Below are 205962 nucleotides of genomic sequence, written 5' to 3'. Positions count from 1 at the left end.
CTCAGCTCACAGGGCTTCTTGCCGCTTCCCTTTTGCTTACCTGCAGGAGCTCCTGGGCAGACCAGCGCCTGTCTTGGTCCGCCTGCAGGCAGCAGCGCAGAAAGTCGCGCAGGAGAGCCGAGTGGTGCCTGGGGTTTTGCAGTTTTGGGGGCCCATTCCTTTCAATCAGTTCAAAAACCTACGAGAAAGGCAAGGGGACACTCAAGCTGCTCCTTTCCTAGCCACAGCAGCTCTCTCCACACAGAGCCCCCTTGGGAAGCTGCACCTTACCCTGAACTTGGGCTCCCTCTGGTAAGGAGCTTCCCCTTCCACCATCTCCAGCCCCGTGATGCCCAGGGACCAGATGTCCACTTTGGGGCCGTAGGCTTCTCCTCTCACGACTTCTGGTGCCATCCAGCTGGGAGTGCCGACGCTGGAGTGGCACCTGCTGCACTCAGGGCTGAGCCGAGCACAGAGACCAAAGTCAGCTGAGGAGAAAGACAAAGCCTGTCAAGGACAGCGACCGCTGGCAAACCAACCACGAGCATTGCCCACTCCAAGCCTGACAAGGCCATGCTCAATCTTTTTCTTGGCTGGAAAAGCTGCAGTGCTCTGCTTCCGCGTGGCTGCAGCAGGGGAAATAAGAAACTTCACTTCAGAACCGCCCTCAGCATGGCCGCACTGGCCAAGCAGTTCTTCTGGGTGACTGGCAGTCACCCCAAAAGCAGCCCCACAGCACATGCTGGCTACGCTGCGCCTGACTGGCCATACTCACCCAGTTTGACTGATCCGTCCATGCCCATAAGAACATTGCCGCTTTTGATGTCTCTGTGGATGACTCGGCGGGAATGAAGGAAATGCAGTCCTTGCAGGCACTGAGAGAGAAAGGAGGGAGGCAAGGGGAAAAGTTCAGGCCACCCGATTTCATGCCACAAGAAAGGAAAGGGCTCGAGGAGATTGACAGCTTTCTCAGGGAATTTGTGAACGCAGCATCATGCTGTCGGCAAGAGGAAGAGCTTGCTGCTTCAGCACCCTTAGAAGTGTTTTCTGTCTTTTGAAGCAAAGGCATCTGAGCTTCCAAGAGCCCCTCCTGCCATCATTAGAAAGTGCGGGATCTTTGGCTGGCCAGCAGCATGGCAGAGATTTTATTGGCAGAGCTGCGGCAGCAGAGGAGGAAGCAGCACGAGTGTCAGAGGACAGACACCATGTAAGAGTGCGAGAAGAGAGCCTGGACAAGTGCGGGGACAACGGCAAGCAGTTCCCTTCAGATGCTCGCTCTTCTCCTGGTGTTGTGACAGCAGCACCAAAACAAGGGTGTGAGCAAGAATCCTCTGCTCTTCTTCCCCACCTGCTGACAAGGACCATCCTGTGCAGGCCAGGGCCGGCACAGGCGCCATCCCTCACCTCCCGACAGACAGCGCCTATCTGTTCTTCCTCCAGGTACACTGCCCTGAGCACATCCAACAGCGTGCCGCCGTCCATGAACTCCATCGCCAGCCAGAGTGCCTCTTTGACCAGGTAGCTGCAAGAAGAAAAAGTACGGCATGGGGAGAGAGCAACAGACAAAGCTCAGTCACCTGAGGGCCTGAGCCAGGCTTTTGCCACTGCTCTCCAAGCTACATATACCGGAAGAGATTCTTGCACAGCAAGTGCGGCCTCCTCCCATGTGCTGGACACAAGTAGAGAAAGCACAAGCAGCTCCGCTTTCTGCCGCTGACCAAAGGGGTTGGTCATTTCTGCCTTGCACTATCTGAAGGAATGCTGACATGCCAATGCCCCAACCTGTCTAAGTAGGTAACAATATTGGGATTCCTGTTGTCCCTCATGGCCAGGATTTCATTGACAGCCAGCTGCTCAGAATCCTCCTCTTCCAGCGTCATTTTCTTGATGGCCACCTAAAAGGACATAGAAGACCGTTCACTTGACAAGTCGCTCCTTGCAGCAGATCACAAGGAACACGGAGCGAGCGCTTGTGCGACCACGCAGCCGAGCTCTGCCAAACTGTCTTGTTACTAGAGAGCAGAGCTTCAGAGAAGCACCAAAGCCCGTCCCAAATGCATTCTGCACGCTGAGCCCAGTCTGTGCTTCAGACGAGCAGCCTCTGCTGCAGAGACGGAGCGGCTGGCCAAAGCTCCAGCCATGGTCTCCAGCAGCGGGGGAAGCACTCCGGAGCTGCAAAATCCGCCAGGGCTGCTGACCCTTTACCTGTTTCTCTGTGCTGGCGTCCAGGGCTCTATAAACAGCTCCAAAGCCCCTAGAAAGAAAAGGGCAGCAGAAAAAGCCCTTTAGTCCCTGGCACTGAAAGCCAGCCTAGGCAGGAGATCTCCCCAGGCTGCCTGCTGCACTTTCCAAAGAGCTTGGCTGCAGAGTCTCTTCAGCCAAGAGCACATCAGCCCAGCCGCCCTTTGCCATGCAGGCTGTCCAAGAGAACACTCGGGTCCAATAGGAAGACCAGGGGCTGCTGCAAATCTCCAAGGCACATGTGCACTCGCTTCCGAACCAAACGCACAAAAAAGTGGGGCTCTTAAGCCTGTGTGTCTGTGTGCGTGTGTGGGTGTATAAAGTGGACAAGATTAGCTTTGGAAACAATGTCTTTGAGAGCTGTTATCTGGCAGCTCTTGTTTGGCAAGGTGCTATGGTGGCATAAAGCTTGCAGGGCCAGGAGATCCTCCAGCTCCTGCTCCTTGCCACAAGCAAGACACTGCCAGCACCAAGCTGTCTTTGATGATGCCAGCTGCTTGCTCTTGACTCAGCAGTCCTGAGAGGTGGCAGGAGGAAAAGCCAGAGGTGGACCGTGTTTGAACTTTGCCTGACTTGGTGCTGGATGTGGCACCAGCAATAGACCTGGCCCACACTGCTGTAGAATGAGCAGACGTCCCACTTACCCTCGTCCAAGTTCTACAAGGGCTGTGTATTTCCTCCTTGGCTCACCCGGGCTCACAACGCTCCCTGAAAGACAGAAGCAGTGCAAGGCGCTCACTCGCAAGCAGACACCGCTTCCCAGACCATCCAAAATGCCACCCCTCTACCAGTCGGCAGCTTGAGAGCTCCCTGGGGCCTAGCCACTCGCTAAGTGCCAGCCTTCTGCTCAAGCAGAAGCAATCCCTGCCTGTGTCTTTGCTGCAGAAGGCAGCCCAGGCAGAGGCAAGCCAATCCCAGCTGCCCTCAGAGGCAGCAGGAACACACTGAGTGCTCTCTCACTGCCTGGAAGAACAGCAGCAGGTTGTGCAGAGAGGCCTAAGGGCCTCTGAGACACGAGACCCGGGAGGAACTCGTAGCACAGCCTGCACCGAGACGTGCGGCTTGCACTCTGCTCTAGCCCCCCAGAAATACAGCAGACGTACTCAGTCTCATCAGCCTCTGCTCCTGTCTCATCTCGGCCGGATGGGCAGGGCTGCCGGACCCAGTGCCGGCAGCTGCGGGAGCACCGGCTGCCTCAGGCCCTGCTGCTCCAGCGGCACCTTGGATTTCAGAGCGTGTGTCCAGCTGCAACAAGAAAAGGTGGCCCGTCAGAAGGCTGGCTGGCAGGTCCAGATGCCCCGCAGAGCGCACGGCAAAAGCAAGGCCTCAGGCAGGTGCTGTCAGCCAGCGCCAGGCCTCTTCTGCTGGGGGGCTTTGGATGTCCCCTACTCCAAGGCAATGGGAAAAGGCCAAGGGCTACTCTGCTACAGCAGCTCTTGGTGAGGTCCACACTACATTTTATCAGCTCTTCTGCTAGACCGCTGCCACATGGTATTGACACAGTTGCAAAGAGCCAGAAGGAGGTGGGAGCATGGCCCCAGAGCCTTGGTGCTTTCCTCCTGGGCAATGAAATCAACCATGAGCTGGCATGCAGATGTCTGACCAGATGCCCGCAGCATATCCCTCTTGTCATCTGTTTCACTCATTTCCCCTCTGCATTTCAGGCTTCAGGGAGCACCCCTTGGCAGCTGCCTTCCTGCCCTCCCGAGACCCAGCCGGCCTTTACAGTGTGGAGCTGCATTGGTGCGGATTCTCCTCACCACACTCTGCTCTGACCACATGCAATTGAAGCACAGCCTACACTGCGCCTGAAGCTCCTAACACCGTGTAGAGGGCCAGCTCCCTGCAAGGGGCCAGGGCTTCCCAAGTATCCCTCAAGGCTGTCAAGTGCGTCTTTGGGACTGCTCTGTCCGCTGACCAGCGGCAGCCTGCACTGACACTGGGCACCAAGGGGCTCACTTCTACACCGGCAATCGTTTCACTCTGCCCCTGCTCTGATCCCGAGAGACATGCCCGGGGCCTCTCAGCATCCCAGCCAAGTGCTGCTTAAAAGTCAAGGCTCAGAAGCCATTAGGCAGGGCTCCCGTGCTTGGCTGGAGCAACACGAACGTCATGGCAAGCGCACAGCCCCCAGCATCTTCAGCCATGAGCACCAAGGCCTGGGTGATGTGCCACTTGAAGCTTGGCCCCGCACCAAAGGCAGTGCCAACCGCTGGTGCCACTTACTGGCTCTGCCTGTTTGGGCCGTGGAGGGACAGCAGCTGGGGGCTTGATGTGCTCTTGCTCCTCTTCAGCCTCTTCCTCACCAAGAGAGGGAGCCAGAGGAGGTGCCGACCCTGCTGTTGAGCCCTGCAGACGGACAGCAGTGAGACACACTGGCAGCAGCCAATCCTTCAAGAGCTGCTTGCTCTTGAGCTGCCTGAGCACCTGGACTAAGGGGAAATGCTAGACTTTGATACAAGTGGCATTCTGAGCCATCAAAACCCTACAGAGATGGCTGAATTGGGTGCTCCTCCATCTTGCCGCGCATTTCATCTTCCACCCTGGCTAGAATCAGCAAGACACCTTTTGGGCTGCCTCCCTTGGCTTTCCTCTCTTGAAAGGCTCTTCACCAGAAAATTAGGAAAGAGCCAGTGCTGCCTTTGCTCCCGCTGACACCAACAGGCAGCTGGGCTTTCCTTCAGCCTCCCCGCCTGCCACTCCCCACTCTACTGCAACAGGCCAAGCTCACAACTCGCTGCACAATTCTTACACGCCAGCAATGTCAGAGGCTCCTTTGCCACTCACTCACCAAAGGACAGGCTTGTCTCCATGCGCGGGTGAAGTGACCTGCAGCCAGCAAGGGGAAAGGAAGCAGAGGCCCTCAGAGAAGTGCCTGTGCTGGTGACTCCCACAAGACAAGTCAGTGCTAACAGAGAGCATTTCCCTTCCCCAACATCCCTCCCATCAGGAGCAAGAGCTCTGTCCCACAGCAAGCAAGCAAGCGAACAACAAGGACACCGTGCTAGGCTCTGTCTACATTTGGGCCTCTTTTGCCAGGAGAAAAATAGAAACAGAGGCATGGAAATTCCAGCTGTTCTTTAACAACCAGAGCTTCTGTTCTGCCTTGAAGCACAAGCAGCTTTTCACATCAATTGCATGCAGGGATTCCCATGCATTGGTTGAAGACACTAGCCCAGCCAAGCGGCCCCAGAGGGCCCCTAGGCTGTGGCAGCTCTCTGCTGGAGCAGCTCGGGAACAGCTCCTGGCTTCAGCAGCAAAGCCTAACTGCTTTGGAGTTTGCGCTTGGTGGCCAAGGGAATCGCTCTCTTAGCACACCAGAAAGGCTCAAGCCACACAGCCCAGGCTTCTCACAGCAGGAGCTGGAGCAAAAGATGGTTTCCCTCAGCCCTGGAGAGAACCCTGGAGTTTTTTACAGGTACATCTGTAGGATGTATCTCTTCTTTGAGTCTGCAATTTGCAGCTTGAAGCAGCAAGCTGAGGAAATGACAGACTGTGCTGCCACGCAAACTCCCGTGGAGAGAGCGCAGCCGCAGCAGCTTCCATTGCAAATACTCTCCACCCTGCAGTGGGTACAGACACCCCCTTTGCAGCTGATGCCCGTGGCAGGAGCTGTACCAAAGTAAAGCTGGCATCTTAATGGCAATTTTGCTCCCAGATATAGCGGCTCCCTCCATGGGCATAAGGAGCAGAGTGAAGCACAAGGCAAGGAGATGTTCCCCCCAGGAGTGAGCTTTTCTTACACGTCAGGTGAGTCAGATAGTAGCCAGAATACACCACAGAAAAAACAGTGCAAACCACGGCACAGACTTGCTCGATCATTTTAGCAGTGCTGTGCGGGTTTGCACAATGCCGAATGCCACCCAAGGGAAAAAAGCGAGACTCCTCTCGGGGTGCAGGCCGTCTGCTGAGAACTCCTTGCTCACAAGGATCCTCCTGCAGCAAGCGAGCGCAAGAGCTGCTCTGGAACAAGCGGGCCTTGTGCGCACCGGGACAACGCCGCGCTGACAGCACTGTGACGTGGCAGCGCTCCCTTGACCTCACAATAGCAGCAGCTCTGGTTTTGCTGCTGATGTTGTGCCCAGCAACCCAATCTTGTGTCCAGCCGAGGCAAAAGAGGAGCCTGGGAAATTGCCATAAAGTCATAAAGCAGGCAAAGAAATCCTTACAGTGCGTGCTGCAATGCTCCAGGCTTGCCGGGGGAGCTCAGCAAATGCACCCATCTGCAGCTCTCTAGGCCAAGGAGAAGCCTGGGAAGGAAGAAGGATGTCAAGAAAGCAAAGCAAACCCCACTTCTGGGCCCCAAGGCTATGACTAAGAGCAAGTGTGCTTCTTCCGGCTGGCCTCTTGGTTGCTTCTCAAAATCCTAACTTTTGCTCAGAGAATTAAACCTTCTGATCTTCTTTTCATAGTTTTTAGCCACTTTCTGAGGATAGTAACTATAAACATAGATGTTTATACATCCCAGTAAAGATATGTCTTTTAATAGATATTGCTCACGACCAGTGTGGTTGGGAAGGTAGTAACCTAACTATCCAATCCCTGGTTGTTGTCGAGGATCTATAAATATTGAAACAACAGAATAAATCTCTCTCTTTTTCTATCACACATTGAGCTGTGTTTGTGTGAATCATTTTGTGTCCAACAGCGACACCTAACTTCTTCCATGACACCTGGGGGACAAAAGAAGCAAAGCAAATGAATTTCCAGCAGTATTGCAGTGCGCAGCTGCTTCTTGAGCACGTAGGTGCCTGCTGACGTTGGCTGTGACTCCGCTGGGAGCCCGAGCTCCCTTTGGGGCAGGGAGGTGTTGGCTTATCTCCTGATGCCAAGCTCCTCTCCTCCCGTGTGCCGTTTCTCTGGGAGATTAAGGCCAGAGAACATCCAGAGGAGCTGTCCACTGATTGTCGGGCTGCTTCCGTTTTGTTGTGTTGGAGCTCAGGTAGCATCCTTTTGTCCAGTGCTCTGCAATGCACTGTAGATATCAATCTCAAAGATGGCTGTCCAACAAAACGCAAATGCTACAACAAGTTACAAAAGAAAGGCCTTGTACAACCACGGTTCATATATTTTCTTCACCAAAACTTTATTCATGTCACTTTGGTTTGCCAAGTTTAGCTTATTACACCTGGACCTCCCTTTTGAGGTGAACTTGGAGGCCTTGTCTGGGAATAGTTCTCTATGCCCTCTATCTTAGTTGAGGCTTGCAGCTGCTGCAGTCTTTTGGTGATGGTACAGTATTTTAGGGAAATGATAATGTGTCATTCTTAATTACCATCCTGTCTCTCATGTGCTGCTGATTATATTAATTATCTTGGTCATTTCTGCTCAGTGTGAATTTATTGCTTTACCACATGTGTTGTTTTACTTTAATGTTACCTGCATGTTATTTGAAAAAAAACTACAAAGAAGTAGGAATATGGCTCTTTTAAAAATGTTTAAATAATGCAACATTTACACTAGAAATTTTAAAAGCAGATCATCATATTTTATCCCCAGCACAGTGATGCTGCTCTGAGGATTTGTTTGTGCAGAACCAATTTCTGAAGCCTTTTACATAAGTATCCCAAACTGAGTCTGCACTAGCATGGCCTAGCTGCTTTACTAACCTAGGGAGAACCTATGCATGTGTTATATTCCCAACAACTCTAATGGGGTTATCTGGGGTTACTTGCTCATCTGGACAAATATCAATTGCCTCCATGAAAATGAGACCCAGTGAGAAGGAAAATGACCTGATCACCATCCAGCCATCGTGGCCAAGACAGCAACAGAAGTAAGACTGCCAGGACATGTCTGTGTCTAGAGACTTACAGGGACAGCCTGCCAAGAGAAGCCTTATGTCCTACTGCACTCACCATCATAGTACTGTGTTCCTACCAACCTTCTTCAGTTTTTCCCTGTTTCAAGCTTTCAGAAAGACATTTAGTAATGTCAAAGTCAACACTTCCAGCTAGGGGACTTCCTCCTGCCTAAACAGCATGGCCACTGAACTCCAGCCAGTATTTGGAGCAGTAGTTATTTATTTCCACTTCCTAGGAGACCTTGGACATTACCTTTTTGTTCTCCTATACTGCAAGTCTCTTTGTCAGTGACGTGATTGTATTTGATGAGCTTTTATTGATTGTGATCTGTATTCCATGTGTCTTATCCTGTATCTAACAGATGACCAGTAATAGTCTTAATAAGATCATGACCTTACAAGTGGAAACTGTCTTAACATCAGGATACACAAATCCTTTGCATAAAAAAAAGGGGGGGGGGGAGAAATGTCACATATAGGTAAAACCTTACAAAAGAAAGGCCTTGTAAAATTGTGATTCAGGCTTTGTTACTTCAACTAGCCTTGTTGCTTTGGCTAAGTATAGCTAACAGCTAGCCTGTTAAGTTCCTGTGAGAAAATAATTTTTACAATTAGCATTAGTTTGTTTATCAATCTATTCCTGTGGGAACTGATTGCACCTGTGAAGAGATTTTTACCTGTGAGAACTTGTTCCTTATCCAGGAGATAAATATGTAAGCATTGTTAGAGAGAAAAGTTTTGATTGACATGTAGACTCGCCATTACCAACCAATGAACTGAGTTACTAACTAATTAGAGTTAAACATGTTGCCTTCTGATGACCGTATAAATATAAGCTGTGTACAATAACGATTCAGCTATGATGGAAGAAGAAACAGGTGTCTCTGTCTGTCTCTACTGTGACAGAAAACCACATTTGAACAGTCAAAATCCACACTCTCACAGACATTTGCCCAGTTCCATGTTCCCTGGAAGATTCCTTGCAGACATTTGGATTGCCACATCCCAATGAAAAGGAGACACCTTTGTTCTCTTCTCTTGCAAACTCCCAAATTAAGCCCAGGAGATATCTTGAAAGCAAAGGTAATGGGTAGAAGGGGGGAAAAAGTGCATGCAGCTCCTCCAGAAATCAACTCTGTTCACCCATGGAATAATGATTCCAGGCTTAGCTTGCTTTCCTGGTGACTCAGCACCGACACATCCTCTGCTGGTGGACATCACAGTGTCTTTGAGGAGCTTTCCACTGGGTTCTTCACACTTTGGATTCTCAGCATTGGATTGCATTTCTACCAGGAGGAACACCTGAAGAGAGCATGTGAGTAGGAAATAGGTTTGCCTTAGCATCCCAAGACATGCCAGGTATTTTTAGTTGTGAGCAGAGTTTTCACAAGTAATGGTGACTTGAAGACATCCCAGGATTAGATTACCCATTCTGAGTCACAGAAGTGCAGAGCAACTTTTCAACCCAACCCTTTCAAAATGAGGAATTACCAACCCAAATGGATTATCTCAAACTTCTACATATTTACCTCTGCTTTGCAAGCAGAGTTTCCGTAAAGCTTTTTGATCAACACACAGATCCTCTCATGTCCCCTACTTTGGCCTTAAACATTAAAGTATAAATATAAAGTATAAATATAAAGTAAAGCACCTGGTTTTGAAATGCAATTCAAATGCAACTGTTCCTGCTCCTTCGTATAATTTTTCTTGCATGAGGTGAAAGTACTCAGTTATGCTCTTTATAGCATGCTTTGTTATTGTTGGACTGAAAAAAGACCACAGGAACTTCTCCCAGCAGTAGAAAGTACGTAGAATAGCATTATAAAGATGCTCTGGCTATATTTATGCTTTATATATAACTTTATTATACTTTTACTTTAGAATAAATGTTACCTAGTAGGACTTCAGCTCAATTCAGCAATTTCTTTTCATCAGTTTAGTTTTCATGTAAGACTGGACAAAGAAAGCATTAGGAAAATGAGTTTTTCCACGTATATGTGCAATACTCTTACATCTAGCTTATTTTTGAAAAGGTCTGAAATGGCTCCATCTCATTTACTAAGCCCACAAGAAACTTAGTTTTTCTTGAAAAAAAATTAATCTGATTGATTAAATTACAAAAGACCTCTGAAACACCACTCCAAGGTACTATATACTTCCAGGACCAATGGGTCCAGGGTAGATCCCTGCTGTGGATGGATTCCTCAAAATTAAAGTATCTTGGGGACTCTGGAGTTCAACTCCAGAGATATCATAGTCAACAGTCACAGCTTGAAATATAGCTCCCATCAGTTTCAAAATAAAATAGAAGTCTTCCATGTATGTATAATTCAAAGATGAGAAGGAAGGGAGGAAATGTGCGGGAAGATTCTGAGAGGAGGAAAAAAAAATAATACTACTTTTCCTTGTCCATTATTCTACCTGAGTGAACTCCTTGCTTTTAAATAATAAGGGTTATATTACAAAATTATCAGCCAAATTTAAAAGGTTAACTTAACAGCTTAATGTTCCTTCCTTCCCATACCACTGCTCTGGGTATGTGGAACATTGTCACTTGTTTCTAATGCAATAGAGGAATATATTACTTCAAGTGGATTCTGTCCAAGAACACAATGTAGGGGATTCTAATTAGTAATTAAAGTTGCAAGAGCCAAGAACTTTGTCAGAAGTTCTATTTTTTCCATAGTTTTTTGATTCTCGATCCAAACATTCCTTTGACAAGCCAGACCGTACCTGGGATTAATTTTTCAAATACACTCATGCTTCAATATGTCCAACTCTCTCAGCTGCTGAGGGTTAGACATTTATACATTTACCCCAGTAATGTATACATCAGACCCCAGTGCTGGAGGACTACCCTGAGGCACCTTCTGTAAGACCTGGGAAGATGCCTGAGTGACCAAAAAGCTTACTCTATTCCATATCTATCTGTGTCCAAATACTGTTTCTGTGTGTTTAAGGCCTGGTGGCACAGGCAGACCCAGAGTTGCCGGGCAGGTGGTGGTGATGCTGTTCCCTTTAAAAAGGTTGGAGTACCCAGGCAGAGTGCATATTTTGCCTTTTGGCTTGCTCTCTTGCCTTTTGCCTCACTTGTTTCTTGTCTTTTGCCTTAGAACTGAGGGATCTGGGCAGAGGCTTCCCTTTTCGGCCTTCTTTAGCCTGATGTCATATTGCCAAAGGCAGAGGGGTGTTAAGGGCAGGCTTTTCTGGGCTCACAACAATAGCAACTTGGCAAAGCTGCATCTCCCAGCCAGAAACTGTTTCACAGTGACCTTTTCAAACCCTATAGTGAATCTTGAACCAGCCAGGGGCCCAGCCACCCCATGTCAGTGTCAACAGACAGCTTCTTCCCCCCAGCCACAGGCACAGCACAGGGGACAGCAGCACCAGCTGGTGGAGTCCGTTAGGCGGCAGGAGGAAGCGGCTAGCGGCAATGCTGACCCCACACATGATGGCTCTTCTCATCTGCCACTAGAACTGCTCTGTAAGTTCCAGCACTCCTGGGGGGGTTTGCTGCCACTCTTTCCCTTTGTCTCTCAGAGTGTATGGCCACCTATAAAGGCCGCTGTATTGAGAGGAAGGTCAGACGCCATTTTGTCTCCCTGTGTCAGGCGCCATCTTGGGAGGGGTATTTCCACCATTTTGGGTTTCTTCTTTTTCTGGAGGGGCTTGTGAGATTTAGCAATTTGATATCTAGTGATTATTTACTGGGGATTTTTGCCTGTTTCAGTTTTGCTTGTCAGTAAACTGCTATTTTTTTCACTTATATCCACTTGTATTTAGTTTCTTCTTATTGGTGGAAAGGGACTGTTTAAAACAAAGGGGGAGAGCTCATTTTAGACTGTTCTCCTTTAAAATTTCTTTAGGTAAAGTCAATTCCTGAGGATGCTGTGGACTTCAGTGGCCCCAGGTTTCATCACTTCATCTGAAGTGATGATGAGTGTCCCTGAGGGCTGCAGAGCTCAGGCAGGTCCTGCCCTGGGCTCTTGTTGGACTGAAGAGAATCCTGAGAACTAGGGGCCTGTCTCTTTTGAGTGTGGCAGGCCCTGGCCTGGCTGGGAGTGGAGGGGTTGTGGCTACAGCCCTAGGCAGAGGGGTCTGCCACCACTGCCCTCCTCGGCTCCCACTGGGGCTAGTCTCACTCTGTGAGGACAGGCACAGATGGTGGGGAACTGCAACTTCCCCATCAGGGCAGCCTCTGATGTATCAGCTTCCACCTCCATGTTGGAGCTTGTAGAGTTGCTGGCAGAACTCCTTGTAGGAGTTGCTGGAGCTGGCAGACCTGGTGCTGGCTGAAGGCATGTGGGTTTCCTCCTCATCAGCATGGGAGTGCAGCAGCCACTCAGATTCCTCGCTGCACTGGAATTGATGACATTGATGGGGCCATGAACCAGTTGTGCAGTGCCTTCCCTGAGGCTGTTCTGCAGCCTCAGGACCAAAGTCTGACACATCCAGACACAGACACAGATATCATTCAGGGTGCTGCTCTCTGCAGCCTGTACCAGCCACCACCTGCTCTGGAATATTCTCTGTAGCCTTTGGAAGAGCCAGGGCAGCACAGGGTCCAGGAGACACTGTTGTCATTGGGAAAGTTCTGCCCATACCTCAGGCATGATGTCACCCATGCCCACTGAGGTAGGGATAGTGTCTCCTGTGGAGAAGATGGAGGGGACAACACAGGGTAATTGCAGCTATTTTCCCCCCTCACTGGGGCCACTGTCAACTGTCCAGGAGTTCCTTCTGCCTGGCTGCTGGCTTCTGGAGACTCTCTGGAGAGAGTGATGACACACTGTAGATAGTCCCATTCACTCTGCTCAGAGAGCCCAATAGATCTTATCAGTGTTCTGCAGAGTGGGCACAATGGATTTCTTAGTATCCATCACAGGATACAGCCCAGGCAGAACTGGTGGTGATAGGGCAGAGCAGAAGCTGTGTAATTCTGAGTGCCTTGGCAGATAGAGTGTGATAGTTTGGCATTTAGGAAAAAAAGTGGGAAATACTCCAGTTTGTTTTCATGGCCATTTCTGTGCCATGCAGCATGCTGGGGGGAGATGAGGACTAAAAGCTGCTCCCCCTTGTTGGTGTCACACAGACCAGTGTGTGACTGTATGAGAGCCCTCCTGATTGTCCCAGGCAAGGGAAGAAGAAACACCCAGCCCTGTCAAGAATGACACCATCTGGGGTGCCTGAACCCAATCATCCATCCCACTCTAGAGGGGTGTTTTCCTGCACAGCCAGCCTTCACTGCTGCAAATATCTGTGGTACCCCAGTGACTAAGCCAGGCAAGGCCAGTACTGATGGCTGCAGGATGAGCACCAAAAGCTGCCAATATCAGCCCCCAGTACACCACCCAGCACTGCAAGAAGCCTGGCTAGACCTTACAGACCTTGCTCAGCAGGAGTCAAGCCTGGAGCCAAACTGGCTTCAGTTCTGTCAGTGCACAAATACATTTAACGAGAGATGTGATGTCACAATCTGTCCCCCCATGATGTTACAATCTGACACTTGGGATGTCACCTTCTACTACTCGGTGATGACATCATGGGATGCTCCCCCCGGAGATGCATGGTGCCAGGAGAAAAATTAAGGACCAACTGTTGACTGATGGTCACCTTGTCAACTAGATGATGACACCAAGTGCCACATCCAGCTGTTTCTTGAACACCCTCAGGGATAGTGACTCCACCATCATCCTGGGCAGTCTGTTCCAATGTTTAACAACCATTTCCATTGAGCAATTCTTCTTGAACTTACCTGTCACTGGTACCCTGGGGAAGAACTCAGCCCCATCTTGCTACAGTCTCCTTTCAGTTAGTTGTAGAGAGTGATAAAGTCTCTTAACACTTTATCATGTCTGACTAACCCAGCAGCCTTCTACAACACGATGACTGCATCAATGGAAAAAAGAGAAGTCACAGAAGTCATCTACCTGGACTTTTGTTAGGCCATTGATACAGACCTCTGCAATATTCTTGCAGCTAAATTGGAGACACAAGAGTTTAATGAATGAAGTAGTCAATGTATAAGTAATTGACTGGATGGCCGCATTGAAAGAGTTACGGTCAATGTCTCAATGTTCAAGTGGAAATCAGTAGCATGATCTATATTCCTGTGAACAAGAAATAGGAAAATAAAGAACATCCAGGACTCAACTGAAAATGTTAGAAGGAACCACTCTCTTAAAGCATGAAGTATTGATTTAGAATTTGCTCTTGTCCTCAGCTTTCCAAATCACAAAATTTCTTGAGATTTAGGATTTGCACTCTACTAGTGTAAAAGAGAGTTGTAATATTTGCCTTTGAAAATGTAAAATCCAGTCCCTCACAAATTCTGTAGAGGTAACTGCCCTGACCTGGTAAAGGGCCTCCACTTAAAATATCTAAACTTTTACAGCAGAAGGTTGAAAATCTGCTTTTCATAAGCTCCTAAATTATTGCTAATCTCTCTAATTACTCTCTAGTTGCTAATGTCAGTTGTTTCTTACCTGCCTAGTACAGAAAAATTAAACCACAAAAACCCCATAATTCATTGTTCTGCTGTTACTCGGCTCCCAGCAGAAGGGCATAAACTAGTGTTTATTTAGCCTGGGAATAAAAGTTCTACCATTTGTATGAACAGGCAGATGTCTTTTTAGGCACAAAGTTGTTCTACAAAACAAATTTTAAGGATCTATGTCAAAATCGGCAAAGCAGAAGTTAACATATACAGATTGTAGATAGAGAAAAATTGTGTTAAATGAAAAAGATTTTTTTTTTTATTTGGGGCTTTTAAAAAATCATTTCTGAGAAAGAGTAAAGCTACTTTACATCATGGAAAAACTGAGCTTGAGGTTAAAAATAAATGTGAAAAAGCTAGCTTATACCGAACTTTCATTCTGATTGAAAGGAATTTAGAATGGTTTAGACATCAGTTAAGTAGGATTTCGATATCTGATTAGCATCAAGACTGCATGTTCATCTCAAAAGGAAAATTTGTAATTGAATTTGTTTGAAAATTACTGAAACACATGACTTTGGAATGGTGTGAGTGACTATATCTGTCATACCCATTTGAAAGTAGGATCTCTCCCTAATGAACACCCCATAATATGGAACACCTTGGGAGGCCAAGACTAATTTTTTTTCCATCCAAAATTAAACATTTATTTGGATTGCCCCAAATATTTCAAGGTTGAAACAAAATTCCTTTTTACTTCAGAGGAAGTGCAAAAAAATAGTTGTAACTCCCTTCTGAAGGAAAGAAAGGGTCCAATATGCCAACTGGACCCATCCCGCAGGGAATCAGAGGTACCTGGATGTGCCACTTGGGGATACAGTGTAGGAGCAGTTATAGTGGTGCTCTGTTGATGATTAGACTAGATGACCTTGAAAGTCTCATTTAATCTTGATGATTCTGTATAATTCTGTGTGATTTATCAGAAAGCTGCATTTTTAATCAGAAAAAACACCACTGAGAAATACTTCATCTGTTACAGCACGACTTTGATTTTCTCAAGTAGAGCATTGTTATGGAGTTCAGGCTAAGAATGAGAGCATTTGAGCTTTTCTTGCTAGGGCCAGCAGAGAGCACAAGGTCAGTTGGTATCACAGCAGAACTGGGCTTTGGAGTGGGTCACTCTCTCCTCTAGTTTCTGGCACTTTGCTTTTTCCTGGGGTGATAGTGACAGCTACCCTCTGCGCTGTACATTTGCTCCCATTCTTCCCTGTGTAAGGCTACTGGCCAGGTGAACTCATCTCCTCTGGGAACATGTTCTTGCCATCCAGGGCAGTACTTTGGGCTGAGTCATATCTACAGGTGTCTCTATCAGAATAACCCTGGGGGCTCACAGCACCCCACCTGATCAGTAAAGCCAACAAGGGTCAATGGCCATGAGGATACAGCACAGCAGTCAGGCCTGTTTAGTTATGGTGTTTGCTTCTTGCTAAAAAATAGTTGCAAAGCTACAACTTTTCCAGTGATTCCCATACACTAGCATTCTCTGTGTTCAGAGCTACCTGTGGCAGGTATTTTGAAGAAATATCAGAAAAAAACATGACATGCTTAATATGGCTTTTCCTTTCCTTCTTTAACTGCCTTTTATATTTTTTCCTGCTCTCTAAAGAGTATCAACCACTATATAAGCTGAATGTGTCTGAAAACACTTTCCAAAGTTTCAGAGAATATCGTGTTTAAACCTTTTTTCCATGTTTTGGGTTTTTATTATTTTGGTTGGTTTTAGGTTTGGTTTTGCTTTGGTTTAATTTTGGGGTTTTTGTCATTTATTTGAAATATACCAGCAGTATGAACAGTGTTTTTTGGTATTACCTACTTTTCCTATTCATAATCTGTTATATCTTTCCCTTTCTTCCTCCTCTCCTCTTAAAATACTCATTTTTACGTTAATGCATAGGGGTTGCTTTTTTCCCCCTTGCTTAAACTGAACTCTAACTGCATTAAGGAAACTTTACTGTCTGATCTTTTAGGGACTACCCTTGGCAGTCAGACTCCCACCACCAGAGACCTTAATTTCTGGAATCAAGGCCCCTTTGCTGGTAAGAAGGTATTGTACTCAGCATTATTGGAGTTTTCCTCATCTTGCATGAGGAATGCCTAGCCAATTTTTCACTCATGACTCCTCTATAAGCATGACTGGTGTTTTTTCAGAACTTGTTCTGTCTGTGTGAGAAAGCTACTACTACTACTACTACTCTGACGGGACTTGCAGGGCTGGGGAAAGTCCAGGGCCTGAGGGCCTCCTCTCTGGGGGATTACTGGGACACCCATGGAGAGCAATTTATGACATGCTGTGTTGGTCTTAGTATCATGGAGGTGGACATCCCATTGTGATGTTACAGGGTAATGGAAGCAGATCACTGGTAGTGTGCTGTGACACCACCATGTTGGATTGTCTCATTGTGTCCCATACTGTGTATATTTGGGAGCTACTAGAGCCTGGCTTAGTCTGGATTATGCCTGGACTCCTGTTGAACATGTCCACAAGGTCTGCAGGGTCAAGCCAGGCTTTTCCACTGCTGCTGGCTACCATTGGCAGCTTTCAGTACTCACCCAGGTGCCCTCAATAGTGTTTCTCCACCCTTGCCAGGCTCAGGCAGCTGAGCACTGCAGAGGTGAGTTGTGGAGGGAATGTTCCCCTGGGGTGGCCACAGAATGAGTGCTCAGTCCTGGAGGACTGAGAGGGTCCTTCTTGAGGGACCTAAGCATTTCTTCCTCTCCCTCCCCAGGACAACTAATGACCATAGCATTCCCATTTTGCAGTGTGTGACATCTTTTTGGAGTGCCAGCACCAGCAATGGGGAGCATCTTCTCATTCTTAACACAATCCAGACCACCAAAAGGCATAGACAGGGCCACAGAAACAGAGTGGAACTGTCCCATCTGCCGTGATGCTCGAGATGACCTTGCTTATGTGGTGCCTTGTCTCCATCAGTTCTGCCTGGCCTGCATTATGCGTTGGGCAGAGATGCAAAGGGTGTGCCCACTCTGCAGAGAAGTGATAGAGGCTGTCAGGTTTTCTGTGCAGACAGACAGCTATATAGACTGCATCTTCACAAGTTCTGAAGAGTCAGGAAATGGCAGCACCAGGACAGCAATAACTCTAGGACAGCTGGTTAAAAACAGCCCCTTTGTGCAGTCCCCTTCACGTACTCCACGAGGGATAGTATCCATAGCAGAGCATGGGGGCACAGGAACACAGCCCGTGGGTGGCCTCCCACCTAGAGCGTGGGCAGAACTTTTCCAAAGAGATGAGCATCTACTTGATCCTGTGGTGCCCTGGCTGCGCCAGGAGCTGGAGGCAAAGTATGGGACTAGGTGGTGGATGGCAAGGATTGCAGAGAGCATCATCCTACATGCCGTGTCCATCTGTGGTCCAGCTAGGAATGTCTTGGCCCATGTGCTGCAGGACTTCCTTGAGGAACATACAGAACCTCTAATTGATGGCGTCATCAGCCTCATTGTGAATGAGTGCACACAAGAGGCCCAAAGGGTGCTAAACTCCCGTGCTGTCTCAGAGAACAATCCTGTGTCCCTCTCTAGCAGACTTCAGATGGAAAATACTGCTCCCCACCCAACCCCTGCCAGCACCTCTGCAGCCTCCAGTGAGGAGCTCCAACCTCAGAGCACATCAGAAGCTGTCCTCCACACCCTCCATCCATCTACCCCCATCCCTGCAGAGCAGGAGGAGCTGGGGGGGGAGGCAGTAGCAGAGGAACCTGCCAGGGAGGAGGACAACAGCACTGTGGCCATCTCCACCAGCCCTCAGGAGGATAATATTGTCTCACAGGCAACCCCTACCAGAAGCTCTGCAGGGTCCAGCATGGAGCAACCCAGCATATCAGAGGCTGTCCTCCACACCCTCCACCCATCGGCTCCTGACCCTGCAGAGCAGGAGGAGATGGAGCCAGCAGCAGTGTCAGATCCCTCTGCCCAAGATGACAGGCAAAGCCTCTTCACTCCCAGCCAGGGTAGGGACCCCTTGCCCAGGAGGCATCAGCGTTCCACAAGGAGGAGGGCTGCCAGCCATCTGGACTCTCCCCAACCTTGCAAGAGACCACCTGATCACCAGAAGTAGCAGGGCAGCAGTAAGCCTTTATTAAAGAAAAAATAAATTAATTTCTATATTCCTGGCAAAGTCTCTAGGTGCTGCTTTCTCTCCCTTCTATCTTTCCCTGATTCTGCACACCCTCATCAGCCAAGGGCCCTGGAGACCTAGGATGATATTGGGAGTACCTCCTCTCACAGGAATTCCTACTGCAGCCACAGCAATTGAAGTGTTTCAAAAAAAAGCCAGGAAAAGGAGTATTGCATTTGCAAAGAAGAATGTTCAAAATCAAGGCTGCTTGTGCCTATGCCCAGATGGCATGACCATGCTGCTCCCTGCATTGCATTTCCATGTGCAACTGGGGGGACAGAAGGGGGCCCTGCAGCTACCTAGTCAGAAAGGTTACTGGGAAAACAGACCACGGAGCTTCAGAGTAAAACTTCTCTGCATTCAAAGACTGCTCTGTAGGGATTACCAGAGCTCTTTGGCTGGCCACAGAATGCTCTTAGAGAAGATTTGCTCTGGCAAAAAGAGAATGGTGGTTTTGAGGCTCCTTGAAGAGCAGCACTCTTCATGGAGGAATGTTGTTCATTGAAGACTCTCCTCAGTTGAGCCCCTGCCTGATCCTCAGGAACTGTCCAATGACTTTCTTGGTAGAATTATTTTTCATGTAGGAAAGGGATAAACTTTTAAAAGAGAAAAAGGAATTTTTTTTGCTAGGTAAATTACAGCCACAGAAGAAGAAAACTATGATCAGAATCACAGAATCATTAGGTTGGAAGAAACCTTTAAGATCATTGAGTCCACCCCATGCACTAACACCTCAGGTAAATTGTGGTGCTGAGTGCCACATCCAATCTGTTTTTAAACAGTTCCAGGGATGGTGACTCCACCACCTCCCTGGGCGGACAATTTCAGTACTTTATCACCCTTTCTGTAAAAAATCTTTTTAGGAAGGGTATAGAAGCACTAACAGAAGCATATACAACTAAGGCAGACATGTCTAGCGTGTCAATTTACTATTGTCTCCTAAACAAAAATGATGCCTCTAATCTATTTTATGCACACAATGAGGAACTAGAGTACTCAGTTATTGGAATCTCAGGTATTGAAATACTGGCAGCTCTACAGAATGGGTTAGATTTCACAGAAACCTCATGCGCTTCAGTGAAAATCATTTAGGAAAACAGGAAAAGGAAAGCATTCATTTTTCTCTATTGATGCAGATGGCTTTAAAAGAAACACAGATGAGGCAGTAAGCTTGACATCAAGTAAGCATATTTGTAGAGAAGTGTATCCAGTTCATGATAGGATGACAGCAACAAGTAAAGTAACTTTTCAAGTCAATTGGGCTAGATCGTGAAAGAGCTACTCCAAAACCCAGCTGTTTCCTCAGTCAGTCCACCCAGACACTGAAGAAAGATCAATGTGTTAGTGATGATGACACAAACAGACCAGAAGACACATAAGTCTAGTCAGAGTACATAGAACTAGTAACAGTGATTGATGGTATTAAAAATATTGCTTCCCTCTGTTAGAGAAATTATTTTTTAAATAAACCAGCTTAAACCAGAGTAAAGAATAATATTAAAGAGTTATGTCATCAACCTGTAGAGAATGCTAAAGGAGAGCAAGTCAGTATAAATCCTAAATAACTTCACTTTAGTAGAAAAGTAGGAATGGAAAACATGCTGCCTTCACTGACTGGAAATTCCAATGATTCACTTGGAGCAACTGTATGAGCAGCAATACACTTCTCCCCCTCAAGACAAATCAGTTTATTTCTTACAGTTATGCTTTTTCTTATGTGTTTATATTTTCAAGCATAAGTATGTATTTTTTCCACCTGCTGAACAAGAGGCTGGAAAGCAGCACCATGGAAAGGCACCTAGGGGTCCAGGTTGATGTTGAGTTGAACAGGAGCCAGCAGTGCCCTGGCAGCTGGGAGGGCCACCGTGGGGTGCATGAGGCACAGCATCACCAGCTGGGCAAGGGAGGGGATTGTCACGCTCTACTCTGCACCGCAAATGTATGTTAAACTGTTACAGGATGTCCAAGTAGGGACATGAGATTGGTGGTGGGCCTTACGGAGGAGCCTTATGATGAATGGCTGAAGTCACTTGGTTTGTTTAGCCCCGAGAAAAGGAGGCTGTGGGAAGACCTGAACCCAATCTACAATTTAATTTGTGAGGGGAAGAGGAAGGCCAGGCACTGATCTCTTGTCTGTGAAAACAGGTGAGAAGGCCCAAGGGAATGGCCTGAAGTTGTGTTAGGGGACATTCAGGTTATATGTTAGAAAAAGATTCTTCACACAAAGGGTGTGGGCACTGGAACAGGCTTCTCAGGGAAGTGGTCACAGCACCAAGCCAAAAGGAGTTCAGGAAGCATTTGGACAATATGTTTGAGCACATGGCATGACTCTTATGGATGCTCTGTGCAAGGCCAGGAGTTGGACTCAGTGATCCTTGTGGCTTCCATCCAACGCAGAATATGCTGTGATTCTGTGAATTTATTTTTTTGGTAAGGAGTAATCCTGAATATTTTGGTTAAAAATAAATAAGCAAACAAACAAACCAAGAGATGTAATAAAGGTGCAACTCCAAAAGTGACTTCTTTGCCTTTCTCTGAAAAACAGCAATGGCTGTTATCTACACCAATGGCCCTTTTTAACATGCCTTATTTTCCCAAAGTACCGAAAGCTATTTTTTTTATACATGTCAAAACCATGTACAGAGAAGCCAAACAGGTGTAAAATTGCTTTGCCTGACCTGGACAGCAGAACACATGGTTGAAATAAATTCCAGAGCCTCCTTCCTTGGAGTGCATCAAGTGGAGAAGGTCAGACCATGGTCATGGCAAGATTTTCCAGGGAAAACAAGGAGGAAGAATTCTGAGAGAGAGTGGGTACAGAGAGGGGAGAGAAGAAAGATATGAAAACTGCCAGGTAAAGATTATTCTGCTCTTGTGTCAGACAACATGTCATCGGCAAGTACCCAGGCACGCTCATGAACATACAAGACACACGTTCTGCCATCTGCCAGACCTCCTCCTCTCATTGGGCTGGACGCCAACAACGCGAAATGCAATCCAATGGCATCCCGTACCCTCCTCCCAGTAAAGAGTTATTTTAAAACTTTAGGCATAGTGCTCGGTAGCAACAGTGACCAGGGATAAAAGGGCAAAGAAGACGGGCAACGGAGGGAGCACGGGAGCAAGAGGAGGGGTAAACCCCACCAAAGCTGTTGCAAAACAGCTGCAGCATCAGCGGGGAAATCCGGGACGGGAAGAATGGCTCGGGGTGCGGGAGAGTCGGGGACAGCGTCCGAGCTCCTGCGAAGCACCTTGCGCCGGGCTCGGCGCCGGCCGCGGGGGTGCCCCGGCCCCGCCTGGCGCTGAGGGCGAGGCCGGGGCCGGTGTTCCCCTCCGGGGAGCGGAGCGGAGCCGGGACGGGAGGCGAGGCCGCAGGAAGTGGGCGCCCGAGGGGGCTGGCGCGGGGGCGGCCCCGCCTGGCCCGGCCGGCGCGCCAACAGCAGCCGTCGCTCGCCGAGAGCCGCCGTCGACACCCTAGTCGGCAGCCCCGTGTCGCCGTCGATGGTGCTGCCGGGGTCCTGCTGCCCTCTCCAGGGACTCGTCCTGCCGCCCCGGGCGGCGGCGGGCTCGCTGTCCACCACGGGCGACGGCCTCTCGCCGCCGCCCCTCCGGGCAGGAGCGGCGCCCCGCCGCCGCCCGTGCCCCCCGCTGCCCTTCCACTCGCTGCTCGGGCTGGGGCTGCTGCAGACCGGCCTGGGCTGCGCCCTGGTGGCGCTGAGCTTCGGGGTGCTGTCGCTGAGCAGCGCCCCGCAGGTGAAGAACTCCCTCTGGGCCGGCTCGTCGGTAAGTGACGGGTGGGACACGCCGTGCTGGGGTCCGGCCGTGCGTGAGCGGCACCTGCGGGGTCGCTGTCCCGGGGGATGCGTGATCCCGCTCCTCCGCGATCGCTTGGAAACAGCCTCCCTCCGGCTAACGGGGTAGCGGCTTTTCGCTGATAGTTTTGTAGGATGTCCGCAGGACCCCAGCTGGGTAACAAACGCCGAGACTAACAAATAGGGGATTTATTTCCTGGCGGTCATTTTTGAAAAAAAAACCAAAGAAGTGGAAAAAAAAAAGTACTTGACTTTTTTTGCCCTATCAGACACTGTATTTTTCAAAAGTCATTGTGTAAGTAGATGTTGCATGTCTGTGCTTTGTGCCTTTACTCGTAGGCATAATGTAGAGATAAATCAATATTCCTGGGGGAAAAAAGTATGGACTTAGGACAGTTTTGTAAGGAGTATTGAGAGAAATTATTCCATCTCCTGTTGGTCCTTGCTTTAAACCACAGCTTTATAAATGCAGAATATATACAGAAGTTTGTATTGCAGAAGCTAGGCAGTAGTAAGCAGAAGTTAGTAAGTGTAGGAGAGTCCCATTGATTGTCTCCAGTTTGTGGACCTTCCAGCAATCAGCAAGTTGTGTACTGGGATGGAGCACCCAGCTCCTGCTGCCTGTGTGAGCAGTATCAGCTTAACCCTCTCTTTAAACATTTCATTTAAATTGCCAGTGTTGTTCACCACCTCTGGAAATGCTCTCAATGCAGTAGTTTGGGGATCAAGTAGTTCCTGTTTATCTGTATAATTCAGTGTTCATCCCTGAAAGTACACAGTCCTTGGGAGTTGAGGGGAAATCCAGACCATCCAAATGTCTGTGTTTGGTATCTCTTTTGTGATCTTACTCTAGGTTAAAAGAAGTTTAAATATATGTGACCAATGGACTTCCTTTGAATTCTGTACACAGTATCATGTTTATGCTTTTAAAATGTTTTAAAGTTGCACATGTAATAGAGAAATTCAGTATTTTTAATAATCAAGAAAGGTGTTGGTTTTTTGGGGGGTTTTAAATTATATTTCTGAAGCAATAGTACACTCAGAAAAGTTACCAAAATACCATTTGGGTGTAAAAACATAAGTCAAAATCATAGCCCAGAAGCAGATGGAAAAGCAGATGCCATCAAAAGTTGACTGATGTGTCTGGTTGGGTGCTTTTTGGTTTGGTTTTCTCTTCATTATGAATGCAACATGCTGACTTGTGAGGGACATGTCAGGAAAATTTTGAGAACAACTTCCTTTTCTTATCTTTAACAGATGCAATTAAATAAATTTGTTGTCCTTAAGGAAAAAAAAAAAATCAGTATTGATGTGCTTTGTTATAAAATCATGTGTCCATTTTGCAGTCAGAGAATTCAAAAAATACTTTGTTATGAAACTGCAGAGTTACATATGTGGTTTTGCAACACCAGTGATGATATCAGTAGGTGTTTGGCCAAGTCATACATGCATGTTACGCTAGATTAGATTGATCATGTCAAGTGAATGAAGTTACAGAAGGGATTTATTAAAAATACTAGTGGGTGACTTCCTGCTTGTTCTAGTCTTCCTGGTTTTTTTTCGGGTAGGAGCTTGATGTCTACTGGCTTAGTCACAAAGTCCATTGAGTTAAAAGTATATCTCCTGATTTATGGGACATGCTGAGAAATTTATTTACCTTTCTTTATAGAGTTCCTATTCTTCTGTGAGAAAATATTCAGGTATGCTGTTTATTTCAGTTCTACAGCAATTATTTATAATTTCTTAATTGTTTTGCCCTGTAAGGTAAAGAAAGGATCATAGAGTTTGGTTCTGTGATTCAGCAGGTTTGGTCTAACAACTGCTGTTGCGGAAGGATGTGCTTTTATTTTAACTTCTTTTCTCGCACTGATACTGGCATTCATCTGATTAAATAGCAAAATGTTTCAGGAAGGTAGTGCTGGTGCTCTTTATTGATTTCTGTAGGGTTCATTCTTCAGGTTTTAGCTCACTGAAATGGTCAGAAATCAGCAAAAGGGAAGAAAGAAACAGGCAATTAATGAACTGCTGAGATAGTGATGGACAGAGGGGATAAAAAGGACAGTTTTTAGACTTGCCCAGCCACATTTCAGAGCACAAGTACTCCCTTGGTTGAAAGCAACTATTTAAGGCAAATGTGGAGGTTGGAATTGCTGACATACTGCTTGTCCCCATACATGTTTTCTGGGAGGGAAAAAATAAGAAATTAGCAGATTTAATTTTGTTACTGTTTCACAGGATGCTCTTAGGAGCGAAGAACCTCAGCAGCACAGGTATTCTCTGCTTTAAGTGCATCTTTGTATCTTGCAAAGATACAGCATTGCTGTAGTGTTCCAAAGTACAGTAATAAAAACAGTGTAAATGTCATTTTGTGGACAGTTCTTTGCTTCTTGGTGACACTGTGTTTTTTGATGTTGTAGACAATCTTATGCGGAATCTTAGGGTTAACAACATGGAAGAGACCGATGATGCTTTTGGTAAGTATGGATTAAAGTCTGTAAGGAAATAATTAAAAAATTATCCTAATCTAATAGTCACTGGTAAAAAAATAATCACCTCTCTTTCTCCTTTTTTTAAAAAAAATGTTGAGTCTTTCTTTTCAAATTGTAGTATCATAATTATTTAAAAAGAAGTCAAAGACCATGAAAGGCCATATTCTTTCCTGCATGGATGAAGTCCTCAGTAAGAGCAACAACGGACCATGTGTGGATGATTTGTTAATATTATTTAAAGCACACATTTTATATTTTTGCATAAGAAAGTGCTGGCTTAGAATAAGTAATACAGCTCTCCGAGACAGTGCAGCTTAAACTGAAATAAAGGAGATGGTTTTAAATCTTAGCTTAGTTGTAGTGTTTTAGTTTTTGACAATGGGTTTGAGAGCTAACTTAACACCTTACAGCAGGTTCCAGTGCTAATTTCATATACAGTTGACATGGCATTGCTGTGAGAGAAGATTGATGTGCAGGGTGTGTAAGCTGTTTCCACTTGTAAGTGAAATCTGAAGCTGTGTGTCTCTTAATATCTCAGAGTTGGGATTTGAAAAAGAGTTTTAGAGTTGCTTTTGTTTTGTGTGTGGGTTTAGGGAGTTTTTTGGTTGGTTGGTTGGTTGATTTGGGGTTTTTTTTGTTTATTTGTGTGTAATTTTTTGCCTTACTGTCACTTCTGAAGACTTTTTTGAGCCAAGGTAGTTGTTTCATTTATCTGCAGCACTCCTTGGGGTCCACATGGGTATCAGTGAGGAGTACCAAGGATTAGATGTGTGAGCTGTGGATAGAATCATAAAATTGTAGATTCACCAAGGCTGGAAGAGAGGTTTGAGATCATCAAGTTCATCTGTCCACAGCACTGCCCCAAACCCCTAAACCACATCGCCCAGTGCCTCTTGAACACCTCCAGGGATGGTGACTTCACCACCTCCCTGGCACATCCCATTCCAATGCATGACTACCCTAACAGCAAAAAAACTTTTTCCAGTAACTGATCTGAATCTCCCTTGCCTCAGCTTCAGGCCATTTCCTCTTGTCCTCTCACTGCAGGCACCACAGCAGCCATGGGCCCCCACCTCACCACAGCCTCCTTCAGGGGAGTTGTAAAAAGCAATGAGATCCCCCTGAGCCTCCTTTTTTTGAGACTAAACAGCCCCAGCTCCCTCAGCCGTCGCTCATGAGAGATGTTCTTTAGTCCTTTCAGGAGCCTTGTTGGCCTTCTCTGGACAGGCTGCAGCCCCTCAATGTCCCTTTTAAAGTGAGGGGCCAGAACGGAGCACAGACTTGGGGTGAGGCCTCCCCAGTGCTCAGCACAGGGGCTCAATCACTGCCCTCATCCTGCTGGCCACGCTGCTCTTGACACAGGCCAGGATGCCACTGGCCTTCTTGGCCACCTGGGCACACTGCTGGTTCATGTTCAACCAGCTGTCAACCACCCAAAATCCATTGTTATTTCTAAGTGTGCATTGGTTAACACAGGCAAATTTTTCAGGAGTTTTGTGGATTTTGTTTATTCTCAGAGAGAAGTCTGGTGTTAGAGACTCCCAATCTGGAAGAGCCATGTTTTCATCAAGATAAATGTACATGCTATCAGTCTCAAACTGCCTAAGACTTGCACAGCACTCCTGTGTCAGTATTCTTTGTCTGTGTTCTGGGCTGTTTCTATAGAATGTTGTTACTCTTTCACTCTGTAATGTTCTCCTTTGTACAAAACTGATCTTCCTTTCTTTATTTTACTTAAATTGAACGCACAAACTCTTCTTGATCCCTTCTTTTATTTCAGATGATCTTTAGGATGGTCACATGCTGAAGGAGATTGCCCTGGGATATTGCACAGCAGATGGGAAAGTTTCTGATGTGAAATTGATAAAAGCTCTGAGCAGCCTGCCATGATTTCATAGCTGACCCTGCCTTTGAGCAGGAGATTACAGAGGAATCTTCCTCAGCTCTCTAATAGCCACAGTTATTCTATTCTGTGATTATGTGATTCTATAAAATCGTTTGGGTTTTTTTCTTATTTATATGTGTGTTCTATAGTGGTCTGATTTTTGATAGCCAGATTAGGTCAGCCTTGACATTGGGAAGCATTTCTGCTAAAAGAGCAGTGAAAACCTGGAACAGGCTCCTAGAGATGTGATTGATGCCTTAAGCTGTCAGTGTTTAAGAGGCATTTGGACAATGCACTTGATACTGGGCTTTGATTTTTGGTGAGCCCTGAAGTGGTCAGGCAGTTGAACTAAATGATTGTTTTAGGTCCCTTCCAACTGAAATATTCTATTCTACGTGGAAAAATAAAAACACAAATAAACATTAAACTCTTCTTGAGGGTAAGGAAATAATACCTTAAACTATCTACAGTCTTTCAAGGACAGATTGTTGGTTTTTGTGAGCATATTTGGGCTAAATGTCTATTATGTCTACCCCCTAGTAACTTGAACCTTTTTGTCTAGGGAGTTATGAAGAGTGCACAATTACATGAATTATAAAAGCAAGCTTCCTAAATGTCTCATCAATGAGAATCATTACACAGTAGTGACTTGGAATTATGGCATTCATAAGCAAAACTAAAAAACTCGTTCAGAACTAAAATTCATATCCTTTTGTCAGTTGTGACTTTCCTCCCCTTTTAATTCCTCACGTATGGCCTTAGCACTCCCCGTGATGGTTTCTCACTACCTGTGTTTGGGTTTTTGTGAAGAGTCAGGCTGTTATGACTGCCACTTCTGTCCAAGGCCTTGGTCATGGAGGAAAACACCCAGACTCAGGTTTTTTTTCTGTGACAGCAAGATTCTGGTGCTGCTGATGCTTGCAGTAAGCACAAGGCTGCAATGCTGTGAAAAAGGAGCTGGGGATGAGCTGTGGTGTTTCAGCCACTCATGTTTTTACTTGGAGGGGAGAAAGGAATGGAAACACATTGGTTACAGATACAGTGGACCTTTAGTAACACCATCTGTGAAAAAACAGCCATGAAGAGGGATGGCTGTGATAAGACCTTTTGGTAAATAAAATGGAGTGTTGTTATTTGGGTTTTGCCACCTGCACTGTTTTACAGTATTAACAGTGTGGGATGATGCCAGATAAGTATTATATCTGAGAGACAGGGTACTACAAGGCAAAATCAAGCTACGGTCATATCTTTTGAAGGACATTTTTGCAAGGGAGGCCTGGTCTTGAGCAGTAAAGCTGCTGAGAAAGTCTGGGTTCTGAAATCCTTCCTTGGTTTTACATGTTTGAGAAATTTCTGTCCTGGATATCTTGTCAATCAGTTTTGGAAGTCAGTTTTTAATGCTTGTGCTTTGAAGCTGATTTTTCTTTGAGGAAATGCTGAGTTAACACTGGACTCAATGATCTTGGAGATATTAACCAATCCTGTGTTTATTCTTTAGGACTGTCCAAATGTATTAATGGGGAAAGGGGAACTCACCACTGCCACCACCTACCCCTCGAAGTTACTTGGATATTGGTTCTGAACCATTCTGGGCTCAATGTTACCTTTCATGCATAGAAGAATCTGGTTCCTTCCTTTCTGCTCCTAAGCTTCTTCTTTTCACACAGCTTTAAATCTTAGTTTTACTGGAAGGAACCTAAATTATTTCAGAAAGTACATCATGGTTAGTTTGATTGTGAATGTTTTAAGGGCAGCTCATGTCTTTCACAGGTGATGCTTGCTGTTATAGCCTCTGTCCTTGTATGCCTGATTGGACTAATTTGAGTTTATTTTGCATTCCCAGGAGTTGCCAGGAGCTGTACATGCTTTGCTAGATACAGAAGCCCTTAGCTAGTGAAGTATCCTTTCCTTTCAGTCTCACATAAATTAGTTGCAATCCTATAGAGTGCTTTTTAGATGATCCTCTGATTATGTTTGTTTCTGGTTTTGGTTTTTTTTTTCACTAACTGAGTCTAAGACTTCAAGTTAAGCATCTCTTTCGTGTCTGCTTGGTGCTTGTGTTCTGCTGCTAAAGAGGAGACTTAGTTGTGATCAGATGAAAGGGAAAGGAGTGCTAGCATCTAACAAGACATCAGCCTGTTGTGCTGTGCAGAGTTGAACTGCTGCAGCTGCAAGTACTGGGGAACAGTTCGGTACCTGCAAAGTGCACGGGATCAAGAAGTCAACAGAGCACATGCAGGCTGACTCTGTCTTGAATGTGACTCCAGCTTTTGGCTACATCAAGTACTGCATGCTTCTGTTATTTGCTTGTGTGGCAGCTTTTGTGTTCATACATGTCATTGTTTTCATGTAAAGCTCTGAGGGGCTTGACAGACAAAGCAGACATGCATGTGCAGCATGGGTCATTCAGTCTGGATTCTTCTCATGTTTTACAGTGTGGTCACAAAATGATTTGAAATTTTTACTTGAAACACTTTTAATTTAAACATGTTAATATTTTTGGTTTATGACAAATATTTACAGATCTTACTTTGAAAACAGAAAAGTTTATAGAAGTTGGCCTTTATTTATGACCTAGAAATTTTTGAAGAATATATTTGTGGTAAACCATGTATTTAATTGAAATTTTTTATCCAAAGAAAAATATGTTTGAGAAAACTTAAATAAAGATTTCTTAGGGCTGACTTCTACTATGATATCTGCACCTTGACAGATTTTCATGAATTTAACTAAAATTTAATGTATAGATCAAGAAAATTCATTCTAGTAACGTTCTTAAACTTTAGCCCTGCTAGTAGCAGTGAACTGTGAACAGAAGCTCTGTATCCTGTCCCTAGCCCTGAAAAACACTCTCCCTAGGCACGGGCTTTATGACAAGCAGTCATTTTACTTGTGAGAATTATTGTAGTAGTATCTTTTTTCCCTTGATTTTAGAAGTAAAATAGCTCAGTGTTAACCTCTTTGCTTACACTCCAGACTGCAGCATTAAGCCAATAAACAGTAATTATGCAAAGGTTTTAAAGTCAGTATAAGCAAATAGAAATACGCTTTTAAAAGTGAGAGTATGAAAAGCCATTAGAAGCTTATAGCTGTTTTTATGCTGGAAAAGCTTTTCTCTCATACATGGGGTGTTTTAGTGCTGCATTTGAAACATGTGACTTTTTAATTAAATGAATTGATTTGTCTCTTCTTGCAGGGCTTTCCTTTGTTGGCAGTTGTGTTGTGGGTCTTCGTATGGTAGAATAAGTAGCTCTCAGAACTGACAGAAATCTTGTAAGGTCCTGTGAGTTTTAATTATAGCTATTGCTGCTGTGCCTATGGACAATTAATAAAGAGATTATTTCTCTTTTCTACAGGATGTTTATAAAGAATATATGTAGGTTGTAAATGGATATGAGAGTTTCTGATTGTGAAACAACTGTTTTTTCTTTCACTTAAGTGTCTGCTTGGACATCAGTCCTGCATGTGCATATTCAAGTGAAAGCAGTTCCTCTCTTGAATTAGATACTTGCTTCAGTGGCAGCAGCAGCAGGACAACAAGGAGCTTCCCCATGCAGAATGAAAGACAGTGTCAATGCTTTACTATGCATATTTATTCTTCTTTCCTTGAAAGACATAATGATACTTTTCTACTTGAAAGAGTTCATACATTCAGGACAGTAGCAAATATGAGTAGATAAATTTTGTATAGTTTAATTCATATGAAGGTTCCTCACGGCTTTCTGCAGGTGTTCATAGTCCATGTGTATCTAATGCTCTGAAGATGAAGCTCTGAGCCAGACTAAGGCCATAATTTGAGTTGTTTTCATTTTTATAACTGCAGTCAAAACCAGTTACATCTGTTTAATTTTTGAAATACCATGTTTGCCTTTCTCTGTTTTTATCTAAAATGATAAGTACTTCTCTCCTCTGGGTAGGATCTCCTGTCACTGGGATTAAGTATAACCCCTGTTTTTACTTGTAGAAGAGTAGAGAAGGAGATGTTTAAATTTGCATCTGCAGGAGGATATAAGTAACAAAATAAGCTGACAGAATACATGTTAGACTGGACAGTGAGTGACTGAATAACTGGGCACAGAGGGTTGGGATCAGTGGTGAAAGCCAAGCTTGCCAAGGGCCAGAGGTGAGCCTGAGGGGTGGACACTGAGGGGCCAGTACTACTGAAGCAAGTGCTCTGCACAGTGGATCTGAGTGACTCTCAGCACAGGAGATGCCAAACTGAGAGGAATGGCTGATATGCTAAATATTGCCATTCAGAAGGACCTGGACAGGCTGAATAGTACACTGAGAGGAATCTCTTGAAGTCCAGCAATGTGGAATGCAAAGTCATACTTGCAGAGGGAAATTATCCTATTACACAGAAGGGAGTAACCTGGTGGAAAGTAGCTCTGCAGAGAAAAACCTGGGGATCCTGGTTGACAACAGGCTGCCCAGGAGACAGCAAAGTGCTCTTGTGGCAAAGAAGACGGGTGGTGTTCTGGGCTGGATTAGGCAGAGACTTGGCAATAGGTCAAGAGATGTGATCCTTCCCACACCTGGAGAGGTGTGAAAGCTGTGGCAGTTCAGCCTGGAGAGGAGGAGGCTCAGTGGGAATCTCCTGCATCTCTAAATAGCTGATGGGAGGGAATGAAGATTAGGGAGCTGGACCTTTTTCTGCCAGGACAAGAGGGTGTGAGCAGAACTGAGAAAATAGGAAATTCCATCTGAACATAGAAGACAACTTTTTAATGTTATGATGATCAAAAACGGTGTAGGTTACCTGTAGAGATAGTCAAAACTAACTGGACATTATATTCAACAGTTTGCTGTAGGTCATAAAATCATAGAATGGTCTGGGTTAGAAGGCATCTTACGGTTCCAGCTCCCTTGTTGTGACACCAGCTTGAGCAAGAGATGAGATTTAGATGGTCTCAAGAGGTCCCTTCCGATCTCAGTGATTGTGTAAAAATTCTCACTGGTGATGGAGAAAAAGGAAAAAATATCTTTTTATCTTGACAGTTAAGTACAACATCTTGTCCACTGTCAGATGTGTGGCAGAGAATTTGTGGTTATGGTTCAGATCATGGTAGTGTTTTAGATTGTATGTAGAGGAATAATTTTTATCTTCTGATCATTTGGCAAGATTTTACTCAGTCAAAAATACACTATACATACAAAAAACAGATCAAGATTATACTTGCTCCTCATAGAATTTATTAGAACATAAATGCAGAAATTATCATCCTTTCACATATTTATGAAAATACTCCTTCTCTTCCTCTTCATTCTTTGATTTATGACATTTCTGGATTTTAACTGTAACTTTTTTGTATAGCTGTAGATGGAATTGTTTCTATTGCAGCTTCTGTGCCAAAGGAGACAACTTAAATGTGAGTTTACTAGTTTTTTTGGGTTTTTAAAAAAATCTTTCTTTATTTGGCCAGGTAACTTTTTCCCATTTATTCATCAGTTGAAAAAGGGCAAATACACCTTCTGTTTTTCTTGACAAGAAATTCCATGAGATTTGTGCTATAAAGATGTTTTGTGTTCAAACTGCTTCTATTTCACTTACTGGCTAATTCCTAATTGTTGGTGCCCTATGTTGAACCCAGTTGAAAAGTTTTCTTTACATTAAATAGCAATATTGTGTGTAGCAATATTTTTTTCTCAAAGTAGTTTTTTTGCCGGAAAAGTAACTAAGGTAATTTAGGTAAAAGCATAAGGAATGGGTTTGATTCTGTTACATGCTGAGCAGGGAGTTAATTTTTTTTAAATTGTTAAATTCTGTTTGTATGGAAAAACAAATGGCACTCCGAGTACTTTCTAGAACTAAAACCCTATTTTCTGTGGCTTTGTGATTACTACAAAGCTAGGACAAATTCCACTTTCTCTTAATAATTTATAAATTATTTTGTTCTTAGTATATCTAACACAAAGTAGTCTCAGTCCTCTTCAGAGATTTCTTAATAAATAACTACTAATAAACAAGTTGTTGGGGTTTTGGGGTTAAAATCTACCTTATGGGATAATGTCATGGTCAAATGAGTAATGACTGCTAATGCTGTAATTGAAGAATTTAGCTTGCACAGTAATGCTCTTTGGCTCCTGTCCATTCATGGGGGATTGTTTCCCTGAACCTCAGAAAATGGGAACATAATTTGTGCAACAGCTGTTACATTTTTCTGCTTCAGATTCCAGGTAGCTAACCATGGTACTTCAGCTGAATGTATTCAGAAGGCCATGGTGCTCTTTGCATGTTTAGGAAGTCCTTGTTGCTGGATCTCCTGTAAAACTGTCTGGTGCAGAACTGAACTCGCATCCCTCATAACGTCCTTCTCTTCCTCTGCTTCTTTTCATGTCCTGCTTTTTTAATGTGGACCATTTTGATACAAAGAGACCTGAATGAGCAGATTGTTATTAAAAAGGATGCTTTAGAACGTTAAGAATCTGATACTTGTTTTGTAGGATTGAATGCTTAAAGGAGGCATCTTATTTTTATTTGTCTTTAAAGTAGTAGTCTTACGCATACTACTTTCTCTTGAAGTACGGAATAGTTTTTCCTGTATGAATAGGGACAAGGATGGTTCTTTCATATATTCAAAATCCGTATCCAAAGTCATGTAAACACAGATTGTAAGGGAATATGTGAAAGCAAGACATCGTTTTGTCCGCTGCTTCTGCTCGTCCTTTTTTAATGTATTTATTACTCTTGGCATTGCTCAGTTTCAGGTGGTTTATAAATCTGAAAGTATTGTCTGATTTATGAATATTCTGGTTTTAGTAATCAGGAGGAAATAAAGTCATGTGACTGAAGTATCTTAAGTGTTTCAATCCTCACTGTACTGGGACAAATATTTTTCATTTATTTGTGCTGCAAAATAATTCTGGAAATGTTCAGAGTGAATGTTGGCTTAAGATGTTTCTCCCTCTTCAGTTTCCTGTATTGTTCTGAATTTATTGAGAGCTAAACTTGGTGGAAGAGTATGACATACAGCAGAAGTTGGGCGACTTGCAGATCATACTTTGCACTCCAGCAAAACTTTTAATTGCTTGTGCTATTACTACTAATATTTTCAATAGGTGCATATATTTTATTTCTGCATAACTAGTTCAGAATATGGGGAGGGAAGAGAAAGAATTTTGAGAATAGAATACACCTCAAGGCACTGTAATAATGGTCAGTTTTGAAAAAACAGAGTCGTTCCCATCTTCAGTTTGTGCGTGGGATTTGCTCTGTGATAGGTTCCTTGAGTTGGATTCCTGTGCACTTAATTTTGTTTTGATGTTCCAGGTTAACCTGTTTGTTCTGCTGTCTATGATCAGTGTCATGCTGAACGTGATTGGATTAATAATAGGATGTGAAGGCATTCAGTTTGTGTCTGGGGTACCCGGGTGTGATTTGGTGAGCATACATACTGATTTACACTGATTTCTTCTCATTATGGCATATTAGCTTGCTGTGCTAAGATCACAAAATGTCCTGATGTAGAGTTGCAAGTAATAAGAACTGGCATAAAGAATTTTTGTAGTAATGTAAAAAAAATTAACTGTTGAAAAAAGCCTGAATGTGTGTAATGGTGAGCTACCCACAAAATGTTCAGTCTGTTATAATCTCTTGGTGGGATTGTTCTTCCTCTTTTGCCTCACCTGGTGGGGACCATTGTGTGATACCTTACAGCAGAAGCTGTGAGCTAAAAACCAAGGTAGATCAAATCATACTAGCTTTTCAGAGGACTTCCACTTGAGGAAGATGCAATCTGTACAAGGCAGGGCAGAATGCAAAAGATTTTTCTCAAGTGGTTGTCATGAGAAATAGAAGAATCACTGTTTATGAACTGGAAACTGTGGAATAATTGAAATATAAGGATACAATACAGGGTCACTTGGTGATGAAGATGATTGTGTGTAAAGCTTGAAGGACTTCGTGGTTTAATGGAAAGATCTTTGAATATCTATTTTCATTCATTTATTCTTTCAAGAAAGCTATTGTTGGTTCCTTGACATGCCAGTAGGTGTATTGTAGTGAGAGTCCAAGATTATAAACACTTAGCAATCTGTAGTCACCCAGTATCACTGTACCAAAGCCACAATGAGAATTAATGATATTCCAGATGAGGTGGTCAAATGTTGCAGGAGTTTCTGAGCTGTCTATAGTTGGAAGTATGGGTACAGCAAAAACACATTCCTGAAGTCATTAATTATTTTGTAGGGCGGCTTCTGTAGGTGGAAGAATGTCAGCATTGTGACTCTAGAATTTGAAAGCTAATACACAATTATTTCTAAATATGGAGACTTTGAATTTCTACTTTGAAAAGTAAGATGATAAGATTAATTTGAACATGAAAGTTACTAACAACAGTGAACTACAGATATGGCTACTAATGATTTGACTGGGTTGAAATGATAGTTGTAGGCTTCCTTCCACCCATAGAAATGCAAGATGTATTCCTGAACCATAGAAAATGTGTCCAGTTCATAAAGAGTGGTTTCCACAACAATCAGAGAAATAATTTCTAGGCTATTATGCATTGGAAAGAGCATAGCTAATAAAATTGCTTAGTAATCAGTGCAGCTTTGCTTACAAGTAAGTTGTGTTTAAATGTGTTAATGCATTACCCATGCTTTCTCTCAAATAAGAAATACATAGTACAGCTTTATAACGCAGGAATCATTGAGATACCAAACTGTTCAATTATATGACCCTGTATTTCCAGTCTGCTTTGTGGCCATGGGTTTAGTTTAAGACATAGGTTCTATATTATGCAGGTATAAATATTGCATAAAACAATTTAAAAAGTAGAGTTTTGTTTCTTCAAGATGGATGAAAACAAGACCTGTTTGTGCTGTGAAGAACCTCATCCCACTGCATGCACAGAAGCAGAGGCTGTACTGAAGCTATACCATGTGAAGTCATGCGGTGCTGCTCACCTTCTTCTCAAGGTACCCTGCACACACAGCAGCAGCAGCAACACTGCTTTTATAATGCCCATGCTTGTGCAGCAGTGCAGTGCTGAAGTGATTGCTGTGTTTACTGGGAAAAACTCTTTTATTTTTCTGGTCTTCCACACTGGTCAGAAGCTCTTCGTAGTTCTGTAACATGGGGGGATTTTTTAATGTCTGGGTTTTGACCAGTGCATTGCTGAGCCAATAAGCATTTCTTGCTTGTTTCTTTGTGTTTAGTGCAACCAAAACTGCAGTTGAATCCTGACAAGATTACAAGGGTGAATAAGATCTAAATTTTAGCTAATTATTTTATGCCTTTGTTAGTCTTTTGCACTTCTCAGCCTTTTGTGGCTTACAAGCTGCTCAAATCAAACTCACAACCAACACCATATTCAAATATCAAAAAGCTTTGATGCTTCTTTAATGGGGATCATCTTGAATCTGGAGTTCCCACTGCAAAGTTATGAGGAAGGTTATAATTCTTGGATTAATAGATGGATAAAATACATCTGAGCTGTATTAAACCCTTCTGCGTCTCTCTGTCAGGACAATAAATAGTGTAAAACAAGTTTTTACAAATTACCCTAGTCTTGGAGATTGTGCTGAAGACTTCATCCCATACATTTCTTAGAAGTAATTGCCATGGTAATCTCCTCTGTATTTGTTTTTGTTTTGTAGCATTATTATTATTATTATTATTATTATTATTAGCATCATCATTATTGTTCTTGTTATTATTATTATTATTATCATTTTGACATTTACAAATACCATGATTTAATAGTTTCATTTCAATGATCTTCATGTTCTTCAGAAAGTTCTCTTAGCTCTTAGTGCCCTGAATGCTCTCGCCGCTACTGTTTGCTTCATAGCATCTGCCCTGCATTACTTGCAGATATTTGCATCAAGAAGATTCTGCACAGTAAGTGAGCACAAGGCATTGTCTGCCATAAAGACTGGTACAAGCAGTATTAATAGATTATACTGTTCAGCAGTATTTATAGCTCAGAAGGGTTTTAACAGAAGTTTGTTTGATCAGGGTGAACCTGAGGTTGAAGACGAAGATTATGATTTGGATCCTGATGATTTTGTCCCACCTGTCCCACCTCCCTCCTATTTTGCAACTTTTAATTCTTGTGCCCCACAAACAAGTCAAAGGTAAAACTGTACACTCTCTTCCTTTCTTTTACTGTACTTCAAGACATGGCCTAATCTTTTTTTTAAGACTGTTTTCTCTGGTGAAAAGGTTTGTGATTTTAGGAGGGTTAAAAAAAAAAAAAAGAACCTATTAGTTTGGAGACAGCATACATACAATGTGGGCAAGGGAGTAAAATTTTGTGAGTTTGACTTTAGATTCTCTAGGAACTATTTCTGGGTGAGAGAAATATTAGTGCTCAAAACAGCTGAAAATTTACACGATGCTGTCAAGAGCAGGTGAGGGCAGCAGTGGGAAGCCAGACACAACCACTTGGTAAGCCAGAGACTCTGAGTGGTGTTCCCCCACGGATCTTCCTCCCAGCGTCATTCTTATTCTCCTTCTTGGGCTGTTAGAGATGACTGAAGGGTGTGTTTTGACTGCACTGCCTGGAAAAGTAATCCCTTACCCTGCAGGTAGTTGCTCTTAAAAGTAACTTGCAGGTTGGCTTTACTAGTTTGTGACTCAGGTGGGGCTGCGTTATTCTGTTCTGAATATACAATATTTATACATAAAGTGTTATGATGCTCAAGCAGACTGTATGACTCTTGTTTAAAATTCCTCCTTTTTGCAGTGTGCAGGAATGTTTAGTTTATTTCACTGTTTCATCAGGAATAGCATGCATGACTTTTAAGACTGTGTTCCTGGCAGAGGTAATTACAGATTGTGGGATGGTCTAGAAAATGGTAAAATGGCACAACAATAGGATTTAGAATGAACAGGTCTTCTGAAAGACCAGAGACTGGAGTTGAATTAAAAATATTACTTAAAACCTTTATGTAAGTTTTGGTTCAAGCTGCTTATGAGAACAGAATGAAACGTGTAATGATCTCTTTGGAAGAATAATTATTTATCTAAACATGCTTTTCAGAGTTCCGCTGCTTTAAAATGGACCAGTTGTTCTTTGTCTAGCATGTCATTCTAGATGGTTATCTCTTTCCCAGCAGCAGGATTTCTTTTTTTCCTTTTTTTTTTTTTTTTTTTTTTTTTTCCTTTGGCACAGGGGTGCTGCTGAACAGTATTTAAGGCTTCTGTGGTCTGAAATTGAGTAGCCACCTTGCCTGTGACTATGTTAAAAACTTGTTGTTGATAGTAACATTTAAGTGATGATGGCATCTTTCTGAAGTAAGGCTACTTGTTTTAGGGTAAGTTATGCAGCAGGGCAGAAGTCAAAGTAACACTGTTTCTGTTTTTGGAAGATGAGTAATTATCTCCATCCAGTCAGGGCTGGATCCTGCAAGAGTGGCTGAGATGGGATGTGGCCATTTCTCAGTCAGCCTCCTCACACTTCCTCTCAATCTGTACCCTGAGCTCCGTGTAGCACCTGTGCCCTGGCTTTCTGTGCTGAGCTCCCTGGTCCCGGCATCCCAAACCTTTGTGTGCAAGTAGGGTGTCACAGGAGCCACATCCAGGGAGGTGAGCCCCATCTGCAAGCTCCAAGACAGATACATCTCTGAAAAGGGAAACAGCAGTCATCAAAATTTATGCCAAAGACATGTTTGGAATGTGTAGGCCTTCTTCTGCCACCCTTTAAATTAAAGAGTGAGAGGCCCAGCTATCAAAGCCAATTGTTTTTCTCACTTGTTCATGGAAAGTTTTTACATTTGTCTTATTTAATGGCAAAAACCAAACTAGCACTACAAGTGTCTGGTCAATTTCTATCTCTACTCTCGTTATTTCATACCTTAAAAAATAAATACAAAATAAAAATATATTAAAAAATAGCAATTACATTATTCTTCAGGGTTGGCACAACATAAACAGTGAGAACTCAGTTTCCAGGTGGAAAATAAAATGTGCAGTTTGTCAGGAGTTGGACTTTGATCCTTGTAGGTTCCTTCCAACTCAGGATATTCTGTGATTCTATGAAAGTGTCACAAGACATGTAAACTTAAGGGAAGAGGTAATACATTTTGGGCAGCAAGGCCTAAAAATCTACCTCAGTTCAGTTTGAAGTATTGTTTGGGTACATCCTGGGAATTACTTTCATAATTAAGGGACTGAAGGCAGTGCTTTTCTAGTTGCCTGTTCTGTAATAAGTTTTAATATAGTTGTTGGACATAGCATTAATTTTCAAGGTGTGAATGAGCTGGATGGGCTAGATCAGGCATGTTTAAAAGGAAAACTTAAGTTTCAAAATGCGTAACTTTGTGGCTTATATTGAATGTAAATTCAGCATGAACATACTAGGAAAATGTGAAGAAGTAATGTTGATGGAGGATCTCTCTCCATTGTACTACGAAATTATTCTGAAGCCTTTTGGAACATTTGAAGTAGATTGTAATTAAAAACTATTTTAACATATTTTATTTTCCCCATTTTTAAGACTAAATGAGATAATGGCCAGATGTCAAAATATCTGCTTTCCTTTCCTCAGATTTCTCCATGCATTACCTCCACTGCCTTCACAGGAGTCATTCACAAGAGGGCTTCCAGGTTCTCATTTTGAAACTTTTCCTCTCCATGCAAGCAATTTTCCATAGGCATTTCTGTCATTCTGCCCTTTCCTCTGAGCTTGCAAGAAAAAAAATGTCAGTCATCTTTGTTCCCTCCTGACAGTGTCCAGAGAAAGGCTAAATTCTGGGAGGAGGGACTTGCTTTGTAGAGAGTAGCATCCACTAATAATAGTGGATGAAACCCAACTGAAGTCCAGAAAGCAAAATATGTGTTTCTGTTTTGCTTGAGGCTCCTGCTCAGTGCCAAAACAGCAACTAAAGTGTTAAAAAAACACCCCAAGAACAAAAACAGAGAAGAACTGAGATGCTATGAGTCAAAGACTTATCTGAGGGTTATGTGGGGAAGGTCTTCTTGCCAGCTCTGCTGTTGACCACCACAATTTGTTACAGTGTTCCTGAGGCAATGTAAATGTATATTTATGAAAAGGAATGTTTCTCCAGGCACTCTTCTGTTTTCTTCCTTCTCAGAGCTACCTCCTAAGAGAAAGATCATTGGGATTTCTGCTGTGTTAAAGGTTTCAGAGAGCTCTTTGGAAACTGAGGAGTAAGGTTAGCCATGAGGTGCATTTGCCCTGTACAAGCCTTTGTGCATTAATCAACCATAATATTCTTTCATCATCACAAAAACAGATTTTTGTTTTTATTTGGCTTTTTCTGTGCAGCTGTATCTGAACACAAAGCTCCAGGTCAGAAGTATATTGAATTTAGTTTATAATTAAGAACCCAGTGGTTCACAAAACTCAGAGCTAGGCTGTCACATTTTGAGTGACAGCCTGTACTTTTCATTTTTTGTAACAAAACTGAATCTCTAAAGTAAAACTGTAATGGGTTCCTAGGCCTAGTACTGCCCAAAGATGTTTAAACTCTGGGGAGCACACTGGAGAGGCACGTCCTAAAGAGCTAAACTGGGAATTACTCCTGCTATCTTCTGAGACAATGTCTTGCAGGTCTTGGCGAGTCCAGTACCTGTGACTTAGATTCCAAAATCTGAGCTGGCACAGGAAAACCGGTGGAGTTCGGTAGCAGATGATGTTTTCCTACAGCTGGAAAGCCACACGGACAGGTTTGCTCTGTGTTATTTATTGCAGCACAGCTGTCTCTCATGTGATTTCTCTGCCCCATATTTATGGAATGCGAATCAAAGGTGTTGAAGTGTTCTGCCGTCTGGACCCACCTCCACCTTATGAAGCTGTGGGCAGCTTAAAAAGCTCTGAGCAGGTATGGGCCACAAGGGTTTAATGTCTGATTTGTTTTTTCCACTCTAAGGGAGAGGTTGCACTCAGGCATGGTAAATATAAGTCAGGAGGATACATTTGATTACAAATGTGAATTTCACTAAAGCTTTTAATTAATTAGCAATTAGTTATCTCTAGAACTGAAAAGTTTTCTCCAGTTGGAAAACTGCCCAGGCATGGGAGAAGGAACAAAAAGCAATGTGGAGGACACCTGTTACTGCTTATTCTAAAAGACCTCCTTGCTTTACTTCAGTTAGGTACCTGCACTCCTCCTGTGAGGGACTAGGTCAAAATTTTGTCATCATTAGTCATCCCTTTTCACTGGTGTTTTCAAAAGACAGGTGCTTTTTCCCAGAAAATGACTGACCTGGGTGATGAACATGAACACTAGACGTTCACTGGCCTTGATTTTGCCATAGAATTAGACTCATACGATACAGTCTCTGTGCACACTTGTTCTTACCAGTGTTCAATTTCTAAGGTGGATGTTGCAGTTGTTAGGAAATGCCAGAGACAGACGGGGACTTGTGATTTTTCAACTTTTGCATTTTATTCCAGGGAGGTGCACCTGAACTAAATGGCATGGAAGATGTTGATTCAGAGGAAGTAAGTGACAGTCAGACCTCTCAAGGTAACAAGTAATTTTAAAGTTTGTTCTAGAATGTTCTTTCCAACACATACAACTTAATGTAGCAGCAGCATTATTATATTTGAAAAACAGCCACCACACTGCAAACCAGAGATACAGAATCATGATTGTTTTGGCTAGTGGGAACCAGGATTAATATTTAAAATATTTAAAAGCATAAGAACATGTTTTCATGCAAGATACAAAAAGAAGGATATGTTTGCTTTTTAGTAACCTAAAAGTTTTTGACAGTATATCCATATGTTGCAAGAAATGATGTCCAGCTCCAGGGCTTCCATTTGCTTAGTGTATGTGATGGTGCCTGTTAACATTTTGTTGCTTGTAAAAATAGGAAAAGGGTAGAATAACTCTGTACTGTGTGGAGCTAGACTGGGAATTATTCTGTTTTCCAGCCTGAACTGGAAGACTTACTAAATAGTTTCTGCATCCTGGTACAGGAGATAGCTAAACCACTCTTAGAGACCACATCAAGCTTTGCTCTGCACTGTTTTAGAAAACCATGCCTTATGGCTCCAAGTTGTTTTTAACCTAATGTTTGTTGCAATGTATGCTTATGTCTAAACATTATTGACTTCCAGCTTTTCCAGTACAGCCCATGAAAATGTGTTCCAAATTTCATTTGAACTTGACCATTATGGCAAGATTGTCTTGTCTTCAATATTCATACAAGAGAGTAAAAACTGGGGCAGGGGGGAAGCCCCAAATCTTTTATTTGATTGTATCCTTTCTTCTGCCAATGTACTTATCAAACTATAAAAAAAACACTTGGGTTTGAACTTCATCAGTTGAAATTCCTCCTATTATGTCTAGTCAGGGGGAAAAAAGAGTTTGTGTAAAATCATACTTCAGCCAAACATCAACTCTGTCGAAGTCCCCTTAAGTTCTCACAGTCTGCCTGAAACTGCTGAAAGTAAGCACTTGGGTGATTCTGGTGTCTTGCCAGCTGTGATAAATGAAAACCTTTTGCTATAGCTTCTCTAGATTTCTTCCTCAAAGCTTTCTTACTGGTAAAACTCCTGTTTTGCTTTCTCTGAGCTTCCTGAACTCAAACAAAAAGAGGTTATCAAATACAAGGAGTCATGGTGACTTGTTTAAAGTTATGAGGACTGGAAACAGGAAAAAATAGCATAGACAACGCACCTACAGTGAAGGACAGTCAGGAAAGCCTTTGCTTTGTTTTGTTTTGTTGTTTTTAAAAAAGGCTCTGATAAGACACCGTTTGAGGCATTTGTATTTAAAAATTTCCTTTGCAAGAATCAGACCTACCTGAGCACATATGGCAAAGTGGACCCTCTTTTCCATCATCTCAACTGGTTTGTCCAGTATTTTTTTAAATAAAGAGGTCTGTAAAGAGGTGTGAAATTTCCTTCATAGCAGCCTATGGTGGTGGTTTGGATTTGTGATTTGGGGGGAGTGTTCCAGTATTGTCATTGTTCAGGGACTGTCTGGGTATCAGTCAGCCTGTAGTGAGTGACTGCTTTTGTATCACTTGTTTTCCTTTGAGTTTCTTGGCTTTTTTTCTCCCACCTCACTCCTTATCTCAATCCATGAGTCTTTCATGAGCCACTTTTATCTTTCAATTCTTCCCTTATCACTGGGGAAGAGTGACTGTGAGGGAATGAGCTGCCTGCTGGGGTTAAACCACTGCAGGAGGGAAATATAAAATGGGGGCTTTTGTTGGAATTGTGGCAGAGGAAGTCTGTGGGCTGTCTCAGCTGGTGCAGTGTAGCAATCTATAAATAAAACTTGAACTTTCAGTTTATGCTGGCAGGCTGTCATGCCAGGGCATTTGTGTATGATGCTGTGATTCCCTTGGCACCATCAGGGCTGATCAACTGAGTATAGCTCCTGATAGAAGTTAAAGCTGTGCACTGCTCTGCCAGCAGAGTAAGGGGAATCCTGACTGCCAGCTGCAGGAGGAGCTCTAAGCATCTCTATGCCAGCTAAAATTGTTTTACTGACTTCATAATCACTCCTGTCACACAGAATGGGACTACAGTCTGCTGACTCTAGTAGGCAGACATGCAGCCTTTTGCTGGTGGCAGGAAGTGCTTGGTAGCTTCTCTATATCATCACAAACCAGGTGTATGAATTTCCAGTACACTCCACTGTAAGACAATTACCTCTTGGAAACATTATTAAGGATCAAGATCACAAAATCCGGTCATTAATCTGTTCAGAATTAAAAAAAAAATACCAAGCAAGTTCTCCAAAGTAACGGCACCACTGTACCTCCAGGACTTACTGCTAAAACAGCTCCACTGGTGTTGAAAAGTTTATATTGGTGATGATTCTTTAATCCTGCATGATTCTTGGTCTGCCGTATTTTGTTGCTGGGCATTACCTTCTGAATTGCTAGGCTGGCACCTGTTTTACATAGGTTGTGTCACTCTTTCTTCTCTTTAGAAATTCTAAGTTGCATTTGTGTAGGTGATAAAGTGCTGTGCTCAACAAGCACATGCCATCCAAACCTAAATTTTCTTGAATGCTTCTGCCACTGGCACATACCTGTTAGATTTTTGCCGTGTTCTGAATAAAAGACTGTTTACATGAAATTGGTTTTGTATTGGGTTTGCCTGGCCAAGTTTTGGTAGTGGTGGGGAAGCTGCTGGAAGGTTTGAAGCTCCCTCTGTGTCTGGCAGAGTTCCAAAGATGGACCTGCTGCTGAAGAAGGCTGCACCAGTTAGAAATGATGGTAACACCTCTGTGACAACATATTTAAGAAAAAAAAAGTTACTTTGCAGATGTATTGGTGCCCAGAGAAGAGTGAAGTGAGAATATGTGAGAGGAACAGCCCTGCCAACACCAGGGTCAGTGGAGAAAAAGGGGTAGGAGGTGCTCCAAGTGCTGGAGCCAAGTCCCCTGCGGCCGATGGTGCAGCCCATGGAGAGGCAGCTGTGCCACTGCAGCCATGGAGGTAACAGGGATGCAGAGATCTACCCACAGCCCATGGAAAGCCCCTGCTGGAGCAGGTGGGTGTGTGCAAAAAGGCTGTGACCCCATGGGAAACCTGTTCTGGAACAGGCTGCTGTCAGGGGCCCATGCTGGAGCAGGTTTCCTGGCAGGACTTGTGACCCTTTGGGGTACCCATGCTGGAACAGGACTGACCCCATGGAAGAGTGACCCATACTGCAGCATTTAATGTAGAATTGTTCTCTGTGGAATGGACTCAAGCTGGAGATATTCCTGGAGAACTGTCTCCTGTGGAGGGGACCCCACATTGCAGCAGAGGAGGGACTCCTCTCCCTGCGCAGCAGCAGAAACGTGTCATGAACTGACACAACCCATGATCCCTGAGCTGCTGCAGGGCAGAAGATAAAGTCTGGGGGAGGGTTGGGGGAAGGTGTTTTTAAGATCTGTTTTACTCCTCATTATCCTGCTCATTTTTGGATAAAATCAGCTAATATTCCCAAGCTGAATCTGTTTTACCTGTGATAGCAATTGATGAGTGATGTCCCCCTGCCCTTATTTCAAAACATGAGCCTTTCATTATATTTTTTCTCACCTGTCCAGTTTCAGAGGGGAGTGGCTGTGGTTGGGTACCTGGTATCCCACTACAAGTTTTATAACTCCTGAATGATCAAGAAAATTGTTTTCTGTGACATACCAGGTGCCACTAGATGGAGGCACAGAACCAATCTTAGTGAGAAACATACACAGCTTCATCCTGTCCTGTTCATTACATTGCAGCATATAGTTTCACTCTTGGGAAAAGGAGGAGTGGGAAGGATCACAAGAATCCAGGAAAATACTTAAGGAAATATTTTGATTCCTTTTTAGGGAGTAGTGACTGATTACAAAATTCCTAATTGCAAAAGCTGACCAACCTCTCTGACCATATGCTGTCATATTTGGTACAGCTCATTATAAGCACAAGGATTTGGGGCTTTGTGAAATTTAATTTTTCACCAATAAAGCTGTAGCTTCCTTCTCTCTGATCAGGTAGTTTAAGGTGATTTTTGTACTAGGGTGTACTAGACTGTAGTATTTTGCTACTCCAGTTGCATAAGGCAGAACAGGCTTTTGCAAACATTTAAACAGGGTTTAGACCAATGTTACGGTTCAGTAAGTGTGTATGTATGTGTGTATGTATGTGTGTACACATACATGCACCTCTAGACCTTTGTGTCCACTTACTACAGACTTGCAGGTGGGATGGGGAAAAAATCAGTCTCTTAACAATGGCTTCTACAGATTAGCTTTATTTTGACTACTTCTACTTTTCTATTTCTAATAATTCAGCTGAAGAAATTCAGGAGCCTTCCAGCAGAGTGAGCCTTTCCCTTTCAAATGCAAGCAGTGTGTCTGCAGGAGTGAACAGGAGAGCCTTCAATTCCTTGTGGAAATACTCTAAAAGTGATCCTGCGCTCCACTGCCAGCTGCCTCAAGGTGACTCGGGTTTCTCTGTCAGTGATTGTGTAATGGTTCTTTAAAAGAAAACTTTTCAAAAGTTTTGTACATTGAACCTAGTACCTGCAGAAATCAGCTACTGTTTCCCAACAGAGCACCTACGTAACAGTGGTTTGCCAAACCTTCTCCACCAAACTCCTTATTTTTGCTGCTCTTTAGGTTTTCATATCCAGGAACAGGGTCTGTAGCAAGGTCTGGGTATGAGGGAGGGGTCGTGGAAAATAAGGAGGGAGAGCACACACAATTCCTCAGTGCACTGACACCTAAAATCTTACAAGTGCAGTTGTCAGTGTGAGCAATTTATAGCAAAATTAGCTTGGGGATTTGGTATTAGCCTATAAGTTGGCTCCCCTTTTCTCAATTCTCACGTCATAAAAAAAACAAAAACAAAACAAAACACCAAAAAAACCTCAACACAACTCATGGTGGAGAGTTGTTGAAACTGCTTTGTTGTCAGTGATACAATTCTGTTGCTGTGGGAAAACTGCTAATGTGACTGCACAGTCCATCATACTGCTGCCAATCTTGAAAAATGCACCAGTCAGGTGTCCTGCAGATTTTACTAGAAGATATTGGAATCCCCACAGTAGCTGCTGACACATACCAGCACTCAAAATGTAAGTGCCAATGGGCATGTTAGTAACAGCCATTTATTCTGGATATTGGGAGCATGCCTATCTGGATTACACTTGCTGTTTTTGTGGAATGTTTTCACGGCCCTGCTGTATCATGTGCTTTGTCCTCCTAACAAGTTCCACCAGAGCAGCCCAGAGAAGCTGCTGCTGAAGCAATAGTTACATGACACACAGCCTATTCATAGCTGTGAAAGCAGAGTGTTTCTGATGTACAGAGACCCCATGTCAGAAGCACTGGAAGCTTTAGGCTCAGTGTTACTGAGGTCAGGTCAGTTCAGCAGTTAGGTCTGAGTTAATCATGAGTGCTATAGAAAAAGAACTCACTGCAGCAATGGAATTTACTTCAAGTTAGTGCTCTTCTTTCTGGGAAGTTTTGGATCTCTTCCTGACATTTTTTGGTCTGAAGCCAAAAAGTACTTCTTGAAACAAGTGCTTCTTAACTTCTTAAAGTACTTCTTGAACAAACTGTAGGTGTGGTTTGGGATTTTTTTTTTGTTTTTTCCTTCTTTTTAATGGGGTCAAAATTTGATAACCTGTGTACACCAAAGGCAGTGTATTTTTATTTTGACAAAAGGCAGTGAAATTGATTCTGTATTGTCCTTTGTTTAGTCCTTGAAAGATAATTTTGAACGTTTTGGTGTGGGTTTGGTTTGTTTTTGGGGTTTTTTTCCACTGAATTTCTACTTTGTAGTATTACTATGTTACAGCTTGACAGGTAGTTATTTTCAGTCCTCTTGACTCTTGTCCTCTTGACTACGAATAAGTAAAAGTTATCAAGAGTTTAGAAGAAGTCATAAAAGCCTTCTACCTTTTTGTTTACATTGACATTCAACATGCATTTCAGATCTCTTCAGATCAGAAACAAGAAAAAGGAACCAATGTACAGAAAATGACAGAGTTTTCTGAAGGGGAAGAGTCCCTCCAGAGCCTTTGACATGTAATATGCACTGAACCATAGTTATGTATGCCTATTTTACAGGCATTTTGTGTAAATCCAATAGAGGCAGCCTTCCATACCACCTTGACCATGCCAGACTGTTAGGTTTTACAAGGTTAAATGATGCACTGCATCCTCTTTGAATCAGGAGGGGAATCTCTGGGAATGCCATGAACTATGTGGATTGTTTGCTTTTTGTCATCTTTGTCTTCAGGGACAGTTCTCAACTGTGAAACTGCAGCACTCAATGATGTAAATCCACTTAACGCTGTCACCTTGCAGAAGAGTTCAAGAGCAAGAGCTTTGAGGGGAAGACCCCAATTTCTGATAGACTATAAATCTTTTATGGAGACTAAACAGTGTGTGGCAAGGATCCTTGAGCAGTCCTCCAGCAGCATGAGCCCAGACATACATGACGTGGTGGAAAATATCAAATCTGTTTTAAAATCAGATGAGAAACATATGGCAGAAGCTGTCACCAGTGCCACTTTCCTTGAGCAGGTAGTTTTATTACTTGTATTTATCATGTGATGTGGAAAACCACTGCCCCTGGTTTGGAAGTATGGGTTTACATCTGCCAGTCTGTGTGTCAGTTTTGGACCAAACTGTCTTCCTTCAGGACTTTACTTTCATGTTGGGAATGTGTGAGAGGCTGTGATATTTATTGCTCTGTCAGCCACAAGCCAGAGTATGCGTGTATTTAAAAACTGAGTCAGTCTTCTGCTGAGGAGTCATGAAATGTAAATAACATGACAGCATTTTATACTGAGTGTGGCAGGGGAGAGGCAGAAGATGTTATAAATAACCATTTGCTATTGCAAACCAGAAGGAATGGAGGCTGACAAGGAAATTTTTATGTAAACCCATTAGAAGCAGCTTTCTTGTGATTGGCTCCCAGGATAAAAATAAGACCTAGTACTAAGGAAATTAAAAGCAGAAAATAGAAAATACGATGGAATGACTAGCCAGAAGTTTCAGACACTGCAGGCTTCATCAAACAAATGTTTTGGTAACTTACAGACCTTTTGGGTAGATTAATTGATTCATGCATGGCACAAGTGATTTGCTATGACAACTGGTTTTGGTTTGGGTTCTCATGCAAAATGCATCAGTGTCATTTAGGTTCTGCAAATAAAGTGGGATTTCCCACTGCAGCCTTCAGGCAACAAAAGCCTTGACAATTTTGACAGAAACAGGAAGGAAAAAGGCTCCTTATAATAATTTAATTTATCACATAAGCTTGAAGGTTATTACAGTTCAGTGGCCTCTGCAAGGAAGCAACATTTAGGTTCTTTGTAAACAATACCAGACATGCCATAGGTTGGAGTGAAAAATTTCCTATGCACCTTTGAGGGGGAAACCAAACCCACCTAACAAAAATTCAAAAAACAATAAAATAAAAAATTACCCTACTCCTTTCCTAACTAGGACTGCTTTTCCCATGCCTCCTTGGCAAAGGCTAGGGGTTTTAGAGCTTTTTTAATTATTCTTTAAATATAACAAATAACACTACAACTAGCTTCTTCCTAGTTGGGTAAAAAACTATTTTAATGGGACAAGAGCCTGAAAACAAAACTGATTAAAACTTCTGTTTTCTTTATAAAGGTGATGACACATGCTCAGGAAGCCACACCATTGCGAGTCAGTGTGTTACCTCTCAGATTACATCCTGGATTGCTGTACCTGGAGAGCTGTGGTGACCTGAGTACTTTCACCACAGAGGGAGAACATCCAGCAGAGAGGAGAATCAAAAGAGCAGAACATGAACGGTCTCATAGTCTTATTGGTGTTGTCAGGGAAACTGTACTTTGAGCTGGCTTTTTGGTTATTCCTCAGCAGAAGTCCTTCTGGCAGACATACACATACTGCAGAGGAAAATATCTCTGGCAAGTGGGTGAATGGGTTTGTCAATAATTGCCTTCTTTTTTAATATTCTTATGCCCAGAATAGAAAGGGGAAGATCATTCTACAAAGAGCATTAAGCAGATTGAAAACTGACCTTTATTGGGCCCTCAGCTACAGCTCATCTGTTTGTGATACATTAGTGCTGTGCATCTCTCTGTGAAGTTTGGTAACGTGTAGTTGTGGGGTATGATGATACATTATCCTTGTGGAAGGAGCTGTCAAAAGCTGTATTGAAGAAATTGGCAAATTTTTGGTACTTTGGTTTAAATTAAAATCTCCAGTCATCAAATGGAGCCCTTCAGATACAAACTACATTAGTAAAAAAAATGGTGTACAGAATTCTGAAGTTATTCTTTACAAAAGAAAGTTGCTGAAGTGCAAACTTTACTAAAAATAAAAAATGTCCTGAAGAAGTTTTTTGGCTCAGTGAACTTCTCAGTTAATGATGGAACAACACCCAAAAGCACAGCTGTTCTGCAGTAAGTGGTACTGGCTTGTTACTGTCCCTGGAAGAAAGGCACTCTCTGTATAGTCTCATTTGAAATGCTGTTTATTACAGCGGGTGCTACGAATGAAGAATCTACTATAGCTAATTTTATATTCTTCCAGGTGCTGGGAAGCCCAGACTGTGCAGGATCAAGCAGGGCACAAGTTATAGAGATCCCATCCATTTTACCCCATTTAGGTCATTTGAAGTAATTAAAAATTTTCTTAGAGAACAGCTCTATTCATCACTCCTACTGTCAAACAAAAGGGCTGTTCACGTGGGACCTTAATGCTGCACTTCTAGACAAAGGCAGGGACACACATGTACTGCTGGGGCTTTTGAGTACCACTGGGACTGCCTGCAGGCTCCCTTCTTATAATCAACCATCTAAATTTATTCTGTGGCCAAGGGACATCCCTGGAAGTCCATCTGTAGGAGCAGCACAAGAGCACAGCACAGGCCTGGCCCTACTTGGGTAAGAAGCACATGGATCACAAATTCTTCATGTACCATGATTTTAGGTCAGGATTGCTCCATATGCTTCAGCACAGAACATTTATTTAAATTACAGTCCCAGCCCTGACACTGACAGTTCACACAGGTCACCAGCATCACCTCTTCAGCCTGCAAGGCACTACAGGGTACTGGAACTGGGGTGGGGTCTGCTTGTCCTCTGTGTGGATCCAAACCATTAAAACACTGAAGGAGAGGGCAAGAAACATGTCTCCTGTCAATATAGCAAATCTGCAAAATTTTTGTCTATACTGCTTAAGTAAGAGCTTATGTTTATCCATCGAAATGCAGAAAAGTTTGTAAAACAGAAATTAGTATACACAGCTAATGATAAGAAAAAATAGGAGGATGGAGGGTGGTGCACAGAGAAATGCAGAAAGCAAGCTCAGCATGCCTCCTGCACCCTTTGCCAGGGACTTCACAATTTCTTCTGTCTGTCATTTATGAAAATAAGGTAAAATAGTTCATTCTGTCATGTTGATGGTATTTATATTTCATGTTATGAACAGCCATTAAAATGGCTGAATGCCCATGTTTAAGTTTCTTCTGAATATGCTGTGGCATATATTTAATTTCTGTGGTTTCAAAGTACTCATGACAACCTATGAGGCACAGAAAATCCTATGAAGCCTCACCAGAAGAAACACTCCCTTTTTTACTGGTCGACTTTCAAATATACTTGTATTTTTCTTGATCTCTCATTATACAAGTATTTTTAAGTTTAGCACAGGCAGTTCCAGGATGAATTCTAATGAGAGACATATTACAATTCTACTTTATTCAAGTGGTGTTAGATCTTTAAAAATAAACGATGCTGATGACATTCGAAGGAAAACAGTGACTTCGGAAATTAAGCGTGAAGAATTTTTATCAAAGCCCCATTCATGAAAAATTCCTATTTAAAGTTACTCGGTCAATGAAATAGTATTTCTGTCACAACCACAGTGGCATTTCACACAGTAAAAACTGGGATGCCACCTTAGATTAGGAATCAGCTTTGTTTAGGAGCACTTGTGTCATATTGCCTGAAAAGACTGTTGTTTTAAAAATAAAGGTAACACCATTGCTTCACACCTGCAGAACCACAGACAGAACCACTCCAGACTAAGTGGCATAAAAGTTCAGACACCTTCCAATTATGTATGCATTCAGTATTGGCAAGTCAGCCTCTAGGTCAGTATGAGCAAATTCTCAGCCTTGTCTGAGGTATTTTTGTTTTGTAGTTTATTGTTGCAAATCTTACAGACATTAGCGCTCTGTTAAATAAAGGAATGTAGCACAGTAAATACATCACAACAAAGTAACTGGCCAGAAACCCCCTACCCTGTTCCATCCAAAGCAAAAAGCCCACTCTTCTCCCCTCTGTCTCTCCCCAAATCAAATCAGCACAGCTTCATTAGAGAGGTCAGAGACCTGTGGCAGAACACATCAGAGAAATTACATTCAGTAGATGTGCAATATCAACATTCCAGTCTCACATATATTTATATATATATTTATATTTATATATAGAGATCATTAAATGTTTACAAAGAACAATATTGTTACAAATACATTACTATGCTTTTCCCAACGCTTTATAATAATTTCTATTCATCCTCTTTACAGAACAATAGTACATAGTCTAGATACTGCACTAAATATATACAAGAGATCTCAACCATGTTACTGTCTTGAGAAATACATTTCTTTTAGAAAAGAAGGAAAGCTAGCAAACTTGGAAATCCAAACTGAGACAAACAAGATTCAAAACAAACATGAAACTTCTCAAAAATAAAAATTACAAGGGATGTTTCATCCTTAATGTAAACACTGAAGAGTTAATTAGACTGTATGAAGCAGCAAGGATGAAAGAAAAAGTATTCAGGTCTGTCACTGAAGAAGGAATGTAAACCTTTGAAGGAATGTTCCTTTGCATCTGTTAAAAATCCCCATATCTGATCTATCAAACTGCTGCAACAGTCTAGAGAACAGCCAGCTTTCCCTTTAGAGTTCCATTTTCTTGAAACTCTGTTTACAGAGTAAAATGGGATTGTTTATAAGACTGTTCTCAGAAGTGTGCACACACTATGGACCTCTCAGTTTAGAAATCTTATGCACATGCTGTAATTGAAAAAATGAGATTTTTTTTGCTAGGTTCTGGTCCTGCAAGCATTCATTTGCTTAATGTTAAGCACCTATTTAGGATGAACAGTAACTTCACAAACTCTGGGCTGCAAGATTTCCGAAGAAACAGTTGTTTCTTCTCTAAATACATTTGCATGTTCAGATCTTCACCATTTCCCAGTGAAGTGACCTTCACCGCATGGGCTAGACAGAACCACAGAAACAAATGAAGTGGAGGGCATACACATAGCAGGAACCAGAAGCATGATAACTGTGTCTTCAGGAGTTCAGTAAGTTTTCTTAGGCAATGTATGGAAAGGCTGCACTGTATATAATCTTCTAAATTGTACATGGTTATATACCGTATTTACATTTATTACTATATATATGGAAAGTTCTAGAAAAAAGGTTCAAATTACCATAAACCAGATGTCTACAGTTAAACAATATACTCACAAGCTATTAATTATCTTGTTGCATCAGTGAGGCAGCAGAGTTAAGTACTAACCTGGAATACTAATACCATTCTCTTGTGCAATTCTGAAGCCTTGGATTAAATTATATAACAACAAGAAATGCAGTAAAATCAAGTCATCGTACATTTATCTCAACATTAAAACGTATCCCCTTACTACAACAGTTTATGCACCACTTCATTATGTCTCTTAAATATCTGCTTCCCACAGAAATACAGTTTATCCTCTAACTCTGATCAGGCTATGATTATCCATGATTTTAGAAAGCCAAAAAATGGACTCCTGACAAGAGTGCTCAGTGGTTCTCAGCAGTGTTTGCAACAAGTGCACATGCACACACCCACTTCTATGAATCCCCATAGCAATGTCTAGGATCATCACTGGACTGCAAGCAACGCTTACATTGCACAGCTCACGTCACAACAAGTGAGAAACAAGTGACTATGAACAACACCGCATTTGCAAAGCAGAAGTGGCGTGTGGCTTGTCTGCTCTTGTTTTCATCTCACTGCACCTCTCCATCACAGCAAAACACAGCACAAACTGTTTCTTTAAAAGAAATCAACATACTAGCCTGGACTAAACGCATGGTTCAACTTCAGTATAAACACCAGTATACAGTCCTGAAAAAAAGTAACTACAGAGAATGTAGAATTCTCTCACTAGGAAGAAAAGACACTGCTTCTTTTTTATTTTGAACCCTCTTAAAAAACCCAAATAACCCAACCCAGCCCCCTCCTCCCCTTTTGTCTCTAGCATGCAACTTAGAGGCTAATCAAATACAAGGTTTCATACATCTCTACAGTTAATCATCTTCATACAAGTGCATATAGTACACACATATCTCTTTTAAGTGCCATACATATGGGAAAAAAATCACAAGCTAAATTATATAACAAAATAAATAAGTTTATTCCTGCCTCATCCTTTCCACTGTTACCTATATCATGAACTAAACAGGAAGTCAATAAAATTAGACAGGTCTTTGGACAAAAATATATGTTAAAACTGGCTCAGAGAACAAAATTACTTAGAATAGTCTGCAGATCTCTTATATTCAAACTTCATAAATAGGAAGCACAATTTTAAAAATGTCTATATACACTGGCACACATGGCTATGTGCACCAAAATTGGAATTAAGAGCCTAGAAAAAGTGTAGCTATTCAGCAGATCCCCTCACTATTTTTCTTGTGGATATTTAAAGATCCTCCCCCCCCACTTCTTTAAACTCTAAAATCAGGAAGGGACTATAAAAGACAAAGCAGACGAAAACTAGGAGATAGAAACCTGGGGGCAGAGAAGGGGAGGCAGCTGTAAAAAATGCCTCCCAAATTTCTTAGTGTAAGTAACGCAAGAATAAAATGTTTCAGGAACTTATGGAGTATCTTTTGGAGTCCTACTATCAGGAAGAAGTGATGACGGGGGGAATTAAAAGGTATGTATTTGGACAATTCATTTTACAACAGCAGCATTTACTGAGTGTTCATAAGCAGGCAATTTTTCCTGAGGGCAAAACAATCCTTTTGGTATTCTACTTTCCCCACAGACACAAACCTTTAGTACTGAGCTTGGTGCCTGTGGGAAAATGGGGAAAAAAAAGCAAAGTCACAGGCAGGATATCCAAGAGAACACTTTGTACGCTATACTTCTATCTGTTTGGTAAAGCCAACTTTCATTCAGCAACATTTAATTTACTTGGTTTGTAAAATTATAGCCACAGAAATAAAACTGATTATGTAGCATGAAATACAGCCATCTGTGAATACTGCTGTAAATTATGCTGCTGTTATTTTCCTGTTTTTTATGTGGAGCTGTATGAAGTTTCACTTGTAAAAATATGCAACCAAAATAGTTCCATAGATACATTTTGGCCCTCACCAAAATGCAGGAAAATGATGAGAAGAAGAGGAAAGAGGGATGGAGAGAGCAACAGTGTATTTGTGTCTGTGAAGTGGGGAGAGAGGAAGAAATGTCTTTGCAGACACAGAAATGCAGCACTAGAGAGACAAGCACTAATGAGGAAAAACATCTTCCATGCACACTGTGGTGGTGAGGTGTCAGCTTCAGATGTAAACTGGTTGCTCTTGTGCAGTCAACAGTCTGTACATGGCAGCTGGCATAGTCTTCATATGGATCTAGAGGAAATAAGCCAAGTTAATCAATGCTCCTAAACATGCACACCTCACATGAAGGACCCAGATAAAGTCATACAAGGCAGAAAAAAAGGTAACACTTGAGAGTTTTCATAACCTTATTAAAGTATTGCAGGTGATGATTTTATGAAACAATATGTTTTGATGAACCATCTAAAATTGTGGACACTTAATATTTTGAAGGTACGGTTCTTCTAAAGCATAGAACTATGGGGCAAATAAGGAAAGAAATGGTGCGCAGTCTTGCTCTCACTTCAGCTTTTTGGATTTGATTAGCAACAGGCCAACAGAGGTAGAACCACAGAATTATGGAACAGTCTGAATTTGAAGGGACCTTTCAAGATCATCTAATCCAAACTGCTGGTATCAACGTTTTTCACTGGAACTGATTGCTTAGAGCCCCATCCAACTTGGCCTTGAACACTTCCAGGGATGAGGAATCCACAGCTTCTCTGGGCAACCTGTTCCAGTGGCTCATCAACCTTACAGTGAAGGATTTCTTCCTATGCCAAATCTAAATCTACCCTCTTTCAGTTTAAAACCACTGCCTGGCACTGGAGACGCTGGTAAAAGCCTCTCTCCATTTTTCTTAGAAAGCCCCTTTATACATAGAAAAGCTACGGTCAGGTCTCCCTGGAGCCTTCTCTTCTTCAGGCTAAACAACCAAACTTCTCTCAGCCTCTTCTCACAGGAGAGGTGCTCCAGCCTTCTGACTCTTTTCATGGCCTTCATATTTATCTGCTCAAACAGGTACATGCCTTGTTTATGCTGAGAGCCCCCGAATTGCACACAGTACTCCAGGCAGGGTCTCACAAGTGCAGAATACAGAGGGAAAATCACCTCCCTGCTGGCCTCACTGTTTTTGATGCAGCCCAGGATACAGATGGCTTTTTGGGCTGCAAGTGCCCATTCCTGGCTCCTTTTCCACTTTCCTTCCACCAAGTTCCTCTCTTCAAGGCTGTTCTCAATTTTTTCAGCCTCAGTCTCTATTGATGTTGGAGATTGGCCAGACCCAGATGCAGGACCTTGCACTTGGCCTTGCTGAACTTCACAAGGGTTACACTGGCCACTTCTCTAGCCTAGTTCAGGTCCCTCTAATGGCACCCCATTCCTTAAGCACCGCTGATCTTGGTGGGACCTTCAAACTTGCTGAGACTACAGCCCAATTCCACTATGTCACTGATGAAGACATGACAGACAGAGTGCTGATCCCTTTGAAGGACACTGCTTGTTACTGGTTTCCAGTGGTTGCTACTGGTAACAGTAAGGACCTGTGCTATACTGCCTAGACACACTGCTGGCTCTTACCTCACCAACAGCATTTGAGAGGATGTGAACAATTTTCTCATGGGGTGTTGCTACAACGCTCTGCCCATTGATCTCAATGATCCGATGGCCAACACGCACACCTCCTCGCTCTGCTATACCTCCTCTCATAAGGCTACAGATCTGGAAGGAAGAGAACAAATTTATCATGGGCTGGATAAGGAACAGAGACTTGATTATCCATTTTTTGCCTGAAAGCTATGAATCAACATTTAAAAACAGACTTGCAACAACGAATTCTAAGATGCAACCATTGCTGACTCAAAAGCAAAATTTGTTCGTGACAAGTAGTTAATGGATATTCTCTTCCAAGAGCAGAACAAACTGTCAGAAAAGGCTGTTTGTGTTGTACATTACATGTCTTTGGACATGTCGTTTGGAAATTTATGAGTGTATGAAGGACCTCAATTTAATGATGTTCATTAGACAGATGCCATACAACAAAAAGGATCAAGAACAGGCTTTTTCTTTCATACTATTATTGCATTATACAATGGCTTAGTTAAAGACATGTATGATGCATGCTGAAAGCAGACTCTTCCACACATTTTTGTTTTTTTAAGCTGAAACAACTATTTTATTCCTCTGGCTGACTGTAAAGTTGTGAATTAAGTAGAGTCAAAGACAAAAAATAACTCTTATTAACACAACTTTTATATCTCAGACTTCACAAGTGCAAAATCCTGCTTGCTGAAAGGGAGAAAACAGCGGCTTCCCTCTTCTCAGACTGAAACTTACCCACAAATGGAGAGGAAGTTTCATGTTAAAGCTTGATCAGAAATGGTGGAAGCTACTTACAATCCCATTCTGCACACTGAAGCCCAGCTGATATCTGAGGTCTGGTCTTCTGATCAAGACTGTGGTTACTGGAGGACATCTAACTATGTTCAGTTTAACCCGGGCCTGGTTTTTCAAACCCTGAAAAAAAATACCAAATTGAGAGTTAAACATGTAACATGACCATAAATAAAAAAGGTGTTCAAATGCTGACAAGGGAGCAGCCTTGAATAAACATATCTTTGTATGCATTGTACCAGAACATGATCAATGAATGCCAGACACAAGCATCAGAATATTCTGCGGGATGAGTGATAAAACATCAAATTTTTCTTGCCAAAAATTTGGCACAGATGTTTTAGATTCCTGTTGGCAGTTTCTTCATTTGATGATATAAATCATACATAAAAGGAATATTAAACAGGTCTATGCATCTCACCAGAAAGGTCAATGACTTTTAAATAAGTAACTGAGTTAGTTGCAAAACAGTTGCTTCCCTAATGAAATATAATAAATTCTGTCAAGCAAACAGCTGGTCCTCCTTGTATCATCTTTGTATAAGCAGCACCCGTAATTCCCATTATTCACAGAATCACAAGATGGGTAAAGTTGGAAGGGACCACTGTGGATCATCTGGTCCAACTTCCCTGCTCAGGCTGGGTCATCCCAGAGCACACGGCACTGGATTGTGTCGAGATGGCTCCTGAATATCTCCAGTGAGGGAGACTCCACAGCCTCCCTGGGAAATCTGTTCCATTGGATGGTCACCTACACAAGCTATTCCTTTATGTTCCAATGGAATTTCCTTTGCATCAGTTTCTGCCCGTTACCCCTTGTCCTATTGCTCAGCACCCTGACAAGAGCCTGGCTCTATCCTCTCGGCACCCTCCCTTCAGCTACTTACAGACATTGATAAGGCCCCTCTCAGTGCCTCTTCTTGAGGCTGAGCAGCCCCATCTCCCTCAGCTTTTCCTCATAAGAGAGATGCTCCGGTCCCTTCATCCTCTTTGTACAGCTCCCCTGGACCCATTCCAGAGCTCCATGTCCCTGTTGTGCTGAGGAGCCCAGAGTTGGACACAGCACTGCAGATGAGCCTCACCAGGGCTGAACAGAGGGGCAGGATCACCTCCCTCAAGCTGCTGGCAGTGCTCTTCCTGATGCATCCCAGGACACCACTGGCCCTCTTGGCCACAAGGGCACACTGCTGGCTCATGGACAGCTCATTGTCCACCAGGATCCCCAGGTCCTTCTCCACAGAGCTGCTCTCCAGCAGGTCACTCCAGCCTGTGCTGGTGCATGAAGTAGTTCCTTCACAGATGCGGGATCCTGCATTTGCCCTCACTGAATATCAGAAGGTTCCTCTCTGCCCATCTCTCCTGCCTGTTGAGGATCTTCTGAAGTACTTGGGTGTCAGCCTCTTCTCCCAGCTTGGAGACATCAGTGAACTTGCTGAGGAGGCACCTGCCCCTTCATCAAAGACACTTATGAAAACCTTAAAAAATACTGCAGGAGTATTGAATCCTGAGGGACACTGCTACCTAGAGGCCTCCAACCTGACTGTGCCACTGGTGATGACCCTCTGGGATCTGCCATTCAGCCAACTCTCTATCCACCTCACTGCTCACTAACTGGTCCATACTCCTGAGTTTGTCTATGAGGATGTTGTGAGAGATGGTGTGGAAAACCTTGCAGAAGTAAAACATACACTGCTCTCCCTTCATCCATCCAGGTAGCTGTTCTTCCATAGAAGGCAATCAGTTTAATCAGATGTGATTTACCTTCAGTGAATCCATGCTGAATACTGCTGATCACCTCATTGTCATCCATGTGGATAGAGATGGCCTGCCGAATAAGGTGTCCCAGGGATTAAGGTGAGGCTTACTGGACAGTAGTTCTCTGGTTCTCTTTCTTGCCCTTTTTGAAGACCAGGGTGACATTTGCTTTTCTCCAGTCCTCTAGCAAGTCTCCAGATTGCCATGAACTTTCAGTGATTGCCAGGACCCTTACTGTGGTGTCTGCCAGCTCTCTCAACTCTCATGGATGCAGAGACCATGGATGTGTGGATTTTGAGCTTGTGTAGGTATTCTCTAACCCAATCCTGTTTGACCAAGGGAAAATATTCCTTCCAACATTCCTTTACCCTGACTTCCTGTGTCAGAGATTCCTTAGGGCTGGTCTTGACAGTGAACACCAATCCAAAGGCAGTGTTCAGTAACTCTGCCATGTCTGTGTCCTCTGTCACCAAGGCGCCCCCTCCATTTAGTAACAGGTCCACATTATCCCTTGTTTTCCTTTTGTTGTTGATGTATTTGAAGAAGCTCATCTCGTTTTCCTTGACATCTGTGATGGATTGGCATTTAAGAAAAAAAAAAGTAAGAGACATCTAAGGAAGTTAAGGATGCTAAAGGCTGATGGGAGTTCTTTCTCCTGGCCAGTAACTGGCCACTTCTGAAAACTGACAGTGGTTTTGACCATTGAAAAGTGAGATCAACCTATGAACACCACCCTTTAAAAACCTAAGCCCAGGAACTTCTGGCTTCTTTTTGTTCCCAGCTGTGAAAGGTAACAGAACTCCAGCTGGCTCCCACCCCCTCTCCAGGCCATGAGGCCTGGGGAGGGGCTGGGCTGGGCCTGCTGCAGTTCCCGGCTGGGGGATGGAGCCTGTGGGAATTCCCCCGGCCTGGCCGGGCTCTGCTGCAGCCTCCCGCGAAGACTCCAGCGTGGCTGAAACTTTTTCCAGGGGGGGCCCAGCTTGGGTGCTGCTGAGCTGAAGTCCAGGACCAAGAATACCTGTTACAGCTTGAGCCAGATTTTAACCCTTTCACTGCCCAGATGAGACCTGCAGATTTACTCCCTTTTACAGAGAGAAGAAAGCGAGAGTGATCAACATGTAAAGAGACAACATAAACTATCAAAGCCAGTGAGGGAAAAAATTAAGCCTCAGATAGGGAGAGGAGATGCTTTAATAAGCTGAAATACTCTTCTGTTAAAGCTATGGAGATGGCCAATAATGTTCTGAAAAAACTCCTTTAATTCATGAAAAAGTATTTTGGGAGGAATGAAGCATTTCAAAGTGTCGCTCTGAGCAAAAGTAATCCATTGATGAAGCTGAGCAGATAGTGAAGTAGTTGTGATCTCATAAAATGCTGAAACAGAGAAAGAGAAGTGGCCCCCAAGAAGAAAAGAAAAAAACTTTTGTTCCCAGAGATGATCACAAAGACAGATGAAGAGAACTTTGCTTTTGAATAGCTCTTCCTTAAAATGCCACCCCTTGACTTTATGGCCCATAAAAACACCTCAGAGTGGTGTGAAATGGGAGGAGAGGACTTACGGCAGAGTTTCTGGGTGGCTGACATCAGAGAAATAGAAATCTATGAGAAAACTGTTTTCTTATGAAAAACTCTCCATAGAATGACAAAAGAAAACCTCTTTTTCTCTATGAAGACTGATGAAAAAGCTACTATATAGTTCGGACTGATTTAACCACCAGGTTTTGTCTCTATGTTGTTAATTAAACAAGAGAATGGTTGGGTGGTGGGAAAAAACGGTTTCTGGAGATTTTATTCTGGTTTCTTATTCTTGTAGTTTTGTTAATAAACTTCCTTTATTCCTTTTAAGTTTTAAGCCTGTTTTGCCCTTCTTCTAATCCATATCTCGCAGCAATAAATGAGTAAGTTTTCTAGTGATTTTTTTTTTTAGCTAGTGCTTTAAACCCATGACAACATCCTTGGTCAGATTTAATTCCAAATTGTCTGTGGCCTTCCTTGTCTCATCCTCATCTCTCCTTAGTCTGACAACCTCTCTGTATTCCAAGAGGACTGACCCTGCTTACCCTGCTTCCATCTCCTGTGTATTTCCTGCTTATGCTTGAGTAATGACAGTTCTTCATTCACCCATGCAGGTCTCTTGACCCCTTGTCTGACTTCTTGCTCATTGGGATGCATCCTTCTTGAGTTTGGAGGAAGTGATCCTTGAATATCAACCTTCCCTGCAGGACCTCTTCCCATGGGATTCTATCAATATCTCTAAAGAGGCTAAAATAAGCTCTCCTGAAGCCCATGATTACAATCTTACTTGCTAATAGGCTGGCACCAATCTTCACACATCCAATAAATCCTTTCCTGTTTGCTGGATGAGGTCAAGCAGCATACCCATTTCTTGTGGGAACCTCCGTCATCTGAGGAAGCTGTCACTAGTGCTTTCCAGGAACCTCCTGGATTGTTTGTGCTTTGCTGTGCAGCTTCTCCAGAAGACGTCATGATAGTTAAAGTCCCCAACAAGAACCAGAGCCTGTGACTTCAAGCTGCTTTGAGCTGTCTGTATAAGGTCTCATCCACCTCTTGATCAGGCATACTGTAGCACATACCCACAAGTGCCACTCTTAGTAGTCTGCCCTTTTATTCTAACCTATAAACTGTCTACTCACTCATCATCTACTCCAAGACAGAGCTTGATACATTCCAAGTATTCTTCTTCCCTTCCAACTGAGTTATATCACATTCATAATAAACTCCTTTCTACTAGAAGAAAATTGAATGAGAAAAAACTATTTTTACTGTCAAGATGGTAAAACACTTATTACCCAGAAAAGCTGTGGAGCATCCAGTCTTGGAGGTATTTAAATCCCAGTGGGCAAAGTGTTAAGAAGCCTGTTCTACTTTGAATCAAAATGTTAGTCTAGACTAGCTACAAGAGTGACTGCCAGACTCAGAGACTGAGTTCATATGGCTCTATGAAAACAAAAATGTAATGAACCACAAATAAATGCAATCTGACCCTTTATACAACTTCAAGTATTCAGAGCTCTTGGAGATTGTTATGAGAGATTTCTGAAATGCTTAATTCACACAAAATATTAGCCATAAATCTATACATAAATAAAAAATTCATAAAGAATGAAATGCTTTCTAAAAAATACATCTATTTTCAACTTACTTAATTAAAGTGATCTACTGACCATTCCAGTATCTGGTTCTGAATTCCTTTCATATGTACAATTAAAACTCCAGGTCCCATTGCTATTAAGGTGTCAGACACTGACTTCAAATTATTAATTCCGTAGCTAAGGTAATACACTGAAGTCTCTACATACAATTTACTGCTGCTGATTCTGTTGAGCTCAGCTCCTGATTCAGCAGTGACTTGAGTAACTGAACTGGCATCCTGGCATTATGAACTGCCCTGAAGTCTGTTTTCTTGTCAGTGCCTTAAACTGCATGTAATTAACATTGGGTGCAAACAGCTGCCCTCACTTTCACACAGCGTTAAGATCAGCTTGGCTCATTCTTGGAAGTGGCTGCAAGACAATGCAACACAAATCTGAACACAAAATCTGAACACAAAATGATAAAGCTCATGGCTGTGGGAACTGCCTGTTCTCCACACACAGGAGAAAGAAGGTCTGAACTTCTTCCATGAGTATGACTAGACTTCTACTCTGGTGAGCAATTAGCTGTGCAGCTCACATGCTTAAGGGCCATTCACTTTCTATAGGCAGATCTTGACAACACACACTGTAGAGGACAGGGACTTCTCAACCTGAACTATGCTGTGGGCATGTTGTTCATGAAAAAATCTAGGGGGCTTTTGCCTCAGCATTCTAATCCTGGAAGGTAACAGTCATGCAGAGTACTGGGGATGCCCATTTCTATGAGGCATTTAAGTGTCAAACTTCAGTCATCTGAATTCACTCAGGGTATGTGCCCAGAATAGACTTGGTATCATCATGCTCTTACTTCCCTGATGAATGTGCAAGTGACTTACATGTATTCCCTGGGGGAAAAAAAAGGTCATGTGGTCCTAAAAAAAAAATTCTTCTAATTTTATGGAAAGTGCATATATTTATATATTTCAGAAGTGGCTAATCTTCACTTGTATACAGACTGGTAGCATAAACTGATCAGAAACAAAAAAAAAATTGCGTATTTTTGACCACCTTTCTTTCTTTATCTAGTTACTGAGTATACTTCTGATAGGAGCCAGCACCAGATAATTCTGAGAAAGACAGAAGTAGCACAATCCTATCAGGGAACAGCCACAACACATGGAAAGCTTCTTCAAAGCTCCATCAGTTTGCAATTGGTTTATGGTAAATTAGAAGCAAAGATTACTTCCATAATGCTGAATTATCTTGTTTGAAGAGCTTATGACATATGTGTATCCGTGTATTACCATCTTTTCATAGGAGTCCTTCCAGTATGCTAAGGAAATCAGAAACCTGGGATATTTCTACCACATTTAATGATCTGTGCTTAGATCATTCATATACATACTTGTTTCCGAAAATGCTATATTAATAACTCCAGATATGTGGTTGTGAAAAATCTGCAAACATACAGATTATCTTTTCTTTAGAATGACAAAAAAATGGGCTGGCAGTTCCTGTGAAAAATGTGGTAAGTATCAATGAAGAAGAGAAAGGCCTGCAGAAGTTGGAAACGGTAAAGCTTGTTGCCTCTGTATTGAAAGAGAACTGATAAGCAGAAGAAAAACTCCATCTGAATAAGGGAAGCATAACTTATCACAGTTTTAGAAATAAAAATGATGTGGGATAGGAAACAATCACAAAGAGCCTAAATTTACAGGGAGTTTTGTTTCGATGATGCTGGCACAAAGACATTTGATTTTTTTTTTTTCAGTTCTTTACACATGTAAGACTGCTTTCCCCATATTTTCAGTATGTCACACAGGCTATCATTTCTACTCACTGAATCTAAAATGACTGGTTCAGTGACTTATGCATCTATTACTTACCAGAACTCAATATTAACATTTTGGGAAGCCTGAATGGGAAGTCTTTATGACATCTCAGTTCAAGTATTAAGAGATAATCCATGAAGAAAAAAAAATACTTTGTACTTTTTTTTACTTGGAAAATTTACCTTATAAATGGAAAATTTATAGTGCAATTAAAAAAATATTACAAAGTGAAAGAAGAAAGGTACATAATACAACTTGTTACAAAAGTTGTAATGAATAAATGAATAAATGAATAACTCTAAGAGGGAACGTCTGTATAATGTACCACCAGCATTATGGGTCTGCATGTGATGATCTGCAGAGCTAGACAGGATCATTTCAATAAATAACTAATAAATAACTAATGAGTGTCATCTCAAACACCCTCTAGTGATGTATCTTTCCTGTTCTTTAAAATCTGATGTTCAAATACTTATTCCTTTATATGCTACAGCTGCTCCAAGCACTGCTCCGTTCAGATGACTGCAAACTTTTCAGTGCCACATACTTTGCTGACAACTAGAAGAAAGCTCTTCCAATTAAAATATCCCACTTATGCAAGTGAAGAGAAGCACCGAATAAGAGAAGCACTTTCAAACAACTTGGGAAAAGATGCCACAGAGGGTATGTCTTTTAAGCCCAAATTTTAAAGCTTTAAAAATAGGTATAAACAAACGAACAAAAAAGCATTTACTCTATTACATCCAAATATTAAGAGGTACTTGACATATAGTAAGGCTTATGACAATACTAGGCACCTATGCCTCCATATAAAATTTCAAGCGTGTATCTGGTAATATCTTCCTTCTGCACAAAATATTCCCTTGTGAAGTTATGCACAGAACTTTGGTACACAAGTAAATAGCAAAGCACTCTGGAATTCCACTGGATGATGTCAATCTGGACTTCATCAAGACTTTTGATGCTGTTCTCTCACGATAACCTCATAACCCTCAAGCTCAGGAAGCAGGTGGTGAGGTGGACTGAGAAGCGACTGAATGGCAGAGCTCAGAGGGTTGGGACTGGTGGCACAGGTCTGTTTGGATGCCTGTACCTAGCAGGGCCCAATACTGGGCCCAATCTTATTTAACTTATCATCATGGAGTGCCGCCTGAGGAAGTTCACTGATAACACGAAAGCTGGGAAGAATGGCCAAGTGCTGTGCAACCCTTCAGAAGGACCTTGACAAGCAGGAGGTGTGGGCAGAAGGGAACCTTCTGAAATTCAACAAGGGCAAATGCAGGAATCACCCCAGGCCCCAGCACAAGCTGTCCATGAGCCAGCAATGCTCTTGCAGCTAATAAAGTGCATGTTACCCTGGGGTACATCAGGAAGAGCACTGCCAGCAGCTCAAGGGAGGTGATCCTGCGCCTCTGCTCAGCCCTGGTGAGGCTCATCTGCAGTGCTGTGTCCAGCTCTGGGCTCCTCAGCACAACAGGGACATGGAGCTCCTGGAGCAGGCAGCTCCTGCTGAGGGCTATCATTAGGGGACTGGAGCACTTCACTTAGGAGGAAAAGGTTAACAGTTGGACTGAGTGGCCTCAGAGATCTTTTCCAACCTAAAAAATGCCGCAATTCTGTCAAAGGCTGAGGGAGCTGGCCCTGTTCAGCATCAAGAAAAGACAACCGAGAGGAGACCTCATTAATGCATGTAAGTATCTGAGGGGAAGATGTCAAGAGGATATGGTCAGGCTCTTTTTAGTGGTGCTGAGCAATAGGATGAAAGGCAAAGGGCCAACACTGGAATGCAGGAACTTTCACCTGAATATAAGGAAGAATTTCTCTCCTGTGAGGAGACTGAGCATAGGAACAGATTTTCAGAGAAACTTTCGAGTCCCCTTCTCTGGAGAAACTCAACAGCCATCAATACACAATCTTGAGTAAGATGCTGTAGGCAACTCTGCTGGAGCAAGAAGGTTGGATTAGACTACTTCCAGTAGTCCCAACCTTACCTATTTTCCTGTGTGGTGCTGCGTGGAGTCAGAAAATGGGTGTAGCATAACTCACACTGTTTTTTAAGATCATGAAATGGAAAGTACTATGCAATATTTGTTAAGAATTTACTTCAGAATTTCATATTTTCTGCTCTTCAGTTATGTCACCATTTAAAAATGTGTAGCTTCCAGAAACGTTTTCCCTACCTTTATAATGCTTTGACACGTTGAGAGTGGTAAACCAACCAAGCTGGTCCCATTGATTGACATAATCTGGTCCCCTATATTCAGCTTCCCAGATTTCTCTGCTGGTCCTCCATGCATCATGTTGGCTATGATAACTGTAGGCAAAATAGATCCCCAGCCAGACTCCACAATCACCACACCTAGGATTTCTCCCTTTTGCTTTTCAATGTAAACCTGTATAATAAGAAAAAGTGTTTAAAAAAATAGTTTATTTCACACCTATAGAGCTAATATCATTCCCTTCCAAACACTCACAATCCCAACAAATATACCCCTCTTCATTTGCAACCTGCCTTCCTAATTCAACAGCAAAACAAGACAGGGTAGATTGTATTCAAACATTAAATGACACACAATACAGATTTAGTGCAGAACACCCCTCAGAAGCCAATTCTGTATATGAGCAGAAGAAACTGCAGTGATGGAAACCCTGGTGCCATGGGCTTTGGTGGACAAAGCTAAATAAGAAGAGATTTCAAGAGTTTACAACTTTGCATTGGAAAAACATTACTTGTGTGTTCCAGTTGCACACTGGTTCATTTTTATTAAGCAAGCTGCAAAGATTTCTGGCACATACAGTTAGTTAAACCCTGGAATCAGTTATGTTCATAAACACCTCCTTTAAATTTTATGTTGTTTACTGTAATTTTAAAAATTATATTAATCTGTTAATCTGCTTGAAGTTCACTTTAAAACATGTCTGAAAATTGTTTGGTAAAAAGAACAGAAACAGATGGTAAATCAGTTGACTGCTGATAAATTTGGGATACACTGTTTGCCTTTGAAACAGAACTGATGACAGGGTGTCCTATTAGGGAGGATATTCTAGACTAACTGAGATAATTTTTAGGAAGTATTAATGGTTTTTTAATTTCTTCCAACACAATCCTGCAACTGATAAAGAGTAGCTGAATACTTGTGGAAAAAGAGACATACATCTTTGCAATTTTCAGATTTGGAGAAGTGAATCAGATCATCATTGTACATGTCCTGGGTATTAAGCAAGTCGCTGTATTCCTTCTGGCTAAGGTCTTCTGGGTTGATTCCGTTTGCCCTCAGAAATTCTTGGTAGGCCACACTAAATGCTTGACCTATGGACTGTGCAATCAGCTGTGCCTGTAGCAGTTCCCAGAGAAGTGAAAAGAAAAGAAAAAAGTGAAACACTGGTGATCATGACCACTGACACTTTCTGTTACAATCACACTGTAAAATGCATCAGCAAGTTGATGAACCTACAAGTTACCACAATCCAGTCTAAAAAAATATTTGTGCCCTACAAACTAATTTTAAAGACCCATAAAATGATAACACATTTAGCTCTCCCATGAATCTAGTTCAGTAAGCAAGTCTAAATTATAAATATTTGAAAGAAAGACATCCTTACACAGGTAAGAACTGCTAATATAAGTGTAAAGGTAGAGCCACTGCAGTGACTGCAGCTTGTCCCCACAATTCTTCCCACACATGCTGCTCCCAGATAGCTCTCCCTTCCGGAGAGGCAATGTCATTCTCTGACAAGCCAGCAGTGAAAATGAAAATAGCTATTAGGAAACACATTTAATTGGGTATTTCCAACTTTTCTTATCATCCTTTAAAACATTCATAGTGACTACTCCTACCTCAGCCTCAGACAAAAAAAGAAAAAGGCAGCAACTAGTGACCAGATAAAGCCCTTGAAGTAACTGCAAATGGTCATATGCACCTCCTTCTTCATCCTGCTACTACCTTCAGCCTCTATCCCCTACACTTATTTCCTTCCTTCCAACTTGCACAATCCTGCCAGTTCTCTGCCTCTTTCCTACCCGTTTTTTGTAGGCACCCTCTTGCACCTGCAGCTTCCCACAGTCTTGTCTGCACCCAAAGCCACCAAATGCACCACTCACTACACTACATTGTTCCACCATGAGCTGTTTTGCTTCTGCAGCTGTGGGAGAGAAACTGGGCAGCAGACAGATGTGGAGAAAGCTCTGTGCCAAGCAGGGCCAGAGGGAAGCCTGCCTTTGACACAGTAATCATGGTCAGGCAAGTAATGGGCAGGAGAGGAAAGGACAGCATGTTGCAGAGTACTGCTCTGGATAGGTGGAGCAATCATGCAGTGAGCACTGTGTAGTGCTTACAGGAGGTGGCTGTGATGTGCACCGAAACAGTGCTGGCTGTGGCAAAGGCAGGGAAGACAAATGGAGAGCTCCACAGCTTACTGTGTAGGCTTGGCAGAGTGCTGGTAATGAATGAATGCTGCTCCAGATGTACTTTTATTTAATACCATATTTAAAGTTCAATTTGGTCCCTAATAAAGGAAAAATTCCCAATACTGAAATAAAAATCATATAGTATCTTAAACAGCTTAAACTATCACCAAACCTGCTGATGAGAACAGCATGATTACTGGTGCTGAAAAGACCAATATGTGTATATTACCAAAGCTACAATCAAGCTTTGGTACAATTTGCTTTACATGACAGCAAGAAAAAGACAGCAAGAAAAGGAGAAAACTACAACTCCAAAACTCAGTAACCAAAGGGAAGAGTGCAGACTCGACATTCATACACATGTATCTTCACTCCAGGAAGAGATCAGCTTCTACTTAGAAACCCAGCACTTGAACATACCACTAAGGTTCAACTCATTTAAAGATACACCTCTAAATACAGGTGAAAATCTGGTGCTGTCCTCCTTAGACAAAGACTCATCCAAGCAGAGACCAACACCCACCCACAGGCTTACAGCTTCTGTTTCACTTACTGTGTAGACTCTTTCAAGTACCCAGCTGTCCCAGAAGAAGAAAAGACAAGTTTTATAATAGAAACAGGCTGCATTACTTCACTGCAGGTAAAAAAATCTTTGAAGCTGCCATTTGCTTGCTGCTACAATGCTTTCATTCTGTTAGAGACTTTGTATTTGAGATAAGTTTTGCAAATTACCTGTGAGCTATAAACCATGACTAAGGAGAGTTGATATAAGCTGCAGCTTCTCAGCATATTTTCCCCATCAACAAGCAATGTTTTTATTTGATCTACAGGCATTTCACAGGCCAATTGGATCTACAGGCATAGAGAGGATCCCACATACAGGCTGATTAAAACAAACCATAGATTGGGAAGCTCAAATTTCAGCTAGTCAAAGTATTAACAGCAGCCTAGGAAACAAATCCGGGAAGTATGGATCCTACAAGGGGTCAGACCACCTGATGGTGAAGGAAAATAAGCCCCAGACTCTGGCACCTGACAGTTTGATTTCAGCTTTTTCAACTGGCCAGGAAAAGAGCAAGCAGCACCCAAACTTGTGACTAGAAATACAGGAACAGCAGCTTCAAAGTGGGTGGCTTGTAAAATGATATTAAGCAAAAAATGCATCCGCTACTCTTTTTCACACCAGATTCTTAAAAGGTTTTGCAAAGCAGGCTTACATGTTATTTTGTAGAAATAATTCATAATTTTTATACTCTGTCAATTTTGGTCCAGGACTACTTTAATCAGTGCTTGTCCTTTTTAACTTCAGCAGTGGTTATCTATCTACATTCATGTGCAATCAGATAATATATTCAGACACCTGAACATAATCTGTTTAGAACATTATATAAAATAAAATCAGCACATAAAAACAGCTCCTTATTCAAGACAACCTTCCCATCTCAAAGTCCTTGATGCTCACTGCAGATTGGAAGACGTGAATACTTTATAAGAAACTGATATTTTCACTTACTTCTCTTGAGTTTGTTATAATTTCCCAAATTATTAAGCCTAACTTGACTATGATCCTAAAAACCACATATCTAACCACTTCAATTTGATAAGGTTGATTTTGCTTTTCACTTACTGAAAGTTACTTTTTACAAGTGCGTAAAAGTTAAAGATCAGCATAGTGCACAGCAAGTTATATACACTGATTTTGAAGGCAGGTGGCAAATCCTGTGTATGGTAACTTCGTCCTGTGTAAAGTAATTGAAATGTGCCACAGATTAAAATTTAGTGATTTGTGTCTCTATTCAGCATATTTGGAGATTGCTGAAATGACAATCTTTTTCTGCTGGCCTTTTGATATGATGACAGCAACTGTAGTCCCAACACAAACCTCCTGAAAACCAAAAATTACCTTTCTGGTATGGATCAGAGATTGATCCTCAATGAAAAAATTGGGAACAGAATTTCCCTAGGAAAATAAACACCTCTGACAGACTTTCCCTCTCTTATGCAAAATTTGAGCTTGTATTCGTAACCTGAAGTAACTGGACCCTCATATCACTGCTACCGGAAGGCACTCCAGAAGCTTTAAAATGGTAAGCATTTCTATAAACACCAATTTCCTGTGACTTGTCAGGTGCAAACATAAATGGCAGGCAAGTTCCTCTGCTTAGATGAAATATTGGTTGCAGTTAAAAAACAAACAGAACAACTCACAATGGACTTTGGGCCTTTTAAAATGTGCTTACTTTTCCACTCCTAGAAAATTACAAGACAATGTAATTGCTTACATCCTCAGACTCAAAGACATGACAAATCATTTTGTACTGCCTCTTTCCGTCTTGAGAGGGGTGAGATGCTTCCACATTATCCTGGGAGTTAGAGCGTGGCATTCGCCTGCGAGCCATCAAAACAACTATATTTCCTATATCAGCAATGTAAGAAATGGTCCGCAGGGGATGATCCATCATGGTTTCCTGGGGAATAAGAAAACCAACATAAGCAGCTGCTTCAACTAAGTTCTTATTGCACATCTAGTATTATCAAAACACACAAACAGCTGTAAGACTATTCACTCTGTTAAGTGAAGTCTGTAATACCTGTCATGCATGAAGGGAGATACAAATAGAAACCAAGAGTTTCACTTTCCAAAACCAAAACAAAGAGAAAGTTTTACAGGGGATTTTTTTCTGTGGAAATGCACATCAAGACCTCAATTGCAGAACCTGCATATGCTGGGCATGTATGTGTACAGGACTATGAACAAGTTATTGCAGCTAAACATTTTGAGCTACTCTGTGCACAATCAATACTTGATCCAGCATGGTTCAGAAGACATAAGCTGACTGCAATTATCTTACCCATTACTGTAGAAATTCTAGTAATTTCTACAGTCAGACATACCAGAGTAATTACCTGTATGACATGGCTCTTGACCATGGATTTCTGATTAGAGGGGTACAGAAGTGCCAGAACATTTTAAAGACAAATTTTAACATGTAGGTGAAAGTCTATTCCAGTAGTCTACTCCAACAATACCGACAAAGTACTTTGCTTATGTTTTTACCTGTGTGTCTGCATTCAGTACTTTTATTCTCTGTGTAGAAATGAAGAGGTCCACTTCAGTCATGGGTTGAGATTCACCTTCTGGAGCCTGCAAATAAATGGATCAGAGTCAAACAAACACATCAGGTAACATACTTACTAATAATGATGTTAATTCATGTACAGGGGTGCACTAAGACACAGTCACCAGAACAGAAATGCAGGATAGAGTATTAGACTGCAGAAGCAAAAGAGAAACACAAAGATGTGGAAACTATATCATATACGTGAAAGTGAGTTTGGTATTGTTTGAAAAAAAAAGGTTAACCTCATAAAAGCTTGCCTGCTATTTTTCCTGATTCAGTAAAACTATACCTGACTACAACATGAACTATAAAGATGTCTTAAAAAGCATTATGGTTTTACTCTTTTCTGCACACTATGAAACCACTTCAAATAAGGTTTTCATACATGGCATAGAAAGGCCTAACAGCATCTCCTGCCTGAGGAATTTCTATTTGGGCTAGCAGTGGCTGCCAAGACCAATGGAAAAACCTGTACCACAGGAGGTACTGTTTGAGCTTTTCATAATGCAGTTCTGGCAAGAAGACCTTCACAGTCAGACAACATACTTTTCAAGCAGTAACCCACTTTAGAAGTCATATTTTGTTAATAGAAAGCAAACATTTGCAATATTTTTTAAATTATATTTGTTAAAAGGCAATTGAAAGCTCCACAAACAAAACTTATTACAAAGATGAGTCAATCTCAGTATATTACTGTATGTATAGACATAAACTTGTTTTTTGCATCCAGCAATCTGACATCTCTGTGTGTTAAACAAAGCATTCTTAATAAATATAAAATAAAAAAGTTAAAAAAAAAAAAAAAGCCACAAAAAAACCCCCACACTTCATTTTAATCCATCATTTTACAAAGTTTAAACCTTTGCCGTGTCAGTCTTGATTCTTTAATACGCATTTTGGGTACAGCCTGTAACCATTTAATAAATCCAATCTTTCTTCTATTTCTAACATGAAATGGCTAATGATAAGCAACAAAAAATGGCCAATCAGGCAACTGATTTCTGAGATATGTCAAGTTGTATGGTGGCTCAGAAATAAATCTGAAAAAACCTTGCTGGATGCAGAAAATAAAACCACAAAATAAAAAGAAAGGAAAAAACCCTCCCAGAAAACAAAAGAACAAGCATAACATCAAGCTGATGGAGTTTGTACTGCACCTTCTTCCTGCTTTTGGCTAATTTCTGGGCCATCTGCTTAGCATGGAACAAACAGAGACAGGAGAACAGTTAGAGAAGAGCTTACAGAGACTCCAAGTCAAGCAGGAATCTACAAACTAATGTCAGGGCTCACAGACTACTAGCTGGTCTAAATTAGTCCCTGCTTAGATTAATTTGCTCCTTTTGTTTTTAGCTTAAAAATTATAAAATTTCATGTTTAGCACAATAATTTCAGAAATGAAAAGAAACAGCACCAAGGAGTCAAGAACACAAAAGGATTTTTTCTCACTTAAAATGTTACTTGCAATAAACAAGGTTATTTTGTAAGCAATTGTTTTTGAGGTTTGGTGAGGGGGAGGGTGGTTTAACAAACATAACAGAGCTTCTCCTCACTTACAGCAGTGTAAACCATAATATTATTTCTTTTGGAGGCACACCAATGTAAAAGGTGAGAGAAAAATTTATGCCTTATTATTACAGCTTTTTCAGATCTCATAGTTCAACAGACTTCAAAAAAATAACCTCCCTAACACTATGCTACTTTTTCCTGAAAAAATAAAATGACAAAAGGTTACTGTCACCTTCATTTTCTCGTCCTTCTGAGCAAATAAATCTGTACCCATGTTCATTCAGTGCTTCTGGTAAACGTATTTTCCTACTTGTGTGGCACCTACACAAAGGTATGTTCACACCACCAAATTTTTTCAGCTCCAGAAACACCTTAAAAGAAGTTTCTACTAACCAAAACAACGTAATTTTTACAGTGTTGCAATCATGAATTCAAACCAATGGTGAACTGAGCTTTACAGAGCTGCTCACTGAAAGAATGCAATACTCACCAGGCCGGCAGGTAGCCCTTAACTTCAAACAGTAGCAGCCTCTTTGGGATTTAAATTTACACGTGTGCTTGTGGTGGGAAGGAAGCTTACACTTACAAGCTTCATACAGATACAGTACTAACTTCTTTTACCAAGAGCAAACAGGAAGCCTGAATCACAAGACTCATCATAGATTTTATAGTGATGCTCACAACCTAAATCTGTCAGATCTTGTCTAAATAAATATGAAACCAGACACTTAAAGTTTAGGCCAACCTGATTATTTACAAATAGAAACTTTCTCAAACTAGCTTTTAGTCACCTTTTTCAAACTTAGAAGTATTTTGTAGCCCGATAGGTTATTTTGCAAACTATTGCAAAAGCAATTAAAACTGCCTTACGTGGCAGACTCTTCATTACGTTACTCTCAATCTAAATTAATAGTCAGAAATAATATACTTGTCTTGAGTAACGGCTGCCTGTCCTACACTGGGCAAGGAGGAGACACTCCTGAAGGAGAGCATTTAGATTGCCTTCCAAAATCAAGCTTTTCTTTCTCACCCTTCCCAAACTTTAGAATGATGGACCTCCCAAAAGAAGAAAAGCACAGGCCAAAATAAAGAAAAAGGGGGGAAAAAAATCTTTGAGCTACAGCTTTACAATGAAGAATCAACAATTTATCACTATACACTATGATTCAATTTACTGAAAATTCTGTTCTTCAAATGAAAGGATATTGAAGAACTACTTTCAAATATTTCATAAAAGTAAGACAATGATATGGAACAAGCACTTTTAATAAGTGATTTAACACTGCATAGAAGTGTCACAAAATAAGTTATGGTCCATGAACAACAAAAAATAGGATAATTCTATGCAAGATACTTTATTAGATAAATCCTCTTTAGCACGACATTATTTTGCTAACTCAAATGAAAGATTCTGTATTCCTAGAAGAAAAGAACAAATGGAAAATACTTAATGTACCCTTTTTTTTTATATATACAGAATTCATTATTTTCCTTTAATGTAAGTGAATGTATTTATTTATATAGATGCAATTTCCAAAATTACAGAACATTAAAACCCAATAAGCTTCTGCTTTTGCTACAGAGAGGTCCTAAGTTAAATCCATTTAGTCTCTACCAAAAATGCTCTGCAACTGAGTACTGAGAGGACACTGAGTATGTGAAAATGTATGAAATACTAAACTAAATATCCACATATGGATTCTATCTCAAATTACACTCAGAAATCAAACCAGGTGTTACCTAGAAATGTTCAAACCCGCCACACAGCAAGCTACAAGTGCCTCCTAATGAAATACTCCTAACTACATTTGATGAACACCTTCAAAGCAATATATCTGTTTTAACTTAGCTGGACTTCATAGAGATGAAGGCCAAGCAAGAAAACACCCAGCTCTTGTACTTCTAACTGAAAAGATACTTATTTAAAGAAGAATGGAGAATTGTTTTCAAAGTCTGTTCACATTCCAAATGAATGAATATGTGGCCTGAAGGTTCTGCTCAAAGGAAGGGATTAAAAAATCAAAAGGTATAGTTAAAAAATAAATCAAAAGGTACAGTTATGTGAAGGTATAAATAGCAGGGATTAAACAAAGCCCTTTTTAATACTCAGCTTCAAGTTTGTGTATTTTAAAAGCTCATTTTTAATCATAAGCTTTGAATGGAGAAACAGTTGACATGCAGTAAGTATGGTGCTCTGTAAACAAACATGAGTAGGGCACAACCTTCATAGTCACTGTGCAAGCTATAATTTACACATGTGGGATATAGAATATCTGATGCAGTGATGAATCCAGCAGCGGGAAGTCCATCTATCATAATGAATTTCTCTCTGAAAACATTTAGCTTTAATGGCAACCAGCAACAAAACTTGCCAAAGCCAACCCTAATAAGCCAAAGAGCCTAAGGTGCAGGGGAGTTGCCTGAGCTTTACTCAGAAGCAGAAAGCAATAACTGCCCAAGTGTTCAAAGGTATTGTGTACAACGTAATACAAATCAATAATTTTCTGAAATACACCAAGTTTCAGAAAATTAAATATACCAGCTAGGGTTTTACCAGGTCAAAAATGCAATCACTTGGGCCTCAAGCCTGAAACAAATATACTGTAAGCAAGGATATGCATGCCTGCTGATTTAGAAAGATGTACAAGTTACAGGGTTTATGATTGAAATGCATTAAATGGATTTCTTCTGTTCTGAAACACAGAAATGCTGAGGCATAACAGAATCCTCAGAATGGTTATTTTGTTAACAAATTTCTACAAAATATGTTTCGTATCAGAGAAAGATTCTACCTCATAGGCCCAGTTTGTATCAATTCTGCTTCATTTTTGCCCACCATATCCCTACAATCCTTTTCTAATTTGTACTCCTACACAAGCTTTACCTTCTAGGTGCAAACTCCCTATGCAGCCCTAGGTTCAAGTCCCACTCCTGATACCTATTTGCTATAATACTTCATGCTAATCTTTCACCCTCCAGTGACATGTCCCTCCAAGATTCAGCCTCACCAAAGTCTTTGTTTCTCTCCCTTTTCTTCCTTACCTTTAGTTCCCTTTCATTCAAATCAGACAAGTTTTCTAGCACACCGCCAAGCATCAGGAAGGCACACAAAGAGACTACTAAACAGAAGAGCACAGTCTTATTTGCCCAGAACAGGAAAAAACCAGACTCTATAAGGAAAACTCTTCACTGCAGGTTTGGGGAGAACTCACCAGGACCAGCCATTAGTAAAAAAGCTGCATGAAACATTTTTTTAAAGAATGTCACTTAATCCAGAGTCTCCAATGAACAAAAATAAATCACTCTTTTGCAAAGAGCTCAGTAGTTCAAGTTAGCGAAGACTTCTACAGAGATGGTGGAGGATAATCTCTAACAGGAAGGCTACATTCCTGCCTTTTCTAAAACCTGAGTGTGTTAATGATTATCAAGAGACAAGATTACAAGAACTATGCATTTGAACACCAGCAAAATAACAATTTTTGGAAGTTGTCTCGATGGCTCCATTTGGAGCTTCTGTTTCAATGTTACATAGAGAGACTAAACTGAACACCTGCAATGGAAAGCACTGGAAGGATTAATAAGTGCAGAAAGCATCAGCTGACCTTAACAGACAATAGTACTGGTCTTGCTGATAACCTTCTCTCCTCTTCCTCTCTCTTTTACACAATTGCACACCAAATCTGAGTTGGAATCCAAAATAAAATATACACAAGAAAAACACATAGAAAATTCACAGAGTTGGTTGTGCTAATTAGCTGAATCAGCAGAAGATGAAACTGTGTGCCTGCTAGCCAGTCATGTATGGGTAGTGGGAATGTTGCAACATCCTGTACAACTGTGCAATACTTCATCCACGCACCTTAATTTCAGCTGACAATGTCATAATTGTAACTTACAGTACAGCAGCATTCCCATTGCTGAGAATGGCCAGTACAGAAATCAGTTGGAATTTCTCTTTCAAAACAAAAATCTTCAGGATAAATAATTCTTTTTTCTACACCCTTTTTTTTTTTTTTTTTTGTTTTTTAAATTAGTTTACAGCTCTTATGTGTGGAGAAACAAGTATCCACAACAGGGTAGAAAATAATTGCAGTCATTACCACAGTAGCAACTCCAATGAGTGCCAAGCCAGAAGCAGCTGCAATACTTACTAGTTACTTCCTTAACCTGTTTTCCCTCCACACCCAGATAATATATAACTTCGACCACTATTTACTTCCGATTCTGGTTTAGTGTACACAGCACAAATATTACCATAGGGAATTAAAATTACTTGATAATATCCCCTTATCAGTCTTGTTCCAAAAGCAGCATTGGGTATATGATTTATTTTGCAGAAGGAAAGGTGAGACACTTCTCATTCTGAAATTACAGACAACGTCACCTGGAAAAATCACTGCATAAGAAAGAAGTTCATACCCACAATCATAAAGCAACCATACAAGAAGCAGCAGGAATTACTCCTCACCTTAATCCTGCTGACAGCTTCCTGAGCCTGCATCATTCTGACATTCTTGGATGGAGTTTTATCAGAAAGGAGTTGAGTTGAACCAAGGTAATTGGCAGCAAAAATGATTCCATCAATTAAGTCTTCAGGATCACAAGGTCCAGGAACTGTAATATAGGAAAGCCATCACTGAAGGCAATCATGAAACACAGTGAAATAGCAGAACTCTGACAACTTGAACCTGTACCTGACGGCTGCAAAACCTCCTCTGAAATACTTCAGTTTAGCATAACAAAAAGGCAACCAGTACTTTCAAAGGCACAAAACATCAAACAAATTATTTCAAAATTTGTGGTGGGTTGACCCTGCCCACCAAAGCTCTTCTATCACTCCCCTCTGCAGAAGGACAGGGGAGAGAAAATATAACAAAGTCTCATGGGGCAAGACAAGAACAGGAAGCGATCATTCGTCAGTTACTGCCATTGGCAAAACAGACTCCACTTGTGGAAACTTGTTTAATTTATTATTAATTAAGTCAGAGTAGAAAAATGAAAAATAAAAACAAATGCTCCAACACCTTCCTCTGTCCCTTCCTTCTTCTGGGACTCACTTCTATTCTCAATTTTCTGTATCTCCTACATCCAGAGGCACAGGGAAATGGGAGCTGTGATCAGTTCATCACATGTTGTCTCTGATGCTCCTTCTTCATCATGGGGAAGATACCTCACACTCTTCCTCTGCTCCAGAATGGGATACCTTCCACAGGAGACAATCCTTCAGAACAGATTGCTCTGATGAGGGCTCCCTATGGGGTCACAAGTCCTCCCAACAAACCTGCTCCAGGCAGGCTCCTCTCTCCACTAGGCCACATATCCTGCAAGGAGCCTGCTCAGCCTGGGATTTCCATGGGGTCACAGCATTCTTTATTTGGGCATCCATGTGATAGGTATGGGGTCCTCCAGGGGCTGCTTGTGTGTTCCACTGTGGACCTCAACTGGCTGGAGAGGCACAACTGACTGACCATGGTCATCACCATGGGCTGCATGGGAATCTCTGCTCTGGCACCTGGAGCACCTCCAGTCCTTCCTACTCCACTGACCTTGTCTTCAGAGATCTCTTTTTTTACACAATCCCAGCCCTTTGCTCTCTGGCTACAGCTGCTGTGGTGCAGTGTCTTTTTTCCCTTCTTAAATACAGTATCCCAGACGTGCTACCACTGACACTGATGGGCTCAGCCTTGGCCAGTGGTGGGTCTGTCTTGGAGCCAGTTGGCGCTGATTCTATTGGACAGGCAGGAAACTTCCAGCAGCTTCTCACTTCTTCTAGCCACCCCACAACCTTGCTACGCAAACCCAGTACAACATCTCTCCAGCAAAAGCTACAATTGTTAATCCAGCCTGTTTCTCACAATAGCTCATTCTTTTCTGAGTAGGGATTAGCTTGGAGCAAAATAAACTGTGATTTTTCACTTGATAAAGGGACAGACACAGTTACTCAGCTTACTCCTCACCCACCAAAATCAGCCCTGCAATTCTGAGACCAACAGTTACAAGCAGAAAGAGAAAAGGTGCAGTTTCATAGCAGCAATCAGCCTCTTTCTTGCTTGTGCACTAACCACAGTTGGTGAAACAGGCAGATCAACATCCCTTGGAAGATTCTACATACACTCAATATTTTTACTCATACTCTACTCAGTATTTTTATGCCACAGACCTTTAAAAAAAGTAGTCTTAACAAGGATACTGTGGTAAAGAACTGAGTTAAATAAAAACGTTATTAAATACACAGAGCACAGGCTCTCTTCTTGGCAAAGCAACTCTCTTAGTCCACAGATTCTTAGAGATCCAACACCCATCAAATTTTGTGGAAAATGATGGGGTGTAAAGTGTTCATTACCAAGCAAGGCAAATCCTTACAAAGCAGCACTTATGATTTGTAAGATTTCTTGTGTTTGGCAGCCTTACCTAAAAATTTTATACATTAAAATGTTCCATTTGATACCATGTTAAAACTGCCATGATCCAAAAGGGAGGCTGGTTAACTGCAGAAACTTCCTGTTCTTAGAAGTAAGGGAAAACTATTGTTGCTCAAGACAAGAGAGAATATAAATCGTATTAAAGAATGCGCACGGTAAATACGTTCACATTTCATCAGAAAACACCTGTGTTTACATTTGTCTTTCTTTTTTCCTCTAAAAAAAAATCAGGGTATCTTGAACTACAAGGTGATGGGGCTTTACGTTTCAAATTACTCAGAATGCAAACTTATTTCTAATGATAACATATAAGACTAAGAACCCCTGAGAATGAGCACGAGTAGCTTTTGCCTCAAGGAAAAGCAAGTCATTATTATGATTTAAGTAAAAAAGAAAGAGCTGGAGCTAAATATCACACTGAAACCATATACACAGACAGAAGCACATGCATAAATCTAGTGAGGAGGCTTGTCTTCTTTTTTATTTCTTTAAATACAAAAATTCACGACTAGCAATTTTAAGAAGTGTGCAGTTTGCTCAGGCAGTATGTATCTGGAAAATTCTCAAAATTAAGAAGGCACTTGCATGCACATGACCTAAAAAAATTGTGTTACTTCCTTAGGGAAATTCATGCATCTGGAAGTATTACATATTTACACAGAAATCACACAGCATTTTAAGTGCTGCTATTTATTACTCTGCACATCAAGGCCTCTTCACTACTTCCACCACTTTACTTTAAAGGATGTGAAACCCTTTACCATTTCTGATCAAAATGAGAAAAAAAAAATGGGCAAAGGTGTAGGACTCCAAGAAAGTGGCATATTAAACCCCAAAAAGGTATGTGCTCCAATTGTATCAGAGGTGAACACACAGACACTGCTTTTTAGAATACCTCCTTTATTATCTCTGATAACAAAACTATTACCTCAGTGAAAACCTAGTATAGCTAGTATAGGTGGTGGCAAATTTTTCCTTGGACTCCTGGTGCATATAAATGGAACATTTGTAATTTTAAGGAATTTTGTGCTCGACAAAGAACCAAGAAAATTTTAGTTCACGATTTTATTTTTTTTTCCCTAAGGTGGAGGTAATTATTTTTAAAAGCCCCCTTGATACACAGGACTATCAAAAGGAGATTAATTTAAAATCTAAGAGAGATCCTTAACTGGTGTAAAATTCCAATGCTTAGCAATGGACTAATTGATATTCTGGCCAGAGACTCCAAAACAGGCAGCTTATACTCTTAAGACTAAAACAACAATCAATTTGCAGTCCAAAGAAAATGATCACATAATCAATTAAATACAGCACACTGTAAAGCAATCCAAGGAGTGACAAGGAAGTCCAAATAAAGAATTATATCAATTGTATTTCTAAAATTTCATACTGTCAGAGGAAACTTCTATTTTCTGCTTCTGTCATAACTGCACAAAACTTGTGTTCTTCCTGCAGTATACACAGCAAATGCAAACTCAGACAAAAGGTAACAGCAGTTCAAGAGGCAGGTAACTTGCTTTTTCACATTGTTCTGAAAAAAAACAGCACTACTGAAACCTTAACTCTGAGGTGAGAAGCAGTATTTAATTAAGAGGCAAGTAGCTTTTCAGCAAAGCAGATTTTTACTGGCAGGCCTGCCAATAAATCCTATTTAGATTGAGCCTGCCAACAGAAATCTATGCTGGACAGAGCACAACAGTCTTCTTGCTTAGTCTGTTTTCCTTCTCTGCACACATTCTTATATGTTGTGTAAATACCATAGAATATTTTAAGTGATACTGAGGAAAAAAACAGCACAACTGATACAGAAACTATGAATGAAACACTAGAAAATGAAAAGCTCCATGCTTCCAAATTTCTGAAAGAGCACAGTAGGATTTAGCTCAGGTTCTAAATTGCACACAATTTAATCTAAATCGGTATACCCAGCCTTAGTAGTTCTTCTCTTCAGGAAATAAAAGTAAAATTTTAGACATTATAAATACAGGTGATTTTTGACGTGAAAAAACATTTAGAAACTGTAGAACTATCTTACCTTCAACATACGTTGGAAATGAAGCCAAGCTTTTTCTGGACTGTAATTGAGACAAAAAGGATTTCAAACAGAACATGGCATGCACAAATATGCATTAAAAATTCCTCCATGCCAAAAAAACCCCAAACTTAAATCAGCCATAGTTATTAGTAAAGGTAGAACACCACTTATTATTATTTATATTTAGTATTTTCAAAATCTAAGCATCTACTAAAGTAAATTCAATGCACTCCATTTCTGTTTACCTAGCAGACAATACGGTAAGATCAGACTTCACTTACTTGTTGGTCTTCACTAGTGCATTAATTATCTATCAATAGGTGCTCTACTTTTAATAATCAAGAAATATGCAGGAAAGAACATAATACCTCAAAGATACCGGATCTTCCAACTTCAAATAAATGCATACAGGAATATAATATTGCACTTTCCTGTTAAAATCCATGACTGAAACCATCATTAACAAAATACAGTTATTCATTAGGAATGGTTTTAGATTTATCCCTCACATTAACAGAACCTACAGAAAGCTCCCTAGCTTTTAACAGGTTAGGGAGCAGCTTCTATTCTGTGGGATAACCAGATTCACCATGACTTCACCACCAACTGTGCTTACACCATATTGAGCACAAAAACACATTTGGGAGCACCAATCACATAAAGAGTGAAGGAATAAACAGAATCTTGACTTGTGCATGTAAATACACACACTGAAGTAATACCATACATCCTACTGTTATTTTCTGTGAAAGACTATGAGACTAGCCCTTCAGACATCTGAAGGCTACAACTTTCAATGAATGAAATTCACCACTTAGTTTAATCAATAACATAAACCACAAAAAATGTAACAAACAAAATTGTGTGTGGGACTATATAACTGGTAATGGCTATACTAAAATACCTGCTTCTATCATAGGCAGGTAAGTGGGTAGTTAATGAATCCATAACTGATTGTACTAGCATTAATTCCTCCAATGACTGCGTAATATAATTCTATTAAAAGAAAATCTATGCACATTATCAGAATAATGCATACAATCTTCAGTAATTTTCAGTACACGCCAAATTGTTTTTCTTTATGACAGGGCAACTTACCAGGGTCTGTGTACTAGTGGAAAAACCAGGTAGAACTAGAAAGGTGACTGTTATGTAACAGGTTGACTGACTTAACCCCAAGGAGTCTTCTCCTTTTTAAGATATGGAAAACTGATATAACAAATAATATTATTAACCAATGATGCATGTCTTACTATAAAATAAAATTTGTGAATTAAAAAGAAAAGGCATGTGACACAGACAGCTGAGCCTGTGCAAGCTGTAAGTTCTTTTCACTCCCCATGAAAATTACTAAACTCTGTTGAGAATCCAAGAATCCTGTCCATCAGATTCTGTACTAGCATTAATAAAGATGTCAATAATCAATGATCTGCTGCTGCCAACACGTTTAAGCTGCTGTGAGGACAGTGGCATATCTTTTCACATCTGTGGCTCCTTCACCTCTTCAGATGAATGTTCCTACTAAACTACCTATCCATATAGACTCCAACAACTGTTTGTAATACTTGCTGATGTAGTGCTAAAGGGGAGATTCAAACATTGGGTTCTGACAGGCATAAAGGACAAATCTCCTACAGATGAGAGGCAGCTCATGTATATAAATACTTTACAAAGTATTTCTTTCTTTTTAAGCAGTGAACAAAATCTCTGATACAGATTTACCAACTGTTCAACACTCTAAGTAGCAACTTATTTCCAGGGTAGAGTGGTGCAAACCACCACCATATATGTCCTTATTCTCACTCAAAAACTTCATTTTTCTTGCTCATTATGCAGGTAGAAAGGCATTACACTAAAACCACTAGAAGAGTAAAGCATCAGGTAATGTTACCAATAGGTGGAAACCTACACTTCTTAATTTTAAATAGCCATGAATAATGAAATATCGAGGTCATAAATACTTTATTACTTTCAATAATCTTGTTACCATCTGGTATTATAAATTTATATTTAATAAAAAGGTTTCTCTAAGACCTAAAAAATACAGAAATTATAACGCTGTTTTATCACCTTTATTCTTGCATGAGAAATATTAAAGTGGGAATTATTCCCTATCTGAGGGAAACTAATAGCCCAATACATCCTTACACTGGAACCTGGTTTACCACCTCTGTAACTATGTGTAAGCACATCCTAACAATTGATATCAACAGTGTTTTGCTTGTTGGGTTTTTTTTTTTCCTTTGGGTAAGTTTATTAACACTTAATTAATAGTATTATTATTATTATTGACACTTAATATTAATAGTAAAAATAGCTAAAATATAGAATACATAGTGACAAAGTCTGTAGGGAAGAATGCTTAAGGCTTTAATAAGTTAACAGGAAAGCAGATGAAAACTTAAAGACATGATCTATAGTTGAAAACTTCAGAATATGAAAAATTATGGGTTTCTTCAGTCTTTTGAAATTTTTCATTATTTTCTAAATGCGAATGCAGACTGACACAATTACATACATGTTACAAGCTTTCCTATCCTTTGATAATTGCAAAAGTAAAAAGGAACAAATAGATTATTTAATTAGTGTTTAATTTTTAATCCACTTGTAGTAGATCAGGTTTTTAATTTTGGAAGATAACTCATCCATTACTATCAGTAACAATATGGTATTTTGCTACAGTAGTTTCCAGAGTGTTTTCAAGTTTATCAAAAAAAGGCAAATAAACCTAATATTTGCAGATTTTTCTGTTTACAGAACCTGCCACTCTACACTAATCCAAATCCTTCTTAAGTCAAATGATTTTCTTTTCATACTATAAGCAGTTCTAGTCATACTTACTTCATTTTGGTGGAACTACTGTAATCTAAAGCACTACCAGGTGAAGGGGGAAAAAACCCTAACTATGTAGCTTTATTCTGAGAATCCTGGAGTCAGGAAGTGAATTCTGACTACGAATCACTTGCAGGCCAGTTTCTACGACAACAAAATTAAGCAGCACAATTTATTATGTAATTAGTTTAATTTAAGCACTTTTTCATCTGGCTGAGAAATATTCTTTCTTAGTGGGGGGAAAAACCAAAAGGGCTTCTTCGTTTTCTCTCTGCTACAGAGAGGATGTTGGCTGTCAGTACCCTGCCACCTATTAAACAAATTTAGTGACAGCTGAACACAGAGTCAGAAATGCCATGACAAAGAGTCTTCAGCATGTTAGAAATTCAGGCAGATAGGTGGGCAAGCATAAGGAAAAGAAGCATAAGGAAAGGAAAAAGAAGAAAAGGGATTGCATAGGTACAAGCGAGCTAGGAAAATTAAAAGGCATAAGCAGCATGAATAAGACTGACTTTTAAAAAGGTTTTACTTTACCTCTTTATTAGTGGAAGCCTCTGCTGTACTGCAGACATCCTGCTGATGTTGCCTACTTGATGATTCAGCACCTCGAGGTGAAGAGGAATCTGGAGATGGAGACTAGACATGACAAGAAAATCAAAAGTTATTCTGAGTGCCCAATGTAGAAATTATTCTTTCATATTCTACATACTATGCTCTGACATTCTAAGAAAAAAATTTAAGGTCACTTAAGAGTAAGCTGTGATGGGAGACAAGTGAATTAACCTTAAGCAGCACACAGGGATTCAGCTAAAGTTAGTTTATTTGTCAAACAGGGAAAAGTGAAGAAAAGATTGACATTTCCCCATAAGTGCACATGCTCCCAGGTGTTACTTACCTGAGGTGCTAAACTAATCTAAAGTGAGGAGAAGGCCACAGCATTTGTCCACAAATGTTATTCCACTATATCAGAAAACAACATATATAAGGTGTGCAGAGTAATATTGATGTATTCAAGAATTTATGAATATACTCAATGAAAATCTAATACCAGTGTAATCAAGGAGTGGGATTCCTCATTCCAGATAGAGTACAAACCTGGAAAATACGCAACAGTTCATGCTATGAGGTCAATACATACAGATTTCCTCATTCTTCTTCTTTTTCCATAAACAATTCAGTGGAGCAAATATCTATGTGATTGATCAGCAAGTATCTTGATAAAGGGGAAGAATGTTCTGAGAAAGGATATTCTAATCATAGACAATTCCTAATGAATGCTGGTAATGTGAAAAAGCTGTAGCAAGGTATCTGAAGTACAGAGCAGGGTGCCGTAGTATGATGGTGTGACACAGGAACACAGAATGTGGAATTAATGAAGATGACTGAAATGAAAGAGATCACAAAGCTTTAGCCCAGCAGGCATTTTTAGAGGCAGATTTTAAGGAGATATCTAGAAAACATGTCTGTCCAAGCCAAAATGGAAATCCTCAAAAGGGAAGTTTAGCATTTAGCTACAGCTGGGTATTTAGCCCAATAGACCTTGCATTCTACACTCTCCTTTAACATAGGAAGAGTGAAGCTCTACCTTTGCCAGCTCAACAGTTCACCACTGATGGCAAAACAAGTCAAATGCTATTCTTATCTTTTCATAAACAGTATGACATAGCTTTCCTCTGAGCCAATGAGTCATACCACAAAAGGTATACATTTCCAGGAGTCTGAGCTGGCAGCAGTTCCACCCTCATGCTCCGCATCTACTGCAGCTGAAAATTTGAGTTCTATGAAATAGTTTACAAAAAACCCCATGAAACCAAAACCAAACCAAGAACTACTAAAAACCCAAATATCTAAGTTTCTCTTAGCCTCCCTTAGAAATGAAATGAAACAAAACAAAACATAACCCTCTGCTTCTTTCTCTTTACAAACATTCCACTATCTTAGATAATACCTAAGTATTAAAATTATAGTCAACTAATAAAGGCTTCCAAAGAGTTAGGAAGCAATCTACAGATATAGCCTGTGTTAAGGAGCCGTCCCTGCATCTCCCTGTATTTTGAATCACAACTGCAAGCCAAAAGAAGACGCAGCTGTGAAACAATCTCTAGGAAGCTGGCATGTGGTTGCACCATCAGACTGAAGAATTACTTGCCGCAGAGAGCATGTGAGCAGGGGCTGTGGGAGAGATACAGGCTCCCTTGACTTGCTGTGTAATTACCAGTCAACAGTGCCACAGTGATGCAACTGCACAAATGGCAACTCCTATTTACATAAGGAAGAGTTTTCATAGTGCTCACATTCTTGTAATTATGCAGTATTTCTGTTTTAAGAACAAATTTAAAAGGTGCATGATACTATCAATGCAATAATGACATTAATAATAAAGATAATTAATAAATAATAAAGACACTGTAGGACTGAGCTTTAAACATGAAACAAAGAAATCAATTTAAGCATTAAATGTGGATGTGCACACAAAAAAAAACATTCTTTACAATGGCTGAAAACTCTCATATTCACACACTAAAAGACAAATGATCTAATTTAAACTAGGCAATTAGCATTAAGAAATCGTGCATCATTTGAAATATACTGACAGCTACTCCAGCAGAACTCTAAGTGCCTTTACTCAGCTATTTTTCATCTACAGAATAACAAAACTAAGTTATTACATGGCTTTCTATGTGCTCTGTTTGTATGTCTGCTTAAATATTTATTTTGGGGGAGAAAACCCCTAAAGAAAAACAACAACCAAACAAACAAATACCCTCAAATAAACCAAGCCAAGAACCAGAACTACCAAAGCCAAATACCAAACATCTTACAAAATCTGCTGCATGACATGACATGAGAGCTGTCCTTGAAAACATTTGTACAGGAAAGTCCAGTCTTTGAAGAATTAACACTCAGTTCTCTTCGACACCAAAATGCATTTTTAGAGGTACTGTATAGAATGCACAAGGAAAGAGTGCAGTCACAGCATTCAATAACAAGAAATATTTTGATGGGTCATAGCAGATAGGTAATTTGCACAGCTGCTCTAAACAAACTCTAAAAAAAATGCTTAGTAACAGTTTCACTGTCATTTAGTATTAATAAAACTAGTTTTAGAAGCCCAACAAAGTTGTTGTCAGAACAAACACAATAAGGTTACATGATGCATGCTGTTATTAGGCATAGACATCTATCAATGGATTTTTTATTTTTTTTTAGGTGCACCAATAAAAAAGTGATAGCTATCCCTTTTTCTCTTGAATATCTACTTACATTTTTCTTTCGATATTCAACCTGGTACATCCAAAAATTCTCCATCTCAGTTTTGGTGTTGTTTGACTCTAACTAACATGCAACCCACTCCACCTTCCTTGCTCTTGTGCAGAGGGATTTAGTAACAGAACTCGTAAAAGGAGAGGATTGTGTTGCATCTAACGTATCCAGGTCAATCCAGCTGCTTCCTATACAGTTCATGAAGAGACATGTAATTGACACTGAAACACCTTCAAATACAACCACTTGCTCTTTCTTTATAAAAACAGTGTTGTTTTATATGCTTTTAGCAGCAGATCATTCAAAGAGAGTACAGCTTGTGGGTCACATAGCCACACACAAGGCTAGGACAGAGGGGATGAAATCACAGAATCATGGAGTCATAGAATCTTTTATATTGGAAGGGACCTCAACAAGCATCTAAATTTTATTGCCCCTGCCATAGACAGGGACACTTCCCACTAGACTGGGCTGCCCAAAGCCTCATCCAGCTGGGACTTGAACACTTCCAGGGATGTGGCACCTGGGCAAACTGTGCCAGTGCCTTACCACCTCCACAGCAAAGAATCTTTCCTTGTATTTAATCTAAACCTTCTTTGTCAATTTGAAGTAGTTCCCTCTTGTCCTATTGTTACATGCCCTTGTAAGAAGTTTTTCACTGACCAGTATCCCCAAGTCCCTACCTTGTAGAGCTGCTCTCAATGAGTTCGTCTTCCAGTTTGTGTTTGGGATTGTCCTGGCCCATCTGCAGGGCCTTGCACTTGGCCTTCATGAATTTCATGAAGCTCTCACAGCTCAGGCCCCGCTCCCAAGTGTACCCATGTCCCTTTGGATGGGCAACTCTTCCCTCCAGTGTGCTGACCACGCCACTTAGCTTGGTGCCGGCAAACTTGCCAAGGATGCATTCAATCCCACTGCCCATGTTGCTCACAAAGATGTTAAACAGCACTGGTCAATTTTTTGTACTGAAAATAGTAATTTATTCAGAACTTTTTTATAATATCATGTGTACGGTCGAATCAACAAATGCTTCAGAAATTCATCATTCACTTAAACAACAGGGCATTATTTGACTCTAATGCCTATAATATTAGTAATACTAATACTACAGGCATTATGGAACAGGTATGGCAAAGTCTCTTTGTACATAAGCTCAGGAGACAACTGGATAAAGTAAGGCTTTATTTTTTTTTTTTTATTTTAGAGATAGTGTTCTTAAAAGAATCTGTACACACTAGGAAAAGGTCAAAGCACTATGGAATCTTCAGGTCCAACATCCAAGTACAGTCAGATGCATTCTGTCACAGGAACTGCCTTTATCAGGACAAAGATGGCAGTAAATTTCCTCGGTTTTAGGACAACTATGTGTTGGCAGTGTCTCTATCATTTGTATAGCTCAAATTCTGTTCACTAAAATAAAGATTGAGACCATAGGTTTCAATTGGCATAAATACTCATCAAGAATGAAGCTAAAAGCTAATGATCATTGGTTGTCTTTGTTGATTTTTTTTTTTTTTAAGTACAGTACTAAAAATGGTGGGCTTGAAAAAAATGATACCAACTTAGCACTTTACACATATTTGCATCCTGTGGCAAACCTATACAATTCCATTTATAATTCTGACATATGGATGAAACTTAACTTTGTACTGTAATTCTGGTATAACTGCCTCTGTGCATAGCCTGTGCACTTACTCATCTGTTTTCTGGGTGGTCTAGGACCTGCCCCCTGTCAGTTTGTACATACATGTCAGGACAAAGTGACCTGATACAAGGTTACTGGCTGAATGGCTCATTCAGAACAACATATTTGATTAACTGCTATGGGACCTCTCCATATAGGAACTTCAGCCTAAACAGAATACCCCAAAAGGCTCCTCCTATGTCCAAGACAACTCATAAGCATCAGTTATCATTTTAACTACCAGCCTGGGTAGTTAGCATCTAAAGTGAGGAGCTCTGTCAACAGTTGGGTCAGGACTCTGACAGATCTAACAGCTGACTCATGCAGTTGCTGCCACAGAAATGATTAATCTGCTTATGGGAAAGACACTAGCTGGTAGTCAATAGAAATTATTCCTGCCTATGCAGATAACATTATGTACAACAGTCTTATGTACACATTTAACAAAGGAAGTTTTTTGCAATTAGTTTAAGGTAAAAAATAGCAATGGATCACACATACTGGAGTGATCACATAGAATCACAACTGTATCTAAGAACAAATGCAGTTCTGGAAGTTTTGGTTTGTGGAATTTTTCCTGATACATGTCATGATGTCCTGCCAAGACAGAGCCTCCTATCACTTGCCAGCATCTGGACAATGAAAAACAATCCAGTTTGAGAGATCTGACTCAGTGCTGGCTGCCTCTCCGAGTATGGACTTCCTTAGCCATACTTGCAACTTCAAATGCAGTTTTACGTGTCAGTCTGAAAAAAATCACTGTGGATTCCTCCTTCGTGATCAAAAAAATTTAAGTATAGCAAGTACTGTTCTAGTATTTAACAGCACAGAAAAATCAAATTACTTTCATCTCTCAACAATTTCAAAATGTAATCAAACAAATCAACATTCAAGGGCTCACCATATCCAGAGCTCACCATAATTTAAAAGCCAGTAACTCATCTGGGAGTGTTTGCCTAAAAGCAGAATAATTGCTAAATTTAAGCTTTCTTCTGCATGATTGAGGAATAAAATACTTTTTGTTTTGGTTTGCTTTGGTTCTTTAGTGACTTTTGGTATGGGGCATTTGGGGCTTTTTTTTCTGCATAAACTTAAGTCTGGGTATCTCACAAATTATAGAAAGCTGACCTATAGCTTGTGTGCTCAACCAACAGTTTAAAAAGATCTGCTCAGAAAAAAACTCAGCAATATACTGTCAATAAAAACCCATCTTTATTTCAATTGTTTCCTTTCTCTCTTTTTCCCTCTTAGTTCATTTATTACTCAAGCCTGCTTAATTATTTAAAGCACTTCTCTATTGCCTTTTAATAATACATTACTCCTGCTGTGGAAAAAGTGAGGCAAATTCATCTCCATGAAAACACTGAGGCATCAAAATTGAGAAAATCCTGCAGCTGAGAATGCAAGAGTTGAAATAAAATATACATAATCAAAAACAGCAGAGAAGTAAAACAATGCAGCTCAGTTCTGTTCCACTGAAGATTTGTCTTCAGCTCTGAATTTTTACTTCACAGATTTAAACCACCCATATATGGGATTTTACTTTGTATCAGGGTGTATTCTAACATCCCTACACCTCAAATGTCTGCAGAGGAACAGTGACAGGAACACCAGTGACAGGACTTCACAAAACCAAAGTATTGGCATGCAGAAACAAACCATGTCCTGCAGATCAACAAAACTTGGCTTTCAGATCTATAAACCCATGGATAACTGAACAGACCTCAGAAAGAAGTCCTGGTAATTGGTTCTTAAATTAATGATTTCTATCTCCAAACCATTGTTTTCTCCTGATTATGGCAGAGTTGAAGCAGGTAGCCTGCTTCTACTCTGTTTAAATCACAGCCCAAAAAATTCTACTTGATTTTTTGAACCTTTCAGTGCTTTTCTCAGTAGGTTTTTGTAATTCCACAACTAAGTAAGACACTCTTCTCAAAGCTCTGTAACAAAGATACTATTTTTTCCATACATTTTAAATGCCAGAATATTTTAGTGCATTTTGAATTATCTACTACACATAACTGTAATCCTTTGCACTTGAACATATGAATGAAAATTTATCCTCAAATCCAGATCCATGCACTGGTCTTCTATTTAGACCTTTAAACATCACAATTTCTGTGCTTGGCTAGGCACATTCACTGCAGGTTTCTAGTGGAGAATCTGAGAAGAACGATGAGCAAGGGCTACCTAAATGGGATATGGGCCTACCCTTCCAGTGAGGTAACTGTGCATCTTGAATGTATTTTCCTAAAGGGTCTCCCAGTTCACTACCTTCAGGCACAGATGTACTACTACTAGAAGGTCCATGCCTAAGATTTTTCATAGCTTCAGGTACAAACTTTATTCAGTATGATGAAAAGGCTGAGAAAATTGGGATTGTTCAGCCTGGAAAAGAGAAGGCCTTGGGTGACCTAACTGCAGCCTTCCAGTGCCTGAAGGGTGCCTAACAGAAAGCTGGAGAGAGACTGCATGCAAGAGCATGTTGTGACAGGACAAGGGGGAATGGCTTCAATCTGAAAAAGGGTAGGTAGAGAGCAGATATTAGGAAGAAATTCTTCACTGTGAGAGTGGCGAGGCACTGGAACAGGTTCCCCACAGAAGATGTGGCTGCGTCATCCCTGGTAGTGTCCAAGGCCAGGCTGGATGGGACTGTGAACAACTGGGTCTAGTGGGAGATGCCCCTGCCCATGGCAGAGGGGCTGGAACTAAATGATTTTTAAGGTCCCTTCCAACCCAAGCCATTCCAGGATTCCATGATTTCATGGGTGAATAAAATGTCTCCATTTCACACTCAGAAAAAACAGTCTTGTTCCACAAGAATAAACAATGCAGTTCCATAGCCTTTTTCATCAAGGGTCAGTTTCCTGATGCCACATTTCTCACAGCTGTGCAGCCCTAGCTGCTATTGTATTTGAAAAAGAGATTCTCATGAGGCCATATCCAAATGATGACATGCTTTGGTTTAAAATGTTTCTGATAAACAGACTTTGGAAATACATGTCAATTGTAGAGATCTCATTTGTTTAGCAAATGTTAAAAAATACTCTTACTGCCTTTATTCAAAAGATACTGAGGATTTTTCAGTTTTTATCAAAAACACAAGTGCAACACCTTTCCCACAAACTCACTGTCCAGACCACCTCTGATTCAAGTGAAAGCATGCATCATTAAACCAGGGTGCACAAGGCACATGGCAGCTAATATTCTCCATTGTTAAATATTAAACAGGTACCTCTTTAAACTACTTATTTATTCACAGAAGTCTGCTACCTGCCTCCTACACCACAGGACTACTGGAGTTTATTACAAGGATCGTTCATGGGCAGCGAGCAATTTATTTTTCACATACACCTTACCAAACATTTCTTTTGAGAAGAAATACCCAGGAATGACTGATAATCCTGGTAGATTAACCTGTGAATAAAACTGAAATCAGGACATCTCAAATACACACAGATACAATGATCTGTATCTTTCTCACTGTCACAGTCATTGTATGTCTTTCCTAACAGTCCCAAACTATACCTAACTGCAGGCTAGCTGAATGCTTCTGAATTGTTAGCTTCCTAAAACTGTATCTGAATACTTCCAAATGACATCCTACCAAGCATTCTGCTGTGAATGTATTACACAAATGCTCAGCACTGGGGAAAAAAGGCAAAGGAGGCTGTTGTATTTAATGAATCTCAACCACAAATCATTCCTCTGGCTTTACTCATCTCCAGTGGACAGCTTCTAGCTAAATAAAAAGTGATTATTTGTATCTACAGAAGACTTATAAGTTTCAGTATCACATGATTACGATGACAATATAATTATTCAGGTAAGTTCTATCTCTAAAAGAAAATTTGCTAAAAAACAACTTGATGATAATTTTCGAAGTAGACTTGCAAAATAACAGAAGGCAAAAAATCACCCAATTTGCATTATTTATCTGCAGCAATTTGATACTTGTGGGGCAAGAAAATTGTCTCTGTCTGAAGGTAAAAACACTCGTATTTCCAGGTCAATGCTATAAATCAGCCTGATAAATATCTCTGGTATGTACTGGTTACACTGAAAAGCCCCCATCTGAGATCTCACTTTTTTTCTTGAGGGACACGGAAGAAAAACTTACAATTAGATTAATGGACTTCAACTATATTTTTATTACATTGACCACTTATGGTCACTCAGTCAACACAAGCTATTTTTGCCCAATTTACAGCTAAGCAGTTCTAGGAATGCTTCTTTCAAGAAAATGTACAGGCTTTGAGTTGCCATCTAAATTAAAGAATCCAATAAAGCAAATACATACCTCTGCTTCAGGGAAAAACAAAATTCCTACTCAGTCTCAAGTCCCTTCTAAAACAAGTCTTCTCAATATGCTAAGATCTTCTAAATTATTTGTGCAATTTACTTCTTCCTTCCAAGAACACAGGCTCTTTGTGCATCTTAAACCATTGTTTCTCTCTTCACTGAGCTATACTAATTGTCATTATAAATCACTGTTTTGATTTCAGCCAGCCGTGAAAATTTCAGTCAGGTTCTTATCATGGTACAAAAAATACTGAATGAGAAATTAAATTTTTGGTGCAAAATGGGAACCCCTATATACTTCAATATCTCATGTATGCAGAGACCAATAAAAACACCTGGTTTGTTCACTATATGAGTATACCAGACTGAGTCATATCAGCACTTCTCAGAAAAGTTCAATTCTGCAAGATGCACCGGGATTTTGGAGAGCAGGTGAAGCACCTGCAGGAAGAACTTGGGGCTTTCAGGATCCTCAGCCTAATGTCACCAAGACCATTATGGTATTCTTTGTTACAATCAGTTAGGAAGCAACAGAAGTCCTTTGATCCTCCAAACAACAACAGTATTTACAGACAATATGGTAAATGTGTAGAAAAAGAGTAATGTGATCTATTTGAAAATGGGGACAGAAATAATTTGTTTTGTAAACTTTTAAAGTTAAGTTAAAAATAACAGTTTCTCACACAAAATAATCTGAGAAGATTTCTTCTCTCACGTGACTGCAAACCAACTCTGCAAGAGACGTAATTTTAAAAATATTTGTAGAACTAACTTTTGCTATATAGTTGTTCGTTTGGGTTTTTTTTAAGGTTCAATTAGGTTTTCTATTAAGAATCGAGAGAAAAAACCCCACAGCACACTCATCACTGTGTTTCCAGTGGTTTTGCAGGAAAAATAAAATCTGGAAACTATATACACGTAAAGAGCTTCATGTGACAAATTCTTGTACAGTTTACCTGGGTTATGTTAAATAGTTAGGTTAGTGTTAAATAGGGAAAAATCTGGCTTCGTGTTAATGTATGTTTACTTCTCTTATGCTTCAGAGTACAAATTTAAGACAAAACACTTTTTCAAGAATGAGACACAGAACAAGAACATAATGCACTCTCCTTCACTGCCATTCATGTCACCGTTAAAAGAATTAGATGCAGATAACCTGAGAGGTGAAAGCTTAATGTACTCACATCTCCATCTAGTGGCCTCTGGTCGTCAGAATCCCTGGATGGACTGATGTCCTGCCGCATCACCCAGATCGGCTCCTTAGGTTCATCAGGGGTGTAAGGAGAACGGATGGTCCTCGTCTTCACTTCCTCAATAGCCTCTTTAATATCCTTGATGGCCAGTGAAATTGCATCTCTTTTTTCCTTACTGTACCTCTGTACAGATTCTCCTGAGCCGGATATAACTCGAGAACCAGATGTGAGCTGGCCATTACTTTCGTGTCCACCACTGACAAGAGTCTGACCATGCTCCAAACTCTGCTCTGACTCTGGCATGTTTTCAGCTGCCTTGTCTAAGCTCTGGGAGCTCATGCTCTGCTTCACCTCTGCTACAATCTGATCAATATCCTCCTCTTGTTCGTAACTATCCATTCTTGGGTAGGGTGCAAACTCTGCTTCCTTTTCAGGGCTGTCAGACTCTCCATCAGACCGTTCATCATAATGGTGAAGACGGGCACCAAGAGCCTCCTTGCGGTAATTGTCGGCTTCCTCCCTCTCCCGCTCATACTGCTGGATGCCCTCTCTAACATCGAGATCTGGTGTGTCTCCTATTTCCTCATACACATGCTCCTGCAGCCCATAATCAGCATAAGCCTCAGCATACTGTTCATCCTCTCCTCGGTGGAAGAGGCGATGGGTGTAGACATAACCTGAGTAGGCTGCATTCATGGCTTCTTCGTGCTCGATGGAATGGAAATGTAGGTGATTGGGCAGTGTTCGGTTATGAATGGCCTCACCATGCTCTGCCTCGGCATTCTCTGTGTACTCCTCGGACTCAGGCCTATACTGCACTGCATATGCATTCTCATCCTCATTTTCCTGCACTCTCTCAATGTCATAACTGTCCTCCACTGTGGCTATCACATCCCCTTCTGCAGTATCTGTGTGATTGTGGAAACCACTCTCAGTACTGGCTGACCGAGCTAACATGTTTTCCTCCTCCTGCCCAGACAGGCCCACGTGGCTGCTGCTTGTGTGCCTTGGGTAGCGAGCCGCATACCTCTGCTCCTCTTCCACCTCTGAGTGCTCCAGGTCAGCCTCCACTGACTCATTCACTGCTCCGTTTGCTGGCTCTTCACTGATCTCCCCCTCAGGTGGTCCAACCAAATGGTTCATGGCAAGTTTTGGAGAGTAGGTCACTTATTCTGCTGACATTTTGTCTATCACAGCTGGAAAGAAATAAAACAAAAAATGACCTCTGACATTACTCCAAATAAAAAAGGTGAAGTTAATGAACAGAAGCAACAAAATGCACCCTTCCTTCCCAGCAGAGAAATATCTGACTCAGCTCTGCAGTCAGGTAATAGACAGAACAGTATGATCTCCCATGTAAATAATCTCCAACAGCAGCAACCAACAACACCACCCTTGGGGACTGCACTTCTCCCTTCCATGGACAAATTCTTTGTGGAAGTATCATTCCAAACAACCCCTTTGAAGATGCATGTATGCACTGCAGTGGCATTGCAATGATGCTAGCATATTAGAAAAGCTAATTTTTGCCAGGAGCTGAACCATGGCAGCAGTGACAGAAATATTTCACCATTGCTCCAGCACTCTCCCCACAAATCACTAACTTGGAGCAAAGGAGGGATGCTGCAATGTAAAACAGCAGGTTTAGTTCTGTCACAGGAGTCTACAGTTGCTCAGGTACATGACAGCTATGCATTCTATACTTCTTCAGTACGACATCTTCAGGTGAGCTAGTCACCTTATGCACTTTTAAAAAATCAGTAGAAATTGAAGTGTACCTTCAAGGTGCGGTATATCTGAAGCACCTGTTTCTTCTCCCTAGAGAAGCACACAACAGCTAGATACAACACAGTTATCTTTCTGGAATCTACCTATAATCACTCAAGACAGCATCTTCCCTAAAACAGGGAGAAGACATTACTAATACTCATAACCATGACCACATTGAGATTAGCAGAGCATCTCAGCCTTGCTAACTTTGAGTAAAAAATCTCAAAAGGTTACATGATTACAAGACAGGTCTGCCAATAATAAAAAGTATGCAGGGAACAGAAACAGGCCTATCTAGCTCATTAAGTTTCTTTATTCAAGTTTTAAGCCTGTTTTGCCCTTCTCCCAATCTATATCTCACAGCAAGAAATGAGTAAGTACTCTGGTGATTTTAGCTAGCACTAAAACCCACCACATAAGGTTCTATATTTATAAAATGGCTTCAGCTATTTGGAACCTTGTCTTATGTTTTAAAGATGCAGTGTCATAAAGAGGACATGTAATGTCCTTTTAGCTACCTAAATCAAGCTATATATCCATAAATAAAACACAGCTCTAGCTTGTAACTTACTGATAAGTACTAAAAGAAAAGGTACCTATTGGAAGACTACTAACTTTAAGGATCTATAAAAGCATGTGTCAATTGCCAGTTAAAAAATTAATGTCCATATGAAATAGAACTCAGATCAAATCTAGTAAACCGAGGCAAGGAGGCTCAGGTGGCACTTTGCTGACTAAATGAGCTCTGTGCAGAAAAGCAGTGGGAATAACTGCCTGTGATGAGAAAGCAACAGCAATTTCAGTTGCTCTCTATTAGGCAGGCAAGCCAAGGTGTGAGTCACTTGCTCTGTATTTCCACAGGAAATCCAGAGGGTAGAGCTTCCAGCTCAGTGAACACTCCTTGTTTTTGTTTCATCTAATGTTTTAGCCCTTTAAACACAGGAGTCCTTAAAAATAAAAATTACAGTTGTAAAGTAATAGCTAAAAAATAGTATTAGGAGGACCTACAAGGATGTTGTACACAAACTAATCCCTTTTCATAATAACTATGAAAAAACTCAGTTTGTTTTTTTCCAGCTAAAGAAAGTGTGTCAGTAAGGCTTCAGTGACAAGATAAGATCTTTTCCAGTTAAGACTTCCAAAATATTAGGAAAGAATGGTCAGAACACAGGTGTAGCATGCACCAGAACTAATAAACCAAACACTATCCCCACACACAGCATAGAAGAAAGCAAGAACAATATTGGACGGCTTTCCACTTTTAGCCCACAAAAAGGGTGAGGATGCCAAGGCGCAACACCTCTTTGAAAAATCCTTCTAAAGGAGGATTACAGCAGAGGAACACATTCAGTGCTGGTAGCTCAGTTTGCAGCCCACAGTTTGAGCTACAGATTGAGCTCTGGGTGGCAGGAGCCCCAGGCAAGAGGCCAGGAAGTGTCAACTCTCTGCATAACACAGGACATGAAGATGCTGGCACCAGCCAGGTGGATGGACAGGATGGACACTGAGTCATGGTTGGAGCTAAAGACTCGGGAGAGAAAGTGAGACTTCAGCACACATGGACTGTAAGGGGATAAGAGCCTTAACATTCCTTTGTTCAGGCTCCCTCCTTGGAGGCTCAGAGCTTGAGCTGTTTCTGTGTTACCACACCATGAATAAATGGCTCTATGGAAAGAGTCATCCAAGCTTCTGCTGTGGGAAACCTGGGCCTGGGAGAATGTGTAGGAGTCAGGTGGGGACCCATCAGGTCACTGGAGTGGCCACCATGAAGGAGCTTTGGTCCCAACAGTGACAGTCCCTAGGTAGGAGTCTGACTGTAAAGAGTCTTGTGAATGGTCAGGCTGGGAAGGTTCTTTAATATGGCCTACTTTCATTGAAGTCAATTACAAAATTTCCACTCTTTTCCACACAGACAGAAGGCTAAGATAGTAGGCTGGTTAAAAAAATCTACATTGAATTTATTTGTTTTAATTAGCCGTTGACTTGTGGCTCAGTGTCATTGGTCACCCTCACAAAAAGGATAGTGCTAGTCAACAGAAATGAAGTTACAGATAAACACAGGATAACAAACAACTTTCTGAAATTTTATCAAATGTATCCTGATACATCTTTAACTTAATCATATTTTTAGAAAAGAAGGCAAAAAAAATCAGCTACATGAAGATTACTCAAGTCAAATAAGGTATCAAATGTTATAAGTTATCATTTTTAATATAAGTACTGGTAATTGAAAATATGTTATCCTGTTTAAGAGGTCTTAATACATGTTTGCAACATGAGTTTTATGGACAGACAGCATCACTGACATGTCTTAGAGAGATTACAAACCATACAAAATATGGCTAAAAACCACCTGGGAGTTACATAATTTTCCTCCAAAAAATTATAGCTTCCAAAGTTCCATGTGTAAAATTTTTCTCATTTGAAGAATTCTCTCAGCTTGATTTCAACTACTGATATCCCAAAACATTCAAGGTTGCATATTTTGAAGGGATGAGGAGTAAACATTAAGTTTACTAAAAGCCTTTTACTGAAAAACGTTCTTCTGTTTGCCTTTCCTCCTGTAAATTAAATTCATTTTTTTAATTTTAAAAACAAAAACTTACTGTTTATTTTGAAATCTAAAAAAGTTTTTTGTTGTTTCAAAATAAGTTGACTTCGAAATCTGATCTGAATGAATGTCCTTAGGTCACCTCAGCCCCAGAAACCTTCAACAAAATATAAGCTTCTGAGTCAAGAACATTTATTTTACTGTTTAACAGTCAGTCTTTAGAATAGTGAATTAAAGAGCACTCATTAAGATTGGGGGTTAGAAGTTATTAGCTGGAAGACTACTAAACCCTGCTTATAATTTATTCTTAGCAGCACTTTCCTCAAGAAAATACAAGGTCTGCCTGATCATTCCCACCAGACCTGCAAAAAGTACTTTATTTCCTACAAGCAAACAAAGATCAATAACCTACATAAAATGCCATAGACGGAAGAGAATATAAGCAAGAGAGGTTATCTGACCTTGGCAGCATAGACACAGCACCCATCTGAATGGTATTATAGTCTCATGTTAATTACCCAGAACAGCAGCTGTGCTCTGGTTATCAAAAATATTTGGGAAAGTGCTCTGTAAGCGCTCTTAGCTTTGCACACAGAACTTGATAGATTAATCTGTCTCCACAACAGAGAAATCAGAAGTTGATTACTACTGCAACTAACTCTTTGCTGAAGGATAAACTACATTCTAGTCTGTAAAGTAGAAAAAATTTATACATCCATATATTTCTTAAGCAACATAAAGCTGAAAGTTTAAGAATTTTTCTCTACTACGTTAAAACACCATCAAAGGTCAGACTATCATCTTGGAGCAAGACCACAACACATATATCAAATTCTAGTCAGAAAAAGATACACAGTAAGAAAAGGTGAAAGTGTGAGTATTCGGATTCCAATTTGGTTTGTTATTTCTTACCCAAGTCTAGACGAATAATTGTTTGATTTCTTGTATACACAGGCAGAAAGGAAAAATATTAATTATTATTATTAATAATAATATTATTTTAGTTTTTACTTTCAAATTTAATTTACTTTCACTTTTAATTATTACTTTAAGAGTTTGTTTTGTAAGAGCATTATGCATCATATTTCCACAGTTTAATAAACTTGAATAAAAGCTCACACTCTTGATATGTCTGTATACTATAGTTACTGTCTCAAAGCTGTGTGCCACATGGAACCAAGACTACACACACAAATTTTTCAGTCACATCAAGGATAACAGATAACTCAGGAAGGGATCACAGGAGGTCTCCAGCCCAACCCTGCCGAAAGCACAGCCAGCTTTGAGCTAAGACCAGGTTTATCAGGGTCTTACCCACTTGGGGTTTAATAACCTCCAAGACTGGTGATAGCAACAGCTTGTCTGGGCCCCAACGCCAGCCCTGGACTGTCCTTGCAGGAAAAAATGTTTCCTCCTTATAGCCAGTCTCAATTTCCCCTGTTTCGGCATGTCTCAGCTGTCTCTAACCTTCCCTCCCACCACATGCTACTGTGCCGAGCCTAGCTGCATCTCCCCCATCCTGTGGGCTGTTGACATGGAAGCCATCCCTCCTCCCAGCTGAAACAGCCCTGGTCCACCAGTCTCTCCTGTGTCTCTTGTGACTTCCCATCATTTCCCACCAGCATCTTCCCTGTATTAGGGACTCAAAAGGGAGGCAGTACCCAGGTCGGTTCTAGCAGGCTCTGAGCAGACGGGATGGTTCTTATCCTATCCTGGGCTCTCAGGATCACATCACACTGCCCCAGGTGCTGCTGACCCTTATTCTGCTGCCCAGGCCTTGTCCCAGATCTGCTACTTGTCCCCGACAGACCCAGCCTGTATTATCATGAGGGGTATTTACATACATACATACATATTATTTTTTCGTAATTATTTCATTTATAAGAAGCATAACTGTTTCCATTTATTTTGCAGCTGAGTGTGTGAGCAAAATAGTTTTGTCTCCCTTAAAATACTTCAGCCACCTTTACCCATGTCTTCCATGAAAAATAGCTGTTCTTAACATACTTACACATAACTCCAAATGACAGTAGGAATACAGAGACCTCTGACTGAATTTTAAAGGCATCTCACCACAAGTGGAATTCTTCTTGGCACACTCCCTGAGGAATTTCATAAAACACCTGTTTTTCCTGACTTCAGCAATACACTGATGTTTCACTTGTACAGACTTCAACAAGACATATAAATGTAAGCTACCTCTCAAAAAACCAACACAGTCTTTTAGCAAACAGATGACTTTGAGAACCACATTACTTTTATTTTTCTTTAAAGAGTCCCTACGGTAGGAAATTTTTACAACATATGCAATGCCCACTTTGAAGAAGCTCTCCTGTTTAGGTAATTCTCTTTTCTGAACTGCAACCTGCTTGGGAAATCACATTGCTTCTGCTGCCATGTGCTAAGTAACCTCATCCAAAACAGCTTAAAATTTAAAAAGCTGTGAATCTTATATTTTTTGCCAGTCAGCAAAAGCAGCACCTAGAAAGTGACATTAACATCCCACCACATGCACACATACACATATTATAGTAATGAGGCTGAAAAACTGTGAACATTTACAGTAACTGTAAAGCAGAAAAGCTGCATCCACAACATTGCTCTGCCGACAAGAACCCACAACTTTTGTTAATAGTAGGCAGATCTAGAATTGCCAGCATTAAGAGCACTCAAAACACATTACACTTTTCTCCCCTTCCAATTCAAATCTTATTCAAGGCTAAAATATACTCCTGAGCAAAAAACACCATTCAGTAATCTTCAGTGCAGACAGCCCAGATCTCATAAATACTTTAGGGCACTGGAGATGGGGAATACTCTGATTAGAAAAGGAACAGATCTTTCTCACCACCTAACACTGAGGTCCTGCCTGCACAAGAAATGGAGGCAATATATGGATGGAAGCCATCCATTTGCTGCCAGACAAAGGTTAACAAATATTATGGCTCAGACAGATGAGATTAACCAAAAGCACTAGAGAAAAATCTTGACAAGGAACCACAGGCAACATCTTCATTGAAGTGCAATGATTAGACAAACAAGACAAAAACACTTTAAAAAATACATCACAAATCCCAGACCATAAGTGGTTGAGGGAATAAAACTATTGTCACTATGACTATTGTCACCACCAAAATGACAAAGCTTCCTAAGTAATATTCCTATTAACAGCTAAACTAAGGAAATTTGGGGTTCTCTTTCACTCTGGTATCATTTTCTGACACATTACTGATGGGTTTATTCCTGGGTATTAGGTCTTGCATCTTTAATTAGCAGACAGTTAATCTAAAACTTTGAATACTGGAATTGTTACTTTGGTATTCAAATCGTGGTTACAAATTAAATCAATTTTCAAAGGAGAATGAAAAATTTAAATAGCACATAAGCAGTGTTAGAGTATCACAGCATTTAAAATCAGTATTACAATAGGAAACTAACATCAATCTCTGTTAGAAGTACAACTACGAAAATTGAATCTATACCAAATCTAAGTTTATGGCTGATTGCAATTTACCAGTCTTTCTCCTCTGTGTAAAAGGGCAGAACTGTCCCAGAGAATACGATATCAAATGCTGGCTCCCCAGTGATGAATTCTGAATTCAAATTATCTCTATACTAGCAATATTTTTATAGCAATGAAGATTATCTTTTTCTCTCTACTTGAACAAACAGGGATTAGATCTAACCTACCAAAAGGCAAAAAAAGAAAAAAATCAGCCCAGCAAGCCCAATACCCTTTCCACACCCTTAAGAGTCATTAACAGTGGAATATAAATAAATGTAAACAGAATTAAATTATATGATCCAGTGAATTGCAGGGCATGGCTACTTTCAGGGTGAATAGGAAGGCCTCAAGCCTTATTTACAAAGAAAGAACACATATGTCCAAAAAAACCTTGGATTTTCCTCCTCTGGCTACACATAAAGACTTGACCAAACCTTTCTGGCTCTAACGGTCATACTCAGCTGCATTCTAGGCCAGTGTTGCATAGTCTTGATACAACTATCTTGGATACAAGCCAGACAGAGGATTCACTGAATTCCCCCTCAACTTTCCCTCCTCAAAACACCAATTTTGTTACAGGAAGCCAAGTTTTCACATGACTTTAACTTTTTGAATTATTTTATGCAATCAATCCATAGGTTGTGTCAGGTACACAGAAACAGTAGGAAGGTGTTGAGACCTTCAAGAAAAGATGAAGGGTTTGCCAGAATGTGATAGAAGGCTTTTCACCAAATACACAGCTTTAAGGTATGCAAAGCTAAGCAAAAGTCCAGCTAGTCTGTCCGCCTCATCACCTTCTTCGGCTGAGTCACAGAACACTGTTTCAACTCATGGAAATAGTACTGAAACCCTAAGAACTTCTGTCCCACAAGCAGCAAATGCATTTGTTTTGAGAGACTCATTATTATCTGAGAATTTCAAGCTAAAGATATTTCCTCATGAAAAGCAATCATGGTTCAGAGAGCACAGAAAAATATCTGATCCTCCTTCAATTAATTTTATTTCAGAAGTTTCCAAGGAGCTATATCTGAATTAAACTCAAAAATTGGGATAGATAAGCTACAGAATTTGCTTGCCTCTCATGTACTTAAAAATGTATCACTGCCTGGCAACTGTAACCAAACACAGTTACCAAACATACTGGATTACACAATCCCCCAACCCCAACCCTCCATCCTATTTTTATACTAGAAGGAAACACCTCAAAATAGAGAGCTATTTAAGTTAATTATTATTTTATTTAAATTTTTATTTTTATTAGACTTGCACTTTACTACGTGTCTTTTTAAGAATGACTTTTCCAAGTCTTTCTCCTAGAATGTCATTGTCAAAGACAATATGTAGGATATGGAGGTGTTACTGAGAGTGGGGCAGCATGGGCCAGAAAGAGAGACGGAACAGCTAAAATTCCCAAGTATTTGGTCATAAGCATGCAAGTTCTTGCCAATCAGAACAACTAAGTTAATACTTTCTATGATACAATAAGCTTTTAAAGGACCTGATATATACTTAGACTGAGTTACTGAAAGGTTTTAAGTTTATTACTTATTTCTTATTTTCTTATGTAAATTAGTAATTTTCTTAGTAATATTTTCTTATTACTTATTTCTGAGTGATAGCAAGACATCAGGTATCTGCTTTCAGAGAAATTAAGTAAGCAAGAACACATAAGGGCTGAAGGCTAGCAAAAACTCATGAGGGAAGAGTGAAATCCAACCAACAAAGGTATTTTATTTAAAGATTATAGTCACAACTGAAGCTACAGAAAAAAAAAAAAACCAACAAACAAACAAACAAAAAAAGACAAACCTTAGTGGTTTCAAAACACAACATTCCTGGAATTAAATGCTACTTCAATAGATCCAGTCTTCTAGGTACACTTGTAAGTGTACAGTAGGGGAAAAAACCTCACAAGAAACACAAACTATGGCACAAAATAATATGGTAAAGGAGGAGGAAGTAGAAATGTGCAGATGTAGGTTACTGGAGATTAAAATTAATTTTTTTCTCCTCCCTACATGGACAGCCTTGTCTTCTACTCTACTTTCTGTTACTATTTTAGCCCACATAATAAGCCCAATCTCATCTCTAACCACCAACTTCTACTAACACTTACAGATCATTTTACTACTTCTATTTCAAGGAGAAGCTGCTGATTCAGTCCATATCAAAAAAAGAAAATCAAAGCTACACAGTCCAGTCCAGTTCAAGTTTCCAAAGGCTTGAAGGAAACCTAATCTGCCATTTTCTAACAGACTGGCAGCTATGTTAAAGAGCCCTACCATACAGACAGCCCCACAGTTATCTCCAAAACCATACTGGAAGATGTCACACATTCACTTCCAAGCATAATCCTGAGGGAAGAGGTAAAAATCTCCCAAGCACATCTTCTACTGTTAAAACCTTTTTGAAATGCTGTGGCCATTTGTCAGCACTAAAGCAGATGCACCACAAGGTACTACACACCAGATGAGCAGGAGTGGTCTGTGTGGCTAGACCAGCACCTACCTGCATTTGACTGGTCTCACCAGACGTGTTTGCCTGCTCCAGTCTCCCCAAACAAATTTTTTTCCTAGCTTGGAATATTAGCAATTTCTGTGGCTTCCATGAGTTTAAAAGCAAGATACAGCCTGTGCTACCCGCCAGAGCTGACAAGACACGGGTTACTCATCCAAACAGAGAGGACATCAGCATCACTCATTTCTCTAAACTGAGGAAGATCTTGACTGAGACCTACTTTTTCAGGACAAGCACATTCCTATTACTGGAAACAGCTGCTCCAAGGCGACTACACATGAAATCTGTTCCCCAGACATAATTAAACCCTAATGATGGCCAGAATTTCTCCACATCTGCAGCTCACAATGGAACTTGAGGAGTATTAGCAATTGCAGCATACACAGCTCAGGGTACTCAGATGTGCAGCTTGCTCAGAAATTACAGCCTGAGCAGGGAAATGGCAGTGATGCCTGGTTGCAGCCACTGGGGTCCCATCAGGTTAAGGGAGAAAAACCTATCTATTGAAGTTAACTGTATCACACACACTACTGCCAGATCACGCAAATCAAAAGTAGATGCATTCTGTAAAAGGCACAATGCTTCCCATACATTTGCCAGTCTCTACCTGCTAAGGAAACAAATTGAACAGAGCACAGCTACACAGGAGAGTCTGGAAGAAAATGAAGAAAATTGAGGCGAGTCACCCAAGCACACTTTTGACATCTCTATACAGCATTTACAGCTAGAATCTACACACACACATGCCAGTCCCAGTCAGGACATAAACACAACAGGTAAAAGGATATAGTGTAATAGCATTTAAAGATGGAGTAATAGGCAAAACAGAACATAAATTAAAAATTTCCTAAACACACATAATGTGGCAGTTGCCTAGTATTAAAAGTTATTTGTACCCTGTCCCACAGTAGTTTTGTGTACCTTTGAAAGAGAAATGACACCTGAAGGAACTCGGATAGCTCACATTTCTGTAAAAGTATATCATTTTTAATTCTCTTACAAAGCAATACTTAGATTTTCGTAGACGTGTGTATTCAATTTAAAACACTTTATTATGTATTTTTAACATTATAAAATCCTTTTGTATTATTAACACATCTAAACAGTGGAATCAGAGTAGAGAAAAGTGGTAGCTAAAAAGGGTGATTCTAAGGTAAAACATATTTAACATGAATAAAATTAAAGGAAGAACAGAACAGCCCTGAAATGTTTCAACACTTGAAGTACTTAGAGTATTTAGTTATTCATTGGTTAGCATTTTTCTCCTTTTGATTGCAGACAGTCTGACTATCAATGGCTCCTTTCACTTATCCTTAGAAGTTCTTATTAAGGCAATGTATTTCAAAGGCACCCATAACACTTGCACTACAGGAAATAAGAGCCCTAATTATTTTGCTTTGTTACATTTTATAGAGAGAAGATAAGGTACCTCTTAAATGTTCTATTAAGGCTAGATAAGGGGGATTCTGTAATCCCAGGGAATGATATATTTGAAATTACTCTTTTTTTTTACCTTTTTTTTTTTTTAGTTTCTTCCAAGGAAGAACCATTCCTCCTCTAAAATAATGTCTTTCTTGTATGAGATCCAAACTTAACTGGTATTCTAGGCTATATTCTTTGGTGATATTTACCTCAAATTAAAATCCATGCCCTCATCACTGATATCCATCAGGCATAGCATTGGTCTGACCTCTCTTCAAATACCTGAGCTTTGCAGATGTGACATTATAAGAATGCACACACTAATTTCCCTCTTCTTTTCTATACTACAGCATCCTTTCATTTTTAGTTTCTTATAGTCAAGCCAAAAAGTACTGAGGATGTGATCTCTTTCATGTGTTAAATATATTTTAAAATTAAGGTGGGAAATCACTGAATTAACTTTAAACATGGAACTATATCTTAAAAGCAATTAAAATAAAAAATAACTATGTATTTCTCATAGCTTTGTAGGTTATTTTACAGAAATAACCTACAAATTATTTTAAGATTACTGCTTTACTACAGAATTCAACACCATGCTTCAAATCAGTCATTAAGTCACAACTATTAAGTTACATGAACTTCTCTGGACAAGTAACCTTCTAGCTCTACAGAAACCGTAAAATCCACGATGATCAGTAAATCCAACCTTCTAAAAAGCAGAAACCATTATGATTAAGTTCTTGCGTGCTTGAACTGCAGCATACACCATTTAGAAAGGCCTGCAATTTTCAAAGTTTGTGAACCCACAACATCCATTCCCTTATCCTACAGGGGATTTACACTAAACTACCATGCTGCAAGTGTTAGACATCCACTTCACTTTTTAAAACATTGACACAACATACTACTCCTTACCATCTTCTGAGATCTACCATAAGGGTTTCTAAAAATTAAGAGTCCAAAATGCTCTTCTGCCACACGCTTCTAAACACATTAAATCAGTCATCTGAATAGAACAATTTTTACGTACAAATACTGTATAACAGCAGGAATTTTACACAACCAAGTGTGAAGACTTTCAAAAGTTCAGGCCAGTTTTCAAACTGCTGACAGTTACTTGTGCAGAGCCTGTGCTCAAATAAACATCATCCAAACTCTAGAAGTAAAAATGAGTCCGTACAAGCTGAATATTTCAAAAATTTATCAAAGTCATGATTAAACAAATTAAAATCAGTCCCAGGAAAAGAGCAATGTATCTTTCAGGGGTTGGCTTTTGACCAGGGGTTTGGCTTTTCTGAAAGTCTCTGAACATCTCTCATCAGTTCTAGGGGAAAAAATGTCTGAAAAAATGGGAACAGAGAGGAAGGTGAGGAGTGTGGGAAAAAAATCTGCAGTTTGCAAGAGTGAATAGATTGCCTTATACACTTGTCAGAGACAATTTCTCTGAGTGCATTTACCTATGTATTTTAGCTTGGATGTGAAGTACACTTGTAAAGGCAATTTGTGATGGTGCCCAGAGACTGTACTTCAGTACACACTGTGGAGCAGACTTGGAGATCACATTCTTCCAAACAACCATCAGAATTGGCAGAAGAGAGGTTTTGAGCTAAGAAATGCATGTGAATAGCTGCAAAACACATGAACCTAACACAACAGCAAAATCCTAACAGAAAAACAAGTAATTGTAGCAACAGGAAAACCAGTACATTGTTAAAAGAACCCCAAATATAGAATACCCCTTTCCTCCCCAAAGGTTCAAATAAAACCCAAAACAAGCCAACCCAATCCAAACAGAAAAAATCCCCAAAAACCCAAAGCCAAGAAAAACCCCTAAAACCACATAAATAACTCATTGTATTATATTATTTAAATCTGCATGGTTTGAGAATTGAAGAACCATACTTCAGCTAACCTAGCAAGCTGAGAAGCCAAATACAGATTTATTTTACAGCTTATATGAGTAACAGCATGCAGACAATTATTTAGAATGCTCATCCAGGGAACCTGAATATTACACTGAAAAGAAAATGAAACATCAAAAAACTGAGATGCTGAAAGTGCAACAAAGAAAAGCCGACAAGCTCAAATCAATAACCCATACCTGCTGCAAAGAACTAAGCCACCAAAAAACATTCAAGGAAAATAGGCAAGAGAGTTTGTTGGTACCCCACAACAGCAGAACAACTGCACCTACATGACTACAAAACAGAGGCTACTGAGCAGCAATGACATCTCTCTTGGCTCCCAGCCACAGCAAGTGCAGCCAAGTCCCATCCCGACACATTACCAATGTCCCAGGGAGGCTGGCCTCTGTACCATCATGGTTCAGGTTTTCCTGGCCTCAGATTCATTTCTGCATAATAGAAAATGCAGCTGTGGCTCTCTTTGCACAGTTTTGCCCAGAGGAATCTGAACTCTGCAAAATAATAGACTTAAAGAAACATGGAAACAACCTATTTCTGTTCCCACCACCCCCTCCCCACAAGTAATTTCTTTGGTTGTACACTGGGCAACTCCTCCTGTACATGTACGTGGGAAGATGGGTCCCTTCTGTGAGAGCTCAGCTGGCAGTGGGGATAGAAGAAGTCCATGTCCGGACCAAGACTTGCAGCACCAGCTGGTGCTGGGACTTTGCCAACCACAGACCTAAGCACTCGGATGACAGTATCGAAGGACCATCTGCAAGCACATTAGCTTCCTAAATCTCCTACCAAGCTGAGGGCTCGTTATGCTTTTTTCCAATAAATCACACTTTTTACTGTTTTGGTCCCAAGGCCTGCGTATTTCCTGTCACCTCACCAAAAGACCCTGCCCAGAGTCACAGGCAGCTGACTGGTCTCTTCTGCCAAACCCCAAAATCCCCAACTCTGCATGCCCTAAATGTTACATTGGGTCACAGTTTAGAAGACAGGCACACAGCTGAACACACCAAGTTCACATGACAACAGCTGAAGTTTATTGTTGGAAGCCCCCTTTTATAGGGGGTTCAAATTTCCTGTCCTTACACACCTGACTGGTTGGGGTCTTAGCACTGCCCAGCTCACTGGCCAAACAGACATCTGCATTTGTGACTGACTGGGATTGGCTGGGGTCCCCTCTTTTCCTTTAAATCCCACCTAGCATTGCTGACCCGGGGACTTGTTCACTTCCATTCTCTAAGGTGCTAGGTTAGTTGAGCAATGTTCAGTTCTGGCCAATTTACCTGCACAGCTTCAGACCAGCTGCAGCTGTCACACCTAAGCAAACCCAAGGCTACCCAGAGCTCTTCAGATGCACACTGCTCTAGCCGATTCTAGGCTCTAAGCTTCATAGGACAAATTTGCCAAATTTGTACTATCACAAATTTGTACAAATTTGTACAAATCACTTGCCAAATTTGAGTCACAATCTAAGGAGAAACTACCTCACTTTTCCCTCCTGAGCTGCAGGGTGTAGTGTTGAGGTGCGATGCAATGCCCTACTCCAGGAAAGAGGAGGTGGAAGAGTCAGAAATGACGGAGTAAAGTTGAGCATGGGAAAAGGTGAGGGGGGAGAGCAAGAAGAGCAGCTTTACATTTTGTCCTTGTTTCTCACCAGGCAACTCTATTTTAATTGGCAATGAATTAATTTTGCCCAAATCAAATTTACTTTCCCCATGACAAGCACCGGAAATCACCCTCTTTATCTCACTTTACAACCCTTTCCATGCTATTTTCTCCCCAGTATTCTACTGAGGAGGAGGAGTGAGAGAGAGGCATGGAGACGGCAGCCAGGCAAAGTCAATCCACCACAACCTCAATGAAAGAAAATTATTACAAAAACAGTAATGACATATATCCAACTCTCCTTAATACAAATATGGGGCAAACGGACTTCACATGAGTATATAAAAAGGTTTACTCTGGGAAGGTTTGTGGCCATCTTTTTTCCCTTTGCCTCCTGGGCAGCACCATGCTGGGGGAGAGAGCTGGCACCATTTTCCCTTCGTCTCTTTGTGGCAGGCACCATCTTGGAAGGTGTATTTCCACCACTTTGAGTTTCTCTTTGTTCTGGGGGAGTTTGTGAGATGTAGCAATTTGGTATCTCGTGATTATTTACTGTTATTTTTTTGCCTGTTGCGGTTTTGCTTGTTAGTAAACGGCTATTTTTTCACTCTCATCAATCTACTCATATTTCTCCTCACTGGTGGAAAGGGATTGGTTGAAACTAAGGGGAGGTAACTCACTTTAAAGTATCCACCTCTTTAAATTGTCTTAAACCAATACAGACAGAACAGCTGTTGGTCTTCTCAATCCTCCAATTGTCACAACACCGAAAAGCTCATTTTACAGACTGCTCTGCAGCAATAAACCAAAAAACCCTCTGAAATCACCTTGCTTGGCTTGCTATACCATAATAACATCAGTGATTTAAATCAAAATTCTTACCTATACTCTTACTAAGTGCTGTTTTAAGTAAAATGCAAATGGAGAGCCTTTTTACTTATACTTTTGTAGACTTTCAGTTCTAATGACAGTCACAAGACGTTCAATTAAGAGTGACACCTTTCTACCCAATGTATGACTAAGAAACAGGCAAAACCATTATGCCTTCAAAAAGTAATATGTTCCAAAAAAAGCACAGACAAGCCACCATAGACTCTTGTGGTTCTTGCAAATTTTGTGATCACAGCTATGGAGGATACTTTGCATTTTTTAAAATGTCTTAAAATTTTTTTAAAGCGTCTCTGGATTTTTTTGATGCAGCAGAACACAAATACCATGATCTTTAATATTCCCAAAATCTTTCAGAGCTGCTTTGCAGTACTAGTTATCTTCAGCTGCCTTAGAGGACAAGGTATTACCTCAAAAGAATTACAAAAGTAAGTCTAATTCTACCTTAATAGAATTACAAAGAAATTCGAAGTTAGAATTAACTTTCAGAATTCAAAATCAAACACTTTTGAACCCACATTTATTTTATCCTTTCCTTTTATCCTCCTATGAAATTTGCAATGTTTCGTATTAGCTAAGGAAACTGCTGAACTGCAGGCATTACACTGTCCTAAAGACAAACATTATAAATAACATATAACATAACATAACAATATAGCAGTTGGTATTACAATATTAATCCTTATATATTATTAATTTTATTTAATATATATTTATATAGTTTAAAAATATAATAATGTAACACTTACTACTTTTTACTGATTGGATTTTTTAAAAATAAATTATATTACTGAGAATACCTGGCTGCATCACTGATAATATTACAGATATTATTTCTGTCCCAAGACGATACACTGATAAAACAACTTAGTCTGACATTAATGTATTGACTACTGAGTTTCTTAACATCATCTGGAGCTAGGCAGGGAATTCCATGTAAATCTAAAATCCTGACTTGAGTTCTGCTTTTCTTGTCAGGAATATTACACTATAAAAAATGCTAATCTGATGTCCATATCTGATGAATTCAACAATTTCTCAGTTAAGCTAAATAACATATTATATCTGATGTCTGTTGTAAAAATATATTTTTTTTTACAAACTTATTTACAGTTTGAAAAGGCCAACTAGTTTATTAAAAATTATTTTCATGTAAGTTGTTAAGTTATACTTGGAGTGTCTTTTCATTAACAGGATAAAGAATCACTGGTGCAACTTGCAAATCATTGATATATTCATGCAACTGGAGCAAACTAACAATTTCCTTGACTAAAACTCACAGATCTTTTCTTATTCCAATATGTGGTATCTAGTGCATTGAGTTTAAGTCAGTATACTAAATTTTCAGAAATAATACCCAGTTTGCAAGGAGAAATCAGCTTCCCTTTCAAATCTATTCCTTAACAGTTCAATGATTCTGCATTTCTTTAAATAACAAGACGAAATTATTTTGTGACTATGCATTAATTCAGAAAAAGGAAAATCAAACAACAAAACCAACCAACTAAAGCACTTCATAAAAGCTTCAGTTGGTAAAAAAGTTTCTAGTACACCTCAGAGTAGCATGTCAATAACTCTTGCTCCAAATAGACTGACAGATCCAGGTGTAGGATTCTGTCTGCAAATGTATCATTTTAGGGATGTGTCTCAATGCTCTGCAATCCAAGCAGATGGACAAAAAAAACCCCAAAAATTACAGCAACCACCCAATTAGATATAAATCTGTAAAAATCTTTTCTATACTTGCATGCTGGTGATTTGCAGATTTCACAGAAACAAGCTTTTCTTGCTTATTAAAAAATTTATAAGGCATCTGTACAGTAAGAAAACCAGGAGTTTCAGCTCTACATCTTTCACTGGGACACCACATAATTTCCTAGCAAATTGAACAGAAAGACTTCAGTAAGAAATGGATGGCATGTAAAGAAAATTTTAAGAAGTGAATGTAGAGTACACCACCTTACAATAACTTAGGCCCTAAGCTGAAAGTGTGAAAGCCCGCACTGAAAGTGTGAAAAACAGGGCACCCTGCTGCTCTGGCACATGCTCCAGCACAGACGGTAGGAACTCCATCATGAAAAATTTGATCTAGGTAGAAATCTAAAACAGAAAAATTCTGTGCAGTAATTGAAAAATGTAAACTAAACCCAAGCACTCTAAGATACTAATAATGCGTGAATTTTGGACTGCCAAGCCACCCTCACTGAGCAATCCTGTTGATAGCACTGCATAAAGTTTATCTTGCCCATAGAGCAAAAATAAATTATGAAATATGAGTATGGATGTAGCAAAACTGAGACCAATGACAAAAATACAATTATGAGGGGTTTCTTTTCTTCTGAAAAGAAAAAAACCTGGGGGGCTGTTTTCTTCTGAAAAGTTTTGGCAGAGACAGGGACGTACAAGGTGAATGAAAGGCTCAGCCCAAACTCAAAAAAAAAAAGACTAATGTAGCAAATCAAGAATAAAATAACAAATCAAAGCAAGAAAAAGGAAGGTGGGTCTTCCACTTGTGTGTGGATGCATCTAGATGGTAGTCATGCAGACAGGAGTATCAAATCTTGGCAGCAACAGAAAACTATTCACACAGAATTTTTTTCTGATGTTCTACCACTACGTATGAGTGAGGCTGGATGATAAAATCTGAGGGTCATAAAGCAGCAGCAGCCTTACCTTCCTCAGACTGCCCAATCCAGCAGGATCTATTTCCTTCAGTATAGCATTAAACCAAACAAACCTGATACACAAGCAATGCACTGCTCTCCCACCACGATAAATCAAATTCAGGTTGACTGCTATTACTATGTATTAAAAATTCATTAAGTAAAAAACATACTGACAAGTAGGGAGCAATGTAAGAGTCCATATTTCTCCATTAAGACCAACAAAGAAATAGGCAGCTGCAATGCTTTTGCAATTTCTATTATAGTTTGTGCCACTGCTTCAAGACTGTAGAGTTCTGATTGTTTTCATAATGAGGCAGAAAGAGATGATTGAAGAACACAGACAGCAGTCAGAAATTCTTGATTTCTATCTAATTGTTTCCTTCCTGACAGTGGGCAAGTCACAGAAAAATCTCTACTCTAGTGCAAATAGCATGAGTCAAAAACTTACCAGGCTATTAGACTGAAGAGAATATTAATCAGTGCTTATTTATAGGAAATTCTGAAAATGAAAAGGACAATTTGAATCAGCAAAGAATTCTAAAACAACACAGAACTTGCAACATGAATACAGTGGGAAGAAGAAGAGACAATTTTTTTGAAATACAGTTTCTCTAAGCATAGGGAACAGTTACTTTCCATTTTCTTCATCTATTTTATTTCTGTAGCAGGGAAAAAAAAAACAAACTTAAAACAAGGTCAGTCTTCTTGAAACACTAAGTTTATAAATACAGAAACTATGTCATCCTGAAACAAATCTCCTGAAGATAATTATCTGGGAGAATTTATAAGAAATGTGTACTTAGTACATAAATGTACAAAATAACAGTAATTAAATGAAACACATCTCGAGCACATTAATTATATGTGATATGAATTTTTCATTTCAAGTTAAATCAGGCATACTGCAGCAGACTGAGATTTAAGTATATATAAATACAGATTATTTATATAACTATAAAATGTATTATCAAATTCCCCCCACACCCTAAGGGATATGCAGAAGCTAGGAATATAATTAATTTATTGTCTTTAAATCAAACTAGGTAGCACTTGAAATAAAGTGTAAGATGTCACAAATGGAGGGAGTGAGTTGAGTTAGTCTTTGTGATGCAAGATCATAATGTCCTCCAAGTACTAATCAGCTGATGGCCAAGATAAACAGTGCACTTCTATGTTTGAAATTGATGCTGTATTTTTCAGCATAAGTACAGAAATTTTCAGTTTGCACATTCAGGACTACTTGGGCAGTTCTATTTGCTGCAGTCTTGCTGAAGAGGTCACATTCCTTGTAAAAATTTCTACATATTATAGGAAGCATATAGAATGGCAGAGATCAATCCAGCAGTTTCACAGTACAGCTATTCTGCAGTACTCACTGCGGGGCCGATCCAGATTCTTTTGAGAAGAACCACAGACCAAAACACAGACTGATACCTTTAATCCATGTCTTCTGCTTATCTTGGAACTACCTAGCAAGGAAAACTGGCAGGGGCTTCAACAGCAACTCCAGGAGTAGCCACAGGCTTTCTCATCTGCTATAAAATATATAATATACCAGTTCTTTTTCCTTAAAAAAAAAAAAAAAAAGCTTGAAAAATTTACTTAAAAGTGCCAAATCCTTCTTCTGTTAGAATTCAAAACTGGCATTTTATTAAATCCATTCAACTCAGCAGAGTGGGATACCAATAGGAAAGCCTGAAAAACTTCCAAACCTAACTTTTGCATTAACAATACCATCTTGCAACTTGTTAAAAAAAGACTACACAGTTTTTGAGATATAGGATTAAAATAAACTCTACCTTGTCACGGTCACTGGCCTCAAAATAATGGCTAAATTCAACTTTGTTCAATTTTATCAGGGATTACAATTACCTGCTCTAAGTAACTTATTTTCTTCTTACTTAGACAGTTAGAGTCTTATTCCTGAAGAGTTTGCTCCTGGAAAAAAGGATCAGATCTTTCCCTCCAAACAGTAATCACAGAAATCAGTCCCAGCTTTTCAACTAGCCATGTAATCCCAAGGGTTTACATCAATCCCCTTTGGTGGAACTGTAACAGGCAGCATAGCAGGTGGCTTCCTGAAATACAGACTGCTATTTCATATGGCAAACTTGCGTACCGTCCCCGAAAATGGTACACGGTCCAAGGTACAAACAACAGGCTGTCATGCACACATCTGCTTTCTCAGTGGACAGCCCCAAATCTGCATGCACATGCAGCTATGAAATGCAGCTTACATTTTAACTATTAAGGTTCAAAAAGCTGCTTCCACACTGGCAGGTAGCATAACCACAGTGTACAGACAACCATACTGTATGGGAAAGTCCATCCGTTTCACATTTCTCAAATGAAGCTGAGTGACAAAATAACCTCGATCTACAAACTCCCCAGCGACATCAGACGTGCAAGTAAACCCTGCAGCCCCTGTTACAAACAAGTGAATCTCCACATATATACGGATGGATGTGCTCCTGTAGTCCTTCCTTTGATCCAAGAGTCCAACAAGCTATGAACCTTACAGTGTACGGCATCTATCTCTACACAAGGCAAATAAAAACACACTGGCAAAAATGAGTTGGGGTTTTTCAGCTAATTTTAAGTACACTTTCACAACACACTTTTCAGTGTCCTGGAGACATAAGGTGGAGACCCGAAAGGTACTTTAATACCTGGGGTTTAGTCTCCAATACTTTCAGTGTGAAGCAGCTTTAACGCAACACTGAAAAATGTTGAGAAAGCTCCTTGTTTTCTCCTCCTTGGCTCTCACATAAGAAATACACTGAGGACTATTTTTCTGAATGCAATGTTTTACCATTCTGTTCTGTATTTTATGCACAAATTCAGCATTGAACACAAAGCCCCAAAGGATCAAAATTAAAATTTCAGCTAAAGGTTACTAGGCAAGAGAAGCACAGAATTTGCAAAAGAATTAATAAAAGCCTATAAAGACCCATAAGGACAGATCATGGTAAAGATATAACTCCAAGGAACAAAAAAAACCTACCTGCACAGATTGCATTGTTTTGGCTTGTTGTTTGCATATTTTAAAATACCTCTGATGCCCTCTAGACTAGTGCATCTTGGAATTTACTGCTTAAGAACCAAGCATCAGTTTTAAATGCTGTAAACACATCTTCATGGACAAGGGCAGAGAATACACTCTACTACATGTTAGTCAAGGAGAAATAGCTATATATATTTAGCACTGAAGGCTCTATCAGTCTGTGTAATCCAAGTCTTGAACAAGAATAATTCCTGATTGCTTATTTTTAGCACTCATTTTCTTCGTGCTATTTAACATGTTACTGTTTTGCTTTTGTACTCTAAAAGAAACTTCATTCCAATTTGAAGCCTTTCATAAATTTAATTATACTGTTCCCTCTGAAAACCCTACAAACATTATACCACACCAGGCAGCCAGCTGTGCCAAGGTACAATCTGGATGGAAATTCAACAAACAGAAATGCTGAGACAGACTGATTACATTAGCCATTTGTTTACACTGAGACCCCATGTAATACTACAGAGAGGCATAGTGTAAGAATCAGAGCAGAATGGATTTGTGTATTATATTAGTACCCAACATGTTGCAGTTCACTCTCCCTGCAAAAGCAATTTCCATTTCTGCTCTCTCAGGCCCAGCATGCTATTTGTGACATGAATCAAATTATATTGCTATTCTCAATTACTTAGATATAGGACAGTACTTTGCACTAAACCAATCTCCTTCAAATTTCTTCACTTCCTCTGGGAATTATGTTGGACATTATCCCTAATGTAGAACGACTCAGTAAGCAGAAAGATAGAGCAGAGCTCATTTTAGAGACAAACACCCAGGAAAACTGAGCAACAGCAACATCAGCCTGCAGAACTCATTACTGTAGGCTTTGACTTTATTAATTTGAAAATATCCACTTTCCTTTTAAATTGCATCACAGAACTTGCATTCAAAGACAAAAAAAAAGGAAAGTTGCCAGAAAGAATCCATAATCAGAACCCACAGTGTATACTTGTTCTAATTCAATTCATGCTCCATCATAAGTCAAAGCTTCTCAGACTATCAACCACACAGGATGCATGTTAGCTGGAAATATTTAACATACATAGTCAAGTGCAGAGACTTCAGATTCTGACAGAGAGGATCAGTCAACCTGAGCTTTCTGGGATTTCACATCTACTTGAAAAGCAAGAAGGCCATATTCCTTCAACTTCCCCTACATTATCTCTGCAGAGTGTGCTCGGACGTGTTACAATTATTAATTAATGTGGGAGACAGGTAGTATTCAATAAAGAATTAACACAAATTAACATGTTTAAACCACCAGTAAACAAACAGCCATTACATTGTGTTCACAGCTCACTCTTAAAACCAGGAACTGTAAACAGACCCCCTTTACATACCTGATGGGTATGTCATAACATTTCATCTCAACATTTAAATTACATACTGGAAGTCACAGGTTACAATTTTGACTAAGCCATTGGTATTTTCTCAAATACTAGTATATGACAAAGCCACTGGTCTTTTCTACATGGTTCTTATTTTATCTCCTACAGATTACATAGGAAATCTAATCAGTAAAAATGGAAAAATAACGGATGGAGTAAAAAACTATAAAGCTGGTCATAAAACTGTATGAGTATTATGAAGGAGGCACTCTTTCTGTGAACACTTGGGAGTACCACTTCATGTATTAAACAATTCTATTGCTCAGAAGTCTCAAAAGAATCTCAAATCCCTATGTCTGGCTATTCTTTGTCTACTAAACCATCTTCTATTACTACTAAACCAAAATTAATTCTAACCCCTTTAGAAATCCTGATCAGGCAAGAAATAAAACCATATAATCACAGAATATGCTGAATTAGAAGGGACCCTTCAGAATCATAGGGTCCAACTCTTGGCCCAGCACAGGGTATCCCAAGAGTCACACCATGTGCCTGAGACCATTGTCCAAATGCTTCTGGAACTCTGTCAGGTTCAGTGATGTGACCACTCCCCTAGGGAGCCTGTTCCACCTGGGCAGAGCAGAGCAGGACAATCCCCTACACTGCCTTCCTGGCTGGTGATCCCCAGGGCATAGGTGGCCCTCACAATCTACAACGAGTCCAGAGCTACATGAGCAATGTCAGTCCAACACATACAACTGCCTGGTCAACTTGGCAACTGCCAAATTCAGTCTGTGCTCTTTTCAGAAGAAAAAGTCAATGTATCTTCCCAGTATCTCATCAGCAGTTTCATTAAAAATTAATGCTTTATTTATTTTTGAGGTCTATTCTTCCAAGCTGGTCTGTCAGTAACCAGTAAGAATACTGCTTGGAGAACAAAAAAGAAAATTAGACAATACCAAGTTTGGGGGATGGGGAAAAAAAAAAAATAGGAGGTGTTTCCAAATGGATTGATTTCACCCTCCTGCCTACAAAACCAATCAAGCTGCAGTTCTGTGACAGCATACCAAAAACTAAGCAATCACTGAGCCATCTCTTGAGATGTCATCTGACAGAACCGTATTAGTGTGTCTGTCCATGAAGTCAACATCAGTGATAATGATGACATTTGTGATACGTTTATTTACCCATGGCTACTTAGTCAGATTTGAGTGTTTTGATATTCTTACTGCTGGCAGTTTTCCCAGGCTCCCATCTGACTCTTCACCATCTCAGTTCAAGCAGGTTAAATATATCCAGTCCTGCAAAACCAAGAACATATTGCCTGCTGCCTCTTTCTTCCCTGCAGATATTTTCAGTGTTTCGTACACATCATCCCTTCTTTGGCCTAAACAATCCCAACTTAATAGTGGGAATTCCTTCTGCACTCAGTCTGTCCTCTAGAGACTTTCACCAGCTCTCTCCAGCACAGCATGTCAAACAGGATACACCACCTGAGCCCATACTGAGCATCCTTTGTACCTCTCCTAAGGTTACATTCCTCTTCTCAGAACAGCACCTCCCTTCAGTAACAATACCTCATAGCCAGTCCATTTTGCATTAGCTGTAACCCACCCCCAGAGGTTTTGGCAGACCTGCTAGTTAGCCAGCTGCTCCCTCCCTACAATTCCATGCACCTTGCTTTGGCACCTCCTGAAGGGCACCTCCCATCCTCTCTGAACACTCACTGTAGTAGTTTTCTTGTCCTCCTACACCCTGGTGGATCCTCTTCAAGACTACTACCTCTCCACTCTAGTTTTCAAATCTCTGATGAAAATGTTAAGTACCACTGTCAAAATCCTGAAAATTCCACCTTGATGCAGGTTTCCACCTCAATAACAAGATTTCTCTCTGTGGCTTGTATACTAAATCTTACAGCTGAGATTACAATGAATCTCAACGGAATTGCAACATGGAATCCATCCAGACCGCTGCCACTCAAACTAATAAATAAATAAATAAATTTAGACCAGGGGTGTACCATGAAGCAAAATTAATATAACCTTAATTATCACCAAAATGAAAGTTAACTCATAGTAAGAAGATAGGTTTGTAGCTCACCTTTGCCAGAGGGAAAAAAAACATGAAAATACATTAAAAAAATAAATAAAAAAAATCAATCATCAAAATCAATCACGATCTTTGAATAATTCTCCTTCTGGAAGTAAAATTAAAAAAGTAGATGTCAGAATAATAAAATCAGACAGAATAATAAAATCATATATTGATAAAATAAAACCCTATCTTTAAAATTCTTTAGAAGGGGAAGAAAAACAACTCACTAAAATTAGATTCATTCTAACATCTTTAACCAGCTTTTAATGGAAATCTCTTGATTCAGTCATGACAAAGAATACTTTGTCTGTCAATCATCTGTCAATTCAGACAATAATATCCAGGACAGAAAACAAAATACAAAACAGAAATGAAAAAGCCAACCCTTTCCATTAAGACATGCTAATATATCCATTTTGATGGCCTAAATTCTACTTCTCACAGTGAAAAGGTTATACACTAAATCAGCCTACTGTCTTGAAAATTTTTTTCTAACTGATGAGTTTTCCTTTCTATAACACATTATTTTCCATTATTTGCCACTACCGCAGTGGCAATTATCCACAATAATGATAATGATAGCAAGGATTCAAAATTACTTCAAATATTTATTAAAAAATGTCAAGAAAACAGTTGAAAAAAGAAGAGGTCTGGTTATCAAAAAGTTCTTCTTTCTTCTAAAGTAACTGAAACTACTCTCTTGAGGAGCTCATTCACTTGTAAAAACATTGTTCGTGCAAATAAAAATAATACTACTAGCTGCATGACCTTTTTATGAAAGGTGACTGCAACTGCAAAATGACAAGTGCTGAAACTAAAAACAGTCCTCTAAGAATTTTAATAATCCCCTTCAGTTATATTTTATTCAATTAATCACAACTTAAATTTCAGGCAAAAAGAAAAAAGTAAAAAAAGCAAAATGAAGTAATCATGGTCTGACATTTAGCTTATGGAGAACTATAAAAATATACACTTTTTAACATCAAAACATTAAAATTCTGTTTTTAGAAACGTAATTGAAATTCTGTACTTCATAGAGCATCAACTCTTTAAAGATTTATGGAGAATGCAAATACCAAATCACTAAAACCATAAGCAAGAATGTACTTGTAAAGCATAAAAAATAAAACAATTATCTGTTCATAAGCAGCTTTATGGAGAGCCAATTATGTATGTGAAGTATGCATAATGTTTTAATTCGAGTTGATATCACTCAAACAAAGATGCAGGCATAATAAAGTCTTCATTAAAGATTTAAGATATTCTGTCCCTGATTTTCTCTTACTGTTTACCAAAAAGAAAACAAAGAGCCACTCAAGCTCGTAAGATTACAACCTACAAATAACATTACAGTGGAAAAAAACACCCTGTGATTAAAGAGGCTGGAAGGTAGGCTCTTTTGCTAATCCACAAACAATATTTTAAGTGATTAAACATTTGTTTACTTCTCATACTTAACTTTTTTAGCCACTGGCCAATTTTTAATTTATTTCATAAATAAATAATAAAAGAGTCTCAAACATAATGGACTTTCCTAAAGCTTCAGAAGCAACCCCAGACCCTTGTCCCAGCAGGTAAAGAGTGAGCTCCAGCAGCAGCTGGCAGGCCGATCCACATGTACCATGACCAGGCCCACAGCTCAGCAGGTCTTTGGCGTCGCCCCATCCACACCCTCTTCTCCTTCATGACAAACTTCCTGGCTTTCTAAGGAGACATCTAGTAAGGATATGGGAAGTGGACAAGAAAGCAACAGACCAGTATAGGAACAGTAGACATATTAAATCCTTATGAATCTTACAAAAATCAGGCTCCTTGTTTCTTTCTATAATTTTATTATGAGTATTCTCCTCCAAAGCAGGGGAGGAATCACAGTCCCACAGCCATATTTAGTGCATCACAATGATCCCCAGTGCCAGCCTTCCTTCATTTCACCAGTCCTGGCTTTGGACCAAACTCACAGATCCTCTCATGGAAGTTCTGCCCCATAGCAGCACTTTCCTGTCTATACTGTGCTAGCCACTCTTGTGTCAGGTTTCATAACTTTCACTCATCTCCAAACACTAAACTGTATCTCCAAAAACTAACTGTATTGTGAAAGTGAAAAGTCCAGACAGACAGCCTGCTGCTTTGAATTATTTAAGATACTGAAAAAGCTTTAGATTTTGAAGCACCTTGGCTGACACAGTTCTACACCAGTGTGGCAGGGATCTATCCCACCTTCTCTTGCCAGGTGCTGATGCCAGAGTAAAGGAGGAGGCAGGCAATGTGGTCTTCATACACAGTAAGACATTGGTTTGCCTGTTGAAACATTTTCAACTGCAGATCCATTTTATGACATTCTATGTTCCAAACGTCATAGACCCAAAAGTTCACCTTCCCTGTGTACAGAATCCATCTACTTAGTAATCACTTCTTTAATAAATTATGTTCCTGTTTGGCTTTACTCCAGGGGTGATTTCTTCTAAATTTTGCAACCTGCCTATTGAAATTTTCTGAGTTCTGAAAAGGCCATAAATTAGGGGCTAGCTATGACAGAAAGCAAAAGACAAAGCATAGGAGGAACTGTACAAGAACACAACTCAAGTACAGAAATGCAACAGTGTCACTTCACTGAAAGATCATTTTCCCATACACCTATTACCTCCCAGGAGAAGCTAAAAAGATAGCCAGAAAATAAGGCTGAATGAAAGTGCTTCTATAATCCCAAAAGCACACACAGGATTTCATTGCTGGCTTTTGTACTACCCTATGCATTCTGTCCCAGTGGACAAACACCTGATGAATTCTGCACAAGGTAGTGTAGTGTCATGATTCGTATTAATGCCCCAAACACTGCCAAAATTGTGTTGAAACTTAAAAGTAAACAAACAAAATAGTAATTAAAAGCTTTTGAAAGTTTTTGCATCCTCTAAAAATACATCAATAGTGTTAAAGATATACAATTTTAAACACCTCAGACTTTTACATGGAAACTATTATATGACTATTGTTTTAGGAATTTTTTTCAATCTATCTACATTCCCACAAATACAATCTGGATAAGAAAGAATTTTTTTTAAAATCCCCTCAAGCTTCTTAAGCCTGAGGGAAGCCTAATGTCTTCCACATTAGAGGAGAACAACTTTTAACTGCTCACAGTAAAAAATTACCTTATTAACAGAAAAACTGCCTTGAAACAGCTGCTCAGAGTCCAAATTTACTAGCTTCTGCAGTTTTGGGGGGGTTTTGTTTGTGGTGGGTTTTGGTTGGTTGGTTGGTTTTAATATACTGCTCTAATTTTTTTAATTAAAAAGATAAATGTAAAGAAACTAACTAAGTAAATTTCTACAACAAGAACAGAATCAAAACTACCAACAAGAAGAGACAGAAGAGTAGTAATGTCATTTTGCCATTTTGCCTAAAAAAAATAATAAATTGTTAAGAGCACTATTTAGGAAACAGTCTACTTATTCACTACTTATTCACCATGTCTGTTCTCTCACAGATTTCTTTGGGTATATTTTTTCTCCACCTACAAACAAGTGTACAAAATTTTTCAATGTTTCTTCATTTTTGAGCTCAACAAACATTTGAAAAAATCATAAATCAACCAAGCCATTCTGATGTTAGGACAGTGCAAGCATAAGAAGAGTATGGTCTATGTGCAGCTCACGTAGGAGGAGAGGGGAAGAAAACAGTTATTTACACAGATTTCTTTCTTGAGAGAAATATAAAAAACAACAGCAACAAAACAAGCAGAAGAAAAAACCCACAAAACAAAAAACTCCACCAACCCAAATAGCAGAATTGTGGAACTTGTATGGCAAAATTGCTTTCAAACAGAATAAGGGCATATTCTCCCAAGGTGTCCACAACACCTCTGTGCCACCTTAGCTCAGTTTCCAAGTAAGCCTTTGACAGCGTAAGTAGCAAACATACGGATTACACAGTAAGGAGGGAGGGACCTCCTGTTTATTCTAAATAAAAGTAAATCCACAAAATTGAATACAGTTTTGTGCTAATGGCAGGATTAGAGGAAAGCTACAGAGATTTAAATCAGATGCCTCTGAACTGTTTTCTCGTTAAAAATGTTGCTGCTTCTAGATTCCTGGAGCAGGGAAAAAATCACTATTTGGGACTTGGCTTGTTTAGGTAGAAGTCATGCCTTGAGAAAGCTGACTTTGAACAGATGCTAGACAGAGTTAAGAATAAAATAGGTATTTACTGAAAGGCCTTAAAGGCCTTGGGCAGCACAAGAGCCTGGCCAGGGCTACACCCAAGATGGACCCAAAATGGTCACAAAACGGATGACTGGTCACAACGTCTCACATTTTTAGAAGTTTTGGTCTAAAACCTGCATATCAGGGTTAATTGTCTAATCATAGCTTCAGGTTATGAAGTCCCATCCTCCTTGTTTTCTCTCTTCAGTCCACTGTTGTTTATGCTTTTGAGCCTGTAACAATTGTCCACGGTATCATGCTAGAAAAGGAATTGTTTTGTCTACCTACTCTGTGAAGAGAGTTCACTAACACTTATTCTGAAGCTCAAAACTACATACCTAGGCAGTGCAAAACCTGAAAAACATGAAGACTAAAACAGCATCAGAAGCAAATCAGTGAGACCTGCTAAAGCCAAAAAATCTTTAAGGCTCAGACACTTCTACTGCCTATTTTTTCAAATACCTAAGGATTTGCAACCCTGAGATCCCCAGGAAAAGAAAAAAATCTTATTTAGGTAAGATATAGCTAAGCTCTGAAAATATGCTGTTGATAGTACCTTTCACTCTCACTAATTTCCACCTCAGAGATTTTGTATGTTGAGGCTCAAAAGCATAGCCTCAGCTGTTATCCAGGGCTTCCACAATGCCATGCTCAGCTAGCCTATTCATTGCTCAGAAAAAGGCTTTACAGAGCTTTACTACCAGCTATTCAAGAGCAAGCAGTTAGTGAAAATGTAAAACAGAAGCATGCAATGTTTTAACTACTATCAAAATAAACTGAGTGCTACTTTAAATTAAAAAGGTCATCTCCCACACAGAAAGGATTATCACTTCATTACTTCTATCCTTACTCCCTCAACACTGAAGCAGCAATGTCACCTCCATTGCTTTTTATTGTTGCTTTACACAGAAAGGAAACAAAAAGGTAATTTTCAGGTCAAATAATACACATTCAAGTTAAACCTCTGCACAAGCTTTAGTGAATCCAGAAGTCATGGACGACTGGAAAATCCCTTAATAACAAGCTCCAGGCATCAGGCAGAAGTTGTTTAATTTCATGTTCTGTATTTACTGAAAAATAAAGCTAACATTATTGGTATGCTGGTTGAAGTCACAAACGCTGCGCTTGAGCTGCCCAACCATTTCACCACTGTCTCAATGACTTCTGATCTGGGTTACATATGTGGCAAGGACATCAGCAACTTACTGTCAAACTTAGAACCAAACCCTAAAGTTGACAGCTCCCGGCAGATTTTCTGGTGTGTCTTCAAATGCCTCACACATCAGGGCAGAAGTAGAACAGTCATAAACCACAGCTGGCAGGCAGGTCACCAGGACAGCAGGTAAATTCTCTTTTTCACTGACCAGGCTTCCCATCAGAAATCAGAGCTGCAGCAGGTCTCTTGGGGCACCCCACCAGAGTCAAGAAACCCACAAAGGCACACAGCTATGGGGACCACACAACTTTCTGCATGCTGCCTCACCACTGTTCCAATTTTCAAGACTTAGACAGGTCTGTCAAATAAATGGATTTCATACAGATTTCAAAAGCAGGGAAAAGATCTTAAAAATATAAAATTATTCAGTAACTGCTGCATACATGTTATAAAAGGTGCTTTATTGAAAACTGTAGTTTTTCAGCTCTGACTGAGCTGAAAAAAAAAACCCTCTTTGTTGGAAAAGCTGAGGGATAAGGGAAGAAGAAACAAAATGTTCAACCTCTTAGACTACACAATACTTGCAAGCAAAATACTTCCAAGGAATCAGCTAATTCACTGACATGCCATACAGTGATTTCCTCAATTCTGAGTCACACTGAACCCACAACAATAGTTTCATACAAGTGCAGTCACACCATGTGCAATCAAAACTTCAGCATACACTTGGTGGAGACAGACTTGATGCCCAATTGTTGCCTTTTGGTGTGCTGGAAGTTGTGGCTGTGCAACAGGCAGCACTGCCTGCTTTGAATGCTGAAGGTATTACAGTGACGGGTAATGTGTAAAATTAAAGTCAGAATCATTACAGAACCAGCACGAGTCTACAAAAATAATGTTAGTAATTCTTCCACTACTAATAAACATTTCCTACAATATCAGATTTTAAGAGCATGGGAAATAAGATTTGTAGGGAAGCAACAAAAAGAATCCTCAGGGCTACAGTGGCACTGTTTGAACCTCCAGTGGGGAAGCACGAGGAATGTTCTGAAACAGTTCAAAGCATCTTGCAAGCAAAATATCTACTTCGCCTTTTCAAACCTTTCAACTTCACCTTTCACCTTCACCAACATACAGCACCTTCTTTCAATAGGCAGCTGTGGCAATCAAAGATACTTCAGCTAGAAATGACATTCTTTCTGAAAAGAAAATCTAATAATCAGGAACTAAAAGAGTTTTTGTTCAACTATGTTAACTCCCAAATCCCATAAAGAATTTTCCAAACCTATTCCCTAGCAGTGTTTCTGCTAATTCACTATTACTATTACAGTTTCTCACAACATTTACAATTATTTTTTCCAACACATTTAACTCTGAAACCATCTCTGTTTTATCACTTTAAAAAAAAAAAAAACAAAAACAAACTAAACATCTTCCCATTTTGGCCATTATTTCATTGAGGGTCTTTGCCCAATTTTTACTATTTTTGTCTAATCTCTTTTTACCCAGCACTTGATTGCACTCCCTCTGCCACTCACTGTGAAGCTATCTGGTCCTTACATATGAAAACTGATTTTTCTACAGGTTCTATTTCCCCTGTATTTTTGAAGGAGGAAAGGCAAGTGGCAAAAATTGTGGTAGCAATGTTTGAAATTGTATCAAAGATAGACACATTGGTACAGGGGATCCTTGCTAAAAACATTCCAATCAGCTGCAAAGGAATATAAAAAATTGCTACAAAGCATAACCATATACAGTTACACCACAATCACTTGATCTTTCTTTGCAAGACCAAACAGATAAGGTACACTCCCAAAATTTACTGTGTATTACTTACACTTTAAATATTTCCCTAAAGAAGTTGACAAGTGAAAAAGTCATGGAATGCTGTTTCAAGGACAAAACTGAAGTTCAAAATAACTTACCACATCATCATATTGTTGTTCTCATGAAAGAAAACACCAGAAAACTATATCTAGTGACAAAAGAATAAAAGAAAATTTGCCTAAATCAGTTTCAAGGATAAAATCATCCTGGATTGTAAAATGCAAAACTATGTGAAAAATCCCTCTGAAAGAGATTGTTCAAACTGAGGATTGCTCTCTACGGTTTTGCTGAAGTCCCTTTGGAGGAGTGAATTCACTTTGGGAGGAGTGAATGCACCACTGAGCATTCACTCCTCCCAAAATGTATCTTCTCTCGCTCCCTGGGAGATTATTTCACAATCTGGTAGACATCAGTGTTGAGATGTTTCTTCCCAGCGCTTAGTTCTTTCCCTATCTCACCGTATCACTCAGAGTTAAATCCTCCTTACTATACATAGCTTTGTTTCATACTGTTTCTACAGTTTTTTTATGTTTTCTTCAACCTGTTTCTACCAGGTTTTTTTTTGGTTACAAGGTAAGATCATTCCTCTTTATTAACAAAAGGGAGGTAACATTTTGTTCCTCTCAAATTATTAAGCATCATTTCGGCCCTGTGAACATCTTTGTATATTTGTATATATACATTTGTTATTTGTATAAGACAAGCAATCTCAGACATAAAATGCATAAAACTTAGGCAGAATTCAAAAGTTTATAAGTGCATTTAAAGCAAAGCGCTTCAATAGCAAGCTACACTTCAACACTAGAAACTTGCTATCAAGATTCTAACATTAGTCTCAAATTAGTTCCTATACTCCCTGTTCTCTCTCTTCAACGGGTAAAAAAATTTGAAGTGAAACCTTTTCCATACAAGAGTCATTAAAAACCTTGGACTTCCTGCATGCCTCAAATGTAAAGAATTGGAAAAAAATTAAAAAAAAATTTAAAAAAATAAAAGTAAAGAAAAATCTTCTTTAATTTAGAAACAAAATACCAATTTTACAGGGTAGTCTAAATACCTAATTTCTGCCCAAAATTACAGTAGTTCTTTCTCTGACAGTGTAAGTTTTACCAGGTAAAACGGAGAAAGAATCCAGGGATGCATTTGTTCTTAATAAATTGAATAAACCATGCAAACCCTCACCTAAAGCAGTGTAGAATCACAGCAGCAAAAACAGTGTAAGTGCATTTGCTGATCAGACTACAGAAGTGCCATGCACTTAATATGCAGACAAGAACAAGTGAAACTGTCCATGCCAGGCACAATGAGGTCTTCTGTTCCTGTAATTCACTAAGCACCTTTATTACCAAGGCAGAAGAAAACCAAATGCCATCTTATTCATGTACACAGAGATAGCATCCCAACAATATATTTAATATTAATAAAAGAGGCAAATGTAAAACTGAGAAAAATGTCTTTCTTTGACCATAAATTCACAAGGCCACAGAGAAACAAAAGACTTTCCCTGAGTGATACATCAGAGCTATGCATAATGGTCACCACCCACTGCAAAGTCTTCAGCATTACATGACAAAGATTTATTTAGATGCTCTGGGCCAGTGGCTACGAACTGTGGACTGCCAAGCTGTTTCCATGTTCAGAATGGTCAAGCATCTATCAATTTTTAAGCTCTAAGGTATTGCAACTAACCCTGTCTATGACTGTCCAATAATTTTCAAGAGCTAAATGTGGTGTTTTTTACTGAAAAATATGTTTTTAGATTAAATGCAATTCTCTCCCCAAACCTCCAACATAGCTTCACCGGATCCTTTGCAAAGGCTTTTTTCTATCCTTGAACTTTTGCATATATAAATTTGTCCATATATTACATTATTGTTTCTTCTTGGGAAATATACCATACGTACTGTGAAGTCATAAACAGGGCTACATTTAGAGCCAGAAGAATTAATCTCCGGACAAAGAACAAATAGAAAACATTATGATGTTACTTAGAAATCAGATACAGATGGGAGAGAAGAGTAAAAGGAGGATTATTAAATCACCACATACAATTCAAAGGCATGTAAAATACAAAGTACCTACAGCAAAGCTATACACAAACAAAACACACCAGATGCAAAATACAGTATATACATGAGATTACATTCCACTTGTCACAAGTGCCATGCAGATGGAGCTGAATGGTGACAATGCTATGCCTTAGGAGGAGGAATTCAATTTTTACATGCTACACTTAGGGACAGGAAAAATAAAACTATAACTAGCATAGAAGATTTCCTCTGAGGTACCTGGGTCTGAGACTGAACAATCTGTGATCATAAAGATAATTCTGGAAACCAAAAAGAAGGCACTGCTACCACGCACCCTGAGTCCCTAGGTTAAAATTTGCAATAATACTGCTGCAATAGCATAAAATGCATATCAAAATTGGTGTATTTTCACTCCATGTTTGCTTCTGACACTCAAGTGCCTCCTCACAACTTAAAGTGTCAAAAATCTCATCAGTTTCCAGTATTAGTGCTTACTTGGTAGGCTATAACCATCAGCAAGAGCAGACCTGGGAGCCACTACAACAGAACTCAGAAACTATGGCCTGTGGGGAAAGCCTATCACAGCTGATGAGCAACAGAAGAAAAGTGCAGACTTCTAATGCTTTATTCTCTCCACAGCAGAAAACAACTTCCAGATTTATACCCCTGAAGCTTAATATGTTGGTCCATACATCTTCTCTTTCGGCAGGACTGCAGCCAGAAGATTAGCTCTTTGGATAATGAATACATGTCCTTTTGCGAGACCTTTTGGGAGATTCCTTCCTATTGGTTAAAAAAAATTCCTATTTCATGAATGTTGATTTAAAACAGCTGTGGTCACTGGATCTTCAAGTGTCTTCAAAAAATTCATTTAATAAACAAGTGTGCAAGAATGAACAGATTTCAGAAATTACAGCAGTCTCAATATGTAATTCAGGCACATCAGCAGGTGCTTTTTACATTGTATGCTAAGTCCTTGTTATATATTTGGCATTGCCTTGGTTACAGCAAGTAACAACACACCAACAGGCTATGTCATCAAAATGCACCCTATGGATGCTCCAGTTACACAAACCTCTTCCCCACTCCTCTCCTCCAAATAGCATGTAGCTTTTAAGAGCAGTGATGGGATGAAAAATCTATGTTGATAATCACTTCCCTACCAAAGTGTGACCACTGTACCAATAACTTTAGTCAAAAATAATGCTAAAATTTGGATTTGATCTCGAAAGCCACAGTTCTTGCAAGGCTTCAGGAAGTCTGACCAGGTAAACATGAACTATACATGACAGAAAGTCTCAGTCAAGTCTGAAGGCTTTTTCCCTAAATAATCTGCTTCTGTCACCAGCCTCAAGCTCCCTGGACACTGCCAGAGAAGGTGACGGATATTTTTTGCACTTTCAACATCCCAATTTGTCCTCCTTGAGAAAAAAAATCTTAAATTTTTAAAAAAATAATAAAAAAAAAAATCAACTAGACTCCTCCATTTCCTGCATTTTCCCCACTATGAACTCAGAATTCCTACTGACTGATGTCTGAGCAGACCAGACGTAAGTAAAGGGCAAGGCCTCCTCCTCACTGGGTGGCACCAGTGGAAAACAGATGGATTTTCCATGTTCCCAGAACAGACTGCTACTTCACACTGAGCAACTCTTCCCTGCAACCACAGTCCTCCTCCCTAAAACCCACCTGCATTACAGGCTGCTCAAACTAAATGCAAAGAATTATAGGTAACTTCACAGTACAATACCTCATGTTCCGAAGATGTGATGCCTTTGAATTGGCAACAGTGTCTTCCCATCTGAGCATGAATGCACACAGGCGAAGACCAGAGAAACCTACCTGAAGGGGTGAGTTTTATGTGAACTGCACCCACTTTTCAGTACCTCACTACATCTGAAAAGTTAACACAGACAAGGAAGACACTAAGGTTTGTATACTACACACCATAGTAACTGTCTGAGGTATTGCAAAAAGCCATGAAGCCATGGGATTCCTGTCATACACTGGAGAGAGGGAGTCTTCAACAGGCAGAGTAAATAAAGTGACTGTGGATTGGAGGAGGTTAGTTTTGGAGGGGGGAGGTGTATGCCTGACTTTTTGATACACTAAGTATAATAAAGGAGACACAGAATGTTACAGAAGCAGAAGAAGAGCGTGATTTCCTGTGTACTGTCCCTCAGTCTATACAGTTCATGATTACTAAACTGTCAGATTGATTTTGGAATTATTTTAACTTACTGAAAAAAACATGATCCTCTTCCTTCCATTACAAGAAACTCTGAATTAGTTAGATCCTGTGACTATCCCAACCTGTGAATCCCTTCCTAGTAATTTCACCCTCTGGTTTTCAGACGTAAGACATCTACGAAAGAATACACAACCCTCTGTGTTTCAAGTGACCAATGGCTCTAAAATGACTGGTTTACACACTGCTGTTTGAAAACATGAGGTTCTTGGGCAGGCAGCTAAAAACCTTTCTTTTACATAAAAAGGAAGAATTTCTGTTTCTCAATGTAAAAAAAGAACTCTTATTTTACTGCTGTTCATGCTATTCTGCTATCCAGATCATGCCTGGTGTCCATATATGAACTTGCACTACAGTGCCTGTGGATGCAACTGCTTACAAGATCATAACAAAGACTTTAATATTGAAGATCAAAAGTGATTTGTGAACTGTTCAAGTTTCAACAGCTACATACTGCAAGGAAAAAATACATTTTTTTAAAAAAAATTAGAACCTCTAGTCATTATCTTCCTGGATAAAGTGGCTGAAGAAAAAGTATCTTTAATAAAATATTAATTTGAACACCAGCAATGTGACATAGAAAAATTGTCTTTGCTCCATAAAAAGGTTGTTCACTCCACTTTTAATTTAATTTTAATTTAATTTAAATTTTTTAAATTTTAATTAATTTAATTAATTAAGTGGTTGTTCACTCCAATTTTAATTTAATATGGACACCAGGCATGATCTGGATAGCAGAATAGCATGAACAGCAGTAAAATAAGAGTTCTTTTTTTACATTGAGAATCACCATAGGTCAATCAGTTGTGAAGTAGGGACCTCTTTACTTTTTTGAAAATTGACCATATGAATGTTAGCTGTATACAAGCTGCAATTGTTCTTTAGTATGTACTTTTCATGCAACCATGCAACTGCTTCTATTTGGTATCAGGAGACAATAAATCCTGAGGAGGGTCTGACAGAGAACCAGATCTCCTTCAGGAAATGCTTGGTTGTTCTTGGTCAATGATAGTTCATGAGTGAGACAGGCACTGTCATACCCAGAGCAACGGAAGACATTAGATGATGCTCCATGTCACCTGGATAATCAATATAATCCAAAGTGTCATCCAATACATTACTGAGACTACTTTATATCTAAAAAAAGAACTACACAGGCAGCTTGCACATGTCCTAACCAATATAGTCTTCTCTTCTCCGTCCAGCTTACTTATTTGGCATCCTTTGAGACAAAAATTTTGTTCAAGAGGCTGGGTTATCTTGACTTCAAACCCAGAATGTTGATGTAATGTTGATCAAAGCATTAAGCCTGTGTTACCCTTAAAATATAAATGTTTTATGTAGCTTTTAAATTTGCATTCAAAAGCAGGTTGACCTAAGCTGAAACAAAGACATTCAGTCTTTACAGTTTACTGAGGCAAAGAAATAGAAATACATGTGAGGATGTCAAGTCCACACTTGACTTTAACTGCAACTAAAACTGCTGATTCCAGAATCAGTGCGGGCCAAAGGATACCACACTGAAAACAGAACACATTAGAACTGCTACTTGGACGTGACTTTAAACTAGAGCTAAGCAGTCAGACTAATCATCATGAGGCTGCAGTTAAAAGTCTAAAGCCTGGAAAGCTTTGAAGTTAAGGCAGAGTCAATTTTATGAAGTACAGCACTGTGTCCTCTGGCTAATGCCCATCTCTTTGCCAAGAAGGCATCAAGCTCAAACATCTCCTTCCCATTCACCTTGCAGCATGGTCCTACAAGAGGAAGATTTTGAGGACTTTGGGACATTCTCATTGTTACAAAATAAAATTAAGATGCCAAAATCTGAATGGTGCTGTGGCAACCTCATAAGTGGATAACGTTCATCATTTATCAGCAAGGAATGATGACTGTTACACAAGAGCAGAAGCCTGAGTTCATCCTTATTTATCCCTCTGTGATCAAAGGTATAATAGCTGTGAATATCAGAAATATACACCAAGTTTGGGGAAATGTTATGTAAAATGTCCACTAAAAATGCAATGGAATTACAAAGCTAAAGGCTGGTTTTGCACTGACTTATTTAATACAAATTTCTGTCACCTCACCACAGAATTACTGGGAAAGATTTTCTCATTAAGTTAAATGGGATTGCATTGCACATATATACTAGGAATGCTGTTTAATAAATCTTCCATTTCTTAAAGACAGTGCTCTAATTTTGAAACCACTGCAAAATCATTTCATACCAAGAAAATAGTTTTCTTAAATTCTGGGCAATGATTTCCTCTAGCTTGACCATCTTAAAAATCCAATTTAAAAAATATTAATTTCAGGTCACTGAATTGGCTAACACAGCAAATATACCTGTCTTTCAGTGCTTTCTGAAGGGAATGGCAGTGGAAAGAAGGACTTAAAAACCAGCACACATCAGGAGGAGATCAACATTACCCTCATATGGTATGTGCCCTTCACCCCAACACTCCCGCTGCCCCAAATGCCAGCAGCAAAGCAAGCAGCTTTCTGCAGGGTGGCTTGTTCAGCACAGGCAGGCTGAGGGCAGGCTGAAGAGGAGGGCAGGCTGGAAAGGTCCCTGTCCAGCAGTCATATCCCATCCCACCACCAAAACCTGCTGCACAAGCTGGTATTTCACACCTATGGGAGGCACAGTACTCCATCTTCAACGCTTTCTGCCTTGGTTAAGCCAAGAGCTACAAATATGGTATGTGCAGCCCTTGTCTTAGTCACTTGATCTGAGCAGAGCTTAGATCACATGGCATCCAGGGATCCTGTCCAATTCCAATTACTCTGTGATCAGAAAAAAGCTGGTGTGAGAAAGCTGCTAAGAAAAGAGAAGGAAAAAACCTCAGCTCCCCATAGACACCATACAAAAACATACCAATCTTCTCTTCCAACAGTGGAGGTAGTACCCACCCTCCTACCATTTACCTGGAACAGCAATATATAAGAAAAAACCACTGTTTTTGCCTGTTCTTTGGATTTGAGGAGTGTTAGTTTAAGCATTCTGCAGGTGTTAGCCTGGGAAAAACCCGGAGCAAGAGCTTTTAACCTGTGCTTCTTCACCTGACTTTGGCGAGAGCTTTTTTAGTCTCAGTTCTTCTTTTAAAAATGTTTTTCCCAATTTAATTTTATTTACTCTAAAGGGTTACATTTGAGACTTCCAAAAGGACCAAGATTTCAAACATGATTAAAGTCCCATCAGAATAGACACTACATAAATACATGGTAACACTAAGATTATTGGTATGAACTGTAACTTACATACCAGAAAAAATAAATAAAATTTTAAAAATCCACAAATAAAACTTAAGCATATATTAGGAAAACTAAGTCACAGTCACGTATGTTTAAAATCTTCTATTATGTTCTTTCTTTTTTCCTCCTCCTCCTTCTGTTTTAAAAAAAACCTTTCCTTTTACCCAGACCATAAGCTCTTGTTCACCCAAGTTTTGAGAAAACATGCTTATTAAAAAAAAAAAACAAAACAAACAAATCAGAATGACCACCACAAGAGCAATGATTAGAAAGCTATTTTCTTATGTACTGAAGTGAAAATTCTTGCAGAGAAATAAAAATATTTAACAAAATCAATGTAGGGTACCAAACGTATAAATACTAGATACTGAACCAACACGTAAACCACAGAAAGAATATAGAATACAGAAAGGCATTTATCACCCTGACACGCATCCCCAAAATGGAAAAAATAAGGCAAAAGTGAGTCAGTGTAGGGAAGCTACTCAAATGATCTTTGCCAAAATGGGCAAGTTTTGTAGCCTCTGTGGCTCTGCTGTTCTGGTGGTTTTCTGACCTGTGTTCATCTTTTGGAGTTCAAAGTTTGAAAATTAAATTCAGTAGGCATGTTCCTGATATGCAAAAAAGGTTCAGAAGAGTTTATTTAGTTGAATAAAGAAACTGCTACTAAAAAGACTCAGCCTAAATTCCAGAGATGTGTTGCTCTGTTGTGACTAACTCACAGACTTTTAATGAAGTCTCTTGCTCCCTATGCTCACATTTTTCTTAGACCTTCTTAGACAGAAGGTGACCATCTTCCTAAGGAAAGCAGCATTTATGGAAGTGCTAATCAGACAGAAAGATGCAAGTAATTCTTAACTGCTGGCTTATAAACAAGATCTGATGGGCCAAACAGCCCAAAAACAGGCTGGACAACACAAGGAGAAAGTATATGGCTAAAAAAAAAATAAAAATATTTAAACATTCTGAATTTTTGGTATTAACTGGCTAAACTTTGAAGAACATTTCCTCCTTTTGCTAAGCAATAGAAAAAATAGAGGCTTCCATGTGGTTTACCTCATGTAGACTAGATATAGTTTTAAATACTTCTAATACATTTATTTCAGTTTCGTCGATGATGTTCACTGCTTATCCACCCAGTTACTTACACAGCCTGATGGGTGATGGAAACTTCTCCCTGTCTATTTTTAATTACACAAAAATCACCACAGGAGACATGATGGACCAGGTGAGATGCCACCTGCCTACCAGCATCTCTGCAGAAACAGAACTCCCTAGAAATAGAAGTGCACTTTCATTCCTCCTGCCATGTCAATATGGATAGTTTCTAGCAGAAAGGGTTTAGTGTGGATACACATGTTCTTATGGTTCTGGAGTATCTTCAGCTAAGTCCTCTGCCATCCACAGCTGTCAAGTACCCATTGTACTGCTTCAGTATTTATTTCTTCAGAATTAGGACAGACACAATCATCACGTGCCTGCATATGTGAAAGCAGAAAATAAAAATGCTTCCCTAGGCCCCTTCAGTAAAACAACAAACATACAGATTTTCAGAAGAACATTGATGCATGCAGGGGAAACAGAAAAATAGTATCACATTGTTCTTAGTAGCTGACTTAGCATATCAATCATTACTATGAATCAAAACCAATCAATCTCAGAAACAGTTTTCTCAGAAACCTTTAACCCCTATGCAATATGTATTACTGGCAATCTATTAGAGATAAACGAGCAGAGGGTTGCTAGCTAGAACTCTCATTCAGCAGGAATCTTCACCTTCTAGGAAAGCAGAAAAATACGTTTAAGAATGCATTCATCAAAGCTTCACTTAAGTCTATGGTAATAGGATCTTGTTCAAAGTAAAGAGTTAATTAATCAAGCTGCACTGCCTATGGACAACATGTATTAAACTATCTGAAGCACCTGTAATATTTTTTAATTTTTTTTTTTTTTTTTTAGATCTCAAGAGAACAGCTGTGATTCTTCTAATTCATAATATTATGTAAATCCAGAACAGCTATGATCAATAACAGACAATTCATGTGCCAAGGGAAAAAATGCTGAATTTGAAGTATCTAGAGCATGAGATACAAGTGAAAAGGTTTAGCTCTCAGCTTGATTTTTCCTGTATTTTGTCTATGTGAAGCCTCTGAACTTCATATTGTATTCCTTTTTTCTTGTTTTTTAGCATGTTCATTAGTTTTGGTTACTAACCTTGGACTCACATACATGTTGCAACACGGTGTTTATTTTCCCAGGCAATGTAAGTTTTCTAGACTTATGTTTTTCATGATTTTGCATGCCATACACATTACCACACACTGACACAATCTAAAGCCAAGCAAGAAAACCACTGCAAATGACTAGGCACACAGGCCTGTCAAAAATGAAAAACAAGTAGCTGAACAGAAGATTCCATTTCTTTTTATCCTCATGATTTTTTTGCTGCCTCTAGTGCTAATAAGCACTGCTTATAAAAAGAAGTGTTGTCTACATTTCAAAGATGCACATGCAAAGTCTTCATGTTGAAGGCTTTTTAAGTTTAGAACATAAACACTGCATATGACTGTAGCTTAAAAAGGTATCAAAAAAGTCAGAAGCCAGCTCCTGGATGAATTGAAATTCATTCAAATCTCACACAAAAAGAGTTCAGGTTTTTCATTTGTCTTGCTATTTAGATAGATGACACAAACTTCAGCCTCAAAATTACTAGTACTCCCTTTATTTAAAGTATTATGGAGTACTTACATTACCACAGAGCAACCATAATTTTCAGATTCATAAAATGCTTTATATCTTCAAAAATCCACACCAAATTTCCCTGCCCCCAAATAAGAGCATGGTGGATTGCAAGATTTTCAACTTTGGTATCCATGATGCCACCACATCCAGTATAATAAAATGTCTTTTAATGCATTAGTTTCCATGTTTTTAAATACATTAGGGCAATTCTATTAAATTTAAAAATAAATAAAACAAACAAAAAAACACCAAAAAACAAACAGCCCACCAGAATGCATTCCCTTCCCAACAGATACAAAATTACAAATTTGTCATAAAGGAGAGACTGAGAATTACATTAACAACCAAGGAAAATTGTGAAAAGGATTTTATATTAAGTAACCAAACAGGGTTATACTAAAAAGCTTTGGTATGTCTCTCTCTTAACACACCAAAATGATCTTTTCTATCTACCTAGATGTACCAAACAGCCTTCCCAGCATTCCTATATTTTTTTAACTGAAGAGCTAATCTGTAAATACTTTTGACAGCCTTCCAATAGGTTGGCCTTGCATCTGTTAAAACACAGCATAGTAGCCAGAAAGTTTGCTACTTAAAATGAAGATAATGCAGTAATGTAAAACAGAAGTATCATTTTAAGCTGTAACTAGAAATGTCCAAAATTCAAATAAATTAATTACACTACTCAGCCAATCTTGAACCACCATTACTTTGTCGAAATCAGTTTGACCTAAAAGCTCATTGATACATCAATCTCAGATATTTTCCAAGGAATGCAGGCTGTCTTTCACTAGGGTTTACATTTCTCTCATTAAACATCCACAACATTCATCTAAGGTGCATTACAATACCAAATGTTCTGCTTCTGCAGAGTTTTTTGTGATCATCCATTATTATTCACTGGACACTTAATTCTTCTGTACAAACACACCCAAATGCACAGAATTCAGTAGTAACTGTTGTCCTTCCCTCCTGAACAGCACTTCTGGGCAGTCTATCCTGCCCCTTCCCCCCACAGCATTAGAGACAAAAGGTAAATACGCACCTCACTTTTGGTTTGGCTGCACATAGAGAATAAACACATTCTATGTCACCATCACTTTCTGGGAAGAATAGACATCATGTACTTGCTCCCAACATGGGCTGCAAAGGCAGGTGCAGCTGGTCCAGATTTAACAGCAATGCAGCAGAACCTGGAGTACTATGACTGGAATATTTTGCAAGCAAGTTGTTCGGGACCCCATGGGCCACAGCTGCAGAGCAGACACAAAACTGTAGCCACCTGGGTGTACTTTTGTCAGCTGGTGTAACGTGACACAAGTCAAAGACAAGAAAAACGCTACATGGCTGATCTGCCCTACACCCACGTTTAGCTCACTCTTAATGTGTGCAGAGTCAGGCAAACATCGCCTTCTAGTTCCTCAGCAGCTATGATAACAGCCAGATCTGCAATGCACTCTCTACACTAAACTGCAGTTCCAACAAATCTACAACAGGAGAAAGAAAAAGATGGAGTGTTCCAATCTAGACCCACAGCCCCATCTCTCTTAAAGAGGAGATTTATGATGGCAGTAAAACAAGTCTTGATAGACTACTCCCACTGACTCTGATCCTTACAGAGAGCAGATTTAGTGCTGCACTGACCACGACTGTGATTCAGGCAACCACTGTTATCAAATTGCTTCTCTGAGATAAATAAATAAATAAACAAAATAAAATTTTTAAAAAATTAAAAAACAGAAAGTCAGGACGCCTTTCTTTTCACGAAACCAGAACGTGATGGTAGCAGATGTCATCCTCCCCCCAGCCCAGGGGTGGAGAGCACGCTCCACGGGGAGGATGGGGAGATCCAGGCCCCGTTGGGCTCCCTGCAGCAAACCGGGACGCGGCCGCAGATCCCGGCAGAATCTCCCGACGGAACGGGCTGCTGAGACCGTCCTGCTGCGACAGCGACCACTCGATCGCCGGATGCGAAATCCCCACACGTCCACCCTCCCCCCACACCCCCCCTCATTTTTCCTTTCCACCATAGAAAAGGTGCGCATGGAAAAAAAATACCTAAAAAATAAAAAACATCAAACCAGTGCACTGGGGTATGCACAGCTCCACACAGCATTATTCTACACCCATCCCACCCCCACCAAATAAAATAATGGAATAAACAAACGGAGGGCGAGCACGCAATGCCCCGCCGGAGGCTGGGATGGAGGCGGTCATGGCCGCGTTGGCGCCGCTCCCCGCAGCCCGGGGCAGGTGCAGAGCTGCCCCGCTGGCTCGGAGATGCGCGCACGCCCACGCAGCCGGACAGGGGCCGCCGCAGCGCCCGCACCCCGCTGCGGGCAGGAGCCGCCGGGCGGAACAGGGCCGGCATCCCGCGCCGGGAACCCACCCGCGGGCCCGCTGCCTCCCCGACACCGGCGCCGCGGCGGGGGCGCGGCCGGACCCCCCTCCCGCTCCCGGCCGCGACCACTCCGCACCTGGTGCGGGTCCGCGCCGCCTCCTCAGCAGGCAGGGCGGCTCCGGCGGGGGCGGCGGTGCAGCGCAGGGCGGAAAGGCCAGCAGCCGGCCGCTCCTCCCGCGGCCACCATCTTCCACCTCCTCCTCCTCCTCCTGCCGCCGCCAGCACCGCCAGCGCCGGCCCCTCCCGCCGCACCGCCCTCACGCGTCAGCGCGCCCGCTCCCTCCCTCCCGCTGCCTCCAGGCGGGAGCGGGGCCCGACGGGCGTGGGCGCGGCTCCTCAGCTGCCGGGGGCTCCCGGCGCGGCCGAGGCCCTGCGGGCGGCGCTGGCCTGGCCCCTCACACACCCGGAGCGCTCCGGACCGGCGGCTAGTGCCTGGGCAGCTCGGAGCGAGGGAGGCCCTGCAGGACACCGAGCTGTCCGTCTCACCTTTCCTGGGCACGGAGCCCGCAGGCTCGGTGGCCCAGGAGGGAGGAGGCTCCCACCGCCGAGGAGGTATGAGGGTGGGTGCGCCGAGGCACCGCATCCGCATGGCAGCTGCCAGCGGGCCCTGGGCGTCCTCCACACCTGGGGGGAAGCTGCGAAGACCGAGGTGCAGCACACTTAAACAAATTGCGATCGCAGCCTGCAGGAAGGATTACTGCCACGCTAGAAAGGGCTTGGCAGTGCCTCTTTCCCAAAATACTTGCTCCCGTGTTCACATACACACACACCGTTGGCCCTTAGCTTGCGTCTATAGCCCGGCTGTAAACTTTGTCACATCTCCAAGCTCCTGCTCCCTGCACTTAACTGCCTCAGTGATTCCACACATACAAACAAAATCCTAAATTCCTTAAGACAGCGTCTTGCATTTTATGCTATTTAAAGAAAATAAACTATCAGAATAAATACACCTTTTCTTCGTCAGAGCCAGATTGATGCCTAATCCGTTTTTCATTTTAGAAGAGGCCAGGGGACTTTAAAAAGCCTAAAAACTCATGAAAAAATGCAGTATTGGCGACCTAAATTGGTACATATTGACAGTATTGTTAATTTATCTCTTCAGGGAATATGTTAAACATCTGTGAAATGTTTAGGCAAACCCCACTGTAAACTATCATAAATAATCTATGTATTAAGACTTCTAACTAATTACTATGATAACTTGGTATTAGTTTGGATTTAAAATTTGGTTTTCCCCTTCTGGTGGGTAGAGACTTTTTTGTTCTTGGTAACAACATCTATTCTCCTGTTATGGTATAGTTCAGTCACTCTGTATTGCACAGCTGCATTTTTAAAAGCCCTATGCCAAAATGCCACAGTATTCTCCAAAGGAAGATTTTGAAAATGAGACTATAAAAAAAAATGTTGAAAAGAATGGAGAAGTTAAGGAAACACATTCTTTTTATTCTTTAGACAACTGCTACCAAAGTGCCTTCCTCTATTTTTAATACATTGCCAACACCTCATTTCTTTCCCTCCTATGCTAATTGTTTCTATTCATTGCTGGTTTTCTATCATTTTCTTTAGGAACCTAACATTTGTAACAAAAATAAATGAGCCATGGGGGCTCTGTCTGTTCCCTTCTTTGCTATGTCCTGCTTACATGGCCCTGGAATAGCCCCGGGTTACCACGACTTAAGGTGTAGAGAATATTTATGACAAATTTCCAAAACTATCGATTCTTGGAGAGTTACATTAGATAAAACACTTCGCTTGAAATCAAGTTCCTTCCCCTTGTTCTTCCTCTCAAAATAATGAAGCAGTTGGTCCTGAATGTAATCTGAATTTGTCCTTCTCTAAGAGGGAGGTTTGCCCAGGTGACCTCTAGGGGTCCTCCCCGACCCACGTTTTTCTGTTACATTTCTGTCATTTAAAAGGATTAACAATAGCAGTCTCAATGACTGCTAAATTACATCCTAGAAAAGTTTCATGTCCTAAACGCATTTTTCTCCCAGGGCTCCACTTACCGCGTGTGTTTCACAGCTCACAATGACAGGTCTTCTAACACATAAGTTGTCTGCGAACTTGAAGAGACAGACACTGCTAATATGCAACAGTATTAGTATTGCTAATGCTGCATTAGCATTGACCTTCAGGCTCTTACTTGTTCTCACCATCATCATTATTTAGTCAAATTTCAATACAGAAAATTAAAGCCGACTTAAAAACCAATAGGAAAAGCACCAAGACTAATCTGTAACATTTATAAAATCAAGTAGCGCTGCAGATGAATCAATACTGTCTGCTGGATATTAAATGAAAACCTTCTGAGGGTGACAGTTTTTTAAGTAGCTGTGGTAATCAGTGACAAATACATATCAGCCAGCTTCTAGCATATTCACACAATCTTGCTAGGTAAAAAGTGCTATTTACACTGAACCAATTTTTTCATTGTTGGGGGAGGGAGGAGAGGGAGGGGGGGGTGTTGCTATTTATATGCCCATTAGCCTAGATAAAAGCTTTGGCCCTGGCAGTTCAGATACATTTTTCCTACATTAGTCTACTGATCTAGTTAGTTTCTATGTGTTTTCAGGAACTGGACATTGCAACGATCTTAGGTGTGTATTACTTGTTATTTTCAGGCTTGGGCTGAAAGCAAAACAGCTCTCACAGTCTAAAAAGACCAATGCAAGCTTGACATTTTTAAGATCAGATAGCTCAAGACTCAGAAGCGAAAGAAATGAATGTTTTCTACATTGGAAGCATTCAGTTTCTACATTCATAATGTCTGAAAGCTTAGGATTACAACTTTCATTTCCCAAAAAGCATTAATCACTGACTCCAGTGGTCTGTTACTAGAAGAGAGTAGGCTGTTTCAGGCTGCTTGCTGGTACTGAAATAGGTGGGTTTCAGAAATCAAAATGTTTCCAAATTCTGGTATTGGACCAATTAACTAAAGGGAGGCAGTTTTATGAATAGTATCTTCCAAACTCAACCATCTTATCTTCTTTTCTAGCTTCTTGGTCTGAAATAGCTAAGCCAATAGCATGAAATCAAAGTATGGTTTTCAAGCATAAAAATCCAATTTTGTCAAGTGTTCTGACTTCCCATACAAAATTTCATTGTGCCTTCATCCAGTCTGTCTGTAACTCCTTAGCAGCATAAGAAACACTTAGGTTTCACAGGCAGTTTCCTTCATAAAGTAATTTTCTATGTTAGAGAATGATACCTTAATATACCTTCAAGCACTTCTGCAATCTCCATGTGCACAAGGAGGATGTGCTTTATCACTTAGATAGATGTAGTCTTTAAGATAGTATTGGAAGAAATCAAACACTTTATTCTGTAAATATTACTTCTGTGTTATTGTTGATTATATGACACATGAATAATATAGCATCTAATTAGTTTGAACTCAATATCACTTTAAGTCTTCTAGCGCTGTTTCAAACATTAGTCACTGTTCCCAAAAAAATTAATTAATTCTATAATGAAGTGATTAGATTTTTTTTCTGATAAGAAGTGTTGATCACTTCAGCAACAAGCCAAATGGTGTCCTCACTCGTAGGCTGATTCATGGAGTCAGGTACTTTTGAATGTAGTGCCATAGAAATCAGTTATGTGATCAGCCCAACTGCTTGGCAAAACCAAGCCAGAAGTAGGGTCAGGTCCAGCTTTTTGACTCATAGTGTCATGGTTTAGGAATGGTATTCCCCAATTTAGTGTTGGCACTGAAACATTACAAACCATGCACCACCCATTCACTCCCCTGCCCCTTCTCTTCCCCTCATCCCTGCAACAGGTTAGAGAGGAGAATTAGACATACAAAAGGTAAGGATCACGGGCTGAGATGAGAACAATTTACTGGAAGCAGCAATGAGATAATAAATGAACAGTAACAGCAACAAGAGAGGCAAAGGATTCACATGGGCTCTCCACACAAACACATTACCCTTTACCACTTGCTTCCCACTGCTGCCCCTGTGCACGGCATGAGGTAGTATAGAATAACCCATAGGTCCTGGTCATGCCCCTCCTAGCTACTGCAAAAACTAACCCTGTCCTGGCTGGAATCAGGACACAGGGCCCTCTTGCCTGTAATTTCACATTTCAAATTAATGAATTGGCACTACTGTCCTTCTGATTTTGGATTTCAGCAAATGTTCAGTCTCAGTTGAGGCACTTCCACTGTTAACCCCACGAGGTCCAAGAGACAGCAAAGGAGACACATGCAGCCAAGGATCCTCAGAAGCATAAGCTCCTTTCTGCTAACAAAGGGAATCCAGCATCACTTGCATATGGGGACTTTCAGAAACTTCTGCAAGTCTTGTTATTTCAAGGTGATGTTTGTGACAGGTATCAGGTGCAATGTTTTACCATTTGCTCTTTGAAGCACCTAAATATCACAATATTAGCCATATTATGCAAAAAATATATCCATTAAATCAGATCTGCTGTCTGAACACTTCACAGCTTTTACCTTAAGCCTCACCACACTGCCTGGCAGTATGGAAGTGCTCCCTTCAAAATCATTTGAAAGAGAAGTTCCAGTAAAACTGATTTTTTTTATTTTTTTTTTTCAAATGGACAGTAATTTTATGTGATCCCTTTTCATGTGTCAGTCTCATAATACTGTGATACCTTGCTGATGAGAACGCAGTAGGAACGCAAAACAAGTCTGAGGTAGTCGGTGTCTTGGTCAAAGTTCATTGAATACAAAAAAACAGATCTAAAAACCCAACCCAGCTTAGCTTACTCCAAGTCAATGAGAAAATCATTCAGCTAGCACCTTGTATTCAGACCAAGGGAGCAAATGTAAGAAAAAAAAAGTCAAGTGTTTTTACTCAAATACAAAGCAAGTGAAATAAACAAGGTTTAACAGGGTCAACACAAGAGGTGCTGTCATAGCAGTCAGAGGTATCTGTGTGGTTTGAATGACAAGTAAAACTGGATAATAAAGCCTTGTGGAACAGACTAAATGAAAACAATGGTCTGTACAGTCTCATGTGTACACTTATATTTACTTCCATTCCAATAATAAGAGCTATTAATATATCTGCAGTCTGGTTTTTAAGGTGACGGTGAAGCATAGCAATAAACGGACTTCTGTATGTTAAGTGTGACTGAAGACTGAAAATGGAGCCTCTTCCTTGTCAAATTAGCACAGGAGGCTGGCTTGTTTAGACCAAGTTCAGATATACCTGTTATGTTCATTACAGAAAGATCCTTTTATACCCTCCATTTCACAAAGCTTTACTTAGTGGGGAACATTAGTCACTATATGATAGATGGCAGCAACAAATGAGACGCAAAGTGAATTTTAAGGAAGATGTATTTCATGCACTAACATCTTTTGCTCTTACAAAGAAAGATTGCTGGGTCAGATTGAAGAATGACTGTCATTTGGAGAGGTGAAAAGAGTGGGCAGCACACATGATTGAATAGTGTCAGTGGATGGTTAGGTGAGAAATGTTCCAGCATTAGTGCATGAACCAAAGTAAGTCAAAAGGCACCTTTTGCCAGAGAAATGGTAACTTTGATTATCTTGCTGAGGAAATTTCAGCCTTGCTCAAAGTACATATAACCATTTTGTCTTCAAAGATGGAAAACAGAAGAAAGAGCAGATCCTAGGTCTACATATTTGTCAGTCTTAGGAGAGTGGCAGGAGCACCGGCAAATTTAAATTGTTGACAGTTCCTTTAAATAGTCTGCCACTTGTATGGTTAAGATGTAGCAAACTCCTGTGATTACATGCAATCTCTTTATTTTTCTCCAGCTTAATTTTAGATGAAGATAGTCTGATATTTTATGATTTATCTCAGGATTATTTTTTTTTTTTGTTGCCATGGTTTTATTACATATCACCATTAAAATAAATTGAAGTATATTAACAGAGTGAACAAACTGGTTTTTTGGGTTTTTTTTGGTGTCAACTTTTACTAAAATGGAGCCTAGATTTATTTATAGTTTTATTTCCTTATATTGATCTGTACTGAAGATCATGTTTCATAGATACTTAACGCACCTCAAGACACTACTAATTGCAAACCATTTGCATTTTAATTGTTACTGTGTAACTAATGGCATTTAAAGGTCAGAAACTGTAATGTTAAAAATCTTCCTGAGCAATGGCTGAAGTGAAAACAATATGTGCAGAAATTAGTAGCAGCTTTATAAATGAATTGTGGGAGGCATGAGTATAAACAGTTAACCTGTGAAATTTTTTTCTGCATGAAATATGTTCACACATAGTTATCAATAGTAAGACTGAATACTGTGGCTCATACATGGTATCTCACAAAAATGCCATGGATTCTTTGCTGCAGTTAAAACACTGCAGAGTTAGTAAATATTAGGTCTGCTACTCATTAAGCAAATACTTTCCAGTTAGTGATTTTGTGGAATTTAGAAACTGCAATCACAAAATACACACATATATACATGTGTATATATACTTGTATTGTTGAAAAACATGAGTACAAAGATCATTCAAAGCGCAATGAAAAATTTCCACACTGAGTGAATTTCTCTCCCTTGAGTCCATGATCAATACCCTATGGAGGCCAAGAGCCAGACCAGAGATCCCAGACATCCCTGATGCCTCCTCAATAGGATTCACATATGACAATGCATCAACCAATTTGCATGTTGCTAAACATAAGCACACCAACTGTTTCTTGGGTTTTGGGTGCCTAGTAGGACCTGTGGTGCACTGAGCAATGCAGAAAGGGAAATCATCTGTTTTACTAGAACTAACGAGCTCTTTCACAACACGACATGACTTAAACCCTCCAGAACAAAAGTCACAGCAGCCAGGTGCTAAACACAAAAGCACAGCTAAAAGTCCTGCTCCTCAAAATAAAACATCAAAATAAAACAAATCACTCCTGGTTTGTGCCATGCCATGCTGCTTATCATATTTAACAGTATGTTAATTAATGTATCATATTCAAACACAGCTGTCTTCATGGCCTGAGTGGGAACAAATTTCTTATTCTTCCTGTCAAACCTTTAGCACCACAAAACAAGAATCCCAAATACATTCACTGATTCAGAAAATAAAAAATGGAGATAAAAATAAGTATGATAATATCCATATTAGATATGGACAGACAGGTGTAGGAAGGCTCAACTTCACTGACATAGCCAGACTCACAGAAGCCATACTTTTATCTTTCACAAAAGATATCAGCCTTGAGGTTTCCAGACAAGCAGGTCCATCTGCCCTTTCCATGCAGTGATACATCAGGTCTCTCATGTTCTGTGGTTACTCTCCTTTGGGGTGGTGAGCCCATATTACTGTGTATGTTCAGTAGGTTTCTCATGCCCTCCTTTGCCCTCCAAGTTTAAAGAAAGATATACTTTACATTTCTGCTTCCCTTATGGAAACCCCTAATCAGAGAGGAATGGAGATATGCATCTTCCCTTCTCTCCCCTCAGTGTCCAGAGTCATCAACAGGTTGTTCCAGTGCTACTTTCTCTTCCAGTGTGATCTGACAGTTTAACCCATACACTGGTAAGTTTGCAGTGGTTAGTTCTGCTAGCAGGGATAGCAAAGAACTGTCACTTTCCCAGTTCATTTTCATGTTCCTAATTATGACTCAGTGAAGCCAGCTTTGACCTGCTGTGTATCAATAAGCATTTAAGTCTGCATCCCTATTTCTAAACCAGTGGACCCACTTAATTTATGCTCTTTATCAACTGAAGACCAACTGCTGACCAAGACAACTCAAAAGTCCTTCTAGACAGAAGGGAATTTATCTCTTTCTATTTCATGTTGTTCCCTTTCCAACCTCATTACAGTCACTTACAACCTACTTCTCAGCTCTGCTACCCTCACCTGCAATTACTCAGTTCAAGCAGTAGTTGCAGTTTTCCCTTTGTTTCTGTGGTTGCACCACCTTACAGGGAAAACTGCAACTACTGCTCAAATCTCATGAGCAGCTGGAAAGCGAATTTTAACTTCTGTATTAATTCAATTCAAGCACTACCCAACTAAATAGCCTGTGTTTTGTGGGACTGTAGGAACCAATAAAGCTATTCATTTGAGGACATTTTGAAAGCTTTTGCTTTTCCATTCAAAATGAAATGGCGTCAGAAAGTAAAGAATAAAGCTGTCATGGAATAAAGAAATCCTACACTGAAGCAAGGTTTTCAGCTTTCCTGAAAATAGGCAAACCTGTTTGTGGAAGGGTATGTAAAGGCAGAGTCTCTGCTCTCTTAGCGGTATCTGATCAAGGACCTTTCCAATATTAAAGGGCATAGCAAATACAGGGGGATTATGTATCACTTATTGATATAATTGTGCTGTTTTAAATGGATGGCAATTGCAAGTATCTGTTGAGGGGAAGGACATGGGGGAGAGTGAGAGATGCTGGGGTGGTTCTTAGGAATTGACAAGTGGAGTAAGAAACTAAAGGGCAAGACTGGGCTGGGCCCTGTGTTAACCACCAGAACGATACATGTAACAGACTATATAGCCCTGCAGCAACCCCGCAGGCATCTTAAGGTGGGGACAAGGAAGCTATACCAGACCTCTATCGTTCCAAGATTGTCTTTTCCCTCCAGAATCCAACACAGGGACTAGGGGGTAAGCCCAAGTTGGCCTCTGTACTCACCAGCAAGATACACCTGCTATGGGTAGCAACCCCATGGGCATGGTAGATTGGATTAAAAGCCATACCAGACCTCTGTGACTCCCTTTTCTTTCATCCAACCAATTCATGCCACCAATTCCACCAATCATTCTGCTTAAGGAAAACCTGAGGTTTTTGTTCCCATGTTCTCATCCACATCAATACGTACTATGATGACTAATCCAAGATTAAATTTTGACTCAAGAGAAGATAAAAATTGTTTGAGCCAAGTAGTCATTCTGTTGAATTCTGCTGAAAAGGGGGGTTTGTTATGGATGGGTAATGCGATGGTTGGCTCACACAATTAAGAGATGAATATTATGTGTATGTTAAGAGAAGTGTAATAGAGGTATAGTTATGTTATTTTGGTATGTTCTCCCCATACTCCTCTTTCCCTTCCCCCTTGTATCATTGTCACTGGTTGGAGCATTTGGGAGGGCAGGCTTGTTACCAGGAGGTGCAGCATGGCAACACCTGACCTCCGGCCAAGGGGTAAGAAAGTGATCCCCACCGATCGTGGCAGAGGAGTTGACTGACAGACTTAGGCAGGGGCCAAGGGTATAAAAGGCAGAGCATCCATGCTGGAGATGAGAATGTGGTGGTTTAGTTCCATGCTCCCAGAGCTGCAATTTTTTCTTATTCAGTCTTTTGTTGTATTTAGTTAGGGTTTAATAAACCTTTGAAATTTTAAAAGTGAGCATTGTTTCTCACAGAGAACAAATAATTATTACAAAGTGCAAGCAGAAGAGAATGACCATGCAGATATATTTTTAACTTCTTTCCCTGTATATGTAAACAAGGTAACAAAATGACAAGACAATCCTAGAAACCCTTAAGTAAATTTGAGAAATATTGGACCTACAGCTCCAGTCACACCATATAATATAAATGAAATACAAAACTTTCTGACTTCAACGAGTTTTTTCATATGCCATTACACTGAAATATCCCAGCGCCACTGGGATTGCCTTTTTATTTCTTTAAGCAATCACACACTCTGATAGTTCTTTTATATTAATATTTTTTCATTTAATATATTATTTAAATGAACCTCAGAATTATTTGGATTACAGTCTGGAATGAGAGCTCTTTATAGAGCTACTGATTGCTCTGGTATACAAGGACTGGAAGAAAATTTACTTCAACATTAACTCAAGTCTAAGAAAGAGATCTAAACATCTAAGTCAGTTTTGCCAAGAAATTAACAACTTTTCATAAATGAAATCATAGAGCTGTACACGAAGTAGAAGACTATTTGAAAAGCCTAACTGCAGATCAACACTATCGATCCAGCTGTTAATGTATTTGTATGTGCATAATTAAAAAGTTTAAAAAATAATGAACATACCTCAAGTATCTCTTCATCCAGCTCACATTAGGCATCAGATTACAGAGGGTTCTTCTTCAGGTAATCACATAAAATTTATACAGCAGACTTTATATTCTAAAGGCAGTCAACAGGAAATCAAAGTACCATGTATAGTGGTACTTCTATATTACATCTATCTTTAATATGAATCAAGAAAGGTATATTTTCCTAACACAAGAGGTCAATTACCTGCTTTCCCTTCAATTGTAACAGCATAGAAATGGTATGGAACCTGGAAAGACTGGGAAAAGCTATTCTGGTTGATTCCAGATTTTAAAAAAGCCAAGCACACCACAGAACATCACGCTGAAATTTTAAAAAGTTAGAGAAACATAAACAGCAATCTGATGTCCAAATTCTGCAACTCTACACAGTATAGCCAGCTGTCTATTGCCAGAAAGAAGTATCTTATAAAGAACTAACTTCTGTTCATCTCTGTCCTTTTAGAAACTAAGCTTAAACAAAAACCTAGGAAAGCTTTTGAAAAAGGCCTAAGTGTTGGTGTTTAAAAGAACCAAAAGTAAGTCTGCTATCATCACCTAATTCACAAGAGAAAAATGAAGCTCATGTCAAAGGAAGAGTATCATCAAAGGGATTAGCAGTAATTACGAGGGGTGTCTTGAACAATGAATGAAAAGGAGTTCAGTGTTGTCAGAAAACAAGGTTTTTTAGGAGATGAAAAGTTTATTTATAAACTGCCAACATTTAACAAAAACAATATTACACTATTTTCCATTTTCTACAGAAATACAATAACTTACAAATGATGCTTAGTCCATTTTCTCACTAATACATAAAAAAAACAAGTCTGCTAATAAATAAGTGAAAAAAAAATTTTTACCAACCACCACCACTAAAATTGTACCTGTACATTTTGGAAGATATCTGCATAGAATTGTTAAAACTGTAAGGGTGCTCTTTTTTATTTTGTAAGTAATTTTGTACTACTAGGATATGCAGAAATTTAATTAACATGCAATACAAAATATTTGAGATAAACAAGGTAAAACTCAGGTGCGCACAACTGGAAAACAGTGCTAAGACGCCCTTCTATGTTTCTAGCTAGACATCAGGAAAATACTTCTTTATATGGTGGAATTTCTTATTCCCTTCACAGCAAAACCAGATTTATAACCATGAAAATCTGTATCTGGCCAGGCTCCACTGAAGAAGGACTAAAGGTGTGGCAAAAGTTATCCAGTACTAGATAACAACAGATAATTGAAGAATATTATGTAGATGCATTTTACAAAATAGATTAGCTGTTAGCTAGTGATAAGCAGTTGTGAGATGCAAGGATGATAAATGTGCAGCTGTTGACCATAAATATTGTAGCATGCCCGGAGAAGAGCAACACTCAGGCCATCCACTGTTTATTAAGACATTCCCATTCAATATTGCATCAGTTATCACACAGCACTTAAAACCTCACCAGTCATCCCTAAATATCTTGCACAAACCTTGAGTACTGGTATCTATTTGCTACTGATATTAGCAATACTTCCAAAACTAAAGTGTTATCCTGGTTTGCACACAGGTATATTGTATAAAAGTTTTTACCACTAGAAAATGTCAAAAATCATGGAGGCAGTGGAGAGAATGGGGAGTTTTGAGCTGGGACACGAGGTGGGGGAAGGAGAAAGAGAGGAGAGGAGAGAATAGAGGGGGAAAAAAAACAGAGGGGAAAAGGAAGCTTTCTTAGCTACTGATACCCTGTAGTACCCTTAGTTTTTCTCTAGCTGCCCTTTTATACCTATACCATTCTATAACTTCATTGGCTCCTTTTCCACAGTGCTAACAACTATATACACTAACTGGTTATTTTTTTATTGAAGCCATAAATACAACCATTTGTGAAAGACAAACAAATCCCTTGCAATTCATAACATGAAATAAGTCATAGCTATATGGTAGCCATGACACTCTCTCCACAGCATGGCCTGAGATCTGAAGCTAATGAAGTTGGTGGGAATTTTGAAACTCATTTCAATAAATGTCAAAATAAAGCATTCAGATCACAAACAAATAACCAGATCCTGCAAATTACTTCTATAGAATGACCATTCTAAATAAGGGTTTATGACTTGCTCCTTTCTGAAGAAATGAAGACCCAAATTAAGTAAGCCAAGATTGCTCATATCGACTATAGGCTTCCTTACATATTCTTTCTACCCAGCAGCTGTAAGAGAAAATGAGAAAAAAAAATAATAGAAGAAGTATATGAGAGAAGCTTTTTTAAGCTTTGCATTTAGGATGATGAGCAATACTTTCAGTAACGCCCTTTGATTTCAGGTGCTCATTTTAGAACACTTGGAATAAATCACATTGTTTAAGAGGAAACAGGAAAGGTGCTGAATTTTCCACTAAAACTGCTTCCTTTAAGGAAAGCTCTCAAATCCAGTAACTCAGAATCAGAAGATAATCAAAGTGAAGAGTGATTCTGAAAATATTTTATGTGATTTATTTTTACAAAAAGAATGTGAGAAAAATACTGAAAACAAAGTACCAAAAAGACTATTTGTTGTTAGAATTTAAATACCAATTTAAGTCACTAGTTACACTTTTCTCAGTCTCCTGTGATGCTGAAGTACTCATCCAAAACCTGCCTGTCCATTTCCTTTCTGGAGGACTCATGAAAAGTATCCCCTAGGTATTGTCTGAGCACCCCCAAATTTTCTCAGCTTGAAAGATCTTACAAACTCTCACAGTCTCAAATACTCTCTACAAGCACTTGGAATAAACACCACCACTAATAATTTGGTTGGTGTGTGCAGGCATTTGCCCAAGTATCATGATAATCAGGCAGATTAAGACAGAGAGGGGAAGCAATAGATCCCACTGCTTTCAGCAGGCACTCACCCTGCTGGACTAAGACTCAGGACAGGTTATCCATAGAGGAGTCTGTCAGCAGATAGCCAAATGTGGGTGATTTCTGCAGTGTTCACAGGACATAAACACAGTTCCACCATCCACCCAGTCACACATACATGCACACTTATTGTGGGAGAATAAATATAGATAATTTATTCACAGATAAATTCTTGACTGATTACCAAAAAAAAAAAAAAAAATCCCCATCTGACAGGAATTCATCCTATGACAAAGTAAGACCAGTGAAAAACAAACTTAATGCTTTACATTCACTATCCTGTAGAACACTTTCCAGTGTTTTACTGTCCTAATTTCAGTCTTTCTGCTACAAAATTTATTATTTATCTAATTTATCTTGGAAATCTACATAAAATTTACAATGGTCACAACTGTGCATCTGAGATTTTTCATAGAAAAAATATTGCAAAATATTATGTTGAAAACTAGTTGTATATCCCCTAATAAGAAAGCTATGAGAATTAAATATTTTTGCACATATCTTGATAAAATAAACATTTCCCTACATAGAATAGTACTCTGATGAACATGATAGTGTTACAAAATTAGAGTTTATTGGCTCACTTGAGCACTGTAGTGCTGGCACTACCTTGGATCTTAATGCTACTTAAAAACATTTAAGACATCTATTATTTTGATTATATGAAAGTAATGAGATTATATGAAGTGTGGTCCCAAGCACACTTTTCAGGATGACTACCCAGTTTTAAATGTAGCCATTTCAAAAAAGAAAAACTGGTACAAAAGGGAATGAACACAGTAGGTATATCTTGCTTTCTAAAAACAAATTCTGGTACCTCGTATCATTTATGTAGTTTTTTTTTAACAACAGGTTAAAAAAACAACATTCTTTTTATCTACTCATTACATGCAGCCATTCAGGAAATCTTAACATATTAATGATGTACCAATTTCATCACTTTATTCACAATGAAGAGACAGCTGTACCTCATCCAAGAAAAGCTCTTTGTTTAACTGTAATTATATTCCATCCAGAAACCTGCTCATGAAGAAAATATGCACCTCACTGTGGGTTCTCCCCACCTCTGTCTATATAGCAGGTTCCAGATGGTGCAGATAAAGATGTTCAACAAACCAGACTTTTCAAAAAGTTCTGTTTTCCAGAATAACTCTGTTGCATGTAAGAATCTGACAGCTATCAAAAAATATTTAGCACTCAGAATCCTAACAAAAGTTTTAAAATATTCAATCTAAGACCTATGGTGCATCAACACAGATGATTATTACAACATACTTTGAGATACTAACTACTCTACCGAATACTACTAGGAAACTCAGAGAATAAATCCAACAACTGTCAAGACCTTCCTGTAAGATTGCAACAGCAATTCAAGATGCAGAGTAACAATATGAAGCAGATAAAATGGTGAGGTCTACTGTACATTACTGGGTATAGAATCAACATATTGCAGTGTCAGGTAGATTATAAAATACTGTGGTAGACAAAAAAAAAAAGCCAGTTATTACATGTTTAGCTTTTTTTTTCTTTTTAGTCAATAATTATAAACTGTAAAAATGCACCCTAATTCACTACAATAGACTATGCCCTGAGAAGTAACATTACACACTAAGCAAAAGCCGTTAGGAAGTGTCAGGTCTGCAGTTCAAAAGTGTAATATATGGAATTCCCTCCATTTTTCAGCAATAGAGTTGCTTCTTCAGAGAAGAGACTAATGAAATTTTTTTCTAATTCTAGTTTTTCCAACTTTAACTACAAGATTTTTTTTTTAACCTTTCTCCTTCAAACTCTCCCTGGAAAACTTGGTAAATATTGATAAAGCTCTTGCTTTTCACATCTGAAAGAGGATATAAGCCTAGCATGAGGTTCTGAAATAACTGAGTCCAATGAACTCCACTTAAGGACATCAGTCAAAGTACTTTTTGGGAGGTAGTCAGAGTTACTCAAACACAAAATTAGGCCACCTCACCAATGCTTTGCTACATTCTTCTTTGCTGGTTGGAAGAACAGAGAAGAGGCTGAGAAGAAACATACCTCTGAGTGCACAGGGAAAATTACAGACAGGGACACTGAACTTCCTTTGAAATTAACTTGAATGTTAAATACATTTGACAATTGGTGAGTTACACCCTTTTCTTTGTATCTGACACTGAGAAAACAGTAAGATCTAATTATACATATCTCTCATCACCCACTGAGTGCAAAGATGCATTTAAAAGTGACATCTACATTTCAGTGTCAGTTCACTGCTTTTTCCAAAATTGCTCTATAATATACAATTCAGCAGTTGTGGGTTTTACTTCCCACATTTTAAGTGCAATGGTTCACCTACTAGATTTAAAAAAAAAACAACGAAGAAACACAACAACAACAACAACAAAAAAACCACTCTCCCCTTACAGAAGGCAAAACAAAACTAAGCAAACAACAACTTGCCCAAAAATTTAATCATCAAATCTCTAAAGGCTCACACCTTAAATTATTCTCTGGTACTCACATTTTGCTCAGTGTATTATATATTTTTGAAAAATAATGCTTTTTGAGTCTGGTTATGCAGACAAACCTTTCCAAAACCCTTTGTTTCTGTTCATCAGTATTATACAGTACTGTTTTAAAAAGTCATTAACTATCTACTTAGGAAAAAAAAATAAATCACTCCTATCCATAAAGTCTAGCTACACATTCTAATTAAGCAGCACTAGAACAAAACTGGAAATGCCAGAAATTTTGATTATAAGACAAAAATCTAAGCTTTCTCACTATATTATCACTTTGCTTATTTGTCTTAAAACAAATTACATACAAGGTAATTAATCAAATAGTATAAACTCACAAGTTACTTTATCCCCTATTTAAATGACACATGAATTTTGTTGTATAAAGAATATGTAAGCAGTCAATAAAATACAAATATGTAGACATGAGTACATTAAGAATATTAATTAGAGCAGCTGTAACAATGCATTCCAATAACTTCATACAAGTTTGTTATTGTAGCTATCTTTAATGCTGCATGTTTCTCCAGTGACTGTAACACACAAGACAAACAAAACGCCAGTGAAATAACAGTTACTGTATTTAGCAGCTGAGAATTTACCACTTAAAAACATGATTTCTTCTATTCCAAATTCTGTAGTTTCAAATTACATTGTTCCTCGAAACCCTTTGTTTCTAGTACTAACAAATTTCTACAAAGACTAATCCAGTGAACAAAAATAATCAATTCAAATGACACATACTACAGCAGGACACAAAATTAGGAAGATGCTGAACTTTACATGAAGATGTTTACAGTTGTACAAAGTTTGATTTTACATTTGAAGAAACTTCAGAGTTAGAGCTTTGTATTCTGCAGCTTCTGCTGGACATTTTCTCTGCAGGAATGTTCACTGACTAAATTTTTAGTCTCTGATCTCTGAAACATGAAACAGCTGAAATACCTTATGTAAAGTAGCTGTGCTTGGTATGTTAACTACCAATGACCTAAAGCCACTTTATTTGTTTTTGAACAGTGCCCAAATGGGATTCTGCAGTAACACCAAGTGGTTAGATAGGTATGCTGCAATGATCAACATTCCAGAACTTCACATCAGTTTAGAGCCTAATGCAGTATAAGTATTTCTTCAATCATTTCATGCATGAGGCTTCAGAACATTGACAGGTGGAAGCAATTTAGATACTATTTTCCTTTTTCATATAATTTATATTGTTACTATTAAAAAATTAAAGCTTGAATTTAACAACTTACTGTTTGCATTTCCTTCAAACAGAAAGATATGACTTGTTTCAATTTCACTATTTAGTTTTGAGGTCTGCAAACATTTCTAACTATTCTAACTGGATTTAAAAACGAAGTGAAGGGGAATATTTCCATCAGGTGCAGACTTTAGAAACCCACACTTATGAGTTATACTACAGCCATCAGTGTTTTGCAAATGTAGCAAGAATAACATCACTTTCTCTGATCAGAGTTCTCAGAACCTTTTCCAAGTACTGAAATTCAATGCAATCCTATTCAGTTACAAAGGACCAAATTCTGTTGTCCTACAAGAATACATTACTTGTTCTGACATGAATAGGAACAACATACATGTATTTGAGGGCACCTGCTTAAATGTTAATGATACTTAGTTCAAAAGCACAGAACTTCCACCGTACACCTCTAAGAATGTTAACTAAGACTCCAGATTATAGTCTGGAAGATCTATATAATGAGTTTCATGTCAGATTTTAATATTAGTATTTTCTTCTGAAAGCCTCAGTCATTCTAGTGCAAGAAGAGAGAATCTCTTCCATTCCACGGAATAAATGTTTCAAGAATGGTTCAAGAAATGTTTCTTATCGTGCTCCTATTTCTGAGATTGCTCCTATCACTATGTTTTTCTCATGAACAGGTCATTTTTGTCAAGGTAAACAGAACACACAAATACATTACTAAGTAGTCTAGGACCAAGATACCTTGCCCCCTGGACTTCACACTTGCCAGGTTCATATAGTCATTAATGGGATACTGTTAATCAAGCTGACCCAGGCTACTATACATACTGTAATGAAGCATCCACATTCAATAAACATCAGGTCCCGCAGGATGTGTAAAAGTTCTTGCTCAAGTTAAGTACTTAAGTTCTTAAGACTCCCATTTCTACTTCAATCTCCTCAAGCCAATCCCACACTTCCTTCAGACAACAATCATAGTCTTCTGCTACTATAACTATCAACCAAACCACCACAGCATCCCACAGCACCTCAAAGCTAATGACCATGTCATTATAATATCCACACCTATGGAGAGGCAGGGGTGGATGCCCTCTGACACAAAGCTTTGACATGGAGATGCTCAAGCTTAGATCAGTCTTATCTATGTACTGTAAACAGAAGAGTGTACATTTAGAAATGTCACTGTTAGCTACATGGTGCCTGAATCATGAACATACTATCAAAGACTGCAGGTGGTCTGTTTTCATCTTGAAATGCAAGAGTAAACTTCATTCATCAAACTACTTAGAAGTGCAGGAACTTCACATTTTGAGTGCTTTTTTGATTCAAAGTGACACCGTTTGAGAAGGCTACATGTGTTTTTTCCTCCCTCATAGTTTCTCTCTCTGCCCAACAGAAACAGCATCTTGAAACTTATGGTCAAGAGGCATTTGCAGCAGGAGATAAATAAAGCAATTACGACAAGGACACTAACTTGAAAATCTAATCCCCCCAGAGAATTGTCTGCTTTTCAAAGAGGCAATGTTGCCATTGTATAGACTTCCACAGTTGTGGAATGTTTCCCCTGGGTCTGTGGACCAGCACAACTCTACTAGTGTAAAAAAAATCCCTTTTACAGACAAGTTCTAAGGAAATGACAAAATACACCATTCATATTTGATTTCAAATTCCCTTAAAATTTACAGTTATGTAAACAGAGATGTATGGTTGGAGTAGAGCTCTTCCTTAAGGGTAAAAAAGGAACAAGCAAAAAAACAACCGAAGAATGAAGCTCTTCAAAAGAACAAAAGGGAATAGTTAGCTCCTTCCTCGCTGTCACTTCTATTTTCAACTGTACAGCCTCAGAAATGAGTTGGAAGAGGTACTTTGTACTCCATCCAATATTGGACTTGTAGGGTCTTGGTTAAGTACAATGTGTGATTTAGCAGGGTGAGAATCTGTGATGTAAATAGGACATAAGAAATGCGTATCAAGTGTGATTAATCCTGGACTGTTGAGATTAAATAAATAAATAAACACCAAGTAAGAAATGAAGGTAAAGCAGTCTGTTTTAAGAAAACTATTTCCAAATACAGCCAAATACAGCTCTGACCGTGGGTGAACATGTGTTTGAACAATTTTCTGCCACATTTTCCTATATCTGCTTATCAAGATTTCAACCTCATGCCTTCCTATCAAGCTAACATGGCAATCAGTAAGCAAGCAGAAACCCAGTTAAAACAGTAATAGGCACGATAGGTCTAAAACTGTTACTGGAGCCTTCAGAAAGAAATACTGTATTCTGGTGTCCTACCAAAGACTGCTATACAAAAATAATAGCACTCACCAAAATACACTCTGGATCCAATAAGCATCCAATAAGCATGATGCTATACAGGAACAAACAGGGAACAGATTTAGCCGACATTGACAGTTTCTCACATTCTTTTTTCAGACACTCTGTTTCACAAGCATTTCAAACTTTTTTTCTTTTACCTATTTTTTTTTTAAGTCAAATGATTCAGAGTCCACCTTAATGAATGTAGAAGTTAAAAAAAAAGAAAATGTCAGGGTATGAAGCTGGTAAGAGTGGTTTCTTTACGAGATTAAATAACAAACTGCATTTGCTTAATAAAAACATATGCCAGTTCTTTAATAAAGTGACAGACTTCTACTCTGAAATTTAGCTTTAGGACTGACCGTCATAAGAGAAAGAAACACAGAGCTAGCTAGCACTTGCAACCAAGACATGCATTTGTGTCTGAAAAGAGAATATTGCACTAAGAGAAGAACCCTGAAACACTTCCTTCACTGACCTAGAAAAGTAACTAACCATTTTCTATAAGCAGTAGCAAACCTGGCTTGATCCACATCCCTACAAGTTGATAACACTTTATCAACAAACCGGTATTCCATTTCTGGACCAAGAGAGTCCTGCACAGGAGCACGTTTCAGGCGTTTTGTTTCTTGGGTATAGCCTTGTTTGCTGCTGGATTCATTCAAACCATCAACATCCATAGCTTGTGCCATGTGACCCGTTGCAGGACTGTGATGGGAATTACTCAGACTTTCATCACTGCTGTCCACAGATGGTAACGCCGCACTCACGAGAGGAAGTTTGTTGCTTAAGTGCTGTTGAAGGTAGAATACACACCTTCTTCAAAGGAAAAGAAAAAAAAACAAAGTCATGGACTGAAAATACACAGCTGTTGCTGCTGAACTGTTTCAATTCACTTGACATCCCACCAGATTTCCCTCACAGACAAAATCTGCTGTCTCTGCGCATGCTGTACTAGAAAGGACTCCACATCACTTTTGCAAATCTACTGTTACCTGGACAGGAAACTGAATCCAGCTAGTAAACAAAACATTTTCTGCAGCCAATCCTCTGTATACATATTGTTCGTTTTTTTGTTGTTTAAACATTGAAAGTGTGAGGAGGCTCATTAAGATCATCTTGTGTCTCCTACACAAATTATATGGACAAGTGGAGCTTACACCGCAAGACATTTAAGCCAATTCAAATTTCCCACACAACTGTTCTGATTATGCTTTTGAACATCTTCTAAAGGCTTAAATACATACCAAATTAAAAATCTTTTAATGAGTGGTGCTTCCTAAAACCAGAAAAATTTGTTTGGAAGTATCATGTGAAGAATCATCCACAAATCAGAAAAAATCTCTTTTGCCTAAGTACTCTTACCTATGACACCACAAGGTTTCATGCCCCGGGTAATTATCGATCAGTTCACTGCAGAGTTCCATCTCTTCATCCAAACGGCGGGGGAGATCCAAGCTTTGCTCCTCTGCACAAGCAGCTTCTGTTCCTGCACCCTCTTCCTCCTTCTGAAGGCTAGTGTTTTGCTCGTTTACCATTTGATTTTGTACCAGTATGTTATTGTCAGTCACTGTTCTGTGTATCAAGGAATTGAGTAAGAACTGACGGTAATGAAATCCACTATGGTCCGAGACATGCATGGATACCCAATATTTAGTGGATGAAAGTTCATCGAGGAGAACCTGAAACAAAAAAAACAGGGACAGTTATCAACCAGTATAAAGGACAAACTTACCACTACGGCTTCTGTATTAAGGTAACCTCTTCCTTGGGGATTTCAGCCACTGTGGTAATGATTTAAGAATACACAGAAAAATGAACCAGCACTGAGCCTTTTCTACTGTGTGCTGAAAAACATCTTGGCAACCCTGCAGAATACAATATTTAATACTTCCTCCAAACTCCAAAAAGGCAGGTTTTTCAGAAACCTGCCCACAAGCTGAGTGGGAAAAATCCCCAAACCACTTCTGTTAAGAAATAAGCAGTGCTTTAAGAATCTCAGAATGGTTAGTAATAAATACTATTTAGAGGTGGCAAAAACTACATTGCTATTAGCTTTAAGTATTTTACTTTTTTATCCAGTGGACTGTGAGGGTCAGAAGGTAGGTGAGTTGCTTGAAAGGAAAAAAATCTAATTTATACCTTCATTTTCCATGAGACAATGTCAACCATAACATTATGTTTAAAGTCCTAGAGCTGTAAAATACAAAAGTACTTGTCCATAATAAGGTTGCTTGATTTAACTACTAAAGAACCCCTAGAAAGGCTTTCAGAACAACTTTAGTAAATACTTAAATTGCCAATTGTAGCTGTGTTTTTAAAACTGCTGTCTCCTAGGAATAGTCTCTTAATTCTGAGTGCTTTTAAAGCTTCAAAATTCATTTCTGGAGAGAAATGGCAAGTTTGGCTCCCAGACAAAGCTTTTACTTTGCTTTGCTTTCTTGTTAGAGCTGGTGGTTTGTTTTTATTCACAGGCCTTAACCTCTTTCCTCACACTGCTTCTCCTCTGGAGCTTAAACGATCCAAAGAGATCAAAACTTTTCCGTTCACTTCTAAAGACTTTTGAAAGTAATCTTGATAATTTTATGGTACACTCTTAACTTCTTAGGAAAGAAGGAGTTTCTTCTACATAAACTTGCTAACACCATTCAAATTCTGCAAACAAAACTGAACAAACTGGATTTTCTATATTGAAAGACAATAATGTTTTTGACTGTCTAGTGTAAGAAAGAAGAAACATCTATATCCTGTGAGAAAATCTTCCTCCTGGGCCAAAACTTTAGCATTTTAAATCTTTTTCCAAGAGCTTGAGCTGATTCGGAGATTCAGTCTACAGTAGCATTAGGATTATCAAACCAAAGGAAAAGGAATAACTAAAATCCTATTACACAGCCTACCTCTTGAAATCCTCCAAAGCAGGTCAACAGCTTTGTTAATGATAAACCTGTTTTGAGAAGGCATATTTAAATGATAATACAACATAAAATTTATGTCTTTGGGCCTCTGTTTCCTTGTACACTTCAAACTACAGACAAAGCTTGTATTACAGCAGAAATACAGCCCTAAATAATCCAGGTACTCCTTAATTTCAGGCAACCTTGCAAGAATTAAATGGCCGTAGAATCAGTGACTATTTTATCTGCCAATTTTTTTGCAAGGTTCCAGTCCTGCATCTTGTTGAAATTTATCGTACTTTTCAGGTATTCAAACACAGAAATTGCTGAAGGTGGAACATGAGACATCAAGCAAGTAAACAGCCTCTAAAGAATGGTACGGATGGGGTGAGAAAAGCCAAAGCAAAGCTGGAACAGGACTTAGCAAAAGGTGCAAAGAGGACAAGAAAACGTAAGAATTTATTCACTATTGTATTATACCTTGACAGTGAGCTTTGCCAAATGCTGTAAAACCCAGATGCGATGGGACCAAGCATTGTAGTTGCTTGGATATCTCCCAGCAGCCTCAGAGCAGACATTCATTTCCTCCTGCACTAGTCGGTGAATTCTCTCCGCAGGTGCTGCTCCCAAGTTTCCCTTAGTTGCAAGGCTGGGCAAGGAGTTTTCCTGAATTAGTTGTTGCAGCACCCATCGCCTGGTTAAATGATGTAAAGTGTTAATGGTGAGAGAGCAATTTTAAGAGAAAAAAATGGTTCATCATTTGCATAAATCGAATCTTTCCAATATTTCCATTCTCTGAACTACACTGTAGCTAGGTAATGAGTAATTAACAACCATCTGAATGCTTGCCACGCTAAAAGCTATGACACAACGATCACACCCCAACACTGCTATCAGTTTGCTCACTCTAAGTGATCATGGCTACTTACATTATAATAAAATAAAACAAAGAAACAGCAAATTTACGGAAGGGTGCAAACTATGTGTGCGAGAAATTTTTAATGGGATTCTCTTTCAAAGTCTTGCATAGCACTAAAATGAAGCAGCCAAAGTGAGATAGAATGATTTAATAAAAAATTAACTCTGCTTAGTATCTTTTACATCTGACAGTGCTGCACACCACAATTCAAGTTAGTTTCTGTATATCACCAGCAGTAGCAAAGTCCAAAAGACATATGGTTTCAAAGGCTATAGGTATAAGTAAAACAGATTTTTTACTTATGAATTACACATATTTTATTTCATGTGTCTGAGGTAAGTACAGATTCCTGGATGTTTTGTTTTTTTAATTTTACTTTGGACAAAGTTTTAGTAGTATTTTTAGAGGCAACCTCAATACTCCATCTGCAGCCCCAACACAAAGATGTGTAAATTTCCACAGAACAGGCCATGTCAATGGAATTGTAATGGTCCAATGTGGAATGCTCTGGAGAAATGGAAACCCTCTGGTGTGCAGCGCAGAGGTTATCCTGTTTTGTACGCACTCACATCAGTTCCAAAACCATTGAATTCCTGCTTTCAAAGGTGCCAACATTTATTTTAACTCCAGATTAAAAGCAATCAATAAAATAAAAGTAATAAATTCACTTTCTTTAAAGAGAGAATTCTATTTTGCAAGCCATATTTAAAATTATGTATCTAGATAAACATATATAAAATAGCTAAGTTAACCATGTATTAAAAACAAATTACTCATCTGCTTTCTCTCTCATTTGAAGACATTCATAATATGTTTGTTTACTTGTACATTGTATCTTTTTCACTCAGTTATCAAAAAAGGACAAAGATTGGAAGACAATATTAAAGATAAGAATGCAATTTCAAACTATGTTTCTAAACAGAATATTACAAGCAGTGTATGCACACTTTCTTCCTACACACTGTTTGTTTTAAATAAAGGTGTACAGCTATGCAAATCATGCTCTGTTGTATAATAGTATTTTATGAAATGTGGTAATTTTGAAGATTTAACTTTTCATTTTTAAAAATGTCTTTGATCCAAACATCACCTTTTAGTATTTTTTTTACTTCAGTCCACAGCTATGCAAGAAATGGAAAATTCAAAAATAGTCTAGCCAAAAAAATGCAAATTGGCATAGACACTCCTAAACAAAAGATGTGTATTATTTCATTAACATCATCTTCTGAGTAAAACCATAAAGACAAATTATTTTGATTCTGTAATTATTTCAGTTTCTTAAAATAAACATGTTTTATGAAACAAGGAAATCTGATAAATTATATATGCAGAAGAGAGTGAAAAATACAGACTTTACAGTCTCTGTGGCTACAGCATCCAAAAACCCACAAAATTAAATTAGAGCTACTTTCTAGACAGTGCAATCACAACCTCAGAAGATTTAAAATATATTTCTGGAACTTGATGAATATCATGGAATTATTTTGTTTTTCTGAAAAATTTCCTCTAATTAATTTGGAGTCATTTTGAATACTGCATGTTCCTATTGCTCTCACAATTCCTGGAATTACTACAAACAAATGAAGGATTCGTAAGTGACAACTGCACAATCAATAGATATACTGACTGCATATGCACCAGATATATCTGAACCCCCAAAATATACAGCAGGAGGTCATCTCACAAAATGAATGACAGGTATTTTGACATCTTCAGTGAGTGTATCTGCCACGTATAAGAAAAAAAACAATTTGTTTATGTTTTATTAAATTTTATTTGTAATCCCATTATAGGTTTTTGCATTTTCGGTCTGAGATTTCATACAATGGGGGAATAGGAAACCCAAAATTTATCATAGAGTAAACATAGGAAACCCATAATTAATTATGCTGATGCAGAGAAATATTTTTGTGAATCTTATTTTCTAATATGTATCAATCATGGTCAGCATATCCACATCCAAGACAAACATTTGTGCAAACACCCTCAAATATACTTTTCTGATGGAGGGAAGCAAAAGAAAGAAAAACAAATTATGACACCACCAAAATACTGCTAATTTAAGTTTGCATGGAAATTATAGGCAGAATTTTTATTATTCCTAAAATGCAAAAATAAATATAAAGAACTTAACATTCTGACTTATTTGATAAAAACATATTTATCGTCATAATGATATAGATGGCACCAGGTTCAGAAGCATTAACATGCAAAAAAAGTCTTGTTTTTCCAGTGTTAGCTACTAGGTAGAAAAATATATTTAAAATTGATGGAATCAAAATTTTCTGGTTGAGAATTTTAGGTGCTGCAAGACATGATAAACCTCTAAGGAAATTTATCCCGCCTCTAAAGTTTATTTAAAAAGTATGCTGCAAAAAAAAAGTGCATATGGTTTCAGTTCTAAGTGCAGAATATAGACAGGTAGCTTCAAAAGCCTAAGTACAGTATCCTGCAATGACAGGTTCAAAGAACCTCATGTATTTCTAGATGTCCTCCTGCATCTATGACTCTCCTTAACCCTAGAACAGGAAATAAAAAACACCTAGGAAAAATCTTTGAGGAGTCAATAGAAGGCAAAGGAAACCAACCTATGAATCCATGTCTCTGGACTCTTTGGGAACTTGGTTAACGCCAGTTTTCCAAGATGCAAATCTTTAAGTGGATTTAAAGTGCCAGACAGTATTAATTCTTTCCTACAAAAGATAAAACAAATCTGTGTGAATAAAAGCAGTAACCTGAAAACAGAACACAAATCCCAGTAACAAACTGCATGGCATTTCCTTTGTATCATAACAGAACTTCACTGTCAAATGACAGGAGTTTAAAAAGCCATTAGTGCATTAATCCATTCTACTATACATATATATGTACTATACGTATGTGCATGAAGAACTTAATCTGAATACATAACCCATTAGTTCACAAACCTATCTAGAAATTACTGCATCAACTACCAGTAGGGTTACATACACGAATAAACTACCCTTCTTGAAATGAAGCCCTTAGATCACTGTGCACATCTGAAAATACTCTTATACATAGCACTCCTCCACACATACCTGTAGTTTTTAAATACTGTTCAAGATAAAGTGTCAAGGTTCCCTAAATTTATAAAGAAAAGGGAAATATTCTCTGTATATAGAATGTTTTACAAACTTAACAAAAAGTTGCAAATTGCTCACTTTGCTTAAATGCAAAACAATTTTAGGTTAAAAAATAAAAATTTGCCCTGACAAAAATTAATGTTTTTCCAACACAACCCTTCCTAGAGTACCTCCCACAGACAAGAGTGAAATTAAAATCTGCACTTGGCCTTCTCACCTTCTTTGCACAGACTTCCCTGCCCTTCACCCTCCTCCTTCTAGCTTTATAAATCTTACTGCCTATCCTGAGCATGTTTGTAGACATCACCCCATCTCTGGTTACTCCAAGGACATTAGTCTTCATATCCTATTCTTCAATCTAGTAAGTAGCAGCTTTGAAGTATAGATACAGTAGTTCCAAAGTTACTATCTGCAGGAAGAAAGCACACATTTCCCAGAACCTGCACAAGTCACAACTGGAAACTGAGAGTGCAAAAAGCAGAAGAAATTTTTGCATGGGTTTGGGTTTTGGTTTCTCATAATAAATTCTGATTCATCATAGTAATAGGCATGGCACTAGTAAGTGAGGAGAAGATGATCAACCCTCTGACCAAAAGATTTCAGTGGGATGAAAGGTAATAAATTCTGGAAAGATCTACTATCAAATAAGAAGGCAAAACTCCTCTGCAGTCTGATGCAGAAAATATAATGTCATCCCAAAGATAAGGCCAGAGTCTCACAAACAAATTTACGTGTTTCCTTTCTGTGAGTACATATTTTCTGTCTGTCATGGTAATTTTTAGTAGGAAACTGACTCCCATCTGGTACTTTGACTTTGTGTTGTTGTAATTGAAACTTATAACCACAGTCAGAAGCTAATGGCTGCAACATTAACAGCGAGCAAGTATTATTTCAAACTGAAGCAAAGTGGGGAAATATATAAATTCTTATGGAAGTTTTGCTTCTGATAGCTACTGGGGCATCTGTTTTTATCTCAAGCAAGTTCCAGCATGCTTCAGATTGGATGCTTTTGGCTGTTTTTTAACAAGCAGTTCAGATATACCAACCAGAAGTGGCAGACTGACCAGACCAATCTGTGTCAGTGCACTCAAATTTGGAAAGCATACAAAAGAAAGATTTAGAGTCAGCACTGGAGCAGGTGGAACAACTGCCTCCTTACTGCAGTGCAAAAGGTAATGTTTTGGTAAAAATTACTTACCACACACACAAAATGAAAATACAGCCTAGATCAGTCTGATGCTTAAAACAAATACATTTACATATTTATCGAAGATTTAGATTACCAGGCCACCTATCTCCCAAAACATAAACTTTGAGTGAAGAAATTGCTCTTTCTAAAGTCAAATATTCACTGTAAGTAAACAGACTCACACTTCTACACTCTTAAAGTAAACTTCCTCTTTTGCTAAATTGAGGAACAGTACAGACAAGATCGACCATCTGCTGTAGCAGAAATGCTGGTTTTAGCTGTAATGATTTTCAAATAAGAGATTCTCCCATTCACAAAGGACCACAAGCAGTAGTATGGCTGAAGTACCATAAGCTCCCACATAAACCTCTTCTAAGCTCTTTCACCTAATAGCCAACTTGGGATACAATTCCTAGCTCACTTTCTTGACATGTGGATGATAGATAATGTTTCAGCCTCAAGAATTTTAGCTCCCATAAAAGATAATCTGGAGTCATTTTGACTTACCTTATGCTAACACCTTTGAAGTCATTCATCTGAAAGCAAAATGTGACTTTTCAGAGCATCTTGTTGACTAATGTCTTTTCATCAATTGTACATGCCCAGAAAGTATAACAGGAAGAACAAAGGCATTTATGAAAATTCCTTTACAATCACTTACATAAAATTTTGGTCATTTTAACTTGCAAGACTTTTCAACTTTTAAAAACACAGGATAACTGAATCTAGGATTAACAACTAGAGATCTCTCTTATCCCATTCAGTGTAACAGGGGTTTCTCTCTCAGTTTTTAGGAAGTGACACACCTACTCTTCTGCACATCTTCCTCCACCATATAATTACTTCTTGCTCAGGTGTCAGGGTTTAGGTTATAGTCACTGCCCTTCTGTAACTTTCCAGTCACTTCTAATTTACATAAATAAATAACCAACCAACGTATGTAGTAGACACATTACTAATCTTCAGAAAGCTACATAGTCAAGGCAGACCATCTATTCCCAGCTTGCCTAGATAACACGTTTGACGTTCTGTGTTCTCCTGTGCTTCATTAATCAGACACAACTTTCTATGATTGTCAGCTGAGCTGAAATGCTCATTTATCTTCCACAACATCATTTTAGTGTTCTGACTTGGCTCTGCCAAGTCCTGTGTCCTTTCCTAAGAAGAGATTTCATTTTCTCTCTCTTCAAGTTCAGTGCTACTGAGTCAACTGCTATCTCTGAAGCTTTCAGCAGAAATCAACATATGAGAAAGGGATTATCCCAGCCTGCAATGAAAAAGTCAATAAATTACAAGAAACACACTGCGTGGAGGACCGCTATTCAGTAAACAACTAGAACATACTTTATTTTTTAGGCTACTTAATAGTCTATGAGGCTTTTTTCCCCCCTCAAAATAAAGCAGTGAATTTGTGTATGGAGAATGCAAGATGAACCTGGCATGACAAACATCATCTGAGCAACAAGAAACCAATCATCCCACAACAGATCCATCATGTTCTGCAAGCAGAGCTCAAGTCTTATACAATTAGTGCTCAGCTCAAACTACCTCAGCATAAGGATTTATCACCAGCATCTGTACAGAACACAGTCAATCCTCTGCTCTGTAACTGATTATGCCACACATCTGGCTAGCTTGACCTGTAATTCCACAGAGAAGCTGAAATCTATATCAACATAACTAGTGCTCCAAACTTCAAAAGAGCAACCTCCCAGTGGAAGCCTAGAACAATTTAGGGTCAGATTCAGCAAAGCAGCTCCTTTGATAGCGTGGGTTGGCTGGTAACCTCCACAGATATTGACTGGCTTGTGTAACAACATCTCTCTGGACGCTAAACAGAGCTTCAAAGACAGACTTGATTGGTAGATCATTAGCAAACAATTTGGGGAGAAAGGCCAACTTCTGTAGTAATTTGTATGTTTTGGTAAATCATAAACATCATGAAAGAGAAAACAATCCTCATCCACATTCCTTAGCATTTTTAATTCCACTTACAACTTTGAACTACTCTTCTCATGCACATAAAAGCTACCTCTTTCTGCTGTCAGGCACAAAAAAAAAAAAAAAAAAGCCAGACTGACACAAGGATGAATGCATGTACAATAGAAAAAAAAAATCCACAGAACATAAACCAAAAATCAATTATAAGCACTGTAAGATTAGATTACTGTAACAGCTCCAGTACTTATACAAGCTCCTAATTCCATTTTATCACTTCAAAGCTACTCAAGCTATACATTTTCATGACAGTAAACCCTTTGCCATCACATTCATCCCCGTTTTTTTAGACCTGAGAAAGATACAGAAAACAGCAGAGTCCTTCAGAACTAAATCAGCAGTGAAAAAAAGAAAAAAGGAAAAAGAAAAAGCTGAATTTGCCATAACTAGGGCTGACAACTAGACACAGACATCATCTTTCTAGGTCATTTTGTTAATGCACCACCTGCAATAGTGCACTGTAACTACAGAAGCCCTGTTTTCCATTAATGAACATAAAGAGATTATCATAGTTTTGTCAGCCCTCCATCCCTTCTGAAACTACTTTAAGACTGTCTCCAGTCTTACCTAGGCAGCAGAAAGAATATTCCTCCATCTTTGAAATTTACAGAACAGTCATAGGATTACAAAGTTGTAAGGAATTGTTGTTCCTGCACCTCCTGAAGAGCAAGACTGCTCCTCTTCCATTAAGAGCCCCAGACAGGTTCTGAAGCTCTTAATGATCAATCTATACTAAATCCAATAGGTACAAGAAAGGAGAGGGGAGGGGGGAAATGTGATCAAAATAAAGGGTAGAGAACTTTTCCCCCTCTCTTGCAGTGTATCTACCTGCACTGGTAGTGGCAGCAAACTGTGCTGGAATCTCAAAAGAACTCAAAGAGAGGTAAAAATGAGAACAGTGAATACACACAGCATACAGCAGTTGAGCACTACCCTCATTAACTGCAGGAGGAAAGAGGAATGGTAGTTCAGTGGGACTTACACACCCTAAAAATGTGGTGCAAACATGCCTTCATATGCAGCACTGTAATCTTCAGCCTGCAATTAAAAAAAACCAAAACCCAACCAAAAACAACAACAACAAAAAACCAAAAACACAAACCCCCCCCAACAAACAAACAAATCCACCCAACAAAAGCCAAACAAGGGCAGTCTCAAACTATCTGCTATATAAAGGAAAGAAGAGATTTTTAACATTCCTTCAGCACTTCTTAGCTGCTTAGACAAGTTCTTGCTGCATCACTAATAACCACTTGAAACAAAGCTTTCAGCTGACTCATGTAAGGCCCAGGCCTTTTGACTGCATTTTTTAAGTGCAACATACCTCACGTTCCAAGCAGTGGTGAAGTCGGGGTTCAGCAGTAGCAGGGTACATGTGATATCTATCAGCTCTAAAACAATAGAAAAAGAGACATTAAGACCAGTAATGATTTTCACACAGCACTGATCTCACTGCAGTCCCTTACTCCCACTCATTCCTCAAAGCTTTGCCTGCTTTACCTCTGTAAAATATTGCTCTTATTCCACAAGAAATTATAGCTTAATTGATGGGGGAACAAGATCTGCCATATCCTCCCTTTTCACTATATAAAATAATGAACCAATAATGTGTATGCCCTCAGCAAGGAAAAATCATTATATAAAATCCTCAAGTATTCAGTGATTTTAACCTCACACACTATAGATGATAAGCAGACAATTCTTCAAAGAAAAAATTCAAAGACCCTTAAATACTATAGAGAAGTAAAAATATACCCTACTGTTTTAGAACAAGTCTGAGCTGCAGATGGCTGCCATATACCATACTGTAACAAAAATTACACACACTATAAAAAACCTAAAGCTGAAATATGAAACACCCATCTATGAACGAGGACTGCAAAAGCACTCCCTATTGAACTACACAGAAAACACTTCAAATAAATTGTGACACGCTTCAGACTGAAATTTTAATACTAATTCAATAAAAAACCCAACATAAAACCCACAATATTTGCTTGCATCCCTGCATTTAAGCACTGTACACTGTGGATTTATGTATTCCACTTATTTTTAACTACATCATAAAAACTGAATGCAACTATCCAATCTTTTATTGTCAATTAAATTTGGCTACATTCTCTCCTAATCACCCTGCATTTGACATACTAATTAGATAGCACTTAGGTGATTTCCAGCATAAGAGGTTTTCCTTCATTACTTGAAGGAAAAATGATGGTATCTCATGGAAACAGATCTCTGGTTATTGCACCTAATGACCGCAAAATGAACTGTTAAGAAATTTAACAGTAACGGGACATAAATTAATTCAAAATGCAAAGCAACATAGCCTCATGTATCTTTGAAACAGGAGTCAGTACTTAGGTTTAAAAGTGAAATACCTTCCTATGTTACTGTGTGTCTGATTGATCAGTTATGTCCAATACAAAAAAAATTTGTATTTTCCATTATGTTCTTCCTTATGAGAAACATGCTAAGCCACCATAAAATTCAAGGGGTGATGGGGGGGGGGGGGGGGGCGTGGAATTCTTTAGTGTACTGTTGACTTTGCAGTAAGCTGTAATGTTTTCAAAAGTGTCTCAAGGAAGGAACTTAACTTTATATTTTCACAACTTTCAGTTAAACCCCTCTTTGCTGCCAAGGAATAAATGTTTCTCATACATGAAAAGCTTCTTCCTAATTTGCTGCCTGAATGAACAAACACTATTCCTTGGTTTACCAATTCCTGAACCAGCAAAGTATTTCAACACACATTTAATTTTATGCAGCCTACTATCCCAATTCAAGTAACCAGGATTACTCACATAAACAAAATCAAACATACATAAAATTAAACATCTGCTAAGTGTTTTGTGGCTACTGTTTCAATTTTACATTCAAAAATTAGTTTGGAACATTTACCAAAACATCATTTTTATAAGGAGGTACAGTTAAAATTGTGGTTTTTTCCATGTACATTTTCCATTTTACCTACAATAATGATTTTAGCAATTATTAGGTACTACCACTGTACATGTTATACGCACATCAAGCAAAATTTATTATAGCCTATTTCAGTCTTTCAAATACTTCTCAGAAAAAAATTTTCAAAGTCTACTTAAAAAATACAGCTTCTGTAGTCATGATTTCCAGTTAACATGACCACTCTGGTAATCTCAAGGGTCTGTAACAGCACCCAGTCAAGTCCAGAATTAAACAGAATTTGTTTGCATTTTGTCCATTTTCCCATTACAGAGGTTCATTGAATCCTGAACATTATCAAAGGAAAGATGTAGATAAAAGTAAAATCAAAAGTAATACCCAGTTCTTTCATGTCAATGTTCTTTGATGTAAGACACAGATGAAGATACATGAACTGTGGATTCTGAGCCAGAGATGTGAAATGACAGAATTTTGTAACCTCTAAGCCACTTTTCAATAGAAAAATAGCACAACTGAGCAACCTCTGAGCCACTTTTTAATAGGAAGTCTTATGACAGACTAGGTACACAATGGTAGTAATTGCCAACTATTCCCCCATGTTAGTTACGAAACCCAACATATTTTATTTACAATTTAAAATTGCTTTCTAGTAAATATGTTTCAGGCAAACTCTTGCATTAGGTGTGCTCACACTGAACATGTCCTTTTGCACATTAAAGTCTCCTAAACAACAAAAGGACAAATAAAACAATAGCTTACCTTTAAATATGGCTGTGTCATTTTTTAGATATTCTGTGAGCAGTTTGTAAAAACTTCAGAAAACCACCTTGATGTAACATAAATAGTATGCATGCATAAATTTAACAAATACTGGAGAAAGGATAAAACCATACTGTAAGATTTAGATTCCTGAACTCCAATAATAGCAGGAGTAGCAGTCATGATTCTGGATTTCAATTATCCAAAAGAAACTGTAACTATAACCTATCAATGAATGACTATAAAGCACCTTCTTCTTCCAGGATGGTGTCAGAAAAAAATATTAGACACCACGTCTGAAAGCAGCTGCTTAAATCAGCCTGCAGTTCTCCTCTGTTCTATTTTAAAGGGCTTACAGTGACTCAAACAAAACAGAAGAGGTGAGTAGAGACTACATCTGCAATCACGGATTGTAACAAGCTTCAACAGGATATACAATTCAGTTCTGAATCAGTAATAGACAAAACAATCTCTTTACCAGACGCAAAAGAACACAAATACCCTGCCACATTCCAAGTATGCACTTTTGCACATCACAAAAGCAATCTGGAGACAAATCCTTGAAAATACTTAAGAGAAAACCATAACATCTCTTGACAGAGTCTCTAAGCCCACCTGAGAAAGATTTCCACCTTCATTCTCTCCACCATTTCAGTTTCTGCTCAAACTTTTAATCAAATGTGAAACTCAATTACAGTAAAATACACTGAACTCCCTTACAAACAGTGTTCTAACATGAAGGACCTGACTGTGTTTTACAGTGGTTACAGAAAACCACAGCAGACATGAAAATGCTGTAGACCAGCTCTTCTCACACATCTGAAACTGACTTTTGTAAATGAAGAGAAAAAGCAGTAGGGAGTTTCATTTTCAAAAGAAAGCCAAACAAGTTGCAGGCTCTAGTCTAAAATAAAATACTAAAGAAGCGGATGGTAGGTATCAAAGGAGAAATGCTACTGACCAGACATCATCTCCTGATTTACACAGATCTACACTCAAAACTCTCAAAACTTACCTAGTAGTAACACCATGTTAGTTACAACTAGGTGCTAGAGTCTGCACCAGATGAGTGCTATCATCCCACTATTTAAAACATAATTCTTTAACTCACTATTTCATAAAGCAGTCAGGGAGACTGGCTCTGCTGTAGCTGCAATCAACCCAACCGAATAAATGGTGGCTGTCTGGTATGCCTCAGGAGGGGAAGGCAATCCCACACATTTTGAATCAAAATGGACACACTCAGTGCTTTATGGACAGGTTAGTTACACATAAACAGAAAAAATTAAAATATGGTAACAGTCCAAAACTGAAACCCAGTTGCATGTGAGTCACTAAAGATCTGAACTGAGTGGTCACAGGGTGCCCTTCAACAGAACAGATATCTCTCTTTCTGAGGGATGTGAACAATACCATAGCAGGTAAAAGATACTAGAAAGAAGTCTCTACAAGAAAAAAACCCAACAGAAATAAGACACTGAGAAGCCCAGCATAATAATAATTTTTCTTTCTTCCAATTGTTATTTAGAAGATACTGCAATAATAAACAAACAACTTGTTTCATAAACTGGTTATTCTTTTTCATTCTTACTCTGAACAGGACACCTTATAAGAAATAACTCCTATGTCACACCTGTTCATAATTCTTTATTTTGAATTTGTTTAAAGAACATATACAAAAGAGTTTTTCATGCAAGTTAAACTAAAAACCAAACCAAAAAAAAGACATGAGAATGGAAATAAAACTTTACAATTATCAAGCTGTGGGGACTAATGATTTCTGGTACCTCTACATCTGAAACACATTGCACTCACTTCTTACAGTATACAGATACCACATTTTTCTTTTGACTCAGGAAAACAGGAGAAAATTCCTTTTGCATCAACATCACTTCCTCAAATAACCCACTGAAATAACTTGTCTGTCTCTAACCTTTCCAGTTTGGGCAAGAGAGAAAGAAATTTTATTTTCAAATGACCCTAAACTTGTTTAAGTTAAGATGCACAATCCAAGCCTGCTCTTCTTAGTAAGCACCATAACAGGTTCAACTGGCATTAGGAAGGGCAAATGATCCAGACATGGGCACCCTCAGTCAGTTTGGAGATTATACCACTGTGGGCGGGAGTGATCTGCTGGAGGGTAGGAAGGCTCTGCAGGGGGATCTGGACAAGCTGGATTGATGGGCCTAGACCACCTGTATGAGGCTCTGATGGGTCCTGCCCCTGGGTCACAATGCCAAGCAACAGCACAGGCTAGGGGGAAAGATGCTTAGTGGTAAAGGACCCAGGGGTGTTAGCCACAACAAGCTGAAAATGAGCCAGAAATGTCCCCAGGTGGGTGAGAAGGCCAAGGACATCCTGGCTTGGATCACAACAGTGTGGCCAGCAGGATCACATCAGTGACCATCTCCATGTACTCACTAAGACATCAAGGTGCTGAAGTAAGCCCAGAGAAGGGCAACTGGAGCACAAGTCTTACAAAGAAGCGCTGGAACTCTTTAGTCTGGAGAAAACGGGGCTTGGGGGAACCTTACTGTTCTCCAAAACTACATAAAAGGAGATTGTAGCCAGGTGAGTGCCAGTCTCTTTTCACACCTAACAAACAACAGGATGAGAGAAAATAGTCTCAGGCTGCAGCAGATGTTTAGGTAGGATATGCGGAAAAATTTCCTCACTGATAGTGCTGTCAAAATTGAAAGAGGCTGTTTAGGAAGTGCTAGAGTCACCATCCCCTGAGATATTTTGGAAGACATACAAACACAGCACTTAGGAACATGATATAGTGCTGGACTTGGCAGTGTCAGGTTTATGGCTGGACTCTGATCTTAAAGCTCTTTTCCTAACTCCATGATTTTATGATGAATAAAAAATGCGCACCAAAAATCATGTAATATACTCTTCTCCAACTCAGAACTCACCATCCTTGTTCAGCCACTGTTTTCTCTGTCTGTAGAGGAGAAGTTTATTGTGGACATATGGCAAAAGAAACTTCACACACCAGCTCTCCACACCAAGCTTGTTTTCTACCAGGACAATTGGGCTCCGGTTATATCTGGCTTCAGGGCAGGGTATTAATCCAATTTCATCTCTTAAAAAACAGAAAGAAAGATAATTAAGCATATTTCCAGTAGGTGACCATTATTTTTCTCAATAGAGCACACTGGCAATGCTTACCAACCAAATACTCCATCATCTTTTTTCCTCATCTTTACTGAAATCTGGTATCTGAAAAGTTTTATTTGATTTTCACAAAGATCCTAGATGATGAAGGCCCCATTTTTTCTCTTTTTAGACAATCACCCAACCAGTTTAACTCAGCTGAATCAATACAAGCAACCCTGGTTTTGTAATAAATATGCGACAGAGCTCTAACAACTGCTTCAGCAAGATAAACAGAACGTGCCAACTAGTACCTGACTAACCAACAGCTACCCAGCTGTGCCCTGGAGCAGCATGACCAGATGCTCTGAAACTAAAGATCACACAGAAGAATATGCTCACTTCCACACGTCCCATTTTTCATTATCCTATGCAAGGCAACATAATCAACAGGAGGAAGATTTGAGACACAGAGGCCAGTCTGATTAGATGATAACTCCTTACAAGAAACTTAAGCCTTTAAAACAACAGTGACAAGCATGAACATTTGTACCAGCAAACAAAGCAGAAGAGACTCAGCTGTTTAGCTTCAATGGGCTATACCATATTTAACTTTTTCATCAGGTTTTTCAAGCAAGCTGAATAGCAGCTTCTTAAAAATAAACACAGCACATCCAGGATTCACACTTGGACAGAAAGCAACATTATTTTATACTTTCCATTATGCATCATTTCTCCACCAACTCCCATTGAATGGAAAAAACCGTTGATAAAGAGAGAAATCCTCAGAACTCAAGAAGGATAAAAAAGATTTCTTGTGATCTCAGAAAACAAACTCTCCATCTTAAGTCTTCTTCATACAAGATTTACAGATAAACTTCCAAGTGTCAGCTCCTCAACCTCAATGAAATTATCTTAAGTAAAATTTATTACTGGGAACTCTGAGCATGTTGATTTAGTTCTGTGTCCTCACTGGACTATTATTGAGGCAATCAAAAGTGGCACAGTGTGCTTGTTTAAGAATGTATTTGCTTATTCAGAAAACAGATTTGATCTTCCATACATCAAAACATATATCACAAGCCACAAAAAACACAGGCAAGGTGAACTCGAGGTAAAACATTTGCAAATCATGTGGCTCTGTTTCCAAAAACACATTCAGGTCCCTTTAGCTTCCCTGGTCAGCCAAGAACAGAGAGCAGAAAAAAGCAGTCTCTTTCCCCACTAAAAGCAAGAAATGGGTATCAAACCAAGATTCTTATCTGTGCTGCTCCATTTAACACAAGCTAAGCTCTTCAAGAAGCAAGATTAAACCCAAAATGACACTCCTGTCTGCTTCTTTCAACACAGTATATTAATAGCCTGAATTTTTTATGTACGGCTGGGTCTTTGTTTTATGAACACTAAACCCAGTCCTGGGCCAAACTTTGCCTGGCCTTGCATACAGGGACAGGAAAGTCTCCAGAAGCAATGAAGATGCAGTCAGGCACTGCTAGGCTAATTAACTCTGTGAATTACCATAAGAACTTACCAGCTGCAACTTACAAACAGTATACCAAAGGTAAACAGCAAGGAGAGGAAAAAACCCACAAAACAAACACCCACACCTTTATTTATTACCAAATGCAAAAATCAGACTTGGGTGAGCTAAGTTTCACAATGCTCCTTTGAACAGACCAAAATGACAGACAGGTATGGTTTGCACAAAGCTGGCAAGTCAGCTTGAAACACGTCAGAATGCACTCTGATAGTCAAAATCACCATAGGACTAAACCCACTGCATACTGAAATGTACTAAGACAAAGTGCAACACAAAAAATGCTTTATCTGGTAACTACTCAGTTTTTGCCAAGATGCAAACTAGGATTTGTCATCTGGTAACAATCTTTTCTCCAACGCTTTGGTATTTTACTATTTTATAAAATCATTTCTGATGATTCATGTGGTTCTGAAATCATGTTGCATTCAGTTCCTGAGAACCAACAGAATTCACAACGCCAAATACCAGGGATGTAGATTTATCTGAGGTGGGTGCCGAACTAACAAAGCAATTTATTCAGGGCACCATCTATTTGTCCTTCTGAAGGCTCCTCAGATCTGCAGAAATACAAAGCAACAGAGCAAGTCTACCAGGAGACACTAGTCAAGAATGCCTGAAGTGTCTTCTCCATCATGCACCCAAAGCAAGCCTCTGCAGCAGGACTTGCATGCAGACACTGTTGAATTAGTGCCTGTGAAATGAAGTGACTGACCTTGCAAAACATATGATGGAAACAGTGCCTGCTCATATGACAAGATTGCCTGAACTCACTGCAGAATGGTCAATGCCTGTACTTAGGTCCAGTGACTGGTGCAAAATGCTCACAATACTGAAGAAGATACCAACTGAGGGTTGCTTCTAATTGGTCTTTGTATCATTAGTCTAAAGTAAGGTTCAATTTCTCTCCCAAGATTTCCCTGTTTTCTGATACTATCTCCTGAAATTTAGAAGTTATTTAGCGCTTTTACATTTACTTTCCTCAAAGCAGGCACCACAGACATGTTCCAAAAATTTCACATATTATTTCTATACTTACAGGATACTGTATCAGTTCATACACCTGAAACACACAGTGGAAACAGTCAGAAAGTAGTGGTAGGTTTTAGGTGAGTTACCATGAAATCTTCTGCCACTACAGAGCTTCTTCATCCTGAGCTGAGGCCAGAGAAGATGTGCAAAATGACATCTGGGAGACCCTGGAGCTGGTCCACAGTGCAAACCTTAGCCAGGACAGAACAGTATTGACAAGCCACTGCTGGACCTGCTTCAAGAGTCCCAATCTGCTGACTCATCCGTTGAATAAATCAACAGCCAACCTGCTTTAAACTTTCAAAGCTGTGATAGTACAAAAAACTTCCCTCTGTCACAAAACCATAATACCACAGTACAGCTAGGAGAGGAAGCATTTAGTGTGACACTACCATTTTGAGTCTTCAGCTTCAGGTACTCCATGTAGAGGGACCTTCTCTGATTTCCTTGGAAGAAGACTGGGCAAAAATACTTCCCCATAAATTTAAAAGAAGCCTTACAAAATTGAAAACTAGTATGCTGATGCAGTTATCCAACTGGAAATAAAAGGAGCTATCAGAGAGAAAAGGCAAAAAGAATTTTGAGTTGTATATTTAGCTAGAAGCTCATCTTAAAAAAATACAGTCTTGCTGCAAATTTCATTTAAAGTAAAAAAAAAAGAGAAACATCAATCCTATGTTACATTTAGTCTAAAATTTTATTTTTACACGCTCTTTAGTGCTGATCCTACTTTAAAGCTTATGAAATTATGAACCAACCAAAACAGAACACCCATTCTGACAGACACTAAGGCGTACAAGCAGACATTGACAAGGGTCAATAAATGCTGGAAAAGAGGTGAGAAGGGGACAGAAGTATGGAAAGTGAATAGAAACACTATGCATGTAACAGATTCCTTATTTTCAGTGAAGTTAGGCAGTTCCCACATAAAATAATTCAAACCTGGATCTGTAAGATGTTGAATTCAGGATACCAACAGGAATTCAAGAACTGCAGCTGACCAGCAGAAGACAGGATGCAGATACACAAAAAGACCCAGTCACCATGGCTTCAGCCGGGTGCTCCCAAGGCACAGAGGCTGCTCAGCAAAGGACCCACAGCCAACGCTGGCCTGCAGAGTCCCATTTCAAGCAGTTTCAACCACTTCAGAAATCTAGCAGACAGAACTGTCACTTTTCCTACTTTGAGGGATAAACTAGAAGCAGCTTGTACTTTTTCACTTGAAGCACACCACAGTGCATCAGTCTCAGCATGCACAGCCCTTGCAGCCTACTTTCATCGCTGAAATTGCATCTAAGAAAGAAAACTGCAATAGCAGCTAATTCTTCAGAAACACCATCTCAAAGTTTGCTGCCAATATGGAATTCTGGCAGAGGAGTAAGAGCTATGAAAAAATCAGAACATTCATTCATAAATACTGGCCATTTACAGCACATTATGTTTCACATCCTAAAAATGAAGCATCAAGGAAAAACGCAGCCTTTTTTTAAGCAGCATCCATATGCTGCATTTTAAAACCTGGCCGCCCACCCAAATTGCTTACTACATTTAGAGAAACATGAGGGTATTTACTCTAATCTTGTCTTGCTAAGCAAAGGGATAAATTAAGTGCCATAAAATTTTCCTATGCAACTGTTCAGCTTATCACTTTCTGGAACAGATTAATAGGCCGCCACCTCAGAGACTGCAGAGTTTCCAGCAGACACAAATACACCTCACCTAAATTAGGAAGTTGTTATTAATTATGTGCTACCTTATTTGCCATAACCAACATGAAGTTGCATATAGTTCCCTAGTTTGTGTCTTAAAGGCTGGAGAAATATAATCTAGGAAACAGAATTATGTGAGGCACTTAAAACAGGGTCTCAAGGCTGTTCAAAAACACTGAAAAATAAAACAGGCCATCTGCCCCGCAGATTGCTGGTTAAATCTTATTGTCACAAGATAACAAGTACTGTTGTTTGCATTTTCATAGCCATTCTGTCTTCTGCAAAACAACACATAACGAAAAGCACTACCACTTCTACCAACAGACAGGGATTTGAAGGTGGCATTCACCACACTGACCTGTTTGTCCAAAAGCGCAATTCGGGAGGTTTCTATACTAAAGTTTGTTCCTACCAATGCCAGAGCTCTGCTCCAGGCAAACACAGAACCCGCTGTCTCCTGCGGGGCTCGGCACGGCGGGCCCACCCACCGGGAAGGCTCAGCCCCATCCCGGCTGTGCGACGAGTTTAACACTGCCAAACATCGAGTTCAGAGAGAGGTCACTTAGCAACTTTTCTTTGAAAACATATCCTTCGCTTACAGACTGCGGAGCCCCCGCTGGTTTCCATGACTCGGTACGTGTTACCGGCGGGGCTGTTGTGGCCGCCGGGCTGCGGCCGCAGCCGCACGGATCTCCAGCGGCTCAGGTTCCCGGAGCGAGTCCAGAAGCCGCGGAGGCAGGAGAGCACCGAGGACAGAGACACAGCGCCCAGCCCCAACGGGGTGCCACCGCAGCCGCCCGGAGCCGGCCCCCCCGCTCGGAGGAGACCCGGCTGGTCCCCGCGGCAGCTCATGGCGTGACCTTGGGCTCGGCCCCGGCCCCAGCGCGGCCCCGCGGGACCCGCACCCCGCCCGCCGGCGGCCGCGGAGCGCCCTCGGGCCTCAGGACGGGCAGCGCTTCCTCCGCGCCGCTCGGCCGCGGCTACACTCACATGTGTGGGTTCCGCTGGAAGGCGTTGCGGATGTCCTTCACGACCCGCTGCACCAGCACCGCCACCTCCTCCGGCGACTCGGCCATGTTCCCGCAGGCGGCGGCGGCGGGAGCGCTTCCGGGGCAGCGCGGGCGGGCGGGCGGGCGCGGGGCGGCGCCGGGCGGGAGCGGCGCCCGGTAATTCACACGTGATTTTATCTCCCCGTTTGTCGTGTCAGGAGTCGCCATAGGCCACCTTTAAAGGGTAGGCCTCTGGTAGCTTTAAAAGATAGGCATTGTGTGTATAGCTTCTCCCAAGAAATATGGGAGCGCTTATTGTCAAGGCTGAGTGTGAAGAGGCGATTATAATTCTGGACTGTAACTTACGTATTTACTTGTCATTAGAAATTACTGTGTTTACAAAGCATTAACCGCGCGTAGGTGATTTGTCTCTAGTTTAAAAGCTTGCAGTGTCGTCATCATCTGCTTCATCATTACCTTTCCTCCCCCGAAAGGCTTGGTAGGCCCTTCCATATATTCTCTGTAAAAATTAAAAGTAATAATAAAATGGCATACGGGACATTTTGTGGGGCCTTCTTCATAGCTCATATTTTAAGTGTGAAAATTTAGACTAAATAATGCTCGCTTCAGGTAATTGTATTATATGTCTGTGCTGTTCTAGGTTTTCATTCACTGTGAAACGTATAGACATTGTTTTTATGATGTGTGGCTAAAATTATTGAAGCAAACTGATACATTCTGGATGTCAAATAAGAGAAAATACGAGGAAAGGTGTTGCAACACTTGGTGAGTAGCGGGAGATATTTTTAGCTGAAAAATACAAACTGCTTTTTCAAAATGGCTTAGATAGCTGTGTTCAGCATAACCCTGAATTTTTCATTTATTTTTATTTGCCCTGTTGAAAAGGACTAAATCAGTTTTATGTAATGGATAGTTTATATTTTCGGGCTTATTGCCGTCTCACTTTGTCCTGTGCAATTTGCTTGTGTATGGGTTTGAGTCACATTTGTGAAAAGCAGCCAATTGAAGTTCAGTCTGGGAATACAGTGACTGAAATAGTTCTAGCTATGAGGTTGGTTTGGGTTGGGATTTTGTTGTTGTAGTTCTTTTAAGAGGTTTTGGTGAATTAGACCTAAATGAAACATCTTTAAGATGTCATTAGTCATGACAAAAGGCTCTGTGGATTAAGAATCCAATTTTTGTGTTTGTGGTGGGTTGGAGTTTTGGTGGTCTTTTTAGTTTTAGTATTGGGTACAAGTGAAAATCAATCATAACAATGCAAAGTTCTTAAAGTACTGAAAATTAATGTAAAACTATTAATTTAATGTACTTAAAAGTTGCAAAAGTAGTTATTTTGAATTGTGCGATCAAGTGGTAATATATTGTCTATGACCTCATGCATACCTTTTGAAGTGGACTGAATATTAAATTGCTATTCTTACTTAAATGTCATAATAGAAGGTATTTAAATTGTACATCTTAGCAATTATATACATTGTCAAAGGTTGTAAGGTGGGCATTGGTGTTAATATTGTACATGATACTTTATAGTAGCTTTTGGGAGTGATATCGAATTGTCAGCCAAAAATGCTTACTTACGGTAATTTTGGGGTAATTTCTTTCAGAAAATACTCTTTTGTTAGATTTCACATAGGGTATAAACTGTTAAAAATACACTGTAATTAAATAGTCAAGAATTACCTCTCTATTACATACAGAAATTTTCCTGAGTGGTCCATTCCTGTGTCATCTGGGGCAGTCTCAAAAGTATTGGAAACATTTTGCTTGAGGATTTCTTCTCTCATGGGTACAGAATAATGTGTCCCTCTAACGATCTAAAGTGACATAAAAAAATCCTAGTGCATTAAACTTGCCTTAACAAATGCCTAGAAGGTTAAAATATTGCAATTTAGGCATGAAATGTGATTGTTGATTTCTTCGTGGCCACCTTTGCAAAAAATAACCTTGGCTTGTTTCTGTGCCTCCCAACCATTTTATTTTGTTAGAGATTTATGGACAAGTCCAACTGAGTTTAATGCAATTGATTTCAGTATTATACTTTTTGTGAAAACGCCTCAGAGCTGGTACTAGTTGTCCCCCCACTTTGTGAGGGTGGAAACAAATGCACAGGGAACATCATTCTTAAGCGATTTCCCATGGCCTAATATTTTTCTAAGCATATCACATTGCATAGCCAACACAAGGGAAAGTGCATCACCACTGCCCTCGCTTTTCTATTTATTACAAAGACTGCTTGAAAATTTGACAGCCATGGTGCAGATGCAGGTGGTCGCAGCACATTTTTTCCATGTAATGAAAAGCATGAATCTTCAGATTTTTCAGTGATGGTTCTTTAACATCAGAGAATGTGGTGTCTCATCTTTCTTTTAAAGTCCAGGAAGCAAATAGAGGGAATGCTCCACGCTCTTCCCCAGCTCCATTGCTCTTCTCTGGACACACTCCAGCCCCACAGTGCCCTTCCTGAATTGAGGGGCCCAGAACTGGGCACAGGACTTGAGGTGTGGCCTCACCAGTACAGGGAGAGCTGACTTCTCTTGGTACTTGTCCTGCAACTCAGTGGTGTTCAGACAGGGTCAGGGACTTCTGGTTTGCTCCAAGGAAGCTCCAGGTTAAAATTAAAAAATTGTCTGTTGTTGTTGCATCAAAATGTAATATTCTAATATAACTGTTTTACTGCAATAAATTATGTTTTACAATAAAGGTTTCTTACCACTGTAGGGAGTGTGGTGTGGCTTTGTTCATTATGCTGCCAATAAGCATCAGTCAGCTTGTGGAAACAGCCTCATTGACAGACAGTCAAGCATGGTTCTCCAATGGATGAAAGATAAAAGGGATGGAAACACACCTCACTCTAAAATATGCTGAATTTCTTTTTGGACAAAACATTTCTGAGAAACACTCCATATGCTTTACACTTTGGGTATAATGGGCATCATTTGTGGATATAATTTTGTCTGTGTTTCTCAAAATCCTTCACTTCTTATTTAGAAAAAAATGCAGTTGAGGTGCCAAGAAGAAATAATCTCGCACACACTGAAGTATATGTTCTCTTGAATGGAAAATATGTTAAATTAATAAAAATTTCTACTTTTCTTAAGAAACAAATTTTTTAATACCACAAACATGTTCCTGACATGTTAACTTCTTTCAAATTTTTTCTTAAAAACAAACAATGTTCATTTTAAATAAGACCTGTGTGTGACAGGGAGAAGTTCCAGTAGTATTTTTATATTTATGATATCAAATGGTTGAATACAGAGCCTGAAGAGCAAGATGGTTTTTAAACAGCAGTTTTTGGTCATATGCACTCAAATCAGCAAATTGTACATAATCAATTATTTTGTCTGACACCTAATTTTTCCTCTTTTTTTCTCTTCTAAAAAGTAATTTATTGTAATTTTATTGAAATCTCTCTGAAAGGAAAAACAACTGGTTTAAATGCTAGATGCACACTACCAGTCCAATGTTAGCTAAGACAATGTTGATATTTCTTTAGAGTTTCCATATCAGCAACCCCATGTTGAAAGTCTCCTCCTATATAAATGTGGTTTCAGCATGATTTTCCTTACAATAATCAAGGCGTGATTCAGAGAAGTAATAAATACGACTATTTCATTTTCCTTTCTATTGTAGCAGAGTGTGGGATGATTGTTTTTGTAAATGAGCATATTTTGTGTCACGTTTAGAATACCTCTCATGTTTGTTCTTACTGCTAAATGCCACCTTAGACTACTTTTGAGAATGCTTTCTCATTTTCCAGTGAAGGATGAAGTTCAGTCTCAAGAGTCTTTTCCTTATATGTAAGAGATCTGGTTTTATATAAAATACCATTGTTTTTGATTTACAATAAGAATGCTAGAGAATGAAATTTTGTAACCACCTAATTTCCTTTTGGTATATATTTACGTTTTCTAACTCATTTTTCTTCACAGAGGTCTTGCAATAGAAAGGAGTAACAATTTTTTTAAGCCCTCCCTCCCTTCCTCTTCTCGGTCTGAGATTGAAACTTTTTAAAATATATTGGCTTGATAAAAGGAAACAATTTTGTTTAAGGCTAGTGCATGCAACCCTTAATTATTTAAGTCAAGCTCGATAATGAAAAAACACTTAAAATCAGCGGAAGGGAGTTAACAGCTCTGAAGTCTTCCAATCCTGCAAAACTCAGTTCTGGTACCTGTAGCTTAATGTGCTCTATTACATTATGCACATTTTAACATGGATTGCTAAAGAGAATCAAGCACTTGTATGTTCCTCCATTCTGTAAGTGATCAAAACACATTTTCAATTAAGATGATGGCAATATATATGTGTAGCCAGAAGTCTCATCTTTCTTTTAAAGTCCAGGAAGCAAATAGAGGGAATCCCAGAATATGTTTGTGGTTTCAGTATCTGCAGATGCTCATACAGTTTTAATCTTTCAGTAATATTTTTGTGGAGTTGTTGATGACTCACATTCTGAATGTAACTTATTAAGATAAAGTATCCTGGAGGTGGTTAATAGGAGAAGGCCGTTGTTGATCTGGAGAAGGTTTAAAGGGCTGCTAGGAAGGAACTCTTCTATGTGCCCATTAATGTAGGTAAAGACTTATAATAGTTCTGGAAATGTGCTACAGCTGCATACATCTCAGCTAGTTTTTTTGCTATTCAGTTTTGTATTAGTGTAGTGATCAGGAAAATTTACCTTTTTATTCTTTAATGCACAAAATACTGTGTGTCAGAAGGAAGGTTTTTTTGCTTTGAAGGGGAGGCATAGATCTTACCATCTCTCAAGTGTAATGAGATACCATTAGGTTATTATATGAATTAGAGGTGGTAGCAGAGAGGGTTGGAAAATAGTCTTAAAAATAGTACTGTTTTTTAGCCTTTATATTGTAATTGGAGAATGTCTTGCTGTGGCTTTCCAAAAATGTGACTTGTACTTTTTAAAATCTTTCTCCTTGCCATGTCTTGGCACCAAGAGGCTGATCTCAAAAGATTAGGACATAAATGAGTTTCTTTTGAATTATTTAATACAAGAAAGTACAGAAGAAGCAGGGAACTGTGCCACCTCATTTATTATAGCTCAGACATTGAAGTGCACACATCTGTGAAGTCTCCATGTAGCTTTAACGAATGAAATATTCATCTTCATGTTCTTTAGGTTTAGTTTATTCAGCCAACATAACATTTAAATGAGCATTTTCCATTGAGATATGCAAATTTAATTAAAGTAGGTAGCTTTTCATCTTTATATATAACATACATATAACGGTATAACAGACTAAAGATACATTCACTCTGTGAATTATCTTTTTTGTGTGTGTACAGAAAACAAGGTTTTTCAAATCTAGCAGGCATGGCTGTGTATTTTCTGGGTCAGATCTGTTGTCTCACTAAGGCAAAATGGGGAATAGGTCTGTATCATTCCATGCTGGTTAGCTATACTGCTCTGCTTCTACTGGAGAGAAATACAATCCTGTTATGCTAAACAAAAGTATTCATATAGGAATCATTCTCCAAGGAAATGTAGTCAGCTGGGCTGCAGTTTCCAAGACAACAACACCCTGAGACTACCTCTGGGGGTTTTTTTGAGTTACTTGGTGGATCTCCTCAGATCAGTGAATTGATGTATCAGGTAAAAGCTGGTACAGTTCTATTAGACATATTTTTAATAATGAAACAAAAGTAGTTCAGCAGCCTAAGTCTGAAGTAAAACATACTTTGATTCATTATCTATACCTATGCATTTTACATTTTTTGCTGGGTAACTTTAGATAAACTAGCTGTCGTTTTTATTCAGTTGACTACAAAGGTGTGTTATGTAATGTTATGTAATGATGTTCTTATTTTTAGAAGCATTCATATATCTGAAATACAATAATTCAAAAGTGTCAGGCTTCCACATTTTCTAATGTGTTTTCTGTGAAAAGCAAAGATTGAAGAGCATTTTTAGAATAGAATAAGAAGAGACTACAAGTTCAATCAGGTATGTGTGGGACTTCCTAACCCTTCCCCCAGCTTGTCTTCACAAACCCTGTTCCATTAATACTCACATGGATGCAAATTAAATTCATCTACTTATGAGAATATGTCCTAAGCCATCTTTTATTTTGAAGTCATATAACTTACTGTGTTTGGGTTTGCTTACGTTTATCTTTTATTTGCTATGTTTATCTGACTTAAAGCAGTCACACAGATTAGTAATATAGTAAATATGAAGGATTTTAGTAGACCTGCAGTAGGTGTGAGAGGCTTCCAAAGTGACAGATTCCATGTTGCACTGAACCTGTGTAACAAATATAAAACACAGCTACTGCTACATAATGTGGAAAGCCTTCCACACATTAAAAAACAGTACTGCAAATGTTTGCTTAAAATACTGAACAAGACTTAAAACCGCTCCTTAGCAACACTGTCATTCTTTACAGAAGACAAGTGTTTAAACCAAAAAATTATGGAATTATGTTATTCTTACTCAGACTTACTGACCTGACATGCATACTGTCACTTTATTTAATTAATACAATGGTTCTCCATGGCAAAACTTCTTATGAAACACCTTCCTGTTCCTGAGTGCTACGAAAATGTGCTAGGAATATGTAAGTGGTGGTAAAGAGTACTGGGGGTGCCCTCCGATTTTGTTTCATCATTAATTGAGATGAAGTCACTGTTTTTGTCTTTGTAGAGTTGACAAAGCCCCATTTCAGATTTAAGTATCTGACTCATAGAAAAAGCACTTAACACTCATTGCAGAAAGGAGAGATTAGAAGTTTCTCAAGTTGAAACAGAGGACAGAGATAGCAAATGGATTTCTGATGTGTAGTATTTCCTGCATTCCTTTTGTGTTAAATCGCAGGAATACACCGCCATTTCTAAATGCAAAAACGAACAAAACAGGTAGCTGTGTTCTGCTGGAACAGCAGTTTAGTGTAGTTGTAGAAAACTTTATAAAAAGATTTATATTAGAGTTTAACCTCAATTTTCACACCTTTTCAAACTGGGGGCTTAACTGCCTTACGAGATTGTGTTTCTGGGGTAACTCCTCACTGCTTACTTTGAGCAGCAACTGCTCAAGGCTTCCTTGTGACAAGAAAGGTACTAAACGACATTTTTTTTTGTAGTCTGAAGAAAAAAGAGATTAAAAATTAGAAGGCTTTTATGATTAAAAAAAAACCCTTGCACTTCGCATATTTTGTTTTAATGTCCCGAATTCGGCTACAGCTGCTGAAAAAAGTTTGGATGGGAAGGCAGGAAGGACTAACAGGATCAGCACGGGAGCGGGTCCCGGAGCCCGGCCGGGGCCAGCAGGGGGCGCGGTGACACCTTATCCTGGTGCTTTGGGGATGGATGGATGGATGGATGGATGGATGGATGGATGGATGGATGGATGGATGGATGGATGGATGGATGGATGGATGGATGTCACACCAGCAGCGCTGCTCTTCACACATCCCAGGATTCTCTTGGTGAGGCTTTCTGCCACAAGGGCAGACTGATGGCCCATGGTCAGCTTGATGTCTGCTGGGACCCCCAAGTGCTTTCTGTGAAGCTGCTACGCAGTCAGGCAGTCTCCAGAATGTTCTGGTGTCAGGGGCTGTTCACATGCAGGATTTCTCATTGAACTTCATGAGATTTCTGTCAGCCTACTGCTCTAGCATTCTTTGTGAAGAATATATTGATTTTTTCAGAAAAGGTGATAAAATTAAAAAAATTAATTCAAGAGATAAAAGTTACAGCATTTTCCATAAAAAAATTCCACCAGATTTTGTGAAATGGTTCACTGTGCCTGATGATAATGGTGGGAGTTTTCTTCTGCTTCCTTGCAGACTTGAATCATCACTTATCAAGCTTACCTTTCTCAGCCTATTATCATTGTGTAATGTAAGGAAATTATATTTAAGACTTCTAGAAGTCCACACTAATGGAATGAGGACTTCATGTGTTATTTCTGGTACCACAATGAGCATTTATCTCTGTGTGTGGTAGAGAACTCTGAACTTCATCTCTGAAATAATAATTTGTAGCATGATGAACTAGAACAGCCCCCAGAAGAAGCCCCCATTTTTCAGATGTCTGAAAGATTTAGGATTTTTAGGATTTTTCCCTGGTCAATCTAGACCTTTAATCCCTGACCTAAAGCCATGCTGATGGAGAGGTCCTGATGGGGAAGAAAATCCATACGGTCTGAAAATATGTATAGCACTATATGATACAAATATGGTTAAAGTGTAATCTGTGTCTTTCAATTAAAAAGCTTTCTCTATATATGGAGAAGTTGAGAGGAGTAACTGTTGGAAAACAACTATTTAAATAGTAAATGAGTTAATGCATGCTGAAGATGGTACTGCTTAATTTGTTTTGCAGATTTTTATACCATTTTTTGGTTGTGGAAAGCAAGAGGAGCAATATTTTGTGACAGATTTGTGCTATTAAGTCTTCAGCAACAACCTTCCCTGAATGCAGGAAGCACTATGAATTTCTAAAAAATTGCTGTAAAACTGTTTGATTCATATCAGTTTTCTTTCATTAATTGTTTACTATTTAAATATTCTTTCATAACAGATGGAGTGCAGTAAGTCTGGAATCTCAAACTACCAATTGACTGATTTTCAGGAAACTGACAGAATGTCTTTTACACTCTGTAGCTGTTTTCTCAGACTGTTATCCAGATCACTTTAAAATTACAATTTTACTTTTTATTATTTCAGGTAAAGAACATTACAGATCTGTATGGTGTAGTCATATCGGAGGAAAAGGTTTGAGAAGATTCTAACAAACTTCAACACAGTGTATTTCAGAATTGCTTTCTATTCTGCTCTTGATTGTAAGTATGTCAAGTTTGCCTTCCAGGACTGGAAATAAAACAGTAAAAGGATGTTTACTTCCAAACTGATTCCCCCAGATATTTATTCTAGAAAAGAATAGGTGGCTTGTAGAAAGGCTGTTTAAATGAAAACCCAGATGCCAGAGGACACAGTGTAGCTAGCAGAGGGAGGGCCTGTGTATGTATTTTTCTCCTTTTTTGAGGAGTAAAATAAAAATTTTCTTATTTTACTCCTCTGATCTTTAGTTGCAAATATAGCTGAGGATAGCCAAACTCCACAACTGGATGTCAGCCATCAGGTGCTCTGGTGCAACTCTTGACAGAGATGACTTAATACTTCATATTGCATTTTAGAAATAAAGGTGTGATTTTTCTTCTTTGTCCTCCTGTTTTGTAATTTTTCAGTAGGAAAATGTTGGAGGACAGTTTTCAGTCATCTCTGGAAATGCACTTAAAGTACAGGACTTCAAAAAAGGCTGACAGGGTTGAAAACATGCAGGCTGTTGCATATTCTTGGATAAAGCAGTTCACTCTGGTGAACTGGTGGTGGTCAATATGTGTTAGTGCCACTTGAAAAAGAATTTTACTCTAACTAAGAATAAGAACTTGTCCTCAATAATATTCCAGAGTCACTGTTCCTCTTACTATACCCATTTCTCTGACCCATATAAGCATTATAGCTATCCACATTTTTTGATTTTCAGCCTTTCTTGTAAATCTCTTTCCATAATTTCAAGGGTAGGAGCTGAACTGAGGAGTTGAATAAGTTCATATCACTGTTAAAATACCAAATCAGTTTAAGATTGCTTTGACATTTTTATTATATTTAGACCATCAAGTTAAATTTGAGGGATGTATATCTGATACGAGTATTGAAAGCTATATCTTAAAACTATTCTGGCATATTGACAGAGTGTCTTCAAATGCCTTACAAGTAATTTCACTGAAGCCATCAGAGATAAAATGCTTCTTATTAAATGAGAATCTGCAGACACAGCAGTTGTTCTTATGTTTACAAAATCCCATGCTGTTGTTAATTTGAAGGTGATCAAACTTGAACATCATGATAATTAGAAAACTTCAGAAAACTGTAGAAAATACAAAATCTGTCTCTGTTACCTAAATGGACCATTACCTAAATGGATACCCAAGTCTGGTGTATGCATTACTACATCCAGCTTTAAAGGCCAGCGAGGACATGTCTTCTAATGATTCTCCAGCTCCAGGCAGCCACAATTCTTGGCTTATTAGGAAAGAATTTTCAAAGTGCATTTTTCTGAAATGATGTAGTCTTGATTTTTCTTCTTTTATTTTTCCATTATTTGGTTTATTGGGGTTTTTTGTTTTGTTTTTTAATTTTTTTTACAGCTGTAGTCAGTATAACATCATAAAACCAGATGTGTTACGAAAGCCAGATAATTTTGTCTTTTTTTTTTCCACTGTCTCATCTCAGAACCAAATGGAGATTGTTGAGTCAAGGTGATAAACAGTAAAATAATTCTCATCTGGTCCCCAGCAAAAGGAATCTTCTCAGAACTTTTTTGAAAGGTATTTTCTCAGTGTTTTTAGTGGTTTTAATGTACAGATGGCTTAAGCTCTTTAATTCTGTGGAATTAAAATAACTATAATCCCCCATCCCTGCAACTGCCCACTCTGAGTTAGAATTTGTAGGTCTTATTTTGGGACACAGGACCAAGCACTGACCACTCTGAGTTACAAATTGTAGGTTTTATTGGGGGATTTTCATATTAAAAATTTACTGTGCTATTCATTATTTGGTTTCTTTCCTTGCAATTGAAAACTCAAAGGAGGTAAATTATTCTGTCATTAATAATAAGGTAGAACCTATTTTTTTAATATAGGTCTGGAGATGTGAAAGTACTACAAATTCTTTTTGTTTTCATTGCAATTCTTTGTATGTGAAGCCACCATGTAGCAATGCACCCATGAAAACTTGAGAGCTCTAAATATGATTGTGTCAAGTCACTGTAGCATTCCCAAATATTGCTTAAGTTTCCACAAAAACAGTGTAACATTTGAAATAGAACATTTTTAATTGTTCCTCCCCCAGGATATTTTCTGTCCAGTTACTATCAAATACTCCGTGTATTAAATATTTGCTTCCATTGTGTATCAACCTAGAAAAACCCAGAGTAACATTTAATTTTAAACATCTTTATTAGTATTCATTTGTTTGGGATTTCCTATAGTTCAATTAGTCACAGTGGCAGTCATATTTAGTCAATCTGTGTATGGCATATGTCTTTCCCATGGTATTTTCTGTGTTTTAGATGCAGCCCAGTTATTAAAATTATTTGTTTCTGGGGAGAAAAACCCAGCAACGCACACCATAATAGATGGAACATCTTTTACTTCATCCTTATTTACTTGCATAATTCTTTTGCAGTTTTTGTGAATGAGGAAAACTAGTAGTGTTTGAACTCTCCATTAAGTTTAATAGAACAAAAAGAGGTCACGATAAGGTGTGTAAATAGCTTCTGTTGATGAAGTCACGGAGTCTAAACAAAACATTTAGAAAATTTTGCATCTATTGGTCTATAATACCCAGTTGTAGGCTAAAATAAGTTTAGGTAAACCAACATGGAGAAATATTCAACTGTTGTATACCACCAGGTGCTTTTCAGAAGAGACTATCATCTTAGGAAACCAAGGAATGTTAACTGTCAGGGCTATATCCTGCTTCTCTGATAATTTTGTTCTGTTTAAACTGGTTAAAGTCTTTTACTGTTTTGCAAACAGTATAGAAAAAGAGAAAGTGCAAGTGTAAAGGTGAGTCTGCATCATGCCTATTGTGTATGTCAAGTACATGATAGGCACCTAATCCCGTGGGAGCATCCTAGTAACAAAACTACTACTGATAGTGACAAATCAAACACACCAGGAGAGCTAGCTGGTATTTTTGTTTCTGTAAACTATTCTCTTGCAAAAAGATGAATAAGAGCCAGGTCTCACGTACTCTTTGCTTAGCAGCGACACAGAGCAACAGGAAAAAAGAACATAACTAATCAGAAAATTACTACCTGCTTAACCCTTACTTAGCAGTTTGATTTCAATACGAGTTGGCTCAAAAGGCCAAGATATCTGAAGGGTTTTAGTTCTGGTTCTACTTTTTCCATTGAAATCAATCACTATCCAATAAATCATTGAATCACAGAATATGCTCTGTTGAAAGGGGCCTATCAGGATCATTGAGTCCATCTCCTGGCCCTGCACAGGATACCCCAAGAGTCTCACCCAGTGCCCGAGATCATTGTCCAAATGATTTTCAAACTCTTATCAGGCTTGCTGCTGTGATCATTTCCCTGGGGAACCAGGTCCCTTTCCACAGTGGAGCTTTCCAGCTTCCTGTTCCCAGTCTATGCACACAACCAGGATTGCCCTGTTCAAGGCTAAACCCTAAGACTTCTACAGGATCAGGCGTAAGTTGTGACAAGTGCTTTTGAAAATCTTACATGTTAATTTCAGCAATTCATAGCTGAAGAGTGTCATAGCTGCAAAACAGCGTATGTAAGGAACAAATTGCTCTTTTAATGATAATATTGTTTTAGCCGTTGTGATCTAAGGATAGATTGGAGACAAAATATATTAGTTAGACCAGGTAATTCAGCAGAAATAGATACAAAAACTGTTAAGCATGTGAGCACTTTCTTGAGATAATTTTACTAATAGAAGATTTAGAAGAATGGAAGCTAACTTGTGGGGGATTACATAATAGATTAGGGTGTCAAAAGAAAGTTTTCAGGCACATGAAGTCTAATAAAGAAGTAACAAATTCCTGGCTAAAATAATTTAGAACAGCACTTGGGATCTGCTTTCAGTATCTACTAGGCCTTCTGGGGCAGGTAACTATGGATTTAAATGGTGAAATTTGATAATTATATTCACCAGCTGGACAGATTTCAGTGAAAAAGTTTAAACAAAAAGAAACAGAGAAGTCAGCAGAGGTTTGGGAAAGACTAAAATAATAAGTTCAGTCTTTTCTGCATTGGTGTATTTTGTTTTAGCAGAAGTGTGAATTTTGTTTACAGGTTTGTCTTCCTGTATTGCCTTTGTTGAAAATCAAGACATAAAGATAGAATGCTCCTTTTGAGAAAATATTGCACCAGATTAGCATATAATTTTCTCAGTCTTCCTCTAGTCAATGAAGTTCCTAAAGATACTGTAGTTGAAAATTTGTTATCATTGTTACACCATAGGTTTAATTTCTCTTTCTTGTAGAGCTCAATTACATCTGAATATTCTTGCCAGACTATCAGTTTATTGCTCTTCAAATTACTGTTTTATTAACGACAATTAAATCACTCATGGTACAAGCTAGTATGATAAATTAGTATGTAACATATAAAAATTAAGCAATGTTAAAGCTGATAAATTATTGTAATGATTAGTTAAAGATTTTCATTGAATTTCCTGAAATATTTCTTATTTTAATCTAGTGAAAACTGTAAATTATTTAGTTTCTTAATCGTCTTCTGGTCAAAAAGGTTTCTATATAGGCAATTAATATTGCCATGAAAATAAATTCATTTGTTGTTATCATATAGCATGTTTTTCTAGAGTTTAGCTGTGTACTGACCACTCCTGTCCTCTGTAATTTGACAAACAAAGCACAAAATTATGATAGGTTGATTTAAAAAGTTTTTTCCAACCTAAATAGTTCTATGCATTGTTCAGATACGTGCCTTCTACTCTGATCTACCTCTCCAGTAGTCAAAGTATGTCACTGACATCAAAAGTGGTGCAAAATTTGTAGAATGGGGATTGCTAGAGCTCTGTGTCCAGCAGCAGATGCCATATGAGTTTTTTGATGGGCAAAACCACGGGCACAGCGGGACATTCTTACGTTGTGCATAGAGCACAATAACTTAACTTGCTGAAAAGTTTATATGCATATTCCTAAGGAATGCACAGTACCATTTTTGCTGTTGTTTGTGGCAGTACAACTCAAATGTAAGGCTTTTTTAGTGTGCTGCAATACATGGTGTTGTGTTCTACCTTGGGTATATAAAAGAACAAGCATTTGGTGATAACCACGTTAAGCTTCCCACAGTCTAAAAAAACCCCAACCAACCAACCAACCAAAAAACTATATTTCCTGTTGTGATATTTATCTGGGAGGTCTGCTGTACCAAATAAATCAGTGGTTGCAGGGGCTGTCTCTTACATACACAGTGTTAGTGTGGTCCTCTCAGACTTTGAGGCATTTTCTGCTAGATACACATTGTTCTAATTATGCTCACTTCTTTCTCCAAGACACTGCTTTCCAATGCACCTCAGAACGGAATCCTGGTGTTGACTTTAGCTGTTGCTGTGAGAGAATAATAACTGTGCCTTGATTTTTCATTTTAGTGATGGAGAAATTAAAAAAAATAAATTAAGTGCCATTTGGACACTAAAAAGTAAAAATTCAGTTTACTATTGTCAGCATTTAAAATTTTCAGTACTTATGCTGACCTCTCACACTCTTCTTGCTTTCCTTCTTCTTGCCCTGCCCCAAATGTGCAGATATTTAAAAGGAAAAATATAAAAGAAAACCTACATTTGACTGTAAATTTTCAGTGATTCCACAATGAATTCAAAGTGATTTTGTGTTTCAGCTGACAAAAAGTCAAAAGAGCATAGTTATTGTAGAGGCGTTTGAAGAAAGAATTTTTAAATAAGACCAAATAAGTGCAAAAAGGAAGTGGATTGCTAAAATTTGTAAGTTTTCTTTAATTAAAATGTAACTTTTTGTCTTCCTATATACAAGCAATGACAACACACCCACATCCTAGCTGTAGTTTTTAGTTCTCACTAAAGAAATTCCACTGTAGAAACAAGTTCTCATAATCTCTCTTGACACTTATTTTACTCTTGTGCTAATTAACATGAGGTGTTGGAAGCATTTCTACAGAATTAGGAAGCAGTAATTGCATTTCAGCTAATCTGAGCGCAGTTAAGATGACACAAACCAAGCTTCAAGCTAGAACTGTTCTTGTTTCTCTGTTCCTTACTCTTTGCAATTAGCAGAGAAGGACTTTTATCCCTGGCCATCCGTAAGTCCTGGTTATACTGACAGCCCATGGAAGATCAGTTCTTCCAGAAGATATTTAGTCAGAAGGAATGTCTCTAAGATTTCTCCATGTCCATTCTCCCCATTCTGTTCTGTTTCACTGGACTCTTCCTGTTTCACATTTCATCAGTAACTGCAACTAAAATATTTATGGCAATGGCACATAAAACAAAGCACCCATGTAGGAGGTGAGTAGGTATCAAAACACATTTTCTACATAAATTGAGTTTTTGCAATCTGGGAAACTCAGGGATAGCAAATCCTGTTAGTTTTTACTCTAGAAAGTTTAAAGCCAAAAGCTTTTCTCTCAAAGGGATATTCTAGAGTTATTGAGCCACATTGCTGTTACACAGTGGGAAAAGTGCAGACCAAATCACATCAATAGTGAAAGATTTACTCCCAGCCTCTTTTGTTTTCTCATTTCTTTTCCCCCTAAATCAAGAGGTGTTGAAGAAAAGTGGTTGTTACTTCAGTAACCTATTTTTAAAACAAATGAAGAATAGGTTTTTATTTGCTGGAGAAACTAGAACAAAGCAGCAAGCCTTAAACAAATTTTTTTCAGTTTAAAGTGTGATGTGTCTGTAAAGCCCTTTTCATTGTTCTGAAGGTTTACTGCGTCATGCTTGAGCTTTTAAAGGTCTTGTAGTTATGGTCTGTTAGCTGGAGCTTCAAGCATAATTAGAAACAAATAAACATTTACTAAATGTACAAATTATCTGCTAATAGGACCCATCTGAAATCTCAGACCACAGGAATGTGAACTGAGACTTTTATATGGGTCACCATAACCTTCCTGCAGGCATCTCAGATACCAGCAGCATCTGGGTTAATAATTCCTTTGACATCTAGCAATAATGACAAGTAAAACTTTCAAAATACTGATACCTGATATTCCGAACAGCTGTGTCAGTAGGGCTGGGATCTCTCTTCTGGTGACTACCATGAATGCTGGCTCAGCTAGGGTCCTGATGGGTTTCTTCAGATGCTGGCCTAGGAGATGCCTTTTCCTGCTGCTCCCTGCACAGGGAACTTCTCAGCCTCTTGTGTGGGCACAGGCTGGGGTGCAGTGCAGCAGTGTGGGCTGCAGAAAGGCACTCTGCAGGTACACTGGCACTCTACCCTGCCTGGTGCAGAGCAGAACTGATGAGATCTGCTTCTACGTGGGAGCAAAAGCAGCAGTGTGGCCTGGCTGCCTTTGTTTTGCTGGAGCCATCATTTACAAGGGGGAGGTGTCCTTACACCCAAGGTGCTCTTATGGCCGTTCGACATGGACCTGGTTTTTGGTGCATGTTGATAATTCAGGCTTTGTGGAGGAAACTCAACAGGAGGAACTTCTCCCTGTGGTGGGTCTTGGGCCCACAGCATTCCCGTGCCCAGCTGATGCAGGAGCAGTGTCAGCTCCACACTCAGGCGCTCGATGGTCATGTAGGGCTGTTTCACTAAAATGGCTTTATGACTCCAGCACACCGCTGTCTGATGAGGCTGCATCTTTTGGTTTGCTTCACTGCTTCAGGCTGTAGGAGCCTGCTTCTCTATTGACTGCATAGACAAAGTTTTATGTATGAAAAAGATAAGGTTTCCTCCCTCTTTCTTCTTTGATTCATCTATGTACTTCTTTTGTCTAGTGCTTAATGTCAGCTTCAGGAGTTTCATTAGATTTTTACAGAGACTACGCTGATATTTTCAGAGAGTTTCTCATGACCTAGTAATAACTTTCTAATGAAAAATTTTGCACATTTTGTGACTTGTTGTGTGGAAGAAGAACTATTTCCAGTAAATCCTGTCTACTAAATCTTCTCTTATTTATTTTGTAAGAATTCCTTTTCTGTTTGGGACACAGAAATCAGTGAAGAGGCAGAGTAAACCATGAGAAGTAGCTGTTCTATGTCAGAAAAAAAATACATAATTGATCCTGATTATAGTATACGACTGTGGAAGCCACCCAAGAAGAAAGACAGATGGCTCCCAAGCCCAGAGATAATAGTCTAGTGGCCACAAATTTTAGGTTTTGAGTGGAAACTTGAGCATCAAGAAGAAAAAAGCCTCTTGGGGACCTAGTTACAGAGTGGACTAGTACAGGAGAAACAAAAGCACACAAATCAGCTTCTTTGACGTAATTTTCTTTGCCACTGGAGAGTACATGGGAGTAACTAGACAATTTACTGTAATGACTGCTTTGCTGAAGGGCCTTCTCCTGTGGTTCATCACTCTGGAAATACTTGTGCTGGTATGCTCTGGGGTGGGGCAGATCTGTCTGGGTGTTTCAAGACACGGATGTTTACAAAAAGGCAGCACAAACACACGTTGCACCATGTGTGGTTTCTCTCACCACATGCAGTCCCAGGGGGTCCCTGCATTCTGCATGCCCTGTGCTAGGACAGGCAAAATACATCAGTAGCATGATGTTTCATTAATACTCTGTGGCAGGGTTTTCAATATGCATTTTGGTTTCGTGCACAATTTGCCACTAAAAAGTCTTCAGAACAGGGTGAGATCTCCACCTATCCCCAGTTACCCTGTCTGTATGGGAGATGAAGCTGATGGTCATCTAAGGAATACAAAGAGACTAAGTGTTTGAACAGTTAATTAAAGAAATATTATGAGCTTTCTGAATTTGTTTGTTGATATTGGTGTTAAGGAAAAAGAAAATTACGAATCTGGATGCCCTTTCAGTTAATAGGAACCATCTGTCTGCTTTGGTCTACTTTTCTGGCAAAACTTTTACTTTTGTGGTTCTTTTTCTTCTCTTTCTGATTATGAAACAATCCCTAGTGGCGTGTCAGAAATCACCATTATAAATGCTGACAATTGTTCTGGGGTTAGCATGAAAGGCTTTTAAAACCCAAGGTATGTCTGAAGCTGTGCATGTAGTCATTGGCTTCAAATGCAAGTTTCCCTCAGCTGTGAATATGCTACAAATTCTTTTAACACAGATATGCTTGTCAGGTGCCAATCAGAACTTGGTCTCCAGGACACCTAACTCCTAAGGGGAAGTTTGCCAGGGAACCAGCGGAATACAGTGGAGTGGCTGGAGAAGGTGGAGGGGGGCAGAGCTTCTTTGCACCAACAAATCTTTGCCCTGAAGACAAGCAGGGACAGAAATGGTAAATAACTCTCACAGCTGTGCATGGACCATTTGAAAAGGAAAAAAGTACACAAGGCATTTTTTGCAGGCAGCAGATTAGTGCTCCTGCCTAAAAGAGTTGGCTTCTTTTGCATGTCATTCTTCCTGCCTTGATTTTGTGGGTGTTTTGATGACTTTCATGCCCGGTTGGATGAGACTAGGATTTGACCCATGGCCTCTTACGTGCACCTTTCAGCCGTGGAGAGAAGAGTGGGGTAAAGGAACAAGAAAGGGGTTTGAATTTGCCTCCAGTGAACTAGCTGCTGTTTGGCCTACAGCTGAACTGGTATTTAAACAGGAATCTACATAATGTGGCAAGAGAAAGGAGGAGAATGTTTAATCTAGTGTTCTGGGGAGTTTTAAAGTATATTATAAAATTTTAATCTCTTTAGAAAAAAATCCACACAGAAGCAAAGAAAATAACCCATTCATACTCTGATTAATTTTAAAAAGTACAGGTTTGTTTGTGTTCTGAAAGTAGAAATCTTGACCCTCTATTGTGATGTTCTGGATGAGCTGAGGTAAAGATGCCTTTCATAACCAATGGAAAAAATTAATAAATACTTTTAATACTGTGCTTGGATGTTCTAGCTTTTTCCTGCTGTTGAGACTATCTTCATATTTCTAGGGCCAAATAACGTTGAGCAAAGTAAAATAAAATGTAATGTTCTCTTTCTCTCCAGCATAGTGTATCCATAGTGTAGAATACCCATTTTTTCAGTTTGCAGCATCTCTAGGTGACTGAAAACCTTTGCCTATTTCCATTAATATCAAGTGAAAGTCTTTTTCTTCCTTCAGTGGGAGCACAGTTGAGTCATAAAGTTTCTTGAAAGCAATTTATGATCCTGTTTTCTTTCCTTTTTTACTTTTTCCTCCTCATGTCTCTTATGGAAATTAATAAATACCAATATTTTATTATTCTCTAGCCTTTTACTACACTATTTTTCTATTTTCAAAATTCTGTCTGCTGTACTGCCACACAAGAACTGTCAGTGAAAAGAGTTAATAATATTTGGGAGTATTACAAACAAAACCAGGGAAATACATCACTATAAGACAGGTTGAAGTAAGCTGAGTATTCAATTCTGCCTGTGCCAGCATTTCAGAGGTATGTTTTTTTTCAACACTGGTGTTTATCACTTCTATTTTCATCAAGAGATTCTGAATCTTCATTGAAATCTCTAGGGGAAACATGCAGGGTTAATTCTATTTTTAAAAGCAGGAGGTTATGTAAAATGTTGGTATTGAACAAAGTGTGTGACCATAGCAAAGTCAAACATGATTGGACTCCCTAGCTCTTGACATAGTAATAGGGTTTCTCTTATTTATGCATGTCAAAATTTAGCTTCCAACACTAACAAACTGATGTCATTCTAGTTCTGGTTTGAATTAGAAAGAATCAGAGCTTTTCTTTCTATTCTTATTTTGTAATAACACTGCCAATTAAGAAACAAGACACCAGCCACGAACAAAGAAGCAATTCCTGCTCTAATGAGTTAGTGGTCTGAATTAAACAGGCCTGATGGTCACCAGCTGTTTTACAGTATCAAACTTGTATTTCCATCTTAAATTGGATGTCCCCATGAAATGCAGTTCCACTTACTCAGGGAGCCTTTCTCTTGTTTTTGTGAACATACTGGAGATTAGAGTTATGGTCTGTATAATGACACAAATGCCTGAAGAATCATTTACCATACATCTGTCTTTAAAACCACATGTTTTCAGTTCTTCTGCTCACAGAAGTCTCCACTTCTGTTGGTGTCTGGGAATTTCTTTATTTGAAAAAAAACAACACAAGTAGTTCTTAAGCATAAATTATTTCAGTGAAGAATTTTGTTCTTTTTTTTCTGAATAATCTCTTTCATACAAAAAATTTATTATTTTCTGATAGGTACCGCATTTCCTCACAGCAGAAAGAAATAGCTGCTGCTTTCACACTCATGTTTTATGTGAAGCTTTCTGCACCAATTATGAAAAACTGTCAGGACTGAATCAGGGGATTCCAAGTATGAAGACTTGGTTTATCATGCCTTTTTGGCACTGATTTTCACATGTCTTTTCCATGAAATTTCTGGCTTCTTCAAATCAGGACAGCTCATCTCAGTAAAAATACACTCAGTTTGCATACACACTGTAGATTTTAATTACCATTTTACATTATTGCTACCACATCCACACCAAATACTAAACTGGCCATAATCTTTTTAGCTGACCTCAGACTTGTCAATATCATTGCATGGTGTTACACCTTTAAACATGGATCCTTCTTATTTTAGCACACTCTATAATTTTGGATACTGATAATTTTATCTTTATCTATACCAATTCTATGCTTATTATGACCAAAATCTGCAAGTGTTTATTTGTGTATACTACTTGGTGAATAAGTAATGCTGTCTTTTCTTTAATATACTTACCCATAGCATAATAGGAAATCACAATGCACAGTCAGGCCATAGAACACCTCATTTTAGGCATGGAAAATGTAGTGATTTCTGAGCTCAATGTGAAAACAGGGCACATGTCATGTTTTTAATCCCTGTGTGCTGTATGAGTCCTTTGAGGAGAGACTGAGAGAGATGGGGCTGTTCAGCCTGGAGCTCCAAGAAGACTCAGGGGTGAATTTTATTAAGGTGTACAAGCACCTGAAGGGAGTGCATGCAAAGGAGGGAGCCAGTCTCTTCCCAGGCAAGCCCAGTGACAGGACCAGAGGCAATGGGCATGCACTGAATCACTGACAATTTCCTTCAAACAGGAGGAAACACTTTTTCACTGTGAGGGTGACGCAGCTTTGGCACAGGCTGCCCAAGGAGGCTGTGGAGACGCCATCCCTGAAAATATTCAGAAGTCATCTAGACATATCCTGGGAATGTGACTCTGGGTGACCCTGACTGAGCAGGGCATTGGACCAAATTCAGCCTCAATCAGTCTGTGATTCTGTCATTTCATGCATTCTGTATCATTCCTAGAGTCTCCAATCAAACAGAGCTAGAATCACTCATGTTTTGTTTTACAGACTGATTTTTTCATTATAGAGGTATCCATAACTGCCATTAAAAATTTTGATGTGGTATCATAATGTATTATGAAATAGGTAAGACAAGTTTTAAAGTGAAAAGCATAGAGATCAAATTTAAAATTAACCATAGCAGCAAAGGAAATAATAACAAATAAACAGAATTGTCTGGTGAGTTGATGAAAATCTTGTATGGATTAAGCAGCTGTAAACAAGAGGTTACTGAATTACAAAAATAACTGGGGTCTATTGATTTTTTAAAACTGGGCATTGTTAAATGTTCATTATGGTCATCTAAGATAGTTTAACCTCTGGTGGTTGTATGAAAGAAACTTGCCATTCAGCATTATTCTCCATCTGCTTTTGCTCACAGTTGCTACTGTTGTGGCACAAGTTTCTTCTGCAAGCTTAAAATTTTCCATTACAACAGAAATCTTAATTTTCATATTTCTTCAAAAGCCAATCTGGGTTTATTTTTTTTGTAAATATCACAATTTTCCAGCTAATATAACAAGGGATTATATATATACACCTGTCATGAAAAATAGCTATAGTACATGCTTGGATTTCTTTGTTCTTGCAGCCAGTTTCATCTTCTGGCTCTGCTGTCCTCTAGTCATTAGACTTCCTAGGTTTAACTAGGGAAAACTAAATAAGTAGTTTGCTATAGTGCTAAGTTATTCCCTTGCATTCTCTGCTGTTTCCATCTAAAACCTAGTAGTTTCACGGGTCTGTGGAGTAAGCTGGAGAAAGGATCACAAGTTCTTGTTTCTTCATTACAGTATTTTTATTCCTAAAAGACTGTATACTAGAAAATGAAATAGAGGTTAAAATGAGATTTTTTTTTCACCCACTCTTTTGGAATTCATCATTTAAGTTGCTAGGACAAATTAACATTTTATCATCTATTGCAGCATGGGGAGCAAATAGCAGGAATTAGAGACCTGTGTGCATTTTCCAGTTTACAGTCTCACTGCAGTCATCTTGGTGTACTGGGATAGCTCACATTGCTGGAGTGCTTTAATGGATGGAAACAGATTCATTAGGAAGAACAGGCTGGGAGTGAGATGGAGCTGCCCTTCATACAAAGGATCAGGAGTGCATGGAGCACTATCTTGGGGTGGCAGGCACACATGAGGGGTGTTGAGAAAGGTGTCTTCTACAGAAGATGTGCTTAGCCAAAAGACCTGCTTCAGAGAAGACCTGAAGGTTTTCAGACAGCTGGAAAAAACTTCACTTTCACCTGCCCTGGCCCTTAGCGGGCTCTTCAGCCACCCTGGTATCTGTGGCAGAGTTAATGAAGCAGAGCACAAGTAACTCAGGAATTTTCTGGACTCACCTGATGATGATTTCCTGACTTAAAAGCCAAAGAATTTCTGTTGTATCTATTAATTTCACAGAAATGGGGATGTGAATGTTGGGAAGAGCCATGACTGCAGTTACCACAAGACAGTGTAGCTCAGTGTGTACAAATACCTGATGGGGGAAATAAAGAAGATAAAGCCAGACTCTTCTAATGGTGCCTGGTGACAGGACAAGAGACAAAGAGAATATGGGAAATTCTACTTAAAGAAAAGAAATGATTTTTTAGCGTTTGGGCAATTAAACAGTGCATAAGGTATCTTAGGCAGGTGGTGGAGTCTCCATTCTTGGAGAGATTAGAAACCCAGTTGAACAACAGTCCTGGTAAACTTGCTGTAGCTGATACTGCTTGAGCAGGGGTTTGGACTAAGTGAATTCCAGAGATACCTGCCAAACTCTGAGATTCTGTGACATGAATCTGTGATAAAAATATAGCCATCCAAAACACGTTTTATAGTAACTTTTAGAAAAGCTTATTCATAAAGAAATTACAGGGAGGAATACCAGCTGACAAACAAATTTGAAAGCATTCTTTTCTTAAAAATACAGGAGCATCAGATTTCTTTAGCCTCTTATGCACAATGTTATACAAAGAGCAGCAGAACATGCTCCTATTTATTCTCCCATACATTTCTGTGTCCCTTTCAGCCCATGGCTTCACTGCTGTGCAGAAGGTGAACCAAGTGTCACAGTCAGCTGTCATATAGCTGGGACTAGTGTGCACCATCAATTAATACTATTAGTCACAAGCTCTCAGTTGGGGTGATGACTTCCAGACCATCAGCCAAGTATAAAGGAGATCAGTACAAAGTTAAATAGGAGATGATGTGTTGACAATGCCCATCTCTCCCTTCTCCTAATGTTGGGTCTGAACAAAGAAGTGAGTAGCCCAGTGCTTAGGGGAGGTGGAACAGTGATGAGCAGTGGCTCAGGCAGTCTGAGGGAGCTGATAAAGTTGTTTCTGTGTCACGGTGACTGTTGTAAGATCTGTGTATTCCTAACCAGAAGAGAACACAACTCAAAAACATATACATCTATTGTGTAAGTCAGTCATAGGACTCAGTCCATGACAGCACATTGTTATGGAAACTTCATATCCAGTGTCACTAATTATTAGTCATTTCCCCCCTTGGACCTTGCCATATACTGTAATCCTCACTCACTGCTTTTGTCTTCACATGGTTGCAAGTAAGCCACAAAATTGTAGCTTTGTTGACAAATGAAATTTGCTTGTTTACAATGATGACTTTGCTTTTGGTGCAAAGACTACCACTTGCTCCTCTGACAAGTTTATCTGGTGTGAGATAGCCAGGGTGCACACACAGATTGTTGGTGACATTGATCAGATCAGCTGCCACAAGAAGGGGTGTCATTTTGGCTTTTTTTTTTTTTTTTTTTTTTTATCCAAGTAAAAAACTTTAGAAGAAGTAGCCTTGTCTGTTTGTTAGCTTTAAAAACAGGAAGAAGAACTTATAAAGTTTCTGGATTTTTTTCTTTAGAGATTAGCAGTGTGAGTCAGTCATTCCTTCTGCCAAACTGGAAGTATTCATAATGTCCAACAGTTCCTAATAATTCCTAGGGAACAAATATTTTAACCTGTGGAAGACATTTTTGTCCTTGCAGATTTTCAAGCTGGCAAGGATTTTTGGTTGGAAAGCCATGAGAAAGTAATGTTCTCTCTTTGATGCAAATTGGCTTCTGAAGAAGAAAATATACAGAGATTTTTCTGTACCTCACAGGTTTGCATTCTTTATGTCCATTATTTGGGTCCTGTACTTCCTTAACTTGTGCAACATAATATTTCAGTTTGAGAAGCCACTCTTCTCAACCAACAGGTCACTTCTGTTTCAACCTGGTTCGCAGGGCAAGCCAGGAAGAAGCAGACTGAAGTGTAAAACTGGGATATGAAATGCCAGCTGGGTCTTAACTGTTTAAACAGCACTAACAGTATAAACATCTGAGCTTATTAGCATGCTGCCTTCTTTCTGAGGAATCAAGTAGATGATTCCAAACAATAAACAACCACCGTGTTCATCTCTCTCCTTTCCTCTTCCAGCAATTTCCTTTCTCGTACTGTTGTAAAAAATGCTGCACTGAAGATTTTCAAAAACTGCTTGAGTGCCACAACATTTACAGATAAGAACAAATTGGTGTAGAAGTGAAAAAAAAGACCAGTTTTGCCCATGAAACAAGGTGAAAGTCAGATCAATTGGTCATGCAGGAACACTGTGGAACTGCCATTCAGGTTTTTCATCAGGTAGCTAACAAGTTATGACCTGTAATCAAAGTAAGCAATACATTACAGAGATTTTTCTTTGTTGCATGTAATCTGTTGAAATGCTGGCATTTAACATGAGTGGGCTGGGGTACCCTGTGGCAATACCTGCCTGTACAGCTTTAAATATATTACAGCTTTTCTCTTGTGGCCCATAAATTCTTGCTATATATCAAACAGAAAAACAATGAGCAGCTGGAGCTGACTCTTTGGAGGGTTGTAAAAGTGAAGCTATACATTTTGTGATAATCAGCAATCTCTAGCGTTGAGTGAGTGTCCTGGTTTCCTTTAAAGTTGTTGTAAAATAAAGAGTATTCCTTACTTCATCATGAATTTGTAAAACTGCAGCCATAGTTCCTTCAGGCAAAAATGCCATATGTATGTCAGCTCTCTTGTTTTTGTGGTGGTGGGTTGGTTGTTTTTGGTTGTTGTTTTGGTTTTTTTTTTAATCTCATACACTTCCTATCTGATGTTGCAACTGGGACTGCTATTGCTGTGACCATGTCTTTCATGTATGTACATATGTACATATCCTTGCTCTATTCAGCTGTTTCAACAGAAGAGATGGTTCC

At 39.5% G+C, this 205962-nt stretch overlaps 4 protein-coding genes and 1 long non-coding RNA gene across 9 annotated transcripts in view; 2 read left to right on the top strand and 3 right to left on the bottom strand.

Annotated features, from left to right (window-relative positions):
• Positions 1-501, bottom strand: part of LOC107215871 (serine/threonine-protein kinase PAK 1-like) — a 6726-nt gene extending 6225 nt beyond the window's left edge. The window contains exons 1-2 of the mRNA XM_033511393.1: positions 271-501; positions 41-178 (exon numbers count right to left, since the gene is read on the bottom strand). Coding sequence (XP_033367284.1) covers positions 41-178; positions 271-393 — 261 coding nt within the window. The 5' untranslated portion in view covers positions 394-501. The remainder of the gene's footprint in view (positions 1-40; positions 179-270) is intronic.
• A 21629-nt stretch (positions 502-22130) lies between these two features.
• FAM189A2 (family with sequence similarity 189 member A2) lies at positions 22131-49597 on the top strand. Its single transcript, XM_015653449.3, has 11 exons — positions 22131-22437; positions 24884-24940; positions 34111-34221; positions 35637-35759; positions 36577-36684; positions 36802-36920; positions 40502-40631; positions 41207-41279; positions 45540-45686; positions 47494-47780; positions 48885-49597. Exons 1-11 carry the CDS (start codon positions 22156-22158, stop codon positions 49089-49091), a joined length of 1644 nt encoding a protein of 547 aa, XP_015508935.2. The 5' UTR covers positions 22131-22155; the 3' UTR covers positions 49092-49597.
• A 1789-nt stretch (positions 49598-51386) lies between these two features.
• Positions 51387-139912, bottom strand: APBA1 (amyloid beta precursor protein binding family A member 1). Of its 3 annotated transcripts, none has more exons than XM_015653446.3 (13): positions 139755-139912; positions 94483-95687; positions 84583-84684; positions 81217-81256; positions 77228-77373; positions 72411-72443; positions 71190-71276; positions 70414-70599; positions 66879-67058; positions 65904-66116; positions 57046-57165; positions 56230-56370; positions 51387-54903 (listed from the first exon to the last, which is right to left on the bottom strand). In XM_015653446.3, exons 2-13 carry the CDS (start codon positions 95632-95634, stop codon positions 54832-54834), a joined length of 2472 nt encoding a protein of 823 aa, XP_015508932.1. In that variant the 5' UTR covers positions 95635-95687; positions 139755-139912; the 3' UTR covers positions 51387-54831. The 3 variants fall into 3 exon arrangements, with proteins under 3 accessions (XP_015508932.1, XP_015508933.1, XP_015508934.1); XM_015653447.2 differs by lacking the exon at positions 139755-139912 and adding an exon at positions 113786-113840; XM_015653448.3 differs by lacking the exon at positions 72411-72443.
• An 11489-nt stretch (positions 139913-151401) lies between these two features.
• PTAR1 (protein prenyltransferase alpha subunit repeat containing 1) lies at positions 151402-180828 on the bottom strand. Of its 2 annotated transcripts, none has more exons than XM_015615147.3 (7): positions 180718-180828; positions 175269-175438; positions 169994-170060; positions 164967-165071; positions 161940-162153; positions 159931-160247; positions 151402-159384 (listed from the first exon to the last, which is right to left on the bottom strand). In XM_015615147.3, exons 1-7 carry the CDS (start codon positions 180801-180803, stop codon positions 159036-159038), a joined length of 1308 nt encoding a protein of 435 aa, XP_015470633.1. In that variant the 5' UTR covers positions 180804-180828; the 3' UTR covers positions 151402-159035. The 2 variants fall into 2 exon arrangements, with proteins under 2 accessions (XP_015470633.1, XP_015470635.1); XM_015615149.3 differs by having other exon boundaries at positions 151402-159381.
• A 45-nt stretch (positions 180829-180873) lies between these two features.
• Positions 180874-183452, top strand: LOC117243709. 2 transcript variants are annotated; one of them, XR_004495534.1, is made up of 2 exons: positions 180874-180960; positions 181378-183452. It is a non-coding gene; the product is annotated as an uncharacterized LOC117243709 (long non-coding RNA). The 2 variants fall into 2 exon arrangements; XR_004495533.1 differs by having other exon boundaries at positions 180880-181215.
• Positions 183453-205962: the final 22510 nt, after the last annotated feature.

Source organism: Parus major, chromosome Z, assembly GCF_001522545.3.
Source record: "Parus major isolate Abel chromosome Z, Parus_major1.1, whole genome shotgun sequence".
Taxonomy (NCBI): domain Eukaryota; kingdom Metazoa; phylum Chordata; class Aves; order Passeriformes; family Paridae; genus Parus; species Parus major.
The sequence above is the reverse complement of the archived record's forward strand: the minus strand, read 5'-3'. Positions and strand labels throughout refer to the sequence as shown.

Excerpts from the sequence above, each read along its gene's own strand:
- PTAR1 (XM_015615147.3), bottom strand. The coding sequence starts at position 180,803 with ATGGCCGAGTCGCCGGAGGAGGTGGCGGTGCTGGTGCAGCGGGTCGTG. Across the intron at positions 160,248-161,939 it reads TGGCAAAGCTCACTGTCAAG|GTTCTCCTCGATGAACTTTC; the intron begins GTATAATACAAT and ends TTTTTGTTTCAG. Across the intron at positions 159,385-159,930 it reads GAAACCTTGTGGTGTCATAG|AAGGTGTGTATTCTACCTTC; the intron begins GTAAGAGTACTT and ends TTTCCTTTGAAG.
- APBA1 (XM_015653446.3), bottom strand. The coding sequence starts at position 95,634 with ATGAACCATTTGGTTGGACCACCTGAGGGGGAGATCAGTGAAGAGCCA. Across the intron at positions 67,059-70,413 it reads ATGTCTTTGAGTCTGAGGAT|GCACAGCTGATTGCACAGTC; the intron begins GTAAGCAATTAC and ends GAACTGCTACAG. Across the intron at positions 54,904-56,229 it reads TCTCAAATGCTGTTGGTGAG|ATCCATATGAAGACTATGCC; the intron begins GTAAGAGCCAGC and ends TATTTCCTCTAG.
- FAM189A2 (XM_015653449.3), top strand. The coding sequence starts at position 22,156 with ATGGTGCTGCCGGGGTCCTGCTGCCCTCTCCAGGGACTCGTCCTGCCG. Across the intron at positions 34,222-35,636 it reads GGGTACCCGGGTGTGATTTG|ATGGATGAAAACAAGACCTG; the intron begins GTGAGCATACAT and ends TGTTTCTTCAAG. Across the intron at positions 36,685-36,801 it reads CATCAAGAAGATTCTGCACA|GGTGAACCTGAGGTTGAAGA; the intron begins GTAAGTGAGCAC and ends TTGTTTGATCAG.